This window comes from Coturnix japonica, chromosome 15, assembly GCF_001577835.2.
Source record: "Coturnix japonica isolate 7356 chromosome 15, Coturnix japonica 2.1, whole genome shotgun sequence".
Classification (NCBI taxonomy): domain Eukaryota; kingdom Metazoa; phylum Chordata; class Aves; order Galliformes; family Phasianidae; genus Coturnix; species Coturnix japonica.
In genome coordinates this window covers 5866428-6103453 of record NC_029530.1, presented here as the reverse complement: position 1 = coordinate 6103453, position 237026 = coordinate 5866428, and the positions used below count along the sequence as shown (strand labels likewise).

At 49.2% G+C, this 237026-nt stretch overlaps 14 protein-coding genes and 1 long non-coding RNA gene across 48 annotated transcripts; 7 read left to right on the top strand and 8 right to left on the bottom strand.

Annotated features, from left to right (window-relative positions):
• Window positions 1-1227: 1227 nt before the first annotated feature.
• On the bottom strand, window positions 1228-3511 carry CRYBB3 (crystallin beta B3). The gene is made up of 5 exons (XM_015878206.2): window positions 2790-3511; window positions 2015-2133; window positions 1801-1933; window positions 1585-1727; window positions 1228-1494 (listed from the first exon to the last, which is right to left on the bottom strand). The coding sequence occupies exons 1-5, from the start codon at window positions 2865-2867 to the stop codon at window positions 1329-1331; spliced, it is 639 nt and encodes a 212-aa protein (XP_015733692.1). The 5' UTR covers window positions 2868-3511; the 3' UTR covers window positions 1228-1328.
• A 161-nt stretch (window positions 3512-3672) lies between these two features.
• Window positions 3673-48558, bottom strand: KIAA1671 (KIAA1671 ortholog). 6 transcript variants are annotated; one of them, XM_015878195.2, is made up of 13 exons: window positions 48428-48558; window positions 37944-38075; window positions 35777-37439; window positions 35198-35294; window positions 31303-34041; window positions 30632-30757; window positions 11936-12054; window positions 8900-9155; window positions 8015-8189; window positions 7021-7148; window positions 6771-6904; window positions 6596-6679; window positions 3673-5996 (listed from the first exon to the last, which is right to left on the bottom strand). In XM_015878195.2, exons 3-12 carry the CDS (start codon window positions 37384-37386, stop codon window positions 6601-6603), a joined length of 5463 nt encoding a protein of 1820 aa, XP_015733681.1. In that variant the 5' UTR covers window positions 37387-37439; window positions 37944-38075; window positions 48428-48558; the 3' UTR covers window positions 3673-5996; window positions 6596-6600. The 6 variants fall into 6 exon arrangements, with proteins under 6 accessions (XP_015733681.1, XP_015733682.1, XP_015733684.1 ...); XM_015878196.2 differs by lacking the exon at window positions 48428-48558 and adding an exon at window positions 41327-42881; XM_015878198.2 differs by lacking the exons at window positions 30632-30757; window positions 31303-34041; window positions 35198-35294; ... (1 more) ...; window positions 37944-38075; window positions 48428-48558 and adding an exon at window positions 26387-26593 and having other exon boundaries at window positions 3771-5996.
• Window positions 48559-51596: 3038 nt separating this feature from the next.
• SGSM1 (small G protein signaling modulator 1) lies at window positions 51597-77405 on the bottom strand. Of its 5 annotated transcripts, XM_015878362.2 has the most exons (27): window positions 77339-77405; window positions 77210-77253; window positions 72719-72794; window positions 69773-69935; window positions 68977-69129; window positions 68561-68628; window positions 68134-68279; window positions 67739-67870; window positions 67106-67230; window positions 66275-66337; window positions 65770-65837; window positions 65184-65347; window positions 64724-64853; window positions 63618-63797; window positions 62715-62853; window positions 62164-62228; window positions 61707-61852; window positions 61303-61431; window positions 60987-61169; window positions 59657-59728; window positions 58866-59447; window positions 58612-58736; window positions 57516-57598; window positions 57204-57313; window positions 56854-56950; window positions 56343-56510; window positions 51597-55876 (listed from the first exon to the last, which is right to left on the bottom strand). In XM_015878362.2, the coding sequence occupies exons 1-27, from the start codon at window positions 77355-77357 to the stop codon at window positions 55788-55790; spliced, it is 3519 nt and encodes a 1172-aa protein (XP_015733848.1). In that variant the 5' UTR covers window positions 77358-77405; the 3' UTR covers window positions 51597-55787. The 5 variants fall into 5 exon arrangements, with proteins under 5 accessions (XP_015733848.1, XP_015733850.1, XP_015733851.1 ...); XM_015878364.2 differs by lacking the exon at window positions 63618-63797 and having other exon boundaries at window positions 77339-77404; XM_015878365.2 differs by lacking the exon at window positions 63618-63797 and having other exon boundaries at window positions 65184-65344; window positions 77339-77404.
• A 2239-nt stretch (window positions 77406-79644) lies between these two features.
• On the top strand, window positions 79645-84709 carry LOC116654122 (sodium-dependent serotonin transporter-like). 5 transcript variants are annotated; one of them, XM_032447909.1, is made up of 13 exons: window positions 79645-79847; window positions 81211-81345; window positions 81474-81693; window positions 81824-81962; window positions 82099-82233; window positions 82660-82763; window positions 82911-83038; window positions 83196-83308; window positions 83383-83514; window positions 83586-83685; window positions 83807-83907; window positions 84078-84245; window positions 84413-84709. In XM_032447909.1, the coding sequence occupies exons 1-13, from the start codon at window positions 79655-79657 to the stop codon at window positions 84491-84493; spliced, it is 1749 nt and encodes a 582-aa protein (XP_032303800.1). In that variant the 5' UTR covers window positions 79645-79654; the 3' UTR covers window positions 84494-84709. The 5 variants fall into 5 exon arrangements, 4 of the variants coding, with proteins under 4 accessions (XP_032303800.1, XP_032303799.1, XP_032303798.1 ...); XM_032447908.1 differs by having other exon boundaries at window positions 84078-84501; XM_032447907.1 differs by having other exon boundaries at window positions 82911-83514.
• Window positions 84710-84987: 278 nt separating this feature from the next.
• LOC107321312 lies at window positions 84988-86101 on the top strand. Its single transcript, XR_001558529.2, has 2 exons — window positions 84988-85171; window positions 85269-86101. It is a non-coding gene; the product is annotated as an uncharacterized LOC107321312 (long non-coding RNA).
• Window positions 86102-86542: 441 nt separating this feature from the next.
• On the bottom strand, window positions 86543-97655 carry ANKRD13A (ankyrin repeat domain 13A). 2 transcript variants are annotated; one of them, XM_015878085.1, is made up of 16 exons: window positions 97489-97655; window positions 96752-96830; window positions 94571-94703; window positions 94316-94440; window positions 93877-93922; window positions 93382-93525; window positions 93016-93211; window positions 92384-92450; window positions 91592-91673; window positions 91068-91126; window positions 90788-90924; window positions 90267-90424; window positions 89706-89807; window positions 89207-89358; window positions 88926-88990; window positions 86543-88419 (listed from the first exon to the last, which is right to left on the bottom strand). In XM_015878085.1, exons 1-16 carry the CDS (start codon window positions 97638-97640, stop codon window positions 88221-88223), a joined length of 1896 nt encoding a protein of 631 aa, XP_015733571.1. In that variant the 5' UTR covers window positions 97641-97655; the 3' UTR covers window positions 86543-88220. The 2 variants fall into 2 exon arrangements, with proteins under 2 accessions (XP_015733571.1, XP_015733572.1); XM_015878086.1 differs by having other exon boundaries at window positions 96752-96859; window positions 97489-97598.
• A 302-nt stretch (window positions 97656-97957) lies between these two features.
• Window positions 97958-121797, top strand: GIT2 (GIT ArfGAP 2). 9 transcript variants are annotated; one of them, XM_015878077.2, is made up of 21 exons: window positions 97958-98106; window positions 100279-100412; window positions 100764-100876; window positions 101246-101351; window positions 101714-101800; window positions 101951-102081; window positions 102198-102292; window positions 102875-102920; window positions 103375-103380; window positions 104006-104054; window positions 107165-107237; window positions 107552-107649; window positions 107931-108042; window positions 108330-108472; window positions 108937-109086; window positions 110558-110806; window positions 111879-111968; window positions 114479-114561; window positions 114676-114858; window positions 118231-118294; window positions 119039-121797. In XM_015878077.2, the coding sequence occupies exons 1-21, from the start codon at window positions 98055-98057 to the stop codon at window positions 119249-119251; spliced, it is 2277 nt and encodes a 758-aa protein (XP_015733563.1). In that variant the 5' UTR covers window positions 97958-98054; the 3' UTR covers window positions 119252-121797. The 9 variants fall into 9 exon arrangements, with proteins under 9 accessions (XP_015733563.1, XP_015733562.1, XP_015733565.1 ...); XM_015878076.2 differs by having other exon boundaries at window positions 104003-104054; XM_015878082.2 differs by having other exon boundaries at window positions 97965-98081; window positions 104003-104054.
• Window positions 121798-122445: 648 nt separating this feature from the next.
• TCHP (trichoplein keratin filament binding) lies at window positions 122446-127066 on the bottom strand. The gene is made up of 10 exons (XM_015878087.2): window positions 126658-127066; window positions 126418-126474; window positions 126150-126218; window positions 125593-125766; window positions 125034-125146; window positions 124573-124639; window positions 123988-124160; window positions 123692-123773; window positions 123311-123496; window positions 122446-123034 (listed from the first exon to the last, which is right to left on the bottom strand). Exons 1-10 carry the CDS (start codon window positions 127018-127020, stop codon window positions 122888-122890), a joined length of 1431 nt encoding a protein of 476 aa, XP_015733573.1. The 5' UTR covers window positions 127021-127066; the 3' UTR covers window positions 122446-122887.
• A 610-nt stretch (window positions 127067-127676) lies between these two features.
• Window positions 127677-129754, top strand: GLTP (glycolipid transfer protein). Its single transcript, XM_015878499.2, has 5 exons — window positions 127677-127854; window positions 128332-128393; window positions 128490-128623; window positions 128746-128896; window positions 129108-129754. The coding sequence occupies exons 1-5, from the start codon at window positions 127752-127754 to the stop codon at window positions 129288-129290; spliced, it is 633 nt and encodes a 210-aa protein (XP_015733985.1). The 5' UTR covers window positions 127677-127751; the 3' UTR covers window positions 129291-129754.
• Window positions 129755-130565: 811 nt separating this feature from the next.
• On the top strand, window positions 130566-136761 carry TRPV4 (transient receptor potential cation channel subfamily V member 4). 6 transcript variants are annotated; one of them, XM_015878523.2, is made up of 16 exons: window positions 130566-131165; window positions 131495-131844; window positions 132413-132585; window positions 132740-132892; window positions 133119-133259; window positions 133332-133630; window positions 133901-134080; window positions 134148-134306; window positions 134377-134469; window positions 134585-134658; window positions 134743-134908; window positions 135034-135100; window positions 135212-135528; window positions 135729-135856; window positions 136014-136135; window positions 136211-136655. In XM_015878523.2, the coding sequence occupies exons 2-16, from the start codon at window positions 131501-131503 to the stop codon at window positions 136351-136353; spliced, it is 2559 nt and encodes an 852-aa protein (XP_015734009.1). In that variant the 5' UTR covers window positions 130566-131165; window positions 131495-131500; the 3' UTR covers window positions 136354-136655. The 6 variants fall into 6 exon arrangements, with proteins under 6 accessions (XP_015734009.1, XP_015734005.1, XP_015734008.1 ...); XM_015878522.2 differs by lacking the exon at window positions 130566-131165 and having other exon boundaries at window positions 131348-131844; window positions 136211-136761; XM_015878519.2 differs by having other exon boundaries at window positions 133119-133630; window positions 136014-136761.
• A 2217-nt stretch (window positions 136762-138978) lies between these two features.
• FAM222A (family with sequence similarity 222 member A) lies at window positions 138979-162083 on the bottom strand. The gene is made up of 3 exons (XM_015878496.2): window positions 161431-162083; window positions 150440-150565; window positions 138979-141239 (listed from the first exon to the last, which is right to left on the bottom strand). Exons 2-3 carry the CDS (start codon window positions 150525-150527, stop codon window positions 140053-140055), a joined length of 1275 nt encoding a protein of 424 aa, XP_015733982.1. The 5' UTR covers window positions 150528-150565; window positions 161431-162083; the 3' UTR covers window positions 138979-140052.
• Window positions 162084-186328: 24245 nt separating this feature from the next.
• MVK (mevalonate kinase) lies at window positions 186329-199238 on the bottom strand. The gene is made up of 10 exons (XM_015878046.2): window positions 199099-199238; window positions 198873-199020; window positions 198335-198482; window positions 197276-197431; window positions 194818-194921; window positions 193775-193820; window positions 192900-192990; window positions 192348-192464; window positions 190147-190300; window positions 186329-190033 (listed from the first exon to the last, which is right to left on the bottom strand). The coding sequence occupies exons 1-10, from the start codon at window positions 199174-199176 to the stop codon at window positions 189882-189884; spliced, it is 1194 nt and encodes a 397-aa protein (XP_015733532.1). The 5' UTR covers window positions 199177-199238; the 3' UTR covers window positions 186329-189881.
• Window positions 199239-199374: 136 nt separating this feature from the next.
• MMAB (metabolism of cobalamin associated B) lies at window positions 199375-212398 on the top strand. Of its 6 annotated transcripts, none has more exons than XM_032447953.1 (9): window positions 199375-199478; window positions 199741-199802; window positions 199880-199973; window positions 200062-200119; window positions 200957-201029; window positions 201406-201503; window positions 201790-201854; window positions 202248-202307; window positions 210311-212398. In XM_032447953.1, exons 1-9 carry the CDS (start codon window positions 199396-199398, stop codon window positions 210324-210326), a joined length of 609 nt encoding a protein of 202 aa, XP_032303844.1. In that variant the 5' UTR covers window positions 199375-199395; the 3' UTR covers window positions 210327-212398. The 6 variants fall into 6 exon arrangements, with proteins under 6 accessions (XP_032303844.1, XP_015733537.1, XP_015733540.1 ...); XM_015878051.1 differs by lacking the exon at window positions 210311-212398 and adding an exon at window positions 202621-204726; XM_015878054.2 differs by lacking the exon at window positions 210311-212398 and adding an exon at window positions 202556-202703.
• Window positions 207043-226660, bottom strand: UBE3B (ubiquitin protein ligase E3B). The gene is given in 29 exon segments (XM_032447952.1): window positions 207043-209508; window positions 209924-210016; window positions 210393-210504; window positions 210940-211122; window positions 212412-212470; window positions 214110-214175; window positions 214582-214651; window positions 214653-214711; window positions 214819-214929; window positions 215009-215185; window positions 215603-215722; window positions 216043-216142; window positions 216560-216674; window positions 217186-217304; window positions 218054-218225; window positions 218890-219057; window positions 219755-219924; window positions 220359-220536; window positions 221202-221322; window positions 221962-222067; window positions 223017-223099; window positions 223779-223864; window positions 224181-224277; window positions 224374-224478; window positions 224821-224880; window positions 225418-225538; window positions 225631-225827; window positions 225989-226177; window positions 226543-226660. Coding segments are annotated over 27 exon segments (3204 nt in total). The 5' UTR covers window positions 225792-225827; window positions 225989-226177; window positions 226543-226660; the 3' UTR covers window positions 207043-209316.
• Window positions 226659-235686, top strand: KCTD10 (potassium channel tetramerization domain containing 10). 2 transcript variants are annotated; one of them, XM_015878049.2, is made up of 7 exons: window positions 226659-226771; window positions 227224-227437; window positions 230934-231103; window positions 231379-231465; window positions 232043-232095; window positions 232735-232930; window positions 233424-235686. In XM_015878049.2, exons 1-7 carry the CDS (start codon window positions 226769-226771, stop codon window positions 233640-233642), a joined length of 942 nt encoding a protein of 313 aa, XP_015733535.1. In that variant the 5' UTR covers window positions 226659-226768; the 3' UTR covers window positions 233643-235686. The 2 variants fall into 2 exon arrangements, with proteins under 2 accessions (XP_015733535.1, XP_015733534.1); XM_015878048.2 differs by having other exon boundaries at window positions 231376-231465.
• Window positions 235687-237026: the final 1340 nt, after the last annotated feature.

Sequence of the window (237026 nt, the reverse complement as noted above, 5' to 3'; positions counted from 1 at the left end):
AGCATCATGGAAGGACCCCAGAGCTCCTCTGCCTGAGGATGTCCATCAACACTCGCCCTGATGCAGCACATGGAGTCAGTGCCACAATCTGAGCACAATGTGGGGCTCAGGAAGCCCCACCATGGGGCCACATAGAGCTGTGAGTGCAGGAAGCTGCTTCACATGAGGGATGGCTTTTGGCAGCTCTGGTACATGATCTATTGATGAAACATCCAGAGCAGGATCCTTCTCCATCCCCAGTGCTGGGGGCAGAGTCATACAGTGTGATGAGTGGCCCCATGCTCAGCTGCCACCAGCATCCCACACAAGGGAACCCCCAGCCCAGGGTGACGGCATGTGCCCCAGCACCAAGAAGAGAACCGTAAAAGTGGGTAGAGAAAGGTCTTTATCTGGTCCAACTCAAACCCACCCCCACTGTGCCCACTAATATGTCCCCATGTGTCCCATACAACCACACATGTGGGGTGTTCAGGCAGCTGTGACCCATCTGCCATCCCTGCTGCCAGTCCCAGACACCATTACCGCTTCCATGCCCCATGCAGCTGCTCATGGTACCCACACAAGTGTCAGGATGTGTCCTCCTCTAATTTTAGGACTCACAACAGGGTCCAGAAGTTGGCCTCAAGGCTCAGCCCTCCTGCCTGTCCCATCCAGGGCAGCCCAACCCAGCACTGCAGGAGCAGCAGGGCAGGGCACAAGAGATGCTCCGTGCACCTGGTTGGCACCGGGGCCATGTTCACAGCCAAGGTCATGCCAGCACTGAGCTCACAGTGGGACACGCAGCACAAAATGCATTTGCAACCAAAGTGGCTGTTGGGAAGAACTGGGGAGATCAGCCTGGGGAGCAACAGCTCTGTAGGTGGCTGAGTGCTGCAGTGTGCAGTGCAGGAACAGCCCCAGGGATGAGGGATGCACAGGAGGCTGAGGGGCTGTGTAGGGCTCTGGGGGGTTTATACATGGGGCACAGCCCAGCTATGGGTCAGCCCCGCTCTGGGTGCTGCACTGTGTGTGAGCTGCCCACGTCCCCTTTGGTCCCACTGTGCTCAGGGGCAGCGCTCCCACGGCCCAGGCAGATGCTTTGAGAAGGGAACAAACCCTTGGCAAACGCCCCGAGCTTCAGCCCCGGAGCTGTTGGTTTTGGATGGCCTCAGCCTTTATGTAACTCCACACCCGCTCCGTGTGCCCCTCCTGTGCCCCATTCCCACCCCAACCACGCAGCGCCGCAGCCTCAGCTCAGAGCTTTATTGAGGTTTTTTGCACAAAGAACACCAAACCGATGGCAGCGGCGGGCAGCATCACCACCACCCATGGCAGGGCCAACGCGGCGCTCAGCTGTTCTCGAAGCAGCCACGCTGGTGCCACTGCTGGTCCCTCACTCGACGCACCGACTGCATCAGGGGCTGGTTGGCGTCCCATTCGTTCCAGTGCCGGTACTCGCCCTTCTCAAAGACGTGCTGGCGGCCCCGGTACCCAGGGTACTCATAGCCCACCCACCTGTGCATGGAAGCAGAGCTCAGTGGAGATGTGGGGTTATAATGCTGTCCCCAGGACAGGAGAGCTGCCCCATCCCACTGCCACCCTTACGTTCCATTCAGAGCCCGGACGCTGGCCACGCGGTCCTGGAAGCCATGAGCCCACAGGCTGGGCACGTCGTCATCCACAATCTCCATCTTGCGCCCAGTGTAGCCAGCGTTCTCAAAGAGGTGGATCTTGTGGTCGGGGCTGTCCTAAGAGGGACGTGGGTTAGGGATAACCCCAAACCCCCTCCAGCCTTTTGTACCCCCCAGTGCCACTACTCACGATCTGGAGGGGGCGGAGGGACATGAGGCTGTCGCTGTTGTGGCTGTTGGACCAGGAGTCCCAGCGTGGGTAGTCACCCTTCTCCAGCACAAACTGCTCCCCAGCAAAGGCCTGTCGCTCAAAGCCCAGCCACCTGCAGGGCAGCACCGTCACCACTCCCCATAGGGTGATGTGACCCAGGGTAGGTGAACCCCAGTCCCACCCCCCAACTTACGGGCCAGACTCCACCTGGATGGAGCCCACCTTCTCCAGAGCTTTCTCCACTACGTTGGGGAGCTCCTCGCTCAACTCGCACCTGCGGCCCTGGAAGTTCTCCAACTCATAGATGGTGATCTGGGGGCATAGAAACAGCATCAGCTGCTGCATGCAGGCATGCATCCTGTGCCAGCACAGGGCTGAGCTGAGTCTCGGAGCCCACTAGACCCACACGGGTGTCAGCATCACATCCCCATGCCAGGGACAGCGCTCCTCTGATGGTAGATCCATGGCCCACTGCTGGCTCCCACCAGCCCCACCATATCCCAGGCACGCTCCATCCCTGGGAATGAGCTCATATTTGGGTATTTTCATCAGCCGGTGTGGGACCTCACTGCCTCACCCAGACTGGTGTGCAGCACAGAGCAGCACTGGGGCAGATCCCTACACCCTGAGTAGGTCCCAGCTGCAAACCCCCCCAGTCTGGGGCATAGGGTGGCAAGGATGGAGGTGACATCCACAGCCCTCAGCCTAAACCCACAAACAGCATTTTGCCACCATTGGAGCAGAGAGCTGCAGCAGTGCTCCATCTCCTGGAGCTGCACACACTGCAGCCCAAGAGGAAAAATCACAGGGAGGTGACACAGGGACTCAGCTGCTGCTGCAGGTGGCCACGCATTGCTGGTGCTCTGATGGCACCCAGGGGTGACACTGACACCACGTAGCACTTGGGGTTGGTAACACCACATTAACAATCATGTGCACAAGCAGCGTGTCACCACCATCCCACGTACCTTGTAATTGCCACCACGCTCACCAGTGCCCTCCCCAGTCACCATCTGCTCGGGGGGACTCTGCTGCTCAGTCATCATGCCTGGAAAACCCAAATCACGGCTGTTAATGCAGCATTGGCTTCAGGTGAAACACCTGACCGTCCCCACTGCTATAGGGTTAATAGGAGCGGGATCCAAGCAAGCCCCACACGTGCCATTATGGTTAATGAGGGTTAATCACAGCCCACAGCAGCGCTCCCCACCCCAGCCCAGCTGCACCGCACACCTCTCCTGTTGCGTCCCGCAGCGATGCCCGGCTGCAGCTCTGCTATTTATGGGCTGTGTCTGCCCAGGGCAGCACTTTGTTCGGATGCTGATGCAGCAGCTGCGTCCGCCCAATTCCATCCATGAGATTTCATCTCAATAGGGCGGGCGCGCGGCGCTGCATGGGAGCAGCATTGGGATTTTCTCCCGGCCGCCCCTTAAAAATGTGCCATAGATTAACATGGAAATCGGCGTCAGCGCGTTCAACAGAGCTTCTTGCCAGGAGCTCTGGAAAGCTCTGCCATCAGCAGCAAAGGGCAGGGCTCAGGCAGAGAGCACAAGCAAACACCGTGCAAAGCATTGCAGCTGTTTGGGGATGTGCACTGGGTCACCCCCAATGGGAGCGGGATGGGGTATGGGATGCTGCCCTGGGATCACATCAGAGCTCAACTAATTATGCTCCTCCAATTGACAAAGGAGCTGATGATGCTTTAAGGGCACATTCCCACCTCACCTGACCAGCAGACACAGCACATGGGAAAAGAAGTATAAAAGAAAATCCAACAAGCGTTATTTGGAATGAAAATAGAAGTGTATATAAAGCATATTACAGTCTGTCCTAACAGTCATGACGTAGTAATGCATTTATAGATCTTTTATTACAGCGAGAACCTGCAGAGAAGAAAGTGGGTATATCCAATTCTTACACAATATAAAGAAATAGAGCAGAAAAGACACTTTCCCATTCAACGACATTCTAAAGATGCTTTTTAATTAGACATGTAAGCATTAAACATTTCTCAGTAGTAGGTTGAACTACTAAATACAGTAAGTTTCAGTGCATTGTCCAAGCAGACGTGGAAATGCATACACGTTTGTTCCCCAAACACAGAGCCAACACCGCGGGCAAAGAATCTCTGCCTTCATCCATTAGACCATGGAACAGCCAGCCCTCCAATGAGTGGCAACTGCATCAGCCTGCTGAGTCCTAGAATGAAGCCTGCCTAAGTATTCTGGTAAGCAGGGGGAGTTTACCTGATTTCTAGACCCTTTTTTAAAGTGGGACAGAGCTGGTGAACGCTGCCTGAAAAATTCCAATGGATGTGTGCAAAGCTGACCTCAGATTTGCCTTTTCCACCACTGTCTTAATGAGAAGGGAAGGAAACACGTGCAATTTGTTTAGAATTGGCTACGGGCAGCTCTTCTGGTTGACTCCATTTGAGCAGACGTCCAATGGCTCAGGACTGGAAGGTCAGGTGAAGAGTTGGGAGTTGGAAGAGGCTTAAAAATGGGACTGGTGCAAGAGCTCTTGTGTGCAATGGGGCACAGCAGCAAAGAAGGGTTTTAATTAGAGAGCTGTACTGATGAAGTACGAGGAGCTGCTACTGAAAGCAGATCTGGGCAAGACACGTGCAGATGGGACCTGCATCCTGACGTGCTGCTGTCGTTTCTGTTGAGCGGGGAGGGCTCCTCCAGGAGGAGCACTGGCACATGGGTTTGGCAGACAGCAGCGTTGGTAGATGCACCACTGTGGAATCAGAACCTTCTGAGAAGCCAGATCATAAAGGAGAAAAGGAGAAAGAGTTCAGTGCTGGTGCTGCATCTGCAGGAGCGAAGGACGCCCGCCAGCGGGGCCGGCACAACGGACAGCTCCTTTTGGGGTCACCTTCCTACGGGTTTGCTGTAAAGAGCACTTAATGGGGGAAAGAATCAAGTGTGCCCTAAATGGACATCTTGCCTGATATGCCAGAATCTGTATTCAAAAGACGAATGCATTGGAAATATCAGCGATATCCATAACACTCACATTATGCCTGAGGCTTTCTGTAGGGCTACTGGAACCTCAGCCTTAGCAAAAGGAGACAAAGTAAAATCATCTGAGAGACCGGAGATCACGTTGAGGCTATTCCACACAATCAGCATAAAAATAAAAGCTTAAAACTGGTATTTACAGATCAATGAATAAAAACATGAAGTGGGACTATCCAAACTGCTATTAAAGTGACATTCAACCCTGATATGAGTAGAGCATCCTCCCTCTTCTCTTCCTTTTTTTTTTTTTTTTGTTATAAAAAAACAGTATTTACATTCTTTCATATATATATATTTATATATTTATATGTATATATGTGTGTGTGTGTCTTTTTAAAGAGAACTGGTTGACGTTATTGCTTGATCCTTTTTTTTTTTTCTTTTAGGAAAGACATTCCAATGGAGCAATTATCCCACATGCTGACAAAACACTGAATGCACCACTTCAAGAATGACCGAAAATTAACAATTTGTTCATTAACAACAAAAAATAAACCCAAACCAACAACTGATATTTGTCTGCTGGGCCAGCAGAGCACACGGAACTAAAAGCCAATCAAAAACACCTCGTTATAAAACAAAATCATCAAGTTTCCTTTTGCAACATGGCAGTAAACATCATTTGTTCTTTCACTCTCACACCCCACAGACGTCATTCTCAATAGAAGCTGACCACATATTTCTATTTTCAACCAAAAACAAACAAACAAACAAAAAGATAAACTTGATTAAAATTCTTATGTTCATAAACAAACACAAAGCCCAGCCTTCCACCCAACAACATCTACCACAAGTCGTACATTTCAGGTGCTGAACATACAGGTAGGAATGAAGTCTTTGTTCAACAGTGAGGGGACTCCTCCAGTGCACAGCACTCCTACATCAAACATCACAATCTTTTGAGACTTTCTGAAAGTTAGAGCTATGAACCACAGGTTCTTCTTCTAAAGTGACCGTCCTCCCATATCCGAAAAGATACAGCTTTGTATTTGACTATGAATATTAAGCAGCTTTCTCCACAAAACAGGAAGGCACCATGCACATAGCAGTTGAGGCAGGAAGCAAACAGCAGCAACATGACGTGAGTTTTAAGTTCAGATGAGTTAAGGCTTCTGTTAAACTTCTTTATCTCCTTCTAGCTAGAATCACTATCTGAAAAGGAAAAGAAAACCAAACAAACTGTTGAAGTAAATGAATGATGTGGTCAAGAAACATCATAGAATATAGCTTGCAAAAGACCACTAAGATCATCCAGTGCAGCCACAAGAGCAGTGAAACACTCCTTAGAGTCTGCAGTAGTAAAGACCCTCAAACATCTGCTCACTGGTGCAGGGTCATCTTGGTCTTGTCCCATTCAACACACTAAAAGTTCAAGAGCTGCCCAAAATGCTGCTGAAAACCAGCATACTCACATTGTGTACAAGCCTCACTTTATAGAATCATTACCATGGAATCATAAAGGTTGGAAATGACCTCTAAGGTCATCTAGCCCAGTGGCTGCGTTGCTGTTGCTCAATGGAAGCACTATGGAATGGCAGCACGAATGGGCTGAGTGGTGTCAAAAGCAAAACTGACCACAGAGAATGAGCATCAATGAATCACAAAAGCTGCTCTGCCTCAGGAATACAGTCTGCTTTAATGCTTACACTTACATAGCAGCTATGCTGACATGTTAAGGAAATATTTTCCATGCTTCCCTATCCTTCCATGTTTTCATTTAGCAAAGCTCTGCTTTCAGCATCAGAATGTACCTTTATCAAACCTGATTCTCATAATGGCTCTGTCTCTTCTTTGATTTCAGCTCCTTAAGCCACTGAGGGGATTTTTCTTCTGACCTACGATATAAAAATATACTCTTTAATAATGAAAATTCATCAGTGAAATAAACCAAAAAATGAATTACAGTTTCCCTCAGGAGCCTCTCACCTTTCCTCCTTCTCTACACTGGAGGGCAGTATTCTGCTACCAGGAGTTCCAAGCTGTGGTTTAGGGGATTTAAACGGCTGAGCAGAACTTGGCTCACCAGGACTCTCAGACTCGTGCCTTTTCCGCAGCTGGGCCTAAAAAGTGGAAATAAAGAACAGGAGTCCTTTTTAAGGCAGCATTAAGACTGTTTGTGCAATGCAAAACGCATCACACATTTACAAAAACAAATAATATTCTGCTTTTTACTTACCTTGAGAACAGAGTGGTCCATTCCTGGAAATATGGGAAGCCTCTGAGCTTGCACAGAAGACAATCTCCCAGAACGCTGTGTCTTTTCTTCCTCATCAGAATCCTCTTGTTGCATAGGTTTCTTCTCTTCTAATCAATCGTTTTAAAGAAAAAAAAGATATATATTCAGCAAGCTTTTCACCTCTAACTTGTTCTAGAACTCTGCTTCTGTTCAAAAACTTATTAAGAATAATGGTAATACACCACTGTAATGAGTTCAGTGCTCCAATGGAGATCAAAGCAATAAACATCCTCAATGCTCAGCAATAGAAAGATTTCTTGCTGGCAGACAGAAGGGACAAAAAGGTACTCCTAAGTTAATGAATACTGCACTGTAGAGACCTGAATGTTGCCCTTCAGTATCTAAAGGGGCTGTAAGAAGGGGACAGACTCTTTTGCAGGGTCTGTTGTGACAGGACAAGGGGAAAAGGTTTCAAACTAAAAGAGGGGAGATTTGAATAGGATATAAGGAAGAAGTTGTTCACACTGAGGGCAGTGAGGCGCTGCACAGGGTGCCCAGAGAGTTGGAGGTGCCCCATCCCTGCAGACACCCACAGTCAGGGGATGGTGCTGTGAGCACTGATGGAGCTGTGGGTGTCCATGAGCACTGCAGGCAGTGGGAACAGATGGCTTTGGGGGTCCCTTCCGACTCAAACGGTTCCACAGCCCTTTAACTCATTTTCTCCATAAACAAACTTGTCTTATGCCAGCTGCCAGAACTAATGGAGATGGAAGCTCTCTTTCACTTCAGTCTTCGGTATCTCAAGGCAGCAGAGCCCCCTCCAGGCTCCAAGGAACAGGAGGGAAGGCTCAATACAGAGGAAGGCCCAGAGATGGCAGAAAGAGACTGTTGCTAGACTTCAATGCAACTCCAGGTGCGTTCCAACATTCAGAAACTCCCACCCTTGCAACCAAGTTAATTACATTACTCATTACTTCAGATAGCTGAGAGATACCTGTGGAATCTTTAAACATCCATGTACTACCCGATTCTTCCGTCAATGAAAATCTGTTGTCATACTCCAGTCCTCTGCTTCTTCTCACTGAGTGGGAAAGAGGAGCCCGATGGCGTCTCTTCTTGCTGAGCTGTACGCGGTTTTTCAGTGCACTGGAGTCCAGAATAGTGGTTTGCTATAAAAAGAAACAAACCCCTTTGTTTCAACCAACCTGAAAATAAAAGTCACCCCCTGCGTAATGGCTCCTCACCCTACTTGAACCAAACCATGCAGTTTAACTGAATGATTTATATTCGCCTGATTATTATTCTTGTTACATAAAGCTACATTAAAGAGAATTAATGATGAGGATATGCTGCATTGTGGCTAACTGGGTGCAACACTGGGTCTTTGATCTCTCTTGGCTTTGGACATCTGATCTGCATGAATTAGTCTCACTAAATTAATTAATAAACAGGATTTGGGTTCCTGAAGCTACTAACAGCTGTTGGCCAAGGGGGAGCCTGGGATCTAAAAAGGACAACTACACTAAGTCCTGGTGTAGCTAAGGGCTGTAATTTAATTGTGATGACAGACTGCCATCCATAGAAATTCCATGTCAGCTCACCAGCAGCAAGTAGACCACAAGTGAAGCAGCATGACATTGAGAAAGAGCATTACTTCCCAGGTCCATAACAAAGCTGTTAACAAACATCTTTAGCTATAGCCTTCACCCTTAACCTTTTCCAAATGGGAAGTTAGCTGGAAAAAATCATTATGATAAAGAAAAAGCAGAAGAAAACTGAGGGCAAAGTCTGCAGAAGGGAACGCTTTGTGGTGGATGGTGCTGGTAACATTAGAGCTAACAGTGAAGGAGAACTTGTCTTTTTCCTCATGATAACTTACATCAATGAAGGAGAAGTCAGTGGTCTTTCCATCAGGATAGGCATCTCCTGGAGGAGGTAACTCGGTTCCATCAGTAGAGTCTATATCAGTGCTGGAACGGTCCAGACTTGTGCTCCTTTGGTCTTTAGAGAAGTCACAGCGGTCAGCCAGGGAGGTGGGCTCTGTTTGAGAGGACAGGGACGATGGCTGGCTGTTTGGTGGCTGCTTTCTTGTAGAAATGACATCGTTTTCTGATGAAGGAGATTCAGGTACAAAGCTGTGGATGAAGAAAATGAAACCTGTGAGCCTTCAGGGTGAACAAACACACACAAGGATATTCTGGATCACACATTAACAGCAGTGAGGTAACCTAAAGCACCGGAATCTAAACACTCTTTTGGAACAATAGACCGCAGTGTGTGAGATGCACCAAGGCCATGGAAATCCTGGAAGGGAAGAACTCAGGAGCCCATTGCTGAACAACCACCACCAACAACCACTGGGACGTGAGATAATTTCCAGCCTGGCACAGGAAATGCTGCACAGAGCGTTCCAGTTTGTGGGTGGTGAACTCCGCTTCCCTCCTCCAGCAATGGGCCCTGGGATAATTAAGGAATGGTACTAATGAGCTCCAGGGGAAGGCTTGGTCTCACATTCTTTGCCTCAAATGGTATTTGCTGTCTGCAGCATTAGTGGATCTAAATATCCATTTAAATACAGAAAAACATAGAGAAAAATAGATGGCAATCTGGAGACTTAGCACCTCTAATGGAAATGTATGAGGGCTGTGTTAGTTAAAGGATCCTCCCTGATCTCACACCTCCACAAAGCCTCTCCCCCTTCAGCAGCCCAGCAACTCACTGCAGCACTCACCCTGAAAACCTATGGGAGAATGCAAGGAGAAACACAGCTCCTCTCACTGAACCAGCACTGCTGGGTCGTTTCTAATTCATCACCTCACCAATGTTCTCTTTGCACAACCCCATCACACTGCAGCACAGCAAGGAGAAACAGCACCATCAGTTCTGCACAGTGGGCTCCTCCAGCTGAAATTAGCTGCAAATTAGGGGAAAAATTCCCCTCGGAACAATGGTCAAATACTGTAACGTAAAATAAGCTCTCAGCTCTCATTATGGTGAGGTATTACGTATCTACTGCTTGATTAAGATTTCACATTTTATGAATATGTTATATGATATGTTGCTTTGAGTACATTCCCAACACTTGCAAATACTCGCTCTATGAAAATCTATCTTTCGCATGCAATCTGAAAAGCCACTTCCCATAAAAGTTAATTGCTTTTCCTTATGAAGCCTGTTTCAATCTAAAACCAAGGATTTTTTACGACATCAGCTTTGAAATGCTCACTCAATTGCTTGAGAAAATAGCATTATCTCATAGATACACTAATCAGGAACCCAATTCCTGCCTCCAAACCCAACCACGTCCCTCTGTTCCAAGAAGCTTTTTGCAGCAAGCCCAGAGCAGCCCCAATGCCTGCTCCATAGTGACTCAGCCCTGGGTGACAATGATCCTTCCTCCCCCTCCAAGCAGCTCATTGAGCAGCAGGACCATGTATATCCTGTTGCCATGTAGTCATGGTTTATTTTGAAATTCCCTTCCTCTCTCAGAGCAAATGAGTTCACAGGCAGATGCATCAATGAAATGCTCCTAAAGGGGATAAAATAATCCCCTTCGTGGCTCTAGTATTGGAAAATGCCAGAAGGTAGAAGCTTCAAGCAGAGCTGTAGGCATCGATACACTGTAAAGTAATTAAAAACTAAACAGTTGCTACAGAGGAAACAAAATACCAGGATGTGAGGATTGGGAGTTCAATACTTTAATAAACCAGACATTTTATCTGCTGCTTTTGTAATCCTTCAAGTGTGAAATTGCTGCCTCTTCAGGAGCTGAGAGAAGCACCTTGGTTAAGAAACTGATTTCCAAAAACGCCTACAAGGTACTAAAATCACAGTTCGTTTTACAGAAGAGCTGGATGTTGGCATGTCACTCTGTCAGCTGAAAGCTCCCCTTGACTTCGTAAGCGATAATATTTATACATATATATGTATTTATAACTCAGAGTTCTCAAGTGTAGAACACACCAAATGGAACTGATATTAATATCTGCTGTAAGAGTTCAACGATACAGCATTTAAAATAAAAAAACAGGGAAAGAGCCATTTCCATATTACCTTGGAGCAGAGAAGACATTGGCTCGAGTAGAGCAGATCATAGAATCACAGAATGGTTGGGTTGGAAGGGTCCTTAAAGATCACAGAGCCATAGAATCACAGCATGGTTGGGTTGGAAGGGTCCTTAAAGATCACAGTCATGGAATCACAGCATGGTTGGGTCGGAAGGGGCCTCTGAGCTCCCCCAGCCCCTGCCATGGGCTGATTGCACCCACTAAATCCCCATACTGCTGCATAGCCTGCCTAACTATGGTCAGACCACATCCTTACCTACCTGATGGGGAAAAAGTGGGCAGTCAGAGCAGAGCCTCTGTCCATTCCCAGCTCTACCCATTAAACCTATGTATCACACAAGTAGATAATCCCTTCCTAAACGTGCAAATATACATTTCTAATTGATATTACAGAAACAAATGCAATGCCAAACTCCACTACCTAACTTAGTTAAAGCCACTTTATGCATTTAATCGAGAAAATATACTTTTCCCATATCTTCTATCATTTTAGCACTACAAAATACCATTCTGCTTGTGTTTCATGCGCCAGCAGACTTGTTAGATCTATTCCAGTCAAAGCTGTTTTTGTCACTGCCTATAGAAGTGGTGATGCTGCTTTCTCCCTGGGGGATGGAACTTCAATTCCATCCATCCATTGGGCGGATACTTGAGAAATATTCCTTCACTTACAGACTAAAGAAACCTTACACCCACTGCAACAGGAGCATGCAACTTCAGGAATCCATACATGTGCATGAGGACACACATGCTTGAGTGTCTGCAGCAAAAAGCACAAGGATGGGTGCTACTTATGAAGTAGCTCAAGCAGGATGTGTGCACAGGACAGAGGGGATGGTGCTGCTCACCTGTCTCCGCTGCGTCGCTGCTCGCTCCAGGTGCCATACTGGCTGTCGGGCTCCTGCACCAGTGTGTCTGTGTCCTTGGCTTCGGGGGGCTGTCTTGTGAAGCATTGCTTCAGCTGGTCCTGCAACAGAGCAAATGAAACCCACCATCATTCCTTTATCCCTAGGCTAAATGGCTTCGGTTTTATTTCTCACTGTGGTTTTGAATCGAAGGATTCAACTTAAACGCGGACAAAGACTATGAGCTCCAAACCACAGCTCTCTACAACACGAACACCAGTTTCCTGCCCAAACAACCCATTCTAAAGGCAGAAACCAACTAGTTTGTTGTTTTAGCAACTCTTATCTCACCCATGCAACAACAGGAGTTCTGCACAGAGCCCCCCAAGCACACAGGGGAAATGTCAGCTCTGCTGATGTTTCAAGCTCACTAGCTTTAAAAAGAGCTCTCAATTTTGAACACTTCCTTTGGAAGACCTTCAAAATAAAACCCATCAATAAATAAATAAGCAGAGGGCCAGATACTAGAAAGCCCTTGGCAAATGGATGGGTGTTACTGGAAAGTTTAAATACAGCACACAAAGTAGGGCAGATTGCAGCGCTGGTGGGTTGTTTTTCCTTTGCTGTGCTCTACACTGACCTTTCACACCTCAAGGAATTATTTGATGAAGGCAGGAGGTCCATGAAATAAAAAGGGAATCAGTGCATCCAAGGACCGTTCCCTTCTGAGGGACAGAAGTGGGCCAGCTGCTGCTGCTGGCACCCTCAGTTTGCAGCAGCCCAATGCTCCTTTGCACCAGGACATAGTACTCCTCTACCTTTTCCTTTGCAATTGTGCAAAGATAAGCACAAAAGTTAGTGTTACCCAAACCTTTACACCCACTGCCTTGCACAGACACAAACACAGCTCCCAGTGCCATCCCAGCTGTGTGCTTGTGCCTTTACGTCTGTGAATATGAAGGATGCTGCTCTGGGACTGATGATTCAGGATAGTTAAGCAACACAGAAAGCAGCTACTCAAGAAGTTCTACAATACTTGCAGTTCTGAGAGCAAGTGCTTATATCTTCTTTTTTTTCCCCCTTATTCCCCCATGTGTACCATCAGCAATTGCCATTTTCTAGTCCTATCGCACTCCTTGCTGCTGACAAAGTGGTCTATTTTAACACCAAGTGAAATAAAGCAATAAAAGGCTCCGCTATTTGTTCCAATATTACAAAGCACCATTGGCAGACGAGTACAGTTCTCAGCCTGCAATACTCAAGGTGCCCATTTGGGGAGTTACACAAAATATATTCCTTGTTCCCCATCTTTCAGACATCCCTGGACCTCACTGCTCATTGGGTGTAATTCTTGACCTCCATTTCTCCATATGCCCACAGATGGAAAGGTTTCCATCCATCCCCATACAATCCTGCAGCAAGGCGCTTCCCCAGGCAGTCTGATGAATGGCAGAAGAAATTGCCTTGTTGCCCTTAGAAACCACTTGGCGTTTCCTCTCCCTTGGCATGAACTCATGGTTGGGTTCCCACAAACTCCCCTTGCAGGCCCTGTGCTGGGGCAGAACCAACACTCCTCCAACAGACATGAGCCCTCAGGGAACACATTGCCCATTGTTTATAAAAAACACTGTGTTATCATGAAAATAGTGGTTGTAAGGAGAAAACATGCACAACCCAGATAACAGCCCCATCCCAGCAGCAGCAGGAAAGACATTCAGACACAAACGTGTTGCTCAGAGCTCTCTGAGAGCTCGACATGTACAGTGGTTCACGGCTGAAATGCTTTTAGACAGGAGTGATTCCAAATTAGACTATACAGATACATTTGCTTCTTCTGGCATTACCATTTCCCTTGGAACAGCTTAGTGCTCCTGACACGAATGGAGAGAGCACTGGAAGCTTTAAAACATGACAGCAAAGAGAACCTAACAGAGCAGTTCTGCATGTACAAGTGATGTTCTTTGGGCCCAGCCATTGCACAGCTCGCCGTGCCCTATGCCATTCACTCACACAAACCACAGCAGAACAAACAGCCCAGCAGAACAAACCTGTGCTGCTTTGTTTTTCATGTGAGATAATGATTAACGTGATGAAGTTGTGCAAGTGGCCCATTCTTTCTCTGTATATCCCTCAGAACAGACCAAGCTCAAAAGGAAGAAGCGTGCACAACCAGAGCTGGACACTGGAAGTTCCTCAAGAAACAGAGCATCATCCATCAAAACAGATACTTTAAATAGGAAAGGCAATAAAAAAGGGCTCTGCTCTCTTATTCATACAGAACATGAACCCAAGTGAAGGATTTCCTTGCTTACCGTCACAGAAAGCACACACACAAGGTGTTCTCGATCAAACACCACTCTCCATCCAGCACTCAAATGCAGTAACAGCCCATGATTTGGTCAGTGTGTTCATTCCAACAGCAGCAGCCACAATAAACACAATGTAATTCTCACATGGAATAGAACAGCAGAGTTGGACACCGACACACGTTTCGCTCTGCTTCATCTAAAAGCAGACGTTACGATTCAAGCTCTTTCAGGACTCCCTTGGAATTAAGCCGCTCTGGCAAAAATCCAGGATTGATTATTCCTGCAATTTCCAGTTCCTGGAAATGATGTGCATACAATATTGCTCCTGCCAGTGCAAAAAATCTACCATAACTGAGAACGAATGCAGATATTTATGTGACAAACTCCTTCGCGCTGCTGTGAAATAAAGACTTGGCACACGAGGAGCAGCAGTTGACAGAGATCTCACGAGGTAGAATCTGCACAGACAGCTTCAAAAATAATCTTTGTTTGCTAAAGAGACTGAGACGTCAGGCAGCCAAAATGACACCCTGCAGCTTGATGTGCAAACAGGAGAAGCTAAAATCTACTGGAAGAATGAATCTCGAATAGTTAAACTGCATAAAGAAATGGAGTTTGGACCATCCATTCTATTAGCATAGAACTCACAGGAAAGTTTTTGCCAGCCTCTTGAAAGGCTTTTTTTTTGTGTGTGTATATATATATATATATATATATATACACATACATACACACACACTCACTGATAAGATACTATACATTAAAAGCAAACAAAATAAAAGCACCAGGTGGGCCTTAGAAACTATGCAACATTGGATGGGATTGGGTGCGATGGGATGGAGCCCTGTGCAGAGTGAGCTGCTGGTGGTTGGCATCCAACCCAAAGCAGGAGACTGGAACTGGGTGATCTCTAAGCTCCCCTTTCAACTTGAGCCATTCTACAAGACGGATATTATCACTTCCTAAGCACCGGAGCAGCAGTGTAGGCAGAGGGATGCTATGGGTACTTACTAGCCGGTGGATGAACGCTGCCCACAGGGAGAAGGTCATGACTGAGACTAGGTTTGGTGCTATGGGGCAATGGGTCCCACAGGGCAGCACTTGCTGCCACCCGCCCCACCCAGCCCTGTGGACATAGATAGCAGTTCCAGGAACTGCAGCTTTCTCTCTGAGAAGTTTAAAGAGCTCCAACTCCACCCGCATGCATGGATACACAGGGCTGCCCTCCTCAGCCCCACACACTGCTGAGCAACGCAAAGTTCTCAAAGAACCACTGAAGTATTGACAAAAGTAATGGCATGAATCCATCTCAAAGCCTTTGCATCCCTGCACAGGGCAGTTCCAGCTTTCCATAGCCCCATCCAGAGCTTTGCAAGGAACCCTGTGACCACGTGCAATGATTTCTAGCCACACCTTTTGCACAGCTCCAATCCATCCACTCCCTCCACTGAGGATTCCAAAGGTGGTTTGGAGTTTGCCATGCTCTGTACCCTGAAAATAAAGCTCCTATGACCCAATGGTGAGCTCATGGTAAACCAAATACCCACCACGTGGTCTCTGCATGAGGCTCCAGCACTGCAAGGGATGAGCCAGAACACACCGATTTGATGCTGCTATGGTAGGAAGTGAATCTATTTGCTTTGTTTTTTGACAAGCTGCATGCTTGAAATCAACACCTCCCACTTGGAATGCTGTATCTCACAGCTCCGCTGTGCAGTTCAGGCTTTTCCAAGCAAGACACAACTTTAAACCTCAAACAAACAATCCTGGGAAAGAGGGCTCCCCAGTTTGAAGTCTAGGATTTAAGATGCACGCAGAGCCAGTGGGATTTCCTGCCAACAAATGAATATCTGGAAACAAAAACTCCATACAACCTAGAGGCCGCTTGCATCACCTCCTTGCAACAAGCCTGAGGAACATCAGAGAGTTGAGTCGAAGTGATTATTGCTGTCAAAACAAGTCGGGAACAATGGAGACACTCAGCTCAGCGCCCACCGCTGTGGTTGCATGGCCCACATTTGCACTGCCAGCCACATTCATGGCCCGTTAAACCAAAGAGAAGTTATTAAGAATGAAAAAGCATGAGCTGCCTCTGTGCTGGCCCTCGTATCTTCGTTAATTAAACAGAACAGCTCCCCTCCTCCTCCCCCCAGCCCCAAGCTACACAAACACTCCTTTCTGAAAGCCCACTCGCTACAACTTCCTTCTCGCTGCCACAATAGCTGTCTGTAAATTGAAGGATAAATGGACAGGACACAAAGTATTTTCGAGAGTGATTTGTTGGGTTTCCAGGGAATACTGGGGCCAAATATGTCTGTAGCCAAACAGTAGAGCTCAGAACAAGAACACCAGCGTGCGTTTGGTTCTTTTGCTGAAGGATGCTCAGGGCACAGGACCTGGGGGAAAACCAAAGCGTTCAGTGCAGATGAATGCTCTCCAGGATCCAAACCAGAGAAAGAAAAGAAACAAGTTGCCATACTTTCATAGCAGCATAAGGGCATAGCTGAGGAACCAAGGGTATTAACCACAGGTTCTATGTGACGACACATCAAAGATGCAATCCCCAGGCTTCTGAAGAGAAGCTTCAACTTTTATGACCTCCAGTAAGGAAATAACCAATTACACCAAATCCTTTCCAATGCTGAAACTCCTCTGCAGTGCCCAAGAGCCTCCTGTGCAGCCCAGAAGGCTGGCGGTGATTTATCCACAAGCCCTTTCCCAGATAAAAAGCCTGCAGGAGCAACATAAGGTATGACATAACACTAAATAAGGAGCCTACTTGCCAGCTTCCCCTCATCTAAAAGCTTAGAATCACAGAATGGTTTGAGTGGGAAGGGACCTCAAAGGCCACCTAGCTCCAATCTCACTGCAGCAGCACATCGGAGAGCACGACAGCACCAATTCCCCACTTACACAAGGGCTGAGTGACCTTAAGTTGGAGCACAGGAGCTGCTCACAAGCTGAGCTAAACGCACGCACAAAGCTAAGCATGCGCCAAAGGAAAGGCAGCTCCACTGCTGCCTTCAGCAAGTTTGCTGGAAAGGTGACCCCACGCCCCAGGGCTCCCTGTTCTGCAGAGCAAGAAGCACAGTTGCCCTTTGCAGGTTCCCCGTTCCCATTCTGCAGTCCCAGCCATTTCACTTGTTTAAACAAGTTTTGTGTTCGGGTGGTTCTAATAAATCCAACCGGTATCAATTTCAATACAAATGTCACCATGCTAACAGCGTAACAATGGTTACCAAATATTTTCCTCCTTGTTCTTTTGTGCTCACCTGACAATATCCCAGTGCAGCCAAAAAGGAGATTAGCAGAGAGCTGGGCCAAAAAAGCAGCAGAGCTGATAAAAGCAATGCTGGAAACGACCCATCGCCTGATGCCACACCTGCCCCAGGAATGTGGCCTTGCCTTGGATCACCTGTGAACAACCCTCCCTGAGCCCATGCCACAGAATGGCTGAGGTTGGAGTGGAGCTCAGGATCCCCCACCCCTTCTGTGTGCTGGCTGCCCCCAGCTCAGGCTGCCCAGGGCCCATCCATGGCCTCGGGCACCTCCAGGGATGGGGCACCCACAGCTCTGGGCAGCACTGCCAGGGCCTCACTGCCCTCACATTGGGGCTGCTCATATCTTGTACAGCTTACAGGGAGTAAACAAAACCGGAGCCCTCCCCACTAACCCGGGTCTCACAGCTTCTATCCCATGACAAAATAGCAATGGTGCTAAGGCAAAAGAACTGGGGATAACCATTGATCACCACTGAGCTGGCACTCAGCTCCTTCCAAGTGCAACTTCAGGCACTGCAAACACAGAGCAGCACGTAGATTCACACCGACCTGTGACAAACACCTTACACCAACACACTCCCCCCACTGCCAAACCCCTGGCAAAGATTTCCACAGCTGGGAGCAGACATCTTTACCTGTCACCGCCCTGGGTTCACTCCTAACCCAAAAAACAACACACAAAGCGGGTCAACCACCCCCAGAGCCTCCCCTAGCGCACGGCTTACAAGGTCGGGCTGCTCCGCACTGCTCTGCCTCTTCCTTAGCGAGGAGAAGCGCTGCTGGCTGCGCACCGAGAAGCGCCGGAAGGATTCCCGGCTGCGGGAGGCGAAGTGCCTGAAGGAGGAGGTCCGCTTCAGGGGGGCCCTGGGGCCGGCAGATCGTTCGTGGGCCACCGCAGCCGTCACCAGGTTGAGAGCTTCCTGCAGGGATCGGCGCACCGTGCCCATCCACTGGGTCATGTGAGTTTGGGCCACGCTCAGCTTGTCTCCCAGGTAATCCATTTTCGTGTTGTTTCTTTTCTTTTTTCGCCCACCCCCCCCCCTCAGGTGGATATTCAGGGTTGTAATCCTCCGTGGCAGCACAGATTGGATTCCACAAGAAGGATTCCGCTCGTACAATATTTCCTGTGCACGTAAATAGCACTAGGCTAGCACTGCCGGCGTGCTTCTGTATTTAAATGGAGACGTGAGGCTGGAGATGGACATTTGTCAAGTAGGAATTAAAAAAAAACCACAAAAAACAAGGTTTTCCTACTTACAATCACGTCTGCTCAAAGTAACGCTTCATTCAGCCATGTTAGAAAGAGAAATGAAGGTCTCAGTCCTGGAAATCCAGTCTTACTTTCTCATTCCGGAGCTGGATAAGCATCTCCCCCTTCAGAAGCCAACTTTGCACACACAGCAGCCACTATCAGAATGGCAGCATCCTCCCGGCAGGTCAGCAGTTCAGCACACCGCGATGTATCCCTTCCCTTTGATCCATGTGGCTGCTCCCCATCCAGGGGTACGGTGTCAGCAGCTCCCATCGCCCGCTGCCCATGGTGCCATGGTCACAGCCAGCCCTGCTTGCAGACGTGAGGCCGTGTGTGCAGGAGAGCTGCGGGGCAGCGTGCTGAGCAGCGTGCTGAGCAGCGCGGAGCTCTGAGCGCTCCAGAGCACCGCTGGCTGCTGCCAGCTCTTGGCTGCCCGCCCGGCTCCTGCGAGCTGCTCCCGAGCGGGGCGGCCTGCCTGGAACAATGCGCGGGGTGACACAGCCGCAGCAACGGGAAGGAGCTGGGCTGGGCCCTGTGCAGGCAGCGTTGTCATGGTGATGTAGAACAGCATCTTTCTGCCTGCAGCCAGGCGGGCATGGAGGGGCTGAGGGCCAGGCCAAACTCCTGCAAGGGGGCGGGTGAGGCTGGGGATGCTCAGCCCCTTCTTTATACCATTCACCAAGCAACACTGCGATCCACATCAGCACACGTCAACCATTAACCCAGAGTCAGCCATGCCCCACGTGCCACCTGGATATGGTGACAGCATGACCTGCAGCACGCTGGCCATGGAGAATGGTCATGCTCAGCCCAGAGGTGCTGGGGGGCAATACTCTGTGTGCTTTTCTCACCCTGCAGGCCAGAGCTGCTTGCTGTGCTCAGGGCTTCTTTTTGTTTCTCTGCATTGCATCATTCTCCCCTCTCCCCTAACCCTGATTTAACAGAATGAATGGATTTAATAGAATGAATAATTTCTAAGCAATATGGCACAAAATGGTGCCAGTTTAGGGTTTCACTGTATCAGGAGCGCTGCCTGGAACCATGCCTATGAGCTTGGAGGAAATGGAGTTTCTTCCCTTTAAAGAGCTGAACTCCATCAGCCTGGAACTCGTCATGGAACACACTACACCCTGTTTTCTTACCCCGGAATGCCTTACATTTGTTTTGAACATTCTCAAATTAGCAGTCAAATAGAAACCCTCCATGCCGCAAGGAAATCCAACCAACAGAAAAACCCGTTCCTTCCTTACACAGCCTTTCCTCTAAAGAGCTACCGAGCTGGTTTTGCACAGAAATGGAAGGAGATCTCCCCGATCAGGTGACCCTGCAACAAGGCTTTTCTTACATTTTTAAAGTAACAGGAAAAAATACACTCAACACATTATTCTCACTCAGTTAAGCAATGGAAATCATGCATCCCACAGCACCAGCTCCTGAGCTCTGCACCCAAGCTGGCCGAAGCCAATAGATGGAGCTGAGCCGAACTCCCTCAGGACAACCCAGAACAGACCCAGCAAAGACTGGAAAACTTATCCCACTTTCCTATTTCATTTTGCCCCATCAAAAGCTTCATAGGCTGACCTCTGCACTGTGTTTTATGAGTTCCCATGCTAACGATGGGGTCTGCCAAGGTCACTTTCCCTGGAGGTTCTTTAAGGATATGGTGGATGTAGAACTTTGGGATATGGTTGGTAAGTGATGCTGGCAGTAGGTAGATGGTTGGACTGGGTGATTTTAGAGGTCTTTTCCATCCTTCATGATTCTGTGATACTCCTTAGGTTCATCAGACACTACCAAATAACAGCAGTTGAATAATTTCCTTATTTTTGCCCTCCAAACTCTCTCTTTTGCCAACCAACTCAATTCACATGGATACCTGCACTGCTCTCCTTGCTGCAACAGCCACCAGCACTCTCTGGTCAAGAAGAAAAAAAAATAAGGATTGATTGAAAGGTGTATTTTAGCATGAGAACTTTGGACAGTGTGTATTAGCAGTGAAAACTCTTGTGAAAGCTGAAACAACAGCTACTTTGCTAATATTTACACTGAATACAATCACAGAATGGCTTGAATTGGAAGGGACCCCCAAAGGCCGTCTGGTCCCACTGCCTACAATGCACAGGGACACCCACGGCTTCATCAGGTGCTCAAAGCTTGATGCTTTGTTTCCTCTCTTCTACTTGTTTCAGTCTGAAACAGAGCAATTATGTTCATGTGCAGTTTTAATTTATGCTTGTTCAGAATGATTGTTAATGACAATGGCATCAGAACCTGCCACTAAAGCCACTCACCTCATACACATACAAGAAGAAACCATATTGAAGTAGGTACTTAAACAGCAATCTGTGCAGGGAAGAATTCTATGAATCGCAGTCAGACAAAATAAAAGAGGGACAGATGCATTAGGTCAATAATAATATGCTTAACACACCTTCTCTCTGTACAACTACTAGGTTTAAATATGATTTTCAGTAACAACTGCAATGGCAACAGCACCAAATGTTTCTGAGGACATCAATCCTTTTGTCCCCCACAAAGCAAAGCGTAGCTAAACATCCTGACCATGCACTGCTGTTGGACCTTGAATTGTTTCAGCGTGAAACAAAGCTATCAATGCTAAAGCCCAGGGAACACGCTAAAAATACACGATGATGTTTGAAGGCTCATGTCCACAATCATTCAGCACTTCCCTTCTATCTCAGCTGAGGAGGAAAGGCTGAAAAACAAAGGAGAAACAGGAAACTCCTACAGCACAGCTCTTCTGAAAAGCACTGAAAACATTTTCTTTACATTTACCCACGTCAAAAGGATCAAGCAAAGCTAAACGTGGATGAATAAAGGTTGTTGGGTTCCTTTTCCCTCCCCCCATTTATACCAATAAAAAACAACCTACTGTTACGAAAGGCTTTTGTTGGCCCATCTCTGGAGGTGCCCAAGGCTGTGGATGGGGCCATTGGGCAGCCTGAGCTGGTGGGGAGCACCCAGCCCTCAGTAGGGGTTGGGGCTGGGTGATCTTTGAGCTTCCCTCCATACTCAGCCATTTTATGATTGCTAATAAGTATAACCAAACCTCCAACAGGGACTGAGCATTGCACACCACTTAGATCCTACCATAGAAGTTAGCCACTTCTATGTGCAAATGAGAACCGGCAATACAAAACCAAAAGACACCCAAAGCATCTCCCTTTTATTGCCTGGCAGAAGCTTTCGTTGCTGTCTGGCTGGAGAAATTCGGCATAATTTTTTTGTCTCATGGAAGATGTGAACCTACTAGAGCTACTCAATGTATAAATCTGACTCTAGGATTCAGGAAACACTTAAAGGGGAAGAACACTTATGCTTGGGGTTGCAGGGCTTTGTCCAACTGGATTAGGTTCCCTGCCCAGGTGGGGTCACTACAAACACAACGGAGATGAAGGGCACTGTTTCCCCACTAGGCCCAGGGCTCTGAAATTCCTTTTGCTTCTCAGCCACATCGGCTGCACTCCTGCATTGCAAATCAAATCCCATTAGACATCCACTCGCATATGACATCTGCAACCTCCATCTCAGCAACCAGAACTTGCCAGGTATGCAGTGAGCAAATAACCCACACCACCTCCATCACGCAGCATATGCTAAGCAGCCCCAGCCATGAATCACCAAACCAAACACTACGTTCGTCCAACCTGGGTTCATGTTTAAGATTAACCTGGAGTTAATTTTTAAGAGAACCCTCGCTCTGCAGCACGCAGTCCTTGTTCAACTCAAGGAAAAGTCCCCCACAATGAGCTACTTTCACCGTGCTCGAGCTGCACTCTCCAAAATGCCATTTCCTTTCAGTACAGTAAACACGCACTGCCATATTAACAAGTTGCAATTGCTGAAAGAACAGAAACAATAGTGGGAACTTGGCCGTCGCCCAGCGGTAGCAGCGTGGACAACAACATGGGAAAGCAGGAATTGAGTCAAACCAACTTTACAGCACCACGTTGGCAGTGAGCTTACCCCCTAAAGGCTGTTCATGCAGCTGGGGCACAGCCCCATATCAGTAGCCCATCCTACTGCTCCCAGCCCAGCACGGCTCAGTCTTCCCAGACATGAACCTAGAGCGCATTACTTCCTCCAAGCATTTCATGGTCAATTGAACTTAATCCCTTTGCTATCATAGCAGACGGCTGAGGATGCTGTGTGCTTCCCCAGTGTGAGATGGGATGCAGCTGCAGTGACACACAGCGGCAGCGAGCTCCAGCGCACCAGGGAGGCAGCAAGCTGCTCTGCAAGGGCACAGCAGCTGAGACTGTGTCAAAACAATCTCTGGATCTTGATTTCTAGCTTCAATAACCCAAATCGCTTGCAATTTTGTAATTACGATTCAATGACTAGCAATAATCCCAGCAGGGTTTTAGCATCTCTACAACTGAGCTGAAAAATTGTCCTGAGTTAGAAATAGAGGAACAAGGTATGCTGAGCAGGAAGAAACTCAGCGCTCTTCTAACCCACATTTTGACCACATGGCTAGGATATTTTTGAATTTAATCATCCTGCAGGTTAATCTAACATCATCTTCATCTACTGGAGAGTGTCTGAATCAGTACGCAAAGGGGAGCTGTAGGAAAGAACAGGACAGACTCTTGAGTAGAGTCTGCTGTGACAAGACGAGGGGGAATGGTTTCATACTCAGAGAGGAGACTTAGGTTGGATATAAGGAGGAAGTTGTTCACACTGAGGGCAGTGAGGCACTGCACAGGGTACCCAGAGAGGTGGAGGTGCCCCATCCCTGCAGACACCCACGGTCAGGGGACAGGGCTGTGAGCACTGATGGAGCTGTGGGTGTCCATGAGTACTGCAGGCAGTGGGAACAGATGGTCCTTGGGGGTCTTTTCCAATTCAAACTATTCTATGATTGTCCATGATTCTGACTCTATCTGTCCCATCCAGAATGACCGATGTACACACAGCAATCCATCGAGCACCCAGATTTTGGCTGCCTACTGTCTCAGACACCCCAGCAGCAGCACAGCTGGAAGCCCCAGGGCCCTGTGCAGGGCTCAGCCAGGCTCCCACTGAGCACCCAGCAGAGCTGCTGCTCAGAACAGGAACCCATCTCTTCTGGAGCTGATCCAGAGCTTTCCTCTCTTCCCAGCTCTGCCCCCACTGGAAGAAGCTTGCCCTGTTTGCAAAGCTGGCTTAGATTACCTGGTTCTAATGCACCTGATTAATTGTTTATCAATGTGCTCCTACAGCTACATTAAAAAGAGATTGCAACACAATGTTGCAACATCCTGCAAAAAAAAAACAGGGCAGAGCAAGAATTGCCTATAACTGAGGTGGTTATGGACAGGAACAGAACCACCTGAGAGCACTCCACCAGTGGCACTGGCCATCAGAGCACTGAGAAGTTCCTTGGGCAAGTCAGATCCAAAGATATCTTGTATAAGCTGCAACAAAGCTCCTCACCAGCTATAAAAAGGAAGATGAATACACTGTGTACCCTGGAAAACACTCAAATATCATCAGTATAGCTCGGGTCACCAAATGACTGGCACATGAATACATGATTACAATAAACAGCCAATTAAAGATGATGAACAGATCGGTGCTAGGAAGAAGGTATATGACAGAACACAGAAGGAAATGACGATGTGGTGAATACTGAGAGCTATGACTCAGCCTCTGCACTTCATCTCCTGAGGTACAGACCATGCAGCGTGCTGGTGAGGAAGCCCTGCTCTTCTCCTCCAAGAGGCATAGCTTCATCTGACCAAACCAGGTCTTACATCATCAGGAAGGAGCCTCTGCATTCCTCAACTGCCATTCTAAAGATTCATGAAGCCTTACATAGCCATCTGCAAGGCTCCATCAACACCCTTTGCTTTTCTCCCCCTTTATTTACTTTCACCTAGCGGGTACAGCTGAAGGAATAGTTCTCAGAAGCTTCTGTTAGTCCATCTGCTGCCGTCAAGAAATTCCATGTTTGCTCCCCCCCAGGATCTTGGCTTCTCAGCAACCCCTGTTGGGAAGAGCTGCAGTATCCCAGAGTGCTCCAGCAAGCCTCAGTAATGGAATAAATGATCCAGGTTTGATAAGCTTGCTTTTCTCCTCGTTATCACAGCTCTCATTGAATTAATGGATCAAACACCGCTACCCAACAAGGCTCCAGCACAGGTTGCTTCTCAGAAACACTGAGCTCTCACCCTGAGCACCACGCTGACGTCTTGGTGACCACTGACCGCTTCCCATGTGCTCAGGCTGACCACAGACATTCCGGTGCTCAAAAAAAAACCCACCCACCATCAAGATGTTATTTAGAAACCTTTCCTACACGTCACAACAATAAGTACCCTATTTTAAGGCTAGGAGAGGCAACAGCACGTAGTTAGCCAGTGGTTGGCATTGAGAGGGTCCAATGATGTCCAGTGCCACCACAGTGCAAGAAAGCAGCATACATGGCAGAAGGGATGTAACCTGCCAATAACTCCCAGCAGTGGCTTTAAAAGTGCATTTTCATGATAATGTTTTTTAATTAAGAGTTGTATTCTTCTCCAGGTCTACCTAATGAATATGTCAGCTGCCCGAGATGGATTAAATAACACAAAGCTTGACAACTAACCCTGACATCTCCGGTTACTCCTGATACAGAGAGAACTGATAATTATCTCCTTAACAGCCTTCAGATGTAACGCCAACACACACAAAAATAAAGCGACTGCTTTGCTCTTCCCTTAACACTTCCTAATATTTATATATATAAAGTTTATATAATTCCATGAATATCACACTTATTCACCAATGGTCTCTTGTAACAACGTGAGAGGTCACACAGTAACACTTATGCAATATTTCCAGGTCTCTAAAAGACCACACATACACAGCAAACCTGCTCTGAAACATCCAAAGAGTTCCATGCTTTACAACGCTACAGTTTCCCAAAGACTTTACAGCAAAGAATCTCATCTCGCTGCCAACCAAAGCACATACACAGCAAGGCTTGTAAAGACTTAAAGAAAATAAAGCATGACATTGGACCCAGTGTCCATTCAGGAAGGCTTACAGAAATTAATCTTATCCCTTCAAATGTGGCTCTATGTGACAAATAGAAGCCTCTGTGCAGCGGTGACCCTCCCAGCTGGCAGGGAAAGCAGCACACTTAAAGGAGCTTGTCATTGAAGAGGGGCCTCAGAGCTGTTTGAAGAGGAAGTGGCACGCTGAGAAGGAGAAACCTACTAAAACACGTTAGAAATGGTGCAAACACACAGTTCCAATGCTGTTAGTGCTGGCTGTTCCACTCACAGCTGGCAGCAGCCCTGGATGCAGCAGGGGAAGGGAAGCTTGGAAGCAGAGCACAAGGGTTGCTCCTGAGCAAGTAGGGAAGGATGTTGCAAGCATGCAGTATGCAGAACTACAACTCTTTGGTATAAACAAGGAAGAAATGCCAGCCAGAGGGTTTTCAGGGGCACCTCTAAGCAGTCTGCAGTCTCCTCACTATGAGCTGGTACCAAAGACAAAAGGACCTGTTGCATCAAAAACTGCAAAGCAACACTAGCACTGCCTACAAACTACCTTGTGCTTGTTGAGAACAACCCGAAACATCCAAACCCTCACACGCAACGGCAGCAAAGAACGCACTTACCCACAAATACTGCAAGAACTTCAACAAACGCGGGCAGTAGTAATACTCCATTCTTCCACAGTTCAAAGCTAACGCCGAACCATCCTCCTTTGGGCCAGGCTGCCCGTGCTCCCCTCCTCCAGCAGCAGCCAGGAGCACACCCACACACTTAAAGGCAGCGCGCCTAACGAGCAACGCTATCTGCACCCGCATCGCCAGCTGAGCTCTGCGCCTTTAACAGATGCTGGGGCTACTTATGGGCAGCGCTGAGCTCCCATGTGACTTCCCCACTTGTGATTGAGCATCTCGCAGCTCCGAGTTCGCCCGTCTCGTTAATCCATGGTCTAGATTGCGAGCTGACCTTATTTGTTCTCTCGTGTACAAGGAACAACAACATAAAAAAGGACACACGTGAAAGAAAAGCTGCTTTTAATATAAAAATGCCTCCTGTGGACAAGAAGAAACAGACACAACAAGTGTCTTTTCTTTTTTTTTCACTCCTTTAAACAGGACTGGAGTGTTCCCAAGAAAGCAATATGACCAAAAAAGGAAAAAGCCTGGAGAAGTGAGGCTGCCACCCAGCACCCGTCATCCCCAGGGCTGCTGGAATAGGAAGCCGTGGTGTTTGGGGCTTGGTAGAAGGCACCACTGCAGACACAAGCTGCTTCTGCTTTGTCTGAGTCATGCCCTTGGGTTTTAATTCCAGACTGACTCCCTTTTTAGGCTAGCAGAATGATTTGCACTCAACTGGTTTCTAGCTTCCATCTGGAGAGGAGCAAAGCTGTAAGATCAGAGGCTTTATGCCATCAGAAGACAAGAGCTTGCTTTCTGCTGGGCACAATGGAGGTGCTGCGGGCAGTCTGGGAAGCACTGGGAGCTGGGATGGATCCCACTACCCTTCATCTGTGCTTGTTTATAAAATATTTACCTTCTCTAGCAGTCCAGTTTTAAAAGTCAGCTCCTGATTTTGGTAAAGCGTTCCCAACCCACGCATCAGCCTCAAATAACTGTGTTTATGTATCACTGCGCTATGGATACCAGACTGCCTCACCAAAGTAAAAATGAAGATGACAAAAACCCCATAAATCAGATAAAGAACCAGACGCTTTGGAAGCTGCCACACTCACTCCAGTTCCAGTATCAAGCATTCTGCTTTTAACCATACAGATGTTGGTTGCAAGCCATAGCTGGCAACGCAGGTTATCACTTCAACATCATAGAACAATTTGATGTGGAAGGGACCCCCAAAGGCATCTGTTCCCACTGCCTGCAGTGCTCAGGGACACCCACAGCTCCATCAGTGCTCACAGCCCCATCCCCTGACTGTGGGTGTCTGCAGGGATGGGGCACCTCCAACTCTCCGGGCATCCTGTGCAGTGCATCACTGCCCTCAGTGTAAAAACTTCTTCAACCTAAATCTCCTTCTTCTCATCTGAAACCACCTCCCCCTGTCCTGTCACACTCACCCTTATTAAGATTTTGGCCCCTTCCTTGTTATAGCTCAAACAATGGCACAGGTCCCCCAGCTCCAGATCCCCCAGCCCCAAAGCACAGTACCTCCCTCCTGCCCAGGGAGAACCCATTCCACACTTTTTACCTCATATCAGCTCTGATGACTAAATCAGGCATTGAGGTTTGTGATCCAACGTCAGAATTAGAGACCTGTGTCAGCTGAGATGGAACAAAGTGGTTTTCAAGTGGTGTCTTTCACGTCTGCCATGATTCACGTGGCTCACCACAGCACACTACAGCTCCAGGATTGAGCTGGGGGTGTCCCCATGCATTGCAGGGGAGTGGGATCAGATGGGCTTTTTGGGTCCCTTCCAACTCAAACCATACTATGATTCTGTGTTGGAATACCTTTAGTAATTATAGCTTAGAACTCAGTATTTATAACACAGTCAGTAGGTTAAGAAAAAAAACAGCATCAGCAAAGATTATAATCAAGGTTAGCTAAGAGAGCGTGTTGACCAATTTCACAGTGGGGAAAATAGAGAGAGATAAAGTACGACACAGGGCTTCAAATGCTAGGATTTTCATATTTCTTCCTGCACTGATTTTATAGCAGAAACCGAGGTCTTATGTCTATTTCTAATGAATAAATTGTTGAGAAATATTGCTTTCTATGCTGGGGGAAAGCAGGTAGCACAAGGCTTTGGGATGATAAAAAGGATGACTGTTGTGACCTGAAGCCTCTATTAATAAATTTTCTCTTTGGGAGAATAAATTTTCCCTAATGGCACTCAGGCGTTGGCACAGGCTGCCCAGGGAGATGGTGGGGTTACTGTCCCTAGAGGAGCTCAAGGAACATGGAGATGTGACAATGAGAGACAAGTTAGTGAGCATGGTGGGGGTGGGTTGATGGTTGGATTGGATGACTTTGGAGGTATTTTCCAACCTTAATGATTCTGTGATCCTACGAGATTAGACTCGGTGATCTTAAAGGTCTTTTCCAATCTTAATGATTATGTTCTGATCCTCAAGAAACAAGAAAAGCCAAAAGATTTGCACAGGGGTGTATGGATATGGCACTAAGGGACATGACCTAGCAACAGCACTCAGGAGGTCAGCACAGTGGTTCCACATGATACTGTTTCCAGCACAGTGACTCTAAGATTCCATTCCTCCACCAGAGGGAAGCATTACAACGTACTAACAGCATAAGATATCCTCCAGATAAGCACAAGGCACAACTGACCTAAGTGCCAGCAATAGCTCCGCTCCACAACCTCCTGTGACATCCACATGGAGCTCTGGGCCACATGGAGGCATGGCGAGTTCTATTACCCCAAAGCTACTTCCAAAAGCTGTTTTCTCCCACATTCTACACAGTCAACAGCTATCTTTGCATATTTGAACTACAAACAGGTGACATACAGTAACTCTGAGGGACTCGATGATAACCACCAAGTCTATAAGCAATCCAGACTTCCCACGTCTGGTTAGTCAATCCAAACCCATGCCAAGAATGGGAAAGACAGGGGGATAACAGCCCTCTGTTCCTCCCATTAAGTTTTAAGGCTGGAATCATTAACAGTATGAGTTTGTTTCCAAAGCTTCTGTTGAGAAACTTGTTTACAAAGCCAATACAGACTATCAAAAGCCATTGTGTTGAATCTTCTTTTTCTTCAGTAGCACACAACATAAGCCTGCCAACACTTCCTGTCCTCAGCTTCAGCAGCAACAGCAATGTAAGCAATTACAAAAAGAGAGCAATGCGTCCTGTTGCCACGTGAGTGTGCTAGTAGTCCAAGAGAAGGGATGAGACTCGACCTTGGGACAAGGAAGAGCAGTGACATCTTTCTGTCATCCTCTCTACAGAAATAGAATGGTTTTGAGAAGATGCAGGACACACGTTTTCTCAAACTACCAATACGTGCATTTATAACTATAAAAGAGCACGCTCTGAAGTCAATGCAGAACTGTTCTACTGTGCCAAAACTGGGTTTATGCACAAGGTTAAAACACAAAGAAAGTCACAGCACTTGCAATGAATCAGAGCCAGTACTTCCAGTACGGAAGGATTTCATTGGGAGCATCACCACCTCCCACAAAATCAGAGTTGTGTGGTGTTGATAGGCGATTTAAATCCTCCATTTCCCACAGAACACACCGATGTTTCATTTCTTTTGCAACTTCTGGAAGATTCAGATCTTTGAGTTTCAGGAAATAGTAACCAGTTCCTAAAATCAAGTGTATGTGTGGGTTGATATTGGAGGTCCTCCTGCAAGTCAGGAGAACATCACCCAACAACTTAAGAGGGAATTGATCCCATTAAGAGAAAAAACAAACCTCTGAGAGAAGTAAGCTGTGATTATTCATGTAACTGGTTCTGTCTATGGCCTACAGAAGGAACATCAAACCCATAATTATTCAGACCATGATCCAGTTCTATTTGTCCACATGGTTTTCCAGAAGAGATTGCAATAACCAATTCTCATTATCTAAGCTGAGAAAAAACAAGCAGCATAATGACCCAGTCCCACACTTGGAGAGCTCAGGATGAAAAATGTTTGTTTAGAAAGAAACATAAACAAGCTGGGCAGTTAATGTGTTATGTTAGGAGACCTGGCATAGACCAGCGTGGTGGAAGCATTCCCTACTAGTTAAACTCCATAGGAAGAACATCTGCTCCTCCTGCTTAGAAGGCACATACTCCTCTTCACAACTATTTGAAAGACACGGATACAGCTCTGAATGAATCAAGCCAGGCTGCATCTCCCTTACTGCTCCCATAACCCAAGAACCTCCTCCAAAATAACATACCGTTATGCTCTCCGTCCTTCTGTCCTTATAAAAAAAGCTGTGACTTCTTCTCTGAGTAGAAACAAAGGAAAATTCTCTTCCATCTGTTTTTTCTGAACTCTGCTTGGTCCACTCTTTCCTGGGAGCCTGTTAAATTAAAGGTATATGCATCACTAAGAAAACATGTACATGCATACACAAAATGCCCTTTGAAACTATACCCATCAAGACCCAACTGGCTGTGCACTCATGCATTAACCTGTCACTGTTAGCGGAACCACCTGCATTTCACCAACATCAGCGCCAGCACTGAAGTTTCAGGGATAAATGAGGGGGATTCAATAACCTGATGGGTATAAATGGGGGAAATTCAATAACCTGATACGTATAAAAACAAAGCTGCAGAGTCAGCAATTCAACCCCCCAGTGTTCAAAGCAGTAACAACACCTGCACACCTTTCAAAGACTTTCTCAGCTCTCTGTAAAGATACCAATTAATATTTATGCACTTGAAACACAAAGTCTGGTACAACACAGATCCCATGAGAAAACAAACCAAAAGGAAATTACATCTATAGAGAAGTGTGCACATATCACACCTAACACCCAAAAGCCCTACTGTGACATAAGCAAATCTTTTCCTTGCTTTCAGTTTCAGTTTCAGGAAGCAGTTAGGTACCATTTGGCAATACCTTCTTATCCTCATGGAAGTAAGACTCCGACTGAGATACGACCTTGGTTTTCCACCCATTATCCACGCTCTCTGGTGGGAAGCTCTGCCTGGAGCGATACAGCTCCTTTTTTCCTCTCACTTCTTGCATGTGTGATGGACCATCTTTTCCTGGGCGGCTCTTTTCAGAATAGGAGCGTCTCAGATCTGGGGTTGCACTTCCTAAGCCAGATGTGCTGCTCTTCCAATCTTTAGTTTTACTTTTCACATTGGAAGAGTCGTTGGCACAGGTCACCTTATTCACGTCATCTCTATTCTTTGTTACAGAGCTCCTCGCTACATTTTTGCTCCAGTCACCTTCCAGAGTCACCTCTGAGAACTGTTCTTTTGTGACCACCTTCCTCTGTAGTAGCCCATCATTGGCCTTTATGGACAACCTGGAAGCAAAATTAACTTCCAGTTTTTGGTCCACACCAACTGCATGTACAGGCTGAACCTTGTCAATCACAGCTTGTGAACTTTGGTTCCTGGAAGTTAAGTTCACGTCTTGATCATCATCAATGATGAATGTTTTCTTTGCAGTGAACTCCACAGGAGAATTGGCAAACTTATCTGGAAACAAGCAGCTGGGATTTTCCCAGGGAGGAGAGCCTAACTTTTTGTCTTTGGACTTCTGTTTATCAGACTCGGGGCCATGGGAATCCAATTTCTCTTTGCTCTTTTCAGTTGGAACCAATTTCTCTGGCCTGTGATACTCCTCCACACGCTCACCCTGTTTGCTACTAACAGCATAGTGATCCGATCCCTTCCACTCCTTCCAGGTATAGGAAGAACTCACCCTGTCTGACACATTCCTCTTGTTCTTTGATTTGCTCCTACCAAATAAACTGTGCTCTTCAGAGACCTTGTCTTGAATACTACCGCCCTTCACCGATTCTTCTTTATATTCTGCCATAAGGGCATCAATATCGAGAACCTGGAGCCTGTAACCATCCTCAGCCTTCCTTCCAGATACACCACAGCTGCTTTCACTGCTCTTCTGTGTGACTACTTCACCCTCTTTGTGCAGCTGTGCAAAATGCAGGGAGGATCGGGGTTCATGATAAGTGGAGACCTTTCCTCTGCTACTTTTGACATCAGTTTGAGCCACATTTTCCCGTTCCTGTTTTAACAAAAAAGCATCAACATCTATGATCTTTTCTTTAGCTTGATCCAGACCCTTCTCATAACACTTATCTTTCCCAGATACATGAAAATTACTGGATGCAATGTTTTTGGAAGAAGCATTATCTTTGTCCTCTCCTTTCACCCAATCCTTTTTAACGTACACTTCTCGTGACTCTTCTCTACAATCCATACTCACTATGCTTTTATCTGGTTTGGACCTACCAGGAAAATCAGGACCTACATTAACTGCTCCTCCCTCACTCGAGCTAGAAATCTTACTACTTACACTTGTGCCAGCAGTACCAACAAAACTTTTCTCTTTTTTGATACTGGAAATTTGATAAGTCACTGCAAAATAAGTTGCTTTTGGTTCAAGGGTAGAACTCTGATTTTTCAAGTGCTCGTCAGAACTGCCAGGAGCAGTTTGCTTTGCCTCATGTCCCTCCATCCGTTCTTTGATATTTCTCTTTTTAAGTGAATTTTCTTCCAATTGCAATGAATCTGTCCAACTCAGCCTTTTTGTATTGTCAGGTGTGAGCCAGCTGATTTCTTCTGCCTTGACAGAATCATGAGGCAAGGTTTTCCTTCTCCACCTTTCTGAAGTCTTCAAGTCAGAAATGCTACTTTTAGTTCTCCTGACCTTTTCTTCTGGATCTATTGCTCTGATTTTTTCTCTGTTTTCAGGAGCTGTACTATGTAAACCCAAGTCTTGATCCTTGAAGTTTGAGTCTAGACTTCTCCTCACAGCAAAAGCTCTAGATTCCTCTTTCACATCAGGATGGAGGCTACTGGAAGATTTACATAATTGCCCACTTAGAAGCACTGAAGATGAATGGACCTGCTGTTTTTTTACGCTGGTTGAGACAACTTCATGACCAAAGCTGGGTCCAAATTCATAGTCTACTCCTCTTTGTCTAAAACTACTTTTCTCAGAAGAGCATTTCACCAGATTAGACCTCCCTGTTCCATCAGTGGAAGAATCTTCACTCCTGTCTGTTTTAATTTCAGCATGTAGCTTGCTTGTTTTCTCATTTACTCCAGAGCTTTTATTTCTGTTTGTAGAGTAAGGTATTTTCTCAGCTATTAATACTGGATCAGTTTCAGTTTTATCCAAGTCTTTTTTTCGTTCAGATAAAGTGCATTCACTGGAGAAGAAATCATTAGGATCCCTAGAAGGAGACTTGCTTGGAAAAGCTTCTCCCACCCACGAACGCCTGGTATGCCCCAAAGTCACCACATCAGGCTTTGCTTCGAGCTCACCACTCATTTTCAATGGCGAAACAGTTCCAGGAAGATCATCAGCAACATTGTGCCTCTGAACGTTATGATCAAACATGGTGGCCCGGACAGTTTTAATGCAGGTTTTTTCTGTCACGTTGGTTGGTTTTAATCTTTTTTCAAAGCTGCTTGTGAACGAGATGGAATTTTCACTCTGCTGAGAGAAGCGTTGGCTGTCTCCAGGGAAGCTTCCCTTTGTCTCTGTCTGATCTGTTCTGTTGGTTATTTTTACAACCTGTCGGGATTTCCAAGGGTTCCCAGCAGCATGAGCTTCAGTGGGATCTTCTCTATGAGCAAGCATAGTTATCTCCTTGCTCTGGAACAAGACAAAAAACCAACAGTTATGACTGTTATACACCTTTAAGTAAAACATTTACTCACTTTCACTATGCTGCCTGGGCAAGTTAACCACATCCATCTTCTCTAAACACAAAATCCATTGAGACACCAGTAATCTAAGCAGCAGTGTGTGCCAACAGTCTGAATTACCCCCATAGCTTAACGTTCACCACCTCGCCCTACAAGGGTTCCATCATTTTTTAAGTCAAAATTATAACATTTGAAATTGACTTAAGGGTCTTTAATAGAAAGAAAACAACAAACACCAAAGAAATTGAGACTGGCTTCTGAATGTGATCTATACTCCTCTAGGCAGAGCAAGGGAATGGTTTTAATCCTGCTTTATTGTCTAATTCTGAAAACAGAGCTTCCGTTAATGGAAGATTTTCCTTTTAAAGCAAATTTATCTCCTTTAAAAGGAAATTAATCTACGGAGATTTTTTAATCAAGCTGTGAGTTTCTCTATCATGCACACTCATGTCTTAAACCTACACAGGAAAAAAACAACACACAACCATAAGAACTCACAAGAAACATCCTCAAAATAACATTAAATCTCCAGTGCTATGAAGTGTCAGCAGAGAAGCTGCTTTGAAATACCAGAGCGTTCCTTAGAAACGAGGACAGTCAAACAGCCTTTATAGCACTGACCTATACAGTATTCAATGGTCAAAACTGCTAAACTAAACATGATTTAGGAGACTGATAAGAAACACGCAGCACGTCATAAGGAATTGTGACTCAGATGTGGAAATTCATGCTATCCTTACAGAAAATGAAGGCTAATTGCTACATGGAACAACAACAGCCGTTGTCTGTATACACTAAAAGTTCCATTAAAGCAGTACACAATATGTTTCACTTCATACCACTGCATGCCTTTAACAGCACGCACATTTAACTTTTTAAAAGCTCAACACCATCCTCCCTTACTTCAGCAGCGCGTCCCCATCCAGTGTCTAAAGATAGACTTACACAAGTAAACCTATTAGGATTATGCCATTCTTAATACTCCTGATGCCCATTTTAAAGTCACTGACTGGTTAAGATGCACCGGATGCATAGTATAGGGCTCCTTACACTCCAAAGGCAAGCCTAACTAGAGCCTATATCGGCCAATGCCATTTTCTTACTTTTTGATGTTCTTGCATTTCGCTCCCAGAGTTGTTCCTCACTTCAGCAGCTTTCTCAGGCTTTACTTCACTGGTCGATGATGTTGGACTTGAAAACCTAAGGCAAAAAAGCTTCATTCAGTTCTTTCAGATCCAGATGGTTAACATTTACACTTTCTACCAAAGCAGACTGATGATACATCATCTTGTCCCAAAAAGAAATCACCCAGAAAGTATACTTCCTAGGGAGGAAACACTGCTATTAAGTGTCACAACTAATGGTATTCAGTGGTTTTACTGCATCTAGACCAAAGGACTAACAATTTTTCAGGCAGCAATGTAGCTTATGGTATAGCATAAGATTTTTGTAATTCATGATAATGTAAAATAGTTTTTTAAAAAAGTTATTAACATTCTCATGCCTCAGTAATAATATTTTCATTCCAATGCTGGAAGGGAACCTCAAAGGTCACCCAGTCCCACCTCCTGCAATGCACAGGGACATCCAAATCAGGCTGCTCAGAGCCTGGTCCTGCCTGACCTTGAATTATGGAAGTCAATGAAGTCAAGAGAATTGAGCAGAATATTTCTGAAACCTACATCTTTGTCAGGTCTGCAGAAAGAGGTCGAGATTGAAGCGATCTACGAAGATTTCCTGGCTTAGCATCAGTGCTTTCTGTTGTAAGTTCTTTGATTCTCTGCTGGATGTTCACGCACTTGTTTTCCCTCTCAGCAGCCGATGGGAGAGTCTCTGTATCTACAGAGGCACCAGGATTTTCTGACGTGAACAAACTGATGTGTTTCTTAACACTACCTCTTACGATGCTGTTCTCCTTCTCTGAGGAAGCTGCAGGGCTTTCACAGCTGAGAAACACACACGTTTCCTTTTGATCCAACCTCTTCCCTTCCCTGTTTGTTCTGCTTTCACCGGCACTTTCAAAGGCTCTCTCAGAACTATACAAATTAGTCACTATGCTTGGTTTTGTCTCAGTTTGCTCGCTTTCAGATTTCTGCTTTGTTTCCCACGTGTGTTTTCCTTTATTTAGGATGCTAATCTCCTGACTACTGCATTTCAAATTTGTTTTTGAAGAGCTGCCTTTATTAAATTCAATTTCTTCAGTTTTTGGCCCCGTTTCAGACTGACCATGGCTGCCCACGTCAGTAAAAGAAGTTACTGATACAGTCTCCTTGCTCTCATGGGATGAGCAAGCCTTCTTGCTCGTAGAGAGGTCTTTAAGTTCAAATTTAGCCGTCAGGTCCATAGACAAAGGCCTTGGTTTCCTAACCCACGATTTCTCCGTAGGAGACTTTTCCTCTGAAGCTTCCACAGTACGATGCGTTTGATCTCTCAAAGATTCCAGAAAAACAGCAGATACTGGTCTAGGTTTTGGCCTTTGCTGCACATCAAGAGAGATACCCACTTTATTGTTTATGTTATTTGCATCAGTGTTGGTTTTCTCCACTGAACGATCTTCAGGAGCATCTTTCTTTTCTCCAGTTTTGAGGGAGTTCCAAGAGACTGGTCGAACACTGGAGGAAAGCAATATCTGCCTGTGAAGAGACCCTTCAGGACTCCTGGATGTCTCATGTGATGGTTGAGATGGTTTCTCCTGCTTCACATTGCTCTGAGACTCTTTTGTCTGTATAGTACTCAACACCCTGTGGTCATCAGCAGCCCTTTTTCCTTGGGCCAGGCTTACCTTTGACTGCTCCGTGCCTGCTGTCTCAAAAAGAATGACAGTATTTGTATTGTGACCACTATAGAAAGTCATGTTTGTGACGACTTCACCACCAGCCTTGCTCTCATTTCCAATGACTTTTTGATCTACTAACGGAGGAACATTTCCAGCTGATACCTTGGCAGACGTGGTTTCTTCAGAAGGCTTTCTAATAAGACTGCTTGTTCTAAAAGACGTAATAGGTGGTTTTACATTTGCAAAAGTATCTGAAGGCGTATCTTTAGAAAAAGGTTTGGGGAAGAGTCTTGGCCTTGATCCCAGCGACGGCATTGTTGCAGATCTCAGAGTGCTCCCAAATTTGCTCTTCTCTTCAAGCGTTAGCGATGCTGAAGGCTCCTTTGCTTTGCTGCTTACATCTGAGAGCACACTTACATACACTCGCTGTGATTTATCTTCAGTTCTGATCTCATTTAAGTCAGGCACAGTCGTCAAAGACGCCAAAGTAGAGTTTATCTCAACTCTTGTTGCCATAGTTGTAATTATACATTCAACAGAACTGAAAAAATCCAACAGAGAAGGAGAACCTACAAGGAAAGAAAACACAAGCATTGCTGTAGAGTCGGTACAAACATCCAACAAATTAATTCTAACTTGAGTTCGGGAGGTAGCTAAGCTCAAATTAAGGTGTGTTTCAAATGTGCAGGTGCATCACAGAACAAAAAGCTTATTTCTCTTAGGAAGAAAAAAAAACCAAACAGCAAAACACACCATGATTCATCAGCTAGGCCCAACAAAAAACATAGCAAAACCTACAAACCCATCTGTACAGCACCAAGTTATCAATACTCAAGCAAATTTCATGGGTTAAATTGCTTTAAAAGGATCATTTATTTCTAAAGCAGGCTTCCCCATGTCAACGTACAAACCCCACTCCTTTTCACAATACACATAGTTGGCAAGTATATCCTTTCACACTACCAAAAATATGGAGGTCAGCATGACTGAAACTTATTTATTAGCTACGACCTGCAGCTAAACAGAAACAAACACATATCCCATGCATTTCCAAAAGCCTTGCTGCTACTCACCGTGATGTGCATGTTCTGCTGCAGCTGATGGATCTGAGCCCACTCACTTCTCATAGTGAAAAGTGGAGTTTGCCAAGATCACACTAAGAACCAGGGAAAGGGGTCACTTCAGCAGCACAGATCAGACCTTCCCTGCAAATCAGAGAACATTCAGAGTGTGGCATGGCACGCAATCAGATCTACACAGGTAATACCACTGGAGACAAAAATACAGAGTATTTCAAGGCAAAAAACTGGCTCCTGCTCGGAAACAAAGGCACCAGATTTAACCATATGGATTAAGTGAATGTGTAGTTTTCAGTTATTAAAGAATCAACAAGAAATTACCACCTGAATCACCTGCAACTGTGAAGGGTAAATAATTTGGTCAGCACAATAGTTATTAAACGCAAACACAGTTAAATCCACATTTCAATGAGTACCATTTGCAAATTCAAGTGCTGTCAACCACTGGCTAAACACTGAGCTCTGTGTTACCGTAATCTCAATTACTGTAATTTACTTTCTATTGTAAATCTCCTTTCTGCGACAACATTATTGGGAAGGCCTACCTGCAGGCTGACCTTCAAATGGCCCATTTTCAACATAAACACAGCTTCTACAGTGACAAAGCAGTTTTTCCTACACCTCCCCGATAAAGGCAGGAGATTAGCTCTGCCTTTAATCACATTCTTACTGCAGAGATGAAGGAAAACCAGCAGCAGCAGCCTCCCCTCCAGCTCACCTTGCCAGGCCCCTTCACCTCCCAATGCACTCAAACTGCTTTCCCAACCACTCACCCCAAACCCCTCCAGTCTGCAACCTCTTCTTTCCAAAATAGCCCCCAACCCAATCAGCTTATCGGGATCAATCTGTTCCTTCCACGATCTCACAGATCCTCATGAAATCTTCCTCCCTCTCCTGCTCCTTACTCTAAGAAACACCATCAAAATCCGATTAAAATGCTCTCAACATTCCAAGGATGAAAGGCTTTGTGAAGAGCAGCTATGCCCTAAAAGCAGAAGAGGAACAGTGCTGAAAGCAAGAGTGATGCTAGCAGAGGCAAGAAATCAACTTGCTGGTTTCACAGAACCATAGAGCTGTTTGAGATAGAAGGGACCCCTGAAGGCTGTTCCCACTGCCTGCAGTGCACAGGGACACCCACAGCTCCATCAGTGCTCACAGCCCCATCCCCTGACCATGGGTGTCTGCAGGGATGGGGTATTTCCTGATGCCTTCCAGCACTTAAGTATCAGAGTTTTTTTCCTCTGGAAAAGAAGAAGGGAGCACAGAGCTTCTTAAACAGAATCACAGTTGATCCGCAGTGGAACGCAAGGCGGTGGCTATATAATGCAGGACATAATCCTTGCTCGCAGCACTCGGTGTGTTTTCCCCAGCCAACATTCCTAAAGCACCATTTACCCGTTCGCCTTACGCTCACTGCTTCATTTTACTGCACTACACTCTGCGTCCGAGACAAAACTCATTTTCCTGCGTGATCTCATGAAATCCATTACCAGGTTTTAAACTCAGATAACTCAGCTATCCTACAAGAGAAACATGACCCCAAACTGAAAAAGAACAACAAAACAGCAGAATCACAGGCTTTGGTCAGAAGGGGCTCTTAAAGCTCACCCAGTGCATGGATATATGGCTGAAAGAAGCACCTTGCCCTGCTGGCACCATACTCCACACAACCTGCTCCCTGTGTCCCAGTGCCACCACGTGCCCACAACATACTGATGGTGCCTCAACTTCAGCCCACCCATGGGTGCACGGGACCTCCCTAACCTGCCAACCCACTATGGGATGCTGCCAATATACGAGCCCTGTCTGCGCTCAAACTGCCTTCAATCCTTCCCGTCCCGTGGCACTGCCTTCATTTCATTTTGTTTTAATTAAGCAATCTAACCTCACAAAGCACATCGATGTTGCATAGCAGAAACCAAAGCGGATTACTCACTGCAAGGCATCATTTTGGCCATGTTGGGGATGGAAGGGCTCCACGCAGCTGCCTGCCCCGCCGTGCCCACCAGCTCACCGCTGTTACTTACATCAGCGCTAAGTCCCATAAGCCTATTAGGACAACAGGAGCAGCAGCCTGCAGATAATTTTTCCACCACGAATCACGTGATTATAGCCAACTTCCTTGCTCACAGACAAGCATGCTTTCAACGGTACACAGATTCATATAGCAGAATAGCAGCAGCTCCTGAGCACCCTGCAATGCCATCGGTGTGTTTATCCGCTGGGCAGCTCTTTGTTGGTATATCAAAGCACAGAAGCTACCAACAACCATCCCCATACGCTGCAGAGACACAGTGCAGTGTTGGATTTATTCCATTGCTTCTAAGAAAGGTTTTCCCATTAACTGTTTCAGTCTTAGAACAGTTATTTTCCTTCCCCCCACCCACTGGCTATGCATTGGAATCAAAGCCTACAGCAACCCTTCTTAAGCAGCCATCCTTCTGCTGCCTCCTGCAATGCTCAGAGCCGCTGATAGGATCTGTCCTGCTAATTATTTAATCCCATTCACTTCTCATGCACGTATGAAAAAAGATTGGCTTAGCCGTGTGCGTGCATCCCACTAAGAGCACAAGGTTTCCTACAGCACAGACAGGAAATACAAGGCATGGAAAAAGCTTCAAGAGAACACGGAGCTTGTTCTGCTGCCAGTAATGAAAGTTTACTGGTAGGAATCACGCTCCACATCTCATCAGACAGATATGACCTGCAAAGTCCCATATGTCTTCAATGCAAACACTTCTGTAAGACCTCCATTCACTATGTGCAAACGTGATTGAAGCTTTTAGTTCATCAAAGGTCAAAGTACTGTTCTTTGGGAAATCAGAGTCCAATCCTATCCCAAGGGTGAACTGCTCCACCCTGACATTTTCTCCCATTGCAGAGAAAGGTTAGTGTTTTGTTAAACCAAGAGTCAGCCTATAAATAGCAGCATTTACAAGCACTTGTAAATCTCTAATTGCTATTGCGTAACTATCGTCAGTTAAAGCTTCACTGAGATCCAGACATGCACTAAAGAACAGAAATATCTTCTGTCTTTTTGATTATATGCTGGTATCTCAGTGCTGGAGGGGGCAACCCAACACCTGGTATTTCAATATACATAATGTCAATAATTTCAATGCCTTAACCCGCATTAGGCAAAGGTAGTTAAACAGGTACGAGTCACCCAGTGCTACACGCTCATAACTTCCGTAATTACACGTCTAATCAACTCATAAATTTGCTGCTAAATACAATGGCATGTCTGTGTAATGGACAATATAAATCTGAGAGGACTTCCCTGATGCAGCAGGACAAGCAGCTGGCGGGACAGTCACAAAAACACAACTTTAGAGCAGTTGTGTTACCACCACCCCACTACGCCCCATCCTCCTCACCCATCTCATCGCAAGCTCTTTGCTTCTGAGTTTCACAGAGGTCCTCATTTGTGATGAGTCTCACCAGAGCCAGACAGAACGATCCTTCCCCCAAGGAAAAATGCTCGGAAATTGCAGTGAATCAGGAGTTTTTGGTACCCTTCCGAGTGACTCATCCCCCGTTCCCAGCGAGTGCTCTGCGGGAGGGACTCCACCTGCCTCGTTAGTGGGTGGGTGCTTTCAGAAACCTCAATTCTTTCAGCAGTTGAAATAGAGAACAAAAACAGAACCTCGATTTCTGCCAATGCTGGATAACATCCAGCAGGAACAACGTGAATTACTAGTAGGGCTGAAGTCAGGCTGGGAGCGTGCTTATACAGAAGGTCAGCACTCCCAGCGGGTCTCAGAAAGCTCTGCTCTGTTTGCTCGTGTCATCAAACATTTGTTTTTGTGGTCAGCTTCAACTCTCGCTAATGTTCCTGTAGGCTTCATCCTCGGAAATGCATTTTGCCCACAACCAATGCCTACAAATGACCTCCCCAGCATGATACGCAGTCCAGACGTTCCAGAAGCACTTGTGCTGCATACCAGATGAAATACTGATGAGCGGGTCTTGCTGCAAGCAAGAAAACTTGACTGTGGAACTCAAGGTAGAAGAAAAAAGACAAAGCAAAGCACTGCCAGGGGTGCAGTTGGTTCTGGTTGAGCATCATTCTAAGCACAGGTCCCAAATGCAGAAGGGGTTACGCCCCTGGCACGCAGAGCATGAAGAGTTAACTCAGTGAGCTGGCACTTCTCCCCCAACCTGTTCGGAATCATTACTATTCAGGAGGAAGTTATATATTAATTTGCAGGAACAACAATGTCTTTGTGCACGAAGCTTAAGTTCACACTTTGCCACGTTTAAAATAAACGTTGCACAGACTCAAATGGAAGAGGATTAATCCCCCGGATACATCTCTCTTTTGTTCTCATACCACGCTCTGAATCGCAATTAAATTAACCCCAGGCTAATTGATGTACACCCCCTGGACTGAAAGAGGGCTGGTTCTCCCACTACTCAAGCACAGGATGCCACCCCCTCAAGGCTGAGTTGTGACAGTAATAGGAGCTCGGAGACCACCCCCAGTGCGAAGAACCACACAGCAACCAGGGAGGAAGCAGAGGGAAGGGATTGTTTTATAGCAGAGCCTCCAAAGGTCACCATCTCACAGAAATAGCGTGGTGCAAAGAGCCATTTCCTGCTGGCCTCCGCAGGGCAGGTGCTTTTGTGTCAAAGAGACCATACAGGAGGACAAAGCCCATAATCCTCTGATCTTCCTCTTCAAATTCTAACAGGATTGCATTTGTGACCCAGCCCAGGAAACCACCTTCAGAAAGGATGACCAACTCGGAGCTCCCGGCGCTCATTTATAAATGCTGCCCATTTTTGTACATTCAGCTGATGGCTGAAAAGTGGATTAAGGTATTAAGATGGGGGAGAAAGCACAAAGTCACTTTATCCAGTGTTTAACGTTAAGAAAACCCAATGCTAGTGGTCTTGTGCCACCTCAGAGGTCACTCTGACATTTAACCACCTGAAGAAACAGCTTTGGTCGGAGGGGTCCTTGAAGATCCCCCAGATCCAACTCCCTGCTGTGGGCTGGGTGCCCCCCCCAGCTCCATCCATGGCCTTGGGCACCTACAACTACAGAATGGCTTCCAGCTCCTATTCTGACCATGGTAGGAATTCTTGTCTTAAAGATGACAGAACAGTAACACAGCTGTACCCATCCTCAGTGAGCAATAACAATACCTCATCATTAACGAGCACTGTTCCTCTGAAATACATTACATGGAAAATTGAGGCCTGCAATGAATTACCAGCTATCTAGAAGCTTTATGACTACAGCGATCCCCTCCATCTCCTTATATGCTCAAGAAAGCACAGAGAGAAAAACAATCCATGAACTGAAAGTCAACAGCTCAAACACATAAACTCTTAACAACTTGGAGTGGAGAGGGAGAAAAAAGAACAACAGAGCCAACAACAGCAAGCCGACATGGCAGCACTGAGAACATTGAGGTGACGGAGAGGGAGAAGACGCCAGGGACTTCCCAGCCAAACCTATAGACAACCAGAGGCAACAGAAAGCAGTTGGACGGGATGGGAGGACAGGTCTATGTGGCCAAAACTGCCCAGTGTCCATGGTGAAGGCGTTGTCAAAACGCTGACTGTAGGTGCTCCTCCCATACTCAAAGACCTTCCCATGCTCCTATCGCACTGAGTGCTGGTGGAACCAGTGTAATTACCAGGATGCTGAGATGTGGGGTTCCACCTGAGAGTTGTCTCAGCACTTCAAGGAGCCAACATCAGCAACAAATGATGGTCAAGCTTCATAAAGGTTTTACAGCAGCAGGCAAAATCCAGAATGAAGGGGCTCTAAGCAGGAGGCAGACAGAAAAGTAAAGGAATTCCCATCCTGAGAACTCACAGCCATCACATGGCACAACGATGCTTCTAATCCACCAGGAGCAATTTGTTATTAGAAGGGACGTAACAGAGATAAGAGTGTAACCATTCCTAGGGCCAAGCTGAACAGAAGAGATGGCTTTCCTTTTTTAAGCCTTAGAGTATCCATTTTCAGCATCCATAAAGGCAGCATTCTGAAAGTCTGTCAGTCTGGAATTAAAGCTGTTAAATTTCCAACACAAAGAGTGGAGCCGAGCAAAAAACTATGGAGAGAAGCTGAAAACACAGCAACTTAGTCCTTACAGAGCCAGGCTTGTGCACAAATCATCCCCATCAACTATGCATCTACCATACAAAACAATAAGGATTCAAAATCAACTATATTGTTTGTAAGAGATGCTCAGCAGCTGGACCTGAGTTACACACCTGCTTCCATCCACACATCCAGATGTCTGCACTCGGTGAATTCAATCATTACAGCCACCTCAGCCTTTTACCTCAATTAAAAGTGTCTTTCAGGAAGAAAAATGCATCTTCTATTTTATGCTAGGCTTTGGCCTCCCTCAGCTCCCCCTCATATACAAGGACGACACCAACACCAGCCTAGATGGGGATGAAGCAGGACTGGCAGCTGCGTGGTTACAAGGATGCCTCTCCCAGCCCAGACCAACCCTCAGCACTCCAAGCGCCGAGCAGAGGCTCCGATGGAATCTGCAAGCACTGCAGAAGCAAAAGGAAGCACAATTCCAATACGTTTAACAGCCGAATTAGCATAATGCTCACCATGCAGAAACTGGCCTCCCTGACCTTCGCTAAATGCTGACCTGTAGCTATGGACGAGTCTTTATGGGTGAGTCAAGCACGGCTACGGGAGAAGACAAGAAAACATCCAGTTGAGTGAGAAGTCATCTCTTACTACAAAAAAAATGCCCTGCCTTTTGTGAGGAATGTAAACTGAAAGTTGCCCAGTAGGAATTACACGATAGATCCGCTCAAACACGTTTTAGAAACACTTTGGATTCATTGCTTAAACCAAGGCATCTATTTGCTTGAATGCTGCTGTGATTGCAGGATGGAATATGACACAAAAAAGGAAATCTCTGCAGCCAGGGGGTGGTGGGGTCACCGTCCCATGGGGTGTTTAAGGAAAGGGTGCAATACTGGTGGTAGCTGGATGGTCACACTGGGTGACCTTAGAGGTCTTTTCCAGCCTTCATGATTCTGATTCATATACGCGCACTGCAACAACAGGATGATACACAGGTAACCATTAGGCTGCTTTAAATATTCTAAGTGCAAATTGCACTAACAGCCGGTATTTACAAGCGCTGATGCAGTCACAGCACTGTCTGACAACAAACAACAGAAACAACATTTCTTGCCAGGCCGCCAAATAAAGGGAGGAAAGCAGCTGAACTGCACAACTCCGGATCAGTGCCCATCTCAGAAAGGCATCTGTGCTCGTTCTGCTCAGTGAAGAGCTCTGAGTGTTGCCCTGAGAATCAAACACAATCACAGCAGCCAAAAATTCCAACTCTGTTTAAAATGTATCATGGCTTTACTGGGCTGAAATTGCTCCGGATGAGGCAGCTTTGTCCATTGAAAGCCTTGTATGGCTGAGCAGCACACAAACACCCTCTTGGGTGCTGGCACAGCTTGCTCCTACTGAGAGGGACTGATCCTGCACGGCAGCCAGGAATGAGTCCAAGCTGCAGCCTGAGCTCGCTGTTAGAGAAGACAGACAGATTTCAATCCCTTTGTGCTCTTTTAAATCCAGCATCACAGAAGGAAAACCTCCCTGTTCCTACAGCAGGAGGAAAAGCAAAGCGTGTGCTCAGCACTGAGCAGAAAGCAGCCACTACAAAAACACTAACACAGGGCTGACGTGCATAGCAACAACTTGGTTTTCATCAGCAAAAGCACACGCTCCTATTCTTTCACGCAACTCAACAACACTCCAAACCAAAGCATGCGAGACTGAACCCAACAGAGCTGCTTTCTTTTCCTCCCCTTTTGCTGCTCCTGAGCCGCCTGCTGCAGCGCATGGCCGCTTTTAGGAGCGCTGCTAAGTGGGTCAGAGCTGCTGCGCTGCCCCAAGCCCAGGGCTGCTCTGCCTGGGAACACACTCATCTCCCACCACCCCACGCTGAGCCTTGCACTAATTCTCTGCACTGAGACAATTAGGAGCTGCACAAAGCTGGAGCTGCCCATCCGCTGCATGCTCCACTTAAAGAAAGCACGCTCGTATGCTCCCTGCTTAGGGAAACTTCTGGAGCGTACCCATGTCATTTTTCTTCCCTTCCCAGTGAAAACCAGGCAGATAATCCAATTGCTGCAGGTTTGGTTATCTTTTCTACTTGTTGCAGCAAGCTAACGACCATCCTGACTCATAATCATTACAGGAGCAAGAAGCTTTCAGTGTTCACACTGTTGCAAGTCCAACATTTATCTCCTTCAAGGCACGCCACAGCTTTATGCTAGCCCAGAATGGAAAGTTGGGGCAGTTAATGCTGATAAGAGGTTCTAATGAGCAGCTCTGTAATTGGCTTTGAGGAGGCCAGATTTCCCTTGGACGCAGCATGCACAGTCCTAAAGCAGGGATGAAGGACAGAAAAAAGGGAATTCAGCTGCTATTTCCAGCATCCCTCAGAGCAGAGCACAGGGAAACATGGCAAGCCCACGCACGGCGCTGCACAGGGCACAGGTGCACCCAGGGTTCAGCGAGGGCTGCTCCCAGCGATGCTGTCAGAGCCATTAAACACATTAAATGAGAGTTCCAAAGGCTGAAGTTTGCTCCTGCGGTAACACCCAGGCTGTCCCCATGTGCTCCTCCAGCACAGGGAGCCCTCGCTTTAAGAGATGTAAATGTGAGCAGTTGATGGCTTTTTCCATAGGATGCCTTCGGATGATTCCTACATTAAAACAAAACACACCTAAAAGATTGCAACACCCCCCAGGTTCTCGTCACCCCTTGTGCATTGAGTGGAGAAGTGATAGGGGTTGTGCTCACAGCATCACTGCAAGCCTCATGCCCGGGCTTGCAGCACAGAGCAGCTCATTGCAGCCCAGATTTGCAAACAGCCCCACTGTACACAAGGAGAGCTGCTCTGGGCACATCACCTCCATGCACTGAATAGACACAGGGCTAGGAATCAAACAGCCTCAGAATGCAGCAACTGTGTTGAGAAATACTGTGGGAAGACCCTGAGTATCTCCCTACCATCATCATCTTGGAAGCACACCAAGCTACAAAAGGGAAAGAGGCTTCCAAGCAGCATTATTCACATCCTCCTGATGCTAAACTTCCTATAGAAAGCAATGGCTTGGAAATACAGAAAGGACAGCAGCGCTGCATGGAAGCTGAACACTTAAATCTTGCATTAAATCATGCACACACACACACACACACCCCTTCTGCTAGTCAGGGCTTTATAAAACCACGCAGCCATTGCCAAAGGAAACATCCCCAGGCCAGCAAACAACGCAGCTTCAGAGCACCACCAATATGGGACGCTCCCTTACAGCTCCAGAGCAACTCATAGGCAGCAAGGAAACAACCCGGAGCTGCACCAGCTTCATTCTGACAGCACAAGGAAAAGCTGCCAGGAGAGAGAGAGAGAGCTCTGCGAGCACAGCTCCAGCACAGAGTGATCCCGACAAAGCAGAGAACGGCAGCTCATTCGCACCAAGGAACGAGCTCATTTTTTACCCTGCAGTCACCAAAGCCATGTGAAAAAGGGAAGGGAGGTGCCAAGGTCAGCTGCAAAAAGAGCCAGGGACGCAAATAGGGAGCGAGCAGAGCCTGGCACAAGGCTGTGTGTGCCAACATCCCTGCATATAACTATACATATAACTACTGTATCCCTTTGGGGCTGCTCGGGAACACCGTGCTCCTTGCTGCACATGGCTGGGAACAGGGTGGCTAAAGGAAAAAGGAAAGGGAACATTGTTGCCGCTCGCGGCTTGTAATACAGCAAGGGACAAAGGGAACCAAGTGCTTAATGATCAGAGCTCCCCAGTGTGCTGATAGCAGGCAGGAATCACCGGGTGCTTTGGTCAAGCAGGAACCAGCGTGGAGAACGGTCTGAAAGGGAACAGGTTGAGGCTTACAGGTGAATCCCCTACAAAGCACAGGTGAACCGTGGGCTGCATCAATTGAAGCAGCTGCGGGCCTCCTTAATGATCCCCTAATGGACCTACTTGCTAATGCATCTTTTTGGCTGTTTTTTACACGGAAAACCACCGGCCGCAATAAGGAAAATCCTACTAAAGATAGCGAGGAAAAAAAGTTTATCCATCTTTGAAAGCTCTTTGGGATGATTCCCTTCTGAAGCCGCCTGCCAACTCCATCAGCATTGCTGCCATACGCTGCCTGTTTCCTTACCACACCCTACAATGTCAAACCATAACAAGCATTTTTGTGCCGCTGCTCCAACGAAGAGCTGCAGTGGTTCTGTATTTCCAACAACAAGGAAACACAGCCGGCTTTCCTTCCTTAAGGCCAAACAACCCCACTGTTACCCTGGAAACACACACTTCATCTCTTCCGCCGACCAGTTAAATCACCCATCGTTTCCCATGGTGTTATAAAGCAGCAATGCGCTACGTGCCCCCATAGGGCTGCAGCCCCCCACCCCATATCCCCGCACCCCCCCATATCCCGCACTCACCCAGCTCCGGGCACGGCAGGGAAGTTGCCAATGAAGTCTAAAGGAGACACGGCCCACACGCGGCCTGTACCCGGGCACGGCCGGGCGCCCCCACCCAACCGGGGGCGGAGACGGGGCGGAGCGGGGCCGCCCCCCCGTGCGGTTCGGCCCGAGGGGGGGATGCTCGGGGCGGTGGGAGGGCCGAGCCCGTCCGGACCCCACCGCGTCCCGGGGCTGCGGTGCCTTGGACCGCCCCGTCCTTCCCGTCCCGTCCCGTCTTTCCCGTCCCGTCCGGTTCCAGCACCTCGGTCCGGCCCGGCCCAGCGGGAAGCGCCGCTGTTGCCACGGGGAACCCGCCGGAGAAGGCGGAGCTTCGTTCCTCCCTCCGCCCCCCTTCCACCTGCACACGGGATGGCAGCCCTGGGAGGGGTCTTATAGCACTCCCCCTCAGCCTTAGGACTGTGATTCTCACCCTATAAAACAGCAATCCGGCCCTGCAGGAGCTGCGTGAATGCAGAGCTCTGCACCCCATCTGCCCCCTATGGAAGAGCTCATAGAGGTGGGCTCTGCTCCTCACCCCTTCATAATGGTCTTTAGGAACCTTTGCTCCAGCACATGGGGCTTCAGAAAGCAATGGGATACAATGAGATAGCCCGATTTAGGAGCCAGACCTAGATGGCATCGCCCTCTACAGGCTCCCACACACAAGCTGGCCACGCCGGGCCCCGGGGCTGCATAGAAATGGGCGACTTCAAGTGGATCAGACACCTTCCCATGGAGCTGCTGCCTCCTTTCCCACCGTGAGGATGAAGCTCAGCGTGCCCACGGAGCTGGGAGCTGAACTACAAAGCAGCCACAACGCTCTCCGCACTTCATGTCCCAGCAGGCAGGGCTGCACCTGCAGGATGCAGAGCTGCAATGGGAGCACACATCTCTCCCCAGCTGCTGGTGCATGGCTGGAGGGGCTGTGTCCAACCCTTATACAGCCCCCAATGTCAGCCCTATGGGAGCAGTGTGGGTCTGGCATGGTGAGACACCCATAGGACCTGCAGGGGCTGCTGCATTCCCCAGCATGGCCTTGCAGCTTTAAGGTCTCCTCTGACTTAAGCCATTGCATGAGCCTCTCCGTGCTCTTCTCTCTATGGATTTGTCAGCAATATTTGGAGTTCACCGCAATCTAAGGGGCAGAGTTAAACATCGGGCCCTGCTCTGTCACCCCATGTACATAAATTAGAGCTGTAATTCCACACTGTGGTGTGGATGGCGATAGCAGACGCTGCTGGACCCGTTGCACACAGATGTTTGAGCTTTGGACCTTTGGTTTATGTTTTCAGCAGTACCGTCAATGCAATGATAAGCAAGCAGTGTACAGTGAAGGAGTAGGGGGGGAAATGACAGGCCTGGAGAAGCTGTCATCTCCATAACACTAACACTCCTTACCATAGCACTGGCAGAAAGCTCTGCCAGGCAGATTTGCTGGCTCACAGCAGCTCGGCTCATTCCCAGGTGGGCAATGCTCCTCTTTATAGCACAGCTATTACCCAGGGCATGAGGAGCTGCATGGAACAGCGAATGGCAGCAAGCACAGCGTACAGCAGCATCAGGGCTGTTCTAACACTCTGCTTCCTCTCACACAGCCTGTCAGAGCCCTGCAGTGGAGAAATGGGTTAATTACACACACCACGTGCAGCGAGTGCCAGACCTCCATGCTCCTACATGCAGGGGTCAGGCAACAGAGGTAGATTGAGGTGACACTGCATGACAGCAGCCTGCTCCTGTCACCTCCACGTGCTGCAGGTCCCTGCCAGCCCCACTGATGTGGCTGCAGGGAGCAAGGGAATAATCCCTCCCCTGCCCCAGTTACCCGTTCCATGCATCCTCAGCAAAGCAGGATTTGGGCAAGGCTGCCAGGCCTGCCCAATCCTGCAGCTGTAAGCAGCCATGGCTAGAAACCCTTAATAGAAAAGCAAAGATAATTGAGCACCTAATTTGTGTGCAGAACGCTCTTCAAGTAGGAAAAGAGCTGCTGGAGGTCACACCATCACTGAGGTTTTAATCCATCAGAGCCACAGTGCAGCACATGCAGAGGTTTTGCAGCGCTACAACCTTCAGCTCTGCAGGGCCTGGGGAGGCTGAGCAGCCCCATCCCAGCCCCATTGCAGCACATAGAATGGGGTCTGTGCAGGAAGGACGGGAAGCAGAGTTCCTGGGAGTTGGCCTTTGTTTTTCCAGGCAGGAGAGTGACTCAGAGCTCAGCCCAGGCTGCTGTACGGCAGCCAACAACAGCACGCTGCTCAGGGAACTGATAAAGGTGAATATCTCAGTGCCGTTTGCTGAACTAATAAAGGCTCAAATAAACCTAAATACCTCAGGGCCAACCCAGACAGCAGCTCCAAAAGCAGCTCTGAGCCTCATCCTGCCCCTACAGCCCCGAATGCTGCTTCCCAGGCTGCTGCTCCCGTGCAGCTTTTGGGAGGAAGCAACCAAAATTAAGAGCTAATGGCATTGACTTACAGGATCACCTCCTCTCCTCCATCTGAGCAGCGCTGGATTTGCCTCTCCCTCCTCTGGATGCATGCAGAGCATGTTTGCACACCGAGGACCTGGTCTCCAGTGACTAGATTGCTAATTAATATCAGGTAATTAACACATAACAAGGGCTGGTGGAATCCCACCCTGACGTTTCCAAACTGCGCCTGTCTGGGGAGCATCTTCGTCAGCCTTTGAAGTTCTTTGCTGTGAGTTCTGCAATCAATTAAGCCTGCGCTGAAAACTGGTGCTGTGCCATTAGAGCAAACATGCCCCAAGAAGCAAACATATTAAGGATTAATTAAATACCAGGTTTTATTTAATTAAGCCTCTTCTCATAAGTGTGTAAAAGCAGGAATCTGGAGCGAGCACCTGATCTTGGCCTTATTTCTCTATCCCACATTTAGAAGTGTGTTTAGGCTTGGTTGGCTCTGCTTGAGACGTTCAATTCAGGCTGATACAAACCCAGTTTGCCACTCTGTGTTCATGCACAATGCAATGGGGGTGCTGGGGGGCACTGAGCACCTGCACTACCCCCTTACCTGCAGCAGGAAGGCACCACGACTGCTGTGCTGCCCACCCAGCTACCCCCCCAACACACACACACACCTTCAAATGGGGGTTGGGCTCACAAGCACAAAGTATAGCCTGGATTCAGCAATTGGAAAATACATCAACCATAGAGAATAGAGCTTTAATTTTTCCTTTCTGAACAACAATAAGGAACAGTTTACATTACCCCAAAGAAAAAAATAAAAGCATGAATAAAATAATATAAAACAGATATTCTACCACAGTGTGGAGTTTAAATCATCTAAGAACATTAGCAGCACTTCTACAAATATATTAAAAGCTATAGTTGCTTGTTAACCTCAGATAGAGCAACTCCCAGAGACCAAAATGGCATCCAAAGTGGAAAAGCAGCAATCAGTGCAGGGCAACACAAAGTCTGACACACAGCTTCCATTCAGACATTCACACCTCAGGGGTCCCAGCATGAGGGAGGGGACAACTGTGGACCTGAGGTGTCACCCAGGTGGGTTTTCTCCTTCATGGGAGCACTTTCCCATCCCTACACATTGTACCACCCCCATGCAGGGGCTCTGTGCCCCCTGCTCCTCTCAGCACAGCTCTGTCTGTCCCCCATGTGCAATATCAGTGTTTAAAAGGAAGTAATTAAAGGGCTGAACTGGACTTTAAGGTGAAATACACTTATCGTTCATCTCAGATTAGAGCACACCAAAAGAACGTGATGCCTATTCCAACAGTGTGCATTCTCCAGGAAGTTCAAGGTTCAGACACGGGTTAGAACAAACCCAAGAGCCCCAGGCTGTGGGAAGCTGCAGCTCCCAAACAATCTCAGCTTTGGCCCACGATGCCATAAACACAAACGTGGTGAGTGAAATGGTGGACCATGGGGATGTCAGGAATCCCCATTGGCGGTGTGTGCAAACAGCAAGTGACCTTGAGCAAGGATACCTGAGTGCCCAAAGCAGCACGTGGAACTAAGTGGCATTTCATGAGCTGGAGGATATCTGAACATCTTTATAATAGGCTTCTGGAAATCAGGTTCTGGTAGGACTTATAGCATATACACCATCGCTCCATGTGCAGACTGTGCTCTTCCACCACCAATTGGAGCTCATGCAACACTAGAATGCCAATAAAGAACATGCCCAGAACTGCTTGGGATCAGTGAGAATTCTCACATGAAGAGAAAGACATTGGACAAGTGTTGTGATGGAACCACCGTGGGCACATAGAGGAGTGGGGCCTGCAGCACTGAGCCTGGGACTGTCACCCCCCACTGCAGAGAAATGGGGGAAAGAGAGGAAAACTGGCCAACCAGCTGTTTAACCAGGAGTAAAGAAGAGAGTCATCCTGAGACCTTCACCTGCATGGGATTTAGGGATGGAAAAAGCACTGCTGATCCTCACACTCTGGGTACAGTGAGTGTTCAGGCACCAAGGATGCTCCCAGGCCAAAATCTCTCTCAGTCTTCATGAAAAAATGTCAGAAGCAAAGCGATTCAGACACCCAACACAGCAAAACTCCTCTAAAAATCACTCACTTAAGAACAAAAGACGACTCACGGAACATTCACATCAGCAACACTGAAAGAGATGGGTACTAAGAGTTATTTAGCAGCGGAAACACTCAGGTGCAGGAAAGCAGGCCAGGATCCAAACGCTGCACTTAAATGCACTGGGATCACCTGGGTGCTGAGCTCCAACAGCAGGCAATGCATCCTGCAGCACAAGGCCAGCCCTCAGCTTTGCAGCCATTGCATGGGGCGAATCGCAGCTCATGGTGCTGCTGGGATGGAGCATTCCTCTCCCAAGGAGCCAGACAGGATGACTGTATAAGGACAGGCATCCCTGCAGCAGGCTGCTCCCCACTCGACTGCAATGGAGAGGGACTTTAGTAGCAACTGACACAGAACCTGGCTGGTTGTATTCTTTGCACTATCCAGCTGCTCTGCAACTCAAACAGAGCTCAGGTCTGCATTGTACACTCACATTAACCCATGGCAGGCATGGCCCTGCACAGCTCTACCCACATGGGCTGAACCAGAGCTTCCCCCCCACACTCCCTTTTTCCTTCTTACCCACAGTTTGAAAATCAGAGCTAAACTCAAGCCAAGAGGACACAGCGCCTCTGCAAACAGCACAGGGATGGGGGTGCAGCATGGGACAGCTGCAAGGAGACCACGCAGCTCTTAGAATCAACACTTCTCCCTTCTCAAAAAATAACCCACTTAGTTCATATATTTTCTCTCTATACCATATATATATATATTATATTATATTATATATAGACACTATTCTCTGGTAAACATTTACAAGATATGTTGGCAACATTGCAAAGATACATCTCCATTTGCATCACAACACACACACTCACGCACTTCAGTGCACACAGACACACGGGAATGTGCAATCAATAAATACTTTTCTTCCCCAAAAAAGTGACTTAAAAAAAAAAAAGAAAACCAAAACCAACCCCACACATTGCTATCAAAGACACCCCGTTCACACAGACAGCAAACATTGTGCGGAATTTCTTGGCTGTTTTCTGTTTGAAAACCAAGAATAGAGGAAAATCAGAAGCATGAAGGATAAAGTGTCAGCGATGCTGCTTGTCAGGACTGTGTTTAGTTACATACTGGCTCCCGTCCTTTGGAAGGGATGGGGTAGAGCAGCCCCCTTCCCCTTTGGAAGTGGCCATGCAGGTAGATGCTGATCTATCCCAAGACCCAGAGAGAAGTGGAACAATCTGGGAGGGGGTACAAGCATCTCGCTCTGCTCTATGCAAAAGTGAGAGATTGCCTGCCTGTCCTTCTGCAAGCAACATCTACCACATGCCATAAGTCATTACGGAGCACAGTCGGCACGGACAGGCATTCCAAAGAAGAAGGGAAGCAGCAGCAGAAGGGCCCCATTGCACAGAGGGGCGGAGGGCAGAACGCACACACATCACATGGAGGGGAACACATATTTCTGCAGCAAAACTCGAGAGAAACTCCCTTACAGAGAGCTCCAACCCAGCACCTCCCTGCATTCCTACAGCCCTCTGTGGCCATGGCAAAGCTCCCCCTGGCTGAGCCAGACCTGCCCATCACCAACACCCCTCCTTTTCCTCTTTATTTTTTTTAAACCTGAGTTGAGAAATGAATCCAAACCCACACCACAACCATTGCACCGCACACTCAGCCCCACGCTGGCAGTGCTGCAGAGGCACTTCACGCATGAGATGCTGGAGAGCCACTGCAATGCATCTGCTAAAAGCAAAGACCACTCGGAGATGCTGGGTGAAAAGCAGCCCACCACAACCTAACTGGAGACCTTCAATGGACTCAGGGGGCTTTCTGAGCAGCCCCATAAGCACACAGAAACCTGCAGGCACCAGAGGGATCGTTTGCACTGTTCAGCTGCAAGCAGCCACTCTTTCAGCTAATAGAGGAACAGACAGGCACCTTCAGAGGGGAACATCAGGACAGCCACTAGGTCAGGAGCTCCCACTTGCCTTCCAAGGAGCCCTCCCTTAAATTGGGTTGCAGAAGGACGAGCAGGAGAGCAGACCCCTAACACAAGCAGCTAGAATAAGGCAGGTACGAAGAAAACCTGGTGTCTGGAGCTGCCAGACAAGGCCAGGAGCAGGTCTTGGTGTTCAGAGGCATTTACAGAGGCTGAATTTTGAAAGAGAAACCCAATGCTGAATTTGGAGCTCTTCCAAAACTCCATCTGCAGACAAAACTCTTGTGTGCTCGGATACCGTAGTAACAAACAATGTAAAAATCCAAGGGAGAGAACGGAGCCCTAAAAATACTAAAGGGGATGCTATGCGTCAAGGGACGAGATCAAAAGATGAGGAATCTCTGTGATCCAAGTCCCTCTCTGCTACTGGCAGAACCTCAGATGTCAGTAAGAAACTGAGGGCTGGCAGCATCCCTGGTTGGGTTTGGCAGCCCTGCTCTCCCAGACCCCCCCCAACATTGACCTGGGATGCTGGCAACTGCTTCTGCAGTTGGGGTGATAACCATGTGCTGCTCCTTCATTGCAGCAGGGTTAGGAAGCGGCTGCCCTACCTCCAAAGCAAGTCTTTAGCAATGCAACACAATTGTACAGATCTTTGGTTAAGTCATTAGAGAATGCTGTGCAGATCTGAGCCGGAGCCCCCGGACCTAACACTGAGCACAGCACTTGCAGAGCTATGGGTAGTGCCAGTTCAGACTGCAGCGTGTGTCCAACTACCTCACTTCCACAGGTGTGGAATGGTGAGAAAAAGGGAGAGGAAGCATTGGAGGGGAGTCCCAGCTCTCTGTCCGGATGCCTCGTCTTCCCCAGGTCTTTCACTTGTTTTCGATCAGAGTCTGCACTTTGTACACAAGGTCTCGAGCCAGCTTCAAGATCTGCTTGGTGTTGTGCCGCTCAGCCATTTCTGGAACACAGACAAAAGGAACTCACATAGAGGCTACACCCGAGATGCCCAGAGATTTAAGGAGCTCCTCCAGGTCCTCTTCTGCCCCTCAGCCAAGCTCTGGGAGCAGCTGAAGTGAATTCACAGCCAAGTCCCCAGGCACCACCCCTTGTGGACTCCTGACTCTGAAGGGTCATCGTTAAGGAGCTCACCTTGCAGGAAGCACAACCTATTGCTCACAGCTGCCATCAAGCACAGACAAGGCAGGCTGTGGCCAAGGATTGCTCCCCAGGCATCTTCTGAACCCCTCAGAAGCAAGGGACCCCTTTACCATCACATTCCAAATATCAGCATCACACAACATACCCTCTGCTCTTTTTCAGTATTTACCAGAGCAGTCAGGACACGACTGTCTACAGCCATCCAGAAGTGCTGCCTACCTCTGAGCAGCTGCCACAAATTGAGCCCAACAGAACCCAAACCGTACCATTGAAAAACTTGATGATGTCTGTAAAATCCATGTTGTTCTCCAAAATGATATCCCGGTACATTTCCACCAAAGCCAGGGCAATGAAGAGCACATAGTGTGCAGAGGAAACGCGTGCAGCTGCCCAGATGGTCTCCCAAACAGCAAAAACATCGTCATACACCAGCTCTGTTAGGAGAAGGAAAGCCCAGCAGTCACACATCAGGCTTCCATCAGCCTGACTCACAGCAGCATTCACTGGGGCAGAATGTGGTTTCTTCCCCCAACAACCTGTTCCAAAGAACAAGTCAGTCATCTGCACAGACACACATTCTGGCCTGCAGCAGGTGGTACAGACTGCAGGACATAAACCTGCTGGAGGCTCGCCAGCAGCTCTGGAGCAACAGGTTCTGATCTAGACAGAAAAGTCAGCCATAATTCTTAGTAGGGAGAAGCCAAACAGTAACACATGGCAAACCCTGCTCTCAACCCCCCCTTCACTGGTCCCAGCTGTCCCTCTCCCTGCACAAACCTCTCTTGAAGTCCAGGAGAAACCATCGGTAGCAGAAGTAGAAATGGGTGTAATCACCATTCTGGTGCATCAGCTCAAAGAGCTCAGAGTCCAGAATCTGTCAAGAAAAGCCAAAGGAAAGCCATCAGTACACACCGGAGACACCAGCGCTCCTCTCCCTGCTCCCATTGCTCTCCTCCCATATCTTTGTCTCACACCTTCCCCATCCTTTGCAGCCCTGGCACAGGTTATTCCCAGACTCTTCTTACAGCCCCCTGATCCTCTCCTGCTCCCCACAGCAGCCCCATCTCAAGAACAGCTCTCCCTCAGTGACTCAAGAGGCTGCCAAGCCCATGTTGGGACCACCCTACCTGGATCAGGGATCTCATGTTGGCAAAGTGAGTGTCCATGGCTCCGCCGTGGGGGAAATTCTGATTCATCCTTTTCATGAGCTCAGTGAAGCAGCTGAAAGCCAGGGCTTCTGCACAGGGAGGAGAGATGGCTGCTGTTCCACTGCATGGCACCACAGCTGCCCCGTGCAGGGAAAGGAGCATTGCTCCCACTCCATACACACAGAGCCAGGAAGGCACAGCAGGGATCCCCACATCAGGTGGGATAACCCAATAGATCCTCTATACACCCTCACCACAGAGCTGGGGAGGGGGCAGAGCCCTCCAACTCACCGTCATCCAGGATGACCAGGAGAGGGGCCAGCAGGTCGCACATCCCCTGCACGTAGCCAATCTCAATGTGCTGCCAGATGTAGCTGGGAGAGAGAAGGAAAGGCAACATCAGCACCTATGCCATGCATCAGTGCCATTGCCTGCTGGCATGTGCCCTGCCTTCGTTCTTCACATGCTGGCATGCTCTGCAAGCTGCTACCAGCCCATGGGCGAGGGCAGTTGGGGCATATCAGACATGTTTATCCCATTACACTCATGCTCTGCTCTCCTGCAGCTGGCCTGTAAATGATTAAGTTCCCGTGGTGACTTTCAGTCCCAGCCCTAGATTAACAGACTGCTGCATGGAGCTGGGAGCAGGGAAAAGTGAAAGCAGAAAGCACAGCAAGGCGCGGTGCCTGGGCAAAGGGCAGAGTTTGTGCACTTATCTCCTAATCTCACCCCTGCTCCTTGATTCATCCCCTTGGCTGGGGGAACGCCAAGGGGAGCGATCAGCCCCGCAGAGATATCTTCCCATATTTGGTAGCAAGACAAAATGTGTTCAGAAAGGATTCCGATCCACTGCCGGCACAGAGAAATAAGCCTTTCCACCCTGCCCCCTTGTCTTCCAAATCCTGCTGCATCGCAGGTCTCATCTCAGCACCGATCTCCAGCTCTGCCTGCCAGATAAAGCGACACCTCCAGAGAAATAGCAGCTTCTCCTCATATTTGCAGTATGAGTAATGATGTTTTAGCCTCTGCTGCCCCTGCAGCAGCCACAGCAGCTGAGCTGGAGCTGCTCTGAGTCGGTGAATGTCACACAGCAACCTCTTAGTCACAGGGATAAGCAAAGAGAATCAGAAACACACCCATGTATACTCCTGTCTCCTCGTGTTGGCACTAATCACTGCGTTGTTTCAGGTACTCCTCATTAGCACCACAGCTCCGTGGGCTGATCCTCACGCTTCACTTTCCAGGTTCACCCCCCAGAGCAGGCAGGGCTGTGCTGCATTCACACACATTGGCAGCCCCACGGAGCCCTTAGTTTGGCCCAGGCTGTGCTCACACCCTGCCCAACATCCTACAAGGCCTGGCACAGACCCCATAACCCAGCTCTCACCTGCACATGATGTTACGGAGCTTCTCCAGGTTGGTGGGGGTGAAATACCAGTAGTTGCGGTCGCACCGCTGCACGTCCTTCTCGATGCGGTGCAGGTTCACCGTGTACATATCCAGCAGCTCCGGCTGCCAAAACAGGGCCAAAACGGATTGGTTTTCAACAAAGAAACAACAGAAAGCATAAAGGCAAAGGAGCAACGTGGCAGGTAAACAGTGCAAGGCTCACAAGGAAACCCAGCAGCGATCGATACTTACAGAGTAGGTGACACCTGTTGAGGAGATGGGAGATGCTTCATTGGTGGCCAGATCAGCCACAGCCAGTGAGTCCAGCTGTGGGTACAAGCTCTCCATCTCTGGCTCTTCAGAGAGGTTATCCTCACTCTCCACCAAGCTTTGCTTTTCAGCTTCGCTTTCCGCCCAGCTCTCCACCACCGTCAGGGCCACAGCATCACAACCACGCAGGACTGCTGCCGAGCTCTCGGCCACAGCAATGAAGTCCATGCCTCCTCCAGTGGGAAATTCACCCTCCAGGCTGTCCTGGCCCTGCAGCTTTTCCTCCTGCAGGGCTCCATCCATGTCCTGCGGGGCTGGCTCTGAGCCTCCCACCTTCCCATGTGAGCTGGCTGAGGACTTGGTGGTTTCCAGGGCACTGTCCTCATTGCTGAAGCTGCGCTCCGAGAAGCCTGAAGTGATGGAGAAGTTCTGGGAAGAGGGATGGCCCGAATCAGGGGAACATGTGCCATTGGGGACGGTCCCATTGGGGATCTTGCTTTGTTTGCCATCTTCGAGCTGAGTGTCTGCTTCCGTCTGCTCCACCTCATCAACCGACTCAAACACCTGCATGGAGGAATTCATGGGCATAGGGATGGGACAACCCTGGGGTTCCCTGTTTGCCCTTGGCAGGTCAATGCTTGCCTTTATACAACCCAGACCCCAGCTCCCCACTCCCAAGGATCCCACTTTACTCAGTGCAATCTATGAGGCAGAATGCCATTTAAACCAAGTGCTCAAACACATCACTAACACATGGAGCAAAGGCTGCTCACCTGAGTGCTGGAGCTGGAGTCGCTCTGCAGCCGGACGTGATTCTGTCGGCCAGAGCTGCAGCTCTGCGAGGACTGCGAGAGGGAGAGAAAGCATTAAAATGGCAAAGGGCAGCAGGTCTAGGAGGAGGGACCACCTGCTCCGTGCTGCCAAAGGTTGGCACCTCTGCAGGTAAAAAGGGAGGTAAAAGTGCATGCAATAAATTCCCCTATTTGAACTATGTCAGCTCTGCTGATCTGTCACACCTGGCTTCAGTCTTCCATTGGGATCACACAAACCAAAGTCCCGGGCCAATGCAGCGGTTCAAGTGCTGTGTGTTTGGGTCTGAACAGAACTGTTCTCTTTGGGCCTTCACAGAGGTCACACTGTCTCCTCAGAGTGCAAATTGCTACTAATCTCTGTCCTAATTTGGCAGCAAAGCGACTCGCCCCGTCTCAGTTTACATAAACGATGAAGTCACGGGCTATAAAACAAGCCCTTGAAGCACGTTTATGTTTTTTTCTCCTTTAAAAAAAGACAAGTATCGATGCCTTAAGCCAGGCTCCATCAAGGCAGCACCTCCAGAAGCCATCAGCACCGTTCTCTGGCTCCCAGCTGAAGCACAGAAGGACATACTGGGTTCTGCATTGAGCAGCTCAGGGCTTTGCCCCATAGGTTCCCCCCCAGCCTCCATTTGATGGCTGGAGCCCACAGCTGCTGCAGGCAGATCTGGGTGTATGGGAGCATGGCAATGACATCACACCAAAACAATGGGGTTGTAAGAAAACACACAGCTTTCGGAGCAGCAGCAGGAGCTGTTCCCACCCCAACATCGTGGGTGTTTGCTGGGCAGGGCTCCGGCAGAGAGAGGAAGGGCGACAGCTTTCCTCCATTACCATGGGAGCGTTTAATAACAGGAAATTTCAAGTTCAGATGGGAAAAAAGGGTGAAATTTGGCATGTATGAACAGCCAGCTCCCCTCCCAGCACACGATCCCCGTGCAGGCAGTGAGCACAAAGCCAGAACCACAGCAGAGATGCTACAGGGATGGGAACGATTGCAGCAGTGCTGACCCACAGCCCATTGCTGCTCTGCGTCACCCCTGGCACAGAGCCCTCCCTGAAGCACACAAACCCTAGAGACACCAAGGGATGCTCCACATGCTGCCCTCTGCTGGGACCCACTGCCTGTAGGCTCCCAATGCCCAGAGGTCCCAAACAGGGCTATAAGCTCCTGCATTCGGTGCTGCAGTGAGCACCAAAGCCAAGTCAGCTCCTCTAACAGACAAGCAAGGTTTAGCTTGGTCCCTCCCTACCACGTGCTGACAGCACACCTGAGCTTCTGCACTCTCACCTCATTGCTGATCGTCGAGTCCCTGTGCATCATCCTCTGGATGTGGGAATCCAGGCTGGCCCCAGAGGAGCACTTGGCCAGAGCTGCTGCGTGAGACTCCTTCTCCCTCTGCCGGACGATGGCTTCACAGCCCAACCACTCAGCCATGGTGTGCTCGTAGCAGGTGCGGATCTGGTCATCAGCCTGCAGCAGTGGGACACAGGATCTGTGAATGGTGTGGGCTCTGCAGGCATGTGTGTGTTTTGAGCTGGGTATCACCTCAGGCACACCAATGCAATGCACCAGGCTGCAGAGCTGGCAGCACGCTCATACCAACCTCTTTCCTTTCCGCTTCTGTCATCCCAAACTGATAATGGCCCAAAAGGAAGGGCCAGACAGCCTTCCTGATCTCATGCTGGATCCCACCGTAGTAGATCAGCCGCAGCAGCTCCTGGTCCTCGTAACTCTGTATGAAGAGCTCCATGTCAGCACAGACAAAGGCAAGACTGGATGCAAGCACTGACCCCAACCCAGCCACCCCCAGCACTCAGAGCACTGCCAAGATGCTGACCACCACACACACATCCTCTACAAATGTGCTCTCAGATCCCCACCTGGGCTTAAGCACGGCCAGAAGCCATTGCAGATGGGTATTTTGGGAACTACCAGCTCACCACAGCTACAAAATAGCCCAACAAAGCTACCCAAGGGCACCACTGTGCCCCAGGGAGTGTGTCCTACCGTGCTGTCCTCCAGGTACTTCTGCCATATGTCCACAGTCAGTCCTGAGCTAGCACTGCAGGGCACGTCGGGAGACACGATGCTGTGGTTAACCAGTGCAGAGAGGTGAGTTCGCACCGTGGAGAGGTGTCTGCAGTAGGCCAGCCCTGCAACAAGCAGAAGGAAACACTCAGCCTGGGGAACTAAGGATGAAGGGCGAAGAGCTGGGGTCAGCTCTGATCAATCCTTGGAGGAGATCCTTTCAAGCCTGCTGGGAGAATGGCATCTCATTGTCCTGTCCCACCAGCCCTGATGTTTGCTGGGCTGCAGGCTGATCCTCAGACCAGAATTCAGCTGTCTTCTCCCAACCCTGAGCACATCAGCATGGCTGATCCTGGTCCCCACCATCCCACAGCCCTGTGATTTATCCTTTGCCCAACATACATCTCAATGTACCACGGATGAAACAAGTACTCACATCCATAGAAAGCCCGGGAGAGGATCTGGTACTTCATATTGTCACACAGGAGCTTCAGAGGAGCTCTGCCAACACAAACACACTGGATGCGAGGGGAGGAAACGTTCCCATGCCCTCACCCTCCTGCTTGGATCTGATTGTTAAAGCTTTGCCTTCACTGATGCACCTCAGGAGCTCTGCTCAGTGTGGGAGCGGCATTCTTGCATCCAAGGCACAGACACAGAGCAGATGGAATAGCACAGCTGCTCTTGTTTTGACCATCCACTGAATCTCAGCTGTAAGCCCTGCTGTATCCAACCCTATTTCATAAGCATCATAGAATGGCCTGGGTTGAAAAGGACCACAATGATCATCTGGTCCCAACCCCCTGCTGTGTGCAGGGCCACCAACCAGCAGACCAGGCTGCCCAGAGCCACATCCAGCCTGGCCTTGAATGCCTGCAGGGATGGGGCATCCACAGCCTCATTGGGCAACATGTTCCAGTGCATCACCACCCCCCATATGGAAAACCTGCCTCCTATATCCCAAAGCGAGCAGCACAGCCCTCCTACCTCTCATGGCTGCAGCCGTTGGCTGGTGCACCATCAGAGGAGCCGCTCTGTGAGCAGGAGGAGCAGGAGGACTTGCGTGTGCTGGGCTGCCATATGGGAGGGAGGCCAGGGCCCTGGGTATCCATCAGGTCCTGGGGCACTGTGAGGGCAGAAAGAGGAGTCAGACACAGGCACTGCCCTGAGGTCGGGCTGACAAGAGAATCAGCAGCTGCAGCACCTGATTTGCATCCCAAGGAGACTCCAGCAAACAGGCAGAGCCTGCAGCAGGTGATCACAGGAGAAAGGGAAGGAAACAAAGAGCACTGATGAGAGAGAGAGCAATAGAACCATCTGCTAATTAATGCAGTGCCTTCAGCAAGCTAATCTGAAACCACCCAGCGCTGACTGAGGGTGGAAGCGAACCTCATCATAGAAAGACCAGGGACAACAGGCTGTCAAAGGATGAGAATAAAACATGATTGAAAACTACCACTGCCCCAGGTAGGAGTGGATCACTGGAAGGGAAAAGCCTTCATCTCTACAACACCAGAACCCCATCCGAGCTCCAGGGAAAGACAGGAACATCCAAATCACAAGGCAGGAGATATACATCTTGATGAGAGGAAACAGCAGGAGCACTCAGCAGCTCTTGTTGTCATTTGCTCAATTCCTGCTTGAACTCAGAAGTGCTATTGCAATGGCCTCAATGCTGCAAAAGGAGAGCAGTACTGGATCATCCCTCCCTCCTCCCACAACCCTTTGGTCCCAGCTAAGAAAAACGCTGAAATATTCCTATTAAAGCTTTTTCCCTTTCCATCATACTGAGCAGGAGCTGATGGGTCAGTAACACAGGACCCCTCTGCAGGAATTGCCAAGTGACAACACAGCAAGCAGTTGCACCAGACACGAGGACAGCTGCATTACACTGATGCTGAGTGGCCCCCAGAGCTGCCAGGGGGGGTCGGGACACATTGGAGTGAACTGGAGACCATTTGTGGATCACCACCACCTTGCTTGCAGCTGGAATCCTCACCACCTTCCCTCTCCCAGCAGTGATGGAGATGACAGACGCAAAGAATGGATGGGAATGACCGTTAATGGTAACTAGGGACACAGAGACAGGACAGGGGCACAAATGAATGCAGGAAGGGATTGTAGAGGAGAAAGAACTGATGCAGTTCCACTTCCCTCTGGGACACACTGTAGGAAGCACAGACTGATGACGCCAGCTGAGGTGATGGCAACAACTCATTTAACAGGGAATTTGGCCCCCAGCACAGAATTTTATAGGGGTAGATCAAAAGGAAGCTGCAGAAAGGAGCGTCTCCTATCAGCTATTTTAACCTCAATCTGATTTTTATCTGACTCACTGGGTTGTGTTAGTCAGCTCAAGGCGGAGGAAACTCATCATCTGCAGGGATGCTATAGGAGATGCGATTGCCCCCTCCTAGCCTCTAAAGTATAGCAAATGTGCAGCACTTCAGCCAAGCACACTGTTCTGATCCTTCACAGCTGGACATCAAGAGATGTTTCTGGTCTGGTGACTCCAGCAGCATCCCCTCCCTGCTGGGGGTGTTTGGGGGGTGAAGGCACGTGGGCCTAAGCCTGGTAGCACACAGAGATCTGCTGCCTCTGCCCTGTGTGCTGCTGCAGCATGGAAGGAATACAGCTGGATGTAACACAGCACTTGCTGAGCTGGACTGGTGGGAACAAGAGGAGAATCAGCCCCATGGTTGTGTCATGGTGAAAAATAACCCCATTCAGACACCTATTTCCTGGAAGGAGGAAGAAAACGTGACCAAAGGGAAACCTGCTGCTGAAATAACACGTAGGACTGCACAAACTAAGCTTTCCATGGCAAGTGGAAGGTATAAAAACACATGACATGTAATTAAATGCTACAAGCAAAGCCTGTTCCTCTGGTACTGCTCCCTGGTACAATGTGCACTGTGTGCCCACCAGCACCGTGTCCCTGCTCACTCATACAGCAGGTAATAACCCACCCAAATGTTCCCTTCCAATGTACTCACCGAACTCAGACTGTGTCCCCGGGTAAATTATCCTGAAAACATAATCTGTGGCTTCGTCATCTTCCTTGTCAGACGCAGACTCGGAGGAGCCCTGGGGACTTCGCTTCCTCAGCCTGGGAAACACCTTCCCCTGCAGAACAAAACCTGCTCTGCACAAAGCCCCACAGTGCAAGGGCTGAGTGCTGCTGCCTCACTGCTGGAGCAGTCTTTGGGTCAAGCTTTGGATGATGCAGAGAATACGTAACCCCATCTGTGCTCACAGCTTATGTACTGCATGGCAAGGTCCATAAGAACCAGACCATCACATCCCACTTTTCCTGGTTTGATCGAGGCGGGTGCATGGGGTGCTGTTTAAAATGCAGCCTGCAGTCACGCTGGGTAGCAGAGCTGCTCTGAGACATCCCAAAGCACATCAACAAGAAACCTGGGCTCAAGAAGAACCCCAGCTCTGTGTGCCTACCTTTCCCCGCTGGGACCAGAGGGGTGGGTCCAGCTGCCCATGGGGCAGGAGCCCATTCTCCAAGCAGGACAGGAACTGCAGCAAGTGCCCTCCTCTGGGGAACCTCAATGGAGGCCTCTGGATCCCATCCTGGCTCACCAAGACAACCGTTCCACCGCTGTCTACTATTAGCAACAGTGAGAGCAGAGAGAAGACCACACGTGAATGAGGGAAATGCGACCAGCCTAAAATGCAGAAGGTAGGCAGGAAAGCTCAGGGAATTGGCTTTCTGGCATGCAAAGATTCTTCATCCTCATTTGGATTCTTTCTTAAGTCCATTGCAAGCCTGGGGCCCTGGAGAAAGGCTGCCTGGGAGATCAAACCCCCAAAACTACAGAGCACTGCTCTATAGTGAAGACCTTCCCAGCCAAGCACCACAGCCAAGAGCTGATTTAAAGGATTTCCTAGAAGCAATTACAGAGCAGTGACCACCCAGAGCTCCTGACACCTGCCCTGGAGCTGAAGCAAAACATCCCATCCCCATAGAGGCACACCCCAATGAGGCCAGAACGATAACAACCCCCAGCAGCCCCTGCTCTGGCCTTACCTTGCTGGTGGCAGTGCAAATAGACTATCTCTTCCAGGCGAATAGTCATGGCATAGTCCCAGTACACACTGGAATAGAGAAAGAGAGCAAGCTTTAGCTCATGCATGCATCAGGTTCTGCTGCTCTTCACTGCAGCTCCAAATCCTGCCTCCAGCTATCCTGACACTAGGGGAAGCTATAGAAAGGATGAGTCCCAGCAGCACTAAGTGCTACCATAGAGTAAGGGGCAGCTTCCCTCCAGAACCAGTTACTGTCCCTCCAGCTCAGTGAGGGCAAGTCCAGCTCAGAACAGTGCAGCTCAAGCCTGGGCCACAGCTCTGCCCAGCTCCTGTACCCAAGGGAGTGGAAATAAACACCAGCAACCTGTGCTGCTTCAAAGCTGAAAATGGATTTGGCTCCTCTGTCACTATACCAGAATCAGTGTCTCAAGTGAAGGTGTTATAATACGGCTCATAAAACACATGGATGGTGTGTTAAGAGTCACTGCTTGTAGGTCCATACTTACTTTGCCATCCGACTCCTCTCCTCCTTGGTCACGTCTGGACACTGGGAAGTTTTAGAGCTTGGGCTGATGCCCAAGTCGAGAACTCAGAAAAGTAGCATTGAGATGAAAATAGCATTTTAGGGGGAGGGTGCCAGGTATAAAGGAATGGCCCAGGTGCCAAGAAGAAAGAGGAGATGAAAAGAACACAGGTAAACAAAACCCAGAATGCTGGAATTGAGAATAAACAAAGCTATCAGCTGAAGATCTTTACCCCAGGCCAAAGGAAGGATGTTCTACATGCTGCAGCTTTCCTGAAGGATTTGCTATGCCTCTTTTTTCCCCTACAGGCAAACAGGGACCTGACGTGACTCAGCAGTTAAGTTAAAAGATGGCAGCTATCAGGAGAAATGCCAGCAGCCCATAATGTAACCTCAGACAAAGGGCACGGCAATACACTGCTCAGCAAATGTCTCCTGAGCAGACCTCAGCTGCAGGAATGAACCCCAAGGGCTCTGTTAAATCAGGAGGATTTGTAACACCTGCACAAAGGATCAGCTGAGACACCACTACAAAATGGAACCCACTCTGTTACCGAGTTGTTATTATCCAGGAATTGATCATGTCTGCAGATACCCTTCCTCATTTAAGGAGCTTCTCGCTTTCCCAGTTTAACCAGCAACAGAGGAGAGCAATAAATCACACTGCTGGGCACCTTTTAGAACCCCCTCCAGTTACCTTGCTGAACACTTCCAGCACAGATGGGCTACACCCACAGCATCTCCCACCACCACCACCCCCATTGGAACCTTTGGGCCTTCTATCCCATGTGAGCACAACAAAAAGTCAAGTCACCTCTTCTCATAGTCCAGATCCCCCACAGAGCCATTCATCAGCTGGTTGGGAGTCCACTTCAGTGCCATGATGTCTGCAGTCTGGTGAAGGGACAGATAACCTGGGATGGCCTCCATGTCATCTCGCTTGAGAAGGCAAATACAGAGAGAAAGAGTGAGTTGAGAGCAGCCTGGATGGTACCAGAAGCAAACAGAACCACATCATGCCTCCCAGGGCTGACCCACACCTGGAGCACAGTCTGCCCACCAACATCAAGGAGCCCACAGCGAGCCTACAAAACCAACCAGCAGACAGAAGGACACCTCAGGCTTGGAAAAGGGCTGAGAACCCAGCTGGGGCAAACCTGACAGCCTTGCCTAAGAAGTTTTAACTTCATTTCTTGGAATACAGTAAGCAAAAAGGAACAGGAAGAGGGTTTTTTTGTAGCCTCCCATCAATAGGGGGCATGAAAAGAAGCCTGCTTCTACCCAGAACTGTCGAAAGGATTCGTATCACCAAGACCTCAAGTAATACAGTTCAATCACAGTCTTCCCAGACGAGAAATGGGTCTGTCCCCTTCCCCATCATGGAGCAGCTTGGGGCAGAGCCACGTGGTGTGGAAGAAGAGCAATGTTTGCCCCACTCCGTACTCACTGGCTGCACCAGGACGTTGTTTTTGCCATAGAGGAGCGTGGCTCGGGAGTTCTGGTGCAGTGACTCCACGTAGTCCCTGGCAGACAGCGATGGCCGGTCGTCCATGCTGCCACTGGAATGCCTCTTCTGAATCTAGAAGAGATCCACCAACCAACGTGGGGTGAGTGTAGAACCCTCCTTCTTCTAAACCAAGCAGACTTCAGCTGCCTTCTCTTATAGCTCATCCATGCTGCCCCCAAAGAGACCCAACGATGCAAAGCCACATTGGTCCAGCACACCTGCAGTCTCCACAGCCCACATTCCCAGAACTCCTGGCTTAATGATATGAATTATCTCCACGTTTTCACCCTGTGTGATCAGAGAGGGAGCTGTGGGGCTGCCCCACGTCCACTCACACAGAGCGCCGGGCGCTTGGTGGGTGAGTCCTGGCGACAGTGTGAGCTGTGGATACGGTGCCGCTGCACCAACTCATCAGCAGAAGGGTCTGTCCAGAAGTGGTCGGCTGTCTTCATCTTGGTGTACTCCAGCGCGCAGGGCCCCACTGCACAAAGGAAAACACAGACACAGAGAAGGCAGCACTGTTATTCCACTGCTCAGGGTCACCAGAACCCAGCATCACAGAGCAGTGTAAGCATAGGGCTCAGCACACATTGCTGCACCATGTAAGCGTAGCAAAGAACTCAGAAGTGGTTCTGCCCATCCAGAGCTAATGAGTTTTTTGAAGTTCTTAGCAAAAAAAATCCAATGAATTGGGATCACAGATCCGACAGTTCAGGTTTGGGGAGGAAGCTACTGAATAGGAGTAAGAGGGAAGAGTGTTACCCAACAAAGATGCAAGAATTGGTCCATCCACAGGATCCATCAGGAGAGCTTCTTTCTCATAGTATTTACTAGAAGAAATGAAAAACAGCAGCATGCAGCATTCCAGCCCCCTGGAAGAGCTGAACGACAGAGATTGAGGTTTGAAAGCACTGCAGCGCCCTCCTCTGTCTGTCCCCCCCCCCCTACAGTGAGACAACGTGGTCTACAACAATTAACAGAGCAAGCATGGCCTGTCCCTTTTAGGGAGCACACAGGGCTGGCCAGCAGCAGCTTATCAGCTGAAGTCCCTATGCTGGGAACAGAGTGACACAACTGGCACAGAGTGACTTCTCCAGCCCATGAGGACACATCTCAGCACCTCCAGCATCACTGGAACAAGCTGGAAGGGTAAAACATCGGCTGGTGCCAGCTCTCACCTGCTGTTCTCCACTAAGTAATGCACGATTTTATCCAAGACCTTGTCAAAGAGAGCTGTGCGGATCCAGAGGTGCTTGATGGCCTGAGGAGACAGGTTGGGCAGCTTTGGCATCTTACGCACGTTCTCTGGGATGCTCTGGACTTGAGTTCGTCTGTGGAAGCAGAAGGTAGAAGACAACAACATCAGACACTGCTCACCTCACCTGGCCCACCCCCTACCTCAGAAGGCCCAGGGCTGTATCTGAAAACTGCCTTCCCTAAATCTGTTTCCAGCTCTGAAGGTGCTCTAGAACAAGCCTCTGCCCCAGCAGAGTCCCACTGCTTCCCATTGGTGCCTGAGGACAGCGGTTCATAAGCAAAGCAGCTTATCTCAGGACAGATGAAAGATCCCTGCCCCCAGGTGGCTGCTCCATCCATCTCCCTGGGTCCTGTCCAAGGATGAGTAAGCCACACTTAAACAGAGGTTGAATTACAGCAGGTTGCAGCCCCGTACAGTGAAGCAAACCAGATTTGGTTCCACTTGGCTTAATGCATTGGTCCATAAACCCTGACAGTTCAGGAGCAGATGTGTGTAGAAGGGCAGTGGAAGGAAGAACCACAGCTCACCATCACCCAAAGAACCAACTGGTCCATGCAAGATATTAAAAGCCCAGGGAAGGGCTCTGCTCCACTGCAAGAGCAAGTTCTGCTATGGACACTCAAGGTGGACACTGCAACCCACAGCTATGCTCAAACTAAGCACCCCATGCCAACATGCAGGCAGCGTGTGACATAGAAGCCATGCTGGCATCTTACGCATTCTCGATGAGCTGCTCCATGTCTTGCACCTTCTTGCAAAGCTCCTCTGCCAGAGGAAAGCTCTTGCCCACCTTCATGAACAGAGCTGCTATCTTGTTGCTGCGCAGGAATCCTGCTGCCCTGCGCTTCAGCCCATACAGGACACACGCTTCCACAGCAGCTGCAACAGAGCAAACTCATTAGTGAAGCAGCAGAGCTCGTAGCTGTGCTGCTCCCATATCACCGCTCCTTGTCCCCTGCTGCATCCATGACCTCAATGCACAGCAGAAACGTTTCCCAAGAGGAAAGCAATGTCACATTCTGGTCCTGTCTCAGCAGATGGAAGGTTAAGGTACCCAGATGTTATTTACCCAAAGCAGCACGCGGTTCATGTGATCCATCTTTCCTGCCTATCAGTTCTGCTGACTCTACAGAGAGATTATTTTAGTTTCGGGGGTTGGTTCAACTAATTTGGGCATAAGGAGCAGTTTGACACAAGTGAATACGAACTGCAGGTACGCCAAGATGCTCTCATCGTCATCTCTGCCCTGTTTGGTACCATGCCCAAGGTCATTGCGGAGCATTGGGTCTTCAGGGTGCTGTGAGACAGCAGGAAAGCAACAGGTTTGGCCAGCCTTATCCAAAGCATCCTCTGGGAGCAGCTGTATGGGTGCCCTGTGTTTAAATAAAACCCTGTACAGGCCTTCCTGAAGCCTAGACATGCTGCAAACAACACGGATATGTCTTCCTACCTGTCCCAGAGCACTGTTTGCAGAGCCAATTGCCAATGGCAAGATGACTCCTCCCTCCTGACAAGCACCCAAATCGTTCCATCCCACATCCATCATTGATGCTGCACTACGTGGCTGAAACACAAGTGGCAGACACCAACAGCCCTCCCTGCCTGAGCCCACACCCAGGCACTGTGCGGTGCCCGGGGGGCATCTCCATGAAGTTCAGGCAGGTCCCAGCCTTGTGCAGGGTGGTGCAGTGGGCACCCAGCTCTGCCAAGCGAGTTGGGAGCCAGCTGGAAGCAGAAGCACAAGCTGAAAAGCCCTGTGAGCATTAAGCCTAACCTCTGGGCTGCCCCTGCTTGGCACAGTTGGTTCTGCTCTGAGTTTCCAGCAAGCAAGTTAGAGCGATTGTGATTGCACAGGAAAGCCAGCAGATTGTTTTGCTCACATCACAACCAGTGCAGCACACTCTGCTGTCAGCTAGAGAGCAGCACACAGAGCACCTGGAGCATTACAGCAGCACAGAAGCAGTCAGCATCCATCCTCAGTGCCATACCCAGAACCTCTGCAAACACTACTGCTGAGAGAGGGCAGACTACATAGGAGAGACTCTCCCTGTGCTCTCCCCAGGGATCAGAAGCTTGAGTGCACAAACTAAGTGCAACTCCACATTAAACCCAAGAGCAACGACGTTTTCTTTTCTAACCTTCTGATTTTTGGAGCCCAGTTCATTATTTCCTTTTGCAAACATTGGCTCTGCCCACCCCTAAGGGCATAACCTTACAGCAGAGAACACACAGCAAGGATGCTCAGTCCAGCTATGCCCAAAGGCTGCAGAGCTCTCACAGCTCCTGAGCACACTTCCAACCCACTCGGTGGCTGAGCACAGAGGTGAGCTCAGCACTGACGTACATAACGTGCCCCATGGCACAGGCAGCCCCCAGCCCTGCCGCCAGCCCCCCATCAGCTCCCAGGGCAGCGTGAACATGACAGGTGCCAGCTCGTGTTTGTCTGCTTCCAATGAGGGCAGCTGCCCTTTGCTGCCAGCCCACTGCTCCCATCACAAGGGCTTCATGGTACATTGGCTGTGCAGAGGGCTGGGAGGATGAGGAGGGCCCTGCGAGGAAGGCAGCTCTCCCCAGAGCAAAGGGCAGCTCTGCTCAGCCAGGAGCACGCTCTGCTTGTCAGCAAAGGCAATTATTTATAAGCAGCAAAGCATCCAATTTAGTGAGCAGCACGGTCTGGCTCCTGGTCCTTCCACCACCCAGTGGCAGCACGGAGGCATCAATAAGAACCAATAAGTCCTGGTGCTTGCATGCCTCAGCTCCGTGCTGCAGGCGGCTATAAATAATTGCAGGCTGCAGAGCCTCGTGCTGCACAGAACACAGGGAATGAGTCACACCTTGAAGCCTGTTCTGCTCTTTCGATGCCGTTCAGTCCACAGAGCACAAAGGCACACAGACCTCCCGCCTGTCACCTGCCGTATTCCATCCAAGAGCCTGGGACAAAAGGAAGAAGGCAGCCTCTGCTTTCCAAAACAGAAAGGAGACCTGCCAGCCCCTTTCTCTTTCTGCTCTATGTGTGTGCCCACAGATGCTCTGGTCTCACTCAGTGGCAATGGTGCTACACGAGTTACCGGAGCAACTCCTTCCAAGGCACTGCACAGGGTGCACAGAGAGGTGGAGGTGCCCCATCCCTGCAGATACCCACGGTCAGGGGATGGGGCTGTGAGCACTGATGGAGCTGTGGGTGTCCCTGAGCACTGCAGGCAGTGGGAACAGATGGCCTCTAAAGGTCCCTTCCAAGCTCAAGCAGTTCTGATTCTATAAAAGCAGCATCATTCGAGCCAACTGCCAGGTGGGAAGGCAGCAGGGGTCTTGCTCTTCTTCCATAGAGGTCACTGCTTTTTCCCTATAGCAGCAGCTGCTGGATGGAGCTGGAGGCAGGTGGAGGCAGCAGGCACCTTGCCAAAGCACACTCAAGCTCTGGGTGAGTGGGTAAACACTTGACACAGACAGGGCTGGGCGTACAACAGCACAGCCCATGTCTGACGAATGCTGACTGTGCCCACAGCCCCTCACCTGGCTCCATCCCACCCGCACCGTGAAGCTGAGCAATGTCCTCATCCAGGCAGCACCCAGGAGCTGGAGCTGCACAGAAGGCTGAGAACAGCAGGAACAACCTCATTTTGATTGCAATGCCTTCCCCTGCACCCCCCCGGAGCACTCACCACAGAAGGAGATGATGTGGCTGCTGTCCTCGTGCACAAACTTCCTCGTCACCGCCTCCTCCATGATCTGCTTCACCTGTCGAGCAAACAGTTAGAGGGGTTGTGGAGTTTCACCCCCAAATTAGAGCAGGACCTGGGGTGGTGTGGACACAAGATGGACCGTGTGGAACATGAGGACCCCAGCAGTGCCAGGGCTGGTTACCAGCCAGCATCAGTTATGACCAGGAACCCCTCTGCACAGCAATGCAATCACGCTGCCCACCAGGCGTTGCTCACAGACACATCCCATGCATTCATTTCAGCTGACTTAATCAAAGGGAAGATCTCACATAGGTTATGCATCAGGAGCACAGTATTGGGAAGACACTAAATGGTAACCCATGTGGCTGCCCCATCCCTAGAGGCATCCAAGGCTACAAATGGAGCCCTGGGCAGCCTGGTCTGGAGGGGGGCACCCAGCGCATGGTAGGGGGTTGTAAGTGGGCAATCTTTAATGTCTGCTCCCAAGAACTCTGCTTTGCACTCAGAATATGTGGGGTAAAGGGATCACAGGGCAGAGGTGTGGGTGTATGAGCAGTTTGAAGTACTGAGATGTTCTTTCTAAAGGCAAAGGAAAGAGGAAAAAGGGCAGGTCAAGAGCTGGCCAAGCAAACCTTGCATCTGCAAAGCTTCTAATGGCCTCGTTGGGGGAATTAAAGCTCCTTAGGAGGATAAAATCAAGGCCAGTTACACACAGCTGGCAGGCCAATAAAGGAAGCCCTTTTATGAAAATGGGTTAAGAAAAGAGTCTCACTGTGACCAAAAGCTGCAATCAAAAGCTGCCATCCCACTGCTGGGCTGCACTGCTCACCCCATTGCAGCTCACACAGGGCAGGGACTATCAGCTCAGCACTGCTGTGCGGCACAGCGGGTCCTCAACCCAAATGGGCACCCAGCTCAGTGCAGCGACACACAAACAAACCCTGCCAGGAGATGAAGCACAGTGGAAAATTACCCACTGCAGGGGAGAAAGAAAAAGGATGAAGGACCCACAAGGCGGTATTGACTGAGGTTATTGCACCAAGCCACATAAATCAGAGGTATTTAAAGGAAGAGAAGTGGGAAGGGCACTGCAACAAGGACACTTGGCCAATGCAAAGGGCTACGTGTGAGGAACAAACCCTGGGAGCGAGGGCTGCAGAGCACAGCACATCCAACCGAAACAATCCCCTCTGCCCACATAGGGATGGATGGGGCAGCTGTGGGTAAAGCCCAGAGGAATGCAATGCTGTGGGTGCTCTATGGGAGCAGAATGCTGCTCCCAGCTGTGAGCACTGAGCAGGCGGTGCTCCACCTCCAATCTAAACTCTGTTTGCTTTCTGCATGTTTGCTTTGCCAATTTCTCACGAGCTGCCACCTTTCTCATTCCCATTGCTGCTCTGATTACGTGCTTGGAAGTTAATTCGAGCACTGAAAAAGCCCATCTCCCCATCAGCTTCCACAATGCATCCATATGGGGACTCCTCAGTGTAACCTCACCATTCCTTTAACTGCTCCACTGAAACAAGGTCTTGTTCCTGGAACAACCTCTGGTTAAGCTCTGCAGCAGTTCCACATACCTCAAGCACAGTCTGTCCCTACAGCAAGGCCACTTCCCAGGTATTACTCAGTGCTAAGGGATCACTCGCTGAAACAGACACAACATTAAAGCACGGCAGCGTTCCCAGCAGTTCGTATTTGCAGACAGCGTTTTGCAGCAGGCTTTCTCTGGAGGCATCAAGTTGAAGTCACAAACCCATACAACGCCAGGCTAATTTAAGATCTCAGAAGCTCACGCTATAGCTGGTGCTATTCCTGTGGTGTTTATCAAACTCAAACCTCTATGCCATCTGTTGGCGCTGCTGGTGCCGCCATCACGCGCTCAGCCAACACTGCAACGCTTCAGGAGGAACTTCAGTTCTCAGTGTCTGATCCTGAAGGTTTGCCATGGTGCTCTGCACAAAGCTTTGAGCTGCTATGGGGCACTGCCAGGTGCTCAAGGTGCATGGAGGTATGAGAATGGAGCTCTGGCAGCTGGAAGGGGAAGGAACACCGACCTCATCTCCCTGAGCACTGGGGAAGGCAAGGAATCGAGGAGCAGAGCTGCCTTGTGCCAAGCCTGAGGATGAGACATCAGTGCCTTTATCTTCAAAAGGAGAGAAAATGGCCCCCAGCGGTCAGTAACACTCTGTTCAGAAGGAGATCAATGCAGGCAATTGAGAAACACAGCATTAAAGCCTCCTGTTTACTTCTGATGCAGGGATGTTTCAAATAGGCTGGCTGTGCTGATGGAGAGCCCCTCTGTTATTACAGCCCCGCAGCTTATCATCTGCATCTTCCCTCTGCCTGAGCCACACAAAGCCTCACTTCTTCAGCTTGGCCTTGAGGACACTGACGGCGACTGCCATCCATTCTTCAGATCCTAATAACCTGGAATTAATTCACAACCGTCTGCTGCACTTGAATGAAGGGAACAGGCACGGACCCTGCAGCTGTTTGGGAGCACAACTTGCTGTCAGAACAAAGTTTTTGCAGAGGACTAAGCAAGGCAATTGTCTGATTGCTTATTTCATCCAGCACAAGGTAGCACAGCCTGTGTTCCACGGGTAGCATCTGTTGCCCCACCTATTCTTGTGTACGAGGCCATTAGCTCCGATAAAGGCTCCAAGAGAAAAACCAGAGAAGATTTATGCTACTTTTCCTGCAGAACAGGAAACAGATTCCCTCTGAAAAGCAGCCTGCTGACAGTCAGTTTTGCAGCTTTCAAGATCAGTTTTGATGTATTATAACCATATGGGCACACACACACAGAAGATTGACAGTGACAGCCCAACTCATTCCAATCCACAAACCTACTGCAGAGCAGGACTTCTTCAATATAAAAATGCATTAACCATGGCAACAACTGAATGCCGGAGTCCATTTGCTCACTGTAGTGCTATGGCCAGTTCTATCTATTGTTTACCTATCTCCCTTCATCAGTCATTGCCTGTTGCAGTGCTGTTATTCCTTCAGCTACTGCCCCAGGGCTACAGATGTGGGGTGGCTTCCCCAGTGTGCTCTGTGGCTGCAAATGGGTTTAATGAGCAGAGGATGGGCAATAGAACGCCCCACCGTGGCTAACTAATTACATACATAACCTACAGGATCATAGCTCCTGTTTGCCTTGTTTTCTTTAAATCCTAACAGAGCAAAGAATGCAGAGCGTGGGGTCTGACCTGGAAGCCCTGCAGCTGTGTGTCTGCATGCAAACAGCCCTGCATGCGGGACCAAGGGCAGCAGCACAGTGCTGGGAGAAACCCGAGGGCAAACACAGCTGCCCACTGCCTGCGTGGCAAAGCAGCAACTGAGCCCAGAGCAGTGAGACTGCCCAGGGGGAGCAGCTGTGGGCACCCCATCCCTGGAGTATTAAGGGCCAGGTTGGATGGTCCCTGGGCAGCCTGAGTTGGTGAGGAGCACCCAGCCCATGGCAATGGGGTTGGAACTGAAAGGTCCCCCCTCCAACTTAAGCCATTCTGTGATTTCATGAAAGCCTCTGCTCTGCATCAGCACTGCCCTCCCCATAGGGCTGCTGCCAGACACCTGCTGATGGCACAACACAGAGACACGTGGGCTGGCAGCATTTCACCAGGGCAGAAAAGCTCTTCCCATCCCCTGCATCACTCCTTCACCTCCACCTGCCTTCACCAACCCCCCCATGCAGCACAGCTGGTCCATTAAGAGCCAGCAGACAGCTCTCCTGCACTATCAGGAGGGCACATCACAGCTCTCAGCTCTCTTCCTTTAGGCACTTTCCTCAAACACGAGGACCCTGGAGAGAGAGCACAGAGAGAAGCCCAGCCCTGGTTATCAGCATGGAAGATGCTCCTGGAGAGCAGCATTGCCCGCTGAGGCCCAGCAGGCTGCAGAGAGAAGCTCTGTCCTCCTCCAGCCGTGCACCCTTCATCCCCATCCCCACCTGCAACCTCGGGAGGCAACATAACGAGATGTCGGCTTCATCCACGATGCTAAAGAAATGTCACAGCCTTTCGCTGCTTTAATAGCTGTCGTCAAGGCAACGAGTAGTGTTCCTCGCCACCACGCCCGGTGAGGGATTAAAGGTGGGGAAGGGGGTCTGGATGAACAAACGCAGCGCTGTCAGCGGCCCCAGGAGGGGCATCGCTCCCCCGAGCCCACCGGGGATACACGGAAAGATGCTCACGGGGCCCCGAACTGAACAGCACACGCTCCCAACGCCCAGCACGGCCGGCCTGCAGGGATGCTCTCGGGGCTCCGTGACACTCCGGGTCTCCGCAACGAGTCCCACTCAGGGAACGGCCGCCCCCCAACCCCACCGCCCGGCACGGCGAAACACACGGACCCAAGAGTTACCGCTGCCCGAGGGCGGCACCGCCCGGCGCTGTGCCCGCACCTACGGACACACCGTGAGCGGAACGGCCGGGGCACGGCAGCGGGACGGCTTCCCAAACCCACCTCCTTCTTGACGGTGCGCAGCAGCCGCTGCCGGGTCTCCGCTTCTGCGGGGAGAAGGGAAGAGCCCCGTTAGCACGGCCCGGCCCGCAGCCCCCTCCCCGACCCTCCATCCCCCATCCCTGCCTTTACCCGCCGGGGCCGCCGCCATCGCCGCGCTCCGCTCCGCCCGCAGCGCCCGCAGAACGGCGGAGGGCCGGGCCGGGCCGAACGGGTCCGTACCGCCCACCGCACCCGCCGGGGTGGAGCCGAGGCCGGGAGAGCCGCCAATCCGAGCTCAGAGCCCGGGGACGGCCGTCGGTGGGGCGGCTGTGGGCGACGGGGTGCGAGCCGCGAGGTGCGGGGTGTCAGCCGGCAGTGCCGTGCCCTCCGCACGGCTCACATCGCCTTCCGTGCTGTTTGTCCCTTTTAGCAGTGTGGCCCTTTATCCTGAGCCCCCCATCACCATCCCCCTCATCTCCATCCCCCTCATCTCCCGCACTTGGGGACTCCCCCCCACCAGGCAGCCCCAAGCCTGTATGTATGTAAGTATGGGCCAGTGCAGCGACCCACGGGGCTGGGTGACATGGAGACGGGGCTGTGCCTCGTACCGGGACACGCAAAGCCTTCTCCCCGCACAGCCCCGCTGAGCCGTGCCAGCCCACCGCGCTCCCTTTAGAGTACTGCACCAAGAAGGAGATAATGAGCTTCAAAGCTTTATTCGCGGGAGACCCGGAGCCGCCTGGTAATCAAGATCGCCCACAGTTGAGCGCAAGCCCTGGCTGGCAGCTCTTATTAACATATCTTCTGTTTTTCTGTTCCCTCATTTGATGTTCCAGGACATTTCCATAGAAACAGCATCCAGGCTCCTTTAGCGGTCCGGTTTCCGCTAACCACAAACCACATGAGCGAGGGGCAGGAGGAGGGAGCTGCCGGCTGAGGGTGATGCAGAACTCAGCCCTGCACTTTGCGGGTCGGAGAGGAGCGTTATTTCCTCCTGCAGCGTTTGCTTTTTGCCATTAATTCCGGTGCTAAATGCCCTAACACAGGCAGATGGCACCAGAGGGGCTGTGGGTGCCAGGGACCCCAGCCTTACCCATGCACAGACCCTGCCCGTCTTTTATTTACGTCTTACGGTGCTGAACACGCAATTAAGGCAATTAAAGGATGGATGGGGTGGGATCGGCCCCCGATTTCTGGAGTCTGAAGAGCCTGAGCAGGAGCACGTCGAGCTGCACTTAATGTGATTAAGTTCCATCTCTGCGTCTCACGCTCATTAAATTAAACTTCCCACTGCTGCCTCTGTGGCTTAAACAGGACGGTGGTTTTAAGACCACAATTCACCTCTCTGTGTTTCATGGCACAGAGGAGCGGGTTGGATGAAGGCGCCGTGCTGATCAGTTCCATGTGCTGGTCAGAAACCCATTTAGCTCGGTGGGCTTTCAGGTTTAAATCTGGTTACGACCACATTTCAAACAGTGGTGAGTTCTGAATCGAGAGTCATTTGGCTGCAGCTGCTGTGGAATCATAGAATGGTTTGGGCTGGAAGGGACCTTGTATTATAGGAGGTGCTGCTGGAGTTCACAGCTTTGAATGACATTGATCCCCTATAAAATATGGGGTGATGAACTGGCTCTCACCTGCATGCTGAGACCCAGCTGGGGAGCCTTGCAGGGAGCACTCAGTCCTGTGCAGCAACAACAAATGTGCTACTTTAATGGGGCATCTCCAACAGGTCCCCATGCACGTGCTGCAGCACCATCCAAATCCAGAGGTCTCCAGCTGGCGTCACGTCGTCACAGCAACCCACTGTCTGTGTCCCATTTTGATCTCGTTTGGAGTTTCTTTTAATTACAGGGGGGGGGGAATGTGCCTGGAGCACAGCGCCCGCGGCCTCCTGCAGGGGTTTGCTGTGCATGGCAGGGAGCTGCCTGTTTTGTTTGCAATGAAGGTTGATGTTAAGCTGTCAAACAGATGAGAGTGATGGCTCTCGGTACTGCACCATTCCCCCCTGACAGCATGTGGGCTGCAGAAGTTATTGCATTTTCCAGTGGTACAAACACTTGCACCTCCCAGAGCTCAAAGCATCACTGGTTGTGACAGCAGGTAGAGGTGCCTCCGGCCTGCAAATTGCACCAAGAACAGAGAAATAATGCTGCATTGAAAGGGTGCACAACCAAACCACCACCTCTGCCTTAACCCCACATCTGTGTGCAAACAAAACCCACCCCGACAGCAAAACGCTCCCCTGGATGCGGGGAGCAGGGGATGGAGCTGTGAGCCTCCCCGCTCCTCCTGCACTGATCAAAGCACAGCTCTCCCCATTGGAGCCATGGGTTCCCAGCTGGAGGTGGGGACACACATGCAGCCGGACCCTCCCCTCCTCAGATCTGTCATCAGACGGAGGAAAATCCATCCTTCCCTCCCCAAGTTGCTCACCCGACCCTGCAGAACTCACAGGGGCACAGAATGGGGGAACGCTGCCTGGTGCCTGCTGGCTCCCTTCAATCTGATGGGGGTCCTGAAGCCATCTCTGTGCCCCCAGCCCATCCCCGGGACAAGTGGAGCAAGAAAATGGATTTCCTCCTCTCGGTTGTTGGGTTTGCCGTCGATCTGGGCAATGTGTGGCGCTTCCCTTACATCTGCTACCAGAACGGAGGGGGTAAGGACAGTGCTGGGGCTGCTGCAGTCTGCTCAGGGGGAGCAGAAAGCTGTCTGTGGGCTTTGGGGTGATGAGAACTCACTATTGCTTTGCTCTGTTTGTCTCTAGCTGCTCCTCTTTGGTGAGGGCAGCTTCATGTCTCCCCATTTTCCCTCACCTCTCTCCTCTCCCTTTTTCCCTTCCCAGCCCTCTCTCACCCACCCCATCCCTGGCACCATCCATGCCTTCCCCATTGGGCACAGCAAACTGCGCTGGTCCAGAGTGATGGGGCTGCACATCTGGGGTTGGAGGCTGTCGCTGATCTTATCACTGGGTACAAGCAAACTTCTGGCAGGCAGTGCTTTGAATAGCCCTGCTTTGGACTCAGTGCTGGATGCAATGTGAGCCCTGGGCTGTGAGCAAAGCATGGGGTGCTCCCTCCCATAGAGCCAGCAGAAGGTAGAAAAGCTCCACGAAGGAAACAACTTGAAACGACTAAATGAATTGCTTTAAATAGATCCGAATAATAATAGTAATAATAATAAACAAAACTCCTGCATGGAAATTATAAATGAGGGATGAGAATTCAGTGCCGTTTGCAACGGCGCAGTGGATTTAATTGCCAAAGTTGGCATGCGGGTAACATCTTGTCATGCTTGGGGAAATGAGGAGATAATTAGTACCATACTCAAGGCTACAGCGTGGATCCCAGGTGCCCCCCATGGAAGCAGTTATTTGTGCCTTATTCCTATGGGACAGGCAGTGACCTTCAGCTGCTCTCCATCAGTACAGAGGGAGCTGTGAGCCCTGGGTGGGGAGCTGGGCTTGGGCTGCACCTCCAGGGAGGGATGGATGGACTCACAACCAGGATGAGCCTGTAGGGCCGGCAGCACCGTGCCATGATGGGGACAGGGCAGCAGGGATGTGATGCCCCCAGTGTGTGGAGGCTCTTATAGAGAGAAGCCGTGGGGGTTCAATTAACTACCCCCAGCTGAGTTACCCCAACAGCACAGAGAGCAGCTCCACTTCTACAGAGTCCACTGGGTGCAACACAGCTCTGCTGAAAGCACCGTGGGCATGAATAATGCAGATGACAGCGTTAATTACTTGTATCTCGGGGTGACAGTAGTGAGATTTTCCCCTAACATTTGCCACCTATGAGGTGCACGGTGCCTCATCCCCCGTGTCTGCCTTGCTCTGCTCATTGCATCAGCCTGGCTGAGTGTTCCCAGCAACTCACCCACCTGTGAGCTGCTTGCTGCAGGGCATCCCAAAGCCTGCATGCATCCAAATGCTCATCCACGCTTCATGGCACAGCCCTGTGCACGCTCACCTGCTGGTACAGGATTACAGCAGTCACCCCACTCTGCTCCTCACCCCACAGGAGCCTTTCTTATCCCATACACGCTGATGGCTGTTTTTGGAGGGGTGCCCCTATTCTACATGGAGCTGGCCCTGGGGCAATTCCACAGGACGGGAGCCATTCCCATCTGGAAACGCATCTGCCCCATCTTCAAAGGTGAGCGACTCCCAACCCCTCTCCATGCGGAACCACCATCCCTTTGAAATACCACCAGCCCCATGAAGGGCACAGGGAGAGGCTCAGCTTTCCCATGATACAGGAATCCATCCCTTCTCTCTCCACAGGCATCGGTTTTGCCATCTGTATCATTGGCCTCTACGTCTCTTTCTACTACAACACCATCATTGCTTGGGCGCTCTATTACTTCTATTCATCCTTCTCGAGCACTCTGCCCTGGGCGAGCTGTGACAACCCCTGGAATACACCCAACTGCACCAACTACTTCGGGAGGAACAACGTGACCTGGACCAACTTCTCCAGGTCCCCTGCTGAGGAGTTTTATACGTAAGTATCCACATGTGAGCGATGAGCTGGAGATGGGGGATGTCTCCGTGGCAGCACTTGGCTCTCAGTGCAGGGAGAAGGACGGGGGCATCATGGAGAGGTGAGACCCTGAGACTCTGTCTGGTTGTAGGAGGAAGGTCCTGGAGCTTCAGAAGTCCGGTGGTCTGTACAATGTGGGTGGGATCCGCTGGCAGCTGCTCCTCTGCCTCTTTCTCATCTTCACCATCGTTTACTTCAGCCTGTGGAAAGGGGTGAAAACATCTGGGAAGGTGAGAGGACCCCGTGCCAATGATGCTGCAACCCTGAGCTCCTGCATGGCTAAACTCAGGGCATCACCTCCACCCCAACCCTGCAGCCAGGTGGTCAGGTGCCCGGTGCCATGGCTGATGGCTGCCCCTGCTGTAGGTGGTGTGGGTGACAGCCACGCTGCCCTACCTCGTCCTGCTCATCCTGCTGGTCCGTGGGGCCACCCTGCCTGGTGCCTGGAGGGGGGTCCTCTTCTATTTGCGCCCAGACTGGGGCAAACTGCTGAGCACAGCGGTGAGTTGCGGGTGCCCCATCTCTGCCTCCCCTGCCCCCCTCCCACAATGCGCAGCCACCCCTTCCCCACTGCTCCTGCAGAGATGAGATGCCCTGGATGGGCTCTTGGAAATGTAAATCTATAATTGAATCACCCATCTCATTGCTGCCACGGTTTATTCCAGCCGTGTTCTCGCCCTGGCTTGACAATAGGCTTCCTGTGGGTAATTACCAAGCAACACTTGAAAATTCTCATTAAACATAACCAGGGCCACACTGCTGCCTGGATCAGGCACAGAGGCTTAATGCTCCCTTTGGCCTCTTCTCCCTGTGAGCACAGCATCCAGGGTTAGGGTTAGCGCATCCCTGTGCCAAGGGGGGGCTGCTGTTGATTGGGCAAACCACAGAGCTCCGTCTCAGCCTCCAGCTGCCCATTGCTTCTGCCAGGTCTGGGTTGATGCTGCTGCACAGATTTTCTTCTCCTTGGGTCCTGGATTCGGAGTTCTTCTTGCTCTGGCCAGTTACAACCACTTCCACAACAACTGCTACCGGTGAGCACCCAATGCGAGATGCAATGCAGGCATGGGGCTGTGCCACAGCAGCTGCAGCAGAGCCCCACGGCCATGGGGCTGAGCATGGTGTGGGCATGCAGGGAGGGCTCAGCCACTTGCCATGTCTCCCTGCTTTCTGTCTTCCAGGGATGCACTCATCACCAGCGCAGTGAACTGCCTCACCAGCTTCCTCTCGGGCTTTGTCATCTTCACCGTGCTGGGCTACATGGCGGAGATGCGGGATGTGGAGGTGGAGGATGTAGCCAGAGATAAAGGTTTGCCCCCCACTGCTCCATCTTGTCCGGCCTCATGGTGCCCCTGCTGGAGCTGCGGGTCCCTGTGCACCCAGTGGATGGCAGCGAGGCCAGCACTGCTCCCCTCTATGCAATCCCACCTAGAAGACAGGCAAACCCAACCCGCACGCCCTCCTAGGTCCCAGCCTGCTTTTTATCACCTACCCCGAAGCCATCGCCAACATGGTGGGATCCACCTTCTTCGCCATCATTTTCTTCCTGATGATGATAACGCTGGGGCTGGACAGCACGGTAGGAACCTCTGCAGCAGCACTGGCACAACAGCAGGGGGAGGATTCAGTCTCATCCCTGTGCTCCGTTGGCAGTTTGGGGGCCTGGAGGCTGTGATCACCGCTGTGATGGATGAATACCCCCAGGTCCTGGCACAGCGCAGGGAGCTCTTTGTCCTTGGCCTCATCACAGTCTGCTTCCTGGGCTCGCTGAGCACCCTCACCTATGTGAGTACAGCCTGGGGAGCTGTGTCCCATCACTGAGCACATTGCCATCCCACCAACCCATCTCATTCCAGGGTGGTGCCTACGTGGTGAAGCTGCTGGAGGAGTTTGGTGCTGGCTGCTCCATCCTGGCCGTGGTGCTGCTGGAAACTATAGCTGTGTCCTGGTTCTATGGTAAGAGGGGGCACCAAGGTGGGACCTAACACTGAGATGGGACCTAGCAATGGGATGGGATGTAGCGACAGGATGGGGCCTGAGCCCACTGGCTGTTCCATGACTGCTCTGTGCTCTGCAGGGATCCAGAGGTTCTCCCATGATGTGAAAGCTATGCTGGGCTTCACCCCAGGGCTGTTCTGGAAGGTGTGCTGGGTGGCCATCAGCCCGACCCTGCTGGCAGTGAGTAGTGCATTGCACAGCCCCTCCTGCTGCTGTGCTTGGAGATGGCAACCAGGGTATCAGAGTGCAGCCCTGAGCCTTGCACTGCAGCCAACCCACAGCTGCAGGGAGCCAACAGGGCTGCTCAGTGCTATGAGCTGCTCCCTGACTTTCCTGCCTGGGTTCTGCAGTTTATTGTGGCCAGTTCACTTTTGGAGCAGCCACCCCTGGCACTTTTTGGCTACCGGTACCCAGCATGGAGCACCTCACTGGGACACCTCATAGGAGCATCTTCCTTCATCTGCATCCCTGTCTACATGGTGTACAAGCTGGTCTGGACACCAGGGTCCCTCAAGCAGGTCAGAGCTACATCAGCACAGTTCTGTCCCCTCCTTCTTGCCAGCTTTTGGGACCTCTCTGAGCTCGGGGCTATTGCAGCCCAATGGAAGAGCAGCAGCTCCCACTAGCAGAGCTGGAGGGTCCCATTGCAGGAAGGGAACCCATTGCTTTTCTCTTCCTGCTTCAGCGCCTCGCTGTCTGCATTCGGCCTGAGAAAACAGTGCGAGAACCCCAAGAGGAGGCGGTGGGCATGGAACCAGTCCTGTAGTGGGCATGGAACCAGTCCTGTAGTGGGCATGGAACCAGTCCTGTAGCACGGGGAGGGGGATGCAGAGGCTGCTCTCTGCTCCCTGTTCCCATGCAACACCCATCATGCAGGCACAAGGCTCTCACTTCCACCATCCTCTCTGCTGGCATTGCAAGCACGCAGTGAGCACGGAGCATCCTGCAGTGCAGTATGCGGGTGCTGCATCACTGCTCCGTGTGTCGGTCCCCTTTCAAAGAGAAAACAAAGCCTCAGCTGTGAGCACAATGTGTGTTTTTTGGGGTGTAGCCATGGATGGGACCTGGGCAGACTGAGCTGGGGGCAGCCAGCACATGGCAGGGTGCTGGGGGGGCTTTGGGGTCGCTTATAACATAAACCGTTCTATGTCTATGAGACACGTGGAAGCGGGGAGAAGAAGGGGACGAGGGGAGGAATGGAAGAAACACGGGGGTGTAGGAGATGGGCAGAACATTGGGGAGGGGGGCGGGGGCACAGCGCTGACGTTACCGGGGCGGAGCGGGCGGCAGGAAGAGGAAGCGGCGCTTATCGCCGTGTTGAAGCGTAGAACCGAACCGAGCGGAACCGGGATGTCGCTGCGGGGCTGGGCGCTGGCCGTGCTGGCCGCTCTGACCCCGGCGGAGCGCAGCCGGCCCTACGCTGTGCTGCAGAAACAGAACCTGGGTAAGGAAATAGAATTGAATTGGGGGAGGGCAGAGGGGAAGGGAGGGGGCTTCTCTTTGTGCCGTACGGTTTAACCTACCGGCCTCCTCCCTCGCAGTGCTGCTGGGCAGCATCCTCAGCGCCCTGCTGCTCACCATCGTCCTCATGGCTGTCTGCGTCTACAAACCCGTCCGCCGGCGGTAGCATCCCACGGCTCCAGGACATCCCCATCACCCGCACGGAGCGACACCCGGTTCCGCTTCTGCTTCGTGGTGATGGCGATCCCAGCGCTCAGCATCGGAGCATCGGGGAGCAGCCATGGACAAGGAGCCCGGCCCAGCCCCTACACATGGGGCAGCGGGGGGCTCAGCTGTGCAGCTACAGCCGGATCCACCCCCTGCAGCTTTGGGTAACAAAGTCAGGGTTTACACTGAAGTCACACCACGTGCATCTGGATGCTGCTATTTTTGTGTTCTGTTTTGCACTGGCCGGGAGTAGTAACTGGATTTTGCTTCTTATTACGTTGGTATTTAACATAATGGGGGCAGGGGTAGTAATTTATTTTAGGCTTTTAAAACCATGCTTCTAATGTTGGTCAGCTCTGCAAGCCCTCACTCCTGCTTTGTTAAGGGCAGGGAGCTGGGGATTCCCTTTGCTGCTGCTCTATGTGTCAGTAAATGAGCCTGGCCTGGAATAGACCTCATTTCTAACCTTAGTGAAGCACAAATGAGGGAGCAAACAACTGCAGGATGTTTCTTTCCGATCCTCTCCTTAGCTGCAGAGCTCTGGCTTCGTTGGTTTCTACATCCTTTGTTCCACATAACACTGTGCCCATAGCTGTGTGCTTGTTGGTGGGTGTAGCTCTGAGCTCCCTGCGGCAGCGTTGTTTGCATTCATTCTTCACCCCCTGCTCTGTCTCTCTCTGTACAAATAAAAGAGAAGCAAACACTGCAGGGCTCCTTTATTTATTCATGGACGTTCAGCTGTAGCTGTGTGAAAGGCCAAGCAGTCCCACGTCCCAGCTGTGAGCTTTACAGCTTGCAGGACAAGGGAAGAGAATGAGCAAAAGGATTCTCAAATGAAGCGAGTCCTGAGTTACCATGGAACAGAACCCAGCTCCAAAACAGCAGCACAAGAAGCCCCTGCTTTGTCTCACTTCCAAACAGCTCCAAAATAGGGGCACGACCTTTATAGGCTCAGAACATAGATGCAGCTCATTGTAACCGAGGTTCTGCTTTGCCTCCTACCTGTTACTCACAAGAAGGTGCATAGAGCTGAAAGGGAGCACTGAAGTCCCACCAAGCAGCCTGTGTTTCATCTGCTGAAGGCAGCGATGCCCACCATCGCATTCCTTCCTCCTCACTAGCAAAAAAGCAAAGCCAGGCAGCACTCTTACAAAGGTATCAGCACTCTTTATTTCCGCTGGAGGAACAAACAAACCCAACACAATCTCATCTTTTATCACATAATGTTAAGAGCACAATGCAAGGCTTCTTCCCTTTCCTGCAACCCAGAAAGTCACAGTGATCCTCTTTACAAAGGTGCAGTTCCAACACAACCCTCCGCCCCCCATGCAAAGAGTTGCATCCTGCAGCCACCAGGGAGCCAAGGAGGGTTGCAAGCTGCAATGTTAAGCATGATACACATAGACACTGAATTGCAATTGCCTGCTACAGAAAGGAATATGGATTATTGGTTTAAAATGGAGTTCTAAGCTACCAACCATCTCTCTGGTTGAGTCATGATGATTTTAAAGGGGTTAACAGTTGCACGCAGCTGCCCTGCTTTGATCAAGGAGAAGGGCAGGGTTAGGCAGCAAGACGACAGCGTACGTATCATAGGTTCTCACAGCACCGTGAGCAGGGACTGAGCAATATTGCTGATGTTTGGCTGCTGTAAGGCCTTCCTGTGGGTGTACATCGCCGTGTACATGGAGTGCACTTGAGAGTTGAGCGCACCGTAAACACTGACAGAAGTGCAAGTAGAACAGCCACAACTCTATCATAGGAGGAAAGACCTGAGGAGAGCAGTTAAAACCCTATTTCTGAACTGTTACGACATCATTTTGAGGAGGGCAGTCATCTTGGTTTGGTTTAAAAGTCAATAAAAAGAGATAAAAAAATAGATGTATTCACGCAAAGGATAAGCATCTGAGCTTTAAAAAGCAGCACACCTTTTCCCTTGTGGATGACAGAATTAAAACTGACCTTCCAATATAAGTATACACTAAAATCTCACCTGGCTTTTCTCCTGTTTGAATTCAGCAGCACCCACACATGCACACACAGTGATCTCAAGAAGCACCTCTACCCACCGCTTATCTCCTTGCTGCCTTCCGGCCATGGGAATGAGCTGGTGTTGAATCACTGCAGAAAGTGCTACTTGAGGAGGATGGTCCCCACTTGAGGAGCTAAAAATCATACTGGCTGTTTGGTTTGTCTGATTTCAGGAAGCGCTACTTTAACCTCATGCTTGGATTAGCTGTTCAAGTATAAAATGATCCCTTGTAAGCAAAAGAAAAGTCTCAGTGACTGGAGAAGAAAGAATCACGTCTAAACAAAACTAACAGAGAGCATCTGTCAGCATGACAACTATTGTATGTATGTAAATGCATATAGATGCCTTCCACGTAAGAACTGGAAGGAACAGAGATATTGGCTTTGAATTATTCCCAAGTGACTACGGTGATGAGTATTTCTTTGGTAAGTAATGAAGAGGTTTCCCTTCTGAAATCCTCACAAATCAGGTTTTTAAGCTTCAGCACAACCCTAAACCCTGGTGCTAAGCAAGCCTTCCACCTGCTCTTCAATAAACACAGTCAGGTAAAAGAATACATCATGGCTAAGGCTGCACAGCTGGGCAGCCAAACACAGAATGCCCAGTGACTGAATCTCCCTCAAAAAGAAAAAGATAAACCAAGTTAAAACCATCAGCTGCTGTAGCTGATATTACAGTGACCATGAAGAAGGCAGGTGAAATGCTTACTTAAGCAATCCAGGAGTGGTCTTCAGCCTGAGAGCTCGGAAAGCCTTCAGCTTTGCACAGATTTGGTCATCCTTCTTTCAAGGAGTTATTTTTCCACAAGAGAAAGCCGTAGAACTTGCTGCAGCTCTGCATCTTCCTCCTCACGGCGCTGCCTCTCTCGCTCCTCCTGCTCTCGGACAGAGAGCTCCATGGCAAGCTGTAAGTCTTTCTCAAAACTAGAAGGCTCGCTAGGGCTGCTGCGTTCTGAATGACCTGTGCTCGACAGGAAGCTCTCCTGCAGTGCCCTGTAGAAAGCAGAAAGACAGAACTTTGAGAAGGAAAAGAGATAGAGCTTCTTTCATGTTTCCTACAGTGATCCTCCCCCTAGCAACTTGTGTTCAGTCCGCAAGCCTGAATCATGATCTTACAGGGCAGAAGGCAGCTCTCAGTGTAAGACAGCAATTCTGACAGCCACATGTAAAACCTGTTCTTCTAGGGTTCCTCAGGAATGCACCAACCTAAAGGGACCAACCCCATAGTTTTAATAGCAGAACAGAAAGGCTGTGTATAATAGGAGAAAAATACATGTGCAGGTCAGTTGTGGCACTGAGCTACAGGGACATACTATACAGACTAGTGAGGCCCAGCCTGGAGCTCTGGCTTGTTGACAAAAGCAAAGTTAGAAGCAGCACAGCAAGACAGACCTTGAATTCTGTGTATGTGCCACCTGTGTTCAGAAAAATAGCTTCATGCTACTGTTGGACATTCTTTGGTCTATTATGCATGGCTTGACACACAAATAATTAGTTACCTCTGATACAGGATATTGAAGTCCTGTGAATACGCAACTGCTCCATTGGAATGTGCCCCCACTTCCTAGAAATTGAAGAAAGAAGTTCATAGATTGGTGGTGCAATTCGCTCTTATTTCTTCTTCCAAATAAATTGCTCTATTTTTCTCCCCTGAGGTTCTCAGAAAATCCATCCTACGTGGCACTTTGTACATAATGGCTTAATTTAGAGATCAAGCTATTGCTGCACATTTCCTGTCAGAGCTGACAGATCAGCACTGAGCAGATTACGGCACACTTACTTTATTTCCACTGGATTCCAACAGACTCTGTTGAATAGCAAACTGCATAATCTCATTATCTTCATCATGAACGTGTATGTTCCTACCATCATCTTGGACATGGTATGATTTGGGGATCTCAAACACCGACTGGTCAACCTCAAAATTAGCACCTAGAGAAGCAAAATATAGTTTAAAACATGGCAAGTTATTAATAGAAAAACAACCCAATGGATGATGTTCATACATGATTAACTCCAAAAGTGCAGATAAGCCACCGGGCTACATGTAGCCAGAGGCTCTGGCAAACAAGCATGGCAGTAAGATGCAGTACAGCCTTTTTTAGGTAAGGTGGCTGAACACTGACAAAACCACAGTGGAAGAAAAAGGATGGAAGAGAGAAAGACACCAGTAGCTCTGACTTCTCTGAGGTTATTTGCAATGGATGTAGAAGCTCTTCTACTCACTCCACAAAGAGAAACACATGGAGATGCCATCTCTGCATTCTTCCACTCCTCACCTGAATCCCCCTGTGCACTTCCAACTGTTCTCTCAGCTGTCCTGCAGCTGTTGATGTTTTCAAATGTAATTCGAGCATTCAGCACGTGAAATAAGGGAATTTCTATTAAAAAACAACAACATCTGCATCAAAAAGATAAGTCTGTCATTCATTTTTACACCTGCAGCCACATATAATCTCATAAACCATAAGCAACATTATCACAACAAAGTGAATCACAACTCATATCACCAAGAACTTGCTCTTAGTCTTTGTCACTCTGCCTTTACATCCCATAGGGGTACTTAAAAGTAAGAATTGCCAAGCCAAAGGCATTGAAACCGCAAGGAAAGGGCTAGAAACACCTCACTGTTACTAAGATATACTTCAAAATCATGTTTCTATACCAGTCATTGGGAATTTGAACCCTACATTTCCAGACATAAAGAGCATACATGTTGGTTCTAAGTTCCAGGTGTGGCAAGGTGACTGGTAGAACTAACATGGCTTTTGTGAATGTATGTTGCAAAAAGAATACAAAGAATGGAAATGAAGACGCTAGAATAGATTGTTAACCATTACCAATTTTGATAGGGAATCCTGGTGGAAATTCCAGAGTGATGAAATCCCTTAGTCTGGCAAAATGAGCACTAGTTCTGGCCACCAGATCAATGATTGGGGTGACTTGCTCCATAAGGGACAAGGGAAACTCTTCACTCATCCACAATGTCGCTTTAAATCTGAAAGGGTAAGTTGTACAAAAGCATCTTAAATAGACAGTTCTGGAAACTGAAAAAGCAAAACACAACACTTCTACCTGCTTCATACAAAGAGCAATAGTTACTGCCTTAAGAAACCAAACTACACTCTTGGTCAGGCTAGAAACAAACCATAGGAGCTGGCTGATATGTTCCAACAGGGAAGGGTCACTGTTTGAAAAGTTACAGCCCTTGAACTAAGAATTAGTCCACAGCTGATTACTTTAGGATGTCTTGATTAACATTGCAAGAAGAGTGAAACTGTACTGAACGTTGGTAAAATACAGCTTCCAGTGGTCAGAGGATTGGCAAGAGGCAAACTGGAAATAAAGTCTTATTTCTCACTTCTGCGTTCGAACGGTGATTTCTTTGGGTCTTCCTATATCTCTGCCTTTCAAATCAAACTCTGGATCGAAGTACTCCTCTGGAGTAATAGCAGTGGGATTGTAACATGTGGAATACTCTGTTGTCTTCACTACACTCTACAAAGCAAGAGAGAAAAAGACCAAAGTGAAAAACAAGCTGTACATACCCTTTACGAAGGAGCTCATTCTTACTTTTAGCAGATACAGATTTGATACAGACCTCTGTGCCACAGGGTTCTATTATGAGGTCAGACACTCACCTGAGCATTGTACTCATGCTCCACTCTTCCCAGAAATGTTTCCAAGGGGCTCCTGTCAGCTTCAGACAACAGGAAGAACAACTTAGCAAAACTACACAGCAAGCTAACAAGCAAGGCTTCTAACCCAGAGTACAGTAAGCCTGTCACAGTTAAGATGAAGCCCATATTCCCTGTAAGCTTGAACAGGCAAGCCCAGGACCTAAAGGTGACAGAGTAAGATGGATACAAGATCCAGAAGAGAGGCAAGGCTTTCCAGATGTTTCTATCATCAGATCACTACCATTCAGTGTCTCCCCTGGTGACCCCAGAACAGGCCAATGTTTCTGTATGAGGTCATGAGCTACTCATCTTTTACTCCAGTTTAAACATTATAAAGGCTCATGGGACCAGAAATGAACAGAAAGCCAAAGAAAACAAAGCCCAGACAAACATTTAAACCTGGCCAAAAAAAAAATATAAAGGCACAAATGCATTAAAGAGCCAAAAGGTTGTACTTAATTTTGGTATTCCTATAGGAAAACTACCTTTGTATCTTTTCTTTTCCTCTTCTGTTAAGTGCTCCGTTCTGATTTTTGTGACTATATTTAGATTATTTGCTGTGTACACCTTTAGAAGAAGAGCAGAAGGACAAGAAACACCACAGGTTACAAAACCAACATCGCCTCTAAATGAGCCATAAATACGAGCCTAAGAAGACAGAACAAAGCAAAATGGATCTGCTTTTTAATGACAAAGATCTTAACCCTTAACATACCAGCGATCAACTGGAAATGCTGCACTTGGATTTTCTATTCCCTTTGGTGTAGTGAAAATCCCATATACCATTCTCTTGACAGCTCCCTGCTTAAGGCTGGAGCTGTACAGCCACCTGCTGGGCAAGAGGATAAAACAGAAACACTGCAAGTCACCCATGGTGGTACTTGAATTCACCCTACCCATTTCCTGCTGCTATCAGCTGTATCTCCTTTCAATACTGTTATTAGAGTGCCCATGGCTCCTCCTCGTTTAACAGTGAGGGAATGACAACACAAGAATGAATTCAATTCTGGCTTTTGGAAGGCAGTTCCAACAGTTACACTGGATCTTTTTCCCTTCTTCTGTTTAAATGCTTTGATCCTCCTTCCCTCCCAGAGCCCCTGAGGATGTGCCACAGGCACCACCCGCCCCTCACACAAGTTTGGCACCCTTAAAGATCCTCACTCCTACCCTGCTCTATAACACAATAAGCTCTTGATAGGAAACTTAGAACCTAAAATATTTGAGTAATAAAGGCAAAACACAACATTTCAGTTCTCTGTGAGACCCCTTGGCTTTACCTTTGCTTCATAACCATTTACAACTTCTGCTTTTTCAGTCCTCCAAACCCAGAACCCAGATGTGCTTCTGCCAAAAAAGTGAACACAAGTGTTTATACTGTTACACTTCTACACAACACATTCCTTCCACCAAAAAAGCTTTGAACAAATGATATTTGGTAAGTTATTTGATTATTAACCCCAGACAAAAGCATGGGTCAACCTGTCCTCATGCACACACTTCATGTCAGCACTAAGAAAGTCATGCTGCTCCTGTTCTTCAGACTATGGAACAAATCCAGAGGCTAAGCCACAGGTTTTAGATTCAGATGTGGACACTTGAGCTGCAGAGGAGGAAGGCAATCTACACTAAACCATTTAGCCTAGCATCCAGCTTTCAACACCAAGTTTGACTTCAAAAGTAACCTGACATTGCAGTTTGGGAACTTCTGTCTAGGAAGTCTGTCTATGAGTGTGCATAGAGAGATGCCTTAAATACAGCTCACTGAACACCACAAGGACTAGTTCTGGGAAGCTCTGAGGAAGTGCTAGGTATACAAGATAAAGAAACTGCAAATATACATCTCTCTTAGAAGGTATGGCCGTCAATAAGCTTGCAGTGTTCATTTACTAAGAGAAACTTCATACCTTACCTTTCAAAAGCAATATGTCTTGTATCAAGGCACGTGTTGATTATTGGAGTTGTAAGGCGTCTTTCCACTTCTCCTCTTTGTGGTGTCATAGATCCCAGCGTCAAATGTTTCATGTGTTGGGAAATCTCAAAACGTTCCGTGGAAACAAACTTATCATCATGGTTAATCTCAATTAGCTCTGCCCAACCTTCACCATCTGTTGGAACAGCACGTCATTTTAAAGGTGTTTAAGACAAACACGACCAAAACTTGCTTAAAATTCAGTACTCAGCCTCAACGGATCTTCTGAGCAAAAACAGGGTTTCTCATTGTGGTTTATCCAGCATTTGGCAATCAACATCACTGACACAGTAAGCAAAAACATACCTTGTCCTTTGAAGATCAGGCTGCGTCTTCCCCTCTCCCAGCTCATGTTTTCAAACCCCAGCAAGGTGATATCAACTCTCAATTTGGCACCACTTTTCCAGATGCGACAGACATCACTTGGACAAACTCTAGAAAGCAGTGGAACTACAAAAGCAAGCAACACATAAATAGAGCAGATACTTCCAAGCAGTCTGTGCTTCTATATGCCAGTCATATCACTGTCTTAATCATCAACAACCGAAGATATGCAAGCAAAACTCAGAGAAAGTCTCTGAAAGAAACAAAACCAAACAACCCCACAATCAGAACAGAAACAAAGAACAATTGTGATATAGAAATATAAAGGGCTATTCTGAGAGGTGATGGTAAGTATTCTGGGGAGCAGGGAACAATGATGTCTGTAAGTCTCTCCCTCTGCATAGCTTTTGTGATATTAGTAGCAGTGAGTCCTTCTGTCTGCTGCTTAGAAGAGGTACCAACAATCAGGATTCTTACCCCAGCTAGTGAACTCCCATTTCATTTCCACATAAAAGTCAGGAGTCTGGGAAAGGAAAAGACTCTATGAATACTTCACAAAACTGACTTAACGTTCAGCACAGCATTTCCCATCAATGGTTTAGATAAAGGAAAAATCAAAAATGAACAGAGCCTCAGATTAACAAGAATATAATGCTTCAGTCTGCTGCTGCTTTATTGCAGGCTATTCTTCTTCATGTTATTAAAGAAGCAGCAACACCTTAACAGCCACCCTTGAACAATGAATTTCATTATTACAGGTTGCAAAATAAGGTCAGGGAAAGAGACTCCATCTCCCACAGGCCTATGCAATATGTGAACTGAAAGGAAAGGATGAAGTTGTCCAAATTCAAATTAACTGGACTCTGATCTGTTTGTCTTATTTCAGTTTACAGTCTGGAGTCAACTAAATAAGCACCTCATTAATCTTCTGGAGTAATTCAGGGACTCCTCCAAGCGTCCTGGAGGCCTGTTGATAGTCCCGGTGCTGCATAATCATATGGACCATCTCTGGATCTCCTGTGCTGATAGCCTCATGTAAAACTGAAAGAAATCCAAGCACAAGATGGTTTCAGTTTGCTTTCTGAGCAACATGCACAACGCAGAATCAAAGCACAGCACCTGCAACTGAGGAATACTAACACATGTTTTCTGGTTTTAAAATGATCTTTACCTGTCCATCCCTGTGCATTCTCTTTAGTAACATCTGCCTTGTGCTGAAGAAGGACTTTGGCAGATTCTACGTAACCCAAGGAAACAGCAAGATGCAGCAAGGTCCGGCCCCGGGGATCACGTTGTTCAACATCCTGTTGAGTATCCAAGAGATAAGTAATGCTGACGTTGCTCTAGCAAACGCAATTAACCACAATGCACTGACAGGAGTTCACATAAAGCTTGTTGGAAATAACCTAGGAGCCAACGTTCCCTATGTATGCCCACACATCTCATGCTACGTACTCACTCTGGTTGCAAACACTGCTGTGCTGCCCTTCTGCCCTCAGTACACTGAGATCTCACTTCCCCACCGAAATAAAAAGAGAAGCAGGACAGTGCCTACAAACTGGCATCACTGTAAAACACAACTGAGCTCTCAGTGATGCTTCTCATTTCTCTTCCTGTAATTATTTCCCCCTTTTGAAGCAGTCCCTCTTAGGAAAAGACAGTTCTGTGTGCACTGAAACACGCACAGTTAACAGCTTGAGAGAGATCACCAGGAGGATTTAATGTACAGCATAACAGGAAGGGGAAAAAGAGGGGAAAAGAAACAAAACGACCCAACAGGCGATACAACACCGATCTTGTGTAGCACTTTTTGAGAGCATAGAAGCAAATGGTAAGTGACAAGGCATTCATTTTTACTGACACACAGCACAATGAAGAGCGAATGCATTTTGTACGAGTCACTAAAAATAAGAGACCACACAAGCATAAAGATCCAAAACATGCAAGCACAACATACTCATACCTTACATATCTTTCACTATTAGCTTAGAGATTTGAAACAGAAGAGCATCTATAACTAAAGGAAAAGGGGAAAGTCAATAGCAGAACAGGTAAGTTATTATGCAAGTTAACGCAGTTATCTGACAGCATCAAGTTTGAAAGATCACACACAATGGGGGAAGCTTCATTTTAAAGCATTCTTTACACACTTCTGTTCTGGAATACCAATGCATTTGCTTCCCCACTTCCTAAAACTCCAATGCTAATTGCACTAATGTAGGAAGGACCTCTGCTAACCAGTAAACCCCTATTCCACTCCTCCTTGCCATACCCAGTGCAGCTGGCATTGATTCCTTCACGTGCCCCTCTGCCAGCAAGAAGCTTATCCTGAGGAAGCAGGAGGAAACAGATCTTTGGAATACTTTAAAGGGGAAAAATAATATTGAAAGGCAGAGAAATATGAGATGGAAGTGTCCCATCTCAACACGCTGCTCATTGCCTCACATTGAAGAGTACTTGAGTCTGGGAGGAGCACTCACAGGTGTGGATGCTCACTTAGCCTCAGTCTCACAAGGACAAGCAGCACAAGGATCCTTATTTGATTACAAATGTTCACACATCAAAACGTTACTGCAATAGAAATAAACTGAAACAACGTGACAGCAACGTTAAGGATTAAAATAAAGCAAATCAGATGAAAACTAACTGCATTCCAAAGATTCTCCTTCAAAAACCAGGGGAGGTGCATGCTCTCAGCAAGCATTAGTAAGTCGTGGAGCACTGTTAGAACTGCAGATGGCAATCACCAGTCAGGGGGGTGACACAGCCCAACTTGGGATAGTGTCCTTGTGGTGCCAGGCAGAATGCAATGGATGTGTTCTGCTTCCAAACGATTCTCCCCTCACCCCAGTGTGCACCTGAGCCTTCACAGGGTGCCTCAGCACAAAGGATGCTTAAAGCCTGAGCTCTGCTGCAGCATTTCACACTGTTCTTCCCTTACGTCATTACTATTTCTCTCTCTGCCACCCCAAAGAGAGAACAGCTTTGTATTTTTCTACTCTACAGCATGAAACAATGAGTCTATTTAATATTTTTTTTTTAAACAGAGATGCTGAGAATACTCCAGCCAGTATAAAACTGCTGCCTCTAAGCACTGCTGGTCAGCAGCAAGCTGCATCCTGCCCTCATCTCTAGCAGCAGCAGCGCTGCACTCTGATTTTCCATTAAAGCAAGCTCTGTTTGCTGCTTCTTTTTGCTCAGATAAACAGTGAAAGTCCATCACATCCCTATACCTTCTTACCTCACTCTCAAACCCACAAACAGACAGGTGCAGAAGGAAAACAGTCCCACCAGCCTGGCACAGACCCGGGGCACAGCCAAGGCTCTCTCTGCCCAGGAAGGCAGCAGTTACCTGTTCTTGCAGCTCTTCATCCAACCGCTGGTAATCATTATTCCAAACCAGGACATGCAGGGGGTACGCAGCGCTGGCCCTGCCGGGGGAACTCATCATGCCACGCACCTGCAGGAGCAGGGGAAGCAGGCAGCCTGCCCTCACCACCCCCTGCTTTGTTTAGGGGCACCCCATGCAAAATCCCACACCCTGGGGGGGGGGGCTGCTCCTACTGACCCCCTCAGACCTCTATCCCCCCCCCCCCCCCCCCCCCCCCCCCCCCCCCCCCCCCCCCCCCCCCCCCCCCAAACCACCATCCCTATGGCCTCCCTCAAGTCTCTGCTCCCCTTTAATCCCCTTTAGGCTTCAGCTTCTGCCCCCCACCCCTCATCCCTATGGCCATCCCCTCTCTCAGACCCACATACCTATAGCTCTCCTTGAATCCCCCACTCCTGCCCCCCCCCGTTTCCTCAGGCCCTTGTTTTTGGAGTCCCCTTTATTCTCCTATATCTGGGGTCCCTTTTACACCTCAGCTTCTGCCTTCCCCCCCCTCTTTCTTCCCCCTTCCCCCCCAGGTCCCTCAGCCTTAGGGCTCTGCTCCCACCCCCCTCTGTCCCCATTCCTGGTGCCCTCCCTAAGACCCTCACTCCTATTCCCCACCCTTATCCCTCAGTCTCCAGCTCCCAGTGCCCTGCTCCCCCCATCCTTAGGCCCCACCTCACACCCCAGCCCCTTTCCCACCCAAGCCGTCTCCTCACCCCCGTCCCTTGGCCCCTTCCTTTCCCTCCAGGGCAGCGGTAGGGCCGTCCCACAGCACGGCAGCTGCGTTCAATAGGGCCCCGTTCTCTCCCCGCTGCAGCCCACAGACCCTCACACAAGCGGAAGTCTCAATTCCCCGCTCTCCCCCCATTTATATACAGGGCGTCCTGCCCGCCGGCTCCTCCATCGCTTTACCTCTCAAGGGGGGGAACCTCTGAGCCGTAACACTGACGAGCCGCCCTGTTCTCACCATCCCCCCCCGCCTCTGGGCAGCGTTGGTTTCGCCCGCATGCTCTACCGCGGAAATACGGAAGACACGCAGCCATTGCGAGTGAGGGCAGTGTCTCTATTCGCCATTTTAAGTTAGGGCGATACGACGGCTACGGCAGCGCAGCTCCGCCTGGCTTCTCACGTTAGCGTAAAATGCTTCGTGAATAGCGAGCGGCGGCGTAGCGTGCGGTGCTGACGTACGCATGCGCACTACGCGCTCGGCTCGGCCGCCCGGCGGGGGCTGAGGCGGCCCCTTGAGCGCGGCAGGAAGCGGCCGGTCCCGATCCGAACAGCGATGTCGAAGCGGCTGAGGAGCAGCGAGGTGTGTGCGGACTGCAGTGCGCAGGGTAAGGCCGGAGGAACCGAGGGGAGAAGGGGGATAAAGGGGAAAGACGAGAGGAGGGGGCGGCAGGGCCCGTCCGCATCCCCACCCCCCTGCACTGAGGAGAGGAGGGCAGGTGCCGCTGTGTGGATGGGCGCTGTGCTGACAGGGGGTGTGGGGAATAAAGGTATAAAATGAGGGTCTAAAGTCCCTATTTCTGCTTATTTATAGTGCTGGTGTTCCTGTGTTAGAGACTGGTTTTTGTTTTGGGTGAACAAACCCAACTCCCTCAGCCTGTCCTCATAGGGGAGGTGCTCCAGCCCCCTGATCATCTTCCTGACCCTCCTCTGGACCCTTAACAAAATCTCCATGTCATTTTTGTACTGAGGGCTCTACACCTGGACACAGTACAACAGGGCAGCCAGCACACAGCAGGGTCACAGCTCTGTGTGTTGTTGGGTGCTGCATGACAGCGTCAGATCTGATGCTCATAGAGAAGCCTGCTGGTTTAGCCATGTGTGTAACAAAAGCTTAGTCCTTTCTTCACAAAACAACCCAAAAACCTGAACAAACCCCTTCTTTGATTGAAAGCAGAGTTTGTAGGGCTGGTAGGATCTTCTTCATTTGAGCCAGGTTGTCTTCTGGGGTTTCCCCCAACTTCTCTTTGCTTCTTTAGGACCACAAGTGGTCGTGCTGTGCTCAAGGAGAGTTTGACATGCTCTTTTCTGTTACACTTCCTATGCTGCTGGGGCAGGAGCTCACTTCTCGTACCCGCAGAGCACGCCTGTCCTTGCACGCTTCCTGTTTTGAAGCGCTCTGCCATGTTCCTGAAAGCAAACTTGAGAGATCTTTTGAGTATTTCTTGTGTTCCGCCATCAGTGTAAGTGTATTTGCGTTGCGTTTGTACCTGTATTGCCTTTAGAAACAGACTAAACTCCAACGCAGACATTTAACTTAAACCTGAAATAAGTCTTCCTATAACCTGACAGCCCTCTGTCATAACCAATATTGTTCCCTTTCCGGTCCCCATCCGTTACTTGAGAGCAAGTAACTGGCAGTGAGCCACGTCTGAACTGAATGGGAGCCCACAAATCTTCATGTACCTCAATTAAAACTCCACTTCTGATTAAACCACCGTGACTTTGAAAGCAGGTTGCAGCGCTGAGCTCCTGCTGCTGTTTGACCAGCCTTGTGTGGGAGCTCAGATTACCAGCCAGGCTTCTGCTTTGCTCTTCAGAGGGATGCTGAAGCTTCCATTCTGCTGTGGAATGATCAGATAAACAGGAGCTTGCTTTGCTGTAGCTGAACGGGGTTGGTTACGGTGCATATTGAACGAGCAGCTCGTGACTGAAACCAGGAACACAGTGGCTTTCAGAAGATCACGATGTATGAATGAGTGTATGATGATGTCTGTAATAAAAAGGGATGAGGCTCGTTAGTCTTGAAGGATGCCTCCAGCCTTGGCTCGTTGGGTTGGGGTTAACAAAGCTTGTTTTGTTGTTCTGTTTTTCTCTCTTAGAAGTGAAAGTTGTAAAAATAGTGGAATGGTTTAATAACAAGCACTCAAACTCCTCATTACTTTGTTTCTTAAATTAGATTAGGTTTTTTTTTTCCTACACCATGCACTTCAGTTTGGCTCTGGGCTATGTGATAGTTATCATCTACGAGTAGATGCTGCCTTCCCTTGTGAGCCGTGGGTTTGCCTGCGTTGCCTTCAGCACACACAGCATCAGCTCTGCTCAGAAACCACATCAGTGATCAGATCTCACGTTTCATGGATTCACTATATTTATTGCACGGGTCACAGCAGGATATTTGTGTGATGCACAATTGCTTAGATGTATTCTGACACGATGCAGAAGATCTCTCATCAGATACAGGCTTGTGTTGTATTCATTCAGCCTTAAACCCAGCTCTGGATTTGGAATTAAGTAGGTTTTCCAAAACAGAAGAGATTTTGAACTCCTTTTTCCTCCTGCACTGTGCCAGCTCTGACAATGTCTTGCTGCTCACTTTCCTTCCTGCAGGGTTCTTGGCCCACGGAGCCTCTTCTGTCACTGACAGAAACTGGATTTGCTTCTGAGAGCAGTAAATCTCAAGTTAAAACACTGAGTTCTAAAACACAAAGTCATTTTCCGCTCTGAAATAAGAAGCTGCCTTGCCTTCTGTGGTTGTAATAAATGTCTTCTTTTTTCAGATCCTTGTTGGGCATCCATAAACAGGGGAATTCTGATTTGCGATGAGTGCTGTAGCGTTCACCGGAGTTTGGGGCGTCATATCTCTCAAGTGAGACATCTCAAGCACACACCATGGCCTCCAACACTGCTGCAGGTAAAGACCAATGACATCTCCTCCTTTACTAAAGCTAGAATTTCTTTGTGGTGTTTCTATATATGTATATATATATCTGCTTCAACCTAAATATTCAGCATTGGTTTTGGTAGAGATGTTCATGTGGAAGGAGAGAGAATTTTAAGGGGGTTCATATTACATTCCACACAACAGTCTCCTAAACATCAGCTGGGCTTTGACACCCCAGTGGGTTTTAGGCACTGCTATACAGAATATGAGTCAGTGCCATCCTGCTGCTGGGTTCACAATACTCACAGCTCTCTGATGAGTCAATCTGTGCAGCTAGCAGCTAAGTTCTTCACTCCTGCCTGTATATATTTTGTATTTCAGATGGTTGAAACACTGTATAATAATGGTGCTAACTCCATTTGGGAACATTCGTTGCTGGACCCCGCTTCTGTTATGAGTGGAAGGCGCAAAGCTAACCCTCAGGATAAAGTGCAGTAAGTGGAAAATTACAGACCTTTTCTTTGTTGAGGTGTGATTGTTTTATTCAGCAGTGATGTAGGCAGCAAGGAGTACGTGGGAACCTAAGTATGTTTTGTTTCTGAAGATAGCAGAAGTAAACTAGTTATATGTTCACATATAGCCCTGCTTTAATGGTTTTTCGTTGGTATTTCACATCATCAGATTTTCTTTTTTAACATAATTCTCAAGTATTATTCTTAAATTTATTTCAAAGATGGAAATACAGCTTCAGTTCTGTGACCTATCGATACCTGATGTCTTGCTTGGAGTAGTCATAATTGATGTCTGTTGTTTCAAAAGCACTCACTTTTCTTCCCATTTTCTCGCTTGGGGTTTCTCTGCAGTCCCAATAAAGCTGAATTCATTAGAGCTAAATATCAGATGTTAGCCTTTGTTCATCGCTTGCCGTGCCGTGAGGATGACAGTGTGACCGCCAAAGATCTCAGCAAGGTGAGTTGTTTGGTGGCTGTTTTGTTATCCTGGCCATGTACAGAAGCTACAGCTCGTGTGTAGCAGCACACTGAAATCTAACTGAATTTAGCTGCTTTTCACTTAACTGTTGCTGCTGTTCAGCACTGTTATGTAAACAAACACAGCTTGGCTTCAGCCTGGAGCAGCTTTTTATGTAATATATAAATATATAGAGATGCTGGAGATGTGGATGGTTCAGAGGCATTGATTCAGGTTAACTTGGAGAAAAAGTAATGTTATATAAACAGTTGCCACAAGAATCGTTGTGTAACTGTATCTAAAAGCATTGCTGAAACACTGTTACTGCCTTTGTGTTGAATAGAATCCCCTTCTTTTTTCAGCAACTCCATTCCAGTGTGAGGACAGGGAACCTGGAGACCTGTTTGCGATTGCTCTCCTTAGGAGCCCAAGCCAATTTCTTTCATCCCGTACGAACCTGTTTTTCATTGTTTTGATGTGTGATCCGTATTTAGTGTTTGTAGTATTTATGCAGATTTCAGGTGATGCATGTTATATTTTGATGGTAGTTTCAGAGCTGTTGATGAAATAGTGATGTGCTTTTTCTTTCTGACCTGTAGGAGAAAGGAAACACCCCGCTCCATGTTGCTGCTAAAGCAGGACAGACGTTACAAGCAGAGTTATTAGCAGTGTATGGTGCTGATCCTGGCACACAAGATTCCAATGGAAAGACCCCAGTTGACTATGCAAGGTAGAAGACTCTGACATTTGTGAAGTTTTTAAATGTTTATGTTTCAATTTTTGTTCTTGTGTAACTAATATAGGAATAACTAACAGGACACTTCTTTATATGTTTGTATGATCCAGACAAGGTGGGCACCATGAACTGGCAGAGCGCCTGGTAGAAATTCAGTATGAGCTCACTGACAGGTTAGCTTTCTATCTCTGTGGCAGAAAACCAGGTGAGTAGAAAAATCTGCACCCCTAGGTCTTTATATGTTAATTATTGGGCAGTTCAATCTGTGGTATACACTGTTTCCGTATTACCACACTTTTAATATCCCTTTTTTATATTAGAAAACTAAAAATTAAGGGTTTATTATATTTAAGAGCAGATGAGTACTCTTGAGTTGCAGGGAAAATACAAGTGTTGTAATGCTGATTAGTCTGCAGGACACATTGCAGAATCACTGAATTAAATAAACCAAACAGTTTATTCTAATTGAAATGCAAAAGCAGAGGAGTGCCCAATTCAATGAGTGCTTCCTTGAAGGTGCACACTTCTAGCTGTTTGGTTCCATAAGGGCACCTGCCTTAGAACTGAAGCTTATTTAGAAAAAAATAATATGCAGTGCAGTTGATAAGACTTAATTAGAAGCTTTTATAACATGAGCAAATCATGGTAGAAGACTTGCTAGCTTCCTGTAGCTTAAAGTTGAGTGATGACTTGCAAGATAGCCTGTCCTGGGTTTTTGTATCGCTGGGTTTCTCACTGCAATCTCCCACTAACAGCCTATTAAAGTACAGTTTGTTTTCAACTCTAGATCATAAAAATGGACAGCACTTTGTTATACCTCAGATGGCGGATAGGTGAGTTTCTGACTCCATGACATGCCTGAAAGCTATTTGGGAACAGACAGTCCTTAAGAGTTAGATCGAAGACTTTCCTCTTTGAAATAACTTCTAAGCTCGTTGTCATTTTAGCTTTTTAAGATGTGCTTGTATCAAACTTAGACAAAACCAGACAATTTCAGCAGCTTATTGTTTGTTGAAATGCAGATGGAATAATTAAACTAAACACATGGATATTTCTGGAAAACAGGTTTTGTAAAGTAACTTAAGGATCTATTTATTTCCTGATACTGCATTTTGAAACAAATGCTTGCAAAGAAGCAGAATATCTGACTGTGGTTGTACTTTTGGTCATGCGAGTGCTCTTAAGTTTTGATCGCAGTCAGTTAAATCATCTTCTGTATGAAAGATATCATGTATTAATCATAAGTCATCAACATTTTTCTTTTATTGCCACGCCATTGGAAATAAGACGGCTGTAAGTAAACTGCTGTTTAGTCTATTGCTGTTGTCTCTGGAAAGCTATAAGGCAAATAAAAATTGTAGATGGATACTATGTAATTATTGGTTTAAAAAAAAATAAAAACCTACTGATCAGATCTATAACTTCTTAATACAATGTAGTCAGCTGTTAGGTTAAGCACAGTGCAAAGTATTTTGCAGAGCAGGGTAAGCATCGCTTGCCACATTGCATGGAGAGAAGCTGATGTGGGGTACATGTACCTCCTCCTGCATGGTTCACTGGAACAAATCCAGTGTGTTTCCAATGGACTTGAGCTTTGGTCACAGTTAGCATGTTTGTCAGGTTCTTTACAGAAAGCATTTTCCTCACTCCTTGAGCTGTGCAGATGGGTACTTCTGTTCTGAAGGGTTGTTGGGATTCTTTTGATTTAGATCTTGTTTTATTTAGTAAAGTGTAAGAGTATGCTAATCAGTGTATTAGTAATATTGGAAAGGTTGATGTGTTACAAACTGTATAAAATACTAACAGATAAAGGAGTCCCAAATAAAAGGGGTTTTAATCATTGAAACGTATGGGATTTATTTTTAAAGAAGACCTTAAATGCTGTGGATGTAATGGTCACTTTTTGTTTTCATAGCAGTCTGGATTTATCAGAACTTGCAAAAGCAGCTAAGAAGAAGCTTCAGTCTGTAAGTAAAACTTCTGTGCGTGCTGTGCAACACCTTTACTGTAATGTGGCAAATGCTGCACTTCAAGCTGGTGTTTCAGCTACTATCAATTCCTAAAAAAATACATAAATGTCACAGTTTGTATGTTAAATGCATTTGCTTTTAACTTTTTTAGATTGTCCCTATCTGCTGGTTAGTTGTTGTTAACACAAACTGGCTAGTCACAGAATCACAGAATTGTAGGGGTTGGAAGGGACCTCTAGAGATCATCGAGTCCAACCCCCCTGTCAAAGCAGGCTCCCTACACCATGTCACACAGGAAGGCGTCCAGGCGGGTCTTAAATATCTCCAGAGAAGGAGACTCCACCACCTCCCTGTGCAGCCTGTTCCAGTGCTCCGTCACCCTCACTGTAAAGAAGTTCTTCCGCACAAAACTTCCTATGCTGTACTTTCTTTTCACATCACAAACTATCCCCTCATCAAGGTCGTTGATGAAGATGTTGAACAAGACCGGACCCAGTACAAACCCCTGGGGGACGCTGCTAGTTACAGGCCTCCAGCCAGACACCGCACCGCCAACGACAACCCTCTGCACTCTGCCAGTCAGCCAATTCTCGACCCACTTCACTGTCCAATCATCTGTCCCATACTTCTTCAGCTTTGTTATAAGGATGTCATGGGGGACAGTATCAAAAGCCTACTGAATCAAGGTAGGACTACATCTTACCGCCCTCCCACTGTCCACCCAGCTAGGTGACATCTTCATAAAAAGGCCACCAGGTTGGTCAAGCACGACCTCCCCTTGGTGAACCCATTGCTGGGTTACTCCTGATAACCTCCTTATCACCCAGTTTGTCTGGAGATGGCATCCAGCACAAGCTGTTCCATCACCTTCCCTGGGACAGAGGTGAGGCTGACTGGCCTATAATTACCCGGGTCTTCCTTCTTGCCATTTTGAAGACAGGAGTGACACTGGCCGTCCTCCAGTCTTCAGGCACCTCCCCAGTTCTCCAAGACCTCTGATAGATTACAGAGAGCAGCTCAGCCAGAGACCTCCGCCAGCGCTTCTCAGCACCCGCGGATGCACCCCATCAGGTCCCATGGATTTATGGACCTTAATGTTTCCTAGGGCACTCACGGACCACCTCTTTCCCTGACTAAAGGGAAATCTCCCATTCCCCGGACTCTCTCATCAACCTCCAGAGTCCGGGATTCCTGAGGGAGAGCCCTTTCACTAAAGACAGAAGCAAAGAAGGCGTTCAGTATTTCCGCCTTCTCAGCATCCCCTATTACCAGAGCGCCCCCCCTCACTTAGTATGGGGCCCACATTCTCCCTAGCCTTCCTTTTGCTGTTAACGTAGTTTTAAAAAGCCTTTTTTATTTATTCTTTATCTCCTTAGCTAGATTTCAACTCCAGGTGGGCTTGGCCTTCCTGGTCGCATCTCTGCAGTCACTGACTACTTCTTGTATTTTCCCAAGTGGTCAGACCCCTTTTCCCACATATCATGTACTTTCTTCTTTCCGCGGAGCTTGCACATGAGCTCCTTACTCATCCACGCAGGTCTCCTTGCACCTTTTCCCGATTTCTTAGTCACAGGGACGCACCGATCCTGAGCTTGGAAGAAGAGCCGTTTAAACGCTAACCAGCTCTCACAGGCCCCCTTGCCTTCTAGCACCCTGGCCCACGGATAGCCCCAAGTAGGTCCCAAAGGAGATCAAGTTTGGCTCTCCTAAAGTCCAGGGTAGCAATCCTACTTTTTGCTTTGCTTCCTCCACTCAGGATCTCGAACTCCACCATCTCATGGTCACTACATCCCAAGCTGCCCCCAACTTTTACTTCCTTAACAAGTCCTTCCTTATTGGTGAGAATAAGGTCCAGCAATGCCCCACCCCGCGTTGGTTCCTCTACCACCTGCATCAGGAAGTTGTCTTAAATGCACTGCAAGAATTGTCTGGACCGCGCATGCCTGGCCATGTTGGTCGTCCAGCAAATATCTGGATAATTGAAATCCCCCATAAGTACCAGTGCCTGGGAGTGTGCCGCTACTTCCAGTTGCTTATGGAAGGCCTCATCAACCTCCTCCTCCTGATCAGGAGGCCTGTAGTACACACCCACAACAGTGTCCCCTCTGCCAGCCTGGCCCTTGATTCTCACCCACAAGCTCTTGACTTCTACATTACTCTCCCCCAGGTGGAGTTCAATACATTCTAGCTGCTCTCTCACATAAAGAGCAACTCCACCACCCCGCCTTGCCAGCCGATCTTTCCTAAAAAACACATAGCCCTCCAAGACAACATTCCAGTCATGCGAGCTGTCCCACCACGTCTCCGTGATGGCAATGAGATCATGGCCACGTGAACGCACACAGAACTCCAACTTAGTAACTTAGTGTTACTAAGGTGTGTGTGACCAAATCCTTACACAAGTTAGATTAGGGAAAAAGCTTTTAACTGAAGCAAATTGGATCAAAAGATGAGAACTCGTGTCAGGAGGAAGCACAACTGTGATGATACTGTTTCTATTCAGCAATGTGTATTTTAACATGCTGGTAGTAGTTAATTTAAATGCATAGCTAGCTACAAGTAGATAGATTCCTGCTTTGTATTTTTGCAGGTTGGGGTGGGTTGACCCCAGCCAACAGCCCAGCACCAACATGTGTCCTAGAATCATAGAATCACAAGGTTGGAAAGGACCTACAAGGGCATCTAGTCCAACCATCCTCCCTTTACCATACCTACAGAAAACCACTAAACCATATCTCCTAGCTCCCTATCCAGACGCTTCTTGAACACTGCCAGGGATGGCAACTCCACCACCTCCCTGGCCAGGCCATTCCAGGTAGGGCCTCCTTACCTTCAGGCAAATCAACACCACCTCCCAACTTGGTGTTACCTGCAAACTTACTGAGCATACACTCAATTCCCTCATCTTTGGCAGGTCCCCTGCCAGCAGGGCTGCTCTGTGACTTACACCTGCTTTGTGTTTAACTTAACTGCTTGCTTCTCAGCCTATGTAGTTTTGGGGCTGGAAGAGTGCCAACGGAGAGCAAAGTTATGCACTTCTATTTTCAGTATTACAGAAATCTTAATAGGTTCGGTTTGATTTTCAGTTGTAATTTTTCTACCCCTAGCTAAGCAACCACTTATTTGAAGAACTTGCCATGGATGTGTATGATGAAGTTGACAGGAGGGAAACAGATGCAGGTGAGCGGAATTTGTATCAAACATGAACTGTTACATCACAAAGATGATACTAGTTGCAAGCATGTGTTAAGTAATTACTGATAGTGGTAGTTTCTTCTATTGCCTTCTCTTCATGCTCATTTAAGTGTTTTTTATTTGGTTAGTTTTATTTTATCAAAGTAAAGAGACGTCTGGGGGAGGGGAAAAACATCTTTGGTTGAATTGATTGATTTTTGTTCTTGGAATTGTGTTTTTTGTTTCTTTGACAAAATCATTACCAAATTACACAGGCAGTTTAATCCTTTGTTATTATTTCTTTCCCCTTCCTTGAGCAGTTTGGCTTGCTACTCAGAATCATAGTACTCTCGTGACAGAGACCACAGTGGTCCCTTTTCTTCCTGTAAATCCTGAATATTCCTCAACCAGGAATCAGGTACGTGATCTCCTTAGTACTACAAAACTATTCTTGTTTAATAAGCCTGTTATTCTAAACAATATTGCTCTACTGTACTTTATTATTGTAAAAGAGTTACAACTGCTTGTGAAGAGCATAAAAACTGTTTTGCATCGTCTCTTCCCTCGAGTTCTGCAGATGTTTAAATTGAACAGTCAGCTCACTGTAACTGCTGTAGTCTTTGTTTTGCCTGGAAACTGTGCTGTTCATTTAGTATATGACACACTTATTAATTTTATAAATATTATTCTCTAATTTAGGGAAGACAGAAGCTGGCTCGGTTTAATGCTCATGAGTTTGCTACGTTAGTTATAGATATTTTAAGTGACGCCAAACGAAGACAACAGGGGAATCCTCTCTCTGGTTCAAAAGGTGAGTTTTGGTTGGCAGCTCTTCCATGCTTCTGCATGCAGGCTTGCACTAATTTAGTTGATGTGATGGGATAGCATCATTCAGAAGTACTGTATCTATGAAGTACTATGAAGAAAGAAACTTATAATGTTTCCATATGACAAAAAAACTAAACTAGCACATGGATAGCAAACTGTATTGTCTCTCTGGCTGAAGAGCTTATTTGTTTAGTTGATTAACTATTTTTATGCACTTCCATTTCTCCCTCAAACTTACTAGTATGTTTTAAAATGGATTTTGATTGACAGAAAATGTGGAACTGACACTCAAATCAATCAGCAACCAGCATAGCAGTGAAAGTCAGGATAACGACCAGCCTGATTATGACAGCGTTGCTTCAGATGAAGATACTGATTTGGAAACAAATGCAGCTAAATCAACTAGGCAGAAGGTAGGTTTGAGGTGCTGATGCACCAAGTGTCATTCATAAAGGTAATCTGAAGTCAAGGTAATTTAACATATATAAATAATCAGATAATTAATGTTTTAATTAATTTTCAACTTCACTTTAGAACTAACAGTCAGTCTGTGTATACTTTCTAGCAGAATTAGATGTTGTGATTTAAAGAATTTATACTGTAAATAAAAGGCTGCTTTAGAAAAGTAAATGGTGCCATTGTGCATGTCACAAGATAAGACCCAATTACACAGATGAAATTGGATCTACTAAAGTGCTTTTAATCAATGGTTTCAAGGTATTTTACAAACTACTTCTTCCCACTCAAAAATATTTGCAGCATATCAATTCTAACTCAAACATTTAATGCTATGCCTGAAAGTAATGCAGCGAGGTGAAAAGGGGGCGGTCATTGTCCTGTTTTCTTTCAGCTCTCAGTTTTCTCTCTCTGTTTTTAGAGCCTGGATTCAGACTTGTCAGATGGACCAGTGACGGCCCAAGAGTATATGCAAGTTAAAAATGCACTGGTGGCTTCTGAAGTGAAGATTCAGCAGCTAATGAAAGTGAACATCAACTTGAGTGATGAGCTGAGGATCATGCAGAAAAAGGTAACAAGCACAATAATGTAACCCTGTCCAATTACATGTTTCCACTTGTCCAGAGTAAAACTGCTGAAACTGAAGATACAATGACCCAATATGAGGATAGTGAGAAAACCTGTAAAATGGACTTGATTTAGAATCAGATAAAAGATAAGAATGTGTATTGGTAGCAGAACTTACACGTGTATTGAACTCCCTATCCTATCTGTCACCTTAGTCTAGAAAGGGCTGTCTGTTTCTTCAGATGGATCTAATGTTGTGTGCTGGTGATGTGCGTGGCTATGGGACTTGTTTAAGTTAGTGCTTGGTGGCTCTGCAGTGCACCAATGGTGCCTCTGTGGGACACAGGATAAGGAGAAGCTGTAACAGCTGGATCTGCTCTGAGCTACTGTGAACTGCAGTCCAGTATGGGAATTCTCTGCTGGGTTATTTGTGGCAAGGCACCAATATATCCGTACTACTTCAGCAATTCTAGTGCAATAGATGCCATTCAAGAGGCATCTATTTCTTAGTATCATTTTCTGAGCAAGGGCTTAGAAGGTCACACACCAGTTTAAAAAAAAAACGAGGAACCTACAAATCTTACCTCTATCAAAAAAAAAGCACCCAACCCCAAAAAGACATTTTCAACAGGTGCTTGAGGCTGCATGTGATTATAGTAAATGCTAGTAATAAACACACCATTTCGTGTTTAAAAGGCCATTGTCTGTTTGAAGTACTTGGCATATTGTTAGAGAACTGCTGATGCATGAATTTTTTTCTACATATTTTTTTCTTTATGATGTGTTAATATAGCAAACTTACTCTGAGTAGCTCCATAAAAGTTCAGGGTTGTTGCAATTTTACTATCCATCAAATACATGCAATAAAAAAGAAGCTTTAAAATTATTTCTTGTTGGCTTGTTAGAAAGCAGTAGCTGATTCTTTATTTTCCGTAAGCTAAACTCTCCTCTTGCTTTGCAGAGCAAGCTTTGGTTTTCTTTGCACTGCCTCTGATGTCTGTGCTTTAATTTGGGCCTTTTCAGATGTTGTGGGCCTTATGTCATAGTCCTGTTCAAAGTTCTTGTGTTGACTACTGAAATGGATCAGCTGGCTTGAAAAAAAACTGTTCTTTTGGCAGTTCTTCCCCATGCATCCTCATTGTGTTATGTGATTCACATGGCACTACAGCCAGGCTGGAAGGAACAGATTGTGTGGTTTTTTTTTTTTACTACAACAGTCAGCTTTAAGATCCAGTTTGACTCGCAACCCAGCAAACAAGTGCTGGAAATCAACTCATAAATATTTGCCAGATCTGCAACGTAGACGTTTCTTTCCTTGTAGTAAACACATCAAATAGATTTTTGAAGAATAAATCAAGCCCCAGCTCCTAGAAGCTGGATTTTCTAGTAAAGCAGACAAGCGTGTATTGCCTACTCAGTTTGCTTTTGACGCTTGCCATTAAAAAAAAAGTCCCACTGCTAAACATTTCTTTCAGCTTCAAACGCTACAGAGTGAAAATACCAACCTCAGAAGACAGGCCACAACAAATATATATCAGGTCCAAACTGGTTCTGAATACACAGACCCTACCAACAATTCCTCCTTAAAGCGACGACCGTCTGCACGGGGTAGCAGGCCCATGTCCATGTATGAGACTGGATCAGGTCAGAAACCCTACCTCCCCATGGGAGAGGTCACATACCCAGAAGAAAGCATAACAAGACTGCAACCTTTTCCTCCACACGTAAGTAAAACCGCTCATGCTTCTGCATTCCTCCTTTTGTTCAGCTTTTCTGTCTCTTCCAACTATACTCACATACCAACTATTTGCTTTGGAGGGAGTTTGAACTGTAAGAGTTGTTACTGTTTGCTGTATTAACATGTCTGCAGGAGCTTGATGTTTTGAAAAGTAAAAGCTGTAACAGCTCTGGAACATTTAAGCTGAAGCTTTTGGCTTCTGCTCAGCTGTTTCTTTTAACCACGTTATATTTTCCAAATATCAACATTTGACTGTTTGAAAACCAGGAGGGAGGGAAAAAGTAGCATTCTAAGAAGGTAGGTACAACCTATAGATTTGTTTCTAGAGATATACAGATGCATGACCATTTGTAGAACCCTAGAATGGTGTTTAAAATAGAATAAAAAAACCTGATGCCAACTGTATAGTTGGAATAATACAAGTATAGCTGTAAATAGATAGCAAGAGGATATCTAAGGAAAAGACTCACCAACTCCGAGATCTTCAGTCAAGATGGATGCTCACCAGCATTGAGACTTGCCACCAGAACTCCACACAGGAGCAACCCCAAGAAAGAGATGCTACCTTAGTGGTGGTCAGCCCTTAAATGGGATCTAGGAGAGGTGGAATCAAGCTCCAGCCCCTCTGGGAGCACAGCTGAATTACCTTCACCTGTGCTCCTGCAGCTGACTCATTGCTTCCCTCAGATGGTTAATCAGAGGTTCAGGCTGTGACCAACAGTTTCCCTTACACCAACTTTTTCACTAGGCAAGCAATTTCCTATTCTGAGTTTGGATTGGACTAGTGTTTTCCCAAATGATGGTAGAGAGAGAGCTCTGTTTTGGCCACAAGGATTCTGCACTGATGTGGGAGGAGGGCAAACATTCTGTGAGTGTTCTAATAAGCACCCCAGGGAGTCGGTGCAGAAGTTTGTATGCTCAGCCAAGTTCCCAAAATCATTCTTGCTTGATATCACCTTGCACGGTTTTAAGAATGCTCCTTTATTTCAGTTAAGAATTATTTGTGTTTTGTTTTTGGTGTTGGTTTGCCCGAGTGTTTTTCTCTTTCCCATTTTTAGATCGGGAGGAGCGCGTTTGTGACCTCCTCTTCATCTCTACCTTCCTTCCCCTCCACGCTTTCCTGGTCAAGGGATGAAAGCACACGAAGGGTTAAGTACCTTCCCAAGTGGTCTTCTACCTGGAGGAGCTGGCAGTCTCCAAGAAGGCTTATGCCTCTGTCCTCTGCCCTTTTATGCTCACTAGCCTCCATGCTTGCACGAAGCAGCATTTCATCACTTTCCGTATCTTGTCACCATGCTGTGGATACTTTCCTCTCTAACTCCATGACAGCTAAAATCTTCAGCGTTTAACCCTGTGCACAGTCACTCCAAATCACTTGTTGAGCTCCGTAACAATGAAAACAGCCGGGAGACAAGTTGGCTGCTGTTTGCAAAGAGATTTAGCAAGCACTCATTGATATTTCATAAGCCAATGTGTAACTCTTCCTCTTGACTAAAATGCACTGCATGAGGCACGTGCATGTCCTAACTTCTGAGCCTGCTTTCCTTTGGGGGCTGTCATTGTGCACCAATCCACATCGATATTCATTGACTGTTTATCTTACAGGTGTTCATTACTTTGTTTGAAGTGAGTTCTTTAAGCAGCCAAACACAATGGCCAACAATTCTTTCAGTGTTGGCTGGCCTGCTTTCTGCTGACCTTAACAGATGGATGTCTGAATGGGTGTGGGAATTGCTGTTAGCAGGACTGTTTTCAGGTCAAGCTGAAAGACACTGAGTGTGTATAAAGGAAGCTTACATGGTATTCCATCAGGCTCTACAAAACCATATTTAACAAGAACACTTGACTTCAGGGGAAAGAATACAACCTTAAACACATTCTACAAGCTCTTGTTCCAAAGTCTCTGTCTTTACTGCAGCTTCTTGTGTCAACTGTTGGCTGTTTTGAGAAGCCTCAGGCAGCTTCTTAATCTTTCAAAAACATTTTTCTTTCTTGTAGTGGAACATTTAAATCTGGTCTCACTCAGCTGCCTCTACTAGAAGAAACCCTAGATGCCAGCTCGCGTGAGGACACATTTAGCATAACTGAACAGTTTGATAGTCTAGTCTGTGCAGGCTTCTTTTGAATGTGTTTTTTAGATTGGGAACCTTGTAACAACTGTAAAAGCAAGTTCAGTTTGCAGCTCTAGAAGAACATCCATTTTTGGCTGTGCAAGGGCCCCCTTGGATGTTTTTAGATGTTTATGGCTTGTTTCATCGAAACTTGCAAGTAGATTATATCCATTCTGTCATATTAGATGTTCACGGTTTAAGCTTAGATGTTCAGGAGTAAACCTGAGAGGGAAGAGTTTGTCTTCCTTATAAGACTGAACTGTTTTTGAAAGGATCTTTTGAGAAAAGTTCTCCCTCTGGTTTTTATTGATTTATTTTACTTTTTCCCTGTGGTTACCATCATGAAAACAGCACCATCTCATTCCATTCCTTAGAAAATCATTGCAGAGTCTCTGCTCAAATTATTGACACAATGCAGAGTGTTGCTAAAAGCAGCCGTGGGTTTTGGGGGCTGAATGGTCAAACTGTCCTATTTCCACCAGGATAAAGAACCAGCTTTCCAAATTCTTCCATCCTTTGTATTATTATTTTGGCTCTAATGTACTCAATATCAATTGAGCAAATAACATTTACAGTGCTAGGTATTAAAACCACAGACTGTGCATGCAAAGTCCTTATCCTCAAAAGATGTCTGTCACTCTTTGGAGTTTAGTAGCTGTCCTCACAGGTGAGCATTCAAAGAATCCTTGTTCTTTTTTCCTTCTGTGCAAAGTAGCTGTAAAGTGGATGGAAAGCACTCATACTTTGGGTGTTTGAATTTGGTGGTGTTAGCAGTAGGTAAGTGCTTAATGAATGGAATACCTTTCAACCAATGAAAAAACGTTTCCTTGTTACGTTTTCAGTCCACCCTCAAGACAAAAGCATTGATTGCTACCTGCATGGATCTGGGATGCTGATTGAAGATATCTCTTATAGTCTAACACTAGAGATTCCCTTCATCTTGACTTAAGAGTTTCTGTAGAGCTTTAGCTTTGGTTCTTCAGCAGGAATGGCAGAGGGCCCTCTTGGGTGAGCAGTGCCTGTGAACAAGGTGTGAGCTGATGCTGAACCTGAGCTGTGTGTAAAGTGACACTGTAATGTGTCTGGGTCTAAGTGGGTGAGCTGTAGCAGGCACTTCTCATAAGCACTGCAGTTTTTAAGTCTAGGAAAGGCGGATGTGTAATGGTCTCAGAGTCTGCCCAAAGATGGGAGTGTGCATCACAGGGCTTCAGATTGCAGGTCTGTGTGAATTGCGGAGATCGGCCTGGTGGTAGGTGTTCCAGGAGCTTGTAATGCCAGAAAATAAACTGTTCTAGGAGGCTAAACCTCCTCCTGAATAGGAGGTGGAAAATATTGGTCCTTTGTTCTGTGGTTGTGCTTAGCTTTGGTTGGTCTGGCCTCCTACCCCTTGATCTGGGGGCTGCTAGGTGTGCTGGGTTCTGGAGTAGCAGCAGGTGTAGGGGCTGTTGTGCTAAAGGGCAAACCACATACATGGGATGCAGTGCTTGCACTCTTCTTGGGGCCCTTCTTTCTTGCACAGTGCTGAAACAAATCTGCCTTTCTTGCAGGCCTCGAAGCTGGAAAAGCAGAGCAGTGTGCCTGAGAGCGATTATGATAACACCACTGCCTCACTGGAACTGGAGGAGACGGGGTAGGTGCAATGACACAGAGCTAATGCTGTAACACCGTGATGCTGGAGGGCAGTGAGGTCAGTGGTGATGAAGCTCTGTGCTTCAGGGCCAGTCTTAGCTTTGTTCCTTTGCAGGTCAGGCAGGAAGGGAAGGCAGAGGAGTGTTGTTTGGCAGGGAGAGGGGTCCATCCCTGAGGACACAGACATAGCCCCCAGCTCCAGTTTGCCCAGTACAGAAGATGTGATTCGGAAGACTGAGCAGATCACTAAGAATATTCAGGAACTGCTGCGTGCAGCACAGGAGAACAAGCATGACAGGTAAGGCACGTGTGCTGGAAAAGCTCTGGAGGTTATGAGAAAATAAGTAAAATGCGAGTGTTCTCAGAAGTACAGCCACTAATTGCCTGTGTTCATACTGGATTTCACATACATGAAGCGTGTAGGTCTGTGGTGTTCCCTGGTGTACTGGAGGTTGTAAAAGTAACAGTAAGTCTTAGGAAAAATACATAGGCAGAGAGCATTTGGCTTTCCTATTTGCACGTCAAGTAGTGAGCAGCTTCAGTGTGTCAGCACAGCTTCAGCTCCCCTGGGGGACTTCTGGTCCATTTGAACAATTAATTTCCAGAATAACCATGAGCAAGTAAAAGCCATGGTCACAGTCTGCTCATCAGGTAGTGCTCCTGCACAGCTCTTCTGGAGGATGAGGACTGTACATAATAGTGAGGTCTTCCAAGTGCAGACGTGTTTTAGATCTGGAGCAGTGTTGGTCTCTGGATAAACCTAACGTGGCAGCTGACAGGTCTCACTGTGAGCTGTGCGTCCTGCTTCCAGCCCTGAGTTCTGCGCCCCATCTCGGCCCATCAGAAGCTGCTGGTGATTTTTGTTAAGCTCTCGCTTCCTTCCTTGCTGAGAGAAGTGCACAACAATGGGGCCACTCTTGTTCTGTGTTTTTTCCTTCTGGTACTTTTCTATTTTTAGAAAGGACAGTGCACGACCTTTCCTTCTCGCACTGAATGGCAAGTTCTAATGTGTTAGTGCTGAGCTCATTGCCCCTGCCCGTAACCTTTTCCACAGCGGTCCTTTGTTGTTTGATTCTCACAGATAATAAGGAGCAGTAGTAAGAGAAGTTTTAAATGAGTTTGGATTTTACATATGTCAAGGCTTACAGTCTTTAAATAGTAATTAAAAAATCCTTGGACAAAACAGTGCAGTGTACTTTTAGCTGTTAAATTGAATAGATATTTAGATACTTGTGCTCTTTTTTGTGCTCTGTGTACCATGCCTGGGCTATGCCAGTATTTACATGACTATAATCTTCCCTGGCTCTGTCTCAGGGGGCTGAGAATTGCTCAGGATGGAGGAGAATGGTTCCTTCATTCCATCCCTGCAACAGGGGAGCACTTCTTTGATAAACTGAGATAGTTGGGGATATAACGGCTTCCAAATTCCTGCTGGGAATGCTGTGGATAAAAGAATGGCATGCTGCATAGCTGGTCAGACAGGAATAAAATGATGCAAGAATACAATCTATTAATGAAACACCTTCTTCCCTTTTTTTTGTTTCCTCACTTTCTTCCATTCCTTTTCCTGTGCTCCTCTGCCCAGTAGACCATTCAGGCGTGCGAGCACACTCAAGCTCAGACACAGCCTTGGCTGCTGCAGCACGTTGGTTCCCTGGGCTGAGAGAGCTCCCCTGCAGCCCCTGAGCAGCCCGCAGCCCTCTCCTGCCTCCTGGTACTCTGGCCTCTGTCCCTGTCTCCCAGGCACAGTGTCCTTTCTCTTTCTCTCTGTTGTTACCTTCCTCCCTCACACACTGTTTGCACAGGGGTCGTTAAAGGCTATGCATGAAATGCTTTGGAAGACAAAGAAAATTCAGGTATCAAGTGCAGAAATTACAAGCCCAGGAGATCAGTGGTTCAGTTGAACTCCTGGTACTGATTGAATGCAAAACAGAACTGCAGACTGGAGCTGAACTGTCCTAGTTTAAGAGGTTCTTCTGTCTCTGTTGTACCTGTTGCACATGGAGATGGATGATGATAACTGACAGCACAATAGATGCTTGCTGCCTCTCTGCACTGTTGCAAAAGTAGCAGAGTTGTCACAATTCCCTGCATGCAACGTTTCCACTTTCTCAGCTTTAGGTCTTCAACTGTTCATACAGCTGACATGTTGAACAAGAACCTGACCAAGTATTTAATTAGTGCTTTAGATAAAAATGAAACTGAAGTGAAATGTCCCATAAAACATAATTTCCTGAGTTTTAACCCCAGGTTTTATTGCCAGCAATAAGCATCAGAAATGGAGGAGGAGTTTTGCCACCAGTTATTGGTGATGATGGATTCTCTGTTCTAAGCTGCCACAAAATCCCCCTGATGTCTTCCTGGGACGTGTGTGAACACATCCAACACGTCAGGTTATTTCACGAGCTTATTGTGAGCAATAAAGCCATCCCTCTGAGACACACCATAAACTTCACAGCAACCTGGAGGAGCTGTTGTGAAATATGCATCATTAATCTTCACTTGGGTACTGTTAGGGTTTTATCCGCCTTGGTGGAGAGTTTAATCAGCAAAACGGGCTTTTTTTATGAGGTGAAGTGCTGTTCAGTGTGACTTGCAGGGAGCTAATTAATTTCTGAGTCACTTGCAGAATGGAAATTACAGTGGACTTGGAAGATTTCCTCCACTTTTAGGTTCTTTGGAAGAACTTGGGTGATTTGAGACATTTAGAAATATACTTTTTCTTTTTTTAATGTATTTTTTCAAGCAGCTTTTCCTGCATTGCCAAAATGACCCCACTGTGTTGTTTCCTTCTCGGTGCAACTGACCCATTTATACACATTTGGTGTTGCAAGATGGCTACATAATGTGACTACATAACATGTTGCTGTGATGTTGCTGAGGTTCTTTTCCTTAAGACTGAACTGTCTTAATTAACTAATGCTGAAATGGAGTTTTTGAAGGATCACAACCTTGAAGTGGGACTATTGCCTTGTTTTGAGCAGACTAATTTTCACCTTTTGCTTGTCAGCACTGCACTAAGTAAAAAGCAGGTGGTTTTTCTCCCCAAAGTAACAGCAGATTTTGTTTAATTATTGTCAAACTGGAATCCCTTACTGCATGTCTGACTTCATGATCTGGTTTGCTTGGGCACACTCTCCCACACATAGCAACCATGTCTGTTGTACATACACCAAACAGAACCAGCTGAGCGACTTTCTGCCCAATTTAGAGGCAAGCTCTGGGGCAGGGAGGAAATGCAAGTCATGAATTAATTGTGTCGTTAATATTCATAGACATGTGCTTTGTAATTGCATACAAATTGGGATTTTTTTCTGACAGTGCTTGGCATAACAGATCTGGACAGCTGTTCCTTCAAACACTGAGTAAAGAATGAAGACTGAAGAAAGAATTTTGTGTTCTTTCAGTTCTTGTTCCCTCTCAAGTCACATAGTTACATGCAAACCTGTGCTGCAGTGTGCTAGCAGTGCTTAGTAAGGAGGCACTGAGAATCAACCAGCTGTGTGCTGGATTTACTGCAGTTGCCTAAAGCACAACCTACCGAGATGTTCTTGGGTCATGTATGGGGTTTTGTTACCCAGCTGTTCCTAGAATAACAGCCACTGAGCAGTGAAACTGAAGAGCAAAGGCGGTGCAGACACGATGAATAATACATTGCATCTTTTTGCAGCTATATACCGTGCTCTGAGAGAATACACGTGGCAGTGACAGAAATGGCAGCCTTGTTCCCAAAAGTAAGTGTGTTTTTGGCTTCATTCTTTGTTGGATTTCCTTGCTGTGAATGAAAAGCAGAAGGAACAGGACGTGACTGGGTTGATTTTTGAAACTTCCATCCATATAGTTATTCACATGCTAATCAGTTAAGGTTAATTTGTGTATCCAGGCCTCTAATTTTACTTTTGGGCTTCCAGCTTGAAATCAAGTGCATGCAGTTCATGAAGCTACTTGCCTTTTGCTTAAGGAGTCATGGGGCTTTACTGGAACTTAGCTGGACCCCCTGGTTTAATTTTGAATGCCATTGCTTGTGTTTCTTAATGCGGGTACGTGTAGATCTTCCTTCAAAGTAAATTTCAGGGAGTGGAATCTCCATCAAGTTACTGAGTAAAACTGCCAGGAGAATCTCAGGCTGTTGTGCTTATTCTGATCTGTCTTGTATGTGCTCTGCCCTGATATCAGCCAGCAAATGGGCATTAGAAACTTTATGTGAGCAACTTCTCAAACAAGAGCAGGACTCAGCATTCCCTGCATGTACCTGAGATTAAAGAGGTGAGATTCTGGGAACTTATTTCATCCAATCCTACTCCACATCTCTGCAGCAATGGCTTCTATCACAGAACAGAGGGAAATGTGTTGTAGAAAGCAGAGCCTGAGCAGCAAAGGGCCCACCTTAAAGAGCACTTGTAAAGCACTACTGGGTATTTAAAAGCCATCCTAAAACACTTCTATTTTTCTGTCTGGTTCCACTTCTGCTTTCCCAGAAACCCAAATCTGAACTGGTAAGGACTTCTTTGCGCCTGCTGACATCTAGTGCCTACAGACTCCAATCTGAGTGCAAAAAAACCCTCCCTGTGGAGACGTGTCCCACGACAGACATCCAGCTGGTCACACAGCAGGTCATCCAGTGCGCCTATGACATCGCCAAGGCTGCTAAGCAGCTGGTTACCATCACAACCAAAGAGAACAACAACTGAGTCACACACTTTGGCTTTTTTCCTTTTTTTGAAAGGTTGAATTTCAAATATAGGTGTGGAACTATTCAGATTTTTATGAGGAAAAAACTAAAGGGGCAAGAAACCTCTTGATTTTTCTTTTTTTTTTTAAACTCAGTATTATTTTTTTGCATGTTTTCTAACAATTTTAATGATTAATTTAACCCACTGCCTTATTTTGTGCCTGTGTTGCCAGTTTAGTTACAGATAGTAGCATGTTGCAAATAGCTGTTGAGCCAATATCATGTACCAGCGTTGTATCAAGCTCTCGCTAGGTGTTTCCTTGGGGCCACTTGCTGCTTTCAGATATTGCTTGCCAAATCCCCACCGAAGTCAACTGCACATATCAGAGGGCAGAATCTCACCCCTGCTCTGTCCATCCTGGAGCCTCGTGTGCAGTGGAGAAACCTGCAGTGAAGTGGGCTCTGAAGGCTCCAGGACAACTGCTCACCAGCAGTAGGATGCTTGTAGTCCTGGTGATGGAGTACAAGCCAAATGTGACTTGTTCCCATATCAACTGTTGTGCAATAATAGTACATCCTTAGTCTGCTGAAACAATAGTAGCTGTGGGCATCCAAGCTTGTTACATGTAACTATACAAGGTCTTTGTCACTTTATCTGTTTTGGAAGGAATTTGAATTTTAATAGTTATTTCCTTTAGTTGTCACTATGCCGTTAATATATATGTTTGATGTTACTTTAGGGCATTAGTGGTTAAAACATTATCCTTCGTTTCTGGCTCAGTAACTCATTTTTAAGTTTCCTATGGAATTTTTCTCTCATGTTCAAGGCAATGTCACGTTTGCAGCAGCACTGATGCAATTTCACTGAAGATTTATGATTTTAAAGGAAAGGAAAAAAGGAAGTTATAGTGCCAGTTAAAAGAAGCTGTATCTGCCAGCACATGTAACCTCTGTACCTCACCGTATCCAAACGTGAAAAGATTTCTCATATCCAGTAAGTTTTTTGCAAGGCATTTGACATTTTTCAGGCTGTATCCTGCATAAACCCATGCTAGGCTGCCTTTAGAGAGGTAAACAGGTGGTAAACATCCACATGCATTTCAGCTTTATCCATTCATAACACGCGTTTCTGAAAGTTTCACAAACTAAGACCATAATTACTAAAAAAAGGAGCTCTTTGGGAGTCTAAACTACATGGAAAAAGGGCTAATTTTTGCCTCCTTGCATCCTCTTTAGAAGCATGCTGTGATGCTGAAGGAGCCCGCTGTAGCAGATCAGGCAGTGTTTAATGTAGGAGCCAAGCTGCAGAGCTGTAGCAGCTGTCACATGTCAGCAGCTGATGAGAACATTCAGACAGCTTTCACAGAAACATTGGAGTCAGGAATGGGTGTCTGCTGTTTGACAAACAGAGCTGCAGCACAGAGCCTGCCAGCAAGGCTTCCTGCTGGAAAAACTGCCGAGTGGAGGGTAAGAAATAAACTTGAGCTGTTCCTTCCTTTTCAGGTCACACCGTGTTTGGATGCATGTATAAACATCAAGTGGCCCAATACTGTGGGATTCTTGCATGTTGTACTTAGCTCCATTTTTTAAGTAGCCCAAGTTTGCAGGAGGGAGGGAACTGAGGGCTCATGACAATCCAGCAAATTAATCTCCTTCAGGGTGACTCTTTATTTCTCCTTCCTACACTTGTGATGCTGGAGCTGTCTCTAAGCTCACAGGAATGCAGACAGGCTGGGATTAGAACCGTAAGAGACATTTACTTCTAAATTATGCTACTGGCACTTAAATACACAGATAATCTCCTGGGAGCTTATTCTGAACTTGATACCACTGAAAGGTAGCAGATAGATAGATAGCATTTTTAAATCTCTCAGGCTAAGGTTACATGCTTTCCTTTCACACATCTTACCTGATTTCCAAAGCTGGGTAACCCTGAGTTTCCTTGTAGGTCTCAGTTTACACCTGTATTAAATTGAAGGGACACTGCAGCAGCTGTAAGCCCTTGCTCCAGCCAGGCTAGCTCCAGGTTTTCCTAAAACATCCTCTCAGCTTCCAAGGCCTAGCTATAAAAACATGGCCACCTGTAATGAAATGATTTTGCCTTCTGGCAATTAAGCAGTACTTCTGGTAATTTCCACCATCTCTGAACAAATGGTTATTCCAGGTTTTTTGTCATCATATCACATCATTGCTCCAGATATGGGATGTGCAGATTGCAGACGCTGTCCATAGAACAGAGGCAGTCTGAGCAAAGGCTTACGTGCTATGTCAGATCTTTTCACAGAGTGCTATGACTGTGGAACTGAAGAGCAGCAGTTCAGCCCCCAAATCGTACAGCACTGCAGGTCAGAAGACTGATAAAGTCATTGGTTTTGTTGTGTTGTTTTATAAGTAGATGTCCTTCCCCCCCAAAATCCCCCTTGTAAACAAACTTGCTCTTTCTTTACAGTATGCTGCATAGGAAAGTAAAAACTCTTCTGCCTTTTCCAAAACTTGTATTTTTCAGTGTCATGCCATCTGACTTAATCTTTTGTTTACTGTATTATTATAAAATGCTAAAACTCTTCTGGTGTGTGAAATACTTGGGGTTATTTCCTGCTGTAAGAGGAAAAAAAAGCTGAGAAAAGATGGATCTGAACATTCCAAACCAGCTGAAGTGCTGGGCCTGGTTTTAAGCTGCAATTGCTGAGAATCAAGTGTAATCATCAGCTGAAACTCCTCTCACCTTCTGCATTGCAGCAATTTGAAACTAAAAAGAAACTAATGAGAATTCAGCTTGTAATTATTATGTTGTGAAATAAGTGAGGGGGAAAAAAATTAGAGCAAAGTTTACAGAAGCCTTCAACATGTCCTCGAGAAGGAACTGGGCATGTTAACAATTACTGCCAAATTATCTACCTTACTGATTTGAGATGTGTCATGAAGGAACCCTTAAAGGACAGCAGGGGCTTCCAGGCATGTCCTCCTTCACAGGTGGGAATTGGGCCTTTAAAGCTCAAATAGAAAACAGCAGCTGGAGGCTCACAGTTCCTGTTCCATAGGAGGCACAGGTTCTTCCACATTTTAGGTCCACAGCAGAAGTTTAATTCCTATGCTGTTTTAACAGTGTTCTTGTTGTCACTCACAGCTTCATTTTGTGCTCATTCCTCAGTTTGAAAGGATCATAACCTTCAGGTTCACGCTGCTTTTGGGTAACCATAGAGCTAACAACAGTGAAACAGAAAATCGTAGCTACTTTATGAGCTTTACCATTAATCTTGCACACATGCTATCCAGCAGGCAAAGAATACGTGATAGAAAATACAGATGATCTTCCAAGAAAAATAAGTCCCTCTTAGTTGATGCTCTAGTGCAGTAACATCACCTTCCAGCTTTCTCAGGCTCTTCTAGCTACTATCTATTAAATGACAAAGAGGTAAGTTGCCTGTTCCTAGTTTAGTATGAGAAACATGGTCTTCTGGGCATGAAGTTAAGCAGAGCAACTCAAATTCAGATTCGTTTTCAGCACGACAGACAAGGAAAAGATTGAACAGCAGAGATGCACTGCAGCAAGAACTTTAACAACTGATAATATTTAGTTTCACATTTGAAACTGTCATCCTTCCTCTGATGCATCTGAGCATTAGGATGACTTGTAGGCTTCCCTGCTGCACTGCTACCTGCTGCAGTAGCCCTGCTCAGCCATGCTCCTGGCTTCCTGCTGCAGTAACTCCGCACAGCGCTGCTTGTTTAATCTCTCCTCCTCATCCTCCTCCCTCTGGCGTTCTCGCTCCGCTTGTTCTTTTAAGCGCTGTTCTGTCATCTGAGCAGAGACAAGATGAGGGCTGTTAGAGCCAGGTCAGAACACACAGGTGGTTGGAGGCAGAACCACAGCAGGTTTCTAACACAGTGAGACTGAACAGACACACTAGCTCAGCCAACAGGTTACAGAACAAAGCCAGTGGCTGTGCAGACACCTGAACGTAAACAGCCAGGGAGGCTGCTGGTGCATTTGGGACCAGAAACATCCCTAACCTGTGTTAGTATCCTGCAACAGCATTTTCAATACTCAGCTATCTCTCTGAAAAGCATGCTATACCTGAGCTTCCAAGTCCTGTCTGTGAGCTATCTTCCGTTCCTTCTCTTGCTCTTTCTCTCGCCTTGTCAGTTCCTTTGCCTCCTCAAGTTCTTTAATCAGTTGCTCTCGATACTTTATAGACTCTTCTTGGGCCTGTCTGTTTAACTCCATCTTCTCCTGGATCTGGCGCTGTCTGCCTGCGAGGACCTGTGTGAAATGAGATGATTAAGAAAGAAGATAAGGAAGAGACCAGACATGGAAGCAAACTGTTATCAGAAAAATATATCAGGAGAACAGAAAGACTCGAATACAGAAGGCTGTGACCCTCTGGGGGTTGGAAGGTCACAACTGGAACAACAGCTTTGTCAGACCAAGAGACACCTCATTAAAAGAAGTCATCACCTCATTCATCAGGCGATCTCTGGCCATCTTCTCCTTTGCCCATTGTTCTTCCCTCTTCTCCCACATTTTTCTAGCTTCTTCCCTGAAGGTGAAAGAAAGATTCCTTTCTGAGGTTACTCCTTACTTAAATAAACAGGCACATTTCTACAACAGCAAGGCCTACCAGGCACCTCTTTTTAGTGTCCACCTCTAGATGATCACCTATTTAACAAACAGAAATGAGCTCTGCCACATAGAGAAGAACATCCAGCACATACATTCCCTTTTGACGATGTATAACAGAGCTGCATACACACCTATAAATAACCTGTAGCTCTGCCTCCCTCTCCTTTTCTAACTGGAGCTGTTCCTCAATGACATTTCTCATCCAGGCAGCGTCTGCAACAGCTCGCTCTCGTTTTTCAGCCTTGTGGCGCTGATCCTCCTCTTCTTTCTCAAGGATGGCTAATAAGATTTGTCTGTCTGTTTCCTTGAGGGGAAAAAAAACCCCTAAAGATTAATAACCATCCAGCGGGCTTCCAGCCTGTGTACTTTAGTACTCTGTACAAATCATTGGTGACATAGTGTCAAGGGTGTCCTCAGAAAGACACTCTGACTGCCTGCTTCTCTCTGATCTTTTCACTCCAGCCCTGTTCATAAGCCAGAAGAGGCCTCCTAACTGCTTATCTGTAGGCACTGGAGGCAGACACATACATGAAACACAACAAGTTCCTTCAGCAGGCAGTATCTACTCAGGGGTATGATTTAGTGGAGGGTTTTTAGAGTCAGGGTACTGGTTAGGGTGCGGTTGGACTTGATGATCTTCAAGATCTCTTCCAACCTGGGTAATTCTATGATTCTATTATCTATATTGCACAAATCAGAAGGTATTTTCCTCTTACCAGCTCGTCCTGTACCTCCTGGGCTCGTCTCTTTAACTGGGCATCATATTGATGCAACAAAAAGCGACTGAAGGAAGAAAACAAAACAAATTCAGACCATCTCTAACGCCCTATTATATTGTATACCAGCATTCAGACCATCTCTAAAGCCCTATTATATTGTATACCAGCATTCAGACCATCTCTAAAGCCCTATTATATTGTATACCAGCATTCCAGAAAGTGCATTTACAACATTAAAATACACAGAGGCAACAGAGATACCTGCTACCTCTAACACGAGCAAAAAGTAGCAATGGCACCAATGCATTTATGCTCAGTAGCTGTTCTTGCACTTCCAACAAAACAAGCAAGCATCTGCTGCCCACCCCTGCTATCTAAAACATCTCCTCCTGCTGCAAGTACTATCATGGTCACAGGAAGAGATCCCATCCACCACTGCTTAGAGCTACATTGCATACCCAAGCTCAGTCTTCTTCCGGCGCTCTTCCATTTGCTTTCTTTCTTCTTCTAAGTTTCCCAGCTCCCACTGCTGCTTTAATAAATCCTCTTGCTCTTTCTTCAGCTTGGCTGCCTAACATTTTTGAAAAGGAGAAACAAACAATAACCAAGTGAGTGCTTCAGAGAGCTAAGACATCCCAGTGAGCCTCAGTACCAGCTTGTACCACACTCATAATCGTGGTAGATACTCCACACCATTTGCATCCTACTGACTCACAGCATAAGAGAGAAGGTGAGGAGCTTCAGCTGAAAAAGCTACTGCAACCTCTCACACTGCAGTGTTTCTACATCCAATACAGCACAGAAGGGTGCCCACATTTCAAGAGGTGCAAATGAAGCCTACGAGATGTCATTTAACATGCCTGTATTCACAGAGAGATCTGCATTACAAAGCACAGCTGACTTTGTTCCAAATCTAATCTAGGGGGAAATCTGGAAGGAAGAGGTCAAGTCAGCATTGCTGTGTTTCCAAGTGAAGCAATGAACTTTCTTCCTACACAAGGAGAAGCTGAAGGTTACCTCTGCCTCCCGTAATTTCAGTTCTTCTATCTGTTGAAGCAACAGCTCCCCTTGCTTCTTGTTCTCCAGCTGACGTTTCTCTTCCTCTTGTCTCATTCTTTCCTCAGCTTCCCTTCGTGCCATTTCACATTCATTTTCAAGAAGCTTTCTCTCTCCTCGTTCCGTTGCTTGTTGCTTATTGAGCCAAAAGAAAGCATTGCATTTCAGGTTAGACTAAACTCAAAGGAACAGCCTGTGGTTCAGGAGATGCTCAAATCAGCTTCCAGGAAGCTGACACCTATTTGAAGGACACAGGATAAGATGTGCTAGGGAAGGAAATGAGAAAATGAGACTAAATAGATCTGTTCAGCAGATAACATTGGATTTTCTAGGAGATGAGATACTTCCCATCAACTCCAAGCATCCTGCAGACACCAGAACCTCGCACCACTATGGGAACAAGCAAGGCCAACTCAGTCACTATATAGTACAAAAGAAAACAAATAGCCAGCTCCTAGTCCAGGTAGTACAGGAATACCAGCTGCTTACAGCCCACATTTCATGCAGCTCCAACATACCTGCTGCTTCTGCTTCAGCTGCTCACCCCAGGACTCCACCACGTTCTTCTTGTGTAGCTCTGACTCCACCTGCAGAGAGTCAGCGCTGTCAGAGCCTTTTTCTATTGCCAGCACCTGCAGACACCCACAGTCAGGGGATGGTGCTGTGAGCACTGATGGAGCTGTGGGTGTCCCTGAGCACTGCAGGCAGTGGGAACAGATGGACTTTGGGATAAAGCACCCTTGGGATAAAGCACCCTTGTGGGGATCCCGTGCCGTGACTCCTCACCTCCCTCAGCTCCTCGCTGTTCTGTTTCCATCTCTCCCGCAGCAGCTTCTCGGCGACCTAAGCACACACAGCAGTGTCAGTATATGGGTCCCACACAGCAGTGTCAGTATATGGGTCCCACACAGCAGTGTCAGTATATGGGACACACACAGCAGTGTCAGTATATGGGTCCCACACAGCAGTGTCAGTATATGGGTCCCACACGGCCCAGCTCAGCCCCATCCCCCCCATATCTCTCACCTGCCTCCTTCTCTCCTCTCGTGCCGCCCTCAGCTCCTCACAGCGCTTCCTCATCCCTCCATGTTCCTCCATCCCGCCGGGCTCCGCTCGTATCTCGGCCTGTATTTCAGCCTCCAGCGCGTCCCGCTCAGCGCCCAGCATCTCCCTCAGTCTCTCCCTGCGCTTCCTCATCCCTTCCTCCTCACCCCGCCCCGTGCTCGTGCCGCCCGCATTTTGCGGCTCGCTCCAACGGGCCTGAGCGGAGCAGGAGAACGCGGCGAGCTGGAAGGAGCGGTTGTACGTGTCCCATTGCAGCCGGTTCTTCGCCTCCCTCTCCCGCTGCCGCTCCAGGGCCCGGCCCAGCGCCGGCCGCCACTGCGCCATCACTAGGCCCTAATGTAGGCCGCGAGGGTCACCATGGCAACGGGTACGGGGAGCGCCGAGGGACAAAAAGCATCGGGGTGAACGAATTGGCCTCGCGGGTCGGGATGAGGCCGCAATACATGAGCTGCAGTGCTTTAAGTATTAATGGAGCTGTGAATATTTCAGCACGGTGGAAGGTTTGTGTTTCCTGGCCCTGAGCACAGCTGGGCGCTGTCAGGAGTCGCCCCACGCCTCATTCAGCGCATCCATAGCGCCCATAGGTGTCCGGCTGTATGGAGCTGTAACGGGATGCGGACGGGCCTCGTGCTCAGCCCGGTTCGGCTCATTGAGCTCCGTCCATCGGGACACCGGCTGAATCATTCACTGCCACCCGATCGCAGCGCCCGCAGTGAGCCCGGTGGGACGGCTGTGATTGCACCATAGGCACTGGGTGCTCCATAGGCACAGCGGACACCCCCCACCCCATCGGTTCGGGCTGGGGGTCCCGGTCCGGTCCCGGTCGATACCGGGATGGGCGCACACCGTAAGCCCCGCCCACATTGAGACAAGCCCCGCCCACCTCTACCATAAGCCCCGCCTACTCACCCGGACAAGTCCCGCCCTCTCATTCCTATTGGCCGCCTCTCGGTGGGCCGTGCTCACCCATTGGTTGGCTTCATTGATGGGCGTGTCTCGGCGTGGCGCGCTACCGGGTCGGTGCCGGGTCGGTTCGGTCCGTGCCGGGTCGGTTCATGGCGCTGCTATTAGAGCACGAGTTCCGGCCGCTGCCGGCGGACAAACAGATCGAGACGCTGCCGTTCCTGGAGGCCGTGTCCCACCTGCCGCCATTCTTCGGTAAGAGCTGGGCCAGGGGCTGTGGAACCTGCCGGACCGGGACCGGACCGAACCGGGACGCCGCCACCCGCGGGCACGGAACGCTCAGCAACACCAGCCCCGTCCGGTCCCGGGATCCCATTATAGGGTCCCACACCCCCCCAAGCTTCCACCCCCGCCCCGGTTCCGGTCCCGGTCCCGGTCCGCACCCCCCGGTCCCGCCCCCGGTCCCGCCCCAGTTGCGTCAGGGCCGGGTGTGGCGGCTCGTCCCGTCCGACCCGCTGAGCGACAGCGTTAGGAAACGGCCCGACCCAACCCCCGGGGTGTACAGGGATGGAACGGGGCCGAACGGGACAGAACGGGATAGAACGGGATAGAATGGGGCAGAACGGGACAGAACGGGGCCGAACCTCCGCTCCATACAATGCGCCATTGTACGGAGCCATACGGGGACAGCCGGGCACGGGGCGAAGCCATTGTGACCCCCTGTCCCCGCAGATTGCCTGGGGACACCCATCGTGTACTCACCCGTCAAAGCCGACCTGGCTGGGAACATCAAGGTATGAGGTTGTGGGGGGGGTCACCACCCCATGTACAGCACTGCAGGACCCGGCTGTGGGTGCCCACCTTGACCCCAAACCTCTGTACCCTTATAGAAGATCCGGGCTGTTTATGAGTCCAACCCCAGCAAGTTCAAAACGCTGCAGAACATCCTGGAGGTGGAGAAGGAAATGCACGGTGCTGCATGGCCTAAGACCGGAGCCACGCTGGCGCTGATGTGGCTGAAGAGGTGATTGATTGGGTTGTTATATCGCCCCTAATGTGGGGCTGGGGGTCGTGTAGGGCTCAGGGTCAGAGTGTCACCCCACAGCGGGTTTGGGGTCACGGTACCAGCCTCCTTCTCCCTGGCAGGGGCCTGAAGTTCATGCTGGTGCTGCTGCAGAGCATCTCCGATGGCGAGCGGGATGAGGAGCATCCCAACCTCATCCGTGTCAATGCCATGAAAGCCTATGAGATTGCCCTCAAGAAATACCACGGCTGGATGCTGCAGAAGCTTTTCATGGTGAGAGCCGGGGCAGGGGGTCATAGAACCATTAAGGTTGGGAAGGACCTCTGAGATGAGCCATCCTCTCCATGCCATGTCTCTAAGGTGCCATAAGCTGCTGCTCATGGGGTCACCCCGCTGTGGGGTGGGCAGTGGGACATGGGGGTCCCATTGGCTTTTGGGCATCCCCACAGCCAAGGCTCAGCTCTGCTCTCACCCCATCCCACAGGGCTCGGTCTATGCGCTGCCCTACAAGTCAGATCTGCTGAAGGCTTTGGAGAAAGGCAGAGAGGTGAAGGAGGAGGAGAGCATTGAGAAGATCCACCAGTTCCTCACCAGGGTGACTCCCATCCTGGATGCCATCTATGAGATGTACACCCGGATGAACGCCGAGCTGAGCTACAAAGCTTAATGGGGTCAGAGCAACAAGCGGGGCCGCTCCGCTCCTCAAACCCCATCCTGCTGCGGATCTGCACCCGACAGGCCTTTTTTTCTAACAAGAATCATTCATTTTCTATCGAAATTCAAGCAATAAACCAGTTGTACCCTGGGGGCACCTCAAGATTTCCCAAGCTTTTATAGCACAGAGGAAAAATATCCACGTTCCTCAGGAGCTGTTGCAGGGAATGACGTTTGATGGGTGGCCTCATCCTGTTGGTGCTGCTGGGCTTTGGGTCTCACACAGCTCCGGGCACCCAACACCTCTCTGACCCCACAGCAGAGGAACTGAGGATCCCAAGCCATGACCATCCCGTTGCCTCCAACCCTTCCAGCGCTGCAGATGGGAGCGATGCCGGGATGTTCCGAGCTCTATTTGCCGGATGCCTTAAGGACCTTTCACCAGCACAACTCAATAAATCTCACCTTAAACCTGGAGCTCAGTGCGGGGAGCGGGGCGGGGGCTGCGCCGGGGGCGGCCCTGGGGCGGGGAGCGGGGCGGGACGGGACGGGACGGGGACAGGGATGGGCCCCGCGGCCACGGCGGAGCTGCGGGAGCTGCGAGGGACGGACAGAGGGACCGGTACGGGGCTGGGACCGGTATGGGGCTGGGGGCGGCGGGAGGGGACGGGATGGGGACGGGATGGGGGTGGGCAGCGGGTCTGCAGGCAGGAAATTGGTCTGCAGGGGCTACGGGGGTCGCGGGCAGTGGAAAGTCGTATCCACAGCCCCACGGTGTGAGTGGACGCAGCGGGGGCTGTTGGCTTTGGGAAGGGGATGGGGATGGTTGGGGTGGGCGCTGGGTTCCCCCCCCACCCCTTCCCTCTCTTCGTGTGGCACAGCCCGGTAATGAGGCAGCTGAACTGCCCAGCACACTGCGAGCCGCAGTGCCATCATTGCCATCGTCCCGGGGTGGGCAGGGGGCTGCGTCAGGTTTAGGATGTCTATGGGAGCGCAGCGGGGCCGTGCTGTGTTCTGCCAACCATTGACTCATTCCCTCCGTGGGGTGAGGAAGTCTGAAAACCAAAAAAACCCAAATAACTGAAAGAGCCAAAGTCAACCCGATTGACAACACCTTTCCTGGCAGCGGCCGGGCCGTGGGAGTGCCCCGTTTGGGGCCCGACATTTCCCAACGCTTCCTCCCCCCACCTGCTCTGCCCCACTGCCACTGACCCCATGGGCACATTCCTGTGTGGGGCCATGGGATGGGATGCATGACTTCTCTTTATGCCCTGCTGGGGTCACACACACTGGGCTCTGCTCCTATATCCCCACTGCTGCTGCCAATGGGGAATCCCCCATCTCAGGGCTGCAGAATATAGGGCTGCAGAATATAGGGCTGCAATGTATTGCCCTGCTCAGACCCACCCTGTGCATTCCCCCTCCCTGCAGTGCTGGCAGCCCCATGGTTTGGCAGCCTGGGCTATATTTGGGCTGTGCCCTCTATGCTGTTCTCCAAAGCCTTGCTTTGCTGTGGTTTGGGCTGGGATTTGAAGCACAGCACAGAGACTCTGGGTGCTCCGTGATCTGTGCATTCATTCCCTGTCTGCTAACGGGAACACTCAGAGAATGAGGCTCGTGTTTGCCTGGGGTCGGGTGGGTGAGATATGGGGTTTGGCAGGTGCTCGTGGAATGTCATGCAGGAAAGGCAGCCAGAAGGAGATGCTGCACCTCCATGGGCTGCACACCCCATTGCCCGTGGTCCGCTGTGGTTTGTCATACGGAGCTGCAGAAAATGATACGTTTCCCCATGTGCTTTTTCTGTCTCTGAACCCCACAGGGCTGAGGGCTGAGCGTGTTGCTGGGAGGCAGAGGCAGTGCTGGGGCTGAAGCACTTCGGGACCTCACGGTGTGTTTAGGTGGGGAGTGGGGCTGGGGAGGAGCCCAGGTGTGTCCATTGAAATCCATCATTTCTGACCAAAATCCACAATTTCTTATCAAAATCTGTTTCTTATTATATATATCTATATGTGCTTTCATATTGAAATGCACTGTATAAGCTGCTTGCCTCCTGGCCAGGCTTTATCCCTGTGCTGTGCCGGGTGAGTGGGCTGGGGGGCACCAAATATTGGCAGAGTCAGGGTGTAACCCTGCTCTCACTATGGGGTATGGCCATAGGGTGCTCATAGGATGGGAAGGGTGCTGGGGAGTGACTCCAGGTTCCTTTTGCTCTCAAAGAGGAGTATGGCAGACCCCGAAGACCCCCGTGATGCTGGGGACGTGCTGGGGGATGATTCCTTCCCACTCTCCTCACTGGCCAACCTGTTTGAGGTGGAGGACACCCCATCTCCTGCTGAACCATCCCGGGGTCCCCCCGGTGCTGGGGATGGAAAGCAAAACCTCCGGATGAAATTCCATGGAGCATTCCGGAAAGGACCCCCGAAACCCATGGAGCTGCTGGAGTCCACCATCTACGAGTCATCAGTGGTCCCCGGACCCAAGAAAGCCCCCATGGATTCCCTCTTTGACTACGGCACCTACAGGCAGCACCCCAGCGAGAACAAGCGTTGGCGCAGGAGGGTCGTGGAGTGAGTATGGGGGCACACGAGGCCACCAGCGCCCATGGGGTGCAGTGGTTTATGTAGCACACACACTGTGCCGTGGGGCTGCGGCCCCGCAGTGCCATGGGGTTAGGATGTGTGTCGTCCCCCCCCTCCCCATCCCCACCTCCTCCCTTCCCTGCGCCGTGAAAGACGGCTCTGTGCCGTGGCCGCTCCCTCCGGTGCGGGCGTCTGGCTGCCCTGGCATGAAAGGGCTTTTCAGGAGAGCCTCCGCCCTGGGTCTGCGTCAGGAAACCGGAGCCGGGGGGGGCCGCCCGCAGCCGGGTACACAATGCCCGTCTGTGCCCGACACCTGGGGGGACCCCGCTGGCACTGCACGGCTGTGGGATGCGAGTGGGGCTGAGGGGTGCACCCCATCCATGGTGCTGCACTAAATGCGGCAGCATCTGTCCCCTTGGTATCATCACTGCATGACTGCTCTGTGTGATGACCCAGGGATGGGATGTAGGAGCACCCTAGATGGGTGCACCGGAGGGAAACTGAGGCACGGGTAAAGGAATCAACCCCAGTGCACGGCTGTGCTGTTCTGTTGCAGGAAGCCAGTGGCTGGCACCAAAGGGCCGGCTCCCAACCCACCGCCCGTCCTCAAGGTGTTCAACAGACCCATCCTCTTTGACATTGTCTCCCGGGGGTCTCCAGATGGCCTGGAGGGTCTCCTCTCCTTCCTGCTCACCCACAAGAAGCGTCTGACAGATGAGGAGTTCCGAGGTGAGCACCTGCAGTGGGCTGACCCATAACCCTGCTGTACCATGACCACAGAGGGCCACCAGCAACCTCATGTCCCCATAGGGACAGAGATGCACAGCACCCAGGGGGCACCGGGTGTTTGGTGGGTTGGGGTCTCAACACCTTCCATTCCCAGAGCCCTCGACAGGGAAGACGTGCCTACCCAAGGCGCTGCTCAACCTGAGTGCAGGAAGGAATGACACCATCCCCATCCTCCTGGACATCGCCGAGAAGACAGGGAACATGAGGGAGTTCATCAACTCGCCCTTCCGTGATGTCTACTATCGAGGTGGGGGGATATGCGGGGATCCTGGGGAGGAGGGGGGCCACAGGGAGGTTTGAGGACAAAAGTACTGGGGATTTAGGAAGGATGGAGGACCCAGCAAAGCCTGGGAATGGTGTGGAGATGGAAAGCCCATGGGAGGCTCAGGAACCTACCTGGGGGGCAGCATGGGATTCTAGGGGTCTTTATCTTGGGTTGTGATGGGGAGCATGGTGACGGGGATGCAATGCAGGTCAGACAGCGCTGCACATCGCCATTGAGCGCCGCTGCAAGCACTACGTGGAGCTGCTGGTGGAGAAGGGAGCTGATGTGCATGCCCAGGCCCGTGGTCGCTTCTTCCAGCCCAAGGATGAGGGTGGCTACTTCTACTTTGGTGAGCAGAGGGGATGGATGGCACCACAGCCGCATCCTCAGGGCTGTCCCCAATCGTGTGCTGTCCCTGCAGGAGAGCTGCCCCTCTCCCTGGCTGCCTGCACCAACCAGCCCCACATCGTGCACTATCTGACGGAGAATGGGCACAAGCAGGCAGACCTGAGGCGCCAGGACTCGCGTGGCAACACCGTGCTGCATGCTCTGGTTGCCATTGCTGACAACACCCGTGAGAACACCAAGTTTGTCACCAAGATGTACGACCTGCTCCTCATCAAGTGTGCCAAGCTCTTCCCCGACACCAACCTCGAGGCCCTGCTCAACAACGATGGCCTCTCTCCACTCATGATGGCTGCCAAGACCGGCAAGATCGGGGTATGGCAGCGCTGGGGCTGGTGGATGTGCTTTGGGAAGCTTGGCTAATTAAACCCTCTCTGCATCCCATCCTTTCCCTAATTAACCCCAGGCCCTTGCTCTACCACTTTCCCAAGCAGCCTGTTCTTTCCCACTGGTTGCCATCACGATGTGGGTTGGTTAAAAATGCACAAACTACACCAATCTGGGGATCGCTGCAGCATCCCAGCACCCAAAGATGGGTGGCAATGGTACAACCCATGGCCATCCATCCTCCTGGTCCCCCATCAGATCTTCCAGCACATCATCCGCCGGGAGATTGCGGATGAGGACGTCCGGCACCTCTCACGCAAGTTCAAGGATTGGGCGTATGGCCCCGTCTACTCCTCACTCTACGATCTCTCCTCACTGGATACCTGCGGGGAGGATGTGTCTGTGTTGGAGATCCTCGTTTACAACAGCAAGATTGAGGTGAGCAGGGAACGTGGGATGGGGATACAGGGCTGGGTTCCCTGCTGAGCTGCCCATGTCCCAACAGAACCGCCATGAGATGTTGGCCGTGGAGCCCATCAATGAACTGCTGCGCGACAAGTGGCGCAAGTTCGGTGCCGTCTCCTTCTACATCAGTGTGATCTCCTACCTCTGTGCCATGATCATCTTCACCCTCATCGCCTATTACCGCCCCATGGAAGGCCCTGTGAGTGCCAGGGGACACAGGGCAGAGCGTGGGCTTGGGGTTATGCTGATTATGTGTTCTCTCCCCACAGCCACCATACCCCTACACTACGACAGTTGACTACCTGCGGCTGGCCGGGGAGATCATCACCCTCCTCACCGGCATCCTCTTCTTCTTCTCCAATGTCAGTGCCATGAGGAGTGGGTGGTGATATTCTTGTGTTCCCAGGCACTGGTCCCACTGCAACACCCTCCAGACACTGGAACCCAGCCCTTCTCCAACCTCTCCTCTCTCTCCAGATCAAAGATCTCTTCATGAAGAAGTGCCCAGGTGTGAACTCGTTCTTCATCGATGGCTCCTTCCAGTTGCTCTAGTAAGCAGGGATGTCCATGGGACCTCTTGGAACAACCCTCCACTTGATGGGACAGTGGTTTGCAGCAGTTATCCCCTTTTGCAGCTTCATCTACTCAGTGCTGGTGATCGTCACAGCAGGGCTGTACCTGGGAGGTGTTGAGGCTTACCTGGCTGTCATGGTCTTTGCTTTGGTCCTGGGCTGGATGAATGCACTCTACTTCACGCGAGGGCTCAAGCTGACGGGGACCTACAGCATCATGATCCAGAAGGTGTGGTAGTGTTGGGATCTTCTGGTCTTCCCCAAGGTGTTTGGGTAACCCAAGTGGTCTTTTCCCTATGGGACCACTGCAGCCCTCAGCATGGGGCTCAGAGCCATCATCTCTGTCACTTGCAGATCCTCTTTAAAGACCTGTTCCGCTTCCTCCTGGTTTATCTGCTCTTCATGATCGGCTATGCCTCAGGTAGGGCTCCATCCCACTCTCCTCTTGCAATGGAGAAGGAGAAGGCCTGGCAGCATGGTGTTCTATCCTTGTGTGGCCCCCGCGGACTCTGTCTCTGTCCCTCCTCTCCAGCACTGGTGTCCCTCCTGAACCCGTGTCCCAGCAGTGAGTCCTGCAGTGAGGATCATTCCAACTGCACACTGCCCACCTACCCCTCATGCCGAGACAGTCAGACCTTCAGCACCTTCCTGCTTGACCTCTTCAAGCTCACCATTGGTATGGGTGACCTGGAGATGCTGGAAAGTGCCAAGTACCCTGGCGTCTTCATCATCCTGCTTGTCACCTACATCATCCTCACCTTCGTGCTGCTCCTCAACATGCTCATCGCCCTCATGGGTGAGACCGTGGGCCAGGTGTCCAAGGAGAGCAAACACATCTGGAAGTTGCAGGTACAGCATTGGGAGCGCCAAGCTCCGTGGGGTCACCATGTCATAGAGTCACCATGCCATGGGGTCACCATGCCAAACTCTATAGGGTAATCATGCCTTGGTGTCGCCATGCCAAGCTCCATCTGAGCAGCATCACCTTGGCGAGGGACCCTGATGCCTCCATCCCCAGGGGGCTGAAGGGTCCCTGGTGTCCCCGGCAGTGGGCCACCACCATCCTGGACATCGAGCGCTCCTTTCCTCTCTTCCTGCGGAGAGCATTCCGCTCTGGGGAGATGGTGACCGTGGGGAAGGGCACTGATGGGACCCCCGACCGCCGCTGGTGCTTCAGGTAAGAGCAGTGACCTACAGTGTCTCGATCCAGAAGGTCTGGTGATGTTGGGGTCTTATTAAGCCTAATTAGAGTGAAATGGTTTGCACCTGAGTGGCCCCACAGGTTCAGGGATGGCACAGGGACAATGGGATATAGAGCTCTGCCCACTCCGCAGGGTGGATGAGGTGAACTGGTCCCACTGGAACCAGAACTTGGGCATCATCAGCGAGGACCCAGGGAAGAGCGACACGTACCAGTACTATGGCTTCTCCCACACCGTGGGGCGGCTGCGGAGAGGTGAGCAGGGTGGGGGCAGCCCTGGGCCCACAGGTGAGTGTGGAGCTGTGGGCTCTGAGTGTTCCATTTCTGCAGATCGATGGTCAACGGTGGTGCCACGCGTGGTGGAGCTCAACAAGAGCTGTCCAACGGAGGATGTGGTTGTGCCATTGGGGACCATGGGCACAGCAGAGGCACGGGAACGACGGCATGGGCATACCCCCAGCTCCCCGCTCTAGCAAGGACTGTGCCTGGCCCCACAGCACCAGTGTGTGTCTGTTCCTCAGGGATCTGTGCAGCCAATGTCCCTGCAGCACCCATCACATTGGGGTCCCACTCCTGGCGATGCTGGGGGTCTCCCGGTGCCATCGCTTTGCACCATTGGCTGCATTGTGCCAGCAGCTGAGTGCTGGGAGCTCCCCTGTCACCAACCATCTCAGCCAATGGCTTTAGCCCCAAGGATTATTTTGTTGGTTTTGGTTTTTATTTTGCACAAGATTTATACGACTATTTATTTCGTAATAAAAGAGCAGCCACCACGGCCTCGTCTCATCCAGTGCGATCAGCAGGGAGAATATCGCAGTATGCACACCCCTAGTGCACACTCGTTGCTCTGCCCATCTCGCAGAGCACCCCACTCCCACCGGAGGGCAGCACACTCCGTGTAATGCCGCTGTTGGGGGAGCGCACGGCTCCGGAGCTCCGATTTAGCGGACACCGACGGCTGGTGGCACGGTGACGCGGTGGCAAAGAAGCGCAGCTCGCTGTGTAAATGATGGAGCAGAAAAGGGGACGCTCCATCTTCGAACCTGATGGCTCGCCGTCAGCTCTAACTGCGCCGTCTCCGCTTAAATGTGATTTACATATATCTCTCGTACCGCGGTTTAAGTATTTCCCCAGGGTGAGGGAATGAAGAAGTTTCATTATCGCTACTTAGGAAGAGCTGAGCGTTCTGCTCTCGGCTCAGGCTGCATCATAAGACGAGCTGCAGGGATGATGCAGCTGAGGGCAGGCTCCATCCTTCATGCCAGGCGATGCTGGGGAACAACACACTTTGCTGTCCCCCCAGCTCCAGCACCGTCCTAGCTGCAAGGCTGGGATTTCCCAGTGCAATGGAAGTTAAATCAATTCCTCTCTCCCCATGCAGATTCTCAAGTCATAAAGGTACAGAGATGTGCACACAAGGGCTGTATGATGGTAGGGGCTGTGTGTGAGGTGGGTGTCCATGTGCCTATAATATGTACTCCATAATGGCTCAGTGGCAATCGGGATATCGTGTCCACAACACTGGTGATGGGGACACCATGGCCATAGTGCTGTATGGGCACTGTGGCCATAATGGTGACATCATAGGATCACCCCTGTTCTCCTTCCACTGGATGGGGTGCCTCAGGGCTCACACAGCAATTAGACAGACCAATACAGTAGGAAAGGTGTTACAACAAAGGTGTGATGGCAGAAGGACCGGCACCATAGAAAAGTGATATTAAGGAAAAGACCTCTCACCTCCATCAGAAGATTCCAGGTTCACAGAGGAAAGCTTCAGCAAAATAGCATCTCCAGAAAGGGCTCCTTCCCCTGCGCCAGCCAGTCCTTTAATGAGGTCTAAGAGAGGTGCAGCCAGGTTCCACCCCTTCAGATCACACACATGAATTGCCTTCACCTGTGCTCCCAACGGCTGACAAGGTCCTTTCCCCAGGTGCTCAATCAGTGCTTCAGGCTGAGACTCAGCAGTTCCCATACAGCCTGTGTTTGCCTCATGCCCACCCCCTCCCCGTGCCCTGCAGCCCCCTGGGCACAACCCCCGCCTCCCACGCCGCCGTGCCAGCGATGACAAACCCAACAAAGGGAAGAGAAAAGCACTTGTCATCCAGCACGCCGAGCACGGAAGCAAATTTATTTTTAGATAAATCTAAAGCTTAATTTGTGAAGCTAATATCAATCAAAATGAGAGATGGGGTTTTTTTAAGTCCTTTTCTCAGCCGTGCCATTTATATTGCCTGTCTCTCCTCCTCGCTCTCAGCCAGCAAAGGCGGCTGCGAAGTTTAATATCAGCCTGGCGTGTGCCTGCCTCCAAAATTATGATGATTATTTTAATAGGAAGATATTTGCGGAGCTGAAAAGCCATCCTTCCCCAGGCAGGGAGAAGGTGCTGCTGTGGAGGTGGCACTGCCCCATGTGCTGGGCAGAGCTCAGAGTGTTCCTTCTGGCACACAGCAGGGATGTAGCACTGCTGGGTATCCCCATGGGACACTGCTGTCCCTTTGCTTGTCCTTTTGTCCCTGTTCCTCTTTGTTGCTTTGACTACCTGTTATGCCTGCTTGCTGTCCCCAGAGCATGACCAAAGTGGATGACCCATCCCTGTGCCCATCCCCATCCTGGTAGGTTTGGGAAGAACATATGTACCCATAACCCTAACGCAACCTACTTCTCACCAACATTATAGGGCAAATCACTTCACACGGGTGGCGAGCAGTTCCACCAGTGCCCCACACCTGATGGCATGGAGTGGGGACACCACCGGGCTCAGTGCACGTGGGGCCATGGCCCCCTAATCCCAGGGCTTTGGCGCACACCCCGCACACATGCGTGCATCTCACCCGGTGCCATGGCTGGATTAATGGATCAGCATCATAAGGAGGTTATTTATAGGTGCTCCTCCGTGCCCTAAAATCTGCAGGGTGAAGTCAGGCTGGGGAGGGGTGGGACAGCGGGTCCCTCCAATAGGGCTGGGTGAGCGCCACAGCAAGCAAACAAAATCCAGAGCACACATCCAGCAACATCCTGGTTTTACTTTGGGAAAAACAACATCCGGACACACAGCTTTGCAGGTTTTGTGGATTTTTTTCTTTTTTTTTTTTTCTTTTTTTTTTTTTTCTCTCTCATTTGTTTTCTCTCCTTTTTAAAACAATATAAGTGCAGCCAGCACTTCTCACAGTAGAATATAATGGTCGATTTTAGTATAAAAAAAAACATTCTCAGAGATTTTGTAAATGCACTTAGTGCTTGAACAGGCCTTTCAGGGATACAGTACCTCTTATCTGAGCACAATCACCTTGGGTTTCCTCGGGGTAGTGTTTGTTTCCTTGCCTCATCAGAAAAACATTGGGTGACGCAGAGCCATTTTTAAACCAATAAACCTATTAAGCACATAATGACATAGGGTGAATAGCGGAGGGGTAACCAGCATTTCTGAGCTGCTTCAAAAGAAAAAGAAAGAAAGAAATGAAGAAGCCTGCCACAATCCCACTGTGGTGCGAGGGCTGGGTACAGAACCCAACGTGGTTCTACACACTGCCTGCCTTTAGAACGGAACAAAAGGATAATGGACTAGAAAAAGGGGGGGAAGAAAAGAAAAACAAACCCAAAAACAAAGAAAAAAGAAAGAACTCCAAACTCTTGGAGATCTGCGCTGTGGGCGCAGCGCCGTGGGCTCATCCCCCCCTCATAGGCCAGCACCCAAGATGCGTGTTGTGGGCAACTGAAAAAATAAAAAGAACAAAAAAAAAGAAAAATCTGTTCAAGTTTTCAAGTGTTTTTTTTTTTTTCTTAAATAGCGTCCAGGCTGTCCCCAGTTACGAGCTTTTAATCAAAGCAGTGCAAGTTACGGACTTCAGCTAAAGGTGAGCGCGGAGGGACCCTGCCTGCGGCCCGCACCGTGCGCAGAGCGGAGCTCCTCTCCCTGGATAGCAGCAACTCGTAGCGATTCCCTGTTCACATTCGTGGAAATAAAATGATTTCTGAGCTATATAAGACAAGCATTCCTTCATCCTTGGCTTCCAGCGGGCACACGCGGTTCGATGAGCCCGGTTCCATGCCAGTACCTGCGGGACCCGTGTTGGCAGCCGACCCCAACCAACCCCATCACCCCTCAACGGCCTCACGGTGCCAGAGGGCCTGGCTGCCATCCTGGCTTTGGGAAGAGCAGCGGCTGCCCCTTATCTATAGACAGGCAGGCGGATGTGGGCGTGCTGGTGGTCCAAGAGCCTTGGCACAGACACGGTCTCATAGCCCTTGCCCAACATCTGCTCCTTGATGCAGGGCGGGTGGATGTCGTTAATGAGATACTCCAGCGACTGGAGGCTGCTGCTGAGGATGGAGGTGTTGCAGAGCGCCTTGCTGGGCAGCCCCTCAGCCGGCGGCATGCCGAGCTCGCGCGGCACAGGGCCCAGCTCAGGCGGTGGGTTGTAACAGTCACTGGTGGGGGTCACCAGGACGCTGTTCCACGGTGGCACAAAGTACTGCCCCACCGCAAAGTTGCCGTGCATGCAGTTCAATGGTGACGAGCTCACCTTCTCCCCCGCTGGCCCGTAGGGTCGTGAGGCGGCCGCACAGGCTTCAGGTGACTTGCTGAGGGCCCCACTGCCCCCGCTGTACACCCGTAGGTGCTGCTGCTGCTTCTGCTGCCACAGCAGGTAGTCCACGCCGTCAGGGTAGAGCCCCGCTTTCGGCCCCAATGCTGGGGTGGAGCCCAGCGGCAGCTCGGCTCCCTTGCGGCACTCGGGCAGCACGGCATAGGCTGAGGCCATGGTGGGGAAGGCGCCGTGCTTGGCCGGGCTGGGGTGGGCGGCCGGCAGTGCCGGGCAGGCAGGCTGTGTGGCCTGAGCCTGGCACTGCTGGTTGAGCTGGTAGATGATGCTCTGGATGGAGGGCAGGTTGGAGGGCGGCAGCGCCAGGCCACGGCCTGCCAGCGGCAGCGCCGAGCCAGCCACTGTCACGTTGGGGGGCACGGGGCCCTCCAGCTGCTTCTGGTGGTAGCTCAGTGGGCCAGCACAGGAGGGGCCTGGGGCTAAAGTGCTTGAGGATGGGTAGGGAGCGACGCCAGCCTGCGCGGGCGACAGCTTAGTCCGCTTGCCCTCCGCATTCTTCACCACGCTTTTGCTGGAGGCTTTGACGATGGCCAGGAGGCCCTGGTAGCCGCCGGCATGCACGGGGTAGGGGCTGTAGCGCTGCCCCGTGGTGTCGTACCCATTGACCGTTCGGTTAAGGTGCTTGTGCTGTGGGACCCTGATGTTGGTGGGGAAGATCTTGATGGTCAGCGGGCTGTTGGCCACTTTCTGTGCATAGGCGTCCAGCTCAGCGGGGCTGGGGTAGCGTGGGGAATGCATGGGTGCTGCCGTCTCGCCTGCAGGAGCAAAGCAAAGCATCAATCCCACTCCAAGACCCGCGGGCACTCTTCAGCCTCACCCCCCTCCACCTCCTCCTCCTCCATTTCCTCCTCCTTTTTCTTCTCCAGCATCACCCACCCAACAGAAACGAGGTCACGGCACAAACCTGCCCCCTCACGCTTAGAAAGTCACTTCTAAGTGGCCTAAAATAAACCCGGTGTGGAGAATGGAAATGTCACTTTACCCAACGGGGGAATCTTTCTCCGAGATTGGATTTAAACTACATTATACAAGCAATTTCATGGGTGCTTTGCGCTGCTACGAGAACCTCACCAAAAATGGAAAAGCATCGCATTTACCATCCATAAATCAGCAGTTCCTATAATGAGCACAAAAATGTCACTTTTATGCAATTTTACAGATGAACAAAACTGGTGAAATTAACTGTGGTAACCTACTGTAGTCAGCAAAAGCCACCGCAGGAAAAAAAAAATTATTATATATGTATATATTTTTTTGCTCCTTTCAAACTCTTTCCCAAGCAAGTTTCTGCCATTCTGGTGTGAAAACTCATTTGTCGTACCCATTATACTTTCATTTGGAGTTTATCTTGAGTATCCAATGAGCCACCAACTGTGAAAATGATTAAATCTACAAAATCTATCTAATAGATGGAATAAATTAGGTGTTTAAAATCTGCACATGCGTGTGCACATCCACGCCAGCACATGGTGTGCAGTGGGGAGCCAGGTTGGCTTTCATTTCCTAATGCAGCACCGTGTTGGGACCCCCACGTGGTTCCCAGGAATTTGCCTCCATCCATGGAGTTATTGGTGACACTACTAAAAAGGAGGCAAAGGAGACAGGTCCCAAAGGTTTGTCCCATGGGTTTATCCACTGTCCAGTTCCCCAGAACATCCCTACATCTCCCAGTGTGGAGAGGGCTCAAGCACTGCCATTGCTCCAAAAAGCTGCCAGCAGGACAGGCAGCCAACAGCCATCTTCAGCCCACCCCATGCCAAGTGCCACCAAGGATCCCCAGCCCTCCCATGGACCCTTCCTTGTGCCTGCAAGAGCAAGGTCTGACATTAAAAACAGCACCTAGGGGGATGCTGGGGCACTCGCACCCCTGGGACCTGGTGTACAACACCCTTGGAGGAGCAGGAACATCCACAGGGATGCAGGGAGTGAGGCCACGGATGGCCACTTCCTTCCTCTCCATTAATGTGGTGTACCAGTAATTTAAAAGGCAGAATGCAAGAGTGTTCAGCAGCCATTTCTCCCATTAAGTTAATGTTATGGGATTTTTACAGGTGTCTTAAATAGACACTGTTATTAACGAGTATATTAAGCCAATTAAAACCAGGGTCTTTGAGCAGGATTTAATGTTACAGCTTCCAGCAGCGGAATATGGGCATTGCTCACGCTGGGTAGACCCACCCAATAAGAGCAGAGTGGGGACCCGGTGGGGATTGGGGGCACCTGCCCAGCAGCACCACGAGCACCACGCATCTGCATTCCCCTTCACGCCGGCACCGCTGTCCTTGGAGGTGGCAGCATCGTGAATGCTCAATTAACATGACACTAATTAGCTGGTGACACTTGCAGAATCCCTAATGAACCCATTCCACAGAGGGAGGGAGGGGGGAGAATACTCCTTTTGAAGCAAAAAAATGAAATTAAATTAAAAATTATAAACAAAAAAAAAAGGGGATGGGATGGATGGATGGATGGAGCAGCATCGCCCCACACACCGCTGCTCGCTGATGGCCCCATGCACGGCTGCCAGCTATCCAAGGGAGAGCCAGGAGCCTCTTTTGTCACCTTCTTCGCACCAGCTGGGTTGGATTTGACAAGTCACAAATTCAGTGTGTTGTCACATATCAGGGTGACGCACCAAACCCCCACTGGGAAAATTACAGAGCTACCAATTTCCAAGAGGCTCCTGGCGCGCTCGTGCGCGCTGCTGGTAAGCGGCTCCCCCTCTCCGGAGTAATTACTGCTTTCTAACGGGCTGTAATTACTGAGAGATGCAAACTCTCCTGAAGCACCGCCGTCACCCGTCAGGCACAGACAGCCCGCCCGACGCTCAGCCGGCCGCTGGCAGTTTTCTTCCCCCTCCTCTTCTTGAAGCTGAACCCTTGGGGATGTCATGATGAAGGTGGTGGCATGTGGCGCAGCCCCCTTTGCTTCCCATGGTGAGCACCAGGCATGTTGAACTGGTGAGCAGCAAATCCACGCAGCCATGGGAGGAGGAGGAGGATGTGGATGATGAAGGCAGCAATGACTCAAAGGACGACATTGAGACGGCGCTGCACAACATGGGTTAGTGGGCATGGTGGCGATGGGCTGGCAGTTGGACTTGATGAACTTGGTGGTCTTTTCCAGTCTTAACACAGGCATGGTGGGGATGGGTTGATAGCTAGATTTGAAGGTCTTGGAGGTCTTTCTCAGTCTTAACCATTCTACAAGCAGACATAGTGGTGACCTGATGATCTTGGAGGTCTCTTCCAACCTCTATGATCCCACAGTTCTATGATTCCCATCCTTGCAACACCCATTGGTGACTGCCTCTCCCACTGGGTGCCACTGGCCACCTCCTGCCTCCTCTCGCCTTCTCCCCAGATAAAGATAGCACACAGCAGCTTCAGGTTCCCCCTCCCTCCCTGACCTGCTCTATTTTTCCAGCCTGCACTCAATAACAGCTAAATAATTGAATCTGCTCAGCAGCCAAAGATTTGTTTTGAATTTTATTGGAATTTTAAATTGTTTTGTTTCTTCGGTATTTTATTACTGTAAATGGAAAATGCATCGCCCGCAGTAATAATCCTATGGCTTTTTATATTACTCCAAGCTTCTGCTCAAAGCATTATTGGAAAGCTAGGCAGAAATGAGAAGCCATTATAATGGCAGCATAGGCTTATAAGATTACGCCTCCAGCTAAACAACTTTTTACTTTAGCAAATTGGCCACCAAATTCGGTTCAAGACACAGATTTAAAACCTGGGCCCTGACAGCGTGGCAATCCAAAATAAATCTTGTTTTTATGGATTGGGGCAGCCTCAGCCCTGTTGTGCTCTGAGGGAAAAGCCTGTGCAAAATGTCTGACAAAAGGCATGGGATCGCTTTGCCACCAGTGGCAAGAAAAAGTGGAGGAGCTGTGCCACGGTGATGGGACATCCTCAAACAAAGCAGCATCCTTGTTCTGCTTTTGGGCTGCACAATTGTCAGCACAGCACCTGCTGCATCCAGGCATTTCCCAGCATGATGAAGAGAGGACAACCAGGACAACTGGGCATGTGGAGGGGAACAAGGGCTTGGCAGGGACGTGGTGGCAGCAGCCAGCACCAGCTACTGCCATGCACCCCGTGGGGACACGGGGAGGCTCCACTCTTGCATTCCATTCTGCAGGAGCCCAGAGCTCACTCAGCTCTGGGACAAGGTGCTCTGCTCACACGTAGTGGGGAAGCCTCAGTGTCTTCAAAGCTCCTAAAATAGACCAGCAGTCCCACTTCCCTCCCTGCAAATCTGCGAGCAGATTTTAAAAGCCTCAATATTTGCACAACGTTTGGAAGAAAACAAACACAGCGCTGGGAGTGTTGACAAACACACAAAGCCCCGATGCTGGGGTCCCAAGTTCCTGTTGACAAAGCTTCGTGGATACCAATGGCACCATGTTGGCACTGGGGGGACACATGGGACACGTGGGGACGCTGCCCTGGCCGTGCTGTGCTGGCACTGCCCCTGCTACATGCCTTCCTTCCTTCCCTGTCGGATTTTGCCGTTTTCCACCCTTTGAAGTGCAGCGGTTTCTATGGTGATCATGTCCCCAGGATGGGTGGTGCAGAGGCCACCGCAGTGTGGTGGATGCAGCGGGGGGTGCAGAGGGGGGGACCTGCACCTGTGCAGTCCCCAGCCCCCCACCAGCACTGCTTGGGGCACATGGCAGCCCTGTGGCATCCTTGGGTATGATACAATGGGCTCTGCCATGCATGAGACCCCCCGCTTGCAGAAGTCCCACTAAACAGGAGCACCTCAATTGCTGGACCACCCCAACTGCAAGAGCCCCCCAGTCAAAGGATCCCCATTACTGGGAGCCCGCAGCCCTGCTCTGCAAGCAGCTGGCACAAAACCTCCCCCAGCAGAGCCGCCCCGGTGAGAGAAAAATGCACACCGGCTTCAAGGTCCTAAATTAAAAACAACTACAGGAATAATAGCTGGAGAAATCCATCTGAATAAACGTAGGTGGCAAACCTCGAGCGGCAGCCGCGCAAGAGCTGTAATGTGCAAAGACAACAAAATTCATGACAAAGCACAAAGGGAAGAGCAGGGCTTTGCCATCCCGAGATATTCATCCATTAACACGTTCCCTTTTTAGGCTGACATGTCATTTCAGACGGGCCTTTTTTTCCTCCCCTTTATTCTCTCCCTTGAAGGAGCGCGCGGCTTTGCCGAGGCGTTTGCTGAATTGGATCACCTCAGGGCGAGCACTTTATTATCTGCAGTCAAAGCGTCACCACAAATACCAGTCTACACACACATGTGTCACTTTCTATTTGTCTCCTCGCCGAGGTATTAGCACCGAGCGCTGCCGCGGCACCGTGGCCAGCAGGCGTGGGGATGCTGGCTCTGGGGACGCGCTAATGTCACCTCTGTGTTGCTCTGATAGCTCCCCTGTTCCACCCCAATAGCACCATGCTGGCACCCCAGTTCAACTCCAATGGCATCCTGGTGCCACCCCAATGCTGTCCCAGTGGTGTCTCAAGGCCACCCTACATCCTGATGTCACTCTTGCGACACCATGATGCTGCCCTCACGCCGCCCTGATGCCATCCCAATGCTACCCCAATGTCATCTTGATGCCAACTCAACACCACTCCTTGGCTGATCCAATGCCATCCCAGTGCCACCCCATGGCTGACCCAGTGCCATCTTGATGCCATCCAACACCACTCCTTTGGCTGACCCGATGTCATCTTGATGCCATCCCAATGCTATCCTATGGCTGACACAATGCCACCCTGATGCCACCCCACCAATAGGACCAGAAGGGACCCCACACAGCCCTGCAGCTCACCCTTGCCCCTCACTCTGTTACTTGGGCCAGGTGCATGACAATGAAAGCATTTTAACATTAGATCTGTTTCAAACCCCAGACTTTTCATGCCAGTGGCTGGTTGGACCAATGGAACCCAGTGCACAGCAAAGCTTCTGAAGCTCCTACAAGACACTGGTAGCAAAAAACCCTGCAATAAGCTGAGAAAGAGTGACGAGGAAAAGTCTAAATGCAAATAAAAATCAAGCATGGGATGGGTAACCAGGGGCTGAACGCACACAAAGCTTCAAGCTCAGCTCCATCCTTGACAACCACGGGGTCTCACCTGGATTGTGTCCCCTCACCCATCCATCTCCCCCAGCACACGTGACCGATCGAAAGTGTTTTTGCAGCATTTCCTGGCAGGGAAAAGTGCAACTCAACAGCACATTTTGGGCATGGCAGTTAATTGAACTCTTTTCTTTATGGCACGTATATAAATACGCAGAACCATCATTAACCGACCCCTTCCAGAAACTGAAAATGAAAGAATTAATCTTATTTCACTCATGTGTAACCCCTCATGAAATTAAAATGATATTTTATGGGTGTGTACAAAAGCAGAGCTGAGCTGCAGCTACTTTAATGAAAATGCCCTTGGTGTAAGTAGAATTGTGTAATGAGAAGCCATTCAAGGCGGTTTTATTCCATATGCAATTAAAGAGTTTTATCACTCAGAGGTGAGCTGCCATGGGTGCATCCCATAGTGCGCAGGGACATCTGGAATGCCCCAAAAACAGCTTGCTATATGCAGTGCTGCCCCTATAGCATCCGACACTACAGTAGTGATGTTTGCAGCATAAGGTGGCATTTGATGTGAGCGTGTCAACTCCCTTTTGCTCCACAATAGGCTTCGGTAAACAAATGGCACTCGTTATCTCATCTTTCTAAAAGGCATCTGCAAAAACTAAAAAGGGAGCAGATGAGGAAGGAGAAAACACAGCTCAGCAAAGCTCTTGATGTGCGAGAAAACAGGTGGGGATGTTCCACAGCCCTCTTGATGTAGCAAAGCATGCACCAGCCTGCTGCCCTCCCAGCCAGACCTGCAGTCCACTGGGGCATCTCGCTTCCCATGGCCCCATGGCTGCAGCACAGTAAGCCCCCAGGCAGCTCTACAATGGGCAACGCAACAAGAGTTGCTGCAATGGGAGCCGACGTCCTTAAAGCTTAAGAGTTCAAGGAGCTGCTCGTCCCTCCTGGCTCAATATTGATCCCACCTCATGGCCCCCCACAGCCCGGCCAGCTGACGGCAGCACGGTGAGCTCCAGAGGTGGGCACACAGAAAGGAGCATTTAATTAAATATAAGCCATCGCTGCAGAGAGCGAGAAAAGCAACGAGTTTGGCCAAGCCCAGAGTGGTATTATTTGATTTATAATTTAAATAAAGCTCAGGATTCCTGTAATGCACACGGAATAAAAGCAAAAGGGAGCAGCCTGCTGGAGTTAATTGGACGTGATATTTTCCTAAGGATGCTGCTCCTTCTGAACCTCCTGCTCCCTGCTGGAGTGGGACACCATCCCAAGGCAATGTCCAGAACACAAAAGCTGGCTGCTGCTGTGAGCATCATGGTGCCAACACCCAGAGCAGATGCAGTGGGATGCTTGGAGGAGGCTGTGCTGGAGCACAGAGCACCATACGCTGGGACTGGGGCACAGGGAACAACCAAGGGATGAAGGTTCTGGTGCTTTGGGCTCCAAACACGGGCAGAAAAATGAATCCGCTCACCTTCTACGTGAAATTAATACAAAAATTAATCAGTGGCACCGGCAGGGTAATAGGATTTCACAGTGGTGCTGGGCCAGACGGCCAATGTGCCGAGAGCCAGACTCATTTAATATCGACAGAAACAATGCCAGAGGACAGAAATAAGACCCATAAAGATAATTACTGAGATACTCAGGAGCAAATTAAGTAATCAGAGGCACTTCTAAATTGTGTCTCGTTTTAAGAGAATGCTATCTTGTCCCAATAGCCAGGCAGGCGCTGCGGGACGAGCTCCTCCCTGCCCTGCTTACCACAGGTGCCATAAATAAAGAAGGGAAAATTGTATTCAAAACCAGATGCGTGGCCCTGAATGTCACCTGCAATTTAATTTGAAATAGCAGGAGGCAGAGAGGAGAGAGACATGCTGTATTTTCCCATAATGAGCGGAAACATACGGTCAGCTAAACTTTGATTAAGGTGACCTGGCCAGCGGCAAGCATGCTAGGGGAACATGGCTATGCATTGTGCTGGGGGTGGGGGAAATGAACCCCACAGTGTGGTTCTGCCCCAGGGGTGGGGGCCCCCAGTGCCCATGCACTCCCCATCTGCTTGGATCTGGTTGTGGTGGCAGCTCTGCAAGCTGCCCTTGATGCCAGGGATGCAGTCTGGGGACACTGGGACTGGGGACCCCTCTTGGGACATGGGGTGGCTGTCACTGCTGAGGGTGCTTTGCTGAATGGAGACACCACGTCCAGGCTCCAGCTCCCCAGATCATGCTGTTTTGGCACAATTTCAGCAGGATGGGAAATGCCAGGGAGCACTGAATCCCCCACACCGGGCTATGGGGTGGTGCTTTTTGGTGTTATACCACACGTGTCATTACAGTCCCCAGCCCTCATCCACCCCTGGGATGCGCTGTGCACACTATAGGCACAGGTGGGTGCATCCTGACCTCAGCATCACAGCAGGCACAACACACAACACCTGGTGCTGCACTCTTGGGGTCCCCATTGCAACCCATTGGGCTCTGCACTGCAGGTCCTGGCCTTGAGGGCACAGCTCCACTCATTAGCACATGGCACCAAGGAGCGCCGGGAGCCGCAGCCCTCGCGCCAGCCCTGTGCTGCTGCTCAGGCATGACGGATTAGGAATAATTTTACAAGAGCAACATTCATTTTCCTTCCAGACACTAATAGGGAAGAGACTTGAACAGCACAGATTCAGCACGAGCACACGGGCCATGCCTGCTTCATTGAGGCCATGGAGAGCCAAAACCCCAAAGGTGCCTGGATTCAAAGTGTTTGGGGTCACTGGTCCCATCCACCCCACAACCAACAGCCCCAACTCCCACACGTACCCCTGGACAAAGCTGGTGCCACCCCATACCGGCAGTGCCAGGATGCCCAGGTAGAGGGGAAAATGTCTCCAGGAAAATACAGATCATTAAACAAATGCCTAGGGGCTGTCACACACTAACAAGCAGAGCTTTAGCAGCTGATTTGTCTTCAGCCTGCAATGTTTAAAAATCCAACTGAGACCAGCAGAAAAATATCCACTCCCCTCTTTAAAACACACATTCATCACTTGAGAATCTTAATGCGTCTTTCCCAGCCGGGGAGGTCAAACACGCCTGCCTAAAGCAGGCTCATTAAATATACATTTAATCATGGTTTGGATTGAGAGACAAAGGCTGGGAGAGACAGGTGCTTTACTGGAGTGACCTTTTGGAACCCATTTTAATGTAACTAGTTTACAGCTTATCTGAAAGGCCAGCTCCTTGGGAAGGCGAGCTGCAGCAAAACTGGGAAAGTAATTACAGGGGGAAGGGATGGAAAGAAAGGAAGGAGTGGGGGCTGGAGGTCTGGGAGCTGTGAGCAGGTACCGGACATTGTCTGCTCTGTGCTTTGCAGGCGGTTGCATGAGATTTTCTGAAGTTCCACTTATCAGCCCCAGTGACCCAATTTAATTTGCTTATCTTGTCTTCTTCCTCCCCCAGCCCCCCGCCCCAGCTTCTCCTGCTCTTTTTAATTATCAGTTAAATAAATGTCTTTTCCAATAAGACAAGGAGCATCAAAGCAGCAAGCGGCGCGTGCATGCCCTGGGGATGCTGAGAGCGAGGCACCAGCTTGGCTCCAGAGCATCCTGGACAAGAGAGCATCCCATAACTGGGAGCATCCTGGATCTCAGAGCACCCCACATCTGAAAGCATCCCAGATCTTGGAGAAACCCACATCTCAGAGCATCCCACATTTGGGAGCACCCTGGATTTTGAAGCATGCCAGATCTCAGAGCATCCCAGTCCTCAAAGCATCTCAGCTCTTGGAGCATCATGGATGTAGGAGCATCCCAGACCTGAGAGCACCCCATCAGCCCCATGATGCTGCACACAATCCCTCCCCATGGCCGCGGGCACTTACACTTGCGTGGCTCCAGTGCCTTGTTGGGGTTGGGGCAGGCCAGGTGCTGCCCAGGTGGGTTCTGGGTTCGCTGCAGGCACGCCAGCATGGTCCGTGAGTCCTGGCCGGCCGCAGCCGCACCGTGCACTGCCAAGAGAAGAGAGATAGTGTTAATGGGGGGGGGGGAGAGGGGGTCCAGCCGTTCACCCACACCCACTGCTGGGCAAAGTCTGCATGCATGGAGGCTGGGAGCTCTCGCACCCGCTGCGCAGGGGCCTTTGCTCTTTTGGAGATAAATAAATAAGTATGGAAGCCTTAAATAAATATGAAGCTCTATAAAATAAATATGAAGGGCTCAGTGGGTGGTTGGTGCTCCCCCGTGATGCTTTCTGCTCTTCCTGCAGGAAACAGAACAGCTCCTCCTGCTCCCGGGGACAGCTGCAACCATTGGATGCACAGCAGGGATTTGGCCTGCAGGCATCAAAATCCCACTTGGGTCCTGCGGTGTGCCAAAATCCGGCTGGGAAATCTGCAGGGGTCAGGCCAAAGGCACCTCCACCACTGATGTGTGAACTGCACGTCCTGCACATGGCACATCGTCCTGTAGGAACCACACAGAGGGCAGAGGTAGCAAACCCATCCTTGGAGCTGCAGCTTCTGGTCCATGTGAGATGTCAGGGATGGATGTCACAGAGGGTCCCCTCTCTTCCCCAGCTGGTGCTTGGGGTAAGCGCTGCTCATCAAGCTCCATCCTCACCCCTTGGAACGCTCCCCCACATCCACCTGGTAGCAAACCACTCCTGCCCACCTCCAATCTGACCAAAGGCCATAGGTCTGTGCTCACACCCAGCCACCAACATGGGCTTGGGACCACAAGCTTCTGCCTCATCCTCATCCCCACAGCGGCCTCCAGAACTGCAAAATTCAGGAACCAGAGACTGTGAGAGCAAAGGTGTGAGGAGCAAAAGACGAGGAAGAGCCACCGCACACAGAGCAGGTGCCTGGAGAACCCAAATGGTGCCGTTTTCTCCTAATAATGAAGTATTCATGAGTAAAAGCCTTTTTCACTACTTTCTTAAGATACTAATTTCACAACAAGCGCCTTGTTACCATGCAATTATTCCAATCTTGCATTTCTCCCAGATTCCATCTGTCCTAGCGCTCTCTAAATGAAAGACAATCATGTAACCACCTTTCATTATTCACTATTTTACTTTCAGCAAAGGTACCCTGAAAGAAATGATTTCCTCTGAAAGGGACTTTTATTCAGTTTCAAAACCAATTTTCTCCTATTACTGTCTTAAAAAAAGGAGGAGGGGGGGGCAGGGAGGTGTTTTTATTTCGCGCATTACATATCCTTTGTTAATGCAGCTCGCAGTAAAAGCAGCCGTATCCATTTTCTGGCTTCGATTTCTGGTAATTTTAAAATATGCCATTACAATCAGGCAGAAATTATACAGTTTGAAAAGAGAATGAAGTGCTTCTTATTCAAAGCCTGAGCACACTTGACTGCTTGGGAGTTGGCGTCGACCCACCGGGACCAGGCTGCATCCCCCACTCCCAGTGGATGGCTTTGGCCACAGGACCATGCATGGGACCCCCACAATGGGCTGCCACCATTAGCAGACATCACCTCAACCCTTGTGCTGCCCCAGAAAGTCACCTCATCCCTGCATCCCATATGGATGGCTCAGGTCCGAGCCTGGCACCGGGCTGAGAGCATCAGCCCCCCATACAATGGGCATCTGTCCGCTCGGTGGCATTTTGTTAATGCTGCCCAGAAAAGCCCTTGAATCAGCTGATGGGAATTGGACGCTGTGCCGTTCAAATGCTTACCGCCAGCTTAGTTAGCTCCATCTGCATTTGAACTAATTCCAATCAGCAGGATCTGATTTAGTTCAAGCTGCTCTGGCTCTTTCATGGCAAGAAAGGCAACACTCAGCAGTTTTATGCCCTGCCCCGAGTCGCACAGCCCCTGCCCAGCCTACAGCCACACAAATCACAGCAGGGCAATGGGGTGAGGATGGAGCTGCCCGGCCCCACAGCCCCACGGTGCTGCTGTAAAGGACCCCATAACCTCTCCATCTTCCTTCCACTGCTGGGATGGGGACAAGGACAAGGCTGTCCCTGAGCCAGTGAGGCCCCAGCAGGTGCTGTCACCATGGTGTGCCAGCACAGGGCACATCATTGCCCTGCTCCCAAAGGGTTGGGGACACCACGTCCCCATTGTCCTCCTCCTCCTCCTCCCTCCATCCCAGCCCCATTCCCACCACCTCCCTCCCTGCCCCCCACTCTGCTAATTTCCAAGCTCTATCGCTCCATCGGACTATTTATAAACCCAAGGTCTTTGTGACTTTAATAAAAAAAAATAAAGAAAAAAACAAAAAACCTCAACCCTCTGTGTCTAAAGCTCCAATGACAGAAGGGTTTGGCACCTTCTCTGACATCAGAGGCCGATAAGACGGTCTTATCTCCTCTGAGAGCCCCGCGAAGGTCCCTCCAGCGAGATAAGGCCAGCGCAGCTGTCGATAGAGGCTTTCATAGGCGAGGATTTAGATAAAAGAAAATGTGACAGGAGGGGGGGTAGGAGGGGGGGGGGGAAGAAAGGGAACTTTCAAAGTCTCAGCCTGAATTGGGTCTGTGCCGTTCTCCTCGGCAGAACAATGAATAAAGGGGATTGCAGAAACTGGCCCCTTGTTAGGGAAAGAAAGGGCCATGTCTGCTGCCGCCGTGCATCCCTGCCCACTGCTAACGAAGCTGAGCGGGCACCGCGACCCCAGCACACAGCCCAGCTGGGTACAGGGCATAGAAACCACACAAAGGGAATCTAGGGGTGATGGAGGGAGGCAGAAAGGGATGCTACATGACCTTGCAATCGAGCCACATGGGGTGTCTGGCAGTGGGAACAGGGCAGGAGGAGGACACACCATGCGACGCCCGACAGCGCGGTGCAGGAAGGAGTGAATGCAGGAAAGGTCACCCTGCGGTAAATCACGGGGAGCCAGAGATAAAATAGAAAAGAAAGTTTGATGACACCTTGCCCAGGGCTGCAATAAAGCACGGCACGCTGCTGCTGGCTGCCCACAACCTTCCCCTCCATACAGCAAATGTCTCCAGTGGGGCTGAGCTTGAACCGTGCGCCCTGTTCCCCTCCGTGCTCCAGCCCCGGGCCTTTCAGGGGGCCCTGTTAATAATTAAATGTTAATCTAAAAAGCAATTTTAGCTGCGGTGCTGCAGATCTGGTTAGAGATTACATTAGCATGTAAGAGTCAAGGGTAATTTTCTCTAACCCCTCTTGTGATCTTTAAAACCCGCAGATCTTAAAGCGACACCGGCTCCCTCTGATTAAAATTGGAAGCCTGGGTTTGTGGTGGATAATGATGCTGAAAGTGATTATTGTGGGTTAGGGTGTGCGGTGCTCTGTGGGAATGCACGAGCAATGGGGTACATGGATGTGAATGGAGCACATTCCCCAAGCTCAGGTTCAAAGCCAGAAACCCAAACCAAGCAGGCACATGTATGAGGCCTCGTGCTCCTCCAAACTGCTCCATTGCAATAAATATTGGGGACTGAAGGCAAAGAGGGAGAATGCATTAGGGAGGCACTGGCAGGATGGGACAGGATGGTCCCTGCATGGGGACATGAGGTTGGGCATGTGGCCTCAGCGCCTGCTCAGAGCAAGGTTGTTCATTCAACACAATGAGCACCTGTACCCATGGCATGCCCAGCACCTGCCTTTCCTTACATAGGAAACATCTTGCTGCCATTTCCCCACCCTCTCCCCTCTTTAAGAGCCTCCAATACACAAACGACCCAAGGGAACAGCAAGGAGGTGGGGACTGAAGGTCACGGGGACCAAAAGGATGTGGGGATAGGGATTGTAACAATGCATCTCCATCCCAATGGAGCCCCAGGCAGCAGCTGGGTCAGGACAGCAGCACAGCCAGGCTGGCACTGCCTGTCCCCAGCATCACCAGCTGCAACAAGCACACAAGTGTTGGAGCAGCACGGAGGGAGCTCTGAGCATCCTCTGCCCTTGCAGGATGCGGAATGGGACCCAGGCAGGCAGCAAAAAAGAAGAACATAAAACCCACCCAACAGCCTTCTGCTTGCACGCAGGGCCACAAAAGCTGCAATGACCCCGCGAGCAGAATGGCTGCGGGAGCACAAAGCGCAAATTGAATCAGAGGACAGAAGTAAATTGCCTCCTGACTGTTACAAATGATCTGATGGAAGAAATAAGGTATCAGATGCGTACGTAACAATGGAATTAAAAAAAAGAACCAACAACCCCAACAATTCGAGTGTTACTGAGCATTTGCAGACATCCTTGCGGAGGGTTAGGGCGGCCTGGTTAAATTTATGTGTCAGCTTTAAGGAGGCCTCTCATCAAATGAGCTATTTTGGGCAGAGATTAAAGATCTATTTTCGCCGTGAGCGGGAACAGCTCTCCCTAACAGGTTAATGATGATTCTGGAAAGCGGAGCGGCCCCTGTGCTGTCTGTGGCCCTGATGGGGGCTGTGGGGTTGGGATGGCACCAGGGTGGATGGGATGCATGGCTTTGTGGCTTGGAGGGACCCCAGCTCAGCACACAGGGATGCTCCATAGCCTTTTCCAACCAATCTCCATGCAACGCCCCAGGGAACACTCCCACCAACATCACCCTTGGCTGTGCCGTTCAATGTCCCCAGCTCCATCACAGCCATCTGCCCACTGCCAGGTCCCGGGAGGTCTCCAACCCGCAGGGAGCTGCCAAGGACACCTGCAGGCAGCATGTGCTGGATTAGCAGGGCTTAGCTCTGGCCAGCTCAGGAGAGACGCCCACACCGTCGGTGCAGGGAATGAGTGGCCTCAGTGCAGCCAGGGATGGGGAGGAGCACAGGAACAGCCGCGACGTGGGATAGGAACGCAACGTCAGCACCCAACAATGAAGCAGAACTTTCCTTCATTTCCCATTAGAAACAAAACCTCACTGTCCAACAGCATTCCAGCCAAGGACGCAGCAACAAATAAGCCACAAAGCCTTGTGAAAACCAAAAGCATCCCCATAGAACATGGGTAGCCACACAGGGAACCAGAGCAGCCGAGACCTGTGCCAATCCTGAGCCCAAGGACCATCAAGCCCAGTATCTGCCCTAGTGCCAAGGTCCGTATCCATCCCATACAACCAGCCCATACAACCATCACTGCTGGGATGGGTATAGCTGGACCCACAGCCCTGGGCCACCCATGGCAGCAGCGCACGCAGGGCAGGCGCGCGTCACAACCGCAGCCCCGAGCGGTGGAGCTGTGAAAGAATCCAACGAAGGAATTCAGGGTAGATCGCGCCGCCGAAATTACTATAATCAAAGGCTTTCACAAAGGCTTCAAATGCAACCAATTACCCTGAAAAGGCAAGGCAAGAAAGAAAACAAATTAACGTGTTTGCACAGAGCCCTGGCGGCAACGCGCCCGCCAACCCGCACCCTCCGCACGACCCCGGCCCGGCCGTCCCCGCGTCCCCACGCACACAATGGGGCTCTGTGCTGAGGTTGTGGGGTGGCCATGGACAGACCCCCGGCACAGCTCCTTTCAAAGGCTCATTGAGGCCGCCCCGCGCCCAGCAGATGGAGGCCATTCACGGCGTGGGCTCCGCAGCCCCCTGCGCCCGCCGCCCTCGCCTAATTAAGTTATGCTTCGTCTGCGCCGCGAGGCTGGGATGGGAAAGAGGGGGTGAGGGGACGGAAAACAACCAAATCAACTTCTTCTTTTTAATATCTAGAAAGAGTCCGTCCCACTAAGTCTATTTTGTAACACAAAGCTGCGGGGATTTAAACCTTTTCTCACCCGGAGAGATGGAAATGAATGGAGCTCTTTAATGAGCTGGTTCAGCAGAAAAAAAAAAGATAGATTTCTGAGATTACTGTAGGAATTCTTATAATTGATGTGTACTTTTGTAACGAGGATTATAGCACCATCCGGTCAAGTCACGCTGGCTCTTCCTTCCCCCTTCCCTTGCTCTGCCCATGCGCCTTCATGGGGGGGTGCAGAACAGCTCCCGTCAACAAGAAATTAAACAGCCTTCTCTTCTTTAGCCGTAGATAATGCAACGCAAGCGCTGAATAGGAAAATAAGGCATCTATCAAGATTTATCTATTTGTTTTACAAAGACCTACTTTCTCCTGCCTGTTCGGCGAGGCCAGATGAGCCTCTGAATGCCAAGTAATTAAAATGAACACAGAACAATAACGCGAGCCCTCCGAAGAACGCGGAGTTTCCCCCTTTTATGTTTATAGCAATTGTATGAAAATGTACAACACGGAATGGCAACAGCTGACAGCCGAGATGAAGCAGACATGATTGCGAGTTGGCTTCCTCCCGCAGCTGATTGGCATTAATTGTGCGCGTTTGCAAAGCAGAACAGAAAGTCTGACATTAGCTTCAAGCGAACGTTTCTTTCTAATAGTCTTAATGATTACGACGAGAGCTGATGATGATCATCGCTGTGCCGTGAGCGGAGCAGAGCAGGGTTGTCCCTGTCCCTATGGGATGTGTGCTGTGGGGCTGCCCCACATCCTGACCTGGTTGGGTTGGGGCAGGGGGTGCTGCAACGTGCCAAGAACCTCCAACCCGGAGCCTGTTATTAAAGCTGACTAATTAAACATCATCCAAGTTTTCATCGCTGTCTCTTTGCTGGGCTGGGTGGTTTATTGGATGCCCTTTGCGATGCTCAGTGCACGGCCATGACATGCAGGACCCTCCTAACCCCAACCCAGCTGGGTTTGCACAGGGGGAAAAAAATACATCACTAAATTATGGACATCCATCAACCACGTGAGCACTGTGCCATAGGGCACAGGCACCCAGCTGCCCTCCAGTGCAATGCAGGTGACAGCAATGTCCCCTGCCCTGTGTCCTGAAGCTCTGTAGTCTCACACCCCATAAACCCCACTACTAGCAGATAGGAAATATCCAGTGTGTGTGCACAGCCCTTGCTTTATTGGCCGTTCTCTCGTAAAACCCAGGGCTGCCATGACAAAGTAGGGCTGCTCTTAGTGTGTCATTAATGGGCACGGTGAGATGCAGCCCCCAGTGTCACCATCCATCAGGTTGGGTTCTACCCAGCCCTATATCCCCACATTAAGCCCATGGGGATGGCCACAGCTCTGTGCTGTACCACCTGCACTGGCCAACGTGGTGCCAGGCTCAGGGAATTCCCACATCCCTCAATTGTCCCCAAATGACAAGAAATCAAACCATGAGCCCCTCCTCCTTTCCTTCCCCCCCCCAAAAAAGTCCGTAAAGAAGAGCTATAAAAATGGCTTGTTATCTCACCTAGCGCGGCTCAGACTGTATGTTATTGCTAATTGGGTATAACATCCTTGTCTTGTTCTGCTCTCTGAAGCTAAATCAAGAAAGCACCACTGCTGCGAACTAATTATATCTCTGGACTGCAGACTCCAGCTTGTCTTTCCCTTTATTGAGTTAAAAAATGGTCACTAACCTTAATCTCTCATATCCCCAAGCATTAGGGCTACTGAAAAACTACTGCTTCCCCCCTAGTCCGTGCTGGGAGAGTCAGAGCACGTGGCTGGGGAGGGCTTTGCCTGCTCCTGCTCACTGCTGCTTTTTGGCTTTTCCTTCCCAAAGGGAAACTCGAGCTGCTTGCAGGATGGCACTTTTTAAGCTGAACACACTGATGTGATAGCAGCCACAGCCCAGCAGGAATAGCAGCACCAGGAGCAGTGGGGGCTCATCACCAGGTCATGCCTGTCCACTGGGATATCCCCTGTGTGCTTGTCCCCATATGGCCACATCCGCATAGGGGGAGAGAAACCAAAGCACAAATGCAATGCACACCCCTGTGCTGAGCTCAGCACAGAGCCAGCCCCGTGCCCCATCATAATTTCTCTTTGGAAAGCCAAACTTGGGTTCTCTCCCCCTTCCAGAAGCAGTATGAATATTTATCCCCAGCAGCTCAATCTCTCCGCTGCAGGGTATTATGGTTTTATTCGTGTTTGGTTACTGCTGGTGGGAAGCCAGCCCTCACTCCAGCCTGCAGCACAACCAAATGACCCGCAGAAGGCAGATGGTGCAGGGCTGGAACATCCCCTCTCCGGGATCAGGGGCAGAGTGCCCCAGCTTTACACATAGGGGCAGGGCACCCAGTGCCACCACCACGATGGGACCCCCCTCACCCCAGCCCTGCGGTGAGCTCATGGGGTGTGCTCACTGTCTGGGGTGAAAACGCTGCTCTGTTCTCTCTCTCCAGCAAAAAGGAGTCCCAGGGGCTATAAAAATTCCCAGCAGGCTCTTGTCAGTCTCAGGTCATTAACTTTCTTTCATTGGGAGTTTGTTTACAGGCAGCCATAAATAGCAGCGCTGGTGCCACGCTCAGGGCTGGGGCTGCGGGTGGTAGCGGGGCAAAGCACCCCAGGGTGCTCACCAGCACCCTGTCCCATACCCCCATAGAGCACCCGCTGTCCCCAGCCACCCTCCCATTCATCAAGCTGTCCCCAGCCACCCCGTGTCCCCGCCAGGATGGGGACAAAGGACATCCAGCCCTGCGATGCTCCCCGCGTCTCACCAGGCATTGCCCTGACCTCATCCAACGGGAGAAATTAATTACCGAGCTGTCGTCACGCCACGGCTGGCTGCTGGGAGTGCAGTCACCAGTCGCCTCCCACCCGGAGTGTCTGGGCGTGGGAAGGCTCTGTGTCCCCCACCCTTCATGTCCCCAACCTAAAGAAGACCTCAAGCATCCCCAACCCATCTCCATCATTGCCCGCTGACCACATCTATTAGTGCCACATCTCCATGTTCCCTGAACACCTCATGGGACACTGAGCCCACCACGTCCCCGGGCAGCTGTGCCAGCACCTGACTGCTCTATGGGAGGAGGAACCATTCCTAACACCCAACCCAGCAGCCTTTAGCAGTGTGTGAACACACCGGGTGCAGCTCTCATGGGGGACGTGGCACCATCCAGCAGCACTTGGCTGCACGCAGACACCAGTTAAACATTTACACCCCATCCCTGCACAGCAGCCACTTGGGGGTTCCCTGGGACTACAGACCAGGAGGGGAGCACAGGGTTCACCAACCCCAATGGTGAATGGATGCCAACAGCACAGCCTGCACCAGGCCCATGGGCTCAACTCTGGGCTCTTACCATAGGCACAGCCAACTTGGATGGATGGATGGATGGATGGATGGATGGATGGATGGATGGAACTGCTGCCCATCCCTGGGCCAGGACCGGCCCCAACCCCAGCCCCACGCTCCCCCACATGTAGGGAAATGCCTTTATTTCCAACCTCACGCTCGGCACAACCTGTAATCAGAGCAACACAAATAGCCCCTGCTTCCCATGTAAATTAAAAACACCCATTAGGCAGATTTCAAAAGATGTCAGTAGGCTTATAATTATACACGACATCCTTCCGAGATAAAAGCGATTACCGGGGATGCAAATCACTTAGCAACCAATCAGTGCCCCCAGAGTGCAAAGCACTGACCAGCCATCCATTTTCGCCTCGTCCTTTTATTCCCTGCATCGAGCAAATACAAACACAGATAAAGAGAGGCACAATAGCTCTTGACACGCAAATAGGTTAACATAATAAAGCCAGCTTTAGCCGGCTCACTCGAGGGAGAAAAGCAATTCTCAGGCAAGCAGGAGGTAATAAAACAGGGCTTTTGTGTTCCTGGCTCCCATTCTCACCCCTGCGCCAGCTTTGCTGCATTAGCTGATAGGCATCGCGGTTTGATTGAATTACCTTTCATGAATATTAGCTTTTTGAGGAATGCGCAGGCAGAAGAAGAAGAAGAGAAAGAAGCAACGTCTTATTCTTGCATGCATGCATGAGCCCGATGCAGACGGACACGCAAAGAGCGGGGCTGGGGGTGAGAGGGGGCTGGGGAGGGAGGGGGGTCCCGGAGCTGCGACCACCCCCCGCTATGGGCAACCCCATAGAGCTGGGGGGGCTCAGGGTGTTCGGCCCCATGGATCTGAGCTGGGCAGCCCGGTGGTGGGAAGGGGCACGGAGAGAGGCCTTAACGTGGACACCACGAGGATCCCACCGTGAGGATCCCAACCCTGGTGCCGTCCAGACTCTGGGTACGGGCACAGCACGTCGTGCCAAGGTCGGGTCACTCGAGGCTGTGACTTTGACGCCCAGCTTTGCCAACCAAGCTGCGGGCACCTGCTGCAGGCAGAACCGAACCGCGGAGCACAGCGGGCAGCACTAATAGGGACGGCACTAATGGGGACGGTACTAATGGGGACAGCACGGGGACGCGGCCGCCACCACGGGAGCCAGCAACACTCATCCAAAGGCTGCAATTAAGATCCAGCCCTGAGCGACTCCAGCTCGTCCCTATTCAGCCACGACGGGCCAATGGTCCCCAATACAGGGACAGTGGGTTTCTCCCCGCTCCATCCTCGGGCTCAATACCCACACGGAGCCGCTTCGATCGCTCGCACGGTGCTCGGCTGCAGCGGGGCCCGTGGTGCAGCCCGTGCTGACCTACAAACGGGCACAGAGCCTTGGGATCATCGCTCTCGCCCTGCTTCACGCTAAGACACAAGCAGACCCCGAGCGGGGCTGCATTTGGGGTTACCGACCCCCACACCGGCAGGGGGAGACCCCAATGCTGAAAGTTTGGCTGGGAAAGGGGGGCAGGCAGCTCCCACCTGCACTAAGATAAAGGTTCTGGAGTGGTTGGAGATAACACTGGGATGCTTTGCTCGCCCGCACGGCACAACCCGGCTGCAGGGGCACGGAGAGGCGCACAGCCGGTGAATACCGCTAAATCAGCACGAGTAGCTTATACACCCTAATATATATACACACATACACGTGTGAACGTCCCAAAGCTCCCCTACAACGAACGCAACCTCCCGGCTCCGGGACACTCCGGGAAGGGGGGAAGAACCCCAGGCCCGGCTCCAACCCCGCATCATCGGGGTACCCCCCACCCCCCTCCCCACCTCCATCCCGACCCCACCGTGCCGTGCAACCCCCGTTACCGTCAGAGAACGATCCGGGCCGGCTCCTCCGGTCGCTGCGGTTCGGGGCGCTCCGGGCCGCCCCCCCAGGGCCGCCCCCCCCCGTGAGCGGCCAGTGTGGGGAAGGGGGGGGGGGGGTGTTAAAAAAACCACGGGAAGGTCCGAAAAATGAATAAGAATAAGGTCCAAATATGGGGAAAAATTATATATAGATGGGGAAAAATGATCCGAATGAGGAGAAAATACGGTCCGAATAGAGAAAAAAAAAAAAAAAATGGATATAGCAGAGGTCCGAACGGGTCAAGAAATCGAAGATGTAAAGGTCCAAAACGGAGGGGGAAAAAAAAAGGAAAAAATAAAAATAAGCGAATTAAAGGTCCAAATAGGAAGAAAACGGGCAGCGCCGTGGTTCACACGGCGTGCGGCGGGGCCATGGCATCGCGGCTCGTCCTTTGTGCGCAGCGCTGGGTGCCGGCTCAGCGCTCCATGGCGGCGGGGCCGGGCCGGGCTCGATACGGGGCGAGGCCCCGGGGAGCTGCTGCTGCTGCTGCCGCCTCCGTCCGTCTGTCTCTGTCTGTGTCTGTCTGTCTGTCCGTCCGTCCCGCCCGGCGGCTGCGGCGACACTGAGCGCCCCGCTCGGGTTAAAGCCCCGCCCCCCCCCCAACACACCCGGCTCGTTCACATGGAGACGCCGCCGCGCGTCCTGCGGGCAGGGGGCGGGGCTTAGAGAACACGTGGCTTTTTATTTCGCGGGAAAATTCGAAGCTGGCGCGCCAAGTTTCTTGCCCTATTTGGTATTAAGGGAGAGGGGCTGCGGGTCTCCACGTGCCCCATATAACAGTGGTCATTCTGACAACCTTCTCAACCCACACGGTGCCCCACAGCCTGTCCCCATGCAGGAGAACCTTCAGTGCCCAGCTGGTTCCCACCTGCCACAGCCATTTTCTATCCAAGGGCACAAGCACTGCTTCCCCTGCTCCCCTTGGGTTCCCCTGCTCCTCAATGGGTTGCACTCATTGCCTCAAAGCTCTCCTGTGTAATATCAGCACACCCCAAGCTCTCCTTTGTGCTGTGTAACACCAGCATTGCAACACACCTCCAGGCTCACAGCTATGAGACGGGCACCCTTTGCTCATTGCAGCCTTTCCCCTTGCTCTTGGTCCCTCTTGGCCTTTATCTCCAAACCCATTCCCTCAAGGCAACCTATTTCTTGCTGTCATCCATCTCTTCTTCACTCATCATGGGGAGTTTCAGAGGGTTCTGTGTAATGTCAGCATTGCAACACACCTCCAGGCTCACAGCTATGAGATGGGCACCCTTTGATCGTTGCAACCTTTACCCCTTGCTCTTGGTCCCTACTATTATGCCTTTATCTCCAAATCCATTCACAGAAGCACAGAATGACCCAGGTTGGAAGGGATCTCAAGGATCATGTAGTTCCAACACCCCTGCCTAGCAGGGCCACCAAACATTGGCTCAGGGCAACCTATTTCTTGCTGTCATCCAGCTCCTCCTCACCCATCATGGGGAGTTTCAGAGGGCTCTGCCTTCCAGCAGACCTTTCCCATTCCCTCTGGTGTCTGCACCCATCCTCACTCCTGATCCAGCAAGCACTGAAGGCTGAGAAATGAATACAATAGCTAGATAGGCTTTCAAGAGAGTGATGCCTCTGTGTAATTATAATACGTATTATCCTCCCTGTGAAAATACATTATATTGAATCAATTCCCCCCCTGAGCGGGGCTATTCATACTATTCATTTGTTTCAGTTCAAACATTTTCAGCTCGTCTTTCTGGCAGGTTCTTGTGCAGCACTGGAAGTTCTCTGCGGCTTTATTTATCTGTTCTCCATGTTGCAGTGCGGGCTGGAGATAAGAATAAAGCCATTATAGGTTGGTGAGCGGCGCTTAGATTTGTCAGAGATAATTTAATCAAAGCTATTAGGGAGTCAGAAAGAAAGATTGCTTTTTTATTCAGCCTAAAGAGGAACCTTCGCTCTGCTTGGGAAATGGTGGGGGCACTCCAAGGCACTCTCGGGTACTTGAAAGGGTGCCAGGCTGGATGTGGATATGAGCAGCCTGGTCTGGTGGTTGGTGAGGCTACATGTAGCAGGGGGGGATGAAACAAGATGATCTTTGAGGTCCTTTTCAATCCAGGCCATTCTATGATGATTCTGATCCCAGGGGAATGGCTGACTGCATGAGCTTAGAGGTCTATTCCAACCTTCATCATTATACAAGGGTCCCATAATCTAGAACTGGCTCCATCACGATACCATCAGTTCTGACCTCCTCATTTACATCCTTTTAAAAACACATCTATGTAATTCCTTTGCTTTTATGCCACCTCCGCCAAAGGAAAGAGATTTCTACAAGTCCTTCAACCTCAGCACAAATAAATAATGCATCTTCCGGATCGACGTCGGAACCCAAAGCCTTAAATCCCATCTGCATGGGGCTGATCTCATGGCGAGGTGCAGCGCCCCGTGATCTGAGAGCTGACAGTGTCCCTTTAATTTCATATCATTATTTCTGACTGGTGCGAGCGATCCGAAGGGCTGAACGTTTTCATCTCTCATTGTGACAAATACACGCTGTAATTCTTTGACCAAAATGTCAGTCTGCTCGGGAAATGAGTGGCCCCTCAGAATGAGAAAGATTTCCAGGGGATTAAAACCGGGCCATTACTCTCTGGTTTAAATGCATTCAAGGCTCTGAAAGCCTATCTGCTTTGGTTCCTTTTGTACGAAAAGTTATTGACTTATCAAGGTTAAAATACATTCAGTATGGTCCAATAAAACAGGGATATCTCAGCATTCATGCTGTCATTTGCAGGTCCGTTTTCATGGCAACAGGGCTCTTTTTCTGCACATTAAACGGTTCAGTTGTGCAAAGTTCAGACATTACATAAACAGAGAGGTAACAACAAAAAAAAATCAATGAGCTCATGGGCATGGAAAAAGGAGATAGCATTGATTGGGGCCGGCATCGATATTTGGGATCACTGGCTCCTGCCCTGCTCAGAGTCCTCCCGGACACAAAGGAGAGGCTGAAGGACACCAGGGGTTGGCTGTGCCTCCCTCCTGTTAATTAAGGCACCTCGTTATGGTGCTGGCAGCACCCACCCCTCTGCCACCTGGCAACTTTAATAAGGTCACATCCACTTTGTGTGCTTTGGGGGATCTCTGTTCCTTGTTGTGCTGCAGGGGGGGGGACTGCCCTTGTCCATCCCTTGTCCAACCCTTGACTGTCCATACACACTGCAAATCCCAAGGCAGAAAACACCTCTATCCCCAAGGAAAGGCATTCCCATTTATTTCCAGCAGCATCTTCAAAGGACACCAGTTTAGCCCCATGCCAGCAAAAGGTGTGAGGGCTGCAGGGCAGGGAGGGGGCTATGGGGATGATGGGTGGTGCTGTTCTGGTGCCATCACCTTGTCTCCATTCCAGAGGTGGTGTTGATGCTGGGTGGATGGCAGCAGGCTGTGCAGGGCACTGGGGTGAGTGATGTTGATGCTGATGGGAGATGTCAAGCTTTTTGTTTGCTGGTCTTGAGGGGGGGGGGTGAGAGATTCCAGCATTCAAATGCTCTTTAGAGGAGAGAAACCAACATCTGTTGAGGAAGCAAATGGAGAGCTGTGAACAGAGGGGAAATGGCCATGGGGCAGCTGAGCATGAAGGAGGAGGAGAAGGAATGGGGAGGAGGAGGAGGATGAAGAGGGAGGAGGAAGAGGAAGAAGGAGGAGGAAGAGGAAGAACAGGAGCAGGGCTTTCCCCAAGCTATGCTGGAGGATCTGCCACCCTCTACTCCCCATCCAGCCATGGGCTCGCTCCCCAGCACCCCTCACATCAGAAATGTCCTCAGCATGGCCCAGAGCAGAGCCCAAGGAGAGAAACCACCCCCATCCTGTCCTTTGCTGAGCCTCAGCAGCACCCTGAACACCAAGGGTCAGCCCAAGGTCTGCTCCAGGGTATAGAAAAACCCAGTTTGGGCAAGGAGACACAGCAGGATGCACATCTCCATCCAGTCCCAGACCCCAAGGCATCTCTGTGCTGGCACTGGCGTGCTGGGGGTCAAAGAGGCAGAAGCTCATGCACTCTGTGTTTGTTCTTTTTCCTTTCTCACCCCCTCTCCCCCCCCCCCCCGGTTTATTTATAGATGCCGTGAGTTATTCATCTGCAACAAATCTCTCTTCCAGCCAGGTCCTGGGGCAGCCTGCATTATCTCCCAAGCAGCTGCACATCACCTGGCACGTTTTCCATGGGGGCATCAGCACTTGGCACCAGCAACCCCAGTGTGTGTGGGGAGGTGACATGACAGAGCACAGTCCTGAGTGGGTCCCCAGGACACCAGCTGCAGATTAACTCTACAACCAGAGTCCTGGGGGCCCGCTTAGGACCGTGCAGAGATAGAATAGAGATGCCGGTGCATTTCCCTTCCACCTGATTCAATTCTCTTGACAGTCAAGAATTTAAAATGATTTATTAAAAATGTATAAAGCCCGGTTGTTGGTGTCTCTCCTCTTGATAAGAGCATTGTCTCCCGCGCCGCTCCCGTGTCAGATATGCTCAGCTTTGGTTTATGTTCCCCTCACTCAAACCGCTCCTGAAATGACATCCGTGCTGGATAAGAAGGATCCCGCCACTGTGCATATTAATTTTCAGCAGACTGCCTCGGGCAAACAAATTCAGACTTCAAGAGTCATTACAGCTGATCCACGACCTCTGGAAAGGCAGCGGCGATGGGAGATGCTGACGTGGTGCAAAGGAGCCCATGTTCTGCCCGTGTCCTGCCCATCCCTGCCCTTCCTTACCCATGCTCTTCCCATCCCTGCCCACCCTTGTCCTTCCTTACCCATATCTTTCCCATCCCTGCCCATCCCTGCCAGTCTCTGCCTGTTCCTGCCCACTCGCTGCCCATCCATGCCCATTAGATGACTTTTCCAACCCTAATTATTCTATGATTCTACATCATGCCCATCCCTGCCCACCCTTGCCCATGTGCTGCCCATCTCTACCTGCCCCTCTCTGTTCCTGCCCATCCCACTGGGTCCAGCCCCACTATCCCCAGTTTATTCCAATGGGATCAGGAGGTGGAAGGAGCCCATCACCATCCCATCCTGTTTGGATGTGGGGTTGCCTTCCCAATGTCTCGGGCACTGCGAATGCAGCAGGAAGATGAATGAAGATGTATACAGCATATGAACAGCTCTGTCCCCATGTGATATATTCCAGCCTTCAGCCATAAATCCGGTTATGGAGGCTCAGAGCAGAGGGCAGACAGAGGCGGAGGCACCAGCATCCCTGGTGCAATAAAGGTCGGGGCGAGCACGAGGTTGGGCTCTGGGGGCTTCAGACCCGGGAAGGATTTATTAGGAACAATTTGGAAACCAAAGAAAAAGGCTGGGCACTCTCCATCTAGGCACCCATCCTGCTGGTACCTGAGATGCCCCATTTATTTCTCATGCCCCTACAGTGGGCACCCATCTCATCTCTGGCATTGGGTACATGGGCTGGGGGTAATGCCAAGAGTGGGTTTGGCTTCCGTGGGAGAGGAGGGGGCCAGGGCTGGCGTCATGCACTGCTGAGCTTTACAAGCATTTATGGGTGACCCCCTGCTGTGGGGCTTTGATCCCAGGGGAAAAAGAGCAAATGCAGCCAGCCCCTATACAGTGGGAGCAGAGCAGCTTTGAAGTCTCCCAAAATCAAACAGGAGGCACAAAGGCAGCGCCTGTTTATTCCTCTGCCATTCAGACGGAAGGAAGGAGCCTTCCTCTCCCCTTTTATTTGCTTGTTCTCAATTAGATGCTGCCTCTGGCTCACACCATAAAACGTGCTAACTTTCTCTGAGCAGCCCCAGGGGGGGAAATGGACTGGGTGGGATGCGGGGATGGGATAGAGATAAGGATAGAGATGGGGGTAGGGATGGGATGGGGATGGGGTAGGATGAAAATGGGGATGGGGATTGGGATGATGAATAACTTGGGGTCCTGGCACAGCCCCCACCTGCCCCCATAGGCCATGCCCAGCCCTTGCCATCCACTCATCTCCTTCCCCCGGGGACCTCACATGGCTCCAGGTGACAGCAAGCAGGTCTCCACCTCAGCCGGGCGATTAGGCGGATTATAGCAATTAGCCCTATCCCTAATTCTCACCCCGTTTTATCTTTTACCTTTCAAAGGCAGGAGAAAAGAGCTGCTTTTTTTACACCCCCACCCCCTTTTCTTTTTTTCCCCCTTCTCGGTGGCCTCTTTCAACCCTGGGAGGGGAAGAGGAGCCCAGTGTGTGTGCGTGTGAGCGTGTGTTTTTGTGAGGAAAAATCCTCATTGATCATTTCTGGGAATCAGGCTGTGTTTTTTACTCTGAAGCATCCATTATACACAGCTGCTTAATTGACGAGTGCTGCCTAGTCACCTCGGATGCCGGAGTAAAACAGCCTAAAAGCTCCAGCTCAGAGGAAGTCCGTGCTTTATAAATTGATTCAGGAGGAGAGAGAGCGAGTGAGCGAAAAAAAAGCATTAATTACAGATGCTTCTGTGGGCACTGTTTTATGGCAGAGAGACCAGGATGTGGGCAATTCTCCTAAATGTGCTGATTAGACAGCACTTCATGTCTCGGAGCACATTAAATGGGCTCTGTAAAGCTATTAAAGATGCAGTGCCATAAAGAATTGAAGAGAGAAAGGGAGCAGCGGAGCTCCAGCCCTGCTCCTGCTGGCAGAGCTCAGCAGCAACAAGTAGGAAGGAGGTGTCCCATGAACCTTCTGTCTGTAGGGGACAGTGTCTGGATCTGGGAGCTGCCAGACCTGGGGATGTCTCCCCTGGGGTGGGAGAGGGGCTGGATCCCAGCCCTGACTTCTCTGACCATTCCCTTTTAGCAGGGGCTCATCCTTACAGCAGGGGCTGAAATGGAGCCTCCTTGCACCATCCCTGCTCCCAGCAGGTTCCTCTTGGCAGCACAGCAGCACCAAGGTAGTGCTGGCTGCTGGCATCTATGGGGTTATCCCCAGAGCATCCCTAAAGCATCCCTGGAGCACCCCTAAGGCATTACCAGAGCATCCCTGGGGTATCCCTTGAAGACAGACTTCTTCCCCTTCTACCCAGTATTGCCATGTTTGTCACCTTGCATACCCTGGAAAAAACACACACACACACACAAAAAGCCATCCCCCATGCCCATATTGGGTGAAATTGTAGCATTTTGAGCAGTTCCAGCTTCACCCATGCTCACTGGCCATCCAGGCAGCCTGGAGCTGTAGGTGGCGGGACAGTAGCATCATTCCCTCCCCAGCAAGCATCCTTCAGTCCCATCCAGTCTTGGGGTCAAAATTAGATGTGCAATCCTTACATGTGGGATCTCCCTCATCCTCAGTCCTAGGTCCAGCAGGGCATGCAATGTTAACAGAGCCCCTCTGTGCCTCCATGCCGACAAATCAATTAGTCAGGACGCAGCTCACCAATTAGCATTCATTGGTATTATTATTCATTTGCACACTGCAGATTTCTGGGAATTAATCAGAAGCTCGATGGGAAGGAGACTCAGGTGCCAATGATGCCCAAAGCTGTGGCACAAAGGGGTGGGATGAGGATGGGGATGGGGATGGGAATAGGTGGGGATGGGGATGAGGATGGGAGTAAGATGAAATGGGAATGAATGGGGATGGGGCTGAGGAGATGCAGATGGGGTAAGATTTGGGGCTGTCATAGGTGATGCTGAATGACATTTGTCATCCACCTTGCACCCAATGTAGGATGACCCAATGAGACGAGCACTGGTGCCAGTGCTGGGAGCTTTGGGCAGCAGATGGGATCACTCAGGCAGCTGCACACACGTGTGAGCAAACAGGACAGGAACTCACTCTTGATGCTATAAAAGCACTGAGCTGTGCTGGCTCACCACAGCCCCATGGGAGCAGCGTGGCCCCAACACGGGGCACGGCCCCATGCAGTGCATGCAGTGCACGCAGTGTGTGCAGTGTGAGCAGCGCACTCAGCACCCGCGGTGCTCGCAGCACGGCCCTCTGAAGGATAATCAATTTCCCTGAGTCAGAGAGAGAGACGCACTGTCCAAACGCATCAGCCTTTAAATGCCAACTTTCCTAATGCGATTTTACAATTTCCTATAATTGAGTCGCAGCGAAACTTCCCCCCTTTCCCTGGTAATTAGGTGGAATGAATTCAGCGCTCCCCAGCCTGCCGCAACCTCCGGTCTGACACATCATACCCCCTAAAAAACCATGTCACGCTATCCCCAGCCATGAAAACCCACCTGGGATGAGCCGTGGCTTTGGGGCAATGTAATTTTGTGCCCGAGGATCCATCCTTGGCCAGCAACCAACCCCAGTGCCAATGCACTTCTGCCCCAAATGCAGCCATGCTAGTGAATGATCACCTTGGTTTTTTTTGGGTAAAAAACCCTTGGAGATGAGGAAGAGGAGGGCAGGACCCCTGGGCAAAGTCTTACATCCCAAGCAGGGTCTGGTGCATTAATGTCTGGGAGCTTGAACCTTCCAGGGTGTCCAGGTCCTTATCCTGGAGCTGGGCAACTGGTGCATAACCGGTGTCCACTGGGGAGTCTTGGAAAGCCATAGGTACAGGGATGGGATGGAGATGGGATGGGGATGAGAAAGGGGGTGGGGACGCAGATGTGGATGGGGAAAGGGGTAGGGATGGGGATTGGGAAAAGGATGAGGCCATGCCACCAGGAGCTCTGGCGCGGCTCAAGGTTAACGCTGGCAATTAAGGTCTGGGATTTGCATGCAGCAAATACTTCCAGCTAATTACAGGTTTAAAAGGAAAATGATTGGAGATAGGATTGTTTGCAAAATTGGGGCACAGCAGAGGAGCAGCACTGCTGTCAGGAGGCTTAACAGCTTTAACCCAATGCTGGCCAAGGTTCTGCAGCACATCTGGGGGTGTTACATCTAGGGGTGTTATCTGGCTGCCTATAGCAGAAGCTGATGGTGTCCCATGGTTGGCCATGGCCCTGCTGTGATGAGGTCATGTAGCCCTAAGGGTCACAGAGGGACCCTCACCCCTGGGGGCTGCTCAGTGGCACCTGCTGCCCCCAAACCCTGTTGACCAAAGTGGGGTGAAGCAGAGTGACCCAGCAGCCTCCAAGTTCCCCACTAAACACAGCATAAAAAAAACACCCAGGACCAAACACCAGGGTTCTGAATGGATTCATTTAATTTTCCCTTCTCATTTGATCAAGAGCGGGGTGACATTTGGCAAAAGTTGCTGATGAGGGATTGAATGATTAATTGTCATGACAACCATTCCTGGTTAATGACAGGGATGAGATTGTGGCAGCATAAAAGGCAGCGAGTGGCCTTGAGTGCCTTGGTGCTAAATTACTAGGCATGTCACTGTTTGTGCTTTTGGTAAAACGTGGCCATGCGTTTCTAATGAGAGGTTAACTGTGTCCCCAAAGTAATTACAACTGATTGAAGAGGTAGTTAGTAATTAGAGGATTAACTGTAATGAGTCTCACCTGCAGCGGTTGCCATGGTGACTGTATTTTAGATGATTGGAGTTTAAAAGAGGATGGGTGACAGGGTGCTGGGGGTGCTCCCTGCACCCACAGTGCCCCATGGGGTGCCCTATGGTTGGACCCCCCCACCTCATGAACTTGGGGGCCACCCAAGGGGACCACAGGTTGAGATGTCCCCATGGCCACCAGCGGCACTGTCAGCAGGGCCAAGTGATGCTGCTTTGACTCTGCTCATCCACTCCCTCTCTCAGATCACAATTTACAGTCCCATGTAAAACCTTCAAGTAGAGTATCTTTAATTATTCCATCCATAAATGATAAGAACCATTCATTTCAGGGCTCTCATTACAAATTTATACCTCTGTTTAATGTGCTCACCAACATCAGCCATCCCACGGCTCTGGGAGAAATATTGAACAATCCTTTCTGGATAAAGCTGAGTGGATACCACTTGGGCAATTTCAGACTTGGGAAGAGAAATGGGTGAGAGCAGGATGATATTGGTTTTCAAAATGAAAACAGAGTTCAGCCCATGGGAGCCAGGTCTGGACAAGATGGAAGCATTGAATCAGTGCAGAGACTCAGAACTGCTCATGGATGTTTCCAGAGCGGATTCTGTCTCTGGTTTTGGAAGTGGTTAAAAATGAGCTTCGTGTTTGTATAAAAACATAGATATGAAGATCATATTTTTGTATATAAAGATGAATGCATTACGTATATGTGGGTTCAGCATCCAGATTTCCAGGGAACTGCTGCATGGTGGGTGGGAACAGGGATGGGGATGGAGATGGGGATGGGGATGAGGATGGAGATGGTGGTGGAGATGGGATGAGGATGGAGATGGGAAATTGGATGGGATGGGAGCAGGGATGGGAACCTGTCACCCCTGTACTCACAGCCCAGCACACAGCAGCAGGTTTCCCTCCAGGACTCTGCCTCTGTTTCTGTGGGTACAACAGCAGAGCACAGGGAAGCACAGCACGCCAGCAGGCCCTCTCCTTGGCAGACAGGATGGCTGCCCGCCAGTAGCATTTAATGCCATTACACCACAGATACAAGCATTAAAGTTGGCTTTTATGGATCATAAAATCTATTATTACCACTTGCTGCAGCCACCAGCCCAGCTGTGTGGGTGCACGGTCACCTCCTGCACCATCCCATTTTTAGAGACATTGCTCAGGAGTCCTATGGATGGGAGCCACGACAGAGGGGACACTGCATGGAGGGGGGGACACAGTAGGGATGTGGGAAAATGAGTTTTGCAGAGATGTTTGGTGGGACCTGGGAGCTGCGAGGGAACCTGGATTAAAAGCACATGCTGTGCATGGTGCAAATTGTAATTGAAAACCCTCCAAACACAAAATAATTAATGAGAATATTTGCACAAAGGCATTAGGGTTCTTTTTTGTTTTGTTTTGTTTGCTATTCTTAAATTTAGGGGCAGTTATTACCTGCCAGGGCTCTTTTAAAGAGGAATTAGTAGTAGCTGCTGTAATTGCACACAAGAAGGAGTATCTTTCTGTGAGAGATAAGCTTATAATAAGCTGTCATTGCTGGATAGCTTTAGAGCATTAACATGTACGTTAATAGACGTGTAATTGGGTGTCCCCATCCAGGGACAGCTCTTTGTCACTGCTCCCTGTGTCCAGCACAAGGGAAGCTGTGAAGCTGTTGCTTCATGTGGAGGCTTTGCTGTGCTGTGCCATAATGTGCCATGCTCAGTGAGTGGAATACTCTATGGATGGGATGCTCAGTGGGTGGGTTATCCAATGGATGGGAAGCTCCATGGATGGGATACTCACTGGGTGGGATGCTCCATGGAGGAAATCTCACTGTGTGGGATGCTTAATGGATGGGATGCTCATTAGATAGGATGCTCCACAGATGGGATGCCCAATGGATGGGAAGCCCACTGTTCAGGGTTCTTGCTCTGTGCCTCGCTCACTGGATGGACTCAGTACATTCTCCAGGCCTCACTCCCACCTCTGCCCCAGTCTCCTCTCCACAAGCACAGCTGAGAGGCTCTCAATTATATTAACAACAGTTTTCATTGAAATTAAAAGTATAATTCATGAAAGCCCTTCTGATCATGTTGGGCTCGGCAAACACTCGGCTCTTCCTCCCCCTCCTTTTTAATAAAACCTAAACTGCAAAGCTAAAATACTTGACAGAGTCCTTTAAATATGTGCAAATATATATTTGCGCTTCTTTTTTTCCCCCCCTCCTCCTGGAGGCTCTTCCATTAGGTAATATTTGTTGCCAACATTAATTTCATTAGATTTGCATGGCATTTTAATAGGAGCCCCGGTGTTTTTTGCATATATTAGCATGCAGAAGGAAGCGAAGATCGACAAATTATAGCAAAGTAAAAATCAGTTTTAACGGCAGCAAAGGGAACTTCTCAGAAGCACGTGTGGGATCTCAGCCCCCAGTGCTGAGGACATGGAGCCAATGGACCCACCACAATCATGGCTCACTGCTCAATTGGGCTGTCATAGAATCGCAGGGTCATTAAGGTTGGATATCAGCCTCTGATATCAACCAAACCCAGCCCCAACCCACTTCCACCAACCACCACTAACCACAGCCCTCACTGCCACATCTCCGCCATCCTTGAGCACCTCCAGGGACAGTGACTCCACCGCTTCCTATCCGAAGCTTAAAATGGGATCTGGGATGCGACAGGAGCTTAATGAAGACATTTCCAACCTGATTGCCACACGCACGCACGGGGTCTGATTGCAGCCCAAGACCCAAGTGGAAGAGCTCACAAATTAAAGATGTGTTGATTATGCAAACTTGATCTCGTGTTTATTTCTCATAAATAAAGCATGAGCGCCCGTTCAGCTCTCCCATGCACACTTCGACGGTGATATTTATTGTATGCAAATGGGAGGAGAAGCAATCAGCTGTTATCAGACGGCGCCTACGATCAGCCTGGAAATAATAATAACCGGGGAAACACTTTTACATTGATGGGGATGGAGATGATGCGGTCATCATCTGGAATTTACGGCCCCGTTGGCAGATGTGATCCCCTTACAACCATCCCAGGGATGCGTGGAGGATTCAGGGTGTTTTGCTGGAGGCTGTGCCAGATTCTGCAGCCCCAGCCCTCCCCCCCAGCACGATGATAGATAACGCTTCGTGGTGCAGGAACAACAGAACTGTGTGGTCCACTTTGGGGAAAGGTTTGGAAAGGAACCTGTTATGATGATAAATGCACTGAGGATGTGTTTTTTCCCTTTTTTCTTTTCTTTTTCCCCCTCCCCTTCCACATCATTTTATAGGAAATACAAGTTGGAAACGAAATTGAAATGAAAATGAATAAATATTTCATAGAATACAATTACCATGGCTCAGGACCAAGACAACTGCAGCAGATCCCGCTGCACTGAGTGCCTTAGCAATTCAGCAGCCCCCGATTGTTCTCTTGCCTTCTAATCCAATTTTTGCCAGCACAAATAACCCCATCACCCCAGGAGGTGCCAGGGTGAGACCAAGGCATCACCACAGGGGCTGGAGCTCATGGTGCTGCCATGCCAGGCTGGCTGCAGCACAATATGAAGGAAAATCGAGTCAAATCCAATTCCGCACCATAAAAGCAAGGAGGGGATACAAAACAGCAGAGGAACAATGAGGAAGATCACAAATTCAATAAGAGGTCCTGGCGCAGCGGGTCCCTGAGTCCCGCGGCTCGCAGTCTCAGTATTGATTTCCCATCCTCTCTCCCCATGTCGCTGCTCCGGCAGACGGTGACAAACGTCCCCGCCGGGCCATCGGGCCAGTGGGATGTGGCCATTCACAGCCATTGCCCGTCTGCTGGGAAGAAAAAGCACTTTTTGCAGAGCACGGTGGGGAGTGGAGGATTTATGGGAAGCAATTTGGTGGAGAGAGTTTATTTGGTTTGTTTGCTTTTCTGGCCGGGGATGCTCAGAGCCCTCTGGCTGTGATGGCACTGGGAGCAACAGGAGCAGTGCTGAAAGTGGGGTGGCATGAGCCAATGGGTGACACAAGCCAGCGGGTAACACAAGTCAATGGGTGACATGAGCCAGGGACTGATGAGAGCCAGAATGTGACATGAGCCAGAGGGTGACACCAGTAGATAGGTGATGTGAGCCAGGAGGTGGCATGAGCTGGTTGGTGGCATGAGCTGATGGGTGACAAGACCAACTGGATGACATGAACCAGAGTGTGGCAGAAGCCACATGGGCAGATGTATGACTTGACCTGCGCTGTCTCCTAGCACAACCACCCTGCTCACGCGCTCCCCATCACCAGCTCCCAGCACCCACACGCAACCTTCAGACTGAAGCTGGAGCACGTGAGAGCAGCAGACACCCTCCCCACGCTGTGCCAGGCCCGCTCTGTTTGCTGTCAGGTGCTTACAGGCGGGCTCAGGATCCGACGGTGCTTTGATGCTCACGGCAGGCACAGCGCTGATGGCGGGCGCGCGGGGCCGGCTCAGCCTTTGAACACGCATTAAGGGGGAAAACTCAACAAAATGGCACATCCTTACAGCCTCGGCAGCAGCGTGTTTTCCCAAGGCAGGCATAAAGCAGACACGCAGACAGTGCTTTGCAAACAATTTAATTTGCGTAATGCTTTGATATAAATGAGGACGGGGCGAGTCAGGCTCAGAGACATGAGAGCTGTCGGACGCGAGAGGTGTCTGCATGGCGCATGAGTTGTTGGTGTGCCGTGTGCCAGTTGTGCCATGTATCCATATGGAGTCAGAGAACCATAGAACAGCCCAGGTTGGATGTACTGTGTACCAGTATGCCACTGTGCCATGTACCAGATGTGCCATGTGCTCATGTAACTGTGTGATGCGCCCCCGTGTCCGTGTACCATGTGTCCATGCGTTTGGGTGCCATGTGCTCGTGTAACTTTGTGTGCCCATGTATCCATCAGTTCACAAGCCATATAACACTGTACCCTCAGCCACTGTCACCCCCTGTGCCACCCAGCCCTGCCCAGCCCCCCAACAGCAAGGTGGGCTGTGGGAAACCTCCCCATGCAGCAACCTAAAGAGGCAGGGCTGGGCACACTGAAGGAGCGCGGCTGTCAGATATGGGGCACGCTGAAATATTAATGGAACTAACATTTCAATTACCTTTTATCTGTACAGGCTCAGGCGGCAGCGAGGGGGCTGGGGCTGCCTCCCCCCCCCCCATCCCCTCCCTCTCCCCCCTGCACGCTGTCACCCAGACATTCATGCTGTGCTGGTTCTTTTTATTGGTTTTCATCACTTTTGACATTGCCAACAATGAACCTTGAAGTAAATTTTCAGTAGTGACTGTGTCAGTGGAAAAGCGTCTCCCCATCATTTTTCTAAATTAGGAGATGATTTGAGTCCTTCTGGCTGGGGCTGGGAAAGAAGTGGTGGGGATGAGCTGGGGGGGCATCCACCTTGCTAAAGGAATTGCCCTGAGCAGTGCCCAGAAGTGCCCCATCACCAGATGTGCCCCATCTCCAGTTACACCCCATACCAAATGTTTCCCGTTCCAGACGTGCCCTATTAACCAGATGTGCATCTTGTCAGATGAGCCCCATCTCCAGAAACACCCCATACTTCTTGTTCCCCTACTAAGTATGCTGCATGGCTAGATGTGCCCTATTACCAGATGTTTCCCACAACCAGGTGTGCCCTGTTACCAGGTGTGCCCTGTTTTTCACGTGCCCCATATCAGATGTATCTCATATCTAATGTGTCCTACTACTAAACGTGCTCCATTTCCAGATATACCCCATTCCTGATGTGCCCCATGCTGTCTATACCTGATACCATCTGTGCCCCACACCAGCTGTGCCCCACGCCAGGGCTGTGACCCTCTCACTCATCCCAGTCCCCGCATGGCACCAGCATCCCCCCCTCCTCCTGCTGTGCTGGCGGATGTCAGAAATCACTCATCCTAATTAAATCGCTACTGACTTCCACTTGCGTCCTCAGTCAATAGTTCCTTTAATGCTATCGGAGACGGAGCTGGCTCTCAGCTAAAGACATTCCCTCCATGCCTGATCCGTTCTGACGGGGAGCGGATGGCTGGCCATGATGGGGGAGGAGGCAACACAGCGTGGGGATGTGGGGTGCAACATCACCGTACCTTGGAACTGCTCAATCCCAGCACCCTGAAGCCTGGGAGCTCACTTGGGAGCCATTGCCTGGCCCTTTGCTGAGACCCAAATCCTTGAGCACATCCCTGCTGGACCCTTCCAGGGATGGGAGGTGGGCAGGGATGTAGGTGGGGATGTGCGAGGGATGCACATGGTCCCACTGTGGCATGGTCTGGGAGCAAGCAAAGCAATGCTGCAGATGTCAGCCCCACTCACAGCACACAGCTGGCACCATGGGAAGCCCTGCCTAACCCTATAGCACTCAGTACCGGCATCCACACACCTCCACCAAGCCCTGCCCTGCCAGCCCTGGGGGAGGCTGAGCAGAACTTTAATTTTAATGTTCATCGAGCATGTAAAGGGGAAAAAAAATCAATTTAATAACCTCTCTCTACAAACAGCGCCTGGAGGCTGCTGGGCAAACACGGCTCGTGGAACTTCTGCAAGTGCTTGTGCTGCTCCGTGTCACTGTGGTGCATGGGTGGGATGGGGCTGAGTGGGATGCATACAATGCATGGGATGCATGGAATGTGATACAGGGGGTGCATGGGGCGTGTGGGGGTGAAGATGAGGCATAGGATGCATGGGATGCATGGGGTTGAACATGATGCATGAGCTGCATAGGATTCATGGGCTGAATAGGGGACATGGGATATGTGGGGCTGCTGCTGCCTCCACTCTGGTGGGAAGAAGCTGGAAATATTGTTTAGCCGTGAAAATAAAGGAATTCACATGTAGGGTAAATAAATACAGCGAAATTTCCCTCCATCTGGGGGTGTCACAGAGGCAGGGGGGCAGAGGGTCCCAAAGCCAGAGGGGACCCCAGCACTGCCACCTCCACCCCAAATGGGGAGCAACCCAGCTGCAGGGCCTTTCCACCAAGGGGCTGAGCTCAGCTTTAATTTTAATGCTCACTGAGCGTGGAAAAGGGAAAAAAGAAGAAAAAAATCAATGGAATGAGCTCAATTTACCATCAACCAGAAGGCTGCAGTGAGCGGCACTGGGGGAAACCCCACAGTGTGGGCAGATGGTGTCGATCCCCACCATACAGGGAACATAGGGGCACGGGGACATGGGAATGTGGGGACAACGGAGACATAAGGAGATGGGGATAGGGGACGTGGGGACGTGGGGCATAGTAACATGGAGACAAGTGGAAATGAGGACATGAAGTCACTGTAACATGGGGACGTGGGGATATGGGGACATGGGGACATGAGGCTGACAGCCCAAAGCAGCGCCAGCACAAGAAGGGGACAGCGGGTGACAGCAGCCCTGCAGTGTGGGGTTGGGGACAGGGACATCCACCACGTGGCCCCACTCCGCCTGAACGCCGGATGCAAAGCAAAAAGCAAAGCAATCAATTCCTTTAGCCACGATTTGGGATTATAATGATTTTGCATTTAAATAATTACCCGCTCTCTCCCCGTTAGCTCTGCTGAGTTGGGCGAAAATTTTGCATCTTATTTATGAATATGGGTTCCTTTCCTTGTTCCCTTTCCCTGCTCATTAAACCTGCTTTCAGCACACACTTCAAATGGCACATTCCTCGCAAGGCGCCTGCCCCAAAGTGCATATTAACAACTGTTTGCTATCAGCTTTTGATTACGTTCCTTTTTATCTTTACATTTCAATATCATTACAAATCCTAGTGTTATTCAAATTACATCAATTATTCAATTGCTACGCAAAGTCGGGCTGCACAATGGCTGCGCAGCGCTGCTCCAGCCCTTCCGACAGGATTTACAATTCAGATGGGATCCATTGGAGTGCCATTAACCTTCACTTTGGGCCCCCAATAAAACCAAGGAATTGATACAGAGATGCTTTCAGATTCGTATGGGGAGACACTTTGCACTGGGGAACTGTGTGAACCAACTTTCAGTTGGGTTGGGTGGCCGTTTCCCTGCACAGCTGGTCACGGCCCCTTTTTGCTTTGCTGCTCTCATTGGCCCCATTGAAATCCCCACTGAACCCACTGAGATCCCCGCTGACCCCATTGGGATCCCCACTGTGATTCCCATTGGCCCCACTGCGAATCCCCCCTTGTCCTCACTGGGATCCCCATGGACCCCGTTGAGATCCCCAAAGCCCTCTCTGTCCCTTCCCATTCCTCCCCTCTGGTGACACACAGATAAATAGACCCTGTCATCATCCCCATCCTGCCAAGAGGAGGTGTCACCATGATTTATGGCACTATCTGCAGTGGCCGTGGTGTGCACTGGGGCTGGCAGCCAGTGCTGTGCCATGGAGGACAAGGCCACCCCAGGGACCCTAAAGGGGTTGGGGGCACCGTCGCTGCTCCTGCTCTAGGTGGGACCCTTAGATTTATTCCTTTTCAGTTCTTTTTGCCTGGCACAAGCACGATTAGCACATCAAAAGGCTGCACTGCTTTGCTTAACGATATGATATGCTTAACCGCTTCATTAATTGAATCGTGGCAGGGTTTGTTTGTTCAGGTTGGTTTCACCGTAACGAGTCTATTTTATTTTGACTGGTTTCGTGTTTTGGGAGTGGTTTTGAATCCTGGCTCTGCAGTGCATCAATGGGGTTGGGCAGAAGGTCCTGGGGTTTCAATGTGAAATACCAGCTCAACATCCCAATGCCATCAATGTCCCTGAGCATCCCATTGTCATCGATGTCCCCGAGCATCCATCCCAAGGTTTTTGATATCCCTGAGCACTCCAATGCCATTGCCATCCCTGAGCATCCCAGTGCCATCCACATCCCTGTTCTGCCCTTGTGGGGATGGATCCCACTCAGGGGCATGGAGCGGGATCAGGTACATGCTCACCACAGCACAGCAGTGTGGTTTATTGCTCTTGTTTCATCCCATTGCTTCTCTGGATTCCCTGCAGCTGCTGGGATGCTGGCCAGGCTGAGCACAGCCTGGGAAGGGGAGGCACCGGGGCTGGGAGGGAGAGAATCCTTAAGGAATTCAGACAGCAAATCACTGGGATATGAAAAGAGCTGCTGATGCCTCATTAACAACTTTGAAAAGCATCCGGTGTAAAAAACACTCTGCCCTTGTATTTGGTGGTGGTTTGGTTTTTTTTTTTGCTCATTCCTCCTCTTGTCCTTGATTAATAAGGACATTTGCATGTAAATTGGCTCCTGGCTCTTTACTCACCTGAAACTCATCCAGGCCTGCAGCCAGTGCCCTGTTAGACCTGGGCACCCATAGTATGGCATGGCATGGCTCAGCATGGCATGGCACATCAGTCTGGGACACGTATCTCTGCTTTGCCCTGCAGTGACCGACTTGAGCTACTGAAACCTGCAGGGCTGGGATATGAGGCCAGGATGTAGGGCAGGGACATGCAGCCAGGACGCAGGAATGGAACAAGGGGATAGGACATGGGGATAAGGCAAAGGAATGGGATGTGGGACTGGAGCATGGGGATGGGACATGGGGATGTAATATGTGGGTGGGACACGGAGACGGGACATGGAGATGGGACATGGGGCTGGGAAATGGGGATGGGACATGGACACAGGACACAGGGGTGTGAAGGGGATGGTACACAAGAATGAGACATGGGGATGGGATAGAGGGATGGAAGATGGATGTGAGAGGGGTGGGACACGAGGATGGAACACAGGGATGGGACATGGGGACACAGCCAGGGAAGCCAGCAGCCCTGCAGTGCCTGCGATGCAGCGCTGCCACTGTTGTGCGTCACATGTCAGCTCTGAAATCCTATCCTGTCACACTGAGAAGTGCCTCTGAAATGCCTACTTTTCTGTTTATTGTACAAAACCATTTTACAATTGTTTGAACAAGCTCCCCTCTCTGAGCCCGCTCTCCCCGGAGACTTAATTTTCAAAAACAAATGCATTCACTGAATGCATATGGAAAAGCGCCTCTCAGTTGGGCAATCCGTCTGCCTGGGTTTGATGTGTCACTCCTGCATCGTGTCACTTTTAAAGGTAACATTTTGTTAATGGAAAACACTTCGGGGCTGTTTCTTCCTCTAGCTTGGGCAGGTTTGGGGATGGGTGAATGGATGGTGTCCGTCATGTGCCATCGTAATGTCCCCATGCCACCACTGCGGTGTCACCATTAGTTTCACGCACTCCAATGCCAGCTGTCCCATCCCCAGAGCATCCATCCCCACGGAGCTCTGGGTGCAGTGTGGCAGTGGGGATGCAGATGCCACGCGTGGGGGTGAGCCCCCATTTGTGTCACTCCCAACTTGCCATTGTGAATCAAAGGAGCTGCCACGCACGCTGCCACCCATTCTTCTCATATCACTCACGCCATTTCCATGCTACATTGTGACAATAGGGTATAATTAAGGTGTCAGCATATCATTTAGCCTTTTCAATATAAAACCAGGAGACAGGCTGGGAAATCTGTAGTCTTCTATAATGAGGAGTGGAGGGGGGAAAAAAATAGAGAGGAGAAAAAGAGAGGGTGAGACAAAGGGCCCTTGGTGGTGCAGGGTGCCACAGGATGTGATGGCACTGCTGGGAACCCTCTGTGCTGTAGAGGCATCCCTGGGCTCCGGGAGCATCCCTGAGCTTTGGGATTATCCATGGGCCCTGGGGTTACCCATGGGCTTTGGAAGCATCACTGGACTTTGGAAGCATCCCTGAGCTTTGGGAGCATCCATGGGCCTTGGGAGCATCTTTGAGCTTTGGGAGCATCCCTGAGTTTTGGGATGATCCATGAGCTTCGGTATCACTCATGGAGTTTGGGAGCATCTCTGAGGTTTGAGACCAACCACAGGCTTTTGGATCATCTGTGGGCTCTGGGAGCGTCCCCTGCCTTTGTCTGCTCCGGGTGTGGGCTCATGGGGAAGTTTCTGCAAGATGGATGTGCGGCCCCGTGAATGCAGACATGTTAAATATGAGATCCTGGCAAGAGGTTTCCTTAGCAACAATAATGAAGTGAGAGAGAGAGAAAAGCTCTCATGGCTCCGTTCCCTCCTCTTGGGACTTTTTAGTGGTTTCGGGTACTTCTGATAATAGAAGTGCATTTGCAAGCACCAGGGCTGGCTGCAGTAATGGGATGCTTGCAGAAGAGACACGCACTGAGCATCACTCCATCCTCAGGGCTCTGCACCGCGCAGGGAGGCTCTGCTGGCTCTGGGGACAGCCCCATTCTCATCCCATTGACCCGCCAGCCCCATTCCTCACCCTTTGGTTTTCCCAATCCCATTGCCAAGCATCACGCTGCCCCTTCCTCCTCAGCTCTCTGGATGATGGCACTGTGCCTTGAAGCACAATTACAGTAAATAAATCCGATTAGAAGTACTTTTACTACCGCATGCGTCTCATTACAATGTGCCAAAACCCCTGGCTCCTGGGAGCTCCGATATAATGAGGCCAGGATGTATGTGTGCAGGAAAAATTAATGCTTATACGAGTTAATTTGTTTTTATTAGCACGCGTCGCCAGGCAGCGTGGATGGGGACAAGGAGACGTGGGGACCTGTGTGCCATCACCGTCCTCATTGCATACCAGCTCATGATGGGGGATGTGCCAAGGCATGGGGCAATGCTGACCAGGCAGCATCTCCTCAGTGCCTCATCCTAAAAGGATGCTGGACAAGGTCACATCTAATTAATAGGCTAATTAGGAGGAATGCCATGCCCAGGGAGGTGGTGGGGTCACTGTCCCTGGGGGGGTTCAAGAACCATGGGGATGTGGCACCTGGGGACACAGTGGGCATGATGGGGGAGAGCTGGGGTTGGATTTGGTGATCCTGGAGGTCTTCTCCAACCTTAATGGTTCTATTAATGGCTCCTAAATGAGTCTATGAGGGGGTATGATGGTGATGGGTTGACAGCTGGACTTGGCCATCTTGGACATGGCATCGGTGGGGTCAGCTCGGCCTTTTGCCGGGTGGGGAAACACATTTTGCACCGTGAATAATACATACATTTGTTAAAATGAAACCAGCAGCAGATATTACATCCAGCAGCACTAAATTATGGATAGGCCTTATCCCCAACCTTTGTTTTTAATTAAAAAGCCCCTTTCGGTAATTCCATTAAGGCCGTAGCTGATGTTTTCTTTCTCTTCCCCTTCTTTCAATACCGCAATCCAACAGCATTTAGGTTGTGCTGATGAAACGTCTTTGAAGTTTCATGAATTGCTGATGTAATTGAATAAAAATAATATTATGGAGAGAGAGAGAGAGAGAGAAAGAGAGAGAGGCTGTTCTCTAAACCTAAATCCTAATGAAATCACCTTACTGCGCCGAGCAGAGTGACAGCGAGACTCTGGATTTGCGCATATTCCCATAATCCTAAACCCATTAGCACAGAGGCACCGTGCGAGCCACATGTTGCGGATTATGGCCCAGAAAAAGGCTCTGAGGAAATCCCAGACCTGCTCTGGGTGCTGCCCACTAACGAGCCCCCAGCCCTGCTAACGAGCCCTGAGCATCCCAACCCCGTGCCCCCTCCTCGCCCTCTGTTAGCGCGGCTCTCAGGCATTGTGTGCCCTGCAATTAAGGCCGAGGGCTTTCTAATTACTTTGCTGTGCGCTGTTATTAATGGAAATATTAATTTTACAGAAGTGCCTTTTCCACCTCTATCCTGCTCACCAAGTGCTGATGGAGGCCCTATCCTGCAGCGGCTCCAAGGATACCCTGGAATGTATTGGGAGGCTTTTTGGCTCCGTTCCCTCCATTAGGTCTAATTGCAGCTTGCACCTCACGCGCCGATGGCACCAGCGGCTTTCCGGTCTCCTGTTCTTTAATTGTAATCACCTTTAATGTATTGTACCAGCCGCTGTTAACAAAATGATAATTGCAACATCGATCTTGCAAAAATCACTGCAGAAAACACCGACTGCTGCGTGTTCACTCGGAGGTGAAGGGTAGTTTAGCAGAGCCGGGCTGTAGTCAGACATCCTGCAGCACCTGGAGGGACAGTTCTGGGCAGCAGGGCCCTGTCTGCGTGGGGAGCTCAGCCCGTGGCAAGGGGTGGTGCTGGGGTGGGAGGTGATGCTTCAGAGGGAGGTGAAACTTGGGTTAGAGATGATGCTTGGGTGGGAGATGACATTGGGTGGGAGTTGATGCTCGGGTGGGAGATGACTCTTGGATAGGAGGTGATAGTTGGGTTGGAGATGACACTTGGGTGGGAGGTGATGCTTGGACAGGAGGTAATGATTGGGTTGGAGATGATGCTTTGGTGGGAGGTGATGATTGGGTGGGAGATGATACTTGGGTGGCAGACGATGTTTGGGTTGGAGGTGATGCTTGGGTGGGAAGTGATGCTTGAATAGGAGGTGAGGTGATGCTCAGCCAGCCTCCAGCAGGGCTGGGTACCAAATCTCACCCCACACATACCCCATGATGGGGATCATGCTTGCTGGGTCAGGTAAGACCACCTTGCTTTTCCTTCCTTCCCTCTTTTCTATTTTCTTTCTTCCCAATTTAAGATCCTCTCCAGGATAATGCAATAAAGACACGAAGCACCTAATTTTCATTGGGGGACAACAGACGCAATGGTATATTTACCCAGTCATACCATTATGAAATCCTACAATTAAGGCTTCAATCAGATAAATGCAATTACATAATACCATCTTATACGATATAATTAAAAACATCTGCAATCAAACCGAAGCCGATGGTACCGTAATCCTTCATCGGCTCCGGTGGCTGCAGTGGTGGGAGATGAGTCCAGGCATGGGGCTGAGCTGCCCATGCTATGGGGACCACGGCACTGGGTTGGCTGAGGGCGTTTAAGCAGGATTGCTGTGTATTCAGGGCCTTTCAAACACGAGTAATCTTCATCTGGGAGACGGAAAGTGAAATATGTTATTGCCGGCCGCAGTAAATTACCCGTGCCAGCCCTCGCGTATAAAACATTACAGTTGCTGGCCAGTGCACTTACTCACCCGCGCTGTCTGAATCCCATGATCAATTATAAAATAAAGCAGGGCTGGTCACTCCTGGAACGGTGACGATGGGGTTTGTGTGCTCACAACAGCACCAAGCAGAACCCACATCCAGAGCTGGATTGTGCCCTGAAAGCTCTCAATCCGGCCCTGAAAGCTCACAGTCTGATTGATGGCAGCAGTGCCATGGATGGGGTGCCCCACGTCCCCATGTTGGGGTGACCTCAGCACTGCAGCGCAGCAGGTGCCGGTGCCGGCGTGCCTGCTTCGTCAAGGCTAACGAGCTGCGGTGACCCTGGGGAGCTGGGGGCAGGGCGGCACCTCCGACTCATTGCTTTCCCAGGGAAGCTCTTTAAAAAGCCGAACCCCCCCCAACCCGTAGAATAAATAAAATAAATTCCTGCAACTTTAACAATCATTGTGTTGGATTTGGGAGATGTTATTCCTAGTGACAGACAAGGGCAATTATCTGCTATCCGCCAGCAGTTTTAGCCTAATTTCATTACTGCTGTGCAATTCTTCCCGAGCCGCTAGTCTATCACTGTCTCACAGAAAGGATTAGCCGGCACTTTCTTCATCTTCAAATGAATTTTAGCTGTCATGCCCTTGATGAATAGAAGGGGAGGACTGAGAGCCCACGCCAGCAAGGGCTGCAGGGATGGGAGGTGCGGTTTGGTGCTGCTTGGTGTCATGGTGCACAAGGCTCCTGGATGGAGCCCAATGAGCTCTGCTCTTCCCAGAGGGAATTTGGGAAGGGAGAGCTGGCAGCAGGGATTCACCTGGCATCCAGGATGGATGAAAATGACAGCATCTGTAACACAATGAAATAACAACAGCCATTCTTCTCCCACTCCCTCCTCAGAAGATGCTTATCTGTCAGTCTGGGCCACTGAGGAACAGTGAAAAGCAATTTAAACCACAGAGATAAAACCAGAGCGGATGCCACAGGGATGGGCGTCCAGGAGAGAGAATCCCATGGGGACACACAGCCCACAGCTGCCTTGATGTCCAGCTGGGGAAAGGAGACTTAGACCTGTCCCAATGGGAAGCACAAATCCATCCCAACGGGAGCCACAAACTCACACCAATAGGAACCAGACTCATCCCAATGAGAACCACACACCCCATCCCTATGGGAACAACAAACCCACCCCAATGGGATCCATAGCACAGCCTCAATGGGAACCACAGACCCATCAGGTAGGGGTCTGTGCCCACCCCTCACCCCCCAGCACTGCTTTCTTCCAGCCTCCATTACTTTGCCCATGTTAATTCGCTGCTGGCGCATCACCCCGGTGGAATATTTTAGCACCTTTAATGCAATTTCCTCCTCCCTCTGAAACACCATTTTAATACGAGGCAGCCGCACCGTCTACCTGCTCCCTAATAAACCTCTGCGGCTTTAATGAACTAAATAGCAAATTACTTTTTTATTCAAGAATGAAATTTCATCATATTCATAATTCATATTTTATTTCAGACATCTGCTGCTGATTACATTACATTTAACTAAAATTAGATGATGCTCAGAATGTAATTAAGCCCCTGCCAAATTCTCTGGCCCACCAATACCAGCCTCGCTCAGCGGGGGCCGCTTGGAACCTAATATGTAATTAGGAGCTATTTTCTAGCTGTTTTTAAAGTCTGAAAATTAGCTGCCTTTATTAATCACGCAGACAAATAGAGAGCGGAGCCAACGCTCGCCGAAACGTCTAAAAAGGATTTTTTTGTTAATTATACACCACATAGAGCTGAGACTCATTTTGAATGTTGATTTGTTGTGCACTGACATTTTGACAACTAGTTCTCAATTTGTCTGTCGTAGTTAGGCAACAACAAAGCAGACGGTAATACTTAACTTTCAAAACCTTGGGCACGGGGAGGGGATGGGGATGAGGACGGGGACACGGGCACAGCTGGCATCCAATACCCTCAAGCAGGGAAAAGTCAGGACTGGGAGCACCTATAGGTGCTGCTGGCACCCAAAGAGTGGGATGCATCCATAAGGTGGGCTGCTGGGGGGGTCCCTCTTTATGTGTGATGGAGTGGGATGGGGTTAGGGCTCACCCCATGGCCGGGGGGCTCTGGAGCTGCGCGCTGACATTTCCTCTCTGTGCCTGACCCTTTTTTCCTCTGTTCTCTCTGTTATCTCAAATAATGTCACTGCCTCTTTAGCATCTATTCATCAGAGCAGAAAGAAGACACTGCTGACATGGATTAAACAAAAATACCATCTGTGCCTGGCGGGGCAGGGCAGCACCCACCGGCCCCAAAGCAACAAGCAGGGTTACAATGGGGGCAAGGGGAAAAGCTTGGAGCAGCACCCATAAAACATGAAGGAACAGGTTTGGAAAGGGCCTTTTGCACGAAGGGGTTCCTTGTTTCTGCATCCACACACCTCCTATTGCAGGATGGAGCACAGCTCCTGCCCACCCCAGTGTTGGCTATTCAAAGCAAACCCCGGCTCATCTGTCTTTCTGCAAAGCTCATAACGTGAAAAATGAAGCTGAAGAAAAATTAGCCAAATTACCAGGCTAATCCTTCACCAGCAATCTCTGCTCTGCTGCACATCTGTAAAACGAGACGGGGGCAACATGGATGGGAAGCACTCACAGCACTGTGGGCACACAGGTACCAGGCTGGACCTGCGCACCCCATTCAGCTGAAGGGGGGTTGGGGTAGTTCCCATACCTGGAGCCCCCATAGGTAACCCCATGATGCTGATGGAGTTTAGGAGGAGGAATAAAGGGAGAGAGCGCGGGCACTGCTCTGCCTGCAAACGGATGTGAAATCTGTGCTTACTTCAAGCAAATTGGGATGGCTCCAGCTGCTGACTTATCAATTCTGGTCCCAGCAGCACAGGGAACGCTGAGCCCTGTGTAGGGCTGGGTGAGCAGCACCCCTGCTGTGGGGCAGCAGCAGCAGAGCTACAGGAAGCCCTGAGGGATGGTCAGACCCCTGCTCACCCCACAGCACCCACCACATCACAACACCTTCCCCATATCACCTCCAGCACGTGCTGATAAACCGGAGGTCAGCAAGGTGAGGCTGGAAGTTTGCAAACGAAAGCATTACAGGTTGCAGATCCCCACGGAGCTCCTTCTGGGTAGAGCTGAGGCCTCCAACTCCAGCCTTGGCACAGCTGAAAGTTGAAAAATGAAGCAGAGACAGAGCAGCCAGCAGGCGTGACTGCTGGTGAAGGGCTCACACAGCTCAGCAGGCCGGTAACCAAAGGAGCCCATGGCACAAGGACCCAGCCAGCACAGGGTTATTGCCATCAGATAGCTCTTTGGCAGCTGCTTTAAAGCAAAGGGGCTGCTGCTCAGATGCCTGCATCAGAAACCACCACCCCAGAACATCCCCAAGGACCAGGAGCCTCGTGCCAGGTGGCAAGTCCCCAGGAACAAGAGGCACGAGGCAGCTGGCCCACGCCTGGGGCAGACTCAGAGCTCAGTGACACTCAGCATGATGAAGATGAACCTGCCCTGTTGGCATCACACAGAGCTGGGCCACAGCCACCTCCAGGAGCTCAGCTCACAGCACACTGCAGTGCCACCAGCACAGTCAGACTGGGCACAGGGTACACCCTAAGGGGCTGCACTGCTGGTCCCTTCACACTACAGGAGTCCCAGATTTCACTGCACCGGGCTAAAGAGTTGATCCACTTAAATCACCACTTTTAATTCCGATTTAAAGCAGCAAACTGAAACTTACATTTAGTTCTTTGCCTACCACAGGTGCGAGGCCTCCTTCTAAGGAAAGCAAAGCATCCTAATGAGGATCAACCCCCAGACGTGTTGTTTTGAAGCGAAGTTTCTTCACAGAGAACCTGGCATTCCTTTGTGCTCACGAGAAGCTACAGACACATGTAAGCAGTTAAGGAGTCAACACGCATCCAGATACTCACATTGATTACGCTGTATTAGGAAATGGTAAATTATTTATCAGGCTTTCTGACTTGTGATTAGCATCAAAAGCCGTTCTTGGATGCAAATTGGGATTGTAATTAGACATGTAGAAAACCAGCACCTGAAACCTGTTTTTATTGAAGCAGCGTAAGGTATTTTTCCCCCCTTTTGTAGCCAACGTAATTATCAAAGGCCGCTTTGCATGTATAAAATATCACTTTATTAAAACCAGACAGTTCTATGCCCTGACAGGGAAATAAGCCTGGTCACCGGGATGCCAAGATCCTACAAGTGATAGACCTCAACTTCTCACACTCCATCTTTCATTTCATTTTCTTATCCCTGCACTGGAAGAGAGGGCACCCCCAAGCCATGGCTTTGTTACCTGGCTCCAATGGAGTTGCACCTTGAGCTGATAACAGCCAACGTTTGAAGCAGACCTCACAGAAACCAGCCTGGCTACAGGACCCTGTTTATCAACCCAGACAGAAATTAAGGGAGAGGGGGGAACACAGTGACAATTTCATTAGAGTTTTGCTGCCCTTTTTTCCCATTTTAATTATCTAAGTCTTAATTAGTAACAGGTAAGAGCTCTGCTTAAATGTTTCCTCTTCGCTGTGCCCTGGAGTCCAGGAGAAATAGAGACCCAAGTGTCAATCCTAGAGCTGCCAAGACACTTCTCACCCAAAAATGTCACAGCCCTCTGCACATCCGCCTCAGCAGCCTCACTGCACAGCAGCACAGGACGCCAAGGGAGACGAGAAGAGACACCACATGCATCTGAAGCAGGAGAACCCAGCAAAGTGTCATTATCCGTGCTGGAATCCAGCCCAGACCCTCTCCTCCTGCCCCTTGAGATTAACACAGCAGTTGAGTAAGTAAATTCAAACCAGGGTTTTGTCAAGAGGTTGGGTCTGACCCAGACCCAGCACAAGTACAAGCAGTCACTCCTGGATCCTCATTGCAGCCCCTCTCCCTCTGACACCAGACCTGAACTCAGCTCCACACCCCCAGTGCTGGGGAGAAGCATCCAGCAGCAGGGCATAGCCAACGACCGCTCTGAGGATGCCAGGAGCTCAGCCCTGCCAGGGGTGGGAGCTTAACTCTCAGAGAGCGCGTGCAGCACTTCAGCATTTAAAGATGAGGCGGAGTGCAGGGTCACCCCGGGGGCCCCGATGTCGGTCTCCCAGCATTCAAATCCACAGGCACACAAGTCTCGCTTGGCTGCTTCCACGGCCAACGGGGTGGCATCTGCCAAGAGGAAGGCAAGAGCAGCCAGCGAGTCAGCTGGGGGACAGGAATGAGACAACCAGGGGGGGAATGCACCCTTACAGCCTTGTGCAGGGTGAGCAGGGAGCACTGACCTGGTGGCAGCAGGGTGATGCCGCAGCCGCCGCCGCCAGCCCCGGTCAGTTTGCTGTGCAGGCCGTGTGAGGCTGTCACCCGGCACAGGCGGTCCAGGGAAGGATGGCCGACCCCGATGACGTTCAGATGGTGCTGGTTAATATCAAACAGTTCCTAAAAGCAATTGCAGACACAGGAGATGACCATGCTGACAGGTATAAGGGAGAGCTCTTCCATCTCTAAGGGAGACTGAGCGAGCCCCTTGCTGGCCGTGGGAAGGGCATGAAGCCAGCACTGCTCATGGCTGCCTGTCACCCCATGCCTCCATCTATCCGGCGTCACTAAATCCAGGGGACTTCTGATGCAGCCAACTCAGAAGTGACACTGCTGGAGAGGCGACGCGGTACCCCCCTCCCCGGGCTATGAGCCAAGAGGCCTCGCAGCACTGCCAGAACCTGGCACCCAGCACAGCGGGGTCGAGAGGGACCTCACAGCTTTTGAGAGCAGCACAAGCTACGCTGTACCATGGGTGTGGGGCTGAGGAACACAAGGAAGTGCTTGGTGAGCCGGGAGGAATGCTCCAGGCAGTGTCAGTCACACTGCCTGCCCTCGGGTCTCATGCCAGCACCACGCAGAACGGGGACTCTATCTGCAAGGAGATGAATTAGGCAGTTGCATGCAGAGTGCATACATCACAAGATCTGTGCTGGGTTGGACAGACGTCCATCCAGAGGCCTCTTTATATGCCTGAGCGAGGGCACAGCGCTCTCTATGATGATCCAAGACACCTGTCATCTCCTGATCCAAAGTCTGCCAGGAATCAGATGACAGCTTATGACACACTAGACTAGTTCGATGGTTCAAATACAATGCTGTCCAGAACTGCCTATTTCAGAAGCAGCCAAATATATATATATGTATATACTGCATATAATCATCCGTGTCTCTGTGAGCTCTTCAGACTTGAAACAAACCAACGCTCAATGCAGGGATCAGCTCACTGCAATTCTGCTTCCCAGGCACCGTATGCAAGACTTTATGGCACCTTTCATTGGAGGATCTCAAAGCACATCCCAGAGCATCCCATAGAAGCACTCCTCTTCCCCGTGCACCTGACAGCTCAAGTGATGTGGCACTGAGGTGGGGAGGAGCTGTCTGAAGTCATGCTGTGAACAGCCTATGGATCTCCCCAGCTCTGCCCTCATTCCCTCACAATGGGTACCAAAATCCCACCGTTGTCTTGGTGCAAAGGGAGCAGGACTTTGCCAAAAAGAGGTCCCAGCAGCAGCTCATCCCCACACAGAGGGGAAAAGACTCTGCACATAGACCAGCCCTGCACTGCTGCCCTGTGGAGGCCTGGGACAGCAAGCCCAGAGAGGACAGCTTGCCATTCCTGCCAGTGACAACAAGGACAAGCAGAGGTCCTCACAGAGCCAAAGGAAGGATTCAGATGCTGTCAAAGAGCTGTACTGCTGGTATCAAATGGGTCCTATCCAAATCTGTTGGCACCTGGGCCAGGCCAGGCTTGGATCAGCTGGGATGCTGCCATGTTTCTTTACTCTGCAGCTGGAGGAATCAATGCTGCAGGGCTCTCAGTTCTGCAAAAAAACCCCACTTCTTCCACTTGGAAGAGTGTCTGCCCCCAGCACAGCAGCCTCTCCTCCTTCAAACAAAGCCAAGACAAATGCAGATCTTTGTATGCACCTCATGCATCAATGTCAGGTCAGCTCTGGCCATCGTTTCGTTTGTTATTCTCTGGAGCCAGGATGAGTGGTGAGCGATGGGAGCTGGCTCGTAACCAGTCCATCACAAACCAGTGGCTCCTGGGCTCTCTCCTTTTGCTTCAGACCTGGCAGTGACAGAACAGTGGCTGCACTGTGCCTGCCAGAGCCACTGTGTCTGGCTGCAGTGAGGGCAGACAGTAACTCGAGGCCAAACACACTTCCTATTTCTTACTAAAGGGAAACAAAACCTCCAGGGCTCCAAATCCCCAAAGCATCAGGGCCACTCCATCCCTGTGCACTGCTGTAAAGAGGTACGAGCAGCATTTTGTCCCTTGGCTCCCAGAAGGGCATTAAAAGCATCACACAGAGACCACAGTTTCACTCTGACCTGAACATTTCCTGCTATCAAATTCTTTCTTAGACCTAATGTTCTTTAAATGACATTTTGATGTTCAACAGTAACAGTGTCTAAAAATACTGGCTAACAAGCCCCTTACCTCCAGCACGGGGTAATACTCAGGTGATGGATTTGTAGGCATCGCTTCCAGAACACTTTGGCACTCCTGAGAAATTGCATCGATGGAGTCCAGCACAGGGTTCATTATAGAAGGGAACTGAAAAGCAGGGAAGGAGAGATGTGAGCAGACTGCTCACTCGACCTAATGCTACCGTGATCAAACCAGCCTTGGTCTCTTGGAGCTGGACAATTCCTTCCCCATTCAGTGTTACTTATGGACAAAAAAGCCCAGTGCAGAGCAGGCTGATGCTAAGCAGCTCACACCTGCAGAAATCAGATGAAGGAGCTATTCTTTTTGTGGCTGCAAACCTGTCACTTTTGCAGCAAACCCGGCTAATGCTGGAGAGGGAAGGAAGCTGAACTCTTGCTCCCAAAGGATCTGAGTGTAAGAGAGGAGCAAGCAGGAATGCAGCAAGCGTGAGAGAGTTCATAAGAGCTCCTGTGAGCCATGCACAAGATCTGAGCTCAAAGGGTTATGTCCCCACACCAGCTCACCACATGCCCCACCCTGCAGCCAACACGGACACCGCACCTTCAGGATCTTCTCCTTGACCCCAGCCACCAGGACCTTGGTGCTTCGTGGGACTTTGGTGTTGGTCAGCAAGATCCTCAGCGTCGGCACCCTGCAAGCAACAAGACATCCATCCCTTAGCCTTTATCCCTTCCCTATTCCCCGGCAGCTCCCAAGGCCCATCAGACAGCTGCTCCTCACCCTACCCCATAAGTCCTATCTGAGCAAGACACCCAAGACAAGGAGTCCATCAGCTTCTGGAAAGTTAAGCAGGCACTCAAGTGCTGGCTGGGTTCAGACTTCTGACTCTTAGTTATAATGAACAACAGTACCAGTGTTGTAAATAGGACTGTAATGTATTTACTGAAATCTGTTTTTCAAGGAAAAATTTTCCTTGAAAATACTATCTATGAGACCAGCCAGCAGTAGCCATTAAGTGCTAATAGAGCAATTTCATGCACTGTGAAAGATTTTAATGGAGTCAGATTATACTTGGTTGGCAGGAGGCAGAGGGAAGATTCAGGACCTGGACTTGCTCTGCAGTTTGGTTTTCACACAAGTCCTGCCACCAGGTAAGCAGAAGTTCCCCCTCCCCACAATGTCATTTGCTGCCAGGAGCAGATCCGTTCCTGCTGCCCATAATGCCATGAAATTAATATTGATCCTTTGTGCTGTATTCATCTAATGTCAGATAATGACCAAACATTTCATTGTTCTCATCCACCCCAAACCAAGACAACACTCAAACCACCCAAACCCACAGCGAGCTCTGGCTCCCCTTCCACTACACTGCCAGCAACCTCTCATCAATCTCCTGCAATGTAACATCCACCCTATGCATTTTTGACATATTCCACCCACCGTATGTAAGCGTTATTTTTAAACTCCAATCTTACCTTTTTAATGATGTGATTTTTCCTGATTGGTATCTCAGGGCTCCACCTAAAGTAAAACACATGCATTGTCTGAGCACACGGCGAGCCGAGAGATAACACAGCGTCGTCAGAGACAGAAGGTCTTTCATCTTCAGAACCTCACCCAGAGCATATGACAGTAATTGCAAGAAACACCAGCTAAATGAACCATGTTCTCAGACAGCATGAATCTGCCTAACCCTGCTGACTTAATGAGAGGGTCTGGCTGGACGCAGTTAACCCAGTGCTTTTCCCTTTGCTCTCCTCTACTCCACGACTGCATTAATTTAGTATAATTATTATATATTTTTTTTAAAGGCAAAGAGTTTGGCCAGCATTAAATCTTCACTGGAGAATCAAGCAGTGATTCCCTGGGGCAGAGCCAAGCACATGGGTTTCAGATTGGACTGAGTGTGTGTGCACTCATGTCAGCAGTGCAGAATTCCACCGTCCGGAAGGAATCCCTCTTTTGGCTCCTGCTTCACCGAGGCATTGAGATTAGGTCTCATTAGAAAGATTATTACAAGAATATCTCCGCAGACACTTCCAAAAACACTTGGAAGTCTCTGCTAATTGAAATTAAATGACAGCTGTCTGACAGCATTTTTCTCCTGTCTTATTTTTTGGGTCAGGATTCCACTTCTTTTGTTCATAGCAGAACGTTTGAAGTTTCAATACTCTGCAGCCTCTGTTCAGGGGATGCAGATCTCCAACGCTGATGCAGCAACACCCCAGTCCCAGCCTACAGATGGAATAAATCAACACAGAGTAGGGTCCAAGCAGGGATCTGGATTTGGGAGATGCTTCTCCCTCTGCCCTCCCTTGGTGCAGCGAGCAGCCTGTTCCACCCAGCTTCCCTACAGCAACCTCAAACAAGTCTTATTATCTGCAGAACCGCAGCCCGTGGTGTCTGCTCACTGCCTTCCACAGCTGACAGACACACAGTCTGCAGCAGGGAACAGAAACGTGGCAGCCACTCCAGCACCTCACAGCCTCATGCTGGGGAGCAGCAAACACATACATACCCCAGGTACCAACAGCATTATCCACACCCGAGGGATTGCCGTGGATCACACGCTCCCCCTGGAAGGCCCAGCTGTTAATCAGAGTCATCTCGTCTTCTGTCCACCTGGAAGGCAAGAAAAGGACTCAAATACAAAACCAAAACCAGCAAGCAAGGAGCGACAGAAAGAAGCACATCAATGCAAGTCCAGACCCATCCACACACCCTGACATCACTCCCATGCACCTTGGCCTGAGATCCTGCTTTGCTGACACACAAGACAGCAAATACAGCGAGAAGAGAGCACTACAAGTTGCACTTCACACGTGCAACTCCAGCCTCTTAATTACCAGCTGCTCAGCTGCAGAAGCCTCATAAATTGGGTCAAAAGATGCTGGTAGGACTGATTTAGTAACTCCAGCAAAGACTTTTGATTTTTAGGGATTAAGTCCTAACACTTGCAGGCATGCTGGGTGCTGGCACTTACAACACAAAAGGGAACCAAATGCTGAACTTCGAGGTGTTATGCTATAAAACACAGGAACGGGGCTTTCTGTTGCCTTAAAAGCAGTCACACGTTGGTAAGTGCTTTGAGAGTCTAAATGCTGGCACAAAGGGCTCGGTGCTGGGTCACACTTAGCAAGGATCAAGGCCCCTGACTGAACATACTAATTAACAGACTGCAGCAGCACAAAAAGCAAACACAGAGCTGCCAGTTACCAAGCACTCGCTGGCTGCAGCTTCACCACAATATCTTCTCAAAAGCCCACAGCTCTGGGCCTGCCTGTGCAAGGCAGCACCCACGTAAGCACAGCCCAGAATTGAGCAGTTTTCAATGCCTGCCTCTGACTCTGATGTAAATGGCCACCAGCCTGGGGATCCCACTGTAACACTTGGGCTCTGCAGCCCACAAACACCTTCCAAGCTGCTGTAAGGACAGCACGATGCATAGGAGCATCAGATATCCCAGCAGCAGCGATGTCCTGCTGAGACCAAAGCTGATGCTCGGTGCACTAAGAACCCAAATTCAACAGGTTCTTTGGATATGGGGCCCCAAATAGGAACAAAGCAACAGAGGGACAGATTTGAGATTAACATGAAGCAATAAGGGGAAGAGTTACCAACCAGTGCTAAGGCAGAGCAGGAATTACAAGAGCCACCTGCTACCTGGAAGCCTCTTAACAGAGCTCCCCCATTTCCCCAGGCCGCAGCTGAACATCTTTATCCATCTCCACACTTGTTTAATTTCACTTGCCAATATTTAATCTGTGAAGCATTCAGGAAAACAGCTCGCACCGCCGCTCCTCAAAATAGAAGCGCAGTTTGCTGTAAACCACTTGTTTTTAATCCTCTTTGAGAGGCTGCGATTCTTCTCTACACAGGAGTCATTATATCACGCTGTTCTTTTCTTGCGATGTTAAGCAAAAAACCTTCTGAAGTCTGACACCCCCATCTCTCACCCCTCCGCGTGCCAGCTGGAAGGAAAGAAATCACGCTGTATTCAAGCTGAAGCTAAAGAAGTGAGAGCAGGGAATGAAGACATCCACGCTGCTTGCTGGCTGCTTCAGAACTGGCCTTTCATTTCTGACTACAGGGAGATCTGCCCTGATTGCTGCTCACTAATGGCTCCACTTGAATGTGGTTCTGGGTCCGACTGCTATGTCGGGTTCTGAAGCAGAACACAGCCATCCCCTCTCGCTGTCTCACTTTCAGGCCCACACAAAATCCACAGCAAGGCAACTGTAAAAGGTTGCACCTGGCAGGCAGTGAACAATGGAGGGTTCTGCAGCTCCAGCTGTGATATGCATCTTTAAACAGAGCCTCCTTAGACACACAGCAGAGCAGACCAGTTTTTCAAGCTTGAGCTCCAATGGAAAGCAAGGCAGGGTGGAGGGAAAGAAACTCCTTTTCAGCAGCCACTGATAAAGGGGAAATTCAGGCAGGAAATCAGAAGGAAATGGACCACATGAAGGAAAATTATATATATATATATCCACATGAAAACACAGGAGAAAAAATAAGACACAAAGATTCCTGGAGGACTCAAAGTAAAACCTAAAAGATGATCACAGAGAAGAAACTGAGGTTAAAAAAAAGATAGATCTATCTATCATATTAAAGAGCTTGTGTTATTTTCATGACAAAATAAAGCTGTCTGTATCTTACAAAGCAGACAGGGGGGAGAATGTGTGAGTATCACCAAATCTCTGCATCCAGTTGCTTTTGTCAGAAGGAATGAATTGCAAACAGGGCACAATTCTGCTGCTGGGAGGACAGGCAGCAATGGGAGGGGAAGGGAAAGGAGCTGGGTTTAGGGTGCCACTGTCACAACTAGAATCTAAGCCCAGCTTAGAGACAGAGAGACCAAGAGAAGTACTGGAATTTGCTAAGAAAACACAGGGCACAGCAGTCACAAACAGAACCCCCCCCCCAGCCCCAAAGTGTGTATTGAAGGCAGGGAAGCTTCCTGGAGGTGTTACCTGGCTGTGGCCTCCCCATCTTTCAGAGGGCAGGAGATGGCTCTGCAGGCATACAGCAATGCTGCCGCCAAGCACACGGCATAGGCAGCACTAGAGCCCAGCCCAGCTCCTGTAGGCAGCTCAGACCACACTGTTATGTCCACGCTGGGAACATCTCTGAAACACAAACACAAAGGTGGTAACGGTGACCTCAAATTCCATCTTGAAACGTTTCAATGGCAAAAAAGATGCCGATGGGGACAGATCACAAGAGAAGCTGGCTGAAAACTGGCAACATCAGCACATGCAGAACACATCCAACACACACGGGCTTCAGTCAGCACAGCTGAGTAGCCTCACTAAGCCATTGTGCTAGAACAAAGCCTTGCTGAATTGGATCTATGATTAGCACAGCTTGTCAAGCTGCTAGCGGGGGCACTTTGTAACTAAGCATTTGGGTAGCACCATAAAAAGACCCTTCTAAGACTTGAAAATATGCTTTTATATGTATTTCTAAATAAAGTCCAAGTATTGCAAATCCACAACTGTATCACTGCATCTACTGGAGCAAGATGAAGGTCACTGAGACACATCTGTGTCCATCATGCGCACCTGTCCTTCACTGCACTTGTCTGGGTTATAACAGCCCTGAGCTGTAGTTACCCCAAATTCTCAAGTTCTGAAGGAGATTCAGCCCCACAAAAGGAACCAGACACTGAATTCACAGCTCATCTCCACAGATGTTCTTCTATCCTAATGAAAACTCCTGCTGGGCCAGAACAGATGTCCATCTATCTGCTTGTATTGACTGTACAGGAAAGGTACAGAGATTGAAGCAGCTCCAAGTCAGGTGCTTAAGTGAGAGCAGACAATCCCTACCTGCCTGGGGCATCCCATCCCCCACACATTGCTCAGAGCTCTGAGAGAGTCCCCTGAGGCACAGAACCGAAATAAAGCACCATTCCCTTCCATTTCTTCTTTTGCAACAGATATTTGCTTTCTTCTTGTGACCTTGTGGAAGCAATTAAAGATGAACACTCGAGTCAGCATGTTTATTCTGGGGCAAGAGGAGAACCTTACCCATACTTAGCTGAAATAGCCAGACACATATAAAGAAAGGCAAGAACTGCAAGGCTGTCAGGAGCTGAAGCATCGGCAGCAATTCCAGCAAACTCTTTCAACACATCCAGCTGTTCTACGCTGGGGGACTTTGATTCATCAAAGTCAGCTACGGAGGCAAGCAGGGGAGAGAATGTAAACACTTGGAAAGCAGAAAACTGATCAGCTTGAAAGAACAACATCTGTTATATGAGACAGAGACTCTGTGAGCTACTTTTATATCCCATCTACAAACCTTCCAGCTCAAAGAAGAGTGGATGCCCCATTAGAGCACCCCAAGGGCCCCACTAAGCCTCTTGGCAAAGAACCTTTAGCTGATATCCAATTGAGTGATATAACAAAAGCAACCTGGGCATCCTCAAACTGCAATACAGAATGGTTTGAGCTGGAAGGGCCCCCCCAAAGCCCATGTGTCCCCACTGCCTGCAGTGCTCAGGGACCCCCCCAGCCCCATCAGTGCTCACAGCCCCATCCCCTGACCTATCAGTGTCGGTCCCACCTGTGACGCGGCCCCTCAATGCGCTGAGCTCGGCCAGGCCCCATTCCCTCCTCACACTGACACCGGGCAGATGGACTCGGAGCCGCTCTCCATCTCCAGGCCGCAGCCGTAGGAAGGTGCGTAGGCCCAACGCCACAGCCAGGGCGGCCTGAGGGAGAAACAGGGCGGTTAGCGGGGCTATAACACCCCAGTGAGCGATATAACGATATAACGATATAACCCTCACCTTGCCGTGCACCACAGCGTGCTCCCCGTGCAGAATCACCTTCCCCGGGGCAGACACGAGCAGCCCGAGCTCCATCATCACCACAGCGCTGCGGCCTACAAGGCTCCCGCTCCGCCGGCTGCCAAGCGGAGTGACGGCTCTATTAACCAATAGCAGCCTCACCCCGCCTCACCTTCCTCAGCTCGCACCAATCGTTGAGCTCCGTTCGGGGGCGGGGTTTAGGAGAGGCCAATCGGAGAGAGGCAGAGCGGAGTGGCGAGGCGATGGGGTGACTTGGGGGTACGGCGGCCGGGAGGGATGATACGGAGGGCGGCGGGGCTGGGCCTCGGTAGGACCGTGTGGGGGGTAACGGGGAGAGGACACGGGGATGAGGCGGGCAGGTGAGTGTGGGAACGGGGCGAGGGGGTCCCTAAGGGGCTGGGTGGCATTGGGCCTCAGGGATGTGCTCCTTTAAGGCCTAGGTCCCCTCAGGGCCTGTACAACCCCAGGGCTCTTTAGGGCCTGTATCCCCCTCAGGGCCCATATCCCCTTTAGGGCCCATATCCCACTCAGTGCCCATATCTCCCTTAGGGCCCGTATCCCCCTCAGTGCCCATATCCCCCTCAGTGCCTGTATCCCCCTCATCCCTGTGTCTCCCCACAGCTCTGAGCGAGGCCCTCGCATCACCCGCACCCCCAGAATCTACACGAGAACGGGAGATGAAGGTAAGGCTCTGCCAAGGCTTTGGTTGGAGGTAATGGGGAGCACAACTGCTGACCTCCACCTTTGGATCTTCTTAAAGGTTTCTCCAGCACCTTCACTGGGGAGAGGAGACCGAAGGGTGATCGGATCTTTGAAGCTCTGGGGACGACGGATGAGCTGAGCTCCGCCATCGGGTGAGCCCTGATACCCACTGTTGCTCAGGGTATAACACACACTGAGCCATAGCTTTGCTCACAACTAACCCTGCTTCTCCGCCCACAGGCTTGCTAGTGAGCTGAGCAGCGAGAAGGGCCATGCATTTGTTGGACAGCTTCACAAGGTGGGTGTTGATGACAGGCCTGACCCGCTGTGCTCGTTGCATGTGTTCTTAAATACTCCTGTTGACACATAGGAGTTGAATTAACATAGTGGTGCATGTTAAAATAGCATCTAGACTCTATGCTGTGATTACACTCCAAGAAATGAACTTTCTTAGCCATTAAGGATGCTGGTAGATCAAGTGGGTTAGTTATGGGCAGACAGATGTATCTGGATGTACCCAGATCTGTTTCTCCACACAGTCACAGATGTGAGTTAAGTTTTTCATGTAGCCTCAGTTTTGCAATGGGACTGTAACCACGTGGGTGTGATGGTGGGACACAGCTCACACTGTAGCAGTGTGTGGGTTATATTATTTAGCTTTGCTATGCACAGGAACTCAAAAGGATCTAATTAGAGATCATATAAAGCTTTACTAAGTTGCCCCTGAAATATCCTAGGCAATGGAGAGATGCTTCTCTTGGAAACAGATGTGCTATCAAGCCAGCATCTTCTCCAGCTGTTTGTCACTGCTTTTCCTTTGGAGGTTACTGCTTTGGTGTTCTACAAGCAAAGGGATTATATGAGCACATCCCGGCCTGCTCTCTGCACTGTCAGCCAGGATGGCTTAATGTGCCAGTGAAAACGAGTGCATGCAGTAATCTGGCTTCTCATAAAGCAATTAGGGAGCACTTATCTGATCCCTCCTGCCAGCAGGCTGGGGATGATGAACAACAAGGGTAGGATCTTCTTTAATCAGCACAACCAGCTGTCACCTCCCAGAGCTTGCTGCGGTTGTACTGGAGCATCAAGGGATAATGAAATCACTTCTTATTTTTGTCCTGATTGCCACATCTAGGTCCAGTGTATGCTGCAGGATGTGGGCTCCAACATCGCAACGCCTCTCTCCTCAGCCAGGGATGCTCACTTAAGTAAGCTTCAACAGGTCCTTTCCTGGGATAACAGTTCTTGCATCCTATGCTGGCATTGGGAAGGCTCTCCCAGCGTGTGATAGTCAGAGCTGCCCAAGGGCTGCTCCATACCATGTGTGTGGGTGCTGAATGAGCAGCACGTGGTCTCACAAGCTGCTGCTGCTGCATCTGTGTGATGAGTGTAAGCTGCCCTGGGGCACTGCCCCAGAACTGACACAGCTGCCGAATGGGGAGCTGGACTTGCTCCAGCAAGATAATTTTCTTGGGGATGTGTTCTTACAACTTGCTGCTCTAAAGAAACGTGCAAGTAGAGCCCTATCTGTAGGCTGAATGACTTCTACATTTCTTGTAGTTGACTTTTCTTTTCTCTCTGTAGAAAGAACATCTTTTAGTGAGGAGCCTGTGCTGGAGCTGGAGAAGTGGATTGACAGTTACTCAGAGCAGCTTCCTCCGCTTAGAGCTTTCATCTTGCCAGTAGGTACAGCTTATGCCACTCACTGACAGGAGAAGGTTGGCCTTGTTAGGGTAAATCTGCTTTGCTGTTTGCCTTGGGAGCTGGGGGAAAACAAGCTGTTATTTCTGCGGACAAATACCAAGGAAAGCAGAGAGAAGGAGCAGGTCAAGTTAAATTTCTCCATCCTTCTGCCATAATGCAGTTGTGCATGTGTGAGATGTGATAAGCTTTGCTGCAATTACACAGTGTGGTGGATGGTTATCTGTTGTTAGCAGACGCTGATGTGCTGTTTCATTGTTGTTTCAGTCGGGAGGTAAAAGCAGTGCTGCTCTCCATTTCTCCCGAGCTGTCTGTCGCAGAGCTGAGAGGTGGTGAGTGTTGGCTGTTTGTGTAACTGAATATAAAGGGTAGAAGATGATCGTGCTGTTATGACAAGAGCAAATGTGTCACAACCAGAGCAACCGACCATAGCTGTTCTGTGCTCAGCTCTGCATGGTTGTGTTAGTCAAATTCCTAGAGTGTAGTCAGCAAAAAAAAACAAGTCTTTCTTTCCTCCCCTGGACCGGTTCATATGAGTTAAGAACTTCAGAAAGGACGGGTTTATGTTGAGGTGCATTTGTGTATTCAGCCAGTATCTCATTTGCTGGGCATAGTTTATAGTTGAGAACACATGGAAGCTGGGGCACTGGCAGGCAGAATGTGGTGAGGTCTGGTGCTCCTGAATGCTCAGTTAAATACACTGAAACTTTCCTTTTCTTGCCTAGTGTGGTTCCCTTAGTACAAGCAGGGGAAGCAGATCCAAACGTGGCCAAATACTTAAACAGGTAAAGAAATCCATCTTCTTTTTCTGTACTTCTGAAGTGTTGCTCCTTCACTCTCACTGTTAAACTGTGGGGTTTCGCCTTTGAAGGAGCTTACCCTCTAGATTAAGCCTGTGTCTGCAGAGACTCCTGGGGTGCTGAGGGGCAGCCACTTCACTTTCTTCTTCAAGATGGGAATCACTTCTTGCATGGATTCTCTGCCTTGCTTTACTTCCAGTTCTTGTGCTGTAATGGAATGCACTTTGTTGCAGAGCTGCATGCTGCTGGGTACACCTGATGTGAGTAGCAGTTTCATTGCTTTCCCTTTGGTTTCCAGACTGAGCGACTACCTCTTCGTTTTGGCACGTTATGCTGCAATGAAGGAAGGGAAGGAAGAGAAAATATATACAAAGCCAGAACAGTTATGACTGGGAGCTGGGATGTTTGTCTTGTAGATCTTGAAAAGCTAAATCCAGCAGAGTGCATTCCCCAGGCATGGATGAGAAAGAGAGCAAGCCCGAATTGGGGATGTGCTGCCAAAGCCTTCCAGTTAACATGATCAGGTGTGAGGAACACAGCTGTTCTGTTCACTAGGCCTTGTAGTAACACAGTGGTGTTGGTTTCAGTGTTACTCTTTGCCCTGGATCAGTGCTGGGACAAGAGACTTATAATAACTCCAGCTGATTTCTGGAGTTGTCTTAATTTCCCTGGGCAGTGGCAGGTTCTGTGGAAAGGCTCTGACAGGGCTCTGAGGTATGAAGAAAAGAAAACAATCAGCTTCCCTTTGTAAGTCATAATGCTCATACAGAACAGGTGCTGTGCTGAGATTCAGGAACTCTGTCCGCAAGCTTTGAAATAATAAATGTGATTTACTCGTACCAAAGGGCCCTTAACTGTCATGCTTTAATACTGAGCCCAGCTTGCTTTTCTTTTTTAAGTTGCTTTCAATCCATCAGCCCCGGCTGAAGCTGAGCTGTGTAGATTTACAGGAACACACTTAGAATTCTTTGGCTCTGGCTGTCTCTCTTTATGCATGTGAAAAATATGTCTGCGCTGACAATCCCACACATCCTCCGCCAGGAACAGGCTTGTGTAGGACAGGGATTAAAAGAGGAAGGAGCCAAGTCCTACAGGTCGTGTGCAGGCAAGATCTGCTTAGTTACCTGGGGTTAACTCCCTGCAGGGTGTAGCTGAGAGACCCTCTTAGAACAGCTTGATCAGTATCCCCCTTTGGCTGCAGGAATTAGTTTGAGTCCAGTTATCAAATACATCAGTCAGGTCCAGTTTGTACATAGAGGGGTTGTGATGAGCAGCAGGAGCACGGAGCTTCTTCAGCTGATGCAGTAAGAGGTGAACATGAGGCCAAGAGCTACAGGTGTTCCCATCTCAGACCTGAAGAGCTTCACTCCCATGGAGCTTTCAGTAGTGAGCAGTGGAAGGTGTCCTAACGCTTGGAGCTCCTGCAAACATCACAGTACTATTTCCAACACAGAAGACATCCTCACCAAGGTCAGTTGACAGCTTCATCCTGCAGAACAGCTGCATGCTTTGTTGCACTGTTTTTCTTCACTTGCCCCTTTTGGGCAAATTTAATTTTATCATTTTCCTTTAGTACAAGCTTAACAGCCTGATTTTCTTACTGGAAGAAAAAGCCACCTTCAAGTGAACTGACAGAGCAAGCTAAGGAATATTTAGGGATCTTAGGCTCTTTTGGAAGCTCTTTCAGCTTCCTGATGGATTGGACTGCCAAAAAACATACCCAGTGTGTAAACAAGTGCGTTACAGCCGAGTGAATGCATTGACACCCTGGCTATTCTGTATACAGAGCAAGTAGCAGGCATTACAGTTGAAGTCCAAGTCTCTTAGGGCTTGGTCATCTGGAAGGATACGTGAGACATGTTGGCTTCAGTCTTCTGCTTGTAAGGACACAGGGCTGCAAGGTGATTGCATGGGTTAAGAGCGCTTGTCCTGCTGTCAGGTTGGCACTTTTGGAGGTGGGAGCTTTTAAGTCACTCAGTTTCCACTGCTCCATTCTTTTAAGTAGGAACAACTTTGAAGCTGCTCCCCAAAAGAGGCTGTGTCTTTTGTGTTAACCTCTTAATAAGAGCAGGGTCAGCGTGAAGAACACCCAGCACTAACAGACACCGCTGTCTCATTATTCACCTTTCTTTTTCTTTTTAAAACCCACATATTTCATGGCTATTGTTAATGCACATTTTTCACAGGGTAATTTTCCAAGCCTTAGCCTGTAACACATCCCAATGACAAATGCTCTTGATTTGGACTGTACCGTCAGCTGCAATGTCACATCAGACATTTCCTCAATGCCTGTTCCAGACAGACCATCCAGTTTTATGATGGCTCTGTCTCGGTGATCACTATTGAACCTTAAGAATCCGGAGGCTTTTCAAGTTTAATTGAATAAAATTCTTTGCGATATAAATTCTTCATGAATGCTGGATAAATCAGCTGCACGATGGATTTATAGTATTCCCCTTTTTTTTTTTCCAGCTGGGGGGAAAGAAATCTCACTACTGTTTTGGGACCAAAGCTGGTATTGTTTTGAGTGCAAGGAGGAATAAATTTAGCTACCACACGCTCTTAGAACGATGTAGGGATTAAATTTATTAGGGCTCACTCAGCTTCCAGCTCTTTGTACCCAAAAGGGTCTGTGCAATTGTTTCTGCATGGCTGAAGCTGAGGGATGCTGGTGTGTGGGGTGCCTCTGTTTTCCAGATCAACTGGCACAGGGGCCAATGCTTAAATGCAGGCAGTAGGAGAACTCAGGCTGAGAGCAATCCCAGCCCCATGGGCAGCTACAGCTCAGCAGACCTGAGCTCTGCAGGGACCATGCTTGGCCCATGGTGAGTTTACAACCTACAGTGTTTGCTCGGTGCTTTAGCACCAGGTTGTACAGCACTTGCCTGTATCAAAGGGACTGCTGGCCATTATGTTGCAGGAAAGGACACAGGAACTTTTGCACCAGCTTCTAGTGTGGCCAAACTGGCAGCTGCTAGCACTCAGGGCAGCAAGCAGGAATGCCTCAGAGCCTAGCAAGAGAAGGGACAGGTGAGCAAAGAACTGCAATTAAATACAGGCTTTAAAACTAGTAAAGTGTTGGTGCTGGGCTTGGTTTTTCCAAGTCCTTCAGTCCCACCCAACAAATGCAGCCATACAACATAGGGATTCCGGTGCCTGCACCTCATTAATATAAAGGGAGAAAGGCAGATGCTGTGTCCGTGCTGACCGTCTGCAGAGCCCAGACACATTCCTGCCTAGCAGGGTTCCTTATTTATGATTACATTGGAACTGCCAGCAGAGACATATGTTGCTAAGGGTCGTTTATTCTTGTTTGTAAAATGTATGGCTGCTCCTAGCTTCCATACTGTCAAAACTGGAAGAACTGGCCCCAAAATCTCTTGCTGCATGATTGGATGAGACGCCTGTACATCTGTTAACGCTGTAGGAGCTGTAAAATGAAATAAGTTTCACTATAACTCAAGCACCTCTATTACCACCACAACGTGCAAAGCAGCAGAGCCGGCTGCTGCTCTTGCAGAAATGACACAAACATACATTTTGCCAAGTTTGGATGTAAATTTAGACGAGGCAGCATTCCCTCTGCTAACACAGAGAAGGAAGGGCTGGTGCATGTGTGTGCCCCCACCCTGAGGGCTGCACTGGGGCTGCATACAATCACACTGTGCTGCTCCTGTCAAGCTGGAGGTACAAAAGGGGCCACCTCTGCCATTGGGTTGAGCCCTCTGCTCCTGAAATACTCATCTGGAAGGAGCCAAAACTAAGCTCTAGAAATCCTTCATCTTGTGCTGCAGTGAGCAGAAACAGCACATCCACCTGAACACACAACCAGAGCACAGTGCTATCAAATGGAGACACCACTGGGCTGCAGTGCAAGTCGTGGACTTGAGGTGCAAGGAGCAGAAAGAAGAGCTGTCTGCTCCCAAAACATGCCCTTGTTTGATGCAGGGGGACCCCAGCACCACTCCAGGTCTCTCAATCCAGCTCTGCTCCACACCCCACATGCACAGTCCCAGCACCTCACCGTGTACAGAACCAGCCCCTACAAGCTCCTGCTCACTTCTCAGTGCTGGAGAAGCAGGCATTTTACAGGCATTTTGCAGGCCTGGCTGTCTGCTGCCAGCTTTCTGCCTTCTCAGCATCTGCTGCGAGATTTCTTTTTGCCATTTCTGATGGTGCCATATGCCTCAGTGTCAAAACAATGGTGCTTGCACACTGACTAGGAGCCCTGGGCCACGCTCCCACCGAGCCCTCGCCCCAGCTGAGTCCCAGCACCCACAGGGCTGCCCCAAGCACTGCAAAGGAGCAGGACCAGCAGACACGGCTCTTTGCGATGTGAAGGGCCCCACAAGCACCTGCTTACACGGAGGACAACAAATCCCACTTAAAGGTTATCACAGCACCCTGCAAGACTGCACAGTGTTTTTCCAGCCATATTCTACTACACAAATCCTGCCCCAAGGAACCCTGGCCAGGTTCCTTCAGGCTCACAGTTGCCCATGGTCACATAGGTAGTGCCTCAGGGAGCCCAGCTCAGGGCTGATAGAGCACGTGTGCCAGGAACCAGCCTGACTTGGGATCCCCAGGCACCCAGCAGCCTCTATGCCCACCCCACAACCTGCTGGCAGAGGAACCGATGCCCCAAAGCTCTGCTCCCACCCTACACATTACACACCCTGTGGTTTCCCTACCCCTTGGGAAAGGAAGAAGAACCATCCAATCATCATACCAGGTTTATTTCTTTCCTGCATTGCTTATACAAGGGATGTACCAAGGTGTCCACAGCAGCAAGTCTCCTATAGAAAAAATAGTCATTAATCTCCCGTGGCAAAGCCATCCCTGTCCTACAAAGGACACCCGTGCAGAATACAGCAGTGCAGGCAGGGAATGGCACTCAGCCTTCTGCTCAGCTGAAATCGTATTAAAGACTCGGTTGTACAGGAGTCAGCTACTGAAAAGAAATGTTATTGTTGCACACACGGTCACCAGGGTGCTTACTACACAATCACGTTTGATCCGCTAGCTACAAAATTGGATGTAGTGTCTGGTAGTGCAATATTGGTTGGGAGGGACCTGGTTAAGGGAGCATTAAGATCTCTAGGAATCATCCTCCTGAGGAATGAAGGGGTGGGGGTGGGGGGAAGAAAAGGGGAGCAACAATTTCACTTCATTGTGTTCAAAGCATTTCACTCTACCATCACTGTGCTCCTAGAGAAAGGGATCCTGTGTTATACAAGGAATGGTACAACTCAGAGCCTAAGCCTCTCAGCTACACAGTTAACAGCCCAATGCTGAAATGCTCTTTAAGTAAGAAACAACAACATAAAAACAACCCCAAACAAGTTGTTTTTTTTTTTACCATCATCTTTTATCTTCTTTGGACTTAATCCAGTATCTTGAATTCTCGGAATGCAGACGGTTGTGTCCTCGCTAACATTTCCAATCACTCCTGCTTTATATTACTGAGATGATTAAGAAAAAGGACTCGACGCCGCTTTCCAGATGCATTTCCAGGCATCTCCATTTGCTCTGAAAAAATCTGTTAATGCCACATAGAGCAGAGAAAGACGAAGCAAAAGGGCATTTCTGTGCTCTGTGTCGAATGCTGCCGTGTGTTTTCTGGCCTGATGTGCAGCAAATAGTGGTTAGGGTGGTTAAGAGGAACCTCACTCTGTGCTTTGCTGAGCACACCTGGGGAGAGGAAGATGAAGCTGCAGAGACACAACAGATGAGGCTCTGGATATCAGTGGAAACACCAGGAAGGCTCCACACCTTCTCAACACACACACACACACACACACACACACACTCACACCCTTTCTTTCAAACAAAAAAAAACCCCTATAAAAGCTGCCTGTTACAGGCAAACATCAGCTTGTAAAAATAAGGCCAGAAAGAGGCAAAGCAACTAAAACAAAGACTTTGGCAACAAAGCGAACGTGGCTGTTACACGCAGGCCAAGTCTGGGTTCACAACAGCACATCCCCCCTAACAAAAGAGATTGCAGACAAAGTGAAACTTCCAATCCAAGTAGAGAAGCTTTGCCAGCAGAGGTTTCCAGAGGACTCTGGGCAGCCTGACACATTCCCCTTCCATAAAGCACACAGGGGGCACCGGTCCCACTGTAGCACTCTCTGCTGGGGAGCGAGGGCTGCCCAAGCTGTGTGCCAGCTCGTAGCTAAATAAAATTAAACCTTTTCTGCTCCCAAACAAATTCCAACAACCCCTTTTGTCCAAATCACAGCTCGAGCAAGAGCTTGGTAGGGGCACAGCTGGCTCAGCACGCTGACCCCCAACGCCTGCTGCTTGAGCCCTTAACCTACAGTGCTCCAAAGCCTTCCTGAGTATGGCAGGATCCATCTGCTTGCATTTAACCTGCTTCTTCTCAAGTCTGGGCTAGTGGTTCATTCTCTGAGACAAATGTAAGGGCCTTGCATGGATTAAGTGCATCAGGAAGCCCCCACGTGTTACCTGACCTGAGTAATGAGTGCCTGTTTGTGGCACGTCCAGCACTGCAGCTTTGTGCTTGTCTCCTTGTGGGCTCGGTCCTATTTCTGCCTTTGTGCAGCTTTTCACTGATCGGCTTCCACCCAGTAAGAAACCAGACCATCTCCTGGGAAAGGAAAAAGAAATACTCCTGCAGAGACAGCCGCCCGCTGAGGGTATGACGGTCACTAATCTGACTGGCACTTTTAATGTTCCTTTTATGCTCCCCCGGGGTTTGCTTTTAAAGATGATTTACGTGGGTGTCAAGTGAAGAGTATTGGATCGGGCCCATCGCCTCCTTCGTCCTGGAGAAGTGCCCGAGAAGAGCCAGCCCTGTCTGGCCCAGAAGCTCTTCCCTGTAAACCTCTATGATCAGCTGCATCTCTCCAGCCCTCGAGTGAGCAGTCAGCTCCCACGGAGCCGATGTGCTCTGTGCATGAAGGCCTCCACCTCCAGCAGCAGTCAGCAGCTCTGAGAGCCCCTGTTGTGGAGTCCAGGGCCATGGCAACTAAGATAACTCGAAGCCAGTGTTCATGCTGATGGCATAGCGCAGCTTCTCCCTCAGAATGCTCTTCTTGCTGTAGTTGGGAAGCTTGAGGAGGTTGAAACACGTGGAGGAGGTTGGGAGGCGCCCACCTGGCTCTTTCTTGCGGATGGTGAAGAAGCCCCGTAGCACACTGCCCAGTGTGTCACCGGTGTCCTGGAACAGGGCAGAAATGCTGAGCTCATTTTACACATATATAAAAGGCAAAGAGGTGCTAACAAAGCTGGGAATAGTGAGAATCAGATCCTAAAACCTTGTCCCCCATAGCTGCTAGCAATCAGCTGCTTTTAACTCCAAGTGCCATTACACATGTAGGGAACAGGATCCGAAGCATGAGGAGGATGTGTGAGGAGAAAGCACAACTCAGCAGATAAGCATGAAGAGCCCAGCTGCTGCTGTGCTGGGAAGGAGGGAGGTACAGCCACATGCATTCTGTTAGTGGAAGGCTGTTTTCACCTTCATCTGTAGAATATACATCTTTATAGTTTAGTTTCCTGGTTGGATAGAGATGAGGAAGCTGGGCAGGAAAAGAGGCCTGCCAGAATGCAAGGAATGCATGAGAGACGCCTACCTGGTCATCAGAGACTTCCACACAACGAATGGAAAATGGAGGCTTGAGGTAGGCAAAGCCCAGAAGTGGAGGCCTAGAGCAGCTGGTAACAAACTGAAAAAGTGATGGACAGTGAAAGACAGCAGCAGTGAGAGCAGCCTGGCTGTAACAGACACGTGGCTAATGCAGTCACAGCAAACAGCTGCTTAGACTGGCATCTGAGCACCCCACCGTATGATACTGCTGGGCTTTGTGCTCAGCTCTTCTAGCCTTTGAAAACTGCCATCCATGCAGCACTATTCATGTTAAAAAAAGAGCATTTATAGAACCCTGCTTCCAGGGCACCCCCACCAGGGGAGCAGGGTGTAGATTTTAAGGCACTCAGCGTTCTGATATTCTTTCTATTAGGGCAGAAAACACGTAACAGGAGGAGAACTGCACTGACCCAACTACTACTAATTCCAGATTGGGCTGAAGAGACTGCACTTACCTTCAGAAACATGGCTCTCTCTTCAGGGCTGAAGTCATTAGCTAGGATGTCCCACAACCAGATAATGACCCGATGACTCCCGTGGAAACCCCCATAATACACTGTGTGTTTTCTGGGGAGAAAAAGGTTGTGACAGGTTTGCATCCCACTGCAGTAGCAGGGTCACAGCTGCCAGCACACAGGTGCTGGGAGGATCAATACTGCTACCACGAGTCAGAGTTCTCTACTATAGCAAACTGCCAGCACAGAGCCCCACAAATGCTTACTGGGTGCTTAATCAGAGGAAAGGAAAGGACAGAAATTCTGCTCTTGGAAACCACTGCATGCCAGTGGAGGAAGGGACCCTTTACATTCATTAATACTTCATCCAGATTAGCTTTAAGCAACTTGCTATTCATTCCATTTGCTTCTATCTGCTTGTAATTCCCATAAGGATGAACAGATAGCTGGGAAAGGCTCAGTCTCCTGCAAACCTCTATAGAACCACACAGTAACACAGTTTGTTTTGCTGAATGAAAAAAACCAGCAGACTCAGCTGGTCACTTACTTTAAGTCCTCGAGGTCAATCTCAGCGTTGTCACCAGAGATCAGTCGCTGCAGCTCTGGTGCAGAGAACATACGAATCCACTCAGGCTTAATGATCGACCTGAATCCGCTGATGAGCGCTGCTGTCTGACTCTTGATCTGCGTGTGCATCCGGAAATGAGCCATGAGATGGATGTAGCTGATCCTGTGTACGAGAGGGAAGGTGGCAGCCAATGAGCCAGAGCAGCAAGAGAGATCCACCTCAGACTATGAAATACTCTGCTGTGATGAAAATACAGGCCTGTTTTCCAGTTCCTTAAGAATGAACAGATCATGCTCTGCAGGGCTCTCGCTACACCTGGAATTAACACACTAAGAACACTGAGGAGATGTTCACCTTCACCCTAGTTGTGCAGAAGAAGAGGTGCACTGCTCATGAGCTCCAAGGCAGACACCACCACATCCATGTTGTCTGTGTTTTCAGCAAGGTAACCTCACTCTGTCATTGAGAGAAAGAACCTTTTCCTGGATTGCTTCCACTTTATGATACTTCTGCTCCCTCCCAGCTCCCAATTTGTGGGCACATCTGCACAAAAGCTTCAAAGCTTCTGCTGTGAAAAAAAAGCCCAGCAACATACAGGACTTTCAACTTCCTCCCTGAGCTGACTTCTGACAAGCCACAAAAAGACCCTTTCAAATGCAAACTCCTCCACGAGAGCTCAAGAGGGGAAAAAGAAAAGACTGGGCACATGAGATTGCAAAGCACGCTAACAAAGGTGAATCTTCAGGTAGGATCCAGCTTTCTCTTACCGTTAAAAGAGAACGAACCCCAGATTACCAGTTCTAACACACATCTACATAGCAGGTATTTTACCTTGCATTTATGATCACTGAAGGGTATGGCTAAGGAAAAAATAATGAAGGGAACAAAAAGGTGGGTTTGGTTTTCAGGCTCTGGAGTTGACATTTATGATAACTATCTAAAAGCCGGTTATCTGTGAAAATAGCTACAGGGCTCAGTGTCTCCTCTGATTTCCTGTGTCTAAAGTACGACTGTCGACTACATTTGAATTCACCACTGTCTCTTCTGAAGAACAGTGCTTTATACAACTGCCACATGTTATCATTTTGAGAAGATCTGTCTGCTCCAAGGTGTCTTTGAGCATCTGTGCCCTCTGTGTTCACGACTGTGTGCCTGAATTGCTTTGAATCCATCTGTCTGCATCTATCACCGTCATTAAATCCTGCAGAATCTCACAGGCTGTGTGCCTTTGACCTCAGAAACACTGTTGCAAGAAGTAAATTGTCAATTTCTATTTTGCAAATCGAATTTAATACAATTTCTGCCGATGAACTGTAACCAGTAAATTCTATTAAGATATTTATGGGCTCCTTCTACTCTAATCTATCTCAATTCATTCCAGATGCAAGCCCAAGGAACTAGAATAAAGTATTTTGCAGTGGTGACCTTAAAAATCTAATTGCTGTACTTACTTATTTTCATTGGTAACGGGAATGGTCTTCCCTCCAGGAACAAGTTCATGGCAAACAAGCTGAGGGAAGAAATGATTGTATTGCTAATTACTGCCTGGAACCACAATGGAAAGAAATGTCACACTAAGCTGTTGCCTCCCCATAAAACATTTATTTTAACAATAAAACAGTAGGATTTTATATTTAAGTAATAATCCTACTTCTGCCTCAAACCAGTTTCACTTCACTGTTAACACAGCAATTGAACAGTAGGGAACTCTCCAACTCTCCCACCGGCAGCGCCAGCACATCTTTGAGGACACCCTCCTCTCCTCTGCTCCATCACTGCTGAACAACATGCAAATCAATTCAAAGAGCCCTGGGGGGGCTGTCACAATCCCACAGTCCAGAAACTGAGCAGCCTCAGAGCCTTTGCAAAGCTTGGTCTAACAGCCCAACCCAAAGCTGTCTGCTCCAGAGGTCTCACCTGGGGCTGCTGAGTGACAGAGCTCCCTGGAGTTCACAGTCCTTCCAGATGGGCACTTAAAACATGAAGCAAAGCACACTTGGAAAGCGAGATGGCTGGGAAGAATCTCCATCCTGCCTGGTGCTCAAGTGCCCCTGATAAGCACTCCATGACTTACTGGTCTCTGAGCTAGCTTAGCTCTAGTAGTAGCCTTCTCATAGGATTTGCAGACAGCAAAGGCATTTTATTCTCATCTACCACTACAGCACCAGTGGCTGCGCAGAACTTTGCAGAAATCCAGTGCACAAGCGCAGCCATGTATCATCAAACCTTCACATGGAGTTCTACAGACTTTCCTTTCCAAGGCCAAGTGCCTTGCTGTCAGACTTCAAGTTTCCATCACAGAAACTGTTACATATAAAGAGACTTCCTCCTTTCTCACACAGATTCTTTTTAAGAGAAGAAAACCAGTTGTGTAGGAAAAAACACAAAATGGTTTTCAAGTAAGAATCTTCGCACTAGAAAGAAAATCAAGGGCCAGAGGGCAAACTTTGCCAATTCTCTGCCCACTGATAAATACTGAACAAAGTCAGAGAGACCTACAGCTGAGTTCAGACAAGCTCTGAGTTGGAGCCAACCTTTGAGCACAGCCATCTTTTAGTGTGTGGAAAGAAAAGCAGAGCTACATCCTACCTGCAGTCAAACAAGGTCATTTATCAGTCAATCCTCCTCAAGATCTTTGGTTAGAGGAGGCCAAATGATGCATCCATATTACATATCCAGAATCACAGAGTGAAAAGCACTCAGTGCAGATTCTGTTATAGATGCTTAAGACTAGCTATCAGAAAGCTCAGAGAGAAATAGATGCCTTCAGCTGACCAATGGACTGCAGGTGAGTCTCTCTGCCCTAAGGACACTGAGAAAAGACAGGATACTTCTGCTCAGGAGTCAAACCCAATTCCGCTGCAAACTGCTGATATTCACAATCTGCCACTTCCAGCATCAGAGACTCTCCAACAGCAGCAGACAGTGAACAGTCCTCAGGATTGCTTTCAGTGCTTCAGAAACTCTTCGTGGTAACATCAGCCAGACAAGTGAGGGAGATGGTCCCACAAGGAGCAACCAGGATATAACAAAGAAGAACTGCCTGAGCCAGGACCCTGAACTCGGAATATCAGTGTTTAGAACTCTGCTAATCAACAGCTGGCACAGGAGCTGAGAAAAGGTCCAAAAGTCATTGAATAAAAGCCTACCTGGCCCATCACATCTTCATCATAGGACAGCGTTAAGCCCAAGTCACTGATATCGCCATCGTAACGCTACAGGAACAGAAAAAGGCAAAGGAGTTAGTGTTAAGCAGCAGGAATAGCTATTCTTCATTTCTGTATCACTCTCTCATTAAATGATCCCCAGAAGGCACCAGGCATAAAAGCATAAAACATACATGACTTGCTCAAAGTTACAGAGAGACTGCACAAGAGCTGAGGCTAAACCTCTGGAACTGCAAGTCAGTAATTCCTAGTTTACACCTTCAGAGTCTTTTCTCATCCCTGCTTGCCTCAGTAAAAACACAGGACAGCTGTGTGTTCAATTGCTTCAGAACCAGCATGCATTTCCACTGCCCTATCACTTTTGGGATGTTTTTCAAGTATCCTAAAGGCATTTCCAAGTCTAGCAGCAGCCAGTGATAAGGGGGTTGAACAACTGAAATAGTAATGCTCAAACCTTAATTGAAGTGAGATTTTATAGAACTCAGATCCAAGGAGGAAGTTCATCTACAGAACTGTAAATCACTGTGGTGTGCCAGGAGCTGACTCAAGAAGAAGGAAGCGAAATGCACGTCCACAACTATTCCCTGCAGACAAGAATAAATACATGAGGTCACACTGCATGCTTGCTATGTGTGATGTCTTTGGTTTTGTGCTGTGCTAACAATATCTTAGCACAGCACCTTTGGCTCACCTCGTATACAGCCTTCCCAAGCATCTTCCCCACAAACTCAAAGAGCTGCAAGTAGTTCTCATGAATATAGGATGTTGGGGATGGATAAAGCCTCTCATCACCGCTGGTTGTCTGCACACAGAGATAACAGTACAGTGAGTCAGCCTGCTTCTGTCTGCAGCCAGTCATCACAGTCAGCCCCACATCGTACCTTGAACAAGTTGAGTGCAGGGTCAAACACTTTCTTTATTATTTCCTCCAGAAACTCTTTGAAGACACCATCCTGATCAATACCAGCCTCATCGACACCCAGATCATTCACAAACTTCACTCTGATCACTCCCTTCATGGCGTTCTGGGAAAGCTGCCGTAGCTGTTCATATCCATCCTACGCAGATCAGAAAGCCCCAGGACAAACATGTAGGAAGAGACGTGAAACACTCACACAGACATGCAGAGACAGGAGAACCGGGGGTTGGAACTACATGATCCTTGAGGTCCCTTCCAACCCAGGTCGTTCTGTGATTCTGTGATAAGAGATGCACCACAAACATCTCCATGTGTATCACTGAGTTTTGGTGTCCAAAAAGACTGGCATTTTTCCTAGTCAAAACTCCAAGCCTTAGTCTGAACTGAACTAAGGTCCAGCATGTTTGTGTTATCAACTCATAAAAAGAAAGGCAGGAAGAATTGCATGGGGAGCAGATCCCCAAGGATCCACAGAGAAGATAAACATATTCACAGCCTGTTTTGTCAGGCCAAGTTACTGCCTTGTTAGTTGGCTTCTGCAAAGCACATCACTCACCTCCAACATTCGCGAGCGGCGGATAGTGATGTGTGTGACATGAGGTGATGCAGAGCTGGTTTCAACCAGCCCGAGCTTCTCCTTCTCCTTTGTAACCATGTTTCGGAAAAGCAGCACCCTCTTAGAAAGAAAATAAACATAAGTCTTCATCCACAGGGGTCCTATTTGCCCTCCAATGCAGCAGGGCTTTCAGATGTTCCTAATGTATGGTCAGACATGGTTCTTAGTTGTCCATTCCCAGGCAGACCCAATGATACTACCATCACTAACTCACTGCAAACAGGAAGTTCTGCCTCCTCATTCCCCAGTGAAACAGATAAAGACCTTTATCTAATTAATATCTCAGTCACAGGCTCCACTTCCCAATATACCCAGGACATGCGTCCCTTTCATCCAAGGCCACCACCTTCAACTTCCACCCTTTCCCTCATCCCACTCACGTTCTTGTGGGGAATGACATGTGGGATGTACTGCAGGAGCAGCTGAGCTCGTTTCTTGTCCTTGTCCAGCTCCTGGAAGAGCACGCTGGGCTTGAGGTCCCTTACAAAAAAAAAAGGAACAGACTTAGAGATCCCAGTGAAGTGCCCAGGTGGGTAAACAGATGGGGGTAGAACAAAGAGGAAACCTGTAATGGTTTCAGATATGATTGAAGTACTAAGGCATCTGAGTAGGCCAGAGGTACTGAGTTAGGTAATGAGCCACTTTCCAAAGCACCAGCTTCCACAAGTAGCAGCTAACCATTAAGAGAAGCACCTCCACAAGAGTATTTAAGCCACAGAGAGGGGGCACCCTTAAATGCAATCAATACAGGAAGCATTTCTGACTCAGTCTCAAGTGCAATTTGATATACACCCAGTTTAAAGGAAACGATCCCAAACCAAACTCCCAAAGGGAAGCCAACACCCCGGGGCAAGCACACAGCTGCACATGACCCTTGCTGTAAGCTGAGACACTTACTTCCGTAACCAGTGGTCCTCAGGAGCAAAACGCCTGCGGCAGTCCCTTTCATACAACACCATGAGCCAGCCATGGACAGAATGAAAGAGCTCCAGCGTCTCCCCTCTGGCATTCTCTGAACAAAAGGAAGAAAGCAGAAATGTCCAGGAGCCCTAAGTAACAGGAGTGTCTGAGAGCAACACATTGATCATCTCCCCCACACTAACAGGAGAGTTACTTTCCTCTTAAGGCAGCAAAGGTTAGATTTCTTTGATCAAAGAAGTCTTCTGGGAGGCACAGAACTCTTAGCCACATCAAGTCAGAACAGACACAGACTACCTCATCTAACTGTCAGAACTAAGCTGCACTCAAACTATATCCACATACAGATTGACTCTAGCAAGATGACAAAAGCCAATATGCCCATCGTGCCTGGTAAACAAGTTCTTTTTTGTAATAGATGAGTGCATTGTATTTGGTGCCAAGCATGACAGTAGCATCTGGACACCAAAGCACTGGGACACATTTGAGCCACATAACATAATGTTTCTGTGCAAAGTAATAATTAACAGAAGCTTCACATCCCAAAATTAATGCTGCATATTGTCCTACCAGCATCCTCAACTTAAGCTACTGAAAGCACTTACCCACAATTCCATCCCAGATCATCTTAAACACAAAGGAATTCAGAAAAGATGAGATGGTAACAAGCTCTTCCAGTTTGAATGAAATCTGCTCTTCATAGACTTCTATGTCATCAAGAATCCTATCAGAGAAAACAAATGCAAATGTACAAGTGTTGATTTAATTCCCTTCTGAAATTTTCATAAAGGCACATTATCTTTTAGCAGCAGCTTATTTCTATGATGACTGACACCCATGAGAATCTGAAGGCACAAACAACTAATCCTCATTTATTGATTTTGATTGACATCTGACTGTAACATTAGACAGTAGGAAAGGTAGGAGATGCAAGCACATGCAGTGTTTCACAGTTAAAAGGAACTGTGGACTAGTCCCAAAGAGAGCTGTTTCATCATCAAAACAGTCCCTAATGACCAGCAAGGACAATTTTCCACCCTTCTTCCCATTCTTTGTGCTGCACAAGCCAATCAGCAAGACAGCAACAGAGCTGCAAGCAGAAGCACATAAGCTGATCTCGCAGCAGTACTGTATCACCATTCTTCAAAGATATCTACCCCAAAGTACACACACTGGACTGATGCAATTGCTGCCCATAAGCTGTAAGAGGAATGTTCCCCCCCCCTTGCTTTTTCCATAATCTTCTGCTGCCACTTCAGCCAGCTGCATGTTCCTGAAGCAACAAAAGGATGATGGGGGAAGTCCTTCTGAATGTAATCCTTTCTCAGGATTATGTTGAAGAAGCCTGCTGCTTTACACTACCTTGTTATCTTTATGCAAAGACAGCAATACCTTAATTATTCCTCTTGAAACCTAAGGAACATGAGAGTTTTACATTACAGATATAGAGAGCACCCTCTGCTTGCTACCTACGTGATAAGGTGGCGGGAGCAGTCACAGAAGAGCATCAACATGGCCAGCAGCCTCTTGGATTCTTCCGTATCATTATTCAGGCATTCCAAGAAGAGCTTTAACCCGCCCTGTGGTCCCAGCTCACAGATAAAAGCCCATAATTTGGGCAACAGATCATCCAAGTAAGTGAGGCCTAGCAATGAAAAAATATAAAGCACACTCAGTTAAGCTTTTCCTGCCTGCTTATTCATGCAGGCTCAAAGAGAAAAAACAGAGCTTGGTGCCAACAGATCCTTTTGTAAAGTAAAATTTTACTTGAAGAGTAAAGGCAGCACACTGGGCTCCAAAGCCCACCCGCATTAAGGGACACCAGGAAAAGCAGAAAGACCTTCGTTAACAAGGTATGAGCTGCTCACATATCTGCAACCCTTTCCCACTCAACTCACTCATCTGCCATAGGCACTAGACCAAAAGAACATTCACCTCCCCCTTCATCCATTTGGAGGTCAGGTAATTTGTTCTTCAAAATGTATGAAAGCATTCAATGTTTCCACCACAAAGATTAATATTGTGAGGCTTAAGACTGACTCCATCTTAAGTTTGGTATTGAGTAAGCAAAGTTTAATTGCAGGAAAACTTGCTTCATTTCATATTCTGGGCAGCTAATGCTTGATAAAGAAGTGATGAAAGTTATTGGATCAGATGTACGATTCAGGATGGAACAAGCCTTCCATCCAACCTGACAATAAACTGTTATCAGTAATAAAGCTACCAACAAGTCAGCAGAATTTAACAAGAAAAATGCCTTTTTCTCCTCCACATTTTAAGTGATTTGAAACACACAGATGTACCCTGACCTGTGAGTATCTGCAGGCGTATCTGCGTTAGCGTGGTGAGAGTAGTTTGGTACAGGACACAGATACTGCACACCTTCTGCACCTCAGCAGAGTCCACTCTCTTGCCCCCAACAGGCTTCAGTATGTTGCGCACGGATGCAGACTTCTGAAAAGCTCTCTTGAAAAGATCTGGTGATGGAAGCACATGAGACGATAGCTCAGGATATAGGTGTTATTCCAAACCATTTCTTGTCCTCAGCAGCTTCACAACCCTGTGATGGAGGGTTTTAACAAACTGGGTCACCAACGGACACTTGGCTTGGGGGGGGGGAAATTTTTCTTACAGAATGCTGTAAATCTGCTGGTAATGCAGAAGAATGTTTCAGTGGGGGCATTACCCTTCAGCCTGAAACCTTACCAAACCTGCAGTAACTAATGAGCCACAGGATCTAGTGCTATGGCTGGCAGCTGGAAAATTGCTAAGATTACAGCTGGCTTATTCTCAATGCTCTTCTGCAGAATCACCATGCAACACAAGCCCCCGAGCCAGCTTCACCTTGCTTTTCACCTGGGAAGCTGGCCTCCCCCACCTTGTCTTGGGAAGCATTAAGCAATGCAGTAAGCACTTTAGCTACTTGCAAAACAATGGGGAAAAGTGCTAAAATAAGCAGATATTTTCACAGCATCAAAGCAAGAGTCTTGCCCCAGGTCACAGAGGCACTGTGAGCAGGAATTACAAATAACTATCCCCACCTAAACAGCAGCAGCTGCTGCAAGTAATTACTCAGAGCTTTTAGCTAAGTGGAAAAGTCCAATCCCTGTGAGACTGGGAGACAGAAACACACACACACAAACGTAGACACAAAAGCAACCCTGCAGAACTGACTCTTCATAGGGAGGCTGTTCTGAGGGGAAACTGGCTGTGTTGGCAGCTGAGCTATTTCCTGATTCTCTAGCAATTTCTTGCTGAGCACATCACTGAAGAGGATGCGGATCATATGGACTCCCCAGAGATGCTGCAGTTGCTTTGTCAGCAAAGGCATGGACTCATTCAATCTAAAAGAGAAGTCAGAGAGAAATGTTAGAAGGCAGGCTGGAATAAAACACCACTGATATCCTGACACATTCAGCTCGCAGTCAAAATGGAGCATGAAACCACACTGCAGATGGCCCTCACAGGGGGAAGAAAAGGAGGAGAATAACAAAATATTTGAGAACAAAAGATATACAAGTCCTAAATGAAGCACGGCAGCACAGCCACTGTTACCAGACTGACAGTCCTGACTGAGCTTCCCCATGCAATAGTTTGTAGATGAATAGAGCAGCTTAAGTTCTGCATATGCATCCTGGAATGTCTGATAAATTCATCTGAGTAGGGTTACATTGCTCATCTCAAAGCACAAAACACTCTGCAGCTTAAAAATAACTCAACACTCTAATAACAAAATACATGGAGAAGCTTAATCATCTCTCACCATAAGGTGTCTTACCCATAATCCACAGTCTGTGAAAACCAGCCCAGAACAGGATGCCAATGGGTCAGATTGGATTTCTTTTGTGAAACGTACTTCTGGCAGTAGGAGAGCATATGAATGAGCACACCCACAAAATGAGCTGTCTCGTCCTCAAGAACTTTATCATTCAAGGAGCCCAAGTACACAAGATTACCTGGCAGAAGAACCAGTAAAGCAAGGCTTAGAAGAGGAACAGATACTGCAGGACAGAGGTTACAGATAAAACGAACACATACCTATTTTCAAGACCATAAAGAACTACTGTGAAAAATGACTACTAGAGGCTACCCTGCAGGAAGCCATTTCCATCACGTCAGCCATGAAGGCAGAATGTCACTTTGGCATCCTCCTGCAGCCTTCTCATCTGTATCTTACCAACACCTTCTACAAAGTACTATAAGCTACAGCTATGGGTATTTCTGAGCTCCAACTGTTCCTGAAACATATACTTAAATATTTCAGTAGCACATCTATTTAAGGAAATTAGATTGAAATCTGCTACACTACAGGACTTTCTTGGAACCCAAGTGAAATGCTGGATAAAGTGGAGATAATGCTTCACAATAATATTTCACACACATACAAGATAAGATGCAAACGAGATCAGATCTCTGACCCTTCTTCCATTTGCAAGGGCCTCATAATATCCTTAATGTTAAAGCATACCTGCAATATTCTAAAATAATTCTTAATTATCATTTAGAAACTGCCTAAGTGAGGATAAAAATGGCAAGCTGGAGGCAGCTCTGACCTGTGGACAACAGAGATTTGGCTCAAAACTCTCTTCCAAGAACAAAATAAGGTCTTACAAGTGCTTACCCAACAAGCAAAGAGTGTGACTTCCTTCCAGGCACACACAGACATCTCGACACTGCGCTTCACGACTCAAGAATATGATGAACTTGCGGAAAAGATCATGAGATTCTATCACTGCCAGACGCTGAAATATAGAATTTAACCCTGAGTGAGGCTGACAAGCACCACACAGAACAACCACACCTGATCTGCCACCAGTAATCTGGGTTAATTTCTCTTTCTAGATAGATAGGCAAGTTCAAACCTTTGGAGAGTAAGGAATTAAAAACCTTGCAGTTGAATAGGCTACATTCCAGTTGAAGACAGATATTCCCTTGTCTGTCTACAAGACCACAGAATGCCCATCTCACACAAAACTTGCTTGCACCAAGCTACGCAGGGAAGCCAACATGAGATTAAGTAGACAGCCTGCTAATTATATCACAGAACCTCTGCCATACAACAGACTGATTTCTAGTTAGTCTCTACCCACAATTACAGAAATGGAAGAATAAGAACATACAAAGTGTGCAGTACAAAGGTCTTCACCTGTGTTCTATTTATTTGAGGATGGTTCAGTCCAACACCTCACTGGTGTTAATGATTTCTGTGGTATTTAGAAACCCTGAGCATCTGGAGGGTGGAAGGATCAAGCACTTCCAGACCAGAGTTGAAACAGGGAGAGACATGCCAGCGTTCTGTTTTATAAGTTGATAAAGAGGAATGACAAGTGCTGCTGTGCGACATTCAGTGCATATTTGGTACTATTATCTCATTCACTTACCTCAGGTGTTAGAGTAGCAAGATGAGTCATTATAGCAGGAACAGACATGATATGGATCAGAAAGGACCTCAGCAGATTGTCTGAGAACTGTGCAGCAACCACAGGGCTACAGAGAAAAATACTTCAGTGCAAGAAACTCGATCTAGCAAAGAAAGAAGCAGTCTTTCTAACTGAGTCATTCAGGGCTGATTCTACTCTCATCAAGACGCACATATGGAAAAAGAAAACTCACTTATATTTCTGTTACCACAGCAAGTTTACAGAATTGATCAAGACAAAATATTATGCAAGTCAAACAGTCCACAGCATGATGTATTTTTTTGCACAGCACATCCACATCACCAAGAGAGTTGTAAATGTTATGCAGTTCACCTCTCAAGTTCCCCATCTCCCTACTGCCATGATGACAGAAATTAAGTAGCATTTTCCTTAGGCAGAAGTGATACATCTAAGAGCATCCACTGCTTCTCCACTGAACATCACAAATTCATAACTCCAGCAGTGACAGCTATAGAAGGGAAGAGGGACAGATGAACCACTGAAGTCTTAAAGAATGCCTGTTACAGGCTGCAGAGTGCTGAAGTGAAAAGACATGAGCTGTTCGGGGACAAGGTCAGAGTTACAGCATGCTGATCTTCAGGAGAACAGACTGAACCACCAGAAAAACCTGCATTTGGTTCTTGTCTCAGGGGCAAACTTTGCTCCTACAAATCAAGGACCGGGTACACAGGCATCAGCAGTTCACTGTGAAGAGGCACAACTACACTTAGCAGAGAGCTCCATTCCCTTCTGATAGTTCAACAGAGAAAGGTTTACACATCCCATACTCTGAACTGGAACCGCTCTCAAGTCTAGGCTAATGCTCACATTTACTGCTGACTTAACAGCACTTCAACCTGAAAAATGATGACAGTAACATGAACCATTTGCCTAAAGCAGCTCTTTTATCAGGAAAACACCCTCCAAGGCATAGAGACAGGGAGAGAGAGAGAGAGGAAATCAAAAGCTCTATAATTTTGGCTGTGTATCACCCCAAGCAGCTCTGGCTGCCTTACCGCAACGCAAGAGAGAAGATTGCAGTTAAAGAGCCTTTGGACAAGGATGGTCTGGATCTTGCCAAGCCATTAGTTAGCAAAATCTGAAATAAAACAAACATTAAAACCTGCAGAATTCAGGAAAAGATTGGAACTTCTTGACAGACTGTGTTGACTTTCAAAGCAGAGAAAGAACACACAAAAACCTAAAAACCAGTTATTACTAATCCTTGAGCAGAACTAGAAGAGCTTTTGGTTAATGGTGGCATATGGAGAAGCTTTGTTCAAATTAGATTGTCTTCTGCTCTTGCTTTCTCTAGGACCTGTACTCAGAGGGTTCCCTGGCACTTTAGAATTAACAGGCAAGGCTCAGAGCTGCTCAGTAATATCATTCTCATTCTAAAAGATGAATTAAAATGACATCAGCTCCTTTCCCCAACAGAACAGTAAACAAACCAAATTCATACAGCAAGTCAGCAGCAGAGTTTGCAAAAAAAAACAAGTCAAGAGCCCTTGCTCTTTATGAATGAGCTTCCTCTACATCTCATTATGAGATGATTAAGTAGCATTTAGATTCAGCAGTGGGGACAAAAGAGGAGATGATGTATTTGGTCCTTATTGCTCCGAAGAAAAATAGGACCACACAGAAATCAGCAGCGCTCACATCCAGCCTCTCCCTCACTCACCATCACACAGCAATGATAAAAGCTTCCTCAGAACAAGAAGCATGGAACAAAATGGGGGCTTGTTTGGAATAAATGGGAGACATAGCCTGAGACTGACCTGCAGCACAGAATAAAATCCCTTCTGATTTAGATGTCCCATGATGTTAGCACAGATGTGGTTCATAGCAGGCCGCAGGGTTTCACCTTCGAAGTTAAAACAGTGATGTTATTAGAACAGCAGCTGCACTGCTCATTGTCTTACAAGCTACAAAGTGATTTATCAGCTCACAAACTCTTCTTGCACCAATTCCTTTCCCCTATGTGAAAACCAACCATTTTAGCAGTATTTTACATCAAGTCTCAGTAAAAATGGAACACTTAAGCTATAAGAGTCATATTTTCTCCCTATACTTATCTACTTTAAGTATTCCCTGCAAAAACACAGAGTATGCATTCCTATATCTATGAATACTTCTGGACACACGTAGATCTGTGCCTTTACTGAACTGGATGCACCAACCTTTTCCCCGAAGAATTTTCCAGGTAGAAGTGTCTGTGAAAGTGACAAGCATTGTGAGGTGCAAATTGACCAGTCTAGAGTCTTGTAAGATGTCAGGCTGCAACAACAAACGCCAATATAATAAACCTAATTAGCTCTGAACTAAACTACAGATCTGATAGATGCAGGCAGACAAAGAAAATACATTAATTACCTTCAGCTGCTTGAGAAATTCACAGCAAAACCATAAAATATCTTTGATCTGTTTGATCCATAAGAGTGTGAGATCCTTGGAGAGTGCCAGTGACACATACCACACCTGAGCAAAGCAGGACACAGATGGGAGCAGTGATTAGTATTTGTGTTACTGATAGGCAAGATACATTACCAGGAAGCTTTGTAACAAATGACCTCCTCGGGGTCCCACTGAACCCAGCATGGAGCCAAGTTATTCCTCTTAGAAAGCTCTTGGTCAAAGCATTCCCACCCACTACAGAAAGACACTGTAAAAATAATAGAGGAATACTGAGGAACCTGTCCAAACATTTACCATTGTATCTCAGCAATGCTCAGGGGTTTCTGAAAGCTAAATAATTTCAACAACACCAACCTAAATCTCCACACACAACTCCCCTCTCCTCCCACTCAAAATCCTGCTGACCTTTGGTTCATTCTCAACATCCATGCTATTAAGAATACAACGGCACAGCTTTTCAAATCTCTGCAAAACAAAAGGAAAGAGGCAATATTAGCTCTAACTACAGTAAAGGCTATTCTGGAAAAAGCACTAGGAACAGCTCAGCAGAAGGAGCAAGGTATCTGCAGATCAAAACAAGTGCTATACACACATTCCCCATGAACAGTGCTGATCCCTCATTCCCTGACAGCTCATCTACACATCATGACAGAGCAATGCAGAAGATCTGCCTGTGCCAGGATAGACCTTTGTTGATTTGATACAGTGCATGTGCCTGGAGAACTGATAGGGCTAACAAAATCGCAAGGCATTGCTCAGTTACTGACGCTGGCATAGTCAGCAGGAAAAACATCTGTTAACCCATGCCCTGAGAACGGAACCACTACTGAAAAATTCAAGGGTTCTTCTATTTCAGTCCTATGGGCAGACCACTCTAAGAAGAACAGAGATCACATTTCTGAATCCACATAGTGATCCCACAGGTTCCTGCAATATATTAACATGCTGAATATGTTTAGACTGTGTCACTGAAAGAAGAATATCAGAGTTAAGAAATCTTACCTCTTTGTCCTCCTTATGATTAAATACAAACAGCAGCTTCCTAGCAATTCTGAAGACAGAAAGAGCACTTCTTTTACTTGCCCCAGATTCAGTTGCCTCAAAGAAATCCTCCACTTCTCTCCTAGGAAAGAGCAGAATACAAGCATCAGTGGTTACAAACCAAGCCCAGCTCTTCAGATCAAAGCAAGGCACAGAGGGCAGAGCCCCACACACCTGATCTCCTTCTGTAGGTGACATCGGCACAGGAACCTCCGGACCAGAGCCTGGATCTGCACAGCAGCACGTTCCCTCTCCTTCAGCTCACGTCGCTCCTCACGGGCCTGCCGTGCTTTGTCCAGGAACTGAGCCTTGGACGACTGGCTGGCACTGAACATCTTTATGACTGACCAAGAGGTGAATGGAACTGAATGTAACTGAATGAGCACCTGAGGAAGGAGAAGCAGAGAGGTGAAAACAAACAGAATCAATTCAGATGTTAGGCCTGCATGCAGCTGACATTTAAATGGGGAGAAGGAGGGTGTTGAACAGCACTGGACCAATGAGACAAAACAAAAAGCCTTTGCAAAGGCCAAGTTACCTGGCAACGGGGCTGTAAGGATGAAACACAGATATCTAGATCTATATACACATCGTTTAGTGAAGTCCGCACCCAGGATTGAAGCTTTTAATTGCAAAGCAAACGAGCAGCACCAACCAGCTCTGTGCAGTCACCGCGATCCGCTCCTCACATCCCAGCTCTACTTGCAGCCCGATGCATTCCCTGCAAACAAGAAAGCGAACGGAACTAAGGACAGTCCTACAGGTAATTATAAAAGGGAATGAGGATGAAGAAACGTGGGAAGGCAATTTTTGGCTGCGATACGGACCCACGGGGCAGCCCAGAGTATGGAGAAGCCTTATACAGATGGAGAGGCCTTATACAGATGGAGAGGCCTTATACAGATGGAGAGGCCTTATACAGGCCTGAGCACCCTCCAGGCCCCCTGAGGCCGCCGCTGCGGAGCGGGGCCCCGGGCATCCCGCTAGGCCGAGCCCGGCAGCCCCGTCCAGCCCTACAGCTCCGGCCGACAACCTACAACGCTCCCATACTGTTCCGCCCTCTGTCCCTCCTCTATCCCCACACACCATTCTGGTTGTACCACGGTTCATCCAGCTCAACACACTCCGCTCCCCGCTGTAGGAGCCGCTCTCCGGCCTCTCGTCCCCCCTCTCGGCTCAGCTCGACCCCATAGAGCCAATGGAGCGCATCGGAACGCTTTAAGGAGAGCACACAAACGCCTTCCTGGAAGTAGAGGTGCATGTGACTGGATGTAGGAGGAGCAGACGGTCGGGCCGTGGGGCAGCGCCCTTCATGGTGAGCGGGGGGATGGAGGGCCGGGATGGGGCGATATGGGGACGGGGATGAGGCCGAGCCCCGGGGTGGGCTGTGCTATGGGGTGGGCTGTGCTATGGGGTGGGCTGTGCTATGGGGTCGGCTTTGTAGCCTTGGGGTCCTGTGGGGCCGGGACCGTGGGGCCCATCGCGGCTCCTTGAGGCCGGATCGTTGTGATTTAATAGCGGGGCTGGAATCAATCAGCGCTGGGGTGGGCCTGGAGGGGCTGCAGGCTCCGTGTCGTAACACAGTGCAATATAGAGACAGAGTTTGATATAACAGCACGAAGCCTCGTTAGCTCTTCCTTGGCTTCCTTTGCTGCCTGTCCCTTCCAGATAGAAGGCGATGTTAAATACCCAAAGCACTGGGGGGCATTACAAAGAGCTGACCCTCAGGCTGGGTCAGTGTTCTGATTGCTGATTCCTTACTTGCAGGAAGAGATGTCGGGAGAAGGTGTGGTGAGCTCAGCAGTGCCGGCAGCTGCCACCCGCACCACGTCCTTCAAAGGAACGAGCCCGAGCTCTAAGTATGTCAAGCTGAACATCGGCGGGGCTTTGTACTACACCACCATGCAGACACTGACCAAGCAGGACACCATGCTCAAGGCCATGTTCAGCGGGAGAATGGAGGTTCTGACAGACAGTGAAGGTAAGGATGTGCATTGCGTCCCTCCCGCTTCTCAAACTTGGTTGGGAGAGGTTGGACCAAAAGTTGGAGAAGAGAGGGAAGTTTGTAGTGATGGGCCCTTCTGATTGGTATTGAAGTTCGTCATAGACAGCTGATGAATGATGTGGGACAAAGGGATACGTGTGGCTTGACCAGGGTGTTGAGAATCAGAAGGGGCTCCTCTCAGGCCCAGATAACACAGGCTGCCTTTTTCTTTTGAAATACTGACACAAAAAGCCCTGAAGTATGTGGAAAATTGTGACTGAGAAACTATGAGTCAGGACTTGCGTATTTACTTGGAAGCTCAGAAGGCTGTTTCCTCATCTTGTTTCCTTATCTGAAATACAAAGATAAACCTCGGAAGCGGTGTGTTTTTTGAGCAGAAAGGTGATTTTTGAAGCCTAAGTTTATTTTCATGTGGGAATATTGGTGGTTGGCTGGTGTAACATGGTGTGTCTGACACACCTTCCTTGTGGCTGGTTAATTAGGTGAAATTTTTGTTTGAAGCTGCTGAAAGCACAACGAATGCATTGCTTCATTAGATGAATTGGACTTAAGTGCTTTAGAACAGCCTGTATTTAGAAGCCACGTGGTGCAAGCAATGGATTTAGTAGGGCTCTCATAATAAGCTTTCTTGAGATAGGAAAAACTGGCTTCGAAGGGGAAAAAAAATGTAAAATAAAAGAACCCAACGACTCATTCATCCGAATATCCCCATTTTGGCTATGAGTTTAAGCTGGGGGGAAGGTGAAAGGCTGCATTGTTGCAGTTGTATTACCATGCCTTTTGCAAGCGTTCAGCTGCTGCATGGCATTAGCGCTGCTCTGTGTGCTGCAGGTCAAGGTGCAGTTTGTCTCCCCATAGGTGCAGGTTCTTTCTCCTGGAGAGCAACAGATAATATTACTCCAGATCCAGAGCTTCCTCTGCTAAGATGTGAAATCTCATGCTCCTTTTGCTGCGAGTTCCACTGTGTCTGCATGGGGCTGTTCCATTTAGCTCATTTGTGCTTTAATAGGAATTTGATACTTCCTGGATATTGTAACTGAGACACTCCCATGGCAGTAGCTCTTGCTTTATCTGCCTCTTGTTGGCACGTTGCTGGAAACCAGGACAATGGTGTTAGAGCTGTCAAAGGAAACTCTCTTTATCTGAAGCTGGTCAAAATAGTGTCCATTGGGCGCACCCAAAGTCTGGCACGAAACAGAGTTTCTCAGGAAAAGGAGCCAGACTTGCAGAGAAACTGGAAAGAATGAAGTTGTATTGCAGTCTGTGGAATGTTTCACACTGTGCGTCTTCCTCTTCATTTGGATGCATTCTTCTGACCTCAGTGCCATCTCCCAAGTGTAACAATTACAACAAGCTGCTGCTTGGACTCCAGAAGAAGAGCTGAGTTCTCTGCTGGGGAGTGACAGATGATTATTTTCAGCTTAGAACTGTAGCAAGTCAGCATACTCTGGTTATTTTATTTCATGGGAAGAATAGGGGGTAGAAGGCTGTGGGTTTTCCAAGCGCTTCCATCTGTTTCCACTTTTCCTTACTGCATTGTGAGCATCCCCTCTCTTCACATTGCTGTTAACTGGTTGATCAGGGTGGGTGTTTGTAGGGCTGTCAGGCTGTTGTTTCATCTGGCAAGGCTTGGTCAGAAAACGTAGCCTCCTTTAGTGGTTGGAAGCTGTCCCTGAGATGCCTTGTTAAAAAAGAAAACAAATTTCCTAGAGATCAAATGCGTGTATGTGCATTTTATGAACACCGTATGCAAAACCCACTGCAGGGATTGCAGTTTTTTGTAACGCCACAGTTACAAAATAGCTTTAAAAGGCTGAAAACCCACTTTGTAGGCCCTGCACAGCCATAACTGAGTGGCAGCAGGGTCACCTTCCTGTGAGTCATCTCCTTTTGGCTGCGGCTTTGGCTGTTTGGTTAAAACAGAAGGGTTTTTTGCAAGCTGCTTTAGCAGCCGCTTCTATTTTGCAATGCTGCTCCAAATATTTTCTCATCCCCCCCTCCCCACTCTGTCTGAAAGTGAGCAATTCTGCTTTGGTTTTGCCATCTGTAAGCATAAAGCTGCAGCACATTTTTACAGCCTACAGAAGGAGCTGTGGCAGAGATGATAACAAAGAAGTTTGGGGGTCGTAATTCTGCTCTCTCAACCCTCTCATTACTTCTCTTCAGGTTGCGCTGAGCTCTGGCAAACACTTTGTAAATGGCTGCGTTTTTGGGGATATGGATGTTGTTGTTTATTAGCACGCCCTGTGCTCCATTGTCTCTTTAAAATGGGAGAGCTCTGCATTGATAAATGGGCTTTTTTTCTGCTCTGGTTCAATAGGTGTATTGCATTCATTAGCCTAGATCAGTCTTTTAGTTCTCTGTTTCTAGTTATCCTGCCTTCAGCTTTCCAGTTTGTTATTACAGGCTGTAAAATTACAATTGCAAGCATACATTGTATAGACAGGAGGGTAATGAGGGAGATGGAGAGTCTGTGGTAAACGGCTGGAAACCGTCTGACTTTGTCCTCAGAACAGCATGAAAGGGCTGCGTTCACTTTCCAAATTTACCCAAGTGTTCAGATTTTTACTAGTAATTCCATTCATGCAGAACACACAGGCTCTGCTTTAACCTACTTTCCTTATTTGTCCAAAATATGACTCCTTCCCCACAAGCGTTTCCTCGCTGCATTCCTGAGCTGCAGCCCATGAGGGTGGCCAGCTGTTCATTTATGGAAACTTGAGGCTCAACGTTGCGTAAGGTTTCTCTGGGTCCAGCAGCCGACTGGCAGCAAGAGGTGAGACAGGGATCCTCCCATCACAACTAACTGGGAAGTGCTTCTTTGTGGCTGCTTTCTTTCCGTTACCCCATTCCCATCATCCATACCTTACATACGTGTGCTGTTGTGTTGTGGATTTCAGCAGCTCCAGAGGCCAATAAGCATTTTTCTCTATCAAATAACTGCACTTTGGGAACGTGGAGACTGGAACTGAGTTGGCAGTGATGCATCCTACAGCTGTGCTCTTTTTTTCTGGCCCTTTTTGCACATCTGCTGGAGGTGGTGGATCTCAGTGGGTACCAGTGTGTTGAGGTGCGGGAACCTAAAGGTGGTTGAGTTTGGTTGGCTGGACTAAGAAATGCATCAGTAAGAACCAGTCACATGTATGAGTACAGTGGGGATTCTGCGAGTAGAGGAAGAACAGAGCTGATCGCTTTGAGAATGAGAAGAATTCCTTCCTCTGTTACAGCTAATCATTTGTCAATAACTGGGAACTGTGAGAAACAAGTGAGCTTCCTACCTTACTCCCACATACGCACTTGAAAAATGCAGGAGGAGGCAGCGAGTTCCCCGTGCAAGTAGAACATTCTGCTGCTCTGATTGCCACATGGAGCTGGAGCTCTCCTTGCAGGAACCTGCCTGGTGCAGCAAGCCTAGGCCAGGCTCAACATCTTTTGTCGCATTTGCTCTACTGTGTTCTTCTCCTTTCCCCAGGCTGGATCCTGATTGACCGCTGTGGGAAACATTTTGGGACCATCCTGAACTATCTGCGTGATGGTGCTGTGCCGCTCCCCGAGAGCCGCAGAGAGATAGAAGAGCTCTTGGCTGAAGCCAAGTACTACCTGGTCCAGGGGCTGGTGGACGAGTGCCAGGCAGCCTTGCAGGTAGGTTGTGAAGCTAACGAGGAGCTGGGTTGCTGAGGCTGCAGTGAAGGGTGGAGGTGAGGTGGGCAGAGCTTCAGTGTGCACAGCAGGATGGTCTGCTGGTGTCCACTTGCTGCCTTTCCAAAGCTGGGGTGCAGCATGAAGGCAGATGGCACACTTAGCCTGTGGCTCTTTAGCTGTGGCACAGAATATGTGGGACCTTCCCACCTCATACAAGTGTGCCGTGCCTTAAGGTCTGTTTACATTCAGCTGCTGTTTGGTTCTTGTTTCAGCAGAACAAAGATGCATATGAACCATTCTGCAAAGTACCAGTCATCACATCTTCCAAGGAAGAGCAAAAACTTATAGCCACTTCTAACAAGGTGAGAAAGACTGGGCTGTGCTGTAGCTTGGAAGGATGCTGGGATGTCCTGGGACTTGCGTGGGATCTTGACCAAGTCTTTAAGAAATGGTGTTTAACATTTGAGCTGCAAAACACCAGAAATCTACAGCAGGCTAATCGTGTCTTCTGAATTAAAAGTCAGATGTTGATCAGGCCATGTCTGTCTCCACATAAGGTGCTACAGTAGAGGCCATAGATAGGAGCAGGCTGATCAAGCAGCTCATCAGGGCTGTTAGATCTTCCATTGGTTTGTGCCCTCTGATAAATAACAACAGATGGTTTCTTTAGCTAAAGTGAATCAGTGACTCCTGTTTCTCCCTGCTGGCTGTGGTGGGTGAGGATGAATTACAGTCTAGTCCCAGAAGGGATCAGAAGGGATTGCGGCTCCATTACCAGCCAGCACACAACAGTTTTGCAGCAACAACAAATCCCATTGAGTTTGAGCCTAATGGTGTCATTTCATATTGCAGCTCTTCTGCTGCGTGGTCTTGGAGCTGAGATTCCAGTGATTACTGCATGTCCTCTGACCAATGTGTGTGTTGTTTGTTTTTTTACAGCCAGCAGTGAAGCTGCTATACAACAGAAGCAACAACAAATATTCCTATACCAGGTAAGTGACTTAACCTGTCATTTTGAAGTTGTTCATAGACTGAAATCCATGATAGATATTCACTTTTTCTGCACTCAGAACCAGTGACAGATTGGAGCTGGCACATGCTCAATTTTGTTTCCCCAATTAATTTCAAACTTGAGTCAGGAGGGAGCCTACTGTCATCCACAGAAGGCTGAGCATGTGCTATTTCTGGGATGGGGGTTCCTCTAACGCCCAGGTGCAGCTGGTAGAGACTCCTGGCCAACTGCTGGCCTGCATTCCCCATAGGCTGCAGCACTTTGGCTGGATACAGAAAGCCTGCCATAGCATTGTCAATAAGTTGCAAAATCATTAAGGACCTTGTCTGCCATTCCTTATGTCTCTGTTTAAGTTCCATGACAAAACACTGTCTTCATCCAGCTGGTGCTAAGCTTGAATTTAGGAAGGGTTTCATCTGTCTGTAAGGATTTTGTGCACAAATGAAGCGGCCTTTGACATCCATTTGGCCTGCGTGTTACTCACAGCGCTGTTGATGCGCAGTAAATCAAAGGAAGCTGGGCTTATGGGCCTGCAAATGCTCGCTGCCTGAATCCTTCTGCTCTTCATTACTACTTTAATTACCCTGACGTGACCACTTGCCTTCTTTGTCTCTCATAGCAACTCTGACGACAACATGCTGAAAAACATCGAGCTATTTGATAAGCTGTCCTTGAGGTTTAATGGGAGAGTGCTCTTTATAAAAGATGTGATTGGAGACGAGATCTGCTGCTGGTCTTTCTACGGGCAGGGACGGAAGATTGCTGAAGTCTGTTGCACTTCCATTGTTTATGCTACTGAGAAAAAACAGACAAAGGTGGAGTAAACAGCAGCAGGGCCCCACTGCTTTCAGCGTGTGGACATCTGTTCCATTCTGAACACGCTTTTCATTGTCTAGCATCTCTATAGAATAATCAGTGCCATTCAGATTGGGAGAGCAGCATAGTGGGGCTCATCCTGTGGGTCTGTTGGGGCAGGGACTGATTGGACGTAGCGCTTAACACGGGGCAATTCTGATATTACATAATGCAAGCTCAGTCCAGTTCTTGTCTTTAGACAAACTTGTGCACTTGATCAGGTTTGTTGTCCATCGCTGTGTAATGGCAGCTCACATGGAGCAGCAGCAAACCTCCTGTAGAGACACCTGGCTGAATCTGCCCTGTGAGCAGGCCAGTTCTGCCTGCTGGGTCTCAAAGGCTGAAGGCAAATAGCAAAACGTTTGGGTTTGTACGGCTGGAGTAAGGGAGGAAAACAGAGGTGCCTGCAGTAGGTGAGAGTGACCTTCTCTCTCTCTCTCTCTTGGTGGGCAGGTGGAGTTCCCCGAAGCCCGCATTTATGAGGAGACGCTGAACATTCTGCTGTACGAGTCTCAGGATGGCAGGGGACCCGACAACGCGCTCCTAGAAGCCACAGGAGGAGCAGCTGGCCGCTCCCATCACCTGGAGGAAGATGAGGAGCGAGAGCGCATCGAACGCGTGCGAAGGATCCACATTAAACGTCCGGATGACAGAGCCCATCTGCACCAGTGAGCTGAGCCGTGGCTGCGCGGGGTCTGTCTGGAGGGCTCTGCCCTTGTCCTGATGGATTGTCTGCAGCAGGGGACCAGGCAGCTTCTCTTTGTTCAATGAGTCTGTAAATTACGTTTTGTAACGAAGTAGGTTATCTGGGGTATTTAAATGCGGTAGTTCTAGGGTGAGAATAAATAAGGTTACTGGGCGTATGATAGGTATGTAAAAAGCCCACTGAGCAGCTGGAGAAATGCCCTGAGTTTGTAGCCCTCTTGTCTTTGCTATTTTGTGGCTAGTGAGGAAGAAGGCTGGCTTCCTTTGGCTTTAGCAATTATCCTGCACTTTAAAAAACAAACAAAACGACAGAAGTCAGGCAGCCACATACCTTCCCTCCTGACTCTCACTGACCCCATCTCCTGGGTGTCGCAGCATGGCAGAAGCACAGCGATCTGAGCACAGTGGAGCTGCTGCAGAGATTCTTTTCTTCCAGGTCAGAAGGTGATGGAGTTGGTAGATCAGGCTGGGCAATAGCAGGAGGAGCACCAGGCTTGAAGCAGAGGGAGCCCAGTGCTGCCAGGCTGTGCAGGTGGCTGTGGCTTCCCACTGCTCTCAGGCCCCACTCCAATGGTTCAGTGGAGCTTCTGTAGCACTGGGTTGTGGAGAGGCCCATCCCCACTTCTATTGATGTGATGATCACCCATCAGTAAGCTGTGCTTTCTTTACCACAGGTTAAAATTCATAACAGGTTTGGCACACAGTGCCAGCATAGTGTAGGCAGGAGGCCAGCAGCTGTAGCTCAGTCCTGCAGCTGATACAGGAGCATTTGGCTTTGAGTGAGGGCAGTGCAGAGTGCTGGTGTAGAGCTGAAGGCAGCAGCCCAGAAGAGGTTAATCCCTGTTTGCCTTTATCCTGAGCATTTTCCAAGTCTCTCAGCAGAAATGGCAGCTGTGTGTGAAAGGATGAAGCTGAAACGTTGTGAAGAGAATGCTGTAGTGTCTGGTTTACAGAGAGTAGTAATAAATGGGTGTTTTTATCTACCTCCTAGTCTCGTGTTGCCTATTGTGGAGTCAAGTATCAGTCAGAGTGATGGAAGATAGTGTATTATTCACTAGGATTGGATGCTAATGGATAATGAGAAGAGCTGCAGCTGTAATGGTTAATGTAAAAGAAAGCCTGAGAGAGCAACCAGCAGTAGGAAGTCTTAAACTTCAGTCAGGGTGCTGCTGTGGCAGAGCCCAGAGTACTTTGGCCATTTCAGACCTTCTTGATTCTTCACCTGGAGTATTTTTTGCTGGGTGTCCCACAGTGGCAACTCTGCATCACTCAGTGAGGCCCTTCATTTCTGAAAGCTTCCTGCTGTAAGGGTTCCTAGTCCTGGCTCAGGGCCGATTGTGGCACATTGGCATTTTAAAAACCAAAGGCACAGTCAGCATCACCAGCTGCATTACTCTGGTGTATTTCAGTAGCAGTTAGCCTCTGCAGCTAAACTATGTGGGATCTAAAATAAAGCAGTAAGCAATTTTGGAGCAGCATGTACAACTAACAGCTTTCAGAGTTAGGCTGAAGTTGTCTTCCTCGTAACCAAAGACTTCAAGTTTTGAACAGCCAGGGGCTGTGACAGTGTGGTTGTTATCCCTGTCTCCTCTACTCTTATTTATCAGGCAGAAGCTGAAGAAAGAACTCAGCAGTACCCAGACAGAGTGGTTGCACTGCAGTTCAGCACCTTCAGCGATGTCCTGATCCCTTTGGCTTCTTTTCTAAGCTGTACTTACATATGTTTGTCACCAGTGCAACATGCTTCGGGTTCATACAAGCCCATAGTTCAGGCTGTTGGTGTGCAGGACACAGTGCCTCTCCCTTTTTGCCTTATGTGATAAGCTGGGGCGTGCGCTCTCTTTGGCACTGTGTACTTTGACACATGACTGAGCTGTTTACGTGTTTCTGATCTGTAATACACTCCTAACTTAACTCTACTTGTGTAACAAAGATGTACCGCTGTCCTGGGATAGAACATCCCTCACCTTCTGGCCGCTTGCCCTTTGTTCATTAAGTCTCTCAATAAAACTAAAACAGCTCCCACAGCCACTTAATGCCATTGCACAAAATGCTCTCAGCTCCTGAGCCTTTTACTTTAAATGGTTTTGCCAATAGAGCTTTCAGAGGGAGACGGGGTACGGGGCAGCTACCCTGGCCCCAAGCAGTTCTTTAGATTAGCTAGTGCTGCATGATGTTAACCATGCTGACCTGCCTGCTTTGATTCATGCATGCTGCCCTCCAGCCCCCAACAACAGCCACTAATACTGACAGTAGAACGGAGCCAACTGAAATTGTATGCCTAAAGGCTACTCCACCCCCCCATCCATTGGAGTAATGCAGAAAAGCTTACCTACTTAACATGAGCCAGCAGTGCGCTCTGGCAGCCTGGAAAGCAAATGGGATCCTGGGCTCCATCAGGAGAGGGGTGGTCAGCAGGGATAGGGAGGTGATTGTCCCTCTCTGCTCTGCTCTTGTGAGGCCCCATCTGTTGTACCGTGTCCAGGTGTGGAGCCCTCAGTACAAAAAAGACATGGAGATTTTGGAAAGGGTCCAGAGGAGGGACAGGAAGATGATCAGGGGGCTGGAGCACCTCCCCTATGAGGACAGGCTGAGGGAGTTGGGCTTGTTCAGCCTGGAGAAGAGAAGGTTGCGGGGTGACCTCATTGCAGCCTTTCAATACCTGAAGGGAACTTACTGCCAGGAGGGGAGTAAACTCTTGGAAAGGGCTGATAATAGCAGGACACGGGGAAATGGTTTTAAGTTAAAAGAGGGAAGATTTAGGTTGGATGTTAGGGGGAAGTTCTTCACTAGGAGAGTGGTTAGGCCCTGGAACAGGCTGCCCAGGGAGGTTGTGGATGCCCCGTCCTTGGAGGTGTTCAAGACCAGGTTGGACGGGGCCCTGGGCAACCTGATCTAGTAAAGGCGTATGTTTGGTGGCCCTGCCAGGCAGGGGGTTGGAACTACATGATCCTTGAGGTCCCTTCCAACCCGGGTAATTCTATGATTCTGTGATTCTGTGTGTGTGATGCAGTTAGGGCCAAACAATCCAGTAACACCAACAGTCCAGTAACACCAGCCCCTGGCTTAGGGCTAAGCTGGGAATGCATTTACTCCTGTAGCTCTGCAAAGCTGAGCTGCTCCTGTATTCAGACAAGGCAGATTCTAGAGCCCACACTGAGCTCTGCCTGCTGCAGGACATCACCTGTTCAAAGCCCTTGTGCAAGTGTCGAAGCTCCAGTCTTACCTTTTAGTCTTAATGGAGTTGTTTTGTTTCACGTTCTGTACAATCATTCCCTCCTATTTTATGCACATGAAAACCCCTTCAGATGGACTTCAGTGTGTGGTTGTTGTTTGCAATGTTTTGTTGTT

Bases quoted from the DNA above. Each gene is read 5' to 3' on its own strand.
- TRPV4 (XM_015878518.2), top strand. From the start codon at position 131,447: ATGGGAAGGGTGCTGGGGAGTGACTCCAGGTTCCTTTTGCTCTCAAAG. The intron at 131,845-132,412 runs GTGAGTATGGGG...GTTCTGTTGCAG, and splicing joins TGGCGCAGGAGGGTCGTGGA to GAAGCCAGTGGCTGGCACCA. The intron at 134,909-135,033 runs GTGTGGTAGTGT...TGTCACTTGCAG, and splicing joins ACAGCATCATGATCCAGAAG to ATCCTCTTTAAAGACCTGTT.
- GLTP (XM_015878499.2), top strand. From the start codon at position 127,752: ATGGCGCTGCTATTAGAGCACGAGTTCCGGCCGCTGCCGGCGGACAAA. The intron at 128,394-128,489 runs GTATGAGGTTGT...GTACCCTTATAG, and splicing joins ACCTGGCTGGGAACATCAAG to AAGATCCGGGCTGTTTATGA. The intron at 128,624-128,745 runs GTGATTGATTGG...TCTCCCTGGCAG, and splicing joins GCGCTGATGTGGCTGAAGAG to GGGCCTGAAGTTCATGCTGG.
- MVK (XM_015878046.2), bottom strand. From the start codon at position 199,176: ATGATGGAGCTCGGGCTGCTCGTGTCTGCCCCGGGGAAGGTGATTCTG. The intron at 192,465-192,899 runs GTGCGGTGTCCG...CCTGCTTTTCAG, and splicing joins TCAAGGAGAAGATCCTGAAG to TTCCCTTCTATAATGAACCC. The intron at 190,301-192,347 runs GTAAGGGGCTTG...AATTGCTTTTAG, and splicing joins AGTATTACCCCGTGCTGGAG to GAACTGTTTGATATTAACCA.
- SGSM1 (XM_015878362.2), bottom strand. The intron at 67,231-67,738 runs GTGAGTACGGAG...TGCCTTCTCAAG, and splicing joins ACAACGTCCTGGTGCAGCCA to CGAGATGACATGGAGGCCAT. The intron at 63,798-64,723 runs GTGAGTACATTG...CTGTGTCCCTAG, and splicing joins GGGGACACAGTCTGAGTTCG to TTACCATTAACGGTCATTCC.
- ANKRD13A (XM_015878085.1), bottom strand. From the start codon at position 97,640: ATGGGGGGAGAGCGGGGAATTGAGACTTCCGCTTGTGTGAGGGTCTGT. The intron at 92,451-93,015 runs GTAAGGTATGAA...CTTTTTTGGCAG, and splicing joins AGACATATTGCTTTTGAAAG to AAGCACATCTGGGTTCTGGG. The intron at 88,991-89,206 runs GTAAGTGTGCCG...TTCAATTTCTAG, and splicing joins TGGAATCCAGTGGAAATAAA to GAAGTGGGGGCACATTCCAA.
- CRYBB3 (XM_015878206.2), bottom strand. From the start codon at position 2,867: ATGATGACTGAGCAGCAGAGTCCCCCCGAGCAGATGGTGACTGGGGAG. The intron at 1,728-1,800 runs GTGAGTAGTGGC...CGTCCCTCTTAG, and splicing joins CCCTCCGCCCCCTCCAGATC to GACAGCCCCGACCACAAGAT. The intron at 1,495-1,584 runs GTAAGGGTGGCA...TTCCATGCACAG, and splicing joins GTCCGGGCTCTGAATGGAAC to GTGGGTGGGCTATGAGTACC.
- TCHP (XM_015878087.2), bottom strand. From the start codon at position 127,020: ATGGCGCAGTGGCGGCCGGCGCTGGGCCGGGCCCTGGAGCGGCAGCGG. The intron at 126,219-126,417 runs GTGAGGAGTCAC...GACTCTCTGCAG, and splicing joins ACAGCGAGGAGCTGAGGGAG to GTGGAGTCAGAGCTACACAA. The intron at 123,497-123,691 runs GTGATGACTTCT...CATTTCACACAG, and splicing joins GAGATCGCCTGATGAATGAG to GTCCTCGCAGGCAGACAGCG.
- MMAB (XM_015878050.1), top strand. From the start codon at position 199,396: ATGATACGGAGGGCGGCGGGGCTGGGCCTCGGTAGGACCGTGTGGGGG. The intron at 199,974-200,061 runs GTGAGCCCTGAT...CTCCGCCCACAG, and splicing joins GAGCTGAGCTCCGCCATCGG to GCTTGCTAGTGAGCTGAGCA. The intron at 201,030-201,405 runs GTAAGCTTCAAC...TTCTCTCTGTAG, and splicing joins AGCCAGGGATGCTCACTTAA to AAAGAACATCTTTTAGTGAG.
- KIAA1671 (XM_015878195.2), bottom strand. From the start codon at position 37,386: ATGGCAACAAGAGTTGAGATAAACTCTACTTTGGCGTCTTTGACGACT. The intron at 12,055-30,631 runs GTATGTTATTTT...GCTCTGTTGCAG, and splicing joins GAAGGACGGAGAGCATAACG to GACCAGCTGAAGCAATGCTT. The intron at 6,905-7,020 runs GTAAGTAAAAAG...TCCACTTTTTAG, and splicing joins TGGACCACTCTGTTCTCAAG to GCCCAGCTGCGGAAAAGGCA.
- LOC116654122 (XM_032447906.1), top strand. From the start codon at position 79,655: ATGGGGGAACGCTGCCTGGTGCCTGCTGGCTCCCTTCAATCTGATGGG. The intron at 81,963-82,098 runs GTGAGAGGACCC...CCCCTGCTGTAG, and splicing joins GGGTGAAAACATCTGGGAAG to GTGGTGTGGGTGACAGCCAC. The intron at 83,686-83,806 runs GTAAGAGGGGGC...TGTGCTCTGCAG, and splicing joins AGCTGTGTCCTGGTTCTATG to GGATCCAGAGGTTCTCCCAT.
- GIT2 (XM_015878076.2), top strand. From the start codon at position 98,055: ATGTCGAAGCGGCTGAGGAGCAGCGAGGTGTGTGCGGACTGCAGTGCG. The intron at 108,043-108,329 runs GTGAGTTTTGGT...TTTGATTGACAG, and splicing joins TCCTCTCTCTGGTTCAAAAG to AAAATGTGGAACTGACACTC. The intron at 118,295-119,038 runs GTAAGTGTGTTT...CTGCTTTCCCAG, and splicing joins TGGCAGCCTTGTTCCCAAAA to AAACCCAAATCTGAACTGGT.
- KCTD10 (XM_015878048.2), top strand. The intron at 227,438-230,933 runs GTAAGGATGTGC...TCCTTTCCCCAG, and splicing joins GGTTCTGACAGACAGTGAAG to GCTGGATCCTGATTGACCGC. The intron at 231,466-232,042 runs GTGAGAAAGACT...GTTTTTTTACAG, and splicing joins TTATAGCCACTTCTAACAAG to CCAGCAGTGAAGCTGCTATA.
- FAM222A (XM_015878496.2), bottom strand. From the start codon at position 150,527: ATGCTGGCGTGCCTGCAGCGAACCCAGAACCCACCTGGGCAGCACCTG. The intron at 141,240-150,439 runs GTAAGTGCCCGC...TTGCTCCTGCAG, and splicing joins GGCACTGGAGCCACGCAAGT to GCGAGACGGCAGCACCCATG.